This window comes from Lethenteron reissneri, chromosome 7 (assembly GCF_015708825.2).
Source record: "Lethenteron reissneri isolate LAM-NWPU_2019-01 chromosome 7, ASM1570882v1, whole genome shotgun sequence".
Taxonomy (NCBI): domain Eukaryota; kingdom Metazoa; phylum Chordata; class Hyperoartia; order Petromyzontiformes; family Petromyzontidae; genus Lethenteron; species Lethenteron reissneri.
Window position 1 is genome coordinate 13,141,502 of NC_083785.1, and position 288,358 is coordinate 13,429,859.

General features: G+C 43.3%; 5 protein-coding genes across 18 annotated transcripts in view; 2 read left to right on the top strand and 3 right to left on the bottom strand.

Moving 5' to 3' along the window:
- Window positions 1-3,112: 3,112 nt before the first annotated feature.
- LOC133358320 (mitogen-activated protein kinase kinase kinase 12-like) lies at window positions 3,113-77,998 on the bottom strand. Its single transcript, XM_061576583.1, has 14 exons — window positions 77,940-77,998; window positions 75,101-75,634; window positions 60,026-61,560; window positions 31,719-31,902; window positions 25,446-25,637; window positions 20,813-20,971; window positions 20,077-20,235; window positions 18,983-19,091; window positions 18,421-18,530; window positions 17,615-17,731; window positions 15,256-15,363; window positions 12,416-12,920; window positions 9,508-9,575; window positions 3,113-7,582 (listed from the first exon to the last, which is right to left on the bottom strand). The coding sequence occupies exons 3-14, from the start codon at window positions 61,530-61,532 to the stop codon at window positions 7,366-7,368; spliced, it is 3,435 nt and encodes a 1,144-aa protein (XP_061432567.1). The 5' UTR covers window positions 61,533-61,560; window positions 75,101-75,634; window positions 77,940-77,998; the 3' UTR covers window positions 3,113-7,365.
- A 3,899-nt stretch (window positions 77,999-81,897) lies between these two features.
- On the bottom strand, window positions 81,898-133,184 carry LOC133358326 (collagen alpha-1(XV) chain-like). The gene is given in 24 exon segments (XM_061576596.1): window positions 81,898-85,850; window positions 85,852-85,906; window positions 86,895-87,010; window positions 87,379-87,576; window positions 88,999-89,097; window positions 90,428-90,466; window positions 91,311-91,433; window positions 92,061-92,236; window positions 92,399-92,552; window positions 95,507-95,641; window positions 97,682-97,719; window positions 97,886-97,919; window positions 98,888-98,974; window positions 100,165-100,233; window positions 104,173-104,262; window positions 106,785-106,826; window positions 114,336-114,401; window positions 116,403-116,438; window positions 117,955-118,008; window positions 122,636-122,746; window positions 125,587-125,697; window positions 126,601-126,711; window positions 127,610-127,695; window positions 133,044-133,184. Coding segments are annotated over 24 exon segments (2,301 nt in total). The 5' UTR covers window positions 133,141-133,184; the 3' UTR covers window positions 81,898-85,676.
- Window positions 133,185-142,086: 8,902 nt separating this feature from the next.
- ESPL1 (extra spindle pole bodies like 1, separase) lies at window positions 142,087-182,109 on the top strand. Its single transcript, XM_061576608.1, has 29 exons — window positions 142,087-142,350; window positions 144,638-145,801; window positions 146,184-146,297; window positions 147,395-147,515; window positions 148,151-148,296; window positions 149,306-149,499; window positions 150,569-150,814; window positions 151,730-151,883; window positions 155,174-155,315; window positions 155,675-155,814; window positions 156,329-156,463; window positions 156,974-157,093; window positions 159,125-159,296; window positions 161,120-161,266; window positions 162,102-162,258; window positions 164,119-164,228; window positions 164,889-166,523; window positions 167,073-167,237; window positions 168,140-168,389; window positions 170,120-170,274; window positions 172,999-173,144; window positions 173,622-173,744; window positions 176,107-176,274; window positions 176,818-177,012; window positions 178,432-178,536; window positions 178,667-178,782; window positions 179,034-179,117; window positions 179,677-179,841; window positions 180,419-182,109. Exons 1-29 carry the CDS (start codon window positions 142,279-142,281, stop codon window positions 180,618-180,620), a joined length of 6,843 nt encoding a protein of 2,280 aa, XP_061432592.1. The 5' UTR covers window positions 142,087-142,278; the 3' UTR covers window positions 180,621-182,109.
- A 25,301-nt stretch (window positions 182,110-207,410) lies between these two features.
- On the top strand, window positions 207,411-281,030 carry ZMYND11 (zinc finger MYND-type containing 11). Of its 13 annotated transcripts, none has more exons than XM_061576621.1 (17): window positions 207,411-207,660; window positions 221,258-221,481; window positions 237,812-237,919; window positions 254,479-254,638; window positions 256,975-257,136; window positions 258,277-258,354; window positions 258,971-258,991; window positions 261,493-261,585; window positions 262,221-262,308; window positions 262,618-262,673; window positions 267,537-267,614; window positions 270,143-270,261; window positions 271,680-271,914; window positions 273,123-273,242; window positions 274,708-275,013; window positions 275,371-275,556; window positions 275,743-281,030. In XM_061576621.1, the coding sequence occupies exons 1-17, from the start codon at window positions 207,460-207,462 to the stop codon at window positions 275,869-275,871; spliced, it is 2,364 nt and encodes a 787-aa protein (XP_061432605.1). In that variant the 5' UTR covers window positions 207,411-207,459; the 3' UTR covers window positions 275,872-281,030. The 13 variants fall into 13 exon arrangements, with proteins under 13 accessions (XP_061432605.1, XP_061432632.1, XP_061432623.1 ...); XM_061576648.1 differs by having other exon boundaries at window positions 273,174-273,242; XM_061576639.1 differs by having other exon boundaries at window positions 254,500-254,638.
- A 2,430-nt stretch (window positions 281,031-283,460) lies between these two features.
- The window catches only part of PTPN23 (protein tyrosine phosphatase non-receptor type 23), a 20,494-nt gene continuing 15,596 nt past the window's right edge, over window positions 283,461-288,358 (bottom strand). Inside the window, exons 18-21 of one of the 2 annotated variants that reach the window (XM_061576737.1) lie at window positions 287,625-287,729; window positions 286,766-286,904; window positions 285,608-285,727; window positions 283,461-284,751 (exon numbers count right to left, since the gene is read on the bottom strand). In XM_061576737.1, coding sequence (XP_061432721.1) covers window positions 284,083-284,751; window positions 285,608-285,727; window positions 286,766-286,904; window positions 287,625-287,729 — 1,033 coding nt within the window. In that variant the 3' untranslated portion in view covers window positions 283,461-284,082. Of the gene's footprint in view, window positions 284,755-285,607; window positions 285,728-286,765; window positions 286,905-287,624; window positions 287,730-288,358 lie in introns of both variants that reach the window. The other variant, XM_061576732.1, reaches the window with a different exon arrangement.

Sequence of the window (288,358 nt, forward strand, 5' to 3'; positions counted from 1 at the left end):
GCGACCTGGCCACCAATGAGAGCTCAATGTGGCTTATCATATAGACATTTATAGCAGCCAAATACTCGAAATGCATGTTTATAAATGTGGAGGAAAAAATCTGAGGACCAGGAGAAAAATCCACATGACCACGGGGAGAACATGCAAACTCCAAATATACAGGCGTTAGGGTTGGGATAGAATCCAGAACCTGTATACCAGGCGAGGTAGTTAACATCTCACCACCGTAGCACCCCAAATCTAATTTGTACTTTCCTTGAATCGTTAAGATGTTTCCTTTAAGTTCCAGTTAAGCATGTATACCAATCCTATGACAGACCAAGGTATCACATAAATATGGTCAATACATGGTTGATGAATCTCTGATGGAAATGGCATCACATTTGAGGAATATACAAGTATGGTATGAACCTTACTTTTTCCTGCATCTTATTGTACTGTAAAACTGATCCACTTAAGGAAATCCCTGAAGTAATAAAGTAGATACAGGGTTCAACTAAAAACTCCGCAATCCAGAGCAAAGTGAGCCATCTCGGGTATCCTTAGAGTGAGTGTGCATTTGCAAGTTCAAGGGATGCCTGGTTTGACCGGTACAATGGAAAACTCGGGACCGGTCAATATGCTCCCGAACGTGGAGTTAAATTAAACCTTGAGTTGAATACCGGTGGTAGTATGTTACAGCATTAGTGAAATGGTTGTTTTAAAAAAAGGAAACATTTTTTTTACGGAATTAAGTGCACTTCCATTAAAGCACAGCAAGTAGCGGTCACGTATAATGGACCTTAATGTATATTGTACAGCAATAGCTTTAAAAATGGAAAGTTAAACAAATGGAACAAAAATTCCTTTAGGTTGCTTCTCGCCTTATTTTTGCAACGCGTACCTAATCAGTGCTGCTTTAGAACTGAGCGGCAGAGTGGACAACGATGAGATTGGAGGGAGCCTTTTTGGGAGATAAAATAAAACCTTGTTGTGGATTTCACGAAGAAGCCTCCAATGATGACCCGTCAGACGAACGTTAATTGAGATTATTTAAAAGCATTATGACAACGGTGATGATGTCGCACACCAGAGCACGTCCACCGTGGCAAGCCGCTGCGCAAATGGCCGTGTGCTATAATGTAAAAACATCCTTCACAGAGGTCAAATCAAAGCCAGTGGCAAGTCCACTCATCACCAGGTCTTGTAAACAAAATCAGCAGTCCACACCTGTCCAGCCATGCTTACAAGACATATTCTGCCAGCGAAATAAGCCGTTACTTATGAAACTACAAGGGGAAATTTTGGTTTTATCTTATGACAGGCTCCCCCATAATGCGTTAAAATGAGCTGTCAATGGGAGCTTATGTAAAATATCTGTGTATCCCTTCACTATCGGGACACTGGCTTCTATCACGCTCACCATCGCACATTTGGTGATAAGTACACTGTAATTACATGCTCTGGACAAGTAAGGGTATGCCTGATGTTTTGGTATATTGTGGGATGTGCTCTGTTAAACAGAGACAATTTTGACCACAACACGTCTCTATGAGGATTAAAGAGCATTACACCCATAAACTCCAGCTTGCCACTTCCACCCCACCACACCGTTGAAAAACAGAACTGAAATAGCACTGGGTCCCAAATAGTAGTACACATGATATCAAGCTCAGCACATTTAAAAGCTGCAGTTGTACGAGTGGTCAAATCATACTACGGCACACTATGCATACTGTATGTAAGCAAGGTGTGTTCAAAATGTTTTGGGAATGGGACATGAACAGTTTGCACTATTTTTGTTTATCAATTACCCTACAGCAAGAAAGTAACCGCTATTATTGGCGTATAACATGACACAGTGCATTTATGGAGCCAACAAAAATAAAGCTATAATTTCGTCTGAGCACTTTCATCACGTCAATTCTCAAACCATTTTGATCGCAACTTTGCATACGGTATATATAAAGCAAGTTTATGGAATAAGCGTGACAGCATGCGAAAACATCGCGGAAACTTCACGAGCCTTCAGCCGCTTCGTGTCCCCGCTAAGATATTGAACATCTTCTGTACACGGTTCGTGAATGTTGGAGAGAATTGCCGAGAACCCGCTGGTTTTCAGTGGGATCCACAGCCACATTAGCATTTGCTATCCAGAAAGTGGCGTTACCCTGATACTGATCTTTTTTGTGTTAGCTGAACGGCTGTATTTATATACGTACATGTACTGAATATATACGCATACTGTACACGTTTCAACAACCATAATGTGCCTAAGAGACAGAAAATGAACTACTCATGACGTATGCGGTGAATTCCGTTGTATAAACTGAAGCACCCATAGCTAGGTTATTGTATTTGTCATTCGTTTTTGCGATTTTTTTAAAGAATTTGTACACAGTTTAATATATAGATACGCAATGACGAGCACTTTACACGTATAATGTTTTTTTCTCTTTTGCAACTTCACGGCGAAAGATATCGGGATGTTATTTTAATGGCACGTTGATGCGAAACGTAATCAGGTGAGACGTGACCTCACCGCAACCGCGTTACAATGCACAGGCAGGTATAGCCTGCTTTGATCAAATTAATGCTCGTGCATACTATTCCATGTTGACCGCGCTTCCCCTACCCCTTGTCTGACCAGCCACTTTATTAATGAGTGGAAGCCATCAGGGAGATCTGGGACAAGCTGGCTGTATTTCACAGGCGGCATTGAACCGCGTTCATTCTGGCCACGGAGATATGTTGTGTCGGTGGGAAGCTGGGCTTACATGCAGTTGAGGATGTGAAGGTAACATTGAGTCATTTGGGCTTACCTTCAACATGTGTGAACAATACTCTTAGGTTTTTTCGGTAAAGTCACGTAGGTAAAACATTTTTAATTAATAAAAGTGAAATAAAACAAATTAAAAAAATTCACGACGTTTCGGAAGCAACACAAGCCTTCGTCTTCAGGTGGAACCGTCACAGCCACGACAGCTGTATCAATATATGTATCAATATACAGCTGTCGTGGCTGTGACGGTTCCACCTGAAGACGGAGGCTTGTGTTGCTTCCGAAACGTCGTGAATTTTTTAATTTGTTTTATTTTACTTTGATTAATTAAAAAAATTTACTTACGTGACTTTACCGAAAAAACCTAAGAGTATGAATCCTTGCAGTCACGAAAGCTTCAAATCTAGAATGTGAACAATACTGTCCACATTTTGACATCAGGTTTCTAGTGCGAATCACGGTCTTGTTTAGAGTTTAACCCATGCCCGAGCAATGAAACTGGGTACCAAACTTTCCTGTAAATATTCTATACCAACCTCCTGGGTACTGTCGATGGTCTTTAAAGCCCCTGTAGCACAATTAAATAAGATGTGTGCTGTGGTAATTGTTTACGACGATTTATGTATTCGTAATATTGTGTCCAAATATTGCACGAGTATTTCTCTTTTAAAAAATCCATGTTACTGTCAGCGTCATTGGGCTGTAAGATTTCATTGCTTTGTTGTTTTCACTCACAACCACACCGACTAGAATCCAATGAAATACCAAGATTCATGCCGCTAAGATGAAGCTTCTGTTAAAAGGGGAGTGACTTTATGAGTACGGATGACTTGGACCTCAACAATGTTTTCATTGAGCTTGTGTAGCATAGTGCCAATGCCAACGGCCCATTTCTCTGCCCAGTGTCTCCTGGCAATATGAAAACGGTCTCTCAGATACATTGTTTGGTTTGCCATTAAACCATTCCAACCAGAACTCCGAAGCTGTGCATGGTAAAGGACACCACAACCGACGCGCATTTCCATCCTCAAATACATTGTTAAATATCATGGTGTCATTCAATGGGTTTCCAATAAGTAGAAGGAATAACCCGCAAAAATTATATCATATAAGGTGAATCACTGACTGTTTTCCAATAAAGAAATGTCTCTTTAATGTCTACGTTAGATTTAATTAATTTTGAGTTGCATGTTCCACAATATAGAAAGTATGAGTTAAAATCAAAATCGTTATGGCTTGGAATGGTTTCATCACCATTACTCTGTTGTTATCATCTTGACAAATATAAGTTTATGAACTCCATGCATACATTTTGCATCATCTACATTACCACTGGATGGATTTAACTTCTGCGCTGTCACAATCGTTCATAATGCCCTCGTATCACGTAGCACCTCAGTTGATGAAAACCAAAACGCATAAAGTTGGACAGGTTTTCAAGTTGAGTGCTACATGCACATCCTAAGATCGTAAACATTCATTTTGCAGGCCAGAAAAAAAATTACGCCGAGAGAAACTTTCGAATTGGCAAACGCATGCTTCAAATTACAAAGATCTCAGAAACATGGGCGTTACCGTGTACTGTCGTAATTCGACACAGGCACTGTTTAATCATGTTCTGAAGCCAGTTTGTCTTTAGAGGAGTGTGTGCTGTCAAGTTTTTCAACGGTGCACAATTTTCTTCGACCAATCTCACCTGCAGATGATCTCAGTTCCAATAAACTTTAAAGCCTTGGGGTTTATCAGATTTGTATATGCCCACAAACTGGGAAATTAACAAGGCGAATTATAAACATAAATGCACCTTATGAACACATTTCTGATATAATTAGTGTGAAACACCCGTGTTGTTTTTTGGAAAATATTTTCCATTTTATGTAACAATCCACAGATACACCCTGATTCATAATCCAGCTGATGCCAGTTTGGTGTGTGACTTGAGAAGAGTGGTAGACTCAAAACATTGGGTTGATGTCCATTGATTAGATGTTGAAATGTACGAATGCACCCATTTCAGCATTCTGCTGTGACCCAGTCCATGTTGCAGAACTTGGAAACAAGTAGAAAGCATTTGTGTTGTGAACCACTAATTCAGATTAAATGTATTGGCCACGTTGGTGAAGGGTCAATAGCAGGACATTTTTTACTGCATTGCTGTGATGGCTTTAAGAGTTATTGGGAATGGAATCACGCATGCTTTCTTTATCATCCACCGTGCGTTCTTCAAACCACATAAATGATACCTAGTGACCCAGAGGTAGTGCCATCGCATTTGAGTTCGAAGTCACCAGTTCCAACGAAATGGCCTTCATTTTGGTCATGTCACATTCACAATATCAAAGCATGCGTTAGCTTTTCCAGGAGTGAATCTATGCATGCACACAGTGCTGCTCCAACATCAGTACAGCAGCTGGTACGTATGGACTGCTGTTGTTTACGCAGGGTCAAAAACCCGAATTCTGCATTAACAATGAGCAACAAAAGAAAGTATTAATTCAATCATCAAAAACTTGCCAATTTATAATAACACAATGTGATGTGCAACAGAAAAATCCTCAGAACTCTGCTAAACGTCCGCGTTTGAGAAAACATAGTTGTCATCAAGCCCATAAGATGGCATAAAAATAAATTGTGCTGCTAATGGCTAAATTGGGCTGTTACTACTGTACTGATAGAAAGTATTCATAATTGAATTGCATTTCGCATGCCTCTTCACTACTCTGCTTCAAATGTGGTAATTTGTAACTACGTAGATTTTTTTTTATTGTTTTCAGCTCAGAAAATTATCTCCCACTTTTCCATGCTGGCATACCTTGCATGTTTAGTGTGTAAATTGGAGTGCTGTGTGTGCATGCACGTGACCTCAATTTTCTCTTTCATTCTTCTGCACAATTATGTTGGAAATGCATTCAGCTCTCGAGCCCATGTCTGGTGCAAGCCAAAGAATTACATGGAAACTAATCTCCAAAATCAAAGAGCACTGGCCACATTTGATGTGAGCCATCTGGATTTTTTTTTACAGTGACATTTAACCAACTCCTGTTCAAGACACAGCAGGACACCTACAATGCTGAGTCCATTCCAAACAAACACCGGAATCCAGTCCATGGTTTTGCTGTGCACCTTCTACAATTACATCAGCATTTGTCATTTCTTGCTTCTTTCTAATGCAGGCATCTTTCTGTTAAATCGTCTCATCCCCATCGAGCCAACTAAAGCAAACAGACCACCTATCAAGAGAATGGCTTAGGCCTTACTCAACCATGGCTTACTCCGGTTGAAGGAAACGTTATGGCCAGCACCCATACCAGCAGCCTGAAACATCATTGCATTCGTTGTAATTGGTCATGCAAAACAGCATTATTGAGACCACATATATGGGACACCAGCATCCAGAGGCAGTGGCGGGCTTGAGGGTAAGTGACTGGAACATTAAATAGTCAACCATAATATATAACAGCCTACCTGATGACATTATTTGTTTGGCTAATTATTACATTTTCAATATAAACTTCCGATATTGAATTAAACAAATTGAGGCTATCTTTGAAAATTTGGAATTTGGATGAATTCTAGCTATTTTATTTATTTATTTTGGATCTTTAACGTTTCCTTTTCAACATTCGATACGCTTTGGTAATATGTAATAGGTGCAGCCCTGCAATTGCTCGCTCACGCCACTGTTGGCAGAAGTGCGTCCACTCGAGGGAGCTCGAGAGAGGCCCTCAAGGATAATTTGGCCAACTCTAGCACACTGGCCAGACATCTCGGAAGAGGTGGCAGGACCCCTCCTGAAAAAGAGTCATGGATTCGGTGAGGCATTTGTGGGTAAACAAGTATCATAAATTAATAAATTGTCGGAGTACCCACACTTTACCCTGCCACACACGACCTGCCGATCGATTGTAGTGTATCCATTTATGTTGCTGGATGGACAGAGTCGAGGAGGATTTAATAAACTTGCACCAACGTTTTGACTGCTGCACTATTCTGGAAATCAACTGTCAATTCAACACTTTGACAGATCTAGTACCCAGCCTACAACTTACATTTATAGTAGTGCTATTTACACCCTGTCAAAGGAAAGCCTTAAATTAAAAAAACACATTATTATGCAATTAAATGGATGAGCATCCAGCAATGTCACTTCTTTAAACCTGGCTCAAACATGTCATATTATTTGAGTATTTCATAGTTCCTACCAAAAAGTCCACCACTGGCCAGGCAGACATAATAAATTCAGGTTTTTCCTGACTCGCCAAACAAGGTTTTACAGAAAGCCGATGAAAATCAATATAAATCCCTTTAATTAATTAAATATTCCAAACAAACATCAGCAATCTGCGAAAGCATTGCTCGGGTCAGGGAAACATGAAGTACTATTTCTTATTCTGCTGGCCACATTTGTTGCGTTGGCTCAGCATAATGGCCATGGCCAGATGAGGACTTCTTGTCACAATGGATCTCGCTCAGCTGGCAGGCACCTGCCCAATTAATCCACATCCAAGTCGACGAATCCACGGCAGATGCTCGCCGTGGTCGGCTTCGCTACAGTACCGCCGACACCGCGACCAACCGCACTGTGACCCCTACCACCGCTGGCACTACCAGCACCACCACTGCCCCCGGCGCCACCTCCAACAAAACTGCCGCCACCGCCGCCGCCGCTGAGCTCGGTGGAGCTGGTGAGTGCCGAGGCCAGGAGGTCGCTCTCCACGTCTGTGGCAGCCCCGACCGAAGTGCTCCGATGACCGCTCCCGCTCCTCCTCCGACGCCGAGCTGTGGCTGTCAGAGGCTGAGCTGCTGGCGCCGAGAAGAGACCTGCCCCCACCACGGCGACACGTGGTCAGAATTGGCGAACGATGGCAACACGTACTCTTAGTTCTTTCGGTAAAGTCACGTAGGTAAAAAATGTAATTAAAATTAATAAAAATAAAAAACACTTGATGCAGCAAATCTGGCTGTGACGGTCCCACCTGATGACGGAGACTTGTGTTGCCTCCGAAACGTCGTGATTTTATTGTTTTTATTTTATTTATTTTTATTTCATTTTTTACCTACGTGACTTTACCGAAAGAACTAAGAGTATGAATCCTTGCAGTCACGAAAGCTTCAAATCTAGAATTGATGGCAACACGTGTCTGTGACCAAAGCTTCGTAGGTGGTGTCGGTGGACTGCCAGAGGTCTACTTGGTGGCCAGCAGTCCAGCAAGTGGGTTAATGATCTATTTGATTTCAAATTAGCCTCGTACATGCATAGGTTTTAGCCGTGCATTCCAGTTCCTCTTGCACAATTTGTACTCAATTGGCATGCCATGATTTACCCGGCAAAACCACCCTTCCCAGGGATTCCTTGCATTCAAATGATTCAGGGTCACGATTCGATTCTAGAATGGATTATTTTCTGGGTTATTTTCACCATCTCATTTGTACATTAGAATATCAATTGCATACAATTGATGTTTAACTATAGAATTTTTATCAATTGTATAGTTAAATAATACAATCTTACACACATCATAAAATGCACGTATTATGAGCGTAAGCTTTAATGTATCTTTGTATTGTGCATGTCCTAGTACTCAACAAGAAATTGGCCAAACATCCCACTGGGTGGCCGTTCTGATAGCATCTTGAGATTTGGTAAGGCTTTCCTGGCAAAGCACTGTTATTGTACCCACGTCTCCATAGCTAGTCGGGATAGGAGTGGTGCTATAGGAACCTATTTGCCTATTACTTATTATACCGGTTTAAATATTGTATTTCTATTTGTAGAACCGTTGATATTTGCTGCATAAATGCAGCGTACATTAATAAACAGTAAAATAACAATAATTTACAGCGCTATGTCTCATTTACTGCTGGATGAAGTCCTCTCTGTGCCATTTGGCTGTGGGTGTTTGTTTGACCATACTTCACCGTTCTGGTCAGTGCAGGTTAGCAAATGAGGTCGCCCAGGACCCGTGTAGATATCACTCGCCTCTGGCTGGGAATCAAACTAATGTCACTGGGTTCACAGCAGAGGTCGCAATCGGGTATCCGAAACCCGTACCCTACCCGATACCCGGCTACCCGTACCCAGCCGGGTACGGGTACCCATTTGCGACCCTGGTGCGGCCGGGTACGGGTACTGGTAGGCCGTGAGTCACTGGTAAGTAACTGTATGTCACTCATTTCGGGTAGGGTACGGGTACGGGTAGAGAACGGGTACCCGTACCCGGCCGGGTACGGGTACGGGTACCCATTTGCGACCCTGGTGCGGCCGGGTACGGGAATGGAATCAAAACCCGTTTGCGACCTCTGGTTCATAGTGCAGTGCGCGAGCCGCTGCACCACCACCCCAACCCTCCAATACTCTACAGTAATTATAGAACAATGAATGTGGCTTTCAGGCTTTACACCAATGACTGCACAAATAATGCCCATCATAGATTTACGTTGACATTAATTTGGTTGAACTTGTCTATGAGAAAACAATGGGAAAGGGCAGGCCATGGAATACATTGCTTCTCCAAAATTCCAAGGGGTCGTTATAAAAAAACTCCTAACATTAAATACGCTGGGCACTGGGACGCAGAAAGCAGTGACAGGATACCAAGGTGATTTGGAACACGAGAAATAAACAGGCCCTTTTCTGAACTCGACATACTATGCATGGCATCCACAGTTTCCTCTCGCAGGTATACAATAATAAATACATTACCAAAGCATCTCGTTATTTAAAACAAAGCAGCTAATCAATTCACCTTGTTTTGTGCAGAAAATCTGCTTCACTTTCCACCTCCCCTTCTTCGTCCGTGGTCTCGCCGGTGCCCTTGGGGTGAGAGCACATGGCAGCGCTGACGTCAGACAGAGCACCATCACCTCAGCACCCCCTTGAGGACCACCCAGCATCAGGTGTCGCACGAATGTGGTGAAAGGGATGAAGCCGAAAGAGGGTGCACGCCTTTCTGCGATAAGTGTCGCCCGTGCTGCATGGTCCGTCACATTCGGAAGTATTGTTCCGGCGCTTCCGAAAATCACTTTGAATTCCTGTGTTGGCACGAATTAAACGTGATCCCGTGTGAACAGTGGAAATGTAACGTGATAATCAAGTCACTCGCCAAATGTGTTAGGAGGCTGGTGGAAGATCCCAATATGGGGCCTCTCTGCTTTTATGTATGTGCCGAGTGTATATTAGTATATATAAATCCTCAATATAAGATAATTATTACTCTTTGGTTCTTTCGGTAAAGTCACGTAGATAGAAAATTGTGTAATAGATCACGACGTTTCGATAGCAACACAAGCCATCGTCTTCAGGTGAAACAACACAGCAGGTGGACTGCTGAGGCAAGAGGAAATCAAATTAAGATAGAATAGAATTATGTTTTACAAATGTTTCTCTGCTATGTTCAGTGTTGAACAGTTCACATTCACTATAAAGTTGAATTAAGTAAACCACTTCTGAAGAGACACATCCTTTCCCCACAAGATCTTGTAAATTATAAGCCTGTTCCTAATATCCTCACGAAATTGACTGGAAAAGCTTTGGCAAATCAGCTTGAGGATCACTTTTGTAAAATTAATTACAGAAAAGTTTCAGTCTTGCTTTTGCTCAGGTCCTCGTACTGAGACCTATACAGTCGGGATCTCCTGCAGTTTGCCAGCACTAGACAACCGTCTGTTTATGAGTTGATTCATCTTTCTGCTGCTTTTGACATTGTGGACCATAGGATATTATTGGAGACAGAATTACATTGGCATGATAGGTTTTGCTGTGGAATGGATTTAATCGTATTTATTACACCGATGCAGATTCGTCTCCCTTTGAGCCAGTATTCATCTCAGACAGATGACATGAAGCATGGAGTTCCACATTACCCCATCCTCCAATGTCCATTTATACATCGTTGGGTACATTTTTAACATATGACCTTGGATTGAACTGTTATGCAGATGATATATATCGTGATATTACATGTGTAATGAGCGACTTCCGCGACACGTCGTGCAGAGGGTACTTCTTTTATATCTCACACTGGGCACAACACAGGCCAACCTTATTCTTCTCACTCTGAGTACAACACTTAGATAACACATTCCTGCGGAGGGAGCTGGTAGGAACGTTGGGTTGCTCGGTCACTGGCCAGGGTCAACGGCGGCGTGGTGTATTCCACTTATATGCCTGACTGTAAGGGTGGGCACAAGCCGGCGTGAGTAGGTTAAACGTTGAGTTTTATAAGGGCACCACGGGGTGACTAGCCCCTCCCCACCCAGCCCCACGCCTCCCACCCCCCACCCAGCCCCACCCTCCTCACCCAGCCCCTCCCCACCCTCCCCACCCAGCCCCTCCCCACCCTCCCCATCCAGCCCCTCCCCACCTTCCCCTCCCCACCCAGCCCCACCCTCCCCAGCCAGCCGCTCCCCACCCTCCCCTCCCCACACAGCCCCTCCCTCCCCACCCAGCCACTCCCTGCACGACGGACACAATAATCCCCTGTGGGCTGGTGTAACCAGGAGGTTCCTACCAGTATCAACGTCTCTACTGGCTACACACAGCCGATCACTCGGCGTGGTCCCACCGCCCTCACTCGGCTACGCCACTGGCTGATGGCGTGACGATGATGGCAATGGCCGGCCGACGGAGAGAGATGTCGGCGAGCAGCGACGCAGCCAGGACCCAAGACCCCACACACGAACCCCGAGCCCCGGGTCCGCACCCCCTTATATCCCCCCAGGCGTGGTTAGGCCCCGCCTCCGGCCACGCCCTCTCGTGGAACCTTTGAGCAGGTTCCCGGAGTATCTCGGCTAACCCCACCTGTTACCTTTGCCCCAGATACCTCTCCTTCTCTGATTGGTTGTTACTTCAACCGTGCCCATACCCGTGCTTCCCTTTCCCGGCCAGCAGATGTCACCATGTCATTACACATGTATTAAACTGAACACATTCATCAATAAACATGGCTTAAATGGAAAAATAAAACCCATCATAGTTGACGTTTTGGCAATGGCCCTTCTTTATAGCACGTAAACGAATAATCAGCAAATAATTTAACAACTATATTGTTCTGTTCCTACTAAACCACAGACGGCAGTCTCTATGCTACCGAAGTGTCTGGATGAAATTTCTTCACGGATGTCTATAAATTATTCAAAACAAATTCGAATGAAAGGGAGGTGCTATTCGTGTGCTCAAGTTGCAGCTTAGCGAACCCTCCCCCCCCCCCCCCCCCCCCACATTGAAATGCCCATTGGTCGTAATAATGTTGACTACATCCAATATTGTGGAAAATGTATATTAAACGGAACACATTCGTCATTAGCTCTGGTACAAAGGCCTCTTTTTATAATTTGATTAATATTGCCAAATTGATATCCATTCTATCTGATACAGATGCTGAGATTCTGGTTCATGCATTTATTATTCCTTGGAACAATGCAGTTTTTTCTGGTCTTTCTGTTACCAAATTACATAAACTCAACTAATTCAAAACATTGCTGCCAGAATGCTCTAATCATTCATCATTGAGACATCAGGTTCATCGATCCGACATTAGGTTATCTTATATACTTACAGCCATCATTGAGTGGTTGTGGTTCAGTTTAATTGTATGTGAGAGGCAGGATATAAGTATCAGACATGTGGATTATGGTTCTCTCTGCTCAACATACCTTGGTGTGTATACGCCCCTCATGCCTGCTGCTCTTTGAAAGCTGACCTGGGCAGGTCCTGCAGCCTCCTGTTACCACACTGGAACTTGCACCATCACCAGCACTGTCTCCATCACCACCACCAACACCGCCATCACCACCAGCAGCTTGCTCTTCCAGTCTCAACGATGACCCTTCTGTTGCTGCCACGGAGCTGACGGGATCTTGGCTGGAGCCACTGAGGCGGTCGGAATTCCTGATGTCGGGGCAGCTCTGTGTCTCAGCATTGGGGCCCAGACAGGGCATGGAGGAGTGCTGAGGGTCCGCGGTGGTGGCGTCCCCGTCTGTCGACGGCCGCTGCAGCAGAGCCTGCTTTGCGTCGAGGTGCACGCTGCCCTGCAGGCTGTGGGCAGCCACCAGCTGCTGTCGCAGCTTCCCAACGTGTGAGCGCGGCGACCGGGCCTTGCCCTGCGGCGAAACCGAGTCGAGGCTGCGCGACATGCCCTCTGACCCCAACACGTCCGTCCTGCAGCAGAGAAGAGAGGGTTAAAGTTCACAGTTACTTTTGTAGTGACATATGACGTCACTACGATGTCGGGACTGTACGAGCGTAGGGACTACCGTGTCGGCTCGGTATGGGGGCTGTAGGCGGGTGTCACTGGGGTCGTGTCAGGACGTGGCACTCCGCGTGAACCCAATAGGACACGTGACCGGAAAAAGGGAGGCCAGGGGCCCCAGGGGGAAGCTTGGGGGTCATGTGGTTGGGGGCCCGGAGCTTCCCAAAGGATCGAGAAGGGGGGCGTGGCCTGGGGTGGAGCCGGCCACGCCGGAGCGGTTATAAGCGGGGTGTGAACAGGGAGCGGGGATGTTCTACTCCAGGTTGAAGATGCCATAAGAAGTCCTCAAGCTCTCAGATCGTCGTTCGTGACCAAGCAGCCGTCCCCCTGCCTTGGTCACGCTATGTAATGCTCCCGAGTGTGATGAGAGTAGGAACGGTGGTCACCACCTTATGTATAGTGTCCGTGTTAATGTTATGTGTTAATAAATAGTGTTGCTTCCAAGTTGAGTGTGCGCCTCTATCGAACCCATTACACTTTCATATCCACGTGCCTGTGTATCGGAGTGCCTTGAAATCAAAGCTTGGCGCATTACGTAGATTTGTGATTTTTTTAAAGCCTTAAAATTTGCGTGGTGGCACGAGATGGCAGTACAGCAAATGGGTTCATGAAAACGGTTGTGTGTGGGCCTTAGAATGTCACCCACCACATGTGTGTGGGGTTTTGTTTGGGCCACTCCAATTACCTCTCACATGCAAAGCCCTCATTGATAAGGAACCGACAAGACATCCCAAATCAGCACCATGTTGAAAAAGAGAATTGCAACTCATTAAGCCATTCCTGGATTTAATAAATAATAAATAACTTCATACGGTAATGCTTGTACCACAAGCACATGCAGTCTGTTCTCCTATAATGCATTTTTCAGAGCATGAATTGGATATAATGCGATGAATGTATTAGGGAACATATTTTTTTATACAACGCATGCGAATTGGATATAACACGTTTGAGTGAACAAAACCACGTTAAATGAGTAGGAATAAGCAGTTGTATGGCTGCCTCGGCGTAGCATCACACAAGGCAGGATGCTGCTAGATGCTTCTAGATGCTACCCATGCGCACTGGTCTTTGCTCAGCCTACATACACATTTCAAGTGTTATCGCGGAATTTGTTTTATTATATAACGCGATTTTTCAATAATGAAGCGTTCTGCAGGAACGCAACAACCACGTTACAGGACAACAGACTATGCATCTATAATTAACATATATAATGTAACCTCATATATTCAAACTAACAAAGGGGGTGGGGGTCCCTTTGCAATCGTTAAGATGATGGGTTTGTTCATTTGTTTACGGCTCATTTTTATGCATCACGCAATAATTATAGTGTAACAATTTACCCCAGCCCCTTGTTAATTTGATTATTTGTTGTGAGTCAGGGTCACGGTTTGGACTTGAAGTTAAGCAAATGCATATGACAAATGTGCTTTGATAAAATATATGTCGTTGATTGGATACATTATTACCTCTAATAATAATTCGTATCATTCGTAACATTAATGATTGTATTTTGAAAGCATCTAAATACAGCTGCAAGATGCCCCATTAAAATGGGGGACAACATTGGGGAATCATCTTCTTGGTTCTTTCGGTAAAGTCACGTAGAAGGGAAGTAATAAAATAATAAAAATAAAACATAATAAAATAATTCTCACGACGTTTCGGCCACAACGCAAGCAGCCGTCTTCAGGTGAAAACCAGATCTGTCGAGGCGACAGCGTCTGAATGAAACAGCACCATGCTTGGAGCATATATTTAATTATATGCTCCAAGCATGGTGCTATTTCATTCAGACGCTGTCGCCTCGACAGACCTGTTCTTCACCTGAGGACGGCTGCTTGCGTTGTGGCCGAAACGTCGTGAGAATTATTTTATTATGTTTTATTTTTATTATTTTATTACTTCCCTTCTACGTGACTTTACCGAAAGAACCAAGAAAATGGATCCCTGCAGTCACGAAAGCTTTAAATCGAAATTTAACATTGGGGAAGTAGGTGAAGCATAGGCAGGTGACAAAGGGTGACAGATTCAAGTCAGGGAAACATGGGAGACAGTAGACAGGGGGACAAACAACAGCATGACCCCGAGGGGATGGTGTCAATGGATTTCTCATTCCCATCCTGTCCCCATTCAGTAGCCCCCCCCCCCGCCTACAGGGAGTGAATTATGCGAGCCCCAACTCAACGAAACCCAGTCTGAAACGCTCGTGATAAATACATCCTGAACCTGCCCCAGTACCTTCGGAAGTGCAGCCTTCCCTTCTTCCGCGTGCTGGAGTGAGCCACAGGATGGTCCTTGTGCTGTTTGCTGATCCTGGAGTAGACTTTTGCCATGGCCTGCTCTTTCCTGTGTGAACAACAGCAACAAACTGCTCAACGAGGTGCTCTATGATATATTAGAGTATTTGAAAGAGAAAAATGTACTGCCCTTTAATGAAGCACCGTTGAACAAATGCCTCCCCACACCGTGTCGGTCATAGTGGTTGTTGGTCCATACTTCACCATACTGGTCAGTGCGGGTTGTAAGGGGGCTGCCAAGGACTCGTTCAAATCCCTGTCGCTAATGATTACTGTTAGCCGTGGCCTGGGGTTGAACTCAGGTTAGAAAGGTGCATAGCTAACTGCACTGATAACTCACTGCGCAAACCATTCCACTAAGTTTATAATATTATATTCTATATGCGTGATGTGATTCTAATATCCACCCACGTATGTTGTAATTCATAGGGCCAAGCCAGTTGGTCGGTCCTATGTGTCTCCATTTCTTAAATGGGCACTGGACATTGTTCATCTGCTGGTGGTGTAATTACATATTCAAAGGTGGCCAAGTGTGGCGCTGGCCAACCTATCCTGTCTTGTGCCACGCTGGTTCTAAATAGGTGCTTGCTAACAGCACTTGTTCCAGGGGATATTTGTGAGTGTTTGTGTGGGTATGTGGGCATTTAATGTGTTGGTGTGTATGTGTGCACGTGTGTCCAATTTGTGACCGCTGTTGATTGGGTATATCTGGCTCCACCCCTGGCAGATGGCATAAAAAGGTTCTGTAAATTATAGCCCAATAAAAAAAAACTGTAAACATGGCTTCTATATGTGTGGTGTATAGACAGAATAAATATACATTGTAGTAACAGTATACAAGCAATGTTAACAACTAACATTCATAGGCTTATAATGCACAAGTATAAAGAAAATAAATGTATAATAATGCAATTATGTTTAAATGACTGATAAAAATTACTGTAGAATAATATAATATTTATATATATTTAAAGAAATCCATTAGGGTTTCAAGCGCCATTCGTAATTTGCAATGGCCAACCGACGATCGCTTTTGTGAGAGGGCCTTGGGTAAACGACAGAGAGACAACCTTGACGTTATAGGCAAGGGCCACCTTGGGCAGCCATGCAGCTTAATATGTGTAGATGTATATCTCGATTTAAAGCTTTCGTGACTGCAGGGATTCATCTTCTTGGTTCTTTCGGTAAAGTCACGTAGAAGGGAAATAATAAAATAATAAAAATAAAACATAATAAAATAATTCTCACGACGTTTCGGCCACAACGCAAGCAGCCGTCCTCAGGTGAAGACCAGGTCTGTCGGAAAGACGCTGTTGTAATTCATCTGCTGTTTTCCGACAGACCTGTTCTTCACCTGAGGACGGCTGCTTGCGTTGTGGCCGAAACGTCGTGAGAATTATTTTATTATGTTTTATTTTATTGTTTCCCTTCTACGTGACTTTACCGAAAGAACCAAGAAGATAGATGTATATCGTTCACGGACGCAACAGTCGCCAGCAATGCCCGTAATTTACTCTACATGCATCATGGCGGTTTAACCGATGGACGACATTCGTCAATACGCTGTCGCACATGCACTAGTCCTTTGCCAGTCTTGCGCCACCGGGCAGACTCACGGCCTGTTCTAGTGGTTGCCTGTGGGGTTAATCCTTTGCATTATAAACGGACCCGCGGTCAGTGCCGGGTTCTGCCGTCTAGAGGGAGGCCAGATGGGTCACTGCTGGGGGCCCCTCCCCTTGAAAGTGCTGCTCTACTAAAAGTGTCTCGGATCGATTGCGGGACCAGGTCGCAGCAAGGGGGTTATCGATGCTGGGGCTTGGGTTTCCATCGCCGGCTAATGCTCTGACCCTGACACCTCCATGAGGATATGTCAGTCCAATTGTTAATAGTGGACTGAAGTGATTACCACCATTACATTATTGATATACTGTAATAACAAATGATAATGGTTGCATCAGTGTTGTGGATGTATGTGCGTGGTTTTTTTTCTTCCTTAAAATACCTTTCAGTGGCCTTGCTTTTTTTGTTATAGAAGTTGTTGCTGATGGGTTGGTCACATATGCAGGATGGAAGAGGGCAGGTTACAAAGACAATCGTTGGAATGGTACCCAAGGGTCAGTGACTAAAGATATTACGCAAAGGCGCGTGGTGGTGTAGCAGTTAATAAACACACAGCAGTAATAACCAGGGTGGCCTGCCAGGTTCGAACCGCGAACTTCTGCAACAAGCGGTGAACGCTCTACCATTGGGGCATGTCAACGGCCCATAAAATGACAGCTGCACGTTGCCTGGTCTCTCACCTGTTGAGCTCCTTCTCCCTTGTCTCCAGCTGCAGCATCAGGGTGCTGAGCTCTGCGTACAGCCCATTGGCACGCTCCAGCTTCTGCTCATAGTGCTCCCGTATGTCCAGCGCGTGCCTGGGGGAAATATTCACATGGCCGGTACTGAAGGTGTGCACATGGCAAGCATTCGTACATGCATGCATGCATAGTCAGACCTTCATTGTGGATACTTGCAGATTGAGGTGCACGGGGCTGTAAAATGTAATCGCTGCTGCTCAGGTGTTGCACGTGTTATTACTGATAATTACATATATTGTGTATTCATTAAAATAAAGCTCTTACAACAGAGTAAGTTGTTAACAAAGTCTAAACTTTTGTTGACTACCTAACAAAAAATTTAGGCTACCTGAGTCGTGCAAAACGAAGCTCAAGTCCATGGGCAACCTCTGGGACTTTTCTTCCCTGGCACCTGGATTCTGGCACTCTCTGCCGAAGGCTGTCAGGGAGTCCGGTTCGATTGGGATTTTCAAGTCCTTCTGCCTTAAAACATTTCTCTTGCAGAAGGCGTTTCCTATTTTAACTCAGCCCCGTCTTACCCAACTCCACCGTCATTGTCATTGATGTACAACAGATTGAGATATTCGGAAAAGCGCTATATAAGCTGTAATTATTATTTTAGGTATAGCATATCCAGGCCACATAGAGAGTTCCACGAAACTACAGGGCAAGCACAGTGACGCCGTAGGGGATATCAGAGGGATAACAAGGCTGAGACCAGTGAGAAACCAGGATGGCACAGGAAAACCACAGGGCTGATTAGGTACCTGAGTTCCTGGCGGCGACGTGATATGAGCTCCTCGTCCAGCCGATGTATGCTGGCGCCCTCCGTGCGAATCTTCTCAAACTGACTGTGCACCTCCTCGCGCCACTCAGCCTGCCACCCACACACGTATGTGCAAACGGGAGGTGTCATCACCGGAACAAAAAAAATCAGGTTACAAAAAAAAAATCCAATCAAAACTGTTTCGTCTTGTCGTATGAGTCATTGCCACTGTAGCTTTTGACGCATCAGTAAAAAATAGCTTTCCTTTCAATGAATCATACATTGTTGTGTCCTAGATGAGACATTGCCAACCTTTTGAAATGCGCGTTGAATATTTGACACAAATAGCAGGTCATGCGTTTGCCACATTTGAAAAAATGTATCTGATCGAGCTTTATCGAAATAACAAAGTGAAATCTGTAACATCTAAATTGCTCTGCCCTCTGCAACAATTTGACATCGATTTGACGACTATGCCAAATATGTATATTTTTTAAAGCCTACGTACTTTGTGTCTCACACACACAGCTGTCCCTCGATGACCGTGAGGCACAGAAAGGCACCTGTGAGTGGAAGAAGGTCTCCAGGGGTGTCGACAGCACATCGGCTGCGGCAATCTCCAGGTGGAGCAGGATTTGACGGAAAGACGGCCGGTTCCTGGGCTTGCTGTTCCTGCAAGTCCGGGTGCATGGCCATTGTCAGCTGGCTAGAAACAATCTTGATTTTGCTAGGTTATTTCATTTAGTGTGTTCTGTCTCCCTCTGTCTCCCTCTAAGCCTGCTTACCTTACTTGTCCTCCCGTCGTACTCATTGACATGTACATTTTTTTCCCTACCCCCTCCCTCTCTCTGCCTCCGCCCCCCCTCTGTCTATTTAAGGCCAGCCCACAGAGACGATCACCCCTCTCTGTTCCTGGGTTGCTCTCTCTATGTATCTTGGTGATATCTGTCTGCTTACATGTCTGTCTATAGTTTTCTGGTTAGATTCTATGTCGCTATTTCATTATACCTGATGATGATTGCTTGTGTTGCAATCGAAACGTCGTATGCTATTATTTAATCTATTATTTTATCTTTATACGTGACTTTACCGAAAAAAACAAAGAATAATGGCTAGAAACAGTTCCTAACTCAATTGGGACAAAGTGGACACATCGTGGCCCATTGAGTCCAGCCGCTCATGTGTATCCAAGCTAATATCTCTCTTTGTTCACGCAAGTTGAGTAGTTATCCATAAACTGTGAATGTATAGAACCAAGTAGTGCAATTGGTATGTATTTGCAATGTCAAATGCATTTGTAGTTTTCAGTACAGGTATACAAAAATAGGTCTGACTTATCTGTGGTTGCCCCAGCTAGAGCTGACTATAATTCCAGGGTTTAATCATAACTGTTGTTTAGGGGATTCTTGCCAGATTTTTGGGGTCCTTAAAAGGATATTGCTGAGATCCTGCAAGTTAAATATTGAACCCAGTCACGCTTTCATAAATATTGTGGTCCAAATCAACCAACGAAACATCGGCCCATCTAGAAACACTTTTGAAGCCAGACCCAGCAGTAAAGAAAATATGATTTTATAACGTGAGTCGATCACTACGAATGATCCCCCATCTCACTGCCACTCTCCCTACCTGGCCTGCTGCCAATAAGCATCCATACCAGCATTGGGTGAGCAAAATCTTGAATCCCTCAGGACAGGAGGCAGGAATGGGCAGGTGAAGACTGTTGCTGCCCACACCCCAGATGATGGCTGACGAGTCAACGTCGCGATACGGGATCTCTCCTGTGAGCAGCTCCCACAGCACCACGCCAAACGACCTGTGACCATCGCCACCACCACAGCCACCACAAACCACTGTCACCACCAATGGCGTCACTGCAGTAAACACTGGTATCATCAGACAGTTGCCATAAATCTGTCAATTTCCTGATGATGCTGGTTGCATGTATACATGCATCTATGGGGAACTTTTTTCGCACCGTACGTAGCCAACCGTGCTAATTGGAGGTGCGGGGAAGGCGAAATTTCGTACCATATTGTTAAATGTTGTAAATTCAACTCCAACACACCAGTGTGCTGATATAGTAACAAATTGGCATGTATGTTCTCATGATCATTGTATTCATTGGCAGTTAGATGGAGGAGAGTTTACAACACAAAAGACAATTATGAATCGTAGTATTGATCATAAAAGTCTAAACAAGTTAAACACTGGTTTAATTATTGGTTTGAAAATGAAAAAGGATGGTCACCAACTACTATAAGTATAGGAGATAAGAACGTGCACAGATTTTTTGAAATGAACAAAGCTACGGGCACTGTGGAAAAGACGTGATGGAGAGGGAGTTCCAAAGCCAAATAGCACAAACGGTTGCGGGCACGCTCGTCGCTCACCAGATGTCCACCTTCTCGGAGACGGGCTCATTGCGGATGACCTCGGGTGCCATCCACGCCACGGTGCCGGCGAACGACATGCGTGTGCTCTTCTCGCGCATCTCCTTGGACGTTCCAAAGTCGGAGATCTTGACCTCGTCGTCGTGCGTAATGAGCACACTGTGGGCGGGGTACAGGCACGCCGCTGCGCTATCAGCTGAACGTCCGACAGTTTTCTGACTTGCCGTTAATTGTACAGGTGTGTGAGTGTCTTATCTAAGCGCGGAGTGGTGGTGCAATCGGTAGCGTGCTGTGCTACAAATCCGACGGCCCGAGTTCGATTCCCGCTCATGGCCACCAAACACTAATGATGATTATCTGAACCTTTCCTGGGCCTCAAATGACTACCTTGTGTGATGGCCGGGCATGGTGTGCCCAAGGCACCCCTCGGCAACTTGTTTGCCTTAATAGGTGCTCGCGAACAGCACTTGCCCCCAACAGTCTGTACGGCTACAAGGGAGGTCTTTGTCTGTTGTGGCTTCCGCAAGTCAATTGCAACAGTGGGCACTCATTTCAAACTAAGCTGAGCTGGGGACGCAATGCTCCACTTTTAACAGACTTAACCTAAGGGAGACCCTCAGTGGGTGCTCATTTCAGGCTTAGTTACCTTTGTTGAGGATGGTTAAATAATGTTGCAGAACATGCTAATTAATGATGATTAATATACATTCATGGAAGGCAATTATATGTCAACCTAAAAAAAGTACATAATCACGTTGATGTGTTAATGAGAGCCAATTAATTGCCGATTACACCTACACATATTAAGATTTCGCTCTAAGCTTCATTGACATTTATGTCCTAAATAAGACACTAAAATTATTAACGCTTTTGTGACAATGGGCATTTAATTTTAGGATGCAAATTATGTTAAATATAATGTCAATTAAAAGTAGAATTGGGTACATTTCTCTCAACTAAAATCCATTTGACCTTTATCCAGGCAAACAAAGGAGCCCTACAAAAATGCAGTGATTAAAATCGAGACATTTTTAATCATAAACCATTACATTTCAACCTTTTTAGGCGTTAACGCCGCAGTGGTCACATTTGAGAATTTAATAACACCGCCATGATAAAAAATGCAACCGTTTCAGACCAAAAGATCCAAAATTCTCATGACTAAGTGCGATACAGTCTGTACACTGATAATTATTCGTATACCAGGTAAGGGAACGCCAAAATTAATATTCATGTACTGACTATATACATCACTCTTGTGGGTTTATTATATTTTTTGTTACAATAATACAACAAACATTTCATTTATTTACTGACGTACTTTTTCTTTTCTTTTTTCACTTGTGTATTTATAATGCATTTTGGTTTTTAACCTCATTTTATCTGTTGTTGATAATTTAATGTCGTAATAGTTCATACTTGCAAAAGAACAGGGCTCTATATATTGGTAAACATTGATTGAAATGTAATTCCCATACAAATCACAAAAACCTTCTTCTTAAATTTCTAACAACAAAACCCAGTGGTGATTGGTCTATACGTGGCATTAATATGGCTCCTCACCTGAAAATGTACTTTAACAAATCAAATATTTAACTTATTTTTAAATGAATATGTTAACAAGCTATTAATAAGTGATTAAAAAAGTGGATGTTTAAAATCACATACACTTCAGAATAGATTTTGGATAGAATTGAATGAAAGAAATTCCATACTTTGAAATAAATTCATGGCGGGTGTAATTGTTTGCAAAAGATTTGTCAAATTCCCATTGGCCAATTCTAAGTTGTGGCCTCGGGGGCGATCTCAGGGACGCTCCAACCAATTACCATCCATCATTCCAGTACAACATGAAAGACATTCAGGTGAAGTTGGGTAAAAAATGTACTTGTGTCTTAATTCTAGATTTGAAGCTTTCGTGACTGCAAGGATTCATATTCTTAGGTGTTTTCGGTAAAGTCACGTAGGTAAAACATTAAAATTAATAAAAGTAAAATAAAATAAAAATCACGACGTTTCGGAGGCAACACAAGTCTCCGTCATCAGGTGGGACCGTCACAGCCAGATTTGCTGCATCAAAATGCATCAAGATGCAGCAAATCTGGCTGTGACGGTCCCACCTGATGACGGAGACTTGTGTTGCCTCCGAAACGTCGTGATTTTTATTTTATTTTACTTTTATTAATTTTAATGTTTTACCTACGTGACTTTACCGAAAACACCTAAGAATGTGAGTACTTGTGTCTGTGGTGCAAGAGAGTAGGCAGAGCATAGTTCATTCAAATGCCATCAAAGTATATCCAGAAGACGTTGCAAAAGGTTTGTTACAAAGAATCCCGATTACAGAGGGAGGACAGGTAAGATGTAATTGCGATGTTTAAAAATGCAGCCACTGTTTTTCCATTTTCACGACTCGCAGCCTCCACACGTGTCATTTCGGTTAAATCACATTAAATATTTGATCTGAAATGTTCCATGGAATGCAATTTTGAAAAGGGGTCATATTGTGATTGCTTTTAAAGTTTAAATGAAAAACATTGGTATTTGTGAATGTCATTTCATAGCCTATGGGGATACAGTCAGGGTCACTGAGTAAACGGTTTTAACATGAACTAGAATGTAGGTTAAAAAACAAGCTGGGAATCAGATTTTTTTGTTTTTTTTGTTTGCAATATTCCATCCCTCCTTATAAATTCTAAAAAAAAAAACTTCCGTATCCATGTAATCTTGAGCTCTTAGAATATTCACATTAAATCTGACTTAAAGCTTTCGTGACTGCAGGAATTCATACTTTTTGGGTCTTTCAGTAAAGTCAGGTAGATAGGAAAAAAATCACGACATTTTGATCGCAACACAAGCAATCGCCTTCAGGTGAACATGCTCCAGTTCACTGGCTAGGTGGTGATGGTCGGAAATGCAAATAAGCCTTCTTGTATTTTTCGATTTAAAGCTTTCGTGACTGCAGGGATTCATCTTCTTGGTTCTTTCGGTAAAGTCACGAAAGAACCAAGAAGATGAAGCCTTCTTGTCTCGAAGTCTGTTAAAAGATCTAATAGTTGTGTGGAAACCCTCCCCGTAGAGGCGGTTAATCTTGACTTAAAGCTTTCGTGACTGCAGGAATTCATATTCAACGGGTCTTTCGGTAAAGTCCGACCATCACCACCTAGCCAGTGAACTGGAGCACGTTGACCTGAAGACCATTGCTTGTGTTGCGATCGAAACGTCGTGATTTTTTTTTATATCTACATGACTTTACCGAAAGACTAAAAGAGTATAATATTCACATTGCATAACTAACTCCCAACATCATAAAAAAATACACGTTAAATTCATCAATCCCTCCTTTGTGCCCTGCCTGTCCACTGTGCTAATTGGTGCCTCGTTATTAAACAAGAAACTAATTTTCTTCTTTTTGGCCAAATGCTCTTTTTGCTTCAGCCAAATGCTTGGCCGCAGCATGGATTGCCAGCTGCCATGCAGATCCTCTCAAGCCAAACTAAAAGTCAAGCCAATGTGGGCCCTCTCCAATGTAATTAAGTTAGTCAGAGTGCTGTCGCGCCAAGGCAATTAAGAGTTCTCCTTGAGCATAAATGTTTGCATGGTGCCATATCCTGTCCTTAACCTTCTATAAGTTGGCAAAGGTTCAGAATAATGGGGGCATAGGCTGTAAGTGTGGAACTAATAGCACTCTTTTATGATCCTAGTAGCCTAAGTTCGATTCCGAGGCATTCCTAAACTTGTATTCGGCCTTCTGAAGCTCAACTCAGCATTGAAATTAGCAGCGAATGTGACACGTGAATAAAGGCAATTGGGTGTGGTCTCACCACAGCATGCGTGCCCTGCTGACCTTATAATAGGTGTTTGATTGGTGCTCACTTACAGCACGTGGGTCTCTGTCAGCAAGCATTGGCCACTTCACATGACCTCAAAGCGCACCCAGTTTGGCACGCAGTGGTGAATGGTGGCTATTTTGTGTGTGTGTGTATTGCATGTGCATATCTTTGTTCGTGTATGTGTGTGTACCGGGTGTGTTTTGGTAGAGTGGTGGCATAGTGGTCAGTGCACTGCACTATGAACCTGGGTTAGAGTCCCGGCCATGGCTAACATCAGTGGCAAGTGATATCTGCATTGGTCCTGGTCCTTCCCTTGGTCCATACATGACTATCAAGTGCTGTAAACATCAGCACTGGAGGTGACAGGGCATAGTGCTACCACCACCACCCCCCTCGTGAGCCATGCTGGCTTTCATAGGTGCTCACAAACAGCACTTTCCCCATAATCAACGTTTTTGGATTTAGATCGCGTTATTTATAAATGTGTCGTAACCCTCCACCACCCGACACGGCCAATCAGTAAAAAAGTGTCACGTTGACAAAGGACAAATAGTTCACTGCTTTAGCCCACCGGTGTGTTGAAGCGTGAAACCACAACATTTACAATTTGAGTACGACGTTTCGCTGGTAATTGCATCCAGCATCATCGGGCAATTCGCCAGAATGGTGAGGCTCTGCTCTGTCTCCCGTTCTTATATAGAGCAGCACTTTCCCCAATGGTTTGTACGAGTATTGGGGGATTTTTGTCTTCAGTGTGTGTTTTTGTGTGCACTCTTGCACGGCCTGCCCTTCTTTCTCACTTGGGCGACTTTAGGTCGCGGTGTATGATCTTGTGCAGGTGTAGGTAGCTCATCCCACGAGCAATGCCCCGCGTCCAGCCGACCAGCAGCTCGGGGCTGATGCGGCGGCCGGCGCGCAGGACCTCGTACAGCTGACCTTGCGCGCAGTACTCCATGATGATGCAGTAGCAGGGAGCGTGTGTGCACACACCCCTGCGCACACACAGCCACGCAGCCACCAACCACCTCCGATTAGCACGTTTGGCTACGTACGAAAGAAGTTCAAACATATGAGAATAGGTTTTCCCCTTTGTTCTGCAACAAAACAGGTGGTTAATGCAGACATGATTCCTTGTAAAAAAATTCAGTTTGGTGTTTTAACATCTTAACACCTGTTTTGTTGCCAGAACAAAAGGGAACACCTATTCTCATATTTTGGTACTGGCAAAGGAGGTCCCATGAAGTTCAAACGTACATTCATACAACCAGGCCCAAGTCAGATACTCAACTCTTAGATTTCCTTTGAGGACCACTGTGCGACATTCATTACCCTTAATTTATAATAACAATAAAAACCTTCACCCAAGAGGGCCTCACTGAATGTTTCAGGAAGAGTCCTGTGTTGATATGTATGGCGAATTCCACCAATTAAGGCTTGATTTCATTTCGGGATTGACAAATGGCTGTAAGTTAGTATTACCATTTTTTTTAATAGACGGTTTGGCAAAATAATAATATTGCCAATTATTTACCCAGTAAGCCCTCACTGAGTTTCAGGACTCTTTTTTAAGAGGGTCGTTCTAACATTGGGATGTTTGGACATTTCCATGAATAAAGTGTTTGGTATGTGGGAGGAAAACGAAATACCCAGAGAAAACGTAACTTAAAGGTCGACATGGAAAATATTCAATTGCACAGATGGAACAAATTCACGGAATATTTGTGGGGATTGAATATATGTGTATTGAATACCTCTGTGGATGTAATATCTCTGTGGATTGAATATGTCTGTGGATTGAATATAACTGTGGATTGAATATGTCTGTGGGTTGAATATCTCTGTGGGTTGAATCCATTGCTGCACTGCCACCTCCTGGCTACCTCACAACACTCAAACAACACTTTTGATATGTTCTGGTGGTCTGTATACAAGTACTAACCAGGCCCAACTCTGCTTAGTTTGTCTAAGTATTCTGGACAAAATTAATATTTAAGCACGTATTCATTAGGGACTGATGTTAAAGGCCATATTTGGTGAGTGACTCACAATGTATGCTATCCGTGGTGCAATAATACACACACTGTTAATAGAAAACTGTCAACTTTGTCAAGAACATTCATTTTCTTGCCAATATGTTCGGCGTCAGATTAAGCTTCTCGGTGAGGTGGTTCGTTGTAGCTGGAAATGTATGTCCACTCAGGGCACAACCATGCTCCATGCCATCTGTGGTTATGTCAGCATGACGACAGGCACATCCATTGCCTTTCAACCTACAAGCTCAGCCCATAGAGCTCAACAGATGACTGTCTAAGCCTATCTCTAACTAGTTGACAGCACTAAACACGGATAATTCTAGCTACTCACTCCTACATGTTCAGCCAGACGCAATTAAACGCACACTCCCACAGATTTATTTTTGAAAAATGTCGAACCAACAAAGTCCTGTAAGTTCTTATAGCTAATATCCACAGGTCTAATGATCGTATCTGGATTCGAATTACCCTCATCCATTTCGCCTTGATGACAACATTAGTTGTGTTGAAGGTAACATAAAAAACACGTAACAGGTGTATCACAAGAAGGCATCCTGAACACATTCCATACGCAAGACTAGAATAGTGTTTCCATAGAAGACAACAAGAGATGCAATTGTGTGCATGCACACGGACCCTTGGAGTAAGTGAGATTAGCGAGCACCTATTATCAGCAGCACAATGCACTCGGGATTCTGTGGCCAACACCACGACCAGCTGCCGTTTTCTTGTAAGAATTTACACACTGCAGCAGGTACTGAATTTTAGAATGAGTTGACCAAGGGTAGACCCAGAACAGCTTCATATATCCCAAGCTAAGTATAAAAACATTTAACCCAGGTCGCCGTAACCATATAGCAGTCCAAACCAAAACGCCACCACCACTCTACACATACTCGCGCACACGCATGCCATGTAACGTGCACGCGTATACCACAACAAGACGTGGGCACACACACTCAGCTAATAATGCAGTGAGAAATGTTCCTGTGCTTTGGCCTCACTGCATTTAGGCTGCATTGTAAGGTGGCTGTGAGTAAGCACATCTCAAGGGAATTGCGTGCACGCACGCCACTACGAATTCGCACATGCACATACGAGCTCGCATCAGTGCCCTCATAATTTATAAAACCCTGCACAACACCACGGCAGCTAACATGCAGATAAAGTGCCCCGAAAATGCCATGGACTGTGTAAAAAAATGTTGGCCTTTTTGTTTACTTCATGTGATCGTACATCTTTGTAATCGTAATAATGTGACAATTATATCGTGGTATAATATTACCAATGGACCGAGTGATTAATCTGGTATGGATACAAATTGGATTTATTTTTGGAAATCCTTAAAAGCCTGGTATTCTTTACCAGATCTATAGCCGATTGGTGTTTTGATTGACTCCAGATTTCTAGCCACTCATGTGCTCTGAGCTTAATTGTGCCTAATAGACTGTTAATGCGATTATGTCAGCTTGACTGCTAAAGCGCAGCGTATGCAGCAGTGTATGTACAGATGTATGAATTTGTTAATGTGTAGATCAGTGGAGAGCCAAAGCGTGCATTAGGGGTCTAAAACTGTTAGGCCCTAGGTTTTAGTCCCATGTAGGGTAATAATAACAAAACAGATTGTGATCATGTATTAGTGTGAATAAGTGATTTTGTACATTGCATAAGATAATTTTCATTATCAGTCACAACCTATCCACTACTAGAAAGCTCCTGGCCTAGAATGTCTGTGGATTTAATTTAAAAAAAAGTCATAAAAACATGTTTAACAAAATGATAGGCCTTGCTTAATGAATGTTTACACAAAGTATATATCTCAATTGTGGATGAATGCCACAATATTTGTTCTATTAAAAAAGGGAGATATAACTGATTTGAAGAATTACACCTGAAGACGGAAGCTTGTGTTGCCTCCGAAACGTCGTGATTTTTATTGTTTTATTTTTTATTAATTTTACCTACGTGACTCTACCGAAGGAACTAAGAGTATGAATTACAGACCGTTTAGTCTTCTATCACGGAAATATAAATTGTTCACGAAGACAATAGGAAAGTGAATCATGATATATCCGAAATTGTTCTTAATAATAAATAACACGCTCTTAAATATAATCACCTTAACTAAAATATAACTGACATATTTTAAAGATGTCATAACAAAGTTTATTTATTCCTGCATACATTATTGAGATATAGCACATCGTTAAAATCAAAGAAACTCATTATTATTATTGATATCAGCCAAAGATGTACCCTGAGCATGCTTGTATCCCTGTGATTTATGATCAAGTGAAAGATGGGTGAGATAAAACGACTATTTTCGCGTGGCCCTGGGTCTTTTACGGTCTTTTTTGGTCTGGTCTTATTGGCAGCAGCTACTGACACGCGCGTCTCCGCGATTAGAGACAGGGCGAGTTCTGAGCGAGACTGTGGCCAGAAAAGCAGACGAGAGAGAGAGACGCATCCAGCAACTGCGCGCACTCCAAGCAGATTAAAGTGTAGGGGGGTGGTGGGGGGGGCCTGTGGGACTGCTAATGGACATGAAGGTTGGGTGATCAATTATTTCCTTTTCCAAGTGACCTCGCTCATCATCCGACGTGCGATGCGCTACCGTGCAGCCACGAAGAATACATTAACGCACAGGAGAGTTTTGACGCGAGCGTTTGCGCGTCTGCCTAATCTCACAGAATCATGCTGCTGCTGCCGAACGCTAATTACAATGGAAAACTCACGTGCTATTTTTCCGCTCCAGTCACTACTGTTGTATTAGCGCAAGCCTGCTTCATCTTCGGGGCAACAAACCTTACCGCTGGATTTAGGCGAGCGAACGTTAACCTAATGGGTGTTGGCAGGTTTTCAAATCTTTTAATATTTTATTTGGCGGCAATTTTGGTTTAATTGAAGCGCATATTTGCGTAAATGCACACAAAAAAACCTTTTCATATTACGGAGGATTGAAGAAAAATCGCCTTAAATAATGTAACATAATGGACCTACCCTTTAATGAATACAATCTCAATCACTCGGCTCGTGGCGCCGATTAAAATTCTCCCTTTTTTATTTTGTCCTCATTTTCTCGCATTGCTCTGAGACTGCAGGTTTTTTGCAGTAAGTAAATAATATCGATAAACTGCTCGCATGAAACGCAGCAAAAGCACAGACCGCTCCAGAGACAATTGTGCGAGTCTCTGCACCCGGTCCACAACAGACAACCTTCCTGCAGGTACACAGTTTAAATTGTGCCCGTAAAATAAAATGCAGCAAAAACACAATTTAGGATTCACCCTTACACCTGGGTTCCCCTTATCACAGTCTGTCAGTAACTACACGGTTCCGGAGGCTATGCCTGTACGTTTTGGGCCCCCACTATGAGGCGGAATGGTTTTAGTCTCATGGTAACCCATGTTTTCCAAAATAACCAATGAGGAATTGCCTCAGTCACTCAGTCACACTGCTACTCTAAACGTTTTTTTTAAGTAACACTTGAATATTAATGAGTCTTGACCTGCTTCGGGTTTTCTCAACGTATCAAACTGTGCATTAATAACGGTCATTCGTACTGATATCCCACTTGCCCCATTTCACCGTTTTTTTTACTAAGTCATGCAATCAAACCTAATTGTGATTGGTGGTAATGAGATATCAATGTAACGTTTCCTAAACTTTTTAAGCTGACCAGAGTCCTCAATGTTACATGGTGCTCGTCTCTTTCCTTTCATATTCATCTTCTTGTCAGAACACCTCACCAAGCCCCATTTGCTTACTTATAACGAAGCTGGCATCTGTGATTTAAGTACGCAATTTTAATTTGCTGCTGTGTGTAGCAGCTGGTGGCATTGTCCTATAAAGTGGTTTAGATTACTGATCATGTGGTCAGGGTCGATTTTTTGTTGGCTCCAAATGTACATTCTACACGTGCATGCACTGTCCTTTTGTCAATCCACTGCTGAATGAGGCTTTCTTCACAGCTGCGAGGGGCATGAGGAATATTTGACCATACGTCACCATACTGGTCAATGTGCATTCGTAAAGGTTAGATGTGGGTGCATAGTGGCACAGCACAGCAAATAATTTTGCGGCACTGCCCACTGCTGCCCACCACGTAGCCCTGAAAGCCCTATGACCATCTGTCTGTACATGGTGATCGTCCATCCAATCACTCTGCTTAGCTAATGAGATCTGAGGAGATCGGGCACACGATGGGTGATGTGGCCACAGACACATACAGTGCTGAATATGAGAACATGATTACAGATTGCATACAAATTGAGTACATTATCTGGTGTTTCAAAGCGTGAGCAGTGGTTATAAAAGTCAGTCTGCGGTGCTGGTGAACGTGGCTTGGTCTATCCATACCATAAACTTTTGGCCTATCCCATAGCCACAGCTACAGAATGGCGTCACGGTGGTGAGATGTTAAATACCTTGCCTAGTATGCAGGACGTCATGTTTTCTCGGTGGTCGTGTGGATTTTTCTCTAGTTCCTCCAGTTTTTCCTTCCACATTTAGAATTAACATGCATTCATAGGACGGTGTTGCAATACATATACACATGAAAAGCCACTTAAATTTAGACTTAAAACGTTCGTGACTGCAGGAATTCATATTCTTGGTTCTTTCGGTAAAGTCACGTAGATAGAAAACAAAAATCGAATTTTTTTTTTCTATCTACGTGACTTTACCGAAAGAACCAAGAATATGATAAGCAGCTTTATTATGTTTTGCACACAGCGTTGGTGTACGGTGCTTTTTCTGCAATATATTGCTGTCTTTTCTTGGATTTTCTGTTTGTACATAGTCACATTAAGATGTTTTCTTGTTCATGTTTTTGTTTTTTGTTTGTTGCGGTTGCACCCGATTCAAGAGCCGAATGGCTCACAGGGTTATACCAAATAAATGAAACTGAAAACTGAAATTAAGCTTTCATTTGTGGCCAGGTCGCTTCTGAAAAAGCTACATAAAATAAAAAAATTATAGCATTGTATGCATGATGGAGGGTGCATACGAGGTGCTTAGTGCTGGGCGCTTTATACATACTTGAACGTGATGATGTTGGGGTGCCTGAGCTTGTGCAGGTGCTTGATGTCGGTCTCCTTCTGCTCCCGCACCTTCTTGACGGCCACGTGCTCTCCGCGGAACTTCCCCAGGAAGACGGCGCCCTGCGCGCCGCTGCCCAACCACTGCAGTTCCGAGATCTCCTCAAACGGCACCTCCCAGCTGTCTGCTCCATGTGGAGGGGGCACGGAACAGGTTCAGGAGGTGTGCGAGTACCTAGGACCTTTGGCCCGTTGAGGCCATTGTACACCTGGGCAATATTAGACCACTCATCACCAGCAATTGTTACCGCATCTTGCACTGTTTATTTCCATAAATAACTCTGTCAACTTATGCCATTGCCTTCCAAGATGCAATAGTTCATTATTATCATCAGCCATGGCCTATCCACTGGTGAGCAAATGCATTCTTCCAAGACCATGATTCTGTAATGTAATGATCCACCTAGCACCTGCACCTGCACGTGGGCTGATTTAAATCTCTCCCTCTCCGCGGAGGATATCTCCTCAGATGCGTTCCATGCTTTGGAGGTCACTCTGTCATTATTCTTGCCCATCGGTCATAATCCCTTCTCGTGACATGTCCTGCCCAAGCCCACGTGTTTCGGCTGAATTTCAATGATGCCATTACCACGCATATGTCCTCTGGTCCCTGTGTTCCTCAAGTCACTCAATGCAGTTCTATAGTTGTTAATGGCAAATACAATTCTAAATTTGTTTTTTTCGGTAAAGTCACGTAGGTAAAAAATTAAATAAAAATAAATTAAACTATCGATACAGTAATTTTGCTGTGACGGTGCCACCTGAAAACGGAAGCTTGTGTTGCCTCCGAAACGTCGTGATTGAATTTATTTTCATTTTCTTTTTTACCTACGGAAAATACAATGCTGGTGAAGACTGCCGGTGGTACACGACACTTCTCATATATGTTGAATGCATGCATGCATGTCCCCACGTGGAATACTGCTTGTGTGTATGTGCATTTGGATGAACAACAGTAAGAATAATTTAGGCTTGTAATGCGAACAATGTTCAATCTCTCTTGAAGAGAAGATACGGCTCGGAGGCACGAGGAACCACAGACAAGAGGAAAGGTAGCGCAGCCGCGAGGCGGCACTGCCAACAACATCCCCAAGCTTCTGCAGTCTATTCTATTATACTATTTCACTAGCATACTATTCTTTTTAGTTAACAAGGTAAGGACCACCGAGCTATACGGAACTTTTTTTGAATCGACCTGGCGATCACAAATGATAGCTCAACAAAGTGACGTATCATTCGGAAATCTATCGCGGCACAAATACTCTAAACGCACGTTGATTCTAAATATGGAGGGGAAAAACCAGAGGACTCAGAGAAACCTCCGCAATAGCACGTGGAGAGATACATGCAAACTCCAAATACACAGGTGTCAGGGCAGAATCGAACCCACGACCTCCTGTATACCAGGCGAAGTAGTTAACATCTCTCCACCGTGGCCATTTAATGAATGTGTATACGTGCGAGGAAAACGGAGTACCCGGAAAAATTCTATGAGTGCCGATGGAAACAGATGGAGACTAATCCACTTGCTGCACTGCCATCTCCTGGAAAGCCAGGGTATGGTGACCTCGACGCCCATGGCAAGTGAGTTTCACGTAAAAAAAATCTGAGTCACAAACCCTCGCTGCCTCCGCAGGTGCTGATTGCAGGTTTGTGCCGCCACCGCCCCGGCATGCATGTGTAATGACTCAGACGACAAAGTACTCGGAGCCACTTTATTAACACAGAACAATCTAGGTCCGGGCTTCGTGCTTGAAGTTGAAGCTGTTATTTCCCTCCAACGTCCCCTCCCCTTGTGCTTCTGCCCTTTTATATCATTACAGTCCTCTTTCTCGAATGTTCCCTCACTCTATTTCCCTTAGCCAATCCCTGTCCTTCCCCTCGAACGGATCCCAACCATCACCTCTGGGCTCCACTCTGTTTCTCGCCTATTCTCATTCAAACCCTTTTCTCCAATCACTTCAATCCCTGTGGAGGGCTTCTTTCCGCCAATCGGAGACCTTGGTTTAACTTCGAATAGCCGTCAGGCTGCACATTGGCTTGGGGTCATGTTTCGGTCATTACACATGCATGCCCTTCTTTGTGCAAATCCCTATACAGCTCCACATCAAACTGTTTGCGCGCCGTGTTGGCTCAACCAGCGGTGCGCTGGACCTGCCCGGGAGGAGCCTGCAGGCAGTGTCCCGCCAGCGCACGAGAGCACTTACATTCAGCACACCTTCATCGGGGCACTAAAGGCGAACGAAACATAATTAATGATGGAATCCAGTGCTGGAGAAATACTACCGTCTAATGGGTTACACGTAATTATCTAAAGTGCTTCTGGTCTGCTGTGGAAGCAATGGTACCCGCTGCATCAGGGCCACGCGGGATGAGATTGACACACTCGTGGCAATGACGGTGGCTTCCTCGCACGCCACGGACGTGTATTTACTCGGTCGTCACATCTGGTTCAGGTGCGGTGGCTTCTCACAGAGTGGACGATCAACTTGGCAGATGGAAAGGGGATACCGCAGAAGGCGAGCGGAGGTGGAGGGTAAGGGGAGGGGTGGGCGCTTTGTATGCAATTGGAAGCTAGAGGTACCATAAAGATGACAAGTAGTCTCTGCAAATCGCTAACTTTAATGGCGATTATTTGAACCAGTACTGGGTTGCCCATAGGTTGACTCAACCTTAAATTAGTACCTGGTGTGATGTGTAAACATCAGTCTTGGGCAGGCCATGGCCAGGCATTGTTTTGGTCACTCCACCCCATCGTGTGCAATACCAGACTATATAAGGTGCTCGATAAATAGCACTTGCCCCAACAGTCTGCCCAGCTTTAGAAGGATCTTTGTCTTTGTTTACTATATATAGGATATAATAAATCCATGTGATCGCTGGATAAAACCATTAAAACACATTCTTAGATTTTTTTCGGTAAAGTCACGTAGGTAAAACATTAAAATTAATAAAAGTAAAATAAAATAAAAATCACGACGTTTCGGAGGCAACACAAGCCTCCGTCTTCAGGTGGAACCGTCACAACCACGACAGCTGTATCAAGTAAATGAGGAAAGCTTCAAATCTAGCATTAAAACACACTTAAAATATCTAAATATTGAGTTATTCTCATCAGTATACAAATAATACCTAAATAACTTAGCAACATCTATCAACAATATTTTTGTTAAAAAATATTACAAAGATTGTATCTGCCAATTTAGCAATTATCGGGCATGCTATGTTCAATGCTCGATGAAAACCTCTCTATTCTGGCCCCATTGCCTTTAAATTTGCACAGCTCCAAATGATCTCATTCATTTCAAGCGCCTCAATTTCATATCTGCATTTCCCACTCGGGAGTCGCACTAAACACGCCGTCCATATAAATGGCGACATTTACTTATCGATTCCACAGATTCCTTACGGTGCTTGCGATATGCAACGTTGAACGATGGTAAATCATATATAGCGCTGATCAAATATTAGTTGAACTTATTTTTCCCGTCAATATTCCAGTTTGGCGCATGCCTCTAATCCAGCACCGTGGAGGTGAAGGTTGGTGGATCACACAAATGTTGTGAAACTCCCCTCCTGTGGTCATCGAAGATGCCATACCCTGGCTTGCCAGAAGGCAGTACAGCAAACATGTGAATTCCGCCTTCTGTATGGGAGAGGGTGTTGAGAGAGTGTTGCCTCACATTTGTGGGGTTTTGCCGGCTGCTCAAGTTTCCTCCCACATGTAAACACTCATAAATTGGCCGATAACATCTTAATATATAGAGGACCGCAGAACACGGGGGAGGAATTTGTTTCCAGGTCCAGCTTGTCTGTGGTTCCTCACGCGTCTCTCTCTTCGAGAGTGAGTGAATACTATGCAGTGCGTTATAAGTTTAAATAATTATTCAGAATCTGAATATCTATTTATATTAGAGGAATCTGATGAGCTATGAAGCTCTTTTTCAAAGATGTCCAGTAGTTATATAATCAGCATGGCTGCTAATGGAGTGATTGATTCTGGTATGTGGAGTCGGGCTGAAGAGCAATTTGATGATCTATACGTTTTGGCGAATTTGGTAAAAAAAAAAAGGTGTGCAAAATTTATGAAAGTGTAGAAGACTTGGATCTAGCGTTGTGTGCACATAAAATGTGGTGGGTTTTTTTTCTTCTTCAACATTGAGGGTCATTGTTCCAGTATTATCATTCATCATTGCAGAAGTTTAATTCAAAAGGAATCTGCATAACAAGAGTATGGGTCTTATTGCCTGACAATCGTGGAATCACGTGACAGCTGTCATTGCATTTTTAAGCTGTTTCATTTTCAGACGAAAAAAAGGTGTGAATTTTAACTGCACCACCTACCTCAGTACGTATGGCATAACATCTCTGTTCAAATTATTGTACCTCACACTGGAGACCAAACTGATACTGCTGCACAGCATTGCCAGACAGATGGATGGTTCGAAACTCTCAACCCCGACAATCCAGTGGCTTTACTAACAAGTGTACAAACCACAAAGCTACCGACCCAGCTCTTCAACAATTAAAAACAAATTAAACAAACAAAATACTGTATGTTCATAGGCACGCATTTGTGGATGAGTCTATTTGTTTATCTTAACACATGTATTTATGGAAGCTTTAGCGTACTTATTTTTAGAGCTCAGCCTCCTTCCCTACGGCATCTCCCACAATCCTTCATTAAAATGCCAATTATATTGGCGTGTTAAAGGGCAAGCACAGTGCAGTGCTTTAAATGAGGGTATGTTAATCCAACCCCCTTAGAAATCTGTGCAATCACGGGATACAAAACACACAGACACATTCACACACAGTGGGTTTATTCCAGCCTGTCACACAAATGCTATTTTTACACCGCTCAGCCTATCAAGACAGAATTATTCTCAATTCACATTTTAAAATGAAGCCCTTTACAATTTGTGGAAGGGCTTAATTTTGCTGCCATGGCATTGACTGCTATCTCTGCCAACGGTAGAACCATTTCCTATATTCTTAGATTGGCCAGTGGTAGAAATATGCAGAGGTCTGCTCTTCAGGCCCTTATCTTGGCCCAGCACCGTGCAATTCAATGGTTATTACATCCGAACAAAGATGGGCACCGGTGCTCTGGATGTTTCGAGTTCTTGGGTTTCAGGGGGGACCTGATTTAAGCTAAGGGAGCTTAATTAAAGTTCCTCGTGGGAATGTTTATTTTTCTCCTCCATCAAATTTTGTGCCTTCAGGCATATTAAGTGGGCCCCTGCTGTTTGACGATACCAGCAATTTGCCGTGCATTTTTCTTTCTTGAGGTCTACCGGATGGTGCCGCAACGGCAGCAGCAACGCATGCGCCTCTAAATCATTGTCCATCGTCTGTCCACTGCTATCTGAGGACACGCCTGTTCTCCACCACCGTGGAGGCGAGGGCTGGGTGGATCGCACAAGTGTTGTGAAATCCCTTTTCCGTGGGTGTCAAGGTGCCATAACCCTGGCTCACCAGGAGAAGGCAGTCCAACAAAAATGTGAACTCTGCCTGTTCAAATTGCATGGGATCAAGCGTTTCCCCCTCACTCGTGTGGGTTATCTCTTAATATAGAGGATCACAGAGCTTGGGCAATTTTTGGTGCCGGCTCATCGTCTGACTACCTTCTTGATTGTCTGTGGTGCCTCGCGCCCCTCTATGAGAGTGAGCAAATACTACGAAGCACATTACAATTTGAAATATATTATACGAAGGCCTCCTCAAGCCATCGCTGTTGCTCATGGTCACATAATGCAACAGATTATCTACCTCCTGCACATGAGTTGATCTCATTGCTGCATATATGTGGTACACGTCCTTTCATACTGTGAAGTGCAGTGTTTAATTCTTCAAGTGTGAAATCTGGAATTTATTTCTCTCTTTATTTGATTTATTTATTTCTGGAATATATTAATTCGTCAAAAGTATAAATGATAATAAAAATACAAATATACAAGAGCACAACAGGTACCCTGAGGTTGCATGACAAAAATTACAAACAACCTATCAAAAAGAATTGGTCATGGTGAGATGTTTTCACCAGATTTAATCACGACAATATTACTCGGAAAATGTGTTTTTCGAAGATTGCATGGGGGAAATCAAGGAATAAACATTAATGGGGAAAACATTAACTCCCTCAAATGTCCTGATGTCATATTCATTATAATAATTAATGGAAATGATTTGCAGCACAAGATTGAAGAACTCAATCAAGATTGACAAGCGCAAAGCCAAAGGCAACGTACAAGTTCGCAAAACGAATGTAGATATCTACTGGAGGAACGGCATCTGGAATGCACATCAGAATATGTTCACCAAGGGCAGGTGTTGAAGGTCGACTGCCATAATAAGTATAACCCGTAAAAACAAAGTTTTTCACTCTAAAGCCTTTATATGCGTGGCGGCTAGAGTCATCTCGTCCTCTGGCTTGAGATGGCTGCCACCTATGGGTCAGATGATTGTCTGCCAGTATTAAGCAATTGGTAATTAAATATTTAATTTGTTTTCCCTAAAAAGTGTAAAATTTTGGGCAAAAAATTTCACGAACATTAATTGTCTCGAACAACGAGTCTGTGTGCAAAATGTCAGCTCGATTGGATCACGGGAAGTGGGTTAAAAAACGACCGAAAGGTTTGCACGGTCGTAAGCAAGCAAGCAAGCACGCAAGCATGCAAGCAAGCGAACTTAATATAAAGGATTTAAAAATGATGCAAGAGAGAGGTGGACGACGGTGGATTGCGGCACTTTTGGAAACCCGAAAACTAACTGAGCTAGGGCAGGAAACAATTATGCAAACTAAAACTAAGCTAAACTATTTTTTTATTTTAGCAGTTAAGACCTCACTGAGCTAAATATGTATTTTTCAAAACTGACCTGGCCACAAATGATAGCTCAATGAGGTGGCTCTTTGTAAACATTTATGGCAGCCAATTACTCGAAATGCATGTTTCTAGTTGTCAAGGGAAAAACCAGAGGACCTGGAGAAAAATCCACGATACCACAGGGAGAACATGCAAACTCAAAATATACAGGCATGAGGGTTGGGATCGAATCCACAACCTCCTGTATACCAGGCAAGGTAGTTAACATCTCGCCACCGTAGCACCACGAGGGATGATGGCTGATGGTAGAGAGTAACGATGGAGTTGCAACCAAAGGAGGAAGCGTGCCCAAAAGGATATCCACCGTGCAGATGGAGCGATGAAACCTGCTTGTGTGCAGACGCTTAGATTGGTTGTTGTATTGTGAGAGAATGAAAGGAGGAGGCCGTTTTCCAGAAGTGGATGGAAAATGGCTGATGATGATAAAATGGGAGTACACATGAACAGGTTACATACTCTTCCTTAAATGTCATTTACAGGATGTACCTATGAAAAGCTCACTAAGTCTCAACAATATATTTTGAGCTAGGTCCTGGGATTGGGATGTTTGGTCAATGCCATATATGAGTTTTTTGGTATATGGAGAAAAAAAACTGGAGTACAATACGCAGATGAATTGCATGAGTACAGTGGGGTAACACTCAATCCTCTGCACATATAGAATCAAGAATCCATTGCTGTACGATAATCTCCTGGCCATCTCACATCCCTCTCGAAAGCAACCTTATGTGTGCACACATGCTGTTAACATTGAATCCGATGAAGTCAGTTCACCAAAGTATGCCTCTCTATCTTCTTGGTTCTTTCGGTAAAGTCACGTAGAAGGAAAATAATAAAATAATAAAAATAAAACATAATAAAATAATTCTCACGACGTTTCGGCCACAACGCAAGCAACGACAATGCCATGTTATGCTGTTATAACCAGGGCCCTGAAATACGAAAATGTTTTGCGTTCAATCCCAACCCTGACGCTTGTATATTTGCAGTTTGCATGTTCTCCCTGTAGTCGCGTGGATTTATCTCTGGGTCCTCTGGGTTTCTCCGCCACATTTAGAAACGTCCATTTAGTGTATATGGCTGCTATAGATATCCACATGATAACGAAGTGTCGTTGAGCTATCATTTGTGGCCAGGTCGCTTCTAAAAAAGAGTTATATAGCTCAGTGGGCTTTACCTGGTAAAATAAAATTAAAGTTTTTAATTCTATATAGGTGTGGTTGATAACGTAATTCCCAGAGACCCCGATAGCTGTAAAAATAAACTCCCGCTGAATGACTTCGCTCAAGTAAGAACACGTGCCTCGACAACTTATGCAGTGTCGCTGGACAATGCTGATGCACAGACGCTCAATAAAGTAATCAGAGAGTGCAGGTAAATGAGCTGTATGCCGCTTAATGGAGAAACCTTAACAGAAAAAGATCCACAATAAAACAAAGAGAAAGCCCCTTGTAAACAAGTCGTATGTTGGCTGATGGAACAACGCCACGCAAATATTTTCAATTAATCGAGGGAGCTTCTTCTCGAAATGCCCTATGCTGCTTGAACCGGATACCACCTGAAAATGTAAGTGAGTTTTAACGGTGATAAACTGGACCAAATCAAACTGCCACGAGAAAATATTTGCATTTGTGCAAAGCCGTACTATTTGTTGAGTGTTTTCAATGTTAATTCCGTAAGTGTCAGCCACGATCAATCCAATGCTGGGTGAAGGACCCCCTAAGCCGTCACCATCTCTCACATTTCTGAAATGTAACAATCCACCTAGCATCTGCACATATGCGGATTCCATCTCTATCCATCTCTCCCTGGCCCAGGCTCGAGTTATATATATATAATATAGGTAAATAATGGTTAATATCAATAATTAACTTGAGTTATTGGATATTTTTTTATTCTGATATTTTTCCTCTTAATATTTCATTTATAAAATATTACGAGATTTTGGTGGTTTTTTTTAGATACACACATACATAGGTTAATATTGCTGAACAGGTTTTTAACTGTGATGTGGGTGCACAATTGTCCACTTTCCTGCACTCGTTGGATTACTGAGCCTTGGCCATAGCCCTTATTATTATTATGGGCCCAGTGCCCTGCCATGATGTAATTCTTAATTGCATTCTCATTAAGATGGAAAGCAGTGCCACGTTCAAAGCCCCCATTTCAGACATCCAAAATGTTTGATCCAAGCAGCACACAGCCAAGCCATCCCACAGGATTATCAACTCAGATCTCCAAAAGAAAGGGAAGTTTTGGCCCGGTCAATACTTGGGCAGGAAATTGCAAACGAACTAAAACACTATCGTGGTTGAGCGGCATCATTCACCCACAGGTATCGACCCAGGTCACAGTTCAGTCGGTGTCTCTGTGCAGCGCAGTCAGCGCTTCCAGACAGTACTCGCATTGTGGCAAAGTTCATATTTCTGTTGTGCCGCAGAGTCGCCAAGTCGGCAGCTATTTTGCCAACGGGCAAGTCTACACTGACATGGTCACTGGTTTAATCTCCACAGCTGCCTCGCAATTTTTTTTGGTAAATTTACAATTTGTGGGCCATCTGCCGTAAACTGGAAACTAAAGAGAGTGTGACATCATTATAAAGAGAAGCCAATGTGTGCAGGTGTCAGAGCTGAAATCCAACATTTGAAAATTGTGTGCCAAAAAGTAAACAAGAGAGTCAGAGTAATTTCTGGCTTTGTCAAGATGCATGGATTGAGCGATTTAAATTGATTCTTATGCTCATGAAGCATGCACTTGACTCAAGAGTGTAACATTATTGCGTTATGTATATTGAACGTCTTGCACCAAAGGTCGCAACCGGGTACCCGATACCCGTACCCTACCCGATACCCGGCTACCCATACCCAGCCGGGTACGGGTACCCGTTTGCGACCCTGGTGCGGCCGGGTACGGGTAGACCGTGAGTCACTGGTGAGTAACTGTTTGTCACTCATTTCCCAACGTCTTGTCTCTTCTCACAATTCAAGTTCCTAGAATCAACCCACCCGCGCCTGCAACATGGCTTCATCCCAGAGGTCGCAATCAGGTACCCGATACCCGTACCCTACCCGTACCCGGCCGGGTACGGGTAGGTGGAGGGGCAAAAATGATACGTTGATGCCCATCTGAGTTTTACAAAAACTATACAATTTGGATTTATGTTGCATATAAAAGTGACTGCATAGCAAGATTCTGTATAGATACGGTGGGTGTATTTATTGTACAGAGTGAAGCTGTCACAGGGCAGAGGGAAATAATGACGGTTTTGGGCCTGACACATTTGGCTGGAAGAATGGAGATCCAGACTCTGGGTGCGAACAGAGTAAGAATGAGACATTTCCCACTGAGTGAAATTTGATGAGCGCCTTATAAAAACAATTGGTTACGGGAACAGAGAGTTTAGATCGCTGGGACAGAGGGTTCCAGCAACCCAGGGGAGTAAAGCTCGATGAGAGGGCAGAGATAGGAGAGCACGTGGAGGGGAGTCGTGTGAAACGAGAGGGGAGAGGCAGGCAGGTGTAGGCCCGTGGAGAAGAATTGACCCTCTTGATCGCAAGCTGCACTCTCTATCTACTGCACCACCTCGTGCAGGGGTCGGCAACCTCCGGCTCCGGAGCCGCTTGCGGCTCTTAAAGGACTGCTCCATGTCGTTATTTATTAAGAACCACCGACTCCTATTCACATGCATTGTGGGCTTTTGGAATATTGAGGGGGGGGGGGGGGGTTGACAGAATTCGAAAAAAAATGTCTCTATTTGTAATTGTGATTGCTGATCCCTGACTAAGTGGGACACAGATACCGTAAAATAATTCTGATCACCAATCTAAGGAATTAAACTGAAGAGGATCTTATCCGGTTAAATGGTGGAAACCAACCAATGCAATTGCAGTACATTTTACTTCTTGAATTTTTAAAAATCCAAAGCACTGTTTAATAAATATCAGACTCATTTATCCCATATAAAAAAAAAAAAACACTGCAGCTGAAATAAATTACCCCTAGCCAGCTAAACACCACCTGCATGGGCAATTCGTTACATACATTTCTCCCAGTGCAGAAGTTGCATTTCCTAGTCCAAGGAACATATGGATCTCAGTGGGTATTTCCAGTATAATACGTTTAATGTTAACAAATGGCTAAATGAATAGCATCTTATGCCCACAAGCAATTCCTCTCTGTATTCTGCCCTCCTGCTGATAACAATGTAAAGTTTGTCTTGCCTCTATGTTTGCTCGTTACTATCTGGTTTTTTTAAATCAAAATCCACACTCCCAAATTATTGTGACGAGGGGGGGGGGGTGAGAAATGTGACGTCACATCAAAATGCGCAACTTTAAATAAATATAGACAACACGTTCTACTTAATTAAATAGACTTTTAAATACATGTTTTCTCCTACAACATAAGAGTGTAGCGCCACATTAAATACGCACTACAATGACAATAGTTTAAAGCGATTTGAAGCATGTTTAAAAAAAAATTGGAGGGGGGCTTCGCTTTGTGACGTCATATTTGAGGGGGGGTCTGACTTTTTGTGACGCTGTGTGACGACGGGGGGGGGGGGGCGGGGGGGGTCAAAAAACGTCAGAAATCGCGTGAAGTCATTTATGGACGGCCCCTTGAGAGGGGAGGGGGGTGTGTGCAGAACCGGCCCTAGACCTTTGGGGGCCCTAAGCAAAATTTGGTTGGAGGCCCCTTTGATGTATGATTTTTTTCACCCACGAGCCAGCAGTGACTCTAGGGGGCCCTCTGCTGGCCACGGGGCCCTTTGCAATTGCAAGGGTCGCTTAGTGGCTGGGCCGGCTCTGGGTGTGTGTGTGCCTAAACGTAGCGAACAACGGTGACAAAAAAGTTGAGAGAGAAAAGCCGGGGCGCACCGGTAAAGTGCCACCGTTCGGCATCATCACGAGGCAGCGCGCGCGATGCGCATGACCTCATCCCGCGCGACCCTGTGGGATCGGAGAAGGACCGTCGCTAAAAGTGGAGCGGTGAGTCACGCTCGCTCACTCGCTCGCTCGCTCCCAGCTTGGACAGCGCGCTGCCGTTCACATTCGGCGCGTGATTTGCCAACACGAATTGTGGCGTTCTCGTAATCGTCGTTGCAGCACTCGAGATCTGAGCTCCCGTTCACACCCTGAGGACGCTGGATTTAAATCTCCAGCGAACTATCGTTACCCGTTCGAACGTTGTCAAATTACTCTCCGACAATAACACCTGTGCTGCTGCTGAAGCACTAAGATTTGGTCACGTTTGAGTCACGTGACACTTTTATTAATTGGCTGTGTCAGGTGGTGGAGGGTTTACGACACGCGTTTTTACACGATGATCTCACCCACAAGACACCAATTATGAATCATAATATTAGTTGTGAAAGCCGACTTATGAATTTAACTGCAGCGATTAGGGTGAAGCGCTGTCATATTATTCGTCGCTTCACGTTAAAATTGTTGTTTAAACGGGGGTCAACGGATATTGTTATGGAGGAAAAGGTTTAAAAAAATTACTTGTGCTTTCTTTTTCAGAGAAAAACATGTCCATAGTGTTACATTTAAATTTCTACGGTCAAATGTGAGAAATATATTATTACATGTTCGCGTATGTAGCAGAAACATGTTACTGCATTTCAAAACACTGCACATAAACGGTGGGCATATTTATTTTGGAGGGGGAGGCACGTCTGTCAAGGGTCTTGAATCTGGAATTGAACGGTGACAGGAAGTCAACAGCCCAGATAGCTGAAAATTCTAGACATGAGTGCAGCCGAAGAGAATAAGCACTCTCCTACTCGGAAAAGGTTGACTGAGGGCTTTGACAGAACGCCTTGATTGCTGGAATAGAGTGGTGGAGACGAGAGTGAGATGAGAGGATGGAGGCATGCAGAGGCGAGTCTACGGAGGATCTTGAGGATGGTGAATGCGATCTTGAAATGAATCTGGGATTGGATGGGGAGCCAGTGGAGGGATTGGCGTATAGGTGCGATGTGGTCTCATCCATGTGTGCAGGTGAGAAATCTGGCAGTGGCAATTTGGATTATCTGTACGGTAGTCTGGAAAAAAGGCGAAGCCATAAACAAGATCATTGCAATGGCTGGGACGGGATTTGATGGAGGCATCAGCAGCTGAGATAAGGAGACGGTGGATGCGAGGGATGTTGTGCAGATGGGAGTGTGAGGTCTTGCAGCGTTGAGATATGTGGGAATAGAATGAGAGCTGATGATTAATCTATTACAACTCCAGGGTTTCAAACACTCTGCCAGTTTAACGCCAGAGTTTGGGAGGTGCACACTCAAATTGGAGACTTTGCCAAGAGTACAATTTCTGCTAATATGTATTTATATTTTGGCAACATTATCTGGAACAAATCCAAGCTGAGACTGCATCTAGGCAGGATGTGACAGTAGAAAGTGACATTGGGTCCATAGTTTCAATGGCCATTCATTGAAATGATTACAATTTAGGGGTCATATTTAGAGTATATCTCATCTTATTGTATAATTATTATCAGCAAAGCAGTTTTCGTGTGTTGCACAGGTGTTATTAATCCTATGCTTTAATGGCCCAAGTTAAATGCCTTTACAATTAAAAAAATACGTGTGCATTTGTGTTGATAATACATCAAATTATGGAGGACTTTCAATTAACCTTCACTTCTGAAAGAGGCAATACAATCAGGAGCATATACATCCAATAGATCCAGGGTCCGTACAGCCTTGAAACTGTTGGCCAAGTTATTTTCTATCATACTACACGGCCCTGTGTGTGTATTTTTTCCATGGTAACAAATTCTGTCCGTGCAGATGGTTCGTGAGCTGCAGTGCTTTGAATCCACTTATTTGTAATTGAGCAATAAATGCAGAATTGGGTTGCATTTATTGACGATCTGAGCGTAAACTGATTATGTTTACAAGAAATGCTCAGGTGCAATGCTAATGCATTTCAGTGAAACAATTAATAAATGTAATACGTGCAAGTACCGTGGAGCGTCGCATTGCAGCCATCGTTAAGCGGATACTGTTACAACGGTGACACATTGTGTGGCTAGATTAAAACAATAATCACGTACGCCGTTGTTGTATGAAAGCCACAATCCCACTGTGTTCCCTACTCCAGAGCACTGATCAAACATGCAGTGTAATTAGAAATTATTCTCTTTGAAATGGCCGTTAAGGCCCATATGCACAATACTGACATGATCACAGTTGTTGTACTCATAATTAAATCCTGAAACCTGAAGCTGATTGACTATGTAGAAGTCTAAACTGTTATTACTGTTATATTATTGGTTCTTTCGGTAAAGTCACGTAGAAGGGAAATAATACAAATATAAAACAATAAAAATTCTCACGATGTTTCGACTGCAACACAAGCAATCATCATCAGGTGTGAAATCCACACAAAGTGCTTGCCACAAATGAACCACAATACCTTGCTAATCTCGTCAAGGAGGATAAACCATCATGCAAACTCTGGTCATCCCTGCAGCGGATTTTGGCTAACCATCGAACACAGACGGTCACTGCATCGCATGGCGCTTTCAGATGCGCTTCTGCGGCCGTCTGGAACCCTCATCCTTCCGATATTAGAAAGCCACTGGAGCTATGCACTTTTAAATTTAAATTGGAAACGCATTTCTTGAAAACAGCTTTTTGTGTTTAGTTCGTTGTCCTTTCCCCCCGCACCTCCAATTAGCAAGGTTGGCTATGTACTGTGCAAAAGAAGTTAAACACATAATAGGGTTTTCCCCCTTTTTTCTGGCAACAAAACTGAAACCTTTTTACAAGGATTCAGGTCTGCATTAACCACAATACTTGCAGTCAAAATGCAAACAAAAAACACACTATGATAATATATGCATTGTCCTTGAAACTGATTGGCCCACATCAAGTCATTGGTCCACACCAAATTCAACACACATACATATGTAGTACTGACGGTTTTTGGCCCCCAATTTGAGGTGCAATGGTTTTATCCTCACGATACCCCATTTTTCCACTACCAGAAGAAAGCCTCCGAACTTTGTGTCCATACCTCACACGTGGTGCGATGCCACAATCCTTCATGATCCCGCACGTCAACTGATGTCACCGCACCATCTCCACGGTGGTAATCCTCGTGGGCATGCACTTTTCTGTGGCTGCCATTTCGTCACCAGGTCTGTCTGTAGACCATCGTCCGTGCCCTTCCCAAGCCTACTTTTCTAAACGGTTAACATCATATTCTTGTTCTTCTTGGTTCTTTCGGTAAAGTCACGTAGAATGGAAATAATAAAATAATAATGCTTTATATTTTTTATTTTATTATTTCTATTCTACGTGACTTTACCGAAAGAACCAAGAAGATGAATCCCTGCAGTCACGAAAGCTTTAAATCTAAATCATATTCTTGGTTCTTTCAGTCGAAACGAGGTGATAATTTTATTGTTTTATATTTTTATTATTTTATTATTTCCCTTATACGTGACTTTACCGAAAGAAACAAGAATATGAATCTCTGCAGTCACGAAAGCTTTAAATCAAAAGGTTAACATCATGCCGATAATTTGCGTTTGTTCTCTGAGCCATGCGTGCCTCTTTCTGTCTTCCAGTATAATCGCAAGCTTGCATATCTCCATTCTCATTGGCATACATTTAGGCTTTTGGTAATTTTGTTTGTCGAAGTTCTTGTTTATAATCCACATGTCATGGCTGTGATATGCACTGATTGAAAAGTTGCTTCTTCAGGCAAATTGGTATTTTGCATTTCATTGCCGAGTGGTGGTGGCGCACGTCTGTAATCCGATACTGCGAAGGCAGTGAGGGTTGGTGTATCACACAAATGTTGTGAAACTCCCTTCCCTGTGGGCGTCGAGGTGCCATACCCTGGCTCGCCAATAGAAGGCAGTACACCAAGTGGACTAATCTCCATCTATTTCCATCGTGCACTAATAATTTCTGGGTATGATTGGTGTGGACTATTATTATTCATCAACATCATTAGCAATGTTCAATCCACCACTGGATAAAGGTCTCCCCAAGTCGTTTCCATCACTCACGGTTCTGTGATGTTAAAAGCCACCAAGCACATGCATACAAGCTGATTTCATCGCTGCACCTCCTCAGTGGATGTCCTCTAGGACGCGTTCAATTCCTTGGCTGCCACTCTATCACTATTCTTGACCTTAAGCCATTATCCCTTTTGGTGGAATATTTTGCCCAGACCCACTTGCTTTTTTTTCTTAACAGTTTGAAATTATGTCTTTCACCTGCGCATGCTCTCTCAGCCATGTGATCACCTTTCTGTACCTCAATTAAACGTACGTCACTTTTTTCTTCTCGACGCACTTTTGAGTTTTTGCTCCATTTTTTGGGGTTAACGGCCGTGGAGTTTCTGAACAATGTGTAAGTAGTATGCAGTGATTGAAAACGTTATTCTTGAGGCACATTTGCACGTTACTTTTCATGATCAAGTTCAGATTTTTAAAAGCAATGCACCCTGCTACCATCTACTATTTCATCAATTTGCTTCTGGTCTGCCTTCAATAGCTGTCTTAAGTGCACATCCTGCTGTGTTTTCTACGTGTGTCTCTGTGACAGATGTCTCCAAATTGTTATGAATGTATTGTTTATCGTTATTATTATTAAATGACAGAAATTGAAATAACTGTGCATCCTTCACCTTGAAGGTCAGCCTTCATGCTTGCCACTCCTCTGCTAATTTGGCTTAGCAGAACTTCTCCAGGGTTCAGAGAGAACAAAGTTCTAATAACAGAAAGGATCGTTTTTTTATCCTCAAATCTTGGCGGTATGGATTTACTCAAACGCAACAGTGTGTGGCAGCAGCTTGCAACTCATATTTACAAAGTACCTGATTCAGTGTGTGTTTTTTTATGAGGCACTCAAGAGGAATTTCTCTTCCCTGCCTGCATTAAGGCGATATATAATTGCTGCTCTTGCAGCCAAAACCATTACTGCCACTTGTATGCGTTTTACATTCGTTCTGTGTGTCATCCCTAAATAGGCCCGGTGGTATAATAAGCTGCTCACTGCCCTGATCAGCAGTGGCACATCAAGAGAAGGTAGGTCAGCCCAGAATACTAAACAAACGCACAATCGGAATAATCCACGGCTCACTGCTGACACCTATCAGCATTACGCGTAAGACTCGCATGTTCACATCAGTGTGTAATATCGCAGAGTAAAAGGCACACCGGCTCCGTCCTGCAGGAATATTGGATTTGAATCATTGCGGTACGACTATATCGTAGATTTCTTTACTATTTTTCAGCATTGAGGAGGAAGAGATATAATGCAACTGGGACGTTTTCACATTCAATTATTCTCACCACGGAAAAAGTACATGCACAACTTTACCCACGTGCTTTCAATTTGGTCTTCAGCCTCTGCAAAATAATATCTTCATAAAAAAGCAACACAGGGCTTAATCCGACTATCGCGCACACATGACACATATCTGGCTCAGCGATTGAGTGAGCGACTCGTGTGTAGAAGGTTGCGGGTTCAAATCCTGTTTAGGGGTTGATTCAACCCATCCCACTCTGTGGGGAAGTCAACAGTGGTTCCATATTCTTTGGTTATTTCGGTAAAGTCACGTAGGTGAAAATAATAATAACAATAATAATAAAAATAACTAAATTAAATCACGACGTTTCGGGCGCAACACAAGCGTCCGTCATCAGGTGGGGATAACCACTTTACCGAAAGAACCAAAGAGTATGGATCCTTGCAGTCACGAAGACTTCAAATGTATAATCAACAGTGGTGGTTCTATGGATAGACTAGCTTGGGGCTGTAATCAAAAGATGAGCATCACGCAAAATGCTCATTTGAGTAGGAACTAACTTTGACTGTTTATTTCCTGTTCCTGAGTTAAAACTCAAAGTCATTGCTACTCACGCTTCGTATTTTATTATTGCTCTTAAATAGGCTCAATGGGAACATTGGGCAAGTTTATCCTTGACCTGGTTCTGGGTGTTTCAGTGAGTGGATAGGTGAGTGTGTTGATGAGTGGGTGGACCGTTGTGTTGTTCATTGGGTGAATGAATGGGTGGGTGTGGCAGTGAGTGGATTTGTCAGTGGGTGAGTGGGTCAGTGGGTGAGTCGGTGGTTGTATCCGTGAGTGGGTGGGTGAGTAGGTCAGCGGGTGGATGGGAGGGTGGGTAGCAGGGAAGGGATAACAGTGTTGGTGGGCGGGCGAGGGATTTGCGGGAGGGGGGTGGTTGGTCTCCTCCCGTCGCCAGATGGCCCTTACATCCCCATGGGAATCTCACCCAGGCGACGTGTAGATGAATCGGATTGAATCAGGGAGTGGACAGCCGGGTGGCGCAGACTCATGTCTCTGTTAACCTCCGTGTTTTGTCCAAACAGCCTTCCAGTACAGCATCTCCGGCCATTGTCAAACCACCCATGTTTGTGGTTTCACATTCCTCGTGTGTTTGTGTGTATACGTTGAATATGCATATAATGTAAAAGTGTTCAGCGTCTGATTTAGGTATAAATGCAGTGCAGTGTTATATTTACACTCTGAATCCAGAAATGCATTATACATCAACAACAAAAAATCCTGAAAATGTCAGAAGGGATTAAAAAAAAATTATCTACACTTAATATTTATCACAAAATGCAGTGCTTAGAAACCTGGAAAGCTGAGCCACTTGAAAAATGCCGCAGCATCAGTGTCATTTAAAAACATCTTTTGTAATAACCATATTGCCTGAAAGGGAGTACGTAATGAGTTTAATAACGTACCATACCATTTGAATAAATCCATCTTTCAGTATTAACAGCATGTTGTCTCATATAGTGCTGTGAGTGCACTTGTGTTAATAATTAATGCACATCATATTAATATTAATTTGATATGGGGAACACACTGACATGGTTTGTTAGACGAGGTGGAATTGTATCTACGTATACTGTATAAATAGTTTGTGTAATTTTACGGAATCACAGGTTATTGGGTTTGTAATATTGTTGGAAAGTGTTTGATACAGGGTCGCATTTATTTCAGAAAGCAGGAGGAAACATTGTTTCATAAATCGCACATTCTGTTAACAGCAAAATTGACAATTATATTCACATCTCTAAAACTCTGTAGATAATTATAAATTAGATACATTTCAACAAATGAGTTATCTGCATTTTACTGATACGTCGGAGGATTTATTTATTTTTTACAAAAACTGAAGGTCATGTAAGTACATACCAAGCAAAAATGTGATACTGCGGCCCTGCATACTCCCCTAGGTTTACTCAGCCTAAAATAGCTCTCTGGTGCAGTTGCGTGCCAGCACCAGCACTGGGAACACAAAGGTAGCCAGTGACATCCGTTGGCCTCGTCCCATCATCCGAGCGATAGCTGTTGAGGCAAGTAGCCACTAACAGTAATCGTTCCAGCAGGTTAACCATTTAAATCAGTGGTGGAGCTCGGCTGAGACACGTGCGGTATGAATTGCATTGCATTTTGAATTGCTTTTCAAATTACCATAGTCTGCACGTGTGAATGTTCTCGCAGAATTGGTTTTGCAGTGTGTTTAATTGCAGAGGGCTGAATCATTCTTGATGCTGTACTGCTTTGTCACAGTGCTTTTTTACAATTCTAGCTAACGGGGCTGATAACAGGAAGACCATATTTTTTCTTCTTCTTGGTTCTTTCGGTAAAGTCACGTAGAAGGTAAATAATAAAGTAATCAAAATAAAACATAATAAAATACAATTCTCACGACGTTTCGGCCACAATGCAAGCAGCCGTCCACCTGAGGACGGCTGCTTGCGTTGTGGCCGAAACGTCGTGAGAATTGTATTTTATTATGTTGTATTATTATTATTTTCCTCAGGTGGACGGCTGCTTGCATTGTGGCCGAAACGTCGTGAGAATTGTATTTTATTATGTTTTATTTTTATTACTTTATTATTTCCCTTCTACGTGACTTTACCGAAAGAACCAAGAAGATGAATCCCTACAGTCACGAAAGCTTTAAATCGAAAAAGACCATCTTTGATTGTGTGTGTGGGTGGGTGCTCATCTGTACGTGTGAGATAAAATAACTCGCACCACATGTTCACACTTGACCGTGGTTCATTTGTCTCTCTTAGAGGTGAAAACAATGCCCCACTTTAGTTGATTGGATGCCAGAGTAGGTGAGATGAAGCCGAGCTGCGTGGATGGGGAGTGGTACTGAAGCTCAAGCTTCTCGTAGACTTCACAACAGCATTCTAGATTTGAAGCTTTCGTGACTGCAAGGATTCATATTCTTAAGTTTTTTCGATGAAGTCACGTAGGTAAAAAATAAAAATTTTAATTAACAGCAGACAACACTTTTTCTCCGTCTCACCTTGCGCATATGCGAGTACAAACAGAACTGGTGTAAATTGTTCTTTGACTCTGCGAGGCCAAGCAGTTTGTATCCTCACATTCGTGTGCTCAGGACTTCAAACTCACTTTCATGCAAATGAGCTGTGAAGGCATCAATGACCAGAGGTCGCAAACGGGTTTTGATTCCTTACCCGTACCTGTACCCGGCCGTACCCGTACCCTACCCGTACCCGGCCGGGTACCCGTACCCTACCCGTACCCGGCCGGGTACGGGTCGGGTACGGGTATCGGGTACCTGATTGCGACCTCTGGGATGAAGCCATGTTGCAGGCGCGGGTGGGTTGATTCTAGGAACTTGAATTGTGAGAAGAGACAAACGTTGGGAAATGAGTGAAAAACGGTTACTCACCAGTGACTCACGGCCTACCCGTACCCGTACCCGGCAGGGTCGCAAACGGGTACCCGTACCCGGCCGGGTACGGGTAGCCGAGTATCGGGTAGGGTACGGGTATCGGGTACCCGGTTGCGACGAGCATGTTGTTATATTGTTTTCGGCATGAGACTATTGTGCTCCGGTGTCTTGATTGAAGCTTGAGAATTGCACAAGTCCGTACTAATTGTCCGGACGTTCTCACTTTTACAATTCGGTATTTAAAAAATATTAAATTTTTGCCTCAATTGTCTCAAGGCAACACAAGATATATCAATTAATTAATTAATGTTTTAAAAGACAACAAGATTTGTGATTTTAGATACAGGTGTGAGAATCTTCATCATTATTCGGGTGTGGAGTTGATCAGTAACATTTAAATGATCATGTGGGCGGCTTCAGGAGTAACCTGTGAATATAAATTCTGCCTATGAGTGATCGAACTGGGCAAGTGGCATACTGTGATCCATGGTCTGAGATGGGTGAGATTTCCGTATTTGCCGTGTGGTGTTTTTAATAGGATTCAATACAGATGAGTGCGAAGTAAATAGTTGCACTGTAATGATGATTGTAATCATTTGGACTTGTAACGCGAACAGTATCCACTCAATCTCATAGAGAGGGAACGACTCAGAGGCGCGGGGAGCAGACAGACATAAAGACATTCTAGATTTGAAGCTTTCGTGACTGCAAGGATTCATATTCTTAGGTTTTTTCGGTAAAGTCACGTGACTTTACCGACTTTACCGAAAAAACCTAAGAATAGACATGAAGACAGCCACGCAGTCAGCCGGCACCAACAACTTCACAAGCGTTGCTGTCCTCTATATAATAATGTGTTCTCGGCCAATGAATCATGATTATGATTGATGATGAACATGACGGTGATGGTAATTATTATGATAATGATAACATGTAACATTATCAGGCATCACAACTCCCTGGCCAGGGATTCTCTGACCTCAATTTTATCTTATGACGATTGTTTTTCGTGACTGTTAGATGTGTTAGTTTGGTTCGATGTAGCCGTGCGGGTCTTCTTCAGGGTAAAATAAGTATAACCCGTAAAAACAAAGTTTTTCACTATCAATCCTTTATATGCGTGGCGGCTAGAGTCCTCTCGTCCTCTGGCTTGAGATGGCTGCCACCTATGGGTCAGATGATTGTCTGCCAGTATTAAGCAATTGGTAATTAAATATTTAATTTGTTTTCCCTAAACAGTGTAAAATTTTGGAAATAAATTTTCACGAACATTAATTGTCTCGCACAACGAGTCTGTGTGCAAAATGTCAGCTCGATTGGATCACGGGAAGTGGGTTAAAAAACGACCGAAAGATTTGCACGGTCCTAAGCAAGCAAGCAAGCACGCAAGCACGCAAGCACGCAAGCAAGCAAGCAAGCGAACTTAATACAAAGGATTTAAAAATGAGCCCATTGTCACATATATGCGTGAAATGCCATAACAATTCCGGGCAACCTTTGAGAGGCTTCTGGGAGGGGGTCTCTCCGGTAAAGGTGCCCAGTGTGATTACTCTTTTGAGGTTTCTCCTCTGCTGAGACACTCTCCAGGTGTCCACGCCACCCACAGCCTACCACCCGTTAACCTCTCACAAATAAACACGATGGTCCCCTGATTAGCTCTACAGACCATCGGGGTAAGTTATGTTTGCAAGCGCCTATTAAAGCTGACGTGGCAGATGAAGAGATGGTGGTGCCAGCCCTATCGATGCCCGGACACCTTTATCTTCCCATTAATTTGATATCTATTCAACTTCTATACCACCAAAAATAACATCATCATCGTCAGCTACGGTCAATCCACTGTTAGATAAATGCCTCCCCTATCCGCTGTTATCTCTTATGATCCTACGATGCATGAATCAATATAGCACCTGCACACGAGCTGATTTCATCTCTCAATCTCCTCGGTGAACGTGCTCTCTGACGCGCTTGAATCCTTGACCGCGACTGTCGTTACTGAAGCACACCCACATATGCCCCCCTTTGTCATCATGGATAAATAGATAAATAAACAAGAGTAGCACGTGCCTGTGGTCTGAGTTGCAGGTTGCACGACCATTGGCGGAACATTTTTGACCTACTTTAGATGATGCTGCCACTTCAGTATAACAAATGGACAAGAGGAAAAAAACTTTGCATTGAATTTCAACTCGGGCATTTTTTTTCGGGTAAGTATGGATGCAAACATCACATTAGAATTTAGTATTTATAAGAAGTTTACAATGTGCACAATATTAAATGGAACTCACACAGAAAACGTCTGTCATGTTTTTATAATAAATACATACATTTTTTATCTAGATTTGACCGTACTTTAGATGATGCTGTCATCAGATGGTAAATAATTACCATCTGATGACTGAGTCGCTTAATTCTATGTCAGAGTTAAGCGATATCTGAACCGGTCCTGGGCACCTGCCCTCTTCACCAACCCGCATTGACCAGTACGGTGAAGTTTGGTCAAACATCTACAACAACCAACACGGCAAGTGGAGGCATTCACCCACACAATTGGATTAAGAATCTGACAAAACATATTACTGTTATTAATTTGATGGCTGTTACAATTTGCCATCTAAGTCTTAAACTTGATTAACAACTTTTAGAGAAACAACAAATGAAACCAAAGTATGTCAGCAGAACTCCCTGCCAGCAGCAAATATACTTTTTGGCTTAAGAATTCCAATAGCAGTAAGTGCATGTATCTGGCTGAAATCCATGCTGATAGCATTGTTCCCAGCAGCAGTAGGGATGGCCGTGCCAAATCTAATAGGACAAATGCATTGGCCTCAGGCATGAATACAAAACCACGCAACTTCGGGAGCAGAGAAGCACGTGGTACAGCAGCAAGCTGTCCACCACACTCCATCACGCAGAGTGCGGTGTCCTGCCGTTGTGCACAATAAATCTTTATAATACGTGTAATACGTGTATACTTGAGTGCAAGCATGTGTATATGTGCACTGTATACAATATTTCAAAACATATTGGCGAGACGTTAACTAGAAGTTGCGGTAACTTAAATTTGTTTTGTAATTTGATCATTTCATTTCTGAGCATCCAGCTTCATGTATTGATTATGTGCAGTACTTTAATAGAATAAGTGCTCTGGTGATTTTTTTTTGGGATGACTACTGCATTTAAAAATTTAGCGTTTAGTCTGAGTCTTGCTAACTTTTACAATGTAATATGCTCACAAACTTGTGGCGAATTTTATACACTGCTGGATGCGTGCCCTCCCCATGTGGTGCAGGACATGGGGGTTATTTCACCATACTTCATCACGCTGGTCTATACAGGTGTTGTGAAAGTGGGGAGCATAAGTGCAGGAGCAGAGAAGTACAGTACAACAAGAGATGTTGCTGCCCCTGCAAAATAAATGATACAATCACGGCTATGGAGTGAGACATGGGTTAGTATGTGGAGATACTCTATGGAATTATGTTGAACTTCTTTGTCACCGTACGTAGCCAACCGTGCGAATTGGAGCTTCGGGGGAAGGACAACTAATCACAAAAATATTTTTTTAAGAAATGCATTTCCAATCCAGATTTGAAAGCGCATAGCTCCAGTGGCTTCCTAATATCGGACGAAAGAGTGTTCTAGATGGCCGCAGAAGTGCAATCTGAAAGTGTGCGATTCAGTGACTGTCTTTGTTTGATTAGACTAAATCCGCTGCGAAAATAACTGGAGTTTGTGCGACGGTTTTTGCTCCTACATTTATTTGTTACGCGTGATTCAACTGAGACCGACAGCTCGCACACAACGTTCCGATATGACTCAAATAGACATTCGTGGCTAGTGTAGGTAATGAACAAAACACGTGAACAGACAGCACCGTTTTCCAACATGCGTGCTCTTCCCACTGCTCCTTCGGAATTCTCGGTGGCCTAATCCCTAATCCCGGACCACTGAATGAGTGAATAAGAGAATGGATGCGATCGGGAAATTAATGTCTCATTTGTGTGGGCAGCAGCATAATCATGACTGGCCACGTGCCTCGCCCGTTGGATGAATGCTTTACGGGGAGGAGGAGGAGGATGATGATGATGATGATGATGCAGGTGTTGTGCAACTCTGCTCCGCCGTGCTGCAGCAAATCGCCAGCGCGTAGTGCCTCTGCATGTACACACTGACGTAGCCTCCGGCGAGGGCAGCGGTGACGCATGTGCCACTGGGGCAAGGTCGGGGGCATGGAGAATGGGATGATGGGTGGCGACCGCCATCCCATTCTGAAATTAAAACGAGGTTCGCTTTCCCTTAGCCTTACCCGACATCTTCGCCTCTCATGCTTCATCTCCATGATTAGTAGAAACCATGTTGACTCCATGCTGGCACCAGGCTGGGTCAAAGAACGCACATCCCCATGGCAGCCCATTTTGGCTGAACCGATCCTATTGAGTTCCAGGACTGGACTTCCGGGGGCTCCACTACACACTTTGTGCTACGTTCACATGGCCAGGCCAGCTAACTGGCCTACTTCGTGGAATAGTATAATGCAACCCACGTGCATGTTAAACTTTGTTTTGTAAAAACAACATACATTCACTGCCCTCTGACCATGGAGGGAAGGGTGGAGTGCGGAGAAGAGGGGACAGAGAGCGGGAGGGGTCGAGACTATGGAGTTTACATGGTTCTAGGCGTGTTGGGACAAGAAATGAGCCATGTTGGCTCAAATCAAGAACGGTCGACAACAGCTAAAGTCTGTTTTCCAATGGTCATGTAGACATAGCAATAAAACCAGGTGAGTGTCGCATTGAACTGTGACGTGGCTTAGCGGTAGTACATTCGCCACTTTTTGTAGAGGTTTACAGTTCTAATACAGCGGTCACCCTCATTATGAGTGTGGTTGTAATGGTAATACACGCAATCTGACATAATTTGCAAGAGTAGGCCATTGTATGCTATCTTCAGGGTCCAAATTTTCAAATTACCCACACATTACTCAATTGCGATTATACATAACAATCGTTGCCCCCCTATTGACGGACTAATTCTCCAGGTCACTCTTGCAAACAAGACTCATCGTGGTCTATTGACTTCTCCTCACCTGGATAAACAAAGTGAACTTTAAACTTGAATGGGATCAACAGGCAAATGAGAAACCTGCGCTGTGATGTCACTCACTCGACTACCTGGCAGAATGATATCAAGCAAATATATTTTAGCATATTCCCTTGTCCAAATCATCCAGGATGCACGCAACCTATGCTACGATGAGCGATCACCATGCTTAACAGCTATTGTAGGCCACAGGGCTACGTTGTGATCAACAGAGGACAGTACAGCAAATTCCATTGCTGTAATGTACGTCTCTACTGCCACCCCGATGCCTGCCGCCTTCACCAACCTGCACTTCCCACGATGCACCTGTCGAGCCTGAAGTGGTACGCGATGGATACACTCAGTACAGAAGACTGTTCCGGGAATTAATTTTCCATGCCACATCAATGATACTGTGTTGTTGGTGCATGCGGTGGTGTGCAAAGACGTACGTGTGAATAGTGCTTGCGTTACCACATGCACTGAAGGACAGTGTGTCATCTTATTATTGATAGGCATACTTTGTACTCTCGTGGTAGTGCCTCATGCCAATAATCCTTACTCCAAGCCAGCCGAGCAGTATTCCCGGAATTATAGCGTGAGAAATTAAGCCCTGAGTACAATGCATGCACTGCATCCACTTTAATGGATTAGATATGATCAGGTCACATCAAAGCAGAATTTTTGCCCTGCTCAATCAAGCAATAGCACAGTGCACATATGTTGGCAACCTTAAGTAACTTATGTAAATTCCACATTCCCATGGCAATGGTCAGTCTCTCTATAAGTTGATGACTGTTGTGATGGTTATTTGTGAAAGAACGTCTCATTAATTCTGAATATTCTTTTTCAGGAGGGTTCTCCATGGGATATTTGGTCAAATAATTGTTTTAACATGTTTTAATATGTAACGAAAAATGAGAAAATCCAGAGAAACCCCACTCAAATGCTGGCGGCACATTCAAGCTTAAATGGATCTCCGAGAAAGTTTGACACCCACTTGCTGTGCTGCTTTCTTTGAGAACGTCATCATCCTACTTATCAGTGTCTAATTCTGAAATATATCATAATCAAAACTTATACACGAAATAAAAGCATTGTATTTTATGAAGCCATTGCGATCCAATTGTGTGATGGGCACGAGGAGGCACCTAAACAAATACCCCCAACAGTGGCGTAGTAACTCAATTATCAGCTCAGGGGGTGCGCCAATCAGTCAGGAGGGACCCCAATTTTTGATTTGCGCATTTGCGGAAGCCAAAACGTTGCCGCTCTGATAAAAAATTTAAGCAAAAATTGTATCGTAAATTAAAGCATTTTCATTAAAATAAATATCAACCCCGTTTTTATTCCATTACATTGTTGAAAACATATCTCATGGTCACTGGTGGGGGGGCACGTGCCACCCCCCCAATGATCCAATCGAAATCCCTAATTTCGATCGGATCATTGGGGTTTATTAGTAATAAATCTGCCTTTGCGACCCCCACTGCCACTGTGTAGTCTGAGTCCATAATTGGCAATAAGTAACGGCAAAGCATTTACAAGTGACTCACAAAATTGTGCGTAGTTGCATATACAGTATACGACTTCCCTGAAGGCATTCACTTTCAGCGAGCGCGATGCCGATCACACAACGCGGTTCGAATTCGACCCTCGATCGATGTCTGCGCCATCGCCGCACACGCGTCGAATAAAAAGCAAGAGACAAGTCCTTACTTACTAATAACTCCTATCATTTTTCATTGCTGGAGGGGTTGCCCCCTCTACCTGAAAATCCTGGCTCCACCATTGCTCGTGGTGATTGTCAAGGCAGGCCCCAACTCGTAACTTTGGCCACCAGGGCGGGCCAGGGCACCCCCTGCCCCCACGCTAGTTGCGCTGCTGCCTCTCATAAAGACCCTGTCTAAGTCAACATTGTGCCAGCAAAGGAGTTGCCCCCTGAGCTAGGTTGTGTGCCATTTATTGTATTGCGATGTAAGCCCTGCTCATGCCATCACCAGTGGCCCGTGCTACCCTGTTATAAGTCTGCGAGCACGCACCCAACTAGGCAGTGTTCATAATCACACATGTGGCTTCAACACACCGGTGGGCTAAAGCAGTGAACTATTTGTCTTTGTCAACGTGACACATTTTTACTGATTGGCCGTGTCGGGTGGTGGAGGGTTACGACACATTTATAAATAAACGCGATCTAAACCCAAAAACGTTGATTATGAATAACATTGGTCGCGAAAGCCTATGTGTTAAACTAGGCAGTGTTTATCAGCATTCACCTATCAACACCAAACACTAGCAAATCCTTCTAGCTCATTCCCGAGGTGAGTTTCCCTGCCATTTATATCGCTCACCAAGCTGCCAGTCAGGAGGCCCGTTTGCTGAAGAGACACATGACTAAAACGCACGTGATGTCGGAGCAAATAGAGCCAGGTTTAGGCAGGGTCAACCAGACGGAATTGAGACCCATAAAGCCCAAACCCACTTCACTGTTGGGACCGCAGTGTGGGACACAAACCCACCACACTGTGGGACAAATGGGAGGGATGAGTTAACTCACCTTTACCTTGCTGCTGCACCTTGGGCTCGGCCGTGTAGTTCCGCCCAAAGATGTGCCACACGGGTCGCAGACACCCGAAGAGTCCGTCCAGGATCCCACCGCCCGTTGAGCGGTTCTGCAGCATGCGTATCCGCACTCCAGCACCAGCGGCGCCGCCGGCGGTTCCGCCGACTCCGGCTCGGCGTGGCTCCTGCCTCACCGGCCCCGGAAGTACGTCCTTCCCATCGTTGTCATCTTCGTCGTCGTCATCGTCGTCCTCGTCCCCGGCGTCGCCCGATGCCGTGGCCTCTCCCCCTCCTCCACCGCTGCAGCCACCGGCCGTCCCCACCGCCTTGTAGTAGTCATCGTCGTCGTCATCGTCGTCCTCGCCTTCCCGCACGTCCTCATACGGGTGCAGCAGCTTGTGCGTCATCTGCATGCAGTCATCCTCCACGATGGCCGGCAGCAGAGCATTGTCTGTCGTGGGCACCGCAGCTGCCTCCTCGGTTTGCGTGTCCAGGGTCGAGCAAGGCAGGATGGGCTGGGGCGACCGGCGGTGGTGATGGTGGTGCTGATGGAGGTGGTGGTGAAGGTCACTCACTTCCTTGCACGGGTCTCCGAGGTCGGGCTCCTCCTTGGGGTTGGAGGCTTCCGAGTGGCGGTCCGAGCAGTCGTCGATCTCCTCCAGGTACTTTATGATGCTGCTGCGCGAGCGAAAGACGTCCGAGTGGCACTCGTGGAAGATCTCGTGCTCCGAGGATTCTCCGCTGGCGCTGCTGCGGTGGCGCTCCTTGCGCGTGTCATGCAGCAGCAGGCTGTGGTCCGACTCGCCGCTGGCGCTGCTGCGCACCCGCTCTTTGCCCGATGAGCACGAGTCTGACCGCGACTCCAAGCGCCACTTTCGCTGGTCTGTGTCCCCACTGCTGCCGGCCACCTTCCAGCGCTCTAGGTCAGATATGAGGCCCTGCTCCGCACCCCCGGTCATGCTCCTTCGCATCCTGGACCCACCGTACGTCCTGAGGTCTGAGAGGAGCTCGTCCTCCTGGCTGTCCTTGGAGTCGCCACCTCCGCCACTGCCCTCATAGCTCCTCCTGCGTGCGATTTTCGTGCAAAACTCCTGGAAGCGTTTGCTGTGCTCGGAGTCCTCGACTGCATCACTCCGGATCAGCTCCCTCCGGAGGGGCCGAAGCTCGGTGGATGAGAAGCGGCTCTGCTGGAAATAACGGCCCTTCTTGGACCGCGTGTGCCTCTTCCGCATCGGCTGGAAGTCAAAGCAAAACTCATCGAGGTGGTCGCTCTGCTCCGACTCCTCGTCGTTCGAATGTCTCCGCGGTTTCTCCATGCAGGGTTCCTCCGTCGACATTGGCGGCTCAGTGCTCTCCGCATCACCACCGATCGCCGATTCTCTGATGGCGCATAGTTCGGGCAGCTCTGTCCCTACTGCCGGCTCAGGGGGCAGCAGCACCACCACCCGGCTCAGGGCCTCATCCTGCTGCATGGCCATTATGGCTGTCGGGCAGTAAATCATACCACGTCAGGCCAGAGGCATCCCTAACCTGGACAGAACAACGACAGGAAGTAAGATTGCGCACGATGTTAAACACATTCCAATTTACCCAATAAAATGTTACTGGGTCTCCAAAACTATTTTTACATGGGTCCTGCTTGTGATGTTTGGCCTATTCATTATGAGGGTTGAACACTTAAAGTCAATGCAGGCAGGGCATCAATCTTGTTAGAATGCCTCCTATAGGCATATTTACAAGTAGATGTCGCATTTAATCTCTGCATGTTCCACCAATCCTGCTCATTGCCCTCAGACTTGGCCATTTGGAATTAACTATGGTTCCTTATTTTATTGCATTTTGACTTGTAGATATACATGTTCAAGCATTTATTCATGGATAGTTCCTTAGTCTATATTAGATCACATCTTGCCTCGGTAAACAAAAAATACAGCAATACCTTTGAAAGGAACCCAACAACGTGTTGCAAAAATAATATACGGAGGTGACACTTTCACCACATCTCCTTCCTGATATGTGCAATAAAAATGACTACCAGTTAGAAAAAAAAATTTGAACAGAGCATTTTAGCCTTTTCTGAGCCACAAGCTGACACCCAGTTTCATGCAGGGCCTTATGGAGGCCACCCGCACAGTGCCGCCCCACATGCCGCCTCATTGTTCATCTTTTTGTCACCATTCGGAGCATCAGCCATCAGTCGAACCAATCACACTACTGACAGTATCTATAAAACGCACGTTGACATATTCCCACCTCCCCCACCCGCCCGCCCGTCTGCCTAACAGGAGAATCTGTTTAATTCGTTACTGCTCGAAGGTGAGTTTCTGTCTTATTTGCATCTGCAATACTGGGGCGGGGGGGGGGGGCCTTGGTTATGCAAGATGCTCCTATTCGCTGGCAACCAGGTCTGTGCCGGTCCCACGGGACCGTGTAGCCGCACTGTACGGTATAATAATGAAGTGAGAATCCCATGGGAAGGAACAGGAAAATAGCGCACGGAGCCCAACGCGGCTCCAGATGGGCACTTATCTGTGGCTCTGGTCGGCACCGCCAAGAGCCACGGCGATGCGATAATGAAAGAGCATTGAGCACGGCTGCCGTTTCACTCGAGCTGTCCGCTGCTGCCGAGGTTTATCCCCAAATGTTCTGCTCCAATGACAAGCTCGTGCCGTAAAGGACGGTTAAACTGCAGTGTGTATAAATGTGACAATTGTACGGGCATTTACGAAATGAATTAAGATTATGGTATAAATGTGAACATTCATGCGCTATGTGTATGCACATCACTTACACGTGTATGCATATGTATGTGCATATGAACATACTGTGTATATATATAAATCTAATTTGGTTAGCTGGTTAACTAATGGACTCTGTGAATTGTCATTGTATCCTCGTAGCTATTAATATTTACGTTGCGTATTGGTTTGCCACGGGAGATACTTAATTGTTTGTTTTGTTTATCAGGACATAGGTCGATGAGTATGATATTAATATTTGTCATACTAGTTTTAGAATAGCATATTCTTGAGAAGGCGCATATGCATGCGCATATGCATGATAGTATGCAAAATAACAAGCTAAATTGTTCATTTGCATGCTAATTAATGTATGCGGGCACCCATATTTATGGAGATTGTATGTAGATGCACTGCACAGGGATTGCCTTCTGACCTTAACCCAAATAAGACTGATCTTAATTGAATGCACCTGCTTGGGCAATAAATTATCAGGTTCTATGAAGCATTAAGGGCAGGAAAAAATGTTTTATAATGCGACCATATCACCATGGCATTGATTGAAGACAACAACATTGCACAGATCTATATTTTGATTATGCAAAAAAAAATGTTTTTACGGTTGCTGGATTTTTCTTTAGTTGTTGATTATTCCAGGGAATAATTTAACACATATGGAGGAGAGTTGTGCTGGGCACAACACGAAGCTTGATCCACTGTGAGATACTGGGTGAAATTCCAGACAGCCACTGCCTGCGATTAATCTTGGGTTTCAAGATTAAAGAGTCGATGATTGTAGCCTCGTCGATAATATTCGGACAAAAATTACACGAAGTTTGGTTGCTTACCTAATTTGGCTACAATTCTAACTCTGAGAATTAAACACAGTTTCCCATGGAGTTAACAGTTTTTTGTTTCTATGTAGCAGGGTGCGTGGGACTGCACACTCGAGTGTGTGTACATAAAAAGGTCACTTTAATAGCTCTCAGAAGTAGTTATGTTCTAACCCCTTCTGTGGGTAATTCTCCAATGTGGGATGATGATGCACTGTTGTGCAGGAGTTTAGAATAGGCACATTGTGTCTTGAGATGACACTGATAATACAATTGGAGTAAAACTGTGGACAAAAAACATAAATATTTCAATAATCATTGCTCGGTCAACAGAGCCGCACGACTCTCAGTTATAAAATCACGATTTCAAACCAAAGTTATCTCAGCGCTTCCTCATTCAGATGAGTAGGGACTCATAAAGCTGCACCATTTAGCGAGAAATGGAGTGGGGTTTTTTCTATGGAGAGATTGAGCCTCACCATATTCCTCAGTTAAATTGTTTAAGGATCACTGTTGAATTCTGCATACATAGGCACATTTGGCATTTTGTGCACAAATTGCAATGTGTGAATGTGCATTCTACCAATTGTATTAATGGATGCATTAGGAAGTTTTATCAATGGCCCGGTTTAGAAAGTAAAGTGCATTCAGTAGATGACCCGAGGTAAAAACAAGTTTCAGAGGATTGAAAATAAAAGAAGCATTTCCACAGAAGACAGCAGGCTCATATGTCAGAGGAAAGCAAGACCTTTGGAAGGCACGACCTCAAGCTGAGATATTATGTGTATAAATACAAAAGTGGCTTTCATTTTGACCTTCGAGCTGAGTCAGAATATAGGCTGGATTTTAGTAAAAAAAAAACAAGAGGCCCAGAGTGCTTCAGCATTTCCTGTGCTCGGTCACACTTTGTAAATGGGCAAATAAATACATAATTCGATCAAATCAATAAATCAATGAAACAGTAGTGCTGGAGTGGGGCAGTTCACTGAGCTCACGTACGACCGCATACACGCGTTTTGCGGGCGGCCTGTGGTCTGGTGGTCCTTTAGCGTGAAATTGAAGAAGGGGCACAGGATTTAGCAATGGGGCGGTTTTGCATCATCAGGAGATTAGCACACACAGGTTTGAAGAGGGACAATTATCTTACGAGCTATTATCGGTTTGTGTAGTGATGTATGCCGGTTTTCAGGAGAGCATTTTGTTTGTTCTATAACAACGCAGCGGTGGACAAAGGACACTAGTGGCTCATTGCTGTCCCACCGAATACCTTCCGAAAGCAACAGACGTACTGCTCCTAAGAGTAGGCCGCTGTGCTTCGTCATCATGGACAGTGGCAGCGATTAAAAAAGGCAGCCAACTCCTACCAGGCACTCCAATTTGCCTAAACCAATTTGCGAACAGATACTGTTGATATAGAGGCCCTCGTATAAATAGCCATGTCTTACAATGTACTTACCATTAGATTTTCTGATAAATGCAGCTTCTCGTGCCCCAATTTATTCTGCAAAGTTTAACTTAAATTACTTAGCCTCCCTAGAACTGAGGGTTACAATCCTTTTTTTTTTTACAAATGATGTGTATGTATGATTCATAATTAGTTTATTTTGGGTTTAAATCATGAATTTATAATGCTAATCTATTTAGCAGTAACCCTCCATCACCCGACAAGCGAATGAAAGCAAGTTTTTACATGGCCGAATAGGCGAATTGATTTGGTTATTCACCAAATGAAATGTTGAAAAGCAAGCACACTTTGCATGCAGGCCAATAGAGATATAAATAATGCCATGATGATTCCTTTCTAATGTTTTTTTAATCAAATGTGGATTGATATTAAAGCGATTGCATTAAAACGCGAACAATGGAAGGAATAAAGCGTTTTTTGAAAGCTGAATTTCGTTGATAACAGCAGCAATGTGCTGTAAGTAGAAAGTTTGCAACTGTCACCTGTAACGTATCAATTAGAAACATAAACACTGACAAAGAATACTGAACAAAAGCTGAAAAGTGCACAAAGGAGTATGGACAGATGCATTACTTCGACTCACACTGAAAAAGGAGCACATCGAACAGGAAACAGACAGAAATCAAACAATATTAAGAAAAGCACTGTAGATTGGCTGGTCCTCAACACATCGCTAAAAGGATTGAAGGCAATAGATAGACTGGAATGGCAGCCAAAGGACAACCACTGCAGAGATGAAGTGATGAGATCAGTTCATATATAAATGGATTGTTTTTGGAGGTCATGTATGGATGTATGAACTTCTTTCGAACTGTACGTAGCCACTCATGCTAATCGGAGGTGCGGGGGAAGGACAACAAACTAAACACAAAAGCAGTTAATCAATGGCTACTACTGCTGTTGCTGATGTTGCTGCTGCTTATTATAAAGACGATCATTCCAGCAATGGTGGGCCTGATGATGATAAGAGGCTGGACTTTTGGAGAAAGCAAATGAAAGATTGTCCATGAAGATGGCAGGGTGTATTGGTGAACACCAAGCTTTAGAGGGCTCTTGGATACACACAATTGGCTGCCATATTGTGCGTGCATCTGTGCCATCCAGAGCACCACTACTGTTAACACACATTCTACTCAGCTGAATTATTTAAAAGGGCCCTCTCTCCGCTAAGTCGATAAACACTCATATGCACACACGCACACACTCAAGTGCACACGTATGCATGCACTGGACAGGGTGGCATGAAATAATAATCATACATTATGGATGGGGTTTTTTACACTTATACTCTCGTAAATTGCAGCAATGTTCTTAAACTTTCTGACACCATACACTGCCCATCCACAATTCTGTTCCTAATTAATCCATGCAACATTAAATATTGGAGGAAGGTAGAGGTCGCGTGAGTTGTAGGGTCAATTCGTAACCTTCCTATTTGAACATTTTAGATGGGAAAAGGTACAGAGGTAATGTCTGTAAATGTGATCATAGTTTATGCATAAATAGTCTTATTTTTCATGGATTAGAAAATGCAAAATGCTATCATGTTTGAGAGGAATATATAGGTATAAATATTGTAGGAATATTCCAAATAAAAGAGCCACTTTTATAGCAAAATTGAATGATAAAGGAATTTCAGAAGATGTTTGTTATATTCAATATAATCAACAGAATGTCAAAAATTGTTCAGTATTGTGTTCTGCTAATTTACCTTCCTAAAAAAACATAAAGATTAGGCTTTGAAAAACAAGATACTCAAATTGTTACAATTCTGTGTGTTGACACTCATGCCCTCTAATTAGCCATAATGTGTTTTGATTCGTTAAATTGATATTTTAGTGCAGGGTATGGGAATGCTCCAAACACAATGACAGCGTTCTGTAAATGTTCCCTGGTTAAACATCTCCCTCCGTGCATCTCAAGTCATTTGTGCATCAAATCCTCTGAACAAAACAGCCATAATGTGTGACAATGAGGTAGAACAAAACGCACTGTCTTTTTTGTGGTGGAAAATGCATCCTGTGTGTGTGATGGATCTGGCCAAACAGTCATCAAGAGCAGTCGAGCGTGGGATTCTGTCACAATCCCATCAAGCCTACACCTGGGGTCACTTGCCATGAGTGTACATTTTAGATATTTAAGGAAGACAAAGAAAAGTCATTTGATTAGGATAATTACAAACCCATGAGCTTCTCGACACAAGTAAATGCATTCACAAGGATAATGGAGAATGAGAGTAATGCTTCATTTAGAAGCCAACCAACTACGAGAAATAGATGGTTTAGAGGCAGGTCTCTTCCATTGACCACACACGTACAATAAATCAGATTCTAGAATAGACGAATTGATATCAAGTATCATTATACGCGGCTTTTGTAGACTATGAAAAAGAATTGTATTCAGTGGAACCAATGCAATCATCCAAGCACTCACAAATGATGTAGAAATGCTCAAATCCATTTCTAAAGATGGAGAACCAACAATGATATTACATACATTCACAAAATACAAATAAGAAGTTGAGTCATGCAAGGATATACTTTTTCACCAGCATGGTGAATAATTAACCATCAAACCAATGGTTTGAACATTAGCAAATTAATAACTTAAGAACTTAACAAGGCTGAAAATTGGGTCTCAAGATAAATACGTGCAAATCAAAAGTCACGTACAACAAGCTTTCTTCAACAAAACAATATTGTAGGAGGAACACACAACACAGTATGTATATCTCAGGCAATTATTGAAGGCAGTCCAGCATCAAAATGATGAAACTCGGACTGAGTTGTTTTTGGAAAATCTTATTTCATATTGATTTACAACATATCAATGTGCCTAGAAAGGACAGAATTCGGTAATCGCATATTACCTGCCATGGTATATGGATTGGAAACTTAGACTTTGACAAACATGGTACGAAAGCTTTAGAGTATGGAAAGATGCATACTGGGAATTACACTGAGAGACAGAAAGAGAAACGGGGATCAGAGAACAAAGACACACGATGGAAAAGCAAATGGTCTCGGGCAGGACAATGGATGAGGCTTGTAACAGAAACGCAGCCAAACGAGGGAAACATTCCGATGAGGACAATCAGTGGGAAGTGGAGCAATGAGATCAGCTTATCAGATCAGAATCTTTATTTATCCTGGAGAAATCCGATGAGCTATGAAGCTCGTCTCCACAGATGTCCAGTAGTGTGAGATGCATTGTGGCACATGTCAAGAGAGGGAATTATGTCTTCACCCACATGATGGTATGTGTGATTGGGGAACTATCGCCTTGTTTTATTTTCTCATCTTCACATGGTGTGATTTAAAGATTCGTGTTTTTTCTCTCTCGTAATTGTGTGTTCAGAGGCTGCACATTTTGCAAATAAAAATGTCACGAGTGCGCTGCATGTCACAGTGGTGAGACGTGCATACACCCTTGCCATGGTCATTAAAACAGAACGGGCATTGGCTGCTGGTTTATTAATGATCCCGTCACTGTCTGACACTTTGCTCAACTTGCTTTGTGCATGCATGGTGTGTTAATGTCACAAGTGGCATTTTGAAAAGTGCAAAGTTAATGCATGTGTCTACTGATGTTTGATTGTAATGTTAATTTAAGAAACAGGTTTTTTTATGTTTTTATTATAATCTTAAATTATCGCACATTGCAAATGGATTTCTATGGAACAATGGAATCCATTGGTGTGCAGATACGAGGTGGATTACTACATTACAGGATTGTGAGAGATGGTGTCTGCTGAGCAGTGGATTGACCATGAGTAATGATGATGGTGGCTGATCTGTCAACGACATGGGGGTGCACCCCACCAAAAAAAAAATCTGATTTACAAAATACAGTATATGTTATTTAAAAGAAAACAAAAACGTGTATTTTTATAATTATAACAACACAAATACAATATTTTGTTTAAATGTGAAAAAAAACAAAAACGTGTAATATATTTTGTTATTAACAATACTATATAAAAAACTGTCAAAAATGTCAAGTAATTTTTCAAAGAAATTCGGCTAATTACAAAAAATTGTCCTCTTTTTGGAATTTAAAAACAATTCTGATCGAATAGATTGTCACATAAGTTTATTCAAATCGACACCATCTATATACGGGGGTGGCACCTCGAACTGCCTCGGGGAGAAGGCATTTTCGGCATCTCCATGGCCAATTCAAAACCCGACCCCCTCTTGAGTGCCAGCCATGGAAAAATTGGGAGGCAATAGGGCTGTCACGAATTACACCCCTGGTCAATAACTAGCTGCCATTCTAAACCATTTGAATCGAGATTGCCCGATGCAAATAGACTCCTCCCTCTCCACCCCATGACCTCCACAACCCACCCTACCCCTCAATGCATCTCCTATCTAGGTGCAAGAAAAGTCGAGGCTCTTTACTAGATGTTACTGTCTTGTTAGTATTGTCTGTCTTGTGAGCACCGGGGCATTTGTTCTGTCACGTTTGCCTTCTCTGCTCGTCTTGTTTTTGCTGTCTCGTTGGTACTGTGTTATCTGCACTCGCCGTCTTGTGCTGTCTAAATGCTGTCGTCTGTACTTTTTGTCCGCATCTCTCCATCATGTTTGTAATCTCTCGCATGTTCTGTCCTAACTTGTTTGCGTTGCCCAGTTTGTACTATATGTCTAGTTTGTATTGTCCATCGTATTAAAAAGGCGAAATTATCGTAAATTATCGTAATGATCGTAAAGTCATACTGTACGATATCCCCTGGCTTCACCAGCCGCGACTGGTCTCTTAGTAGTGTTTTAGTTTCTCATTCATGCTTTTTTAAATTTAGCACCAATATTGTTTTGTTCCGCAGTCTCTTACTGTATTTTCATTATCACCAAGATATCATATTGAAAATGAACGTGCTTCTCAATCGATAAGTCGACCATATGCATCTGGCCTGTCTCTTACTAACCTCTCATGTATCTTCACACAGCATTTGTCGAAGAACTGCAGGGGTTACAGTGATTTAATTTATTCAGTATTGTTCTGTTTACCGTATCTAAAGTCCATACACTGATTCGTCATTCCTTTGAATTCGGTATCCAGAGAGGAATTTTAAAGCAGCTGGCAGTGAAACACTGCTCTCTGCAGATTCTTGTCTCACCAATGGTGGTGGACCTGCTGTGTCCAACACAGATTATGGCACAAAAACAAAATGCAGGCTGCAATGTTGCCTACCAACTCTGCTGACAAGCAGCAGCTGTGAAGTCTCTGCTTGTGGGAACTCGCCATTGATGAGCTCGAGATGGTGGGACAACTCTTCCTTTTTCTGTTTTCTCCGGAGCCCAGAGCCAGTATTTCAGTGGCACTTACTCAGTAATTACACGGACACTGAATCCCGCGAGCTTCCCAGCTTAGGGTACGTAAAAAAGAAACGTGTTGGCATCAGTAGGTATCATGGAACAGGTGTTTGACTACTTTATGTCCACGTAGAGAAATGCTGATCTCTAGACAGGCGTAAGCCTGTGTTGTCCATGGAGGGAGAGAGGTTGTCTCTAACCATTCACGTCTGACATCCAGGTTCAAGAAGGATAAACAAATGTAGGGTTTTTTTTCTTCGTTATGCAAGGACCGATGTATCTTTGCTTCTACCCCTTTTGCTTGAATAACATCTATGAATTAAAGCCATGGGGTGGATCTGCGGCACTTTGGGTGTCTGGGCACCGGAATTCGATGTTTGCCCAAACCCACGCTGATATTCACCGACCCGCACTGACGAGCGTGGTGGAATATGGTCAAACAATCCCCGTGCAAATTATTATTATTGCTTAAGCGCATTGGGCTTCATTTATGTATTTCTGGACAACAAATGGTTGAAAGCAGTGGCAATTTGGCCATTATTCGACCAAAAGCTGATAGAAACAACCTGAAAAATTACACAAATAGGCAAATGTCCTCAATCACGTGCAATTAAATAACACCAACATACAGCCTGCACTGAGCGCAGGGAGAATGAATATTCTGTTTGAGGTGAGGGAACCAAGATAAGTATTAGTTCCACGTTGGTGATAAAGATCAAAGGTGATGGGGAAGAGATGGATATGATTGGGCTTCCCATCAGGGGCATATGAATCTTGTTGCAGGCATCTCCTTCCACTCCAAGGAGTTGTTTGGAAAGAGACTCCTCAATCGATGGAAGCACAAGGCCCAGCAATTATTGATGGAGAGATACTGGATTTGGTTACCATCGTAAGATAATATTCAGCCCTTAGCTCCTTTAAAGCCACGGTCGGTAGGGGCAGTATGCAGAAAATGTGTACACAAATTGCACAGAAAATGTATTTAAACATATTTGGCCTAAATCTGTTTTTTTTTCAGATTCCCTTTGCGCTAGAATGTAGATCGTTAAAAATAACAAAAATAGAACAATTTGAATTGGTTTTCTTTGTTCGTTTTACTTTAAAAAAGCTGAATTTTAATTGCAGATGCGAACTAGTGTGGGGTAAAAAAACCTCAGGCCTATTCTAGGAAATAATTAAAACTGCATTGCCCTGCGCGTTTACAGAATACCACTGCACCAGAAAGCACAGTGCGGTCGAAGCTGGATATTCATCGTTAGACATTTCCGGATCTGATGTCAACCAGCAAATAACCTTGAATCCACACATCTGTTACAATGAAATCATTGTTGTATGTAAGTTGTGATGGATGCACGTTGAACATCTTTCGCACCGTATGTAGTCAAGCGTGCTAATTGGGGGTGCCAGGGAACAGCAACAAACTAAACACAAACATCAGCTCTAAAGAAATGAGTTTTCAGTCTAATGATGACTAAATTGGGAAATGTATGCATTAGCTGCACTGACCATCCTCGTGAGTTATGGTCAAACAATCCACATGACCGACACGGCATGAGAAGGCCTTCATTATTTGGGCTGTTAATCATTTTATAATTGATTTACGTATACTTTTCCACTTTTAAGTGCTGCTTGAATAGATTTCTACGAAAACGTATCATCGATGCCTTTAGGCTTTATGATGCCAGTATCCATCACTGTTTTTCAGCAGGCATGTTACTGGTACGAGGTCATACCGTGCTGTTCTTGTGATTGTATTTTACAAAGTCCTATAACTACCCCCGTGCAACGTGAGGCTAATTCGCGCTGTGCCATTGTCGTTGGTGCGAGTTAATACGCTTCGTAGAAAAATTGACAACATTTAAACTAGGGCCTCCATTGTAAACCCACTGTGTCGGTGTAATTGAACTGCTGTGTCTAAAAGGTATTGAAAACAATGTTCTGGTTCACACGCTGGCTGCATGCTTCTTGGTAGAGCATCTGTACGTGTGGTCATTCGATAACACAAACAAGGTATCCTTGTTCTTGGTTCTTTCGGTAAAGTCACGTAGAAGGGAAGTAATAAAATAATAAAAATAAAACAATACAATAATTCTCACGACGTTTCGGCCACAACGCAAGCAGCCGTCCTCAGGTGAAGACCAACAGCATGGTGTTGTTTCATTCAGACGCTGTCTCCCCGACAGACCTGGTCTTCACCTGAGGACGGCTGCTTGCGTTGTGGCCGAAACGTCGTGAGAATGATTTTATTATGTTTTATTTTTATTATTTTATTATTTCCATTCTACGTGACTTTACCGAAAGAACAAAGAAGATGAATCCCTGCAGTCACGAAAGCTTTAAATCGAAATTTAAGGTATCCTTGATTGACAGCGCGAAGCAGCAGCAGCACCACATAAGTAACCTCGATAAGGACTGTTAAATAACAATCGTTTTGATTGGCAAGGATGTCCTTCAAACATGCAGAATGTACGCGCTGCCTTAACCACATATTTAGAAATAACGCAGCGTGCTTTAAAAAATGCGTGTGCCATATTCTTATCAGCGCTCCTCCTGCCTTTGGCTCACTTCTAATCAATCTCATGTCTGCATTCTGCTGATGCACGCTGTTTGAAGACTGCTTAGGAAATTGCAAATAAAATAATGAATGGAGCCCATTATTTAAAACGAGGTGAGAGAGCCCATTGTGAAACACGTACATCAATCTACATTGGCTTTGTTGAGCACACATTTATTTTGTAACTAATTTACGAACTAAAAACACATTGCAGGGTCACATTTTATTTATAAACACAGGGATGTGATGATTCCTTGATGTGATTGGGCTGGTATCAGATTCGAGTCCCAGTAGAGGTGATGTTTACATGAGGCTTGTTTGTGGGGAAAAGTGTGGACATCTCAATGTATTTTAGCCTCAAAATAGTGCGTATCCATAATTGGGATGGCACATTCGCTTTTGTAATTATGTATATAATCGCTACATGCACATCATAATTACTGGGCATACAGACAATTGGTACCGAGTGAGTGACCAATGTAAATTATGATGATCCGGTCACTCTACAAAGTTTAAAATTGGCACAACTCTAGTCGAGTATATGCTGACCAACGACAATTTGGATGTCCAAAAATTACAGCCCGGAGGTTGACTGGTTTCACTCATAGCTCCGGCTCAGCATGAGTTTTAAATTGCTTTTAAATGTCATACTAAACATTGAAAAATATATGTTGCCCATCATCAGTGAACCAAATAGTTTGCCTCCCATGGTGGAATGTGATGTAAAAGCCTACTGCTGGTTACTCGTAATTTATACAGTCTGTGCATATCTACGACCTAATCATCCTTAATGCACCCAATGTCATTCATATTTGCAGGCCAGACAAACTTAAGTCTGGTTAGTACGAGGATGGATGACCACCAGGGGCTTGCCAGGTGTTGTAGACGTGAGGTGGCCAGGAGATGGCAGTGTTGAGGGTTGGCTTCTTGGATGCGTGCTGAGTTTTCTCATGTTTCTCCTGTGTCATCCCATGTGAAGCTAAATGCTGATGAAGCTCAAAAAGTATTGAGATTAAGTAAGGCTTTCCTGGGTTAATGGTATACGTATACCGTACGTATGTGTGTTGAACTTCTTTCGCACCGTACGTTGCCATGTAGTATACAGAGTATGCAATTGTGAGGTGGTGAAAGTATATTCGAACGTGAATTTTCAAATGCACCCGCAGCCTCTGATTTATATATTTATATATAAGTATTTGATTCTTGCTCATTATTCTCAAAACATTTTTTAGCGCCCAAAATGTGTACAACATTTGTGTATGTGTGCAAGGGCACGCAATATTGTAAGTACTGTGTGTAGCGCATTGTTTCGGCACTGTCACGATCTTGCATAGAATTCTAGTCGAGTGGTTTTTAGGCTGGATTAAACTTCACCTAATATGAAACCCGCTGTGCACCAGATTGTATGTCTCTCTCATGTTTTCAAACCATTACTACTGTACTTCTCTCCCAGGCTCTGGAATTACAAGATAATTTACAGTCAGAAGAACCTCAGGAGTTCCACATTATCCTTAATTATTTCTTTCATGCTGAAGTTAGCCCCCCCCCTCCCGCCACTATCCAAATATGTAAAGTAATGTCAGTTGGGTGACCCAATGAGGAATATTTGCAAAATACAATTTCATTCAATATATATTCTCAGCAGCACTCCCGAGATATTTCTCACCTGATGATGATTGCTTGTGTTGCGATCGAAACGTCGTGATATTTTTTATTATTTTTATTATTTGATCTATCTACGTGGCTTTACCGAAATACCCAATAATATGAATTTCATTACAATTTTAATGTAACATTTAAGGCTTTATCACGTATGTCTGGCAACGATTAGAAATCTTAAAAATTGTAAACATGTTCACACAAATCTGTGTTATCAGCACCCCCCCAAATAGAACATTCTCTATACAACGACCCAACATCCTTTATTACATCCACACTAACCAGCATAACTGCTGCTCAACAGCCTCAGTGATTCTGACTGATAACGCTGGCATGAATGAATGAATGCTGCCAAACAAATAATACCACACTTAGCAATTAGCGGCTGCGTCAATCGCGAAAACAAACCCCTGTGACGCTGCAACGTGTTTATTTTCCATCACAGCTCGAGTGGAAACGTACAAATCTGTCAACACAATAACAACGAAAAGGGGCTTTTGCCTCACCTTGTTTTAGTGGCTCACCGCTGCCTGCCCAGTGCCCGAAAGCCACGCACTTGTGTGCCGACCTCTCAGTCTCTTCTTCTTCTCTCGCTCTCTCTCTTCGCCCCTCCGATTTCCCACGGCGTCAATGTCACCACCACAAAATCGGTATCCTCCAGCAGCAGTGGTCGTTGCCGTCAATGCAGCGCCAAGGGTGGGTTGCGATGAGCAAAGCCACCCAAATGACTGACCTCTTGTTCGCTCGGGTGTCTCTTAAACACGCGTGCCTTTGCCCCTGTAGATGTTGGAGCGACGGAGAAGATCTCTGGCTGTGTCGATGCGATCCGAGGTGCAGAACATCGCTGCCGTTGACCTTGGAGTGTCGAGGCAGCAGCAAATCGCTCTCCAACCCAACGAGACACCGACCGGCCCGTGGCGTCTGAAGACTCCGCGACCGCCCTTGGGCATACAGGGAACTCGGTTACTCGTTTCCTCGGTGGGAAATCATCCTCTCAATGAAGGGGGCTTGCTTCATCACCCCGGAGCCTCCACGAGAGACTGAGAGAGCGATACAACAACAAGAACAACAAAAATGCCGTTCCGCGTTAAATCCTTCGCACCCCCAGTTGCGCAATTCAATCTCTCCGTCCGTCCGTCTGTCAGTGCATTGAAATGAACGGCTTGTTTGGCAATATTCGCACTTCAATATCGCCGCCGCACGATGGAGAGAAGGGCGCGCTTGCGCTGCGACAGGCGCATCTCTGGCCGTGCAATTGTTTTTCAGCGATCGCCGTCGAAGATTTTAAATGGCCCGTTCGGTTTGGTGGTGGATGGGTTAGAGAGGGGGTGGTGGGTGGAGGCACCGTCCGCTGGCTGAACGCCGCCGCTGCTGCTGCTGCTACTGCCACCGCCAGCAGCCCGATCACAGAACAACAAAAAAATATAATCGCGGCGGTGACACCGTCGAGCAGATGTGAAATCCGCCCTCCCATCCCCTCCCATTCCCTCCCTGCCCCTTGCATTCTGTGCGTGCGGCCAATGGGAGGAGCGCGCAGTGGCCTCGCTCCGCCGAGCCCCGGGGGCCGTTTTCCCCAAAGGGCCCCCAAGGCGACCAGGCACCCCCCCCCCCCTCTCCACGCACCCCCCCCACCACCACCACCCGCTGGTGCTGCAACGTCAATTTGTGATGTGGGAGATTTTGAACGGAACATTTGCATCGACTGCACCGTTTTAATTGGGTGGCGCGCGGATTCAACGTTTGCACACACACACACATAAAGAGAAAAAATTTGGGAGATGGAACAACGATGACAAGGACTAAATATACATCGTACAATTATAAACGGCGGTGGTTGAGAAATCTATGGATTTTGAAATGTATCTTCTGACTGTTATTGTAACAGTGGTAAGAACAGAAGGTTGTTTCATTGAGTTGGCTTTTTTGTGCGTGTCTGTTGCACATATTACACGTCTTGAATATGCGTAATATATTTAAACCGCGTTCACACTGGCAGTGACTGATAAAGCAATCCTGCTGCCTTGTCAATCAGAGATATTAAATACATTTCTCAGGTAGAGCTTATTCTCAAAACATCTCTTAAAACATGAATTATATATGGTATTGGAATTATGAAAAATATGTTTTTATAAATTATCTCAATTATTGTCCTCTCACAAGTTTCATATGTTCACACCAATTGGCCAAGTTTCTTAAGTACATGAGTATTAAATTACATTTGGGCAGAGATTTTCGTTTCAGCAGGCATAGGTACCATTCGCATTACCTACAGTAACTTACCCGTGCATATGTAAAATGTGCGAATTTACATATTCAGTGTGTAGCGTTAATTATTCGGTTTGTGTGTGTGCGTGTGTCCATGGCCAAACAAAGTTTAGCACTCATCTCCAATTATGGTCTTAAAATATTGGAAGAAATTCTATATTCCTATGGCAGGAGCCAGTTTATAAATAAGATAGATATTTTGTATGAAGTGCATGCATGTATATCCTACGAACGGTGTTTGGAAATTAATTAATGTTTTGTTCAGTTTAAATTATGGCAAGAATATACAATTAATATCACTACATTGAAGTGTTTTATTGAATGTAGAAATGAAACAACATCCAAATACATTCGCAATTGATTTTTGGGCGAGGCCACAATGATTTGGCCAAATGTTTCGTTAAGACCCTCAACCACCCGACAGCCAAACAAATCCATGTGTGTAGATGTATTTAATGGGATAATGAAAAAAATTCAGCTGAACGGTATTTGAAGAACGATTTTCAATTGAACGTTTAGCAATTAGATATCAAGTTAAATTTAAAACTACATTAAACGTCATCAGGACAATATCCAAGAAGTCATAATAAAAATCCAAAGGTCTTAACGTCACACATTTGGTTAGATCAATACGTGGCCTAACCTAAAAATCAATTATGAATCTTAATATTCGCTGTGAAAACCTATGTGCTAACACATCCAATACAATAGCAGGAGAGATCGTTTGCATCAAATTACATGTTTCAACCATGAACATTTCCCAGCTCAATGTGTTCATCTTTACAAATAATGTTTTGGAATGCAGGGAAGTTCACCCATTGAAAGGACACGTATAATGAGATGAAGACCTTTCAAATGAACGAGTGATCATCAATATCAGCCCCAACGTTTTTAAGTAGTAGAATTCAGATGAGTTAAGCCCTGCGACATTGCTTCATGCAGAATGTAAGTAGATATTGCAATATATCACATAGCACACTTCCATATTAGCTGCACACGCAATAACGTAATATAATATTGAATGTCTAATTCATCACAACAGCAGGGCACCCGACAGATCCTAATGTAATCACATTTCACCTTGCATGCGTTGCAGGTAGATGCATTGTGTCGTTGGGCGATCTTGAACGTGTTGTTTTGTAACCTGGAGCCAAAATGTATCGTACAGTATTTTTATTATAAATTAGCTCCTATCGTCCCTAACACAGATCTTGGCAAATCCAGACAACAGATCATTATGTATCCTCATCTGCTTAATAAGCATATGCAGGGCTTGTTTGTGGAACACATGAGCGAATTTTGAAAATAATTAAACGTAGAATGCTAGGCTGTGTCTGGAGGCATCTTTTATTGTTCTGCAGAATGGGCTGTAAATCCACACATCCTCTGTTGTGTCTTTCTGTCTGTCCCCTGGTCTGTCACACTGGCATTTGTCTGCATCTTCCACGTGCAGCTATCTATCTGTCTATTTGCCTGTGTCTGTCTTCATCTCTATGCCTCTCTAGTTATCCTCTGTATAGCCATCGCAATCACCAGTTGTCAACGATGAGCGTTGCCAGTAAGTATATCAGTGCATCGCCGTGATTTCCGGTGGTGAAGGTGATCCACATCCCTTGCCATCGCTGTGGGATTTTTTCATATTTCATCGGGGCACTCTAGCTTTAAAAGCCCTGTGACTCATGATGCCATAAAACAGGGCTGTGAAGCAGCCTCCCATGACCTCTAGTGGTCATGTGTGGTCAGGAGCATTAGGATCAGAGTAGGTGTCACTCGTGTTTCTTGTATAGAGCTCGGAGGGTGAGTTGACTAAAAATTGGAATCGACACATTTTTGTGATAAATTGCTCGGGTTCCCTTTGGCGATTGACCTCACATCCTACCTACTCAAGGTGGGAAAACCCCGACAAGCCACACCCAGTGACGTCACCAAGCCCCGCCTACAATCTTCTTTCCAGCAGCACATGTGGAAACAGAGGCGAAACTTTTGTTTGTTCCAACTGTGTTATCGGATCAGTCGAGTAAAGGCATCATGCCATGATAAACTCTTGCAGACCTGTACATCACCCCACGCTAGGTATCTGGTGTCACGGAAGGACATATTGTAGAATTATTTCTGAGATCCCTTCAAATTACCTCGAGTGACAACTTTTATCTACAGTAGAGGGTGTGACATTATCCTTGCGCCCTGCATGGAGAAATGTTTATCAAATGGCAGTCAACCCAATATCTTTAATTCTCAGATCTGGAATTTTGGCTCAAATTAATTGAGACTAATAATCACTCAACACTATTTTTGTGCAGCCATTGGTGAATGGGCTGAGACCATCAATTCAATGCACTTGAGAATATGGCTTAATTACAGGTGGCTGCCCAGATGGGAATCCAGGATCGGAGTAGTGCTGACTCACTGCTTTGACCGATGAGCCATGCTGCCACTTCAAGGTCGGGCTTACCTAATTCCATTCATTGTGCCCCCCCACTCCCCATCTACCTTTTGACTGAGCTTACCTATAATTATTGTCAGTTCAACAGCTTTCTAAATCCATTTCATATAATTGTCATACATGTTTGTTTCATTTTTCTTTCTCAATGCCTATACATAAAATCCCTGCTGCAATTCCAGTCACAAGGCAGCGTGTCTAGCAAATCCTCCATGACCACGGCACTCGACTGCATTTCCAGTCCAGAGTCAGCAGTGAAAACGCCACATTTCCATGGTGGAGCCAGTCTTTGAGCAGGATTGACCATAGTTGACTTCCCACACGTGGTCCCCATTTTTACGGACCTCAAAGTTACTATGGGGTGGAGCAGTGGTGCAGTGGCTTGCGCACTACCTTACAAACCTGTCCACCTGAATTTAATTCTCAGCCATGGCTAGCACCAGTGGTGAGTGATATCTGAACTCTTCACGCCTCCTGCACAGTCTCTCCGGGATGAAGGAAGCCACTACACGTGTATACACAGTATCTATACACTGTATTTAAACACAGCTTACATACTGTACTAGGTGGAGTATTATTATTATCACTGTTTAGTGCACGTGGCTGTTGTGGGGTAACACCAATTGTGTTTGGCTTGATTTCCTCGTTCCGTTGTGTGAAACTGCTAAGATAATGGAGGTGAATAGGATAAAGGCTAAAGATGCCCACAGTTGTGCTCCACTCTCTTGGGGGTCATAGGTTTTTGTTTTATTGCAGCTGACCCAGATTACAACTCGTAAAGGTGCCCCTAATTCAAATCTGTAAACGATGAGAAAACGCAGAAACTAAATATGTATACAGAGTGCGTATCTGTGTGCTTTTTAAACTGTTCCTTACTTTTACCTCGTTAAACGCATACAAAATATATACTTTCTATGCATAAGCAGTGATGTGTATGGATAAAATGGAAATGGCACTGCTAAACGAAATATTGTACTCCATCATGCCTTCCTATTTATCCAAACAAATGCTATGCTGTTATGTAGTCTAATTTACCATCTGCATTGATTTGACTGAACAATCCAGTACAACGTCGCATATCCGACCCCCTGGGGACTGAGGCATAGGCGGATATGTGAAAAGGTCGAATACACGAACGGCTAAAAAATATGACAGTAACAACCACCAGACAAAAATAAGTTAAATTTCGATTTAAAGCTTTCGTGACTGCAGGGATTCATCTTCTTGGTTCTTTCGGTAAAGTCACGTAGAAGGGAAGTAATATAATAAAAAAAACATAATAAAATAAACGTCGTGAGAATTATTTTATTATTATTTTTTATTTTATTTTATTACTTCCCTTCTACGTGTCTTTACCGAAAGAACCAAGAATAAAAATAAGTTACTTAACAAAAATAAAGTGCAAACTGCTTTAAATGTAGCTACACGCTTTGCTGCGCTCAGGAAGGGAGCGAATGCACACGGGATGTCACCGTGTGTCATTTGCAAAGGTCGGATTTGTAAACATCTACAAAAAATGACAGTTACACCGTGCACACATACAGCACTGAGTGTGGGAGATAAATTGGTGAGGGCAGATATGTGGAGGTCGGATACGTGGCGTAAAGAACAATAATCCCGAATCTCTGATTTGTATTCAGCCAAAATGCGGCCACTCGGCAGATTGATGGAGTCAAAGAAACACGTGTGAACATTATTCTTCCCCTCCACTCTGCGCTTCCCAATCCCCGTTTGATGTTTCAACTTCCGCTGGCTGTTAATACGTTTACAAATTGGTTTAGCACCAAGGGTTTTTTTCTCTTCAATTGTATTTGCACCTTTAGCGTTGAATGAATCATGTGACAATATATCACTGCTATTTTCAGAATTTGCAGGAATGCCGACTAAAATGTCAGAGTGTGGTTTGCATTACCACAGAGGATGCATTAATCATCGGAATGCTATTTTTATTTTGCTTTTTTAAATACACGTGAAATACGTATTGTGTATTCTTTTACACACCCATGCGCATTTGACAGTGGCGATGTTGGTTCACACACACACTGCACTGCGGTCCTGGTTTCCCCGGTTTGATCCCTGGCTCCACACACACTGGTGTCCATTGGTATCGAATCAGAGCTGGGCCTGCCCTGCAAATATTACACACCACCACATGCGGCTATTGTAGCGGTTGTGCCCCTGACACATTTTAGGGGGTGGAATTTGAGCAGTTATAACTCCTTGCAAGCTAGCATAGTGGTGACAAATTAGCATGAAATACTCTTTGGTTCTTTCGGTAAAGTCACGTAGGTGAAAAAATAAAAATAAAATAAAATATAAATAAAAATTAGAATACAATTAAAAACATTTGAAATAACTACATTTTATAACTAAATTTAGTCATTTCTAAATAGAAATAACTAAATTTGGTTATTTAAATTTTAAATTAGATTTCTTATTTTATTCTTATTTTTAATTTAATTTAATTTTTATTTTTTCACCTACTTGACTTTACCGAAAAAAACAGAGTATGGATCCTTGCAGTCACGAAAACTTCAAATCGAGCATGAAATACACAAGACGACCAGTTTTTGTCAACTGCAATTTATTAGTGTTCAGGAAAACATATACTGGACTTACACGGAATTCCAAAACTGGACTCAATGGACATCACTCACAGGGATTATATCGCCCAATTCTACGTAAAATTATACAATTACCGTGTATATGGAGAACACAATTCTAAAACACAATCTTGATTAACCTCATGAAAATTCTTGGAATTGCAGCACTATGTAATAAAGTTAGCACCTTGTTTTATTTTCAGCAAATGTATGTCTTAGAAAATTACAAAAACACAAACATATCTACTGACCTATTCAACAAGTTATTGTTTTTAGATTTGAAATTGTGGAGAATGGGCTGTGGTGATATTGTTCGAGGATTTCTATCTGTAAGGTTTCCACCCACAAACTCGCACCCAGAGCCCATAGGGGCCGGTGCCTTCGCAAGATGAGCGTTTATTGAGAACATATTGACATTTTACTTATCTTCTCAAAACAATGTTTCTCGTGGTGGCATTGAAAATCCAACAATTTAATAGCACAAATTACCATTTTGACAGCAGTTTTACAAATAAATAGATTGTGCTTCATCCAGCTTACGTCAGCCGTTGGTATATTTTCAGAATTGTGGCAATGCCATGATTTTTGCGGATGCAATTTTGTGAGCGACAGCAGTTCGGCTTATGAAAGTTTTTGCTTTTTTACTTTCCAAATACCAAGTCCATGTTTTCAGGGCTGTCATGGGATTCATTCAAACTTGACAAGACTTCCAAATTTCATAAATCACATTGTTTTTGTTGGCACACCAACATAATATAACAGAGCGTCTGGTTTTAAGCCGGTAGATTTTCCAACAATAAGCAATAAAACAACAAGGTTCTGCCATTACATTGCCTGCCCTTTACACACAGAGAGTGAGTAAATATTTCCATTTGTAAATGTTCCTTCAATTGGCACTAATGCAATCTTAAAAATACATCGCATGTTCAACAATTGGCTGTATTTATTGATCGTCATGGAGAAATATGGCAGCGAATCGTTCCCAAAGGTGTGTTTTAGCAATTTGGGCCACTGTAGCACTCGTTTTCACAACTGCGACAATTCAGCATTTGGAACCAATGATTCAATAACACTGCCACAATCATGGACTCTCAACTAACACGATGCAAGGCTGAAGCACTCCTGTGTCCTGCGGAATTTAAGTTTTCCACGCCAAACTCTATTTCCACCACATGTGTAGGGCACGCGCCATAATGACGGTAACACGTGACAATGGTCTTCGTGAACACTGACCTTTCTTTAACGTCCCGTGAAAATAAAACGAGTAATATAACACCAATCAGAAACGCCGTCTATATAATTTCTCCTCTATTTTTTCATTAACAAAGTCATTTTAATTTGTTCATAAACAAGGTTTTTTTTATATGAAAGCGAATTTTTTTTGCTGTGAATTTGAGGCAAATGGTTTTAATGGATAGCTGTTACTTCCTTGTGGAAATGGTACAACTGGCTACAGTGTTGCTGATGATCACAAAAGCAAGCAAGCAAGAAAGCGATAAAAAAACATCTGTCATGCTGTGCTGGAGACATCCGGACTTAAGGAACTTAAAGATGTTTGTCATAAACGAACAGACCACTTTAAATTCAACTATTTTAACACTGAGTGAATGTGTTGTTGTGCTTTATGGTGCCCATACAGTATAAACGAGCCCCTTAGACTGTAATTATATCCAAATCGTTTATCTGTTTTGATATGGACAGGACGCCAATGGTATTTTGTAAAACATTCAACCGGGAGAGGCTGTTGTAAATGCAAGACAACATTTTGAATCTTTCATGGTATCAAATTGCCAATTAAAATATGAAGTATCATTTCTCGAGTATAGCAAGCACGGTCGATTAACACACGTTTTTGCAATACGACCTAGGCAGCATTTAAAATAGGTAGAACATCGAACACACTTCAATGTACTTACCTAATGTGTTCACCATTGCATAGGACTTTTCATGTCATATTCTAACGACTGTGCTCGGCATAGCCTGGTAAATGCAGCACTGAATGCCAACTCAACCAAAACAACGCAGAGGCACTTTTTTGTTTCAACCCCTTTTTAGTTTAATGAATGTGACCGTTACCTTTGCTTTTGGCATTCGTTGTTATTATTCAAGCAAAAATGATGAATTAGTATTCAGTGGAAGAGTGACCCAAGGCACAGTGAGATAAAACTGATATGTCACGAGGCAATAGGAGATAACTAAAAGCACACTGTCGATAACACAACATTATACTGGCAAACAAAATGCAGAGTAAATATACATCCGTGGTTTTTCAGTGCATTTATTTTTACACTGCAGCACCATCAGTGGCCTCCCACGTCTACCCAGCGGAGTAAATTGTTGACACTTCATTCATTATTAATCCCCCACGCTGTTTTAAAAAAAAATACCTATGGGGCCGTCCATAAATGACGTCACGCGATTTTGGACGATTTTTGACCCCCTACCTCGTCACACGGCGTCACAAAAAGTCAGACCCCCCTCAAATATGACGTCAGAAAGCTTTGCCCCCGCCCCAAAAAAAATATTTCCATTTTAAAATAAAACATGCTTCAAATAACTTTAAACTATTGTCATTGTAGTGCGTATTTAATGTGGCGCTGCACTCTGATGTTGTGACGTCACATTTCTCAACCCCCCCCACCCCTCGTCACACATCGTCACAAATGTCTAACCCCCCCCTAGGTGCGTGACGTCATTTATGAACGGCCCCTATGACATACGTGGCAGGCTCTCATCTGTGGGTGGGTGGGGGGGCATGTATACTACCCGTGAAGCACAATCAGGCAGATTTGTGCAGCTACTTGCTGTGTGTATTAATATGTAAGGTCTGCGCATCATTGTGGGCATTTCTCGTGATTTTGTTGTGAGGCTGGAACATCTATCACCCCCGGCGTGTATTGTTTGCAGGATATTCTGGATCGTTCATGAGGGTAGGGTCTATGCAAAAAAAAAATGCTGTTCAGTGACCAAGCGTGGTCAATAATATGTTTGACTGGATTGAAAGTGCAAAGAGACATCACGACCTCCCACACATGACATGAAAAACAGAAAATATTGCAACCCAAAAGGTTCGCTTTTGCAAGTGTGCAGTGACATACAGCAAATATGACTTACACCACTCGTCCTGTACCCGTTAATATAACTGCCCACACTTTGTCATGGAACCTACAATGCCCTTTACAGAAATGCAACACAAGGACAGATAAGGCTCCTTGTACGTGTGCTGATCTCTCTGCTGGATCCAAATGGCAACTGTGAAAGGCCTATTTGAGCCCTATGTGACAGGTGACACAGTGATATGATAAAGCTATCTCCCTCCTGATGACATACAGTAACAAATGGGTGATTTATTGTGATCCCTTTGCACTGGGCAGATTTAACGAGATGAATACTGAGGTTCTAACAGCCTGATTTTCCCGAGACCTACGTGAGAGGGTTACTCTGATGTTCCTGCAGTAGGAAACTGATGTGGTCACGTGATGAGATGGTTTCTCAGAGACCCGAATTAAATTATGTTCAATAAATCCATGCAGTAGGCAGGCAACAGGATGACTCAATGAAACTAAGATCTGAAATCCATGATTACAAAAGATCTGAAGGAGATAGTTGTTCCTGAGTAAGACCACCGTCAAGATGACAAGATGATTAAGATCTCTCCCGGGGGTGGGGTGAACATCTGACACAAAGGTAAAAATTTTTCTGAGCTTCCGAGGACACCTTGTCAATGAGAACCCCGCTTGCACTCCACTCAACTCCACCACCGCTGGGCACCATCTACTTCTTCCGCTTGCCGTGCTGGTGCAGGTGGTGCCGGTAGCTGTTCTCCACGCACAGCACCACGAAGTGGCTGGCGCAGTGGTGCGTGTGCTGATCCAGCAGCCGCCCTGACTGCAGGGCCGAGGCCTGGCCCACGTCATCGCTGCTGCTACGCCAGTCAGTGCAGCTGTGGACCATGCTTGTGGCGCCCTTGCCCGTCCGCGCCGTGCCACACCAGCTTGAAGGGCCTGCAGCGCACATCGGAAGCGCATGTCAGCATCATGCGCTAATAGCGGGCCAAGCGCTTTTGGGACTCAAGCAAATCATTTATTTTTTCATTTTGAGGGGTCTGGTTTATGCCCTGCAAAAAAATGGCAATTCAGAACCCGATATTGATTAAATAAGTTCAACAGAGTTAAACTTTGAAACATCTCTCAGTTATTGATTTTGGTTGTAGTGCCATTTATCATTAACTTTAAAATGATATTGGGGCTGGGAAGTACTAGACCTCCTAGGAGACTGCATGCATCATTAGTGGGGATTCACAAAAAGCGAAGTAGTTAGCAAAGTGCCATGGGATCTATAAAGACAAAGAAGGATCTATTTTGGTTCCACATGCCAGCACCTGCCTTAACTTTTTTGGTCTTGCTCCAGACAGTTGAAAAATACACTGTGTTAAAAATGTATGATAATAAAACACTGGCTACTATAATCATGACTCGTGAGGAAGACCCACTGCTTTAGCCAACTCACAATATTTATTTTTCCAAGTAAGTCGGTTAATAAAACACTCCATTAAAATGGGAAACTAAGGGGTAGGGTTGATGGATAATGAGACGATTTTGTTGTACTGCCACCTGTAGGCAATAGGTGGTATCTATAGGCGGCAGTACAGCAAGTAGACATTCAACTATCCATATTCTTGGTTCTTTCGGTAAAGTCACGTAGAAGGGAAATAATAAAATAATAAAACATAATAAAATGAAATTCTCACGACGTTTCGGCCACAACGCAAGCAGCCGTCCGTTGTGGCCGAAACGTCGTGAGAATTTCATTTTATTAGGTTATATTTTTATTATTTTATTATTTCCCTTCTACGTGACTTTACAGAAAGAACCAAGAATATGAATCCCTGCAGTCACGAAAGCATTAAATCAACTATCCATGTGAAGTGCGAGCATTATCCCCTCCTATCTGTCTGTATCGGGCCTGCGAGGTCATGAAATCAGTACTGACCACTTGGAGTCTGTGAGCACGTTGCCCCCGTCGAAGGAGTAGATGGGCGCATTTGGGTTGAAAGAGGCCCCGTCTCCAGTGAACAGACTGTTCCAGTTGAAGAAGAGCAGCTCGTTCTGTCAACAGAGACAACGGCGATGACGGCACAATTCATCGTTATTCTCTTCTCTTTCAAATGGCCTGCACATGTGCAAGACAAAACTTGGCCAAGTAAGAGGGTCAACGATGCCACCTGCCCACCTTTAGAGATTGGCCTATGGATGCATATTGCACCAAATGTCTATGTTATCCCTCCACATGCTAAGAAGTGATGATTTCATGGTATTGAAATATTTATTTTATTCTCAGAGCTGGCCATTGGTGATCAGTCTGACGATATCAACTCACCGTACTTTAAAACTCAGTTTAGTGGCTGAACTCAGCAGTACTGGCTCAGTGCTCTGACCCATGAGCCAATAGGGGGGCTCCCCCCCCCCCCGCTCACCTTGAGGTTGAGGATGGGCACCTGTGCAGCCTCATCACGGTCCACGATGGCATTAAGGTCCTGGTTGGGAGAGGCCAAGAAGGCTCGGAAGGTGCCGGTAAGGCCGGCGCTGCGCGCCTGGCGGAAGCACTGTGTGTCCGCGCCCCGCAGGCCGCCCATGCTGCCCATTACCGGCGTGTTTAGGGCTGCCATGTAGAGCTGCAGTGCCGGACCAGCATGGTGTGCGCGCGAGGGTGAGATTGTGAACAGCACACAAAGGAATATGAAATGTCAAAACAAGTCAAAGTGATCATTTTTCTAAAATAAAAAAACGGAGGCAGAGCTGAGCCAGTGGTGTACATTACATGTTCTGATGGCAGGATGAGTCTCTCCATTGGACAACCACTGTGGACTTTATCAAAAAGTGGTACTCATGTCATCAACCCCAGAGGGATGAATTCAATCAACCCCCATCTAAAATTCGAAGTCAGTCTTCCTTTTTGGACCACTGAGCCATTGGAAGGAAGGTGAGCATGCATCAATCGCCATGTCACATGCGTAGGTGTGGAGTGAGTGTGCGGATCGTGTTAAATTGCAAACTATTTTAAGCCCATCTTTTACGCTTAATCACTAGTCACATTTAAAGTGTTATTTTGGAGTGGATGCCTGAGATCATGAAAATCCTTCGGGAATCTCTTACAGCCCTGAAATCCTCACGCATTATTTCCTAAAACGGCCATAGAAAAGGGCACTTCAGAACGAGGTGGATAGCCTTAATTTACATCCTGATAGGATCTCATGGAAATCAAACACCTCATTTGCATTAGACACTTGAGTTTAAATGCATATGGCAACACAGCAAAATGTGTATTTGTAAACAAGATAGCACAATACAACATAGAGCTACTTTTGTTATCTGTAGACTCACAGTTTCATCATACTCTTTGGTTTTTTCGGTAAAGTCACGTAGGTAAAAAAGTATATTAAAATAAATTTAATCACGGCGTTTCGGGCGCAACACAAGCGTCCTTCTTCAGGTGGGGACAACGTAGTGAAAGCACACCGCTTAAGTGTGTACACACTTAAGCCAAAGAGTATGAATCCTTGCAGTCACGAAAACTTCAAATCTAGAAAGTTTCATCATAACCGAAAAATAGCACCCTTTAATTCGAATGACTTTTTCCCCATGTTTCTATCGTCCTACATATACAGATAACAAATAAAGTCAATGTGCCATGATAAAGAGCCATCGCCCGAAACGTCGCCTGTGATATAGTTTTCCTTTTAAGGCCGCAGTGCTATTGACTAATGTGCTGAGTTTTTTTGTTTAATCATTTGTGTTTACGCAACACTTCCAATGCAGCAGTATCACCAAAGAAATTTGTTTGATAGATAGAAACATCACATGAATTAGCCTAAACTGATTAAAAACCCACGTATAACAGATTCATTAAATCTAGGCTGTAACCGTCCACTCATTACGCTCAGGTTAATCTGAAGGTGGCTGACCATGATCATTACCAGCCACCACATGTTTCGGTATCACTGCCAGGCACAGACAACAACCGCCATGACCCCCGCAGCAGCATGCAGAGCATGGCGACGTAACAAAGGCCCTGGCTGCAGCTTGGACTCACGTACAGCGTGCGAACGTCCATTTGTCCACAGAGTTTTTCCGCCGCTTTGCGCTGCCAAGCCCTGATCAGACACCTCTGACTGGTGATGTACGTAGGGGAGGAACTGCATGGGCATGGAGTGGGGAAAGCAATTAATATGAACGTTACGATGCATCAGTTCATTGATGAAAGTAGATTTTTATGCTCATGATGCATAGATTGAATTGCGAGCGTGAGAACTGATTGTTGTAAACCGATGTTACATTGAAGTTAACGGAGCTGACTGGACAATACCAGTGATACTGACATTTCAAGCAACATAAACAATAGAATGTAATAGACAAGATACAAATGAGTCAAAAACAAGCGATATAGTTAATACAAATAGTATGCACAAGACGATACAAATTAAAAAAAAGTACAGGCAAGACAAATAAGGCAGTACAAACAAGACAAGTTTCATACAAATGACACGAATAGTACAAGCAAGGCAATATAAAAAGTTTTTGTGACTCCAGGGATTCATAATCTTGGTTCTTTCGGTAAAGTTACATTATAAAATGAAATTCTCACGACGTTTCGCCCACAACGCAAGCAGCCGTCCTCAGGTGAAGAAACAAAGCTGTCGGAAAGACAACGTCTTAATGAACACTGCTAAGCTTGGCAGCGTATTTTAAGCTGGGTGGGAGGAGAGAGGCTCTGTTTCTTCACCTGTGGACGGCTGCTTGCGTTGTGGCCGAAACGTCGTGAGAATTTCATTTTATTATGTTTTATTTTTATTATTTCATTATTACCCTTTTACGTGACTTTACCGAAATAACCAAGAATATAATATAAAAACGGACAAAGTATATGAGATCCACAATACAAACAAGATACGACCGATGAGACTGCACAAATGAGACGGGTAATGAACATGAGAACAAGAGGGCAAACAAGGCAACACAGGAGTAGAAGCGTAACAGGCAGAACGAAGTCAACAGTAGGAATGAGATGAACACTACAAATGAGAACGTCGATACAACTGATACAGAGCAAATGAAAGAGTAGTTTAGGACGTGCCGCATATACACGACAGGTAAAACAAACAGGGACACAATGCAATTGATTATTTAGCTAAAATCAAATGTCAATAATCACTATCATCATTGAAACTCAAGTGATTTCCATCAAGTTTTCGTGCTAAAGTAAAACAAACACATGACTTCAAGCTTTCGTGACTGCAGGAATCAATATTCTTGGGTCTTTCGGTAAAGTCACGTAGCTAGGTTCAAAAAAATAATAAAAAAATATCAGAAAACTATGACGTTTCGATCGCAACGCAAGTGGTTGTCTTCTGAAGTCCGCTTGTGTTGCGATCGAAACGTAGTTTTCTGTTATTTGTTATTCTTTTCTTTGAACCTATCGATGTGACTTTACCGAAAGACCCAAGAATATAAAACAAACACACTTACCAATTTCTCATTGAGTGTGTTTGGCTCAAATTCACCAATCTGAGGGTAAAGGGAAACACATTGTTAAATCACAGATACATGTTTTACTTTTAATACCAAATACTTCTCTGGTGACAGTCTAGAAACACAAGGACCAAATTATAAATTTAGACAACGTTCTTTTTCACCAGACATACAAATGCAATCGTTTTTTTTTATCTGTAAGTGATTATTTTAGATGGTGAAGAGTATTGAAAAGAATGGCTGTAACTCACAAGTGGATATTTCTGTAAATCCTTTACCCATCGAGAAATTATATTACATCTCAAAAGATGCAGGTCGGCTATTATTGATTTATAATAACAATTTTTGGCTATTGACACTTGGTACAGCATGTTCTTTCTTGGTTATTGGGATTAAAAACAAATATGTTCATTGCATCAACCCATTAATAAAATAACGGCTTTATAGTAATCTACTGAACATTACAGTAAATGATTACCAGCTAAATGCAATTGCTTTGATTAGCACATGACCTACTGAAAACAAAGACCTGCTTTATCTATATTGAATGGTAAAATTACACTCGACAATAAAACAACATTAAGTCTGTATAAACATCCACAGACTCTTTTTGTCAGTGGAATTTGAATTTAAATCATCCATAATATCTAACAGGGTGGTGCGTGGTTAGCGCACTGCACAATGGACCCGGCTCCATTGGTGGCAAGTGATATTTAAGCTTGTCCTGGAACTGACTAGCATGGTGAAGTATGGTTAAACAACCCCCGTGCATGACATAGCTTGGGGAGGCCTTCATCCACTCAAAGATTGACAACAAGCTGTCAATTATGTTTCTAACCAATAATGACTATTGATTGGCACCGTACGAAAATAAACTTACTGCCAGCTTTCTCCATCCTCCAGGCACACAGAAGTAGAGATTCCCAGACTGGGTCACATAAGCCAGGGAGCCGTCTCGAGCCCTGTGGGAGACCAGCTCATGGTGGTTCCCAAACACAAGCACCTGCGCACACACGACCGCTCCGTGTGAACGTGCGCACCCATGTCACGAAAAGAAGGATAATTTTGGAGTTTCTGTACCGCCCGCTGTGCAAAAAAGGTCACAATACTTGAATTTGGTTTTCGTTAGGAATTGCTTAGTCAGAGGCCACTGCTTGGCTGACAATTGGGAGGTTGTATTTTTAAATCCTTCATTCCTTTGATATTGATACAATGATATATATGAAGTCAAGAGTGGTTTTATTTTGGAGAAAATAGCCCGGCCATAGCATTTTGGCTCAGGGTGACAAACAGAGGTGACCACCACTCCATTCTTATATGAGTGGGTCAAACACTCCCCATGACCGCAACATGCCTTCGGGATGCCTTCATCCAGCAGTGAATTTTCTTATAATAAAGTGCCTTGAGTAGTATTCAATGCTGCTGAATTACATATTAATGGTAAATTCTTACAATGACTTATTTGTTTGTACGTTTATTTAATTATTTTCACTGACAAAATTTTTACCAAAAGAAAGCGAAGCATTTCTTCTCAAATCAGGTGAAGACAGGCATTTGCCAATATTGGAATAAGGCAACTGCCGGTTGTTATAAATAATTGCTGATAGTAGGGAGCCTAGGCCTGGCCTACCCCATTCCCAAGTGAACTCTGATCGCAGGATGCGGTAGAGCCATCAGGTCCCTGAGGGCCTTGAGGTCCATGCGGCCCAGGAGGGCCAGGTGGCCCTGGTTCGCCAGCAGAACCGGGGAAGCCAGGGGACCCTGGCATTCCGTGCTCCCCAACGTGGCCTCGTGGTCCAGGTTTTCCTGTCCGTGAAGCAAAGCACAGAGGCAGCAATTGTCGTCGATCTTCCGCATTCAGTGCATGCCCCTTAAGTCTCAGAACAAATTCTCAGTGGCGCAGTGGCAAAGCAACAGCTTCATTGAACAATGCAAAATAATCCAAAGATTTGGTTGGATTTTACTTACCAGGCACACCTACTCCAGGATTTCCCGGAGGCCCTTGGGCACCAGGGAGCCCAGGCTGTCCAGTGGGACCCTCCAGGCCATAGCCTGGCTGCCCATTAGCTCCTGGAGTCCCTGGTATCCCTGGGGGGCCCATCACTGAATCTCCCTTGGGGCCCTATGGGATGCCATAGTTGCATAACAATTTTCACAAAAGTCATGGTTGCAAACTGTAATGGGGATGAGTAGGGTAAGAGGCAGGGATATAAAGAATGCTGCACATTGATGTTGACCAGATTTGGGCCTGCAAGCTCACACCACTGCCAGCGACATCGACATCTAAGACAGTTCAATATGCATTAAAATGTCTGAAAAATTATCAAATTTCCTTGCAATATGAAAATAATAGCTCTCTTTAAATGTTATTTCCTCTCTGTAAAATTAAATTTAAAATGTTATATTCTGATTTCATAATCAGGGCTAAACAAATCATATATTATTAACAGCTCCTGTACGGGAAAGAAGACAAAAGGACATTGCAGATACAGTATCGACTAAATACATTTCCAATTTTAATGCAAAGTGCTCAAATGCACCACAATCTCAGGACACTTAGTTGTAAAGTTCGAGATGAAATTAACTTTAAGAGAGACGATACGTTTTAAGTATGCAAAGAAAGGAAATTGACACATACTTAATAAATAATTACATCCACAATTAAAGTCAAATAATTCATCATTAGCAGAGGATAGAAAAAATCTTGAATAGGGGAAGAGTTTATTTTTGCCGATGACGACGATAAATATTAACAGGCAATGATAAAAAAAATTATCATACAGAAATACAATTATACATTTCCAACTCAAATACTTTCATTTGGAACATTTGCAGCTTACAGCTCACCACCTTGTGTCAGACAACATCCCTAGAAGATGATGTTACAAGTGTGTTTAAACTTGAATAAGCTTTTTCATCCACACCTTTTATATGTCCTGCAAAATGTGTTAATTGCAATTTTAAAATCTTAGAAACGCAAAAGCTGCAGTAGAAAAAAAACAAGTTTTGCTTGAGAAGATGTTTGTAACCTACATCACCTGTTTGTATCACCCCGTAGATATTAATGTTGAATAAATAATAATCATACAAACATTTATTTTGATTCTCAGCTGAATTATTTCCCAAATCAAGTGAAAAAACCCCAAAATATTTCGTATGATTTTAATGCAGCTATTGGTGACTGGGCTGAAACCATCAATCCAATGCACTTGAGAAGCTTATTCTTAGGTTTTTTCGGTAAAGTCACGTAGGTAAAATATTAAAATTAATAAAAGTAAAATAAAATAAAAATCACGACGTTTCGGAGGCAACACAAGCTTCCGTCTTCAGGTGGAATCGTCACAGCCACGACAGCTGTATCAAGTAAATGAGAGAGTGGTAGCTCCTGCAATCTCTCATTTACTTGATGCAGCTGTCGTGGCTGTGACGGTTCCACCTGAAGACGGAAGCTTGTGTTGCCTCCGAAACGTCGTGATTTTTATTTTATTTTACTTTTATTAATTTTAATGTTTTACCTACGTGACTTTACCGAAAAAACCTAAGAATATAAATCCTTGCAGTCACGAAAGCTTCAAATCTAGAACTTGAGAAGCTGTTTTATTATGAGTGGCTGCCCAGATTCAGACCAATGATTTCAGGGATATGGGCTCAGTGCTCTGACCCCTGAGCCACCAGACCACCTCTTAAAAGGTTAAGATTTAAATTTCGATTTAAAGCTTTCGTGACTGCAGGGATTCATCTTCTTGGTTCTTTCGGTAAAGTCACGTAGAAGGGAAGTAATAAAATAATAAAAATAAAACATTATAAAACAATTCTCACGACGTTTCGGCCACAACGCAAGCAGCCGTCCTCAGGTGAAAACCAGGTCCGTCGAGGCGACAGAGGTCCGTCGAGGCGACAGAGTCAGACTCTGTCGCCTCGACGGACCTGGTTTTCACCTGAGGACGGCTGCTTGCGTTGTGGCCGAAACGTCGTGAGAATTGTTTTATTATGTTTTATTTTTATTATTTTATTACTTCCCTTCTACGTGACTTTACCGAAAGAACCAAGAAGAAGGTTAAGATTTAATCAAATATTTAAGATTTCAACACAAATTTATATACTTTGTAATTGGAAGAATTGAGTAGTGCTGTCATGAGCTTGATTTGTGAGGGGACTGTTTTTCACAATGTCTATAATGATGCTGATAGGCTTCAGAATTATAACCATTGATTATAACCATAATTATAAACTAGATTTGGTTTCCATCTGTTGATATCTATAACTGCATTGATGTAGGTAGACTGATAGATGCAGATTGTTTGGTTTTGTATATCCCTCTTCCCCTTCCCTTTAAAGTTCTCCTTTAATTTATTTTCACAGTTTCCACATTCAGTTGATTTATTGCCAAGGCCTCAACTCGGGTTCTTGGATTGACTTGTTTATTGTGCCTTCTGTTTTTGATGCTCTCGGCAAAGGCACAGACCTGCAATTACTTCTAGATTTGAAACTTTCGTGACTGCAAGGATTCATATTCTTAGGTTTTTTCGGTAAAGTCACGTAGGTAAAAAAATAAAATTAATAAAAGTAAAATAAAAATAAAATAAAAATCACGACGTTTCGGAGGCAACAGCTATTGTGCTGTGACGGTTCCACCTGAAGACGGAGGCTTGTGTTGCCTCCGAAACGTCGTGATTTTTATTTTACTTTTATTAATTTCTGCAATTACTTGTTTGTCACCACTACAGACCACAAGTGGTGTCCACTCGATGGAGTGTTAGAGGGTCCCCTCTGGAGGGTTTGCGGTCTACTTTCCCACACTGGCCAGATATCTTGGAATAGGTTTAATTCGCCACAATCTATACGAACACTACTGGGTTGACAGAGGCCGAGATGATTTAAGAAACTTGCACAATTCGTTCAACTGCTGCGCCGGGGAGATTGAACCGGCGATCTCTGAATTGCAAGTCCAGCGTCATACCCATTCCACTGTGGGACTATCATATAAAAAATGGACGTAAATCACTTTTTTTGTTAAAGAGAGATAGTAAAATATGAGCGATAACAATGTGTGTCATGTGTGAAAAGTGTGCTCACCACGGGCCCCATACGGCCTGTAGCTCCCTGAAGACCTGGCATTCCCGGCTCACCCCTGGGGCCCGCTACATAGGAGCCGTGTTCCTCCCCTGGCTCCCCTTTCAAGCCCATCCTGCCGGGGTCTCCCTTCTCCCCCTGCGTACAACGGGCACAACATGAGCGGGCGAAGGTCAGCGCAGGTGAGAGGGAGCAGGGAGGGTCGGCTGCCTCCTCTCCTGTGGTATTTTTTATAAAGCATCTTAGGTGATATCAACCCTTAGATTACAATCTAGATTAGTTGTAAAGTAAGGGATATTTTCACTTGAGTGGTTTTGTGCAATCAGACATTTGATTTGAAAATGTTATATTTTTGTTTAAAAATTTCACCCATTTTTAAATCCTTTATATTAAGTTCGCTTGCTTGCTTAGGACCGTACAAATCTTTCGGTCGTTTTTTAGCCCACTTCCCGTGATCCAATCGAGCTGACATTTTTCCACACAGACTCGTTGTGCGTGACAATTAATGTTCGTGAAAAATGTTTTCCTAAATTTTACACTTTTTAGGACAAACATATTATATTTAATTACCAATTGCTTAATGGTGCAATGCAATCATCTGACCCATAGGTGGCAGCCATCTCAAGCCAGAGGACGAGAGGACTCTAGCCGCCACGCATATAAAGGATTTATAGTGAAAAACTTTGTTTTTACGGGTTATACTTATTATCCCTATCGGTATCATGTCATGTTAGACAATGACCCACAAGAATGGATATTATAGAACAACCTCTGAGATCCCTTCACTGACCTCTGGTCCGCACAGTAGCGGCAGAACTTTCGTACTCACTTTGCCATGTGATAGTAATGTTTGTTGCCATGACAGTCTAGTGATATTTCCATTCTCAGAGCTGGAATTCAGCCAAATTGAGGACAAGACCAAATTCTATATGATGGGATTTTTTTGTGTGCAGCATCTCAGCCTAACGTTCTAACCCCTGAGTAACCCGACTATCTCCCCCTAAAAATCTATATTTTACGTACAATACCGACTATAATCATCCAAGAATGGTCAGTCCTTAACGCTCGTGACGTCACTCCACATCGACCAGCCACCCTAATTAATATTCATGAGCAGGTGACGTCGTCCAAATGGACACCCTCCCCACCCCTCATTAATAATCATGAACAGGTCACATTCTCTACATGGACCCCCCCCCCCCCCTTTATTAATAATCATGAGCAGGTGACGTCACTCCACATGGAGCACCCTCCCCCGTCATTGATAATCATGATAAGGTGACGTCCTCCAAATGGACACCCCCCTCCATTCATAATAATTAGCGGGTGACGTCACTCCACATGGGGGGCCGAGGCGTCTCCTCCCCCCTCCTCGGCGTCAACTTACAACCCTCACTACAAAGGCAGAACCCTCACGTCACGTGTTCTCCGTAACGCTGTTGAGACATCAAAGTAAAAAGGACGTCATGATGAACAAGGGATTATCACCTTAAAATGAAATAAGTCCGTGTCACCGCGCCCTTACAAACTGCACACGAATTAATGCAATGAAAATCACGTCGCGATCTGCTTTTCGCTTGCAAGTTTCAGATTTACTGCAATACACCCGTCCTTGGACGGGCAAAAGGCTAGTGTTTAATATTTACATAGAGGTTAGATCTACTATTTACAATAGGCTTTCCCCTAAAGCTACCTCTTACTCTCAGACGTTTCTGGGCACAATAATATGAGCTGGTAAGGGGCAGTTGCATTGCCTTGTAGTTGTTGAAGTGAACGGTAGTGAGAATGCGCAGCCACAAAAGCATTGGGCGTGTGATGGCACACCTACAGTGGCAGTTTAGCGGATACATCACTGTTAAATTCTTATTTTAGAAATCAATGGATACATTTGAGAAAATCCAATGCAAATCAACTTTGCATAGTCGCAAATGTTTTAAGATAGTTTTTGAAAAAACACTTTACAATAAAATACTCTGCTCTGTAGGACCGATGCCTGAAACATTGGCCTCATTTTTACCTGAAAATGTTAAGGCAACATTCAAGATGATGGTGGTAAAATATTATCAGCCTGCACTTTCTACACCACTCAACACAAAGCTGCTCAAGCGCAGTCTAAAAATACACATTCAGCAGCGGGTACAGAATGACTGCCGCCGCGGTTCATGATAAATGACTTACTTTATCACATGGACAGCTGCGTGTGTTTCTTGTCAATTCTGAAAAAAAACAAAGAAATTGTACTTATCAGTACAAAGCTACGCACATGTGTACTTGTGCTTAATTCCAATAAATGTTGCATGCAGTGTATGGAGGGCTCTTGCAGCCAATAACAGGAAGATGACTGAGATGTAACGTGCAGTCATTAAATTAAGTGAAACTTACCCATATCAGAGTCCTTTGAGGTTTCCTGCTCCATCTTTTGAAACAATAGAGTATAAAGCAAACATATGAACAATTTAGCAAGAACAAACACAGGTAGGAATGTGGATTTTACAGCACAATACCTTCCACACTAATGAGATGTAATACAGTATGCATTGTACACTTGTGTGTAGTGATAGCTTGGTGAATGAGCTTTTGTTGAGTGCAGGCGTTATCAATGAAAATTACTCATTCCTGGCTTATGAATTCAAACCTGCTGGTGATCACAATTAAATTATAGTGCAAAATCATCTGTGATCATGGCAAATAGTTATTTGCGTATTCGCAAAAGGCAATACAGGAATACCTTGCACTTTCGTCTGGTTAGGGACCAGAGCGTGGACGAATATCAAAAATGAACGAATGTCAAAGCGGAGCCTTTATTTAGCTTGCAAATTAATTTTGGCCGGCGAAAAACGTGCATGCAAATAACTACAGTAAATTTAAAAACGTACATGCAAATAACTACAGTAAATATGTAACACATGCGTGCGAAACCTAAATAAACAGAAATAAAAGAAACATAAGAATAAATAAACAAAAATAAATAAATAAACAAAACTAAATTAATAAACAAAATGGCACCTTGAAATATTTTGTCTTGCGTAAGTAATTACTGTAGTATTATACTGTTATCACAAAAATAACTACGAATTGTTTACAATATAATCACAGAAATAAGTACAGTATTAATAATATATGAATAAATTCAAATACACAAGAGATGCTCACTGAACGACTTTTATTCAAAGACTGAACGAAAAAGATGGTGCGTGGCGTGAACGTCGTGAAATTTGAAATGTGATTACAATTAAAAACGGCCGAAAGAGCGAAGCGAAGAAAGCCAAGTGGACAAAAGTCAAGGTGTCGCTGTCGTTGTCTTGAACGAATGACCTACTCAGGTATTGCCATACAAGTGATCGCACAATGTGGTCAGGTGTGAATCAAGTAGGAGCCTCTTACTGAGCTGAATAACACGGGGGCACCTGGAGGTCCAGGAGGTCCAGGAGGACCTATTGGTCCGGTGCGACCAGGAGGTCCAGGCAGGCCCTGGACACACAATGGGGGCCGCACAACCACACTAATAAGCACACGTGACCGGGCCTGCATTCGCTCACAGGTCAGCCTCTGCACGTGAATGAGCGGAGATCGAGCGGATGATGCCACCCGGATGGGGAGAAATGCATAAGTCAAAGACATGAGGCGTTATTATTGTGCCAGTGTGTTTTGATATACCAATAGATATGCTAGGTATCTTCAACCTGCGAGACTTTCATCCAGCAGTGGAGAGATCATGGTTGATGATGATGATGTCGGTGGGTGTCAATCTATAGTTAAAACCTTAAAATAAATTATTCTAATTTACATCTAGCAATATTGATATGTTAATTTCCTCGCCTGGTATGTAGGAGGTCGTGTGGTCGATTCTGACCCCGACGCCTGCTGTATATTTGGGGTATCCATGTCTCTTTCCCTGATGTCATGTGGGTTTTTCTCTGGGTCCTCTGGTTTTTCCCTCCACATTTAGAATCAACATTACATGTTTAGGGTATCTGGTTGCTCTGAATTTCCACATGATAATGCCACTTCGTTGAGCTGTCATTTGTGGCCAGGTCGCGTCTGAAAAAGGGCGATATAGCTCAGTTGGTCTTACCTGGTAAAATAACAAAAATAGTTTTAGTTTGAGGGCTCACGGCATTTCATCTCCACCCCTCCGCTGCTCGCCCTGGAAAATCTGCCTGTGCCCGCACCCCCAACCTCCAACATTGCATTATTATTTATTATTTATGCTTGTTCATCCAGGAAAGCCCTTCTGAGTCTCAAGACTCGATTTCACGATATTCCTACGTGTAATCCCAATTGAGTAATTAGCACCTATCCATTGTGTTATTTCGAATGGGCCTCATCATGCACCAGTATTGTAAATGCTAGAAAGAAATAAGCACCGTAAATGCTAGGCCACATTCTCGGATGAACAAGAACCACATTCTCGGATGAAAAATAAAACATAAAATCTCACAATTTTTACTTTGCTCTCATAAAATGCATATCACAAGCGTTCAAATGCCACTCCATTTGTTGAATTTGGTGTTATGTTCCCAGGCAAACTGGTATACAAATCATAACCGTAGATACAAATCATAACAAAAGATATGTTCATAACGATGTGAATAAATGAGTGGTGTAATATTTCATGATGGAACGGCAGACGGTTACAAAGTGGCTTCTAAATCACTCACGCCCTTTGAGCCTGAGCCCAGCCCAGGGTCTCCTTTCTGACCCTTGAGTCCCTTCGTCCCAGGTATTCCCTGCACACACAGCCGAAGCAAACAGTAAATGACACACGTGCACTCTATATGCACACACACACATGCGATCAAAGGTTGGTTACGATCAGTCGCACCGTGGTGAGAAAATTCGAATCATCATAATCATCAGCAGCAGTTTCAGCCATGATCAATTCACTGTTGGATGAAGGCCTCCATAAGCCATAATTTTTTCTCATGGTGCCACGATGCAACAGCCCATCTACCAACTGCTCGTGGGCTGATTTGATGTTCCCTCCTTTGGCTGCCACTCCGTTGCTACTCTCGACCACTGTCCATCATCCCATTTAGTGTCGTGTCCTGCCCAAGCCCATTTACTTTATTTTCTTTTTTCATTGAGCAAGAGCCGGGTACAGAGCACGAGGTGTAAGGGGAGGGGGGGGTACTGATGTTCCGCGGACGACAAGCCCGAGGCCAGGTGTTCACGGGACAGGAGAAAGGGAAGGAGGTTGGACTGCCTGCCCTACTCACGTAGGGGGCAACGATCGGGAGCATGGTATTTAACCCATGCCTATCCATGGAGTGGTGTATATCAAGAGTACGAGTCCCCATTGACTTTTCTAAAGTAAAAAAAAGATGCCATCAACTTACATGTGCCTCCTAATCCATGTGTTCCTTTCTTTCTGTTTCTCATAATTTTGTCCCACAACGGTGATAAAATACATATCTAAATTTGAAATTGTTGTACAAAGCCCTTTCCTGTTCGTTTATAACTACCAAAATCAATCCTGTTATTTATGGGTGGGATTCAAGAGTACTATGGAGTCTCTTATTAACTGAGATAGAAAGTTGCCACAGTCCAATGGCAATAATTCTAAAATTAATTTATTAAATCATGTTTAGCCATCATGAAACTATGCGCTGGTCTTAAGTGAGTGTTGAAGATAGGGTGGTGTATTTATGTTCCATTCTCATGGCTGAGATATAAGCGTTACCCCAATATTAATACGCAAAAACAAATTTAAAGCAATGGCCAGGGTTCCCCTTGTTTATACTACAGCACAGCAAGGCAATAAGACATTCCAAACAAATTAAGGGTAAATTAGCATATCCATTAACGCGAACAATATATCAGTTAATACCATGGCTCAGTTAATGCTGTGGTTTCTTCTCACGTGTAATATTACAAGCAGCTATTTTTTAACAAGTGCTGCCAGGAGGTGGAGTGTGTGAGGCCAAAAGGCTCATTCCTCCATCTTCGTGGGGTCACCGGTGCACCCCGACGCAGACTGGAGGTCACGTGCGTGATCGATTGCCTTCGACGCGAGTCACATTCAAAAGTCGCAGAGGTGAAGGGTCAATATTGCATTAATGCACAGCGCAACACGAGGCCACTTCATGGCTCCGCATGGAGGAAATGCAGCCCAGTGCCACACTGTGTATATTATTATTTTGGAATATGTATTGTGTGGCCTTGCAATGTGTACATTTTAATAAGCAGTACCGGGAATTTTGTGAATTCAGAAGTGCATTTTAGCTACTTTTAATAAATGGATACTCATTACTGTAATAATGAAGTAGATGTTTACTTCGACATATTGTATGAATCAATTAAGACTCTAATATAGAGATATATAATATCTCCACGTTTCATCTTCTTGGTTCTTTCGGTTAAGTCACGTAGAAGGGAAATAATAAAATTATAAAAATAAAACATAATAAAATAAAAATTCTCACGACGTTTCGGCCACAACACAAGCAGCCGTCCTCAGGTGAAGAAACAGAGCTGTCGGAAAGACAGCGTCCCAATGTGTCTTTTCGACAGCTCTGCTCATTAGAACGCTGTCTTTCCGACAGCTGTTTCTTCACCTGAGGACGGCTGCTTGTGTTGTGGCCGAAACGTCGTGAGAATTTTTATTTTATTATGTTTAATTTTTATTATTTTATTATTTCCCTTCTACGTGACTTAACCGAAATAACCAACAAGATGAATCCCTGCAGTCACGAAAGCTTTAAATCGAAATCTCCACGTTTCTTTATAAGGGGGAGGTACCCAGACAAACTGACTATTCATCCATGCTGAGAAAGCAGTCGTGCATTTAGTTTAATGTGTGTCTAAAACCATTTACTTATTTTATGCACTTTTAAAGCAATATTGAAAACTCATTTCTTTAAAACTGATGTTTGTGTTTAGGTTTTTGTCCATCCCTCACACCTCCAATTTGCATGGTTGGCTACATACAGTTTCACACGTAGGCTTTCGCAACCAATATCATGCATTATACAAGTTTTTTTGGGTTAGATTGCGTAAATATATAAATGGGTCATTAAACTCGCCACCACCTGACACAGCCAACTAGTAAGGTTTGTCACGTAAACAGAACATGCCGATTCGTTACTAGTACAGCACACCTGTGTGTTGGAGAGCAAAGCCACAACATTTAAATTCTGAGTACGACGTTTCGAAGGGAATTGCAACTAGCTTCATCAGGCGACAGCCAGGTTTGTGGAGAAATCCTCCTGATTGGTGCACTGACGAGGTCACACACTCGCAGAGCTGCCCAAGCTCTTGCAACTGTAATGATTGTGGTATCATTACTGTGTGCACACGTATGACGTCACTGTGCCGGGAGCGTTACTACCATGTGGGTCTACACACACACATGACGTCATTCCGGCTGGAGGCGGGAACGTCGTTAGGGCCGGTGCTGGACACGTGACCGTATCCCAGGGGGGCCGGGGGTCCAGGGGGACCCAGGCCCCCACGTGAAGATGCCAAGAAGAGAAGGCCTACAGTGAGCGGACCGCCAGCAGCCACCTGGCTGGGTCACACTGGAGTAGCTAAGAGACAAGTTAGCTAGGGTAGGTGGGTGGTCACCACCCTATGTGTAGAGTAAGAGTAACTGTTGAGTAACAGTTGTGTTCATTAATAAATGAGTGTTGCCTCCCAAGAAGTGTGTGCGCCTAAATTGAACCCATTACACAACGATAACATTCTCCAGCAACCACACACTGGTGACTGAAAAGCTGGAGCTTGTGCTGGAGACCCTTGCAAAATAATTACTACTGCCCAGCCCAACTCTCCAGCTAGAGCATCTTGTTATTGCAGTCAATTGGTTTTGTAACTTCTGTGATGCTAAATGCATATGCATCCTGCTCAAACAGTGTACTCACCTTGTATTATTTTTATACCAGTATTTTTTCACCATTCAAGCCATTGCTTAATCAGGAAATAGCATAATTTCTCTGTGACTGCTTTATGATTACCGCTGTCCGTATGTAATTAATAGGCTTGTGTGGAAGTTCTTATCACATCAATGTGGTAATAATGTATTATCACAGTTATAATGTATAGTTATCACAGTAATATTTCAGAGATGAAAATGTATTAAGTTTATGTATTTTCCAAGAATTACAATGGACACTAAGACCAACGCTGGAGCCAAAGGTTTGTGTATGGTCGATTAAGATACATTGTACCCATAGACTTAGACTCCACTCAGAATGTTATGTCCCTTAGACTAACAATTTCATCATATACTTACATGGATACATAAACTTAGAGGGGTTCCATACAACCAATGTTGGACCATTGACTTACATAGGTATTATAGACCAATATAGGACTCAATGACTAATATTGAATCCATAAACTAATCTTGGATTAGACCCATAGACTTAGCCAGGAAAATTTATTTATATTGGACGTATGGCTAAAACATGGGTTATCGAAGTACACAGGACCCAGAGATTTACATCGCGTCCATCGTTTAACACTGGTCCAATTGGCAAAACATATACTTATTTAGGACATATATACTATCATAGGTCCTTTTTAGACTAATAAAGGGACCATATACTTTTGAGACAGCCAATTTCTCTGGGGTCATTTTGAGACCTTAGGAGCCACACCTACAAATGTAAACGCTCCATAATTACTCCTGTATTTGTGTCAATCCACCCAGTTTGGTTGATACTTACAGAGGGCCCGCTGATACCTGGCAGTCCTCGCTCTCCCTTGGGCCCAACAGGCCCAGCAGGCCCAACAGGCCCAACAGGCCCAGGCAATCCCTACAACAAGCATGTTATAGGAGGTGAAACACTGCACAATGTTCCTTATGCATATTTATTCGTAAACACATGACAGCCCATTGTTCCAAGATATCTATATTTTACGATGGAAATTTCTGAAGGAAATTTAGGTTACACGCATGCCACTATGAACCTGTCATCCTGAATTTCATTCCAAGCCATAGCTAACATCAGTGGTCAGTGATATTAAAACCAGTCCTGTGTCTTTCACGAACTTATAGTAAATTGTCTTCAGTCTTTCACCATCTGATAATAAATTGCCAATGGCTGCATATGATTATTTTATTATTACAATTAAGAAAAGGGTAAAACAAATATTTCTTACTGTTATAACTAGCCTTAATAATTATTATCAGAGGATGATTAAAGATGTCCTCGACACATTATATCAAAAGCATGACAGCAATATACATTGTGATATAACTATTATTTCTATAGACAGTAAATATACAATAAATGACAAGAATAAGTAGAACATATATTATCATGCTTGTCAAGAGGTGCTGCATTTCAGTGATCATTATGGGAGTGTTATGACACAACTACTGTATATAAATACACAATTATAACTTTACACAATAATATAATTATTATTCTTGGTTCTTTCGGTAAAGTCACCTAGAAGGGAAATAATAAAATAATACAAATATAAAACAAAAAAATTCTCACGACGTTTCGACTGCAACACAAGCAATCATCATCCGGTGTGAAATCCACAGCAAGAAAATTTGAAAAAAGTTGCGGATTTCACATCTGATGACGATTGCTTGTGTTGCAGTCGAAACGTCGTGAGAATTTGTATTGTTTTATAACTGTATTATTTTATTATTTCCCTTCTACGTGACTTTACCGAAAGAAATAAGAATATGAATCCCTGCAGTCACGAAAGCTTTAAATCAAAATATAAGTATTACTAACTGTTCTGCCCCACTGCAGATATGGGGGGGTGTTTACACGGGAACTTCCTGATATGGTGTTGAGTTTGGTCACTTGACCAGGAAGTTACGATTTAAGATTCTCTAAGCCATTGGTCCCCAACCTTTTTGGCACCAGGGACCAGTTTCGTGGAAGACAATTTTTTTCACGGACCGGGGGGGGGGGGTTCATCATTGGGTCTTTCCCGCTTTTCAAAGAAGCTCTCCAGCGACGTTTGTTCTTTACTGATTGTGGCTACTAGGGGTTAGCAGCTTGTGGGCTTACCAAAACTGTGGCTGAGACAAGTGCGCAGTGCGGGAAAGAGGCGCGGACAGACGTGGTAAATAAAATCATGGGCGGGCCACGCGCGGACTCACCGCTCACCTCCAGGGTTTTGGTAGTACATGTTGTTTATGCCATTTAATTGAAAATTCCATCACAGTTCCTATGATTGCTTTTTCATTGCTTTCATGGCTTTATTTTGGTGATTTTGAAAAGTGTATTGGTTTGGCCATGTGTGTTTGTTGTAGTACAGAGTTAGACTGATGGCCTTAATCTAAGTTGTCTTGTGGTTGTTGTTGTTTGACTTGCATCCCACTGGGATTTTTGCACACAGCGTTGGTGTACGGTGTTTTTTTCTGCAATATTTTGCTGTCTTTTCTTGGATTTTCTGTTTGCACTTAGTCACATATTCACTTTAAGATGTTTTTTGTTCATGTTTTTGTTTTTTGTTTGTTGCGCTTGCACCCGATTCAAGAGCCGAATGGCTCACAGGGCTATACCTAATAAATGAACTTGAACTTGAACTGCTGTGCGGCCCGGTCCCTAACAGGCCACGGACCGATACCGGTCCGCGGCCCGGGGGTTGGGGACCCCTGCTCTAAGCCACGAGGCAGTTGTGTCAGCCATTACACAGAGTACAAAATGGAGGCACAAATAGCGTCTCAGTGAAGACAGGTGCATCTGTTCATTGTGGGACTTTAAGAAGCATTGTCTGTAAGATCGATTATTTTCTTTTTATAATACTGGGAATGCTGTTATAATGCTAGAATTGCAGTCATAATGCTGTAAATGCCTTTATAATTCTGTTAAATTGTTATGATAGATATAAGGCCTAGTTAGCAACGAAGCCTGCCACTTGCATTATTGTGAAGTTACTTGTAGTTGGATAAGTCGAGCCAGACTTGTGCCCATGTAACTTTAATGCGATCTTGAGAGCATGGATGAAGAAGTATCTCATCCACAGGTCAGTGTTATATGCAGCGCGATACATTTAGGCTGCAGTATGGTGATTACACAAAGTGACCTTATTTAACACAGTAGCTTATTCTCTTGTTGTACCTATTGTTGAGAATAATGTTATTTAAGACAATGTTATGATGCTCCAGTATTCATTCATTGTATTGATATTGCAAGTAATAATAGATGTTGTATTTTGTGCTGTGTTTTTCATCAGTTTTACCTTGTTCTATTCATTATATGCATCGAAGTCGGATGTTCACCCTGGATCTGAAAGTTTATTGAATGCGAGGTTAACTACTCGGATAGTGGTGCAATGCAGCGCACAGCAAGGCCGAGACACTAACCTTAATCGATGTGCTTGGTATAGCCCCAACTGAACTTGAGATCTGAAAGAAACATTTAATTAAAGAAAATGTTTACAATCTTTGTTCTGATGCAAATGCGTGTTATTACATACGTACAAAAATACATCTGAATAATTATATATATACAGTCGAAGTAACTTGTTGCATTTTCTAAACCGACACTCCTATTTAAGATATTTATACTGGACAAAAACATGCTTATTTTGGTCATTACACCTGACCTTTCAAGATATTTATTTTAAAAGTTGTGAGACACTGAATGTGGAAACAGCCACCGAGCACTAATGTTTGTAAAGGTATACACATTTGCAAATGGCGCATTATTTGATATTACATCTAGTTATCAATAAATTTCGAGTCATTTAAGCATCATATATACTCCATATGGATCAGAAATTATGGAAAACCACGAAGAAATTGGAATAAAAATGTGAGTACACAAACAAGCATGGAGAGGCAGAAAGAAGAACATTTTAATTTATAGAACATACATAAGTTAGATATATATGAACTGGTATGCAAAGTAAATGCTGGGCAGTGGTGGCAAATGCCTGTAATCCAGCATTGTGGAGGCAAGGGTTGGTGTTTCGCACAAATGGTGCGAAACTCCCTTCCCGTGGGCATCGAGGTGCCATACCCTGGATCACCAGTAGAAGGCAGTACAGAAAATGTACTAATCACCATCTGTTTCCATCTGTACGGATATGTTATAAGCCCCTCGCACATTTGGGGTTTTCTCCAGGTGTTCCAGTTTGCTCCCACATGTATAAACACTCATTATATAAGTACATTTGTATTAAGTAAACTTTAGCAAAACACGTCTTGAGAGAGAATAATGGTTTATGGATAAACTAAACTAAAACACTAACACAATGAAACAATGTTTCAAGTTATCAGGTAAGGCCCACTGAGCTATATAGCCCCTTGTCAGAAGCGACCTGGCTAAAAAATTAACCCGTAAAAACAAAGTTTTTCACTATAAATCCTTTATATGCGTGGCATCGGTTTTATTTTATTATTCATTTCTGTTTTTCTTGAGTAAGAGTTTCATTTTTATCACATTGGTATTTTAAATGAAATATGAAAAAAAAAATCCTAAAAAGTGGAAAATTTTGGGAAAAAAATTTCACGAAAATAAATTGTCACGCACAACGAGTCTGTGTGCAAAATGTCAGCTCGATTGAATCACGGGAAGTGGGTTAAAAAACGACGGAAAGATTTGCACGGTCGTAAGCGCGCAAGCAAGCAAGCAAGTGAACTTAATATAAAGGATTTAAAAATGAGAAGTTTCATGTGGCAATGTATAGCAGCCAAATACTCTACATGCATGTTTTTAAATGTCGAGGGGAAAAACCAGGACCCGGAGAAAAATACACATGACCACGTGGAGAAAGAACATGGAAACTCAATATATAGCCTCAGGGTCGGGATCGAACCCACGACTTCCTGCATACCAGGCGATGTAGTTAACATCTCTGACTTGTGAAAGACAAGCAGCCAAGCAATGAAACGTGCGTGAAAGAACAACCACTAACGTGGGGAGTTGGAGTGAAGAGATCAGCTCTCGTGCAGGAGTGACGGATTATGGCTCAGCAAGATCACCAGGGATGGTACTAATGTGAATAGGCATTAATCCAGCAGTGGATAAATCATGGATGTTGATGAAGCATTCTTTTTTTTAAAATAACGAATGAGAGTTAATATATAACACAGGGTATGTATGTTTGTCTGTTCATGATTGTTTTTTTTAAATGGGTTATAACGTAATAATTAAATAGTGAAAAACGTCGTATTCTATTATTTAATTTATTTTCTTTATACGTGACTTTACCGAAAGAACCAAAGAGTAATTAAATAGTGAATTATAAATTAACTGTAATATCAATACCAAAAACCTGCAAAAACCCATAGATTGCTCACAACAACTCTATGTCACCTGTAGATAAAGGGAGAATGACTAAACACTTTATAACCGTATTGGGCATGGTTATACCAAGAAAAGTTTGCAAAAGTCCTCTATAAAATGCCACACAATAGCACCGTAGGAGTAGGTTTGGCAACGATCTTGCTCGGCATAAAGGAGTAAGTGAAAGGACCTTTTTCCAAGTCATGTGGAAACCCAGGCTCCATACAATAGTGGCAGGCATTAGCTAATAACTGCATTAACTACAGTACATTATAATATTCTTAGACAGTCATGGTATGGCCCAATAAAATATTGTATCAAATATACATAAAACAGTTTCTCGAAGAGTATTTTGAAATGAAGTTGACGGCTTGTTACAATCACTCTAAACCAGGGGTCCTCAAACTACGGCCCGCGGGCCACATGCGGCCCGCCGAGGACATTTATCCGGCCCGCCGGGTGTTTTTGCCGCCGTGCCTGTCTGTTACTTTTTTCTGCATGAGAAGGACGGTCATTGGTGGAAGAGTGAGAGGGGGCGGAGTTCCCCCCAATCAGACTGCATTGATGGGCAGTACAGTCTGTATGTCTCTTGTGTGGGCAAAGTTATTGCTGGTATATTGTTTTTGTAGCGCTGTATATATATTGGTATTTTACTAATAGCAATTTTTACTCCCTAGGAAACAATGATGTCAAGAAAGAGAAACATTTACTCGGAGTGTAGGATATTCAAAGAACCGTGGACTTATGATTACTTTTTCATGCAGTACAAGGAAAGAGCTGTGTGTCTGATATGCCAGAATATAGTGTCTGTGTTCAAAGAATACAATTTACGTCGACACTATGAAACTCAACATAAAGATAAATATGATTGTTTGGTCGGAGAAGTGAGAAAAGATAAAATATTAAAACTGAAAAATACATTAACAACTCAGCAAAATACTTTTGTGAAGCAGAAGCAGCTAAATATTTCATCACTGCGAGCAAGTTTTCAAGTTGCCAAGCTAATAGCGTGCACTGGCAGACCATTCGTGGAGGGAGAATTTGTTAAAGAATTCCTTCTTTCTGTTGCCAAAGAGATGTGTCCAGAGAAGGCCGATTTATTTAGTACAGTGAGTCTTTCAGGACCTACAATTACACGGAGGATTGAAGAAATGGGAGACAATTTGCATCAGCATTTGCAAAACTCCACAAAAAAACTTTCCTATTTTTCCTTGGCACTCGACGAAAGCAATGATGTTCGTGATTCTGCACAACTTCTAATTTTTATTCGTGGGTCGAATGACTATTTCGAAGTCACAGAAGAGCTTGCTGCACTGCAAAGCATCAAAGGAACAACTACAGGAGAGGATATCTATGAAAAGGTTTGCCAAACTGTGAATGGTTTGGAACTGAACTGGGCTAAACTAGCCAGCGTGACAACTGATGGTGCTCCTAGCATGGTGGGGTCTAAGAAAGGAGTAATTGTTCGCATTAACCAAGAGATGGACAAATATAACCATTCTCATCCAATAGCCATACACTGCCTCATCCACCAACAAGCGCTGTGTAGTAAATCACTGAAGTGGGACTCTGTTATGAAAATGGTGGTATCTTGTGTTAACTTCATTAGAGCTCATGCCTAAACCACAGACAATTTCAGGAATTTCTGTCTGAGCTAAATGTTGACTATGAAGATGTTCTGTACCACACAGAAGTCCGTTGGCTGAGTCGAGGGAGAGTTTTGAAACGTTTCTATGACTTACTTCCACAGATTACAGCTTTTCTGCTTTCAAAAAACAAAGAAGTACCAGAGCTCAATGATGCAGAATGGAAATGGCACCTTGCCTTTCTGACAGATGTGTAATAAAAGGACTCGAACACTTCTCTCTGTCTTCGTGTCTTTATTCAGGTTCACGTCTTTGCCCACACGGCACTCTGTTATAACTCCTGTATTTGTAGCCCCCGGCTATTCACTGCTATTATAGCTTCCTCACCCCTCTGACTCTCTGCTTCATCTACTGTAACCTCCTCCCTGCAGACTTGCTGCTACCCCTATGTGCAGACCCTCTGGCTGTCACTGTATGCAGACCCGCTGCCCACTCTCTCTGTGCAGCCCCGCTGCTGACTGCAGCCTCCTCGCTGCTTCGGGTCGGTCACCGCTGGCCAACGGTGCCGATCCTCGCTCCCCCCGTGTTCGTGGCGATCTCGCCACACCCCGCTTCGCCCTTCGTGGCCTTCCTCTGTTCCTGGTTCCCCGTCACTCCCCCTGCTCTTCCGGTTCCCCTCCTTCTATCTCAACCCCTCTCCCCCCACGTGACCTAACTCCTCCCCCCCTGACGGCACCTCAGAAGGGCCGTTTACAACCGCATTACATCACCCTCCCCCCTAAAGAAAATCCAGCCGACCTCGGCTGAATTGCAACCTGAAAAGCAATGCGGGTGTAAAGGGCCAACACGCAAAAAGACACGAAGCATTGAATAACATTATAACAATAACACAACACAACACAATCTAACGAAACGTGAGGGATTTCGAGCGAGTACGGGTAGCCGGGCCGTCCCGGACGGTCGGCGGCCCACCCGCCGAGCGGGAACGTGGAAGGGTTTTAGGGGCGACGGGCGCAAGTTCTTCCGTCGCCATTGGAGGCCCGCCACTGTCCCGCTCGCGTCCAGAAACATCCCGTACTCGCGTCCGCGGAGGGATAGGAAGAGCTGCAGGTCCCGTGGGTTCTGCGGCTCCGGTCGGCGTCCCACAAGCGGAAGGTCCTCCTCCCTGCGCTGTCACGGCCGGCTTGTCTGTGCCGGAGGGTCTTTCTTTGGGACGTCCGCGATCGAGGCCTCCTGCTGGGGCGGCCCCGGAACCCGGGCCCAGCAGTCCCTGGCATAGTGGCCCCGACGGCCGCAGCGGAAACAGTCGACGTCGGGTCGGCGCGCAGCAGGCACCCCGTCCCGACGTGGCCGCGCCGGCGGCGGAGCCCGCGGCCCCGGCTCGCTTCGAGCCGGCCACGGAGTGGAGGCGGCCGACAGCTCCTTTGGGCCGGTCGCATCCGGCACGTACACGGCCTTTGTAGGGTCCCACCCTACGGCCCCCCCATCGACGACAGGACCGCCCGTCCACGCCGTGACTTGTTTCCAGCGGCGGAGATTGAACTGGGCGTCCAAACACTTAGCCGCGGTCCGGGACGTGAGTTTCTCGTGACCGCAAGCCGGCATAGGAATGCCCAGATCCCGGGATAACTCCAACATCTTCCCCAAGATGAGAGGTTCCAGCAGGTCAGGTTCCGTCTCCGGGTAAGCGGCCATCGCGAGTTCCAGCACGGCGCCCCTGTACGCTACAGGCGACTCCTCCGGTGCGCGTTGCCGCTGCACGAAGCGGCGATGGGCGTCATCCGGTGGCTCGTACGCGTCCGCCATTTCGTCGAACACTCCACGCAATGTTTTCTTCTTCGCAGCTTTTATAGAGCGAAAAAAACGAACAGACTCATCGTCAAGGAGAGTCGGAAGCACCTCCAGCGCCTTGGCGTCCGTCCACCTTGCCGTTCGTACCGCCGCCAAAAATCGACAAGCGAACGCACTCCAATCGCCCCCGATGGAGAACTCCTTAACAGTTGTAAGGTGACGACTGCGGCTCCTTGGCCTGCTTCCGTCCGTCACCGACTCTTCCGGCGGCAAGTTCAGCAAGGCGTCGCAACGCGGTGTCGCCAAGATGGCGGACGATCTTCGTGGCGGCCCCAAGATGGCGGCTTCCCGCCTTCCGTGGTGCGCCACGCCCAAGATGGCGTCTTCACGCCGCGTGGTCGATGGCGGCGCCATCGAAGACGACCCGGGCTCCTGCCGATCACCACCATCACCTTCCAACGCCGCCCTTGGCGTGACAAGGTCACACAACTCCGTGATGACGGTTTTTAGGGTCGCCAGTTGCTCCGCCATCCGGGTCCATCTTAAATCTTCGTCCTTCAACGCAGATGGGTCGGGCGCAGCGGCAACCTCCTCCACACCCGGGCCCTCACGGATCTCTCCCTCCGCCGAAGTGAAGCCGACCTCAGGAGGAAGATCGTCGTCGTCCGATGATGAAGCCGACGCCGGAGATGGGATATTCTTCTTCCTCAGTTGTTTCGCCATGCCGTTTCACTTCTGACTCCAGTGTAATAAAAGGACTCGAACACTTCTTTCTGTCTTCGTGTCTTTATTCAGGTTCACGTCTTTACCCACACGGCACTCTGTTATAACTCCTGTATTTGTAGCCCCCGGCTATTCACTGCTATTATAGCTTCCTCACCCCTCTGACTCTCTGCTTCATCTAATGTAACCTCCTCCCTGCAGACTTGCTGCTACCCCTATGTGCAGACCCTCTGGCTGTCACTGTATGCAGACCCGCTGCCCACTCTCTCTGTGCAGCCCCGCTGCTGACTGCAGCCTCCTCGCTGCTTCGGGTCGGTCACCGCTGGCCAACGGTGCCGATCCTCGCTCCCCCCGTGTTCGTGGCGATCTCGCCACACCCCGCTTCGCCCTTCGTGGCCTTCCTCTGTTCCTGGTTCCCCGTCACTCCCCCTGCTCTTCCGGTTCCCCTCCTTCTATCTCAACCCCTCTCCCCCCACGTGACCTAACTCCTCCCCCCCTGACGGCACCTCAGAAGGGCCGTTTACAACCGCATTACAGATGTAACAGAGCTACTCAACAGTTTCAATGTGCAACTTCAAGGAAAGGGGAAGCTCATCTGTCATATGCAATCACATGTCAAAGCATTTGAAGTAAAATAAGGCCTCCTCATCAAACAAGTGAAGGAGGAAAACTTCTGCCATCTCCCCACAACTCAAAATCTGTTATCAGAAAAACCATTGGTTGCATTCCCAAACAAAACATGTGTGGATTCATTGGAAAAATTGCAAAAGGAGTTCCAATTTAGATTTAAAGAGCTTCATCTCCATGAACAGGACATACAGCTTTTCCGCAACCCATTTTCTATTGACATTGAAAATGTGAATACAATTTACCAAATGGAACTGGCTGAACTGCCTTCATAATTTCTATGCATCTCTCCCCTCTGAGACATATCCTCATCTCAGGAACCATGCACTCAAAATGGCAACCATCTTTGGCAGCACTTATGTCTGTGAACAGACTTGTACCAGAATGAAACATTTGAAATCTCCAACCAGATCTAGACTAACGGATACACACTTGCATCACTTGTTACGACTAGCAGTGACAAATATGGAACCGGACATTGACCATCTCATTAGCCAAAAGCAGGCCCATAGTTCCCATTGAAATACTGGAAAGTTTGTTGATTTAACTTTACTTGTTCTTCATTTTAAATATTGTATTTGTTCCCGTTTTGTTTCTTCACTTCAAAATAAGATATATGCAGTGTGCATAGGAATTTGTTCATAGTTTTTTTTAACTATAGTCCGGCCCTCCAACGGTCTGAGGGACAGTGAACTGGCCCCCTGTTTAAAAAGTTTGAGGACCCCTGCTCTAAACATTGTACAAGATTACAAGATCTCAGATTGATGTCCTGACAATTCTCAAACATAAGACTCCACCTTGGCCTAAAGTGCCATGTAGGCATTTGGGCAATCCAGCCACCCACATGGAGATTGAAGTCACAGATACTGGTCATACAGAAGAGGGTAAACAACTTACCGGTACTTCCACGACACTTCCGGGAGGTCCAGGGGGCCCGGGAAGGCCTTTCAAACCGAGTGGGCCCTGAAATACAAATGCCACTAGTTAGCTTTACAATAATGGTACATGGCAGGGTTTGGCAACCTCCGGCTCCGGAGCCACATGTGGCTCTTTAAGGACTGCTTTATGACGCTATTTATTAAGGACCACTATCTCGTATTCACATGCATTGCAGCTCTTGAAATATTTTGTTTTTTTAATCCAATTCGAAAACATTGGCTTTTATTATTATTTTCGTTGCCAACCGCTAGTATAGTGTCATGTTCTTTTTTTTAGTCGGTGCAATAATGAACAATAACCATATCAGGAATTAGTACATGTAATCGGCATCATCATTGGTTAACTGCAGCTCAAAGACTCAGTTCTACAAGGTGTGTGGTGAAGTTAGGAGATGTCCATGCACTCGAAATTTGAAGGCCTGAAGACCAGAATCGGTGATTTCACCGACAATGATTTCAGGGAGGCAATTCCCTATCTGGACAGCAGAGTGAAGGGAGCTTCTGTCCAGGGAGCAATGTTCTGGCAACTGGGGGGCAAGGGCATGGCTTGGCAGGGTTGTGGACTATCGGGTGGCATGGCGTCTTTCATGTGGGGGTGGAAGCATAGCCTGAAGCTCTGTGGGGCAGTGGTTGGTGTGCATTTTGTGATAACAGCAACTTGTCGACGGTTATGCACGATGGGGATGGTGAGTTGTGTACTGGCGGTGGCTTCATCAATACCAATTATTTTCAGCGCCTTCCTCTGGCTGTTGTCGAGAGGGTTGCGTGAGGTAAGTTGGTGGGGCTTTCATCCAGCACAAAGAGGCGTACTCCATGATGCTGTGGACTTGAGCTTTGTAGACTGTGGCTCGGCCCTCTGTGTCAAGTTTGTTGGTCATGTTTCTCAGTGCACCCAGATTCTGTCCTGTTATGATGGAGATGTTGGTGAGATGTTTTGACCATGGGACCTTGCTGTCAATGGTAACACCGATGATCTAAAGCTGGTTGGTTGATGCTAGCTGACAGTCACCAAAATAGGGATCCAGCTTGGATGGAATTCTCTTCCGAGATAGTATCTTGGTCTGGCACATTGATGGTTCGAAAATTATCTTCCATTTGTCTGCCCTGATGTTCATTTTATTAAGATCCCTGTTCAGGCTAGTTGCCACTGCATTGCTTTCTGCAGGTGCTCCTATTGGAGCATAGAGGGTTGAGTCGTCAGCGTAGAGGTATAGCTGAGTTCTCGCAGGCATCGACCAGGTCGTCAATGAAGATGGAGAAGAGAAGTGTATCGAGAATTACGTATCCTTGTGGTACATAGGCATTGGTGGGAGAAGGTTATGAAGCCTGGCCGGACAATACAACTCTGATGGATCTGTTGGAGAGGTAGCTCTGCAGCCATGTCATGGAGCGGAGTTTGGCATATAGGCCCTTGTGCCACACTTTGTTAAAGGTTCCCTTGATGTCCCGAGCTATGGCAAGACTTCTTCCCCCTTGTCCAGGGAGGTGTTCCACCTCTGCCTCTGTCCACCTAGCATGATACATTTCTTCACCACAATCGATGGTGCGTTGAACTGTGAGTACTTTTACCTCTTTCCAAGCTGTTTGGCCAGCGTGAAAACGTAGGGCAAAATACCATCGAGAGGGTAATTCCAGAGCTTCTGCAAGTGGAGGAGGTTATTTTGCCAAGCAGTGATGCGAGCAAGCAATTGCAGGGCGACACCTGTATCGTTCACAATGTACTTGACTGAAGAATGCATTGTTGCTGAATTAATTGACTGATAGGCAAGTATGCCTGGCACCCAACTAATGGAGAGAGCATTTGTTGGTTGCAACACACAAATTAATCAGAGGCCCGATACGCCTTCAATCCAGTTGGGTATTAACAGAATACAGCTTGCATGGAATGGAAGATGCTCAAGTGGTGCCAAATGCATACATTGCTAGCTTAAGGAGATTGGTGCATCACGATCCAGAACAAATGCTGTGAGCCTCTTGTACTCATTCAATTACGTGATGTAGGTTGTGTCATTAATTTAGTACACACCTGAACTCCGGGTGAACCTTTGCTTCCCTTTGGTCCCTGAAAGAGATCATTAGGTACATCAAATATAAGTGCGTTTCCCCATCATATAAGAGACACAGTCAAATGCATAAGCACAATGCCAAATACATTTTGTAAGGAATGCTGTGCCTACATGGATAAACAGCTCTATAGATTTTGATGAGAACAAAAACTTCAATTAATACCTTGACATTGTCTGTACAGTATTATATGAATGTCTCTATGATCTCTCTTTCATGGAAGCATTTGTAAGTCGGTTGACATTCATTAATATTTTCATTTCACTCTGGCTGCCACTTTGGAGTAAATTAACAAATAGGTATTATTTTTTGAGGTATGCAGTAGCAAGGTTTGCATAATAGCACTGCTTGCTTGGCTGATTAATAAATGTCCATTACTTTGTAAATATTGTCTGTCTACCTTTGCATTGTGTAACTACACATGGATGTGCATTCATTCTACTACAACAGATCCAAAATGCGTCTGCACGTTTCATTTACAACCTACCACACTGCTCCGGCACCTCCGCCCCTCTTATAGAAATGCACCTGGCTCCCCATTTACTACTGCTGTCTGTTCAAGCTCCTTACGCTAGTATATACATCTCTTCATGGCCTTGCCCCACCTGACCTCGCTTCTCTCGTCTCGTTTGTTTTCCTCCCCACCCGCTCTGGTCTCAATCTCTCCTACTCCTAACCATTCCCCCCTTCTCCTTGTGCACAATCCTGTTTTCTTACTTGCCTGTTTGTAATGGAATAAACTTCCCCTTCACGTTAAGAGAGCAACCCTCCCTGTGTAGTTTTCACTCATCCCGCAAGCCTCACCTCTTCTCCATGGTCCATCCTTCCCTCCATCCCGAGGTACCCCCGTAATTCCCATACCCACTAACCTCCCTCCCCACACCCCATCTCTATTGACCATATCACTTTAACCGACCCTCATTGTACCACTCATAACCCTTGTAAAGGGCCTTATATAAAGGCGATATATTAAAATAAGATAAGATGAGCAGGGTTCATTGCATGACAGTCAAACCAATATTTGAATGATCAGATCTGGAATTTAGCCAAATTAAGCGCATCACTAAAATTAATTAGATGGATTTTTTGTGTGCAGCCATTGATGACTGATCTGAGAAAATCAACTCAGTACACTTGGGAACCTCGTTTAATTAAAGGCGGCTGTCTGGATATGAACCCAGGACCTCAGCGGTGCCAGATCAGTACCCTGACCTCTTAGCCACCCAGCAATCTGATCGATTTCTAAAATGTATTTTTTTATATAATTGTAGCAATTATTGCTTTTGAAATACATATGTGGTAGAAGGGTTTAAAAACCAGCAGCCTGCCATTTAAATTAGTAGGGTCAAGTATGGAAATGTATTATTTAACTCACTATTAAGAAAGTATGACAAGCGCAGGCTGTCCATGCTTCTCACTGGTGCGATGGTAGCATGCGCAGCTGAGCAAACACCTTCTTTAAAGATACTTTATGAAGGTTTTGTTGGCTATGCCAAAGGGGTTGGGATGCTCACCTCAGCACCCTTTAATCCTTGCTTTCCTGGTATCCCTGGTGGCCCCCTGATCCCCTGAAAAACATAGAAAGCAAACAAACACGGCTTGAGTAGGGTACGAATATAAGACAATAATAATAAAATGGGATCAGTTTTGGCAATTGCCCACACTGAAAAATAAAGACCTTTGACCCTTACAAATCTAGTATTTATCAGTTTCCAAAGAGTTTGCTTTCCCAAACATCAGGCATGCCACCAAACAATTATTTAGCACATTGATTCGTCTTAGTACACAATTACTAACCCCAAATCTTAGAGTTATTAAACACATTAGCTATGGCCATTGGGAGTTAGTTTTAAGGATCTGCAAGACAAGCCTAGCTTTGCACTCTGCTATAGCTGTTTCTATAACTGCGCAATAAATTCAATTAAGCTGCTACGTTTTTTTTTATTAAGAGGTCTACTTTTTTGATAGCTTTAAACTGTTGCAGTAGCAGCTGTTATAACTTTTATGAAAGGCCGATTTCTCACAGAATATGTGACTTTTTACAGCTGACAGATAGTAGGCATAAGACGCAGAGCACACTTTGACTAATGCTCGTAAAATGTGTTCTGGGATGTTTGTTGTTTGCAGTTGAATTTGTTAAACAATTATTGCCCAAAAGAGAGGTAGGCTAACTTTTTTTTGCCAACAATGCACAAACTATCTGTGTCAGTGTGGAATCGTCTTAGCTTATTGTTAAAATAAAAACATAATACACTATGCTTCCTGCATGTTAACTTATTGAGCTTAATTTTAAGAATAATTTAAAAGTCTAATTGTTCAAATCAATTTCTAGACACGTTGCAGGATAGTTACATTGTTAGATCATCAAGTCATATTTGGTTGAACCTCAGTTCTCCTGTTGATGTCACAATAATATATTAGGTTCACAAAAAGCAGCCTGAGATCCATTCCACTGGTCTCTAGAAACTTCATTTCTAGGTGCTATTTCCAAAAGGTTTTATCTGATGTTCCGAGGGCGTTGGGTTACTCGCTATAAATGGTGGTGAATAACCACAACATTTTTGCAGGTTGCAGTATAAACTTAACAATGCCACAGAATAAAACACTGACATTTTCCAATTTTAACACCAACACACAGTTTCACAGCTGACTCATGTTGTTTTTAAACATTACACATGTCGATGGCCAAAGGTGATGATGACATCATGAGTTGTTTGTAACGTCTGGGTAGGTGGTAACATCAGTGCCCAACTGCGATAGGAAACTTATAACTGTCATAAAGATATTGCAACCACATGCTGTCAGTGCAACAGCCCTGTCAGGTATTTTGATTTGCATTTCACAAGAGCGCGTTTTAACGAAAATTACTTGAAATACGAAACAATGCAGAATCTCAATATTTATGCAAACAAACTTTAGAGCAGTGGCTTCCAGCTTTTTTGGATCGCTGTCAACCCTCACCATACAATAAAAAAAATATGGTGTCTTGTGAAGATAATCCTAATGGCAACAAGACCGGGGACTACTCCTCAAGGCCTTGTGGCGCACCTTTCTTCTGTGATCCACATATTGGGAACCACTGCCTTAGAATATTCCCTATTCGTGTAGTTCAACTCCATTGAAGTTGTAGATGTCTGATTGAGCTACTGCAGCTCGTGCGTTCATCACGCTGCTTTTTGTGACCTTTGCACGACATACCCAGCCGCTGTGCATGGTGGTGCATGTGTGAGCCTGTAAGAAACCAAAGCCACGGTGTGGATGGCAGAGATGGGTAGTCCTGATTTATAATCGGTACATGCTCCTATCTCACTGCTAGAGGCATTTGAAACTAAGTGAGAAGCTTGGTACGCAATTATTTCTCTCATTCTGAAAGACAAGTTTTGGATTAAGGGTAATATGCACCCATCTGTAAAATATATACTTCTAAATAATAATGAAATGAACAGTGCTTTGTCAATTAACTGGTCGATGAAGGTCTCCCCATGCCAGTGCAAGGTTGGCGAAGTGAAGGGGTGCCCATGACTACTTCAGAAAAATACTTGTCAGTGATGTTAGCCGTGGCCAAGAACCGAACTTGGGTTGCCAGATTCACAGCAGCTAAACCGCTTATGCATGTGTAGTGGTTCACACAAAGGGAGACGAAGGTTTCTTTGGAGGCAACACGTTTATTTAGCAATTCAGCCCTAAACACAAAGGGGTATCTCCCATTCCACAGATAACCTAGGGAGGTCGTCTCTCTGGGCTAGCCAAACCCTAACACACACTGGGGAGGCTATATTAGACCGGACCCCGACTCGGGTCCGGGTCTTGTCTTCGGGGATTTTCTTCCAGGTGACGACTTCATGTCTTCATTCATACAACAGCAGCCAGCCCTGTTCAGGGCTCCGGCTTATATTCTCGGTGGGGGGCTCGTTCTGCCCCTAGCCACGCCCACCTTCTGGAAGCTCCCAGAAGGATCTCGATAGGACCTGTGGTCCCCCAGCCCTCTCCTTGGAGGCCCCCCCAGTCGGTACCTCCAGTCACGTGTGCCGCGGGGACACTCAGAGTGCCATGGCCCCTTGTGAACCCCGCACCGTGCACGACACTCTCGCCCCCTAACCTCTGGGGGCTGGCACTGCACGTGGAGTGCAGTGCCATCCATCCCTGACAGGTCATCTCAGCCGGCCCCAGTGCAGGGCTGACAGTGGTGCCACTACACGTGTATGTTGAAACTATACTATATATACTGTACCATGGGGAGTGGTAGTGGTTAGTGCGCTGCGCTACGAACCCGGCAACCCAAGTTTGATTCCCGCTAACGGCCAACGTCAGTGACGATTATCTGAACCAGTACTGAGCCTCCCCTAGGTCGATTCAGCCTGAAATGAGTACCTGGTGCAGTGTGCAAATGTCACCAATGGGGAGAAAAAGGCGGTCAGTTGTAGTGCTTTACACCCACCCCCTCGTGTACTGTGCCATCCTTCATAGGTGTTCGCTAACAGCACTTGCCCCAAAAAGTATGTTAAGGCTATGAGTGGGATCTTTCACATATATACCATAGAATGATATTCCATTTAGCCATATAGATTGTTTGGAAAAATTATGTTAGAGAGGGCCTAGTAAGGTCACCATCATTCATAGTCTCACAATGCATCAATCCATCTAGCTGCTGCACAAGCTGATATCATTGCTCCATCTCTGCAGTGGTCATCCTCTCCGGTCCGTGTCCCTCCTTTGGCTGTCACTCCACCATGAGTCTCGACCACTGATAATCATCCTTTCTCGCAATATGTCTGACCAAAGCCTACGTACTTTGCTATAACTATTCAATAAGATTACTTTTTGCATTTGTTCTCTGATTCATGAGTTCCTCTTCCTGTTTCTCAGTGTAGTTCCAAGCATGCACCTCCCCATGCTTCTTTTCACACTTTTCAGATTTTGTGTAAAAAAATATTGTCAGTCTTCATGTTTCCGATCTAATGTCATGACAGGCAATATGCACTGATTGAAAACTCTCTTTAGGTACATTGGAACGTTGCTTTTCATTATCAAGTGCAGATTTCCAGAAGCACTCCAACCTGCTCTCGCTCACATGAGATATGTACTGTACGTGTTATCGTCGTTAAAGTCCAAAATGCAATTGTACACAACTGAAAAATAAAGCGAGTTAAGTGTACATTCACCATTTATAACCAATCGACTGCACAGCCGCGTGACACTGCACCACACGAGTGGATGAACCTGTGCCTCTGTCAAAATGCTCATGCATGTGTGGGCATGCATCGACTCTGCCGTGAAATTCTCCACGTAATTTGTGAGTCTACTCCCGCGGGACTGCTTGCTGCCATTAAGCTGTGTTTTCCCAGGAGGCATCTCCTAGTTTTTGTGAACACAAGTTGACAATAAAATAAGGTTCAGGCTTGAACTTTGAAGCTATAACCACTCTGTAACCACTCTGCAGATGGTTTGAGTTGATAGATGGTGGTGGAAAGTGTCCTCAGGAAAAAAAATATATTTTTTAATGGCTGCCTCATGCCACTGCTGGTGGAAGGGGTCTAATCGAGGAATTTCTACAGAGCCCCTCTAAAATGAATTGGCCTACTTTTCCACGCTGGCGAGATGTGTTTGAAGAAGAGATGGGCGTACACACACTATACTCCACCATATGCGACCTGATAATCAACTTCTGGTGGGGGAGGGGGGGATTGAAAAAAGTAATCCATCATACCAGGCTGGGAGAAAGAACTGATCCGAAAATCCTCTGGACTGTCCAGTGTGCGAAGAATTACAAATGGCAGTATCCCTATCGCTATGTAGTACAGCCTTAACTACTATATATATTTTTTTATTTTATTTTACCAAGTAAGACCCACTGAGCTAAATAGGTGTTTTGTCAGAAGCGATCTGGCCACAAATAATAGCTCAACGATGTGGCTTATCACGTGGAAATTTAAAGCAGCCAAATACTCTAAACGTATGGTTCTAAATGTAGAGGGGAAAAACCGGAGAACTCGGAGTAAAATAAACGCGACCACGGGCAAAACATACAAACTTCAAATATGCAGGCGTCAGGGTTGGGATCGAACACACAACCTTCTGTATACCCGGCGAGGTAGTTAACATCTCGCCACCGTGGCACCCCATACATTTACAGCCAGCGCAAACATTACCAGGCACTCTGTCTTGTTGGAGAACCCAGTCAAAAAGTGAACTTACTTGTTCACCCTTGATCAGAAGAAATTCCTTGGTTATTTGTCCTTTGGGTTGAAGCTTGCTGGGTATAGAATCGTCTACTTTCACTGTAGGAAGTACCGTTATTTTCTTTTCCTGTGCGTGTTAAAAACATCCCGCCGTCATCCGGGGGAAACACTGCATGGTATATTGTGAATGATTGGTCATTCGTGTTTTGGTCAATTTGCACAAAATTTAATCATTACTGTCTACTTCTGCTCGATCACACGGTGTACGTAACTATTTGAAAATTTGAAAAGAAATCACAATATGAATGACGTTATCTGCAGGTAAGCGTAACCCCATTAGGGGTCATTGCTCAAATTAATGGATGGTGGGTTTTGTTCAGCTAATGTCACTGAATTCAATGTGGTATTTTTTCACGAGTTTTGTCCAGTGCTTAATTTCAGCCATAGCAGTGTGAAATTCGGTTACATTCATTGTTTCGGAATACTACATCCATCTCGCCAAAAACATATCATTATTATTATGGCTAGTGCTCTAGTGCTTATACCAATAATCCCTACTCCAAGGCAGCGTAGAAATTGAGTGAGAAATGAAGCCCTGGTTGTTTTCCAGCACTGACTGAAGTTCTTTCTAAGACACTATAAAGACTGATAATTGGTTCTTTACCCTTCTATCTGGCAACAAAACTGACACCTTTTTGCAAGGAGTCATGTTTGCATAGACCGCAATACCTGCAGTCATAAATACAAACAAAAGACATAACTCTGATAATGTGCACTGTCCTTGAAGTTGATTGGTCCACACCCGAGACAGCTTTCCTTCGAGCCTAGTCTCATATGGGTTGGACCAGATGACGCCAAAAGGCGCACAACTCAAGGACAATGCACCATCAGAGTATGAGAGCTCGGGGCAAGCATCTACACTATGGGGACCTCATTTGCCAGTAAAAATATGATAATTGGTTCTTTACCCTTCTATCTGGCAACAAAACTGACACCTTTTTGCAAGGAGTCATGTTTGCATAGACCGCAATACCTGCAGTCATAAATACAAACAAAAGACATAACTCTGATAATGTGCACTGTCCTTGAAGTTGATTGGTCCACACCCGAGACAGCTTTCCTTCGAGCCTAGTCTCATATGGGTTGGACCAGATGACGCCAAAAGGCGCACAACTCAAGGACAATGCACCATCAGAGTATGAGAGCTCGGGGCAAGCATCTACACTATGGGGACCTCATTTGCCAGTAAAAATATGATAATTGGTTCTTTACCCTTCTATCTGGCAACAAAACTGACACCTTTTTGCAAGGAGTCATGTTTGCATAGACCGCAATACCTGCAGTCATAAATACAAACAAAAGACATAACTCTGATAATGTGCACTGTCCTTGAAGTTGATTGGTCCACACCCGAGACAGCTTTCCTTCGAGCCTAGTCTCATATGGGTTGGACCAGATGACGCCAAAAGGCGCACAACTCAAGGACAATGCACCATCAGAGTATGAGAGCTCGGGGCAAGCATCTACACTATGGGGACCTCATTTGCCAGTAAAAATATGATAATTGGTTCTTTACCCTTCTATCTGGCAACAAAACTGACACCTTTTTGCAAGGAGTCATGTTTGCATAGACCGCAATACCTGCAGTCATAAATACAAACAAAAGACATAACTCTGATAATGTGCACTGTCCTTGAAGTTGATTGGTCCACACCCGAGACAGCTTTCCTTCGAGCCTAGTCTCATATGGGTTGGACCAGATGACGCCAAAAGGCGCACAACTCAAGGACAATGCACCATCAGAGTATGAGAGCTCGGGGCAAGCATCTACACTATGGGGACCTCATTTGCCAGTAAAAATATGATAATTGGTTCTTTACCCTTCTATCTGGCAACAAAACTGACACCTTTTTGCAAGGAGTCAGTTTTGTTGCCAGATAGAAGGGTAAAGAATCAATTATCATATTTTTACTGGCAAATGAGGTCCCCATAGTGTAGATGCTTGCCCCGAGCTCTCATACTCTGATGGTGCATTGTCCTTGAGTTGTGCGCCTTTTGGCGTCATCTGGTCCAACCCATATGAGACTAGGCTCGAAGGAAAGCTGTCTCGGGTGTGGACCAATCAACTTCAAGGACAGTGCACATTATCAGAGTTATGTCTTTTGTTTGTATTTATGACTGCAGGTATTGCGGTCTATGCAAACATGACTCCTTGCAAAAAGGTGTCAGTTTTGTTGCCAGATAGAAGGGTAAAGAACCAATTATCATATTTTTACTGGCAAATGAGGTCCCCATAGTGTAGATGCTTGCCCCGAGCTCTCATACTCTGATGGTGCATTGTCCTTGAGTTGTGCGCCTTTTGGCGTCATCTGGTCCAACCCATATGAGACTAGGCTCGAAGGAAAGCTGTCTCGGGTGTGGACCAATCAACTTCAAGGACAGTGCACATTATCAGAGTTATGTCTTTTGTTTGTATTTATGACTGCAGGTATTGCGGTCTATGCAAACATGACTCCTTGCAAAAAGGTGTCAGTTTTGTTGCCAGATAGAAGGGTAAAGAACCAATTATCATACTATAAAGACTGTAAAGTACATTTATTTTAATTTTATCAGGTAAGGCCCACTGAGCTATATGGGTCTTTTTCAGAACGGACCTGACCACAAATGATAGCTCAACAAAGTGGCTTATCATGTGGAAATTTATAGCAGCCAAATACTCTGAACACATGATTTTAAATGTGGAGGGAAAAACCGGAAGACCCGGAGAAAAATCCGCGCAACCACGGGGAGATCATGAAAACTGCAAATATACAGGTGTCAGGGTCGGGATCGAACACATGACCTTCTGTATACCCGGCGAGGTAGTTAACATCTCGCCATCGTGGTGCCCCCTAAATTACCAGCCAGCACAAAAACCTTGCAAGGCACTCTCTCTTGTTGGAGAACCCAGTCAATAAGTTAACTTACTTGTTCACCCTTGATAAGAGGAAATTCCTTGGTTATTTGTCCTTTGGGTTGAAGCTTGCTGGGTATAGAATCGCCTACTTTCACTGTAGGAAGTACCGTTATTTTCTTTTCCTGTGCGTGTTAAACACATCCCGCCGTCACCCGGGGGAAACACTGCATGCTATATTGTGAATGATTGGTCATTCGTGTCTTGGTCAATTTGCACAAAATTGAATCATTACTGTCTACTTCTGCTAGATCATACGGTGTACGTAACGATTTGAAAATTTGAAAAGAAATCACAATATGAATGACGTTATCTGCAGGTAAGCGTAATCCCATTACGGGTCATTGCTCAAATTAATGGATGGTGGGTTTTGTTCAGCTAATGTCACTGAATTCAATGTGGTATTTTTTCACAAGTTATGTCCAGTGCTTAATTTCAGCCAGAGCAGTGTGAAATGTGGTTACATTAATTGTTTCGGAATACTACATCCATCTCGCCAAAAACATTTAATTATTATCATGGGGAGTGCTCTAGTGCTTATACCAATAATTCCTACTCCAAGGCAGCGTAGAAATTGAGTGAGAAATGAAGCCCTGGTTGTTTTCCAGCACGGACTGAAGTTCCTTCTAAGACACTATAAAGACTGTAAAGTACATTTATTTTATTTTATCAGGTAAGGCCCACTGAGCTATATAGGTCTTTTTCAGAACGAACCTGGCCACAAATGATAGCTCAACAAAGTGGCTTATCATGTGGAAATTTATAGCAGCCAAATACTCTGAAAACATGATTTTAAATGTGGAGAGAAAAGCCGGAGGACCCGGAGAAAAATCCGCGCAACCACGGGGAGATCATGAAAACTGCAAATATACAGACGTCAGGGTTGGGATCGAACACATGACCTTCTGTATACCCGGCGAGGTAGTTAACATCTCGCAATCGTGGTTCCCCCTAAATTACCAGCCAGCACAAAAAACCTTGCAAGGCACTCTCTCTTGTTGGAGAACCCAGTCAATAAGTTAACTTACTTGTTCACCCTTGATAAGAGGAAATTCCTTGGTTATTTGTCCTTTGGGTTGAAGCTTGCTGGGTATAGAATCGCCTACTTTCACTGTAGGAAGTACCGTTATTTTCTTTTCCTGTGCGTGGTAAACACATCCCACCGTCACCCGAGGGAAACACTGCATGCTATATTATTAATGATTGGTCATTCGAGTCTTGGTCAATTTGCACAAAATTTAATAATTACTGTCTTCTTCTGCTAGATCACACGGTGTACATAACGATTTGAAAATTTGAAAAGAAATCACGAAATAACGATTGCATAGTCTACAGGTGAGTGTAATCCCATGAGGGGTCATTATTCACATTCATGGATGGTTTGTTTTGTTCAGCAAATGTCACCAAATTCAATGGGGTATTTTGTAATGACTTATGTTCAGTGCTTGATTTCAGCCAGAGCACTCTGAAACGCTGTTCCAGGAATTGTTTTCGCATGCCACATCCTTCTCGCCAAAAACATAATTATTGTTATTATGGGTAGTGCTCTAGTGCTAGTGCCTTACGCCAATAATTCCTACTCCAAGCCAGCCTAGTGATGGAGTGAGAATTGAAGCCCTGGTTGTGTTCCAGCACTAACTGAAATTCCTTCTATGACACTATAAAAACTAAAACTATTTTTTATTTTACCAGGTAAGGCCCACTGACCTATGTAACGCTTTTTCAGAAGCAACTTGGCCATAAATGATAGGTCAACAAAGTGGCGTATCATGTTGAAATGTATAGCAGCCACATACTCTAAACGCATGTTTCTAAATGTGGAGAGAAAAACCAGAGGATCTGGAGAAAAATCCCTGCCACCACAGGGAGAAAGATACGCAAACTCCAAATATACAGGCGGCAAGATTGAACCCACGACCTCCTGTATATCAGGCGAGGTAGTTAACATCTCGTCACCATAGGGTACTACGGTGGCGAGATGATAACAGCTGGTGAGAAAGTAACATCATGTCCACCCTCACCTCTACATGTGCTCACCTGTGTTGCTGAAGGCGTGCTTGATGGTTCAAAGTCTCCCTTAATAGGGGGAAGCTCTTCCTCCTCCGACTTGCCCCCTGAAGGCCCTTAGAAACATGGAAGGGGTTTTGATTAATACAGGACTCACGCAAGCATTACCCCTTATGGATAGTCTGTGACTGCCGGCGGCCTTCATGACCAAATAAGTCTCAGGGGATCACTTCAAAAACATATGATTTCTATATAACAATATTAAATGACGATGAAACCCTCCAGTTGTATATAAAGTGGCATTCTAAACACCCTCAATAACGATGTGTTTGTCTTTACACTTATCATTTGAGCACCAATAGTAGAGTAGTGACATCGCGGGATGTCACTGTGTAGTACCGGCTCTAGAGGGGCCCGGTGAGCGCTGATTGATAGCGCTGGATGGCATCACGCTTGGCGTGCAGTGCCAGCCCTACAGGATAGTGTCAGCCGTAAGAATGGGGTTACTAAAGGCCATGGCACTCTGTGCTACGAACCCCGGGGAGTCGAGTTCAATTCCCGCTTATGGCCAACACCAGTAATGATTGTGAACCATTCCCGGGCCTCCCCTACATCGGCTGAACCTAAAATAAGTACCTGGTGAGGTGGGTGTGTAAGCATCTCCACTAGGAAGATAAAGGCGGCCAGGCATGGTGCTGGGCACCCACCCCCTCGTGTGCCATGCCAACTTTGATAGGCGCTCGCTAACAGCACTTGCCACTACAGTCTGTCAATGCTATAATGAGCCAATAATTTATGTGTCCAGCCCCCCTCATTAATAATCATGATAAGGTGACGTCCTCCAAATGGACACCCCCTCCATTCATAATAATTAGCGGCTGACGTCACTCCACATGGGGGGCGAGGCGGCGCCTCCCCCCTCCTCAGGGTCAACTTACAACCCTCACTACAAAGGCAGAGCCCTCACGTCACGTGGTCTCCGTAACGCTGTTGAGACATCAAAGTAAAAAGGACGTCATGATGAACAAGGGATTATATAACCTTAAAATGAAATAAGTCCGTGTCACCGCGCCCTTATAAACTGCACACGAATTGATGCAATGACTATCACGTCGCGGTCTGCTTTTCGCTTGCAAGCTTCAGATTTACTGCAATACACCCGTCCTAGCATGGGGGGTATTTGTCTTTGCTGTGCATGTACATAATTATAGTTATGATATTTATCATGCTAAAACAGTCGTGTATAATATGTTATTCCGCTGCTGGATGAGGGCCTCTCTATGGCATGTGGGTCATGGGGAGTTATTTGCGGGTTACTGACTGCAGGAGGCATAGACGTGGGGGCATCGGAAGTACAGTCCAACAATGGATCTTCCTGCCCTTCCCGCTGCTGTGCCCAACTTAGTCCGCCAGATGTCTGTGACAACCTGGTGTGCATGGTGGCTACCCGTCCAAGCGCTGTTCAGGCTGAGTTCTGCTTAGCTTCTGAGATGTGGCAATATTGGGTGCATTGTGGGTCATTTTGGTCTAGGCGTGCATGTGTTTGTAAATGCAACGTGAATGCAAAATAACTCATTTAACTTTCAAGCAGAGTTCTTTTGTGCAATGCGGGTGTGAATGCATCCAAATTCATTAGGTTCTCTTTTCTTACACACTTCACTCAAAAGTGAACTTGGCTCACTTGGAGACAACAAAAAATGTATGAATAAGCCAAGCCTCTTTCAGACAGGGCTCCGCGCTGCGTTATAGCTTTGTGAGTTCTTCGGATTCGTGATGGGGCTATGCTATTCACGTGTGCTGCTAGCAGCTGCTTATTGGCGACAGCGATCCAGGGCTGCTGTGTCCTTACACGCACGCAGCTTAACCACAAACCCAGTCAGGTGATGTGTGGGTTTGACAGTCCACAGTTTTCAAAAGGGAAAAAAAGGAATAGAAAAAATCTGGACAGGTAGCCCTGCGTGTCGGCCCGCTTGCTACTGGGGTGGCAAATTGCAAGTTATTGGCTAATTCGATTCCAAATCTGTAAGGTGTTTGAATTGTATGTCATCATCGTCGTTGGCAATAATTTGCTAGAGATGAGAAGTCTGTACTTGGCTCATGACTTATATATTATTCATGAAATTATCATAAACACCAAACTACAAGAACAGTAAATGGTCCCTTCCTTTTTAGTCCTACTGTGATAGAAATCCACTTTGTTGACCTGAGCAGTTTCATCCGTTATTAAAATTGTCACAAGATACAAATGAGGTATAAAAAAATAAACCTATTACAAATCAATATCTGACTGTGCAAAGTGTCTGTGTGTTGCATTGGTGGGTTTTACACATAGTTTTTGTTCCAAACAAAGACTCTTGAAATTAGGTGGAACCAAACTGTTTACACCCAATAATAACAAAATTTATGAGGCATTGCCTTAAACCAATTGCAGTGTTCTCAATGCGACTTTACTAAGCACACAGGCATTGAGCCTTGGTGAGCAATCGTGATGGCCCAATCTGGCATTTTAATCTTTATGGACACAATTCTTAATGTGGTCATGACACGGGTACACTGGTACTCTGCATTTCATTGGGATAAAAAAAAAATATCCCTTCACAAATGAGTCGTCGTACCCTTAGCTGATACTAATTACCACAGTAGAGAGATGAAACAATATTTACATAAGCTGATTCTGAACAACAATGCACGTGCATTTACCACCATATACATAAAATACACCATAATACACCGTGGTATGTGTTTCATAAAACAAACAAATAAATGTATAAAGTGACAGCGATGTCATTTTTGTGTGTGCTCCCAGTCCCCACAGTCCAACCATTTATTTCAAGAGTCCCAGGCCACCCTAGGTGATATAACTTCTTCAGTGGTTACATTTTTTCGTGTGGAAAACAAGAGTGAATTACGTGATGAGCATTTGAAATTAGTGGGTTATCAAATGATGGACTCTTATTCACAATATAAATAACTTGGTGAAACTAAAGTATTGCTACCTTAAGTGGTACAAATTTATTCTCTGGCCCATTGCCTCATTTCAAACACTATTTGAATGTCCCCTTACGTGCTAATTGCATGGCTTTTACAGCCACAAAAGGCTGATATTAACTGCTCTATGTCCCAAAAGCAGTCACCCTGGCAAGGAACATCCCATGCACTGATGCATTCATCACCTTGTCAAGGTGCCTTTGTAAATAGTCACGTGTGAGCAACTTTGGAGGCGTTAAGGTCAGTGGTTGAGAAAAGAAGATGTGTGGTCATGGGGTGGTTTGCTGCCTAGGCATGGGAAAATAATATGAAGCCTTTTGTCTCTTTGCTGGGCCATTTTAAGAGACACAAAGGTTTTTTTTTTTCACCACACAGTAAATACCTGTACATAATCATTTTTTTGGAACAGTGATGGTGGCAAGTTCAACCGCAGCCTTAACACGAGTACATATCCATTTGAAATCAGTCAACATTTATTTTACGTGCAATGCAAACGCTTAGCCCTTCAAATCATCATCGGTCTATTAGTGTTTAAAAACGGGTCTGTTTCAACGGGCGTAGCCTTCGAAAGCCCGCGTTAGCACCACACGGATGCCTGCCGAGGCTTATACCCTACGGGCACACGCTCCTTTATAACAAAACTCACAGCAAACCACCGTTCCTCGTCTCCCACGCAAAATGAAGGAAAAAAAAACGCGCGTGCCCAAATGCCCCTGGGTGCGGCGGCTTAGGCGAGCGCCGTTGATGCCGGAGCATTCCATATTGCAAGGGCGGATTGAAACGAGTCCTTCTCTAACCGCAGTAACGCAGGGACGGGCCGTATGGTTGAGCCATAGTGGTTTGGAGCACCAGGATGCGGTTATTGCCACCATGGTTCCTATAAGGCAATCGTGCCATTTTGCAGATGGCTTGTCATTCCGTTGGCACGCGTACATATGCCATTCATCATTTACTATATAATGAAAGGTAAGTTTTCTAGTTATTTCTTACAGTATAAATTACCTGATGTAACAGTGTCGAGGCATACACTGAATGCTTGAACTGTGATACCTTGACATTTGAAATATTTCTGCATCTCCATAACAACTATACATAGGTGGGGTTTCACGTGAATACACAATTCCAAGTTTATTAATCACACCATTTTACCGTTGTGCATAGCACAGTAACGTTGTGTTGTTATATTATTGGTTCTTTCGGTAAAGTCACGTATAAGGGAAATAATAAAATAATACAAGTATAAAACAATAGAAATTCTCACGACGTTTCGACTGTGGATTTGTGGATTTCACACCTGATGATGATTGCTTGTGTTGCAGTCGAAACGTCGTGAGAATTTGTATTGTTTTATATTTGTATTATTTTATTATTTCTCTTCCACGTGACTTTACCGAAAGAACCAAGGATATGAATCACTGCAGTCACGAAAGCTTTAAATCAAAAGTTGTGTTGTTATATTATATAAAAACACAAAAATGGATTACTAGATCCTAACTTCCAGACAATACAGACAGATATAACAACGTGCATGTTTACATTGTTGTATTGTACGTACTTGGGGTGGAGGGGTGGTTATCAGACTGCTATGAACCCGGTGAAATTAATTTGATAACCGGCCACGGCTAACATCATTGGCGAGTGATATCTGTACCTGTCTCCCCCTTCCCCCATAACTTTACCATCCCTCCCCTAACGGTGAAATGTGGTTAATCTCTGCTCCCCCATTACATATACTGCATGGGGAAGCCTTCATCCGGCAGTAGACTTAGAGGGCTGTACATTATTCCTCTTGTTAAAAATACCTTATCCACGACGTGACTTTACCGAAAGAATCAAAGAGTAATTCCTGCAGTCACGAAAGCTTGAAATCAAGTTTAAAATTAATTGCGTTTACGAAAATGACGTGAAGGCCACCGTTCATGAATTGAACACGTGCTAATACTGCTGACACTCTGAACAGCTTTTTTTACAGATACGTAACCCACCACTCGTTTATGTTACAAAAGGCTTTTATGCGTGGTAACTCTATCAGGCCGTATATATCTTGTTTTTTTGCATGCTACTACATACAGGCTAATTTGACAGCTCACGCTGGTTGTGATACAAGTTCACATAAATGTTAGAGATCTTATCCACTCAACTCGTAAAGGTTGTACTGCACGCACCTTTTGCGTAGAGCTTCAGCACGCAAAATTAGTGTAGGGAAAGCTTAGGTTGTTATGCTGACATCTACTGCACTAATTCTAAATCTAATTGAGGTTTACCAGCTCAAGTCCTGTCTTGTGATGACGTAATCACACACATTGCTAAAAAATTGCTCTCTTTAACGACACAATCACAATGGAAATGATTTTGTAAGACAACACGGTGTGTATACCGTATATTAGCATAAGTAGGAGCAGATCATATATGCGTGTAAATTATAAACGTACAGTCCATACTCATTGATTCAAACAATAAATAAACGAATGCATACCTTCATTCTCATCATCTCTACCAGCTATGATTCCGTTGTCACCTTTAACCGGTCCGCTGTCTGTCGTTTCATCCTGAATAGTCTTCATCATCGTCATCTTCGATTGGGTCCAGATGATCTATGTCTTCATCACTAATCTTCGTGTTTCCGTTCTCATCTTCATTTTCTACTTCCTCCACTTCTTCTTCCAATTCCTCCTCTTTGTTGTCCTCTTCCCCTTCTTTTTCCTCTTTAGCCTCCCCTAAAAAATCGACATCTTCGTAATCTTCCTCAGGGTAATCTTCATCTTCGTTCTGTCCCTCATCTATTTCTTCTGTCTCGTTCTCGTCCAAATTTTCCTGGTTTTCGTCGGTCAACTCTTCTTCAAGATCATATTCGTCTTCTTCATTGAACGACGGATCTGTAGGCGCGACAGTGGTTTGTTTACCATCCTTTGATTCCACCTTCCCCGTCTTTGGCAATGCAGGTGCTTTTGTGGGTACCTTGAATACACTCCACCACTGCGCTGATACTGGAGGAAGAACGATCAAACATAGAAAAATCCAGCACAGATTAAAGTGCTTCATGTTTAATAACTCATCTGTGACACAGCACAGGCTTTGGTCACGGACTTGAACAGCTCCGAGAAAAGTCCAAACGTCGCTGCTTCTGCTTCTGCGAGCCTTGCTCTTTGGACCCGATGAATCGCTAACACACCCACGCGCGTTGCCAACAACCACCTTTTATGTCGGCTTTACAAAACCCAACATTTCTTTGGTGGTGGGAATTTTTACTCAACACCGTTTGCGTCGCTCTGCCTGGCTTAGCAAACAGTGGAACCTTGCTTGATATATATGAGCACTTCCCAGATACGACTCGTGGTTTATATATGCTGTACCCTCCCCAATTAAACACTTCTCGTGGTGGAGGTTGAGGGGGGGGATCCCTCGACTTGGAAACACGAGGCACGTCTCAGAGATTTCTCAATCGGAGCCCGTGCCAAGATGTTTTGTAAACAGCGCCACGTTCGGATACTTCGTGTTTGTCACAACCGTTGATGCAAATAAATTGTTTCTAATGACCGTTATGCGTCTAAAGCGAACAGATGTTAGGCAAAATTAGATGTTAAGCATATGAACCAAGTAAGAATTTTCAATATATTCCTTGTGTGTATTACAACACACGAAAGCCGGTCAAATATTTTATTTTCGTAATAGAGAAACAAGATCGTACACGTGAACACGACATGAACCCTCAACAACGATCATCTTTACGTATGATTTTTACATGGCAAATATTGTTTAGTTGATATTCCACTTTTATATCACAACTAAATGTCTGTTGTATTGCTGTTATGTGTACTTAGAAACATTGTGTAACTAATTCTTATCAATAGTGAATAAAAATTGTCAAAAGTTGCATTTTGATGTGTGAACAATTATAATTTTTGATCGGGCAAGTACAGAATTGATTTTCTGTATGTCATTGACAGTAAATGCTGTAAAGAGAAAACTATGGGATGTGAATGACGCATTTCCTTCACCTTTGTGACCTAAGCAATCAGTCACTCAAAAGTGTGTCTAAAAATACTTTTTTTTACTTTCTTTAAAAATAACAAAGTAGGTTATCTTATTGACATCAAAGATTTTCAAACCCAAGGCTTCACATTTGTCAACAAAATTGTCATGTTTTGTGTGATTTCATTCATTATTTATTCCACATTGATGGAATTGTATACGTGCGCGTTTATAGGAGTGAGGGCAAAAGTTTGAAGTTTAGATTACACAGTAGTCCTGTGATGGAACGGTGAAACGCGGAATGGAGTTGAACTGGCTACAAAATAAACAGGTGGGCCACTTTATCGAATGCTCCTCAAACTCACTGAAAATGGCCCCACAACCACCGCACCCAAACCAAAGTCCACCAAAAAGAAGCTACTTGAACACAAAAATCACTTGACGGGCAAGATATTAAAATACGTAAAGTATATGAAGCGATTTCAGTGTGCAGGTTTCAACATGCATAAGGCATGTGGGCGTATATAGGCAGGGTTGGTTAATGTTAGAATATGATTGCGTAACATTGTCACTTTCATTTGAGGATTGGAATGTTTTGGTTTAATTTTATAACTGTTTCGTTTAATTTTACTGCCTTATTTCAGTTTTATTTTAACCATGCAATGTGAACTGTTGTGGGACTTTGTAAATGGTAAAAAGTAAAAAAACTTAATTTTATGTTATGTGTTTGCACAGTGGGTAAAGTCAGTTTGCTGACATGTAAAGTTTTTTAAACGTAGGAAATGAAAAAGCTATGAAAACATATACATGACAATTGTGATATCCCCATTTGTCTCCACTAGTCACATGACAACATAAACTGTGTTGCATTGATTTTGGGTTTATTATATCAACATGTAAAGTAAATGCTGCATGTGCAAATTAGTGTGTACCTACCATCTCTGATCCTCAGGGATTTTTTTACCACCATAAGCCAAATGCAAACAGATATACACAAAGCAAGGGTATGTCTGGCACAGAGTACTGGTGCCATTACACCTCTATCTGCTCTATACATTTTTAAGTGCACATCATTGTATGCTGTTACTATTTTACGTGATAAATTTTTGCCCAATGGCTCTGAGTGGACAAAGCATAGCCAAGATTTTCATGGCTTTGATTGTCCATTTCTGCACACCTAAATTCCCACACCATTGTGCACGTCTCTGCATGACAATACCGCTTTCAATACTGTAACACAAATCGAGGCTTATGTGTTCCATATACTGTACTGTACCAGTAGCTTCCAATTTGTGGGCTGTGGGCCACGGTTTGCAAGGCCGTAGGAAGTGGTCCTCAGAACTTTTTCAGAACGATTTATTTTATACAAAACACCATTTTTTTACTGCCCAAAGCATATACATTTTGATGGATCAATAAAAAAGCCAGTTTGTAGTTTTTTATGGCTTATTCATGAACATGTTATAGTGCTTTTAGAATTTTTTTTTATTGGTGCACTGTGGTTTGCGGGTCCAGAAAAGGTTTTGAGCCACTGCCACATACAATACAATATGCATCAAACCTGATCAGACATTTCTAGAATGGATTTTATGGAAGCAGAACAAAATTCACATGAACAGTGGTAATGCCTCTATTGATGAATTAGCACTGTCGTGGCGTGCACTGCAGCAATTTCTTTGTCAAATGTCATAGAATCAAGTCTGTAAACACTTTGGGTTCATTTGTTTGAATGACATGTCCTGCGTTGTACTTCACTGGGTTTTTCCTCAGGACTAATTCCTGAAATTGGCCGATTTAATAAAAATGCCAATGGATCATGTGTGCAGTAGATTGTTTGTCTCATAGCTGGTACTACAGCATTCTGATGTATTTGCCCAAGGGATGGAATCAGGTTACTGAAATTTCATCTCAGTTTTAATAAACTGAAATGTACCTGCTAACACTGTAAACAGAATAGTCACAGATTGGTTACCCTGATTACAATCCTATTGGACAATATTCTTACTTCAAATACTCATAAGTGAAGTTAAAATTAACGATGCACAACTAATGTCGGATTTTCAGTGCCTTTTATTCAACTATAATAGTGCAGCATATTGGGACCTGTATCTGTAAAACTTTATTCACAGTGGTTTCCAGGTCCAACGATATGTGGGGGTTGTCCATCTACCTCAATATGTCCTGTGCTGGACGCTAAACAAATCAAAGATAAGTTAAATTTCGATTTAAAGCTTTCGTGACTGCAGGGATTCATCTTCTTGGTTCTTTCGGTAAAGTCGAAACGTCGTGAGAATTGTATTTTATTGTTTTATTTTTATTATTTTATTATTTCCCTTCTACGTGACTTTACCGAAAGAACCAAGAAGACAAAGATAAGTTGTTGGGATTTGAGCACAGGTGTCTGAGATGATAACAAGGAATGTTGTGCCAGAACAGGAACACATTCCTGCGGAGGGAGCTGGTAGGGACGTTTGGTTGCTCGGGTCAATGGCCAGGCTCAACGGCGGCGTGGTGTATTCCGCAAATATGCCTGTGAGGGCGGGCACAAGCCGGCGTGAGTAGGTTGAACGTTGAGTTTTATAAGGACACCACGGGGTGACCAGCCCCTCCCCACCCCTCCCATTCCCTACCCAGCCCCACCCTCCCCACCCAGCCCCACCCTCCCCACCCAGCCCCTCTCCACCCTCCCCTCCCCACCCAGCCCATCCCTGCATGACGGACACAATAATCCCCTGTGGCTGGTGTAACCAGGAGGTTCCTACCAGTATAAGCAATTCAGACCGCAGTCCACTCACTGGCATTAAATGTGTATCTTGTGTTCTCCACAGGGAACGCATTATTTGCTCCGCTGCGGGTCTCCTGCCACCGTTCTCCCATTCACATGTTTCATTGCTTCTACATACTATTAACATGCCCTCCCTTTGTTAATGCTACCCCCCTCCCTTTGGTGCTGCTGATCCTGCATAATGCATGGGCATAATATGACTTTGAAACCCCCCCCCCCCGCCCACCTCCTACGCATTTCCCATGAATATCATAAGATCCTCTTGATATGCACATTCTTTTGTTAAGGCGCTCTTCTTCCACCTCCAACTCAGCTTATATATAAGCTCCTCGCTTGGCAGTGTCTCATTCTTCACCTGAAGACAGCTGCTTGCGTTGTAGCCGAAACGTCGTGAGAATTATTTTATGTTTTATTTTTATTATTTTATTACTTCCCTTCTACGTGACTTTACCGAAAAAACCAAGAAGATAAAAGAGCAATTCATCAGTTCAAAAGAGAACATGGCAGGTAATTATTGTACTGGTTGCATTTCGTGGAAAGTGTGCAGGTTGAGAGGGCCGATTGCCAAGGTAGATATTGGAGTGGTCTTCATGGACCTAGTGACCAAGGGGAACACCTTAGAGTAGATGGTAGGATACTGTGAGGACAGGCCTTGGAGATAGGGTGTTTACTGTGCAACAGCTGTGGGAGGAACATGTTGGCAAGGTGTGGTGGCATCAATGAATTTGGCCATGGTGACATCTTCATCTTGATCAAAGAAAATTAACAATAGCCATAAGGGGTGCAAAGATAATGAACACTTAAAAAAATGGAGCCCAAATAGAGACATTAGAAATCAAATTGACTTTATTTCATGTACAACCCCCAGAATGTCAAAACTATCTTTGTACATAGCAAATCCAAAACAAGACGTTATCACAGGCTGGTGCATGTTGCACTTATACATTGCCAAAGAGAGGGCATATCTTACTCGTAGGTTTTTTCGGTAAAGTCACGTAGGTAAAAAATAAAAAAGTAATAAATGAAAATAAATCAATTAAATCACGACGTTTCGGAGGCAACACAAGTCTCCGTCTTCAGGTGGGACCGTCACAGCCAAATTTACTGTATCAAGTGAGGACATGTCTTATTATAGGTAAAAACAAGCCAGTTACCATCAAGGCTTGTTAAGGAGATATAAGATGATAACAACTACAGTGATGGAGCAATGGGATCAGCTCACGTGAAGATTTGTGCTAACAGGCCCGTGGGTGGGTGAGTGGATACTGGGTTGTAAATTAATTGGGCGAATTCCAAATCAAACAGTATTAGACCAGAAGCGTCCTCTGGCGTCCTCTGGTCTAACACTGTTTGAGACTAGGCTCTAAAGAAAGCTGTCTCTGGTGTGGACCAATCAGTTTTAAAGACAATGCATATACTACCAGAACATGTTTTTTGTTTGCAGGTTCACCACAAGTATATGTGGTTAATGCAGACATGATTTCTTGCAAAAGGTTTATGTGTGGTGTTTTAACATCTTAAAACCTGTTATTAAGGGAGGTCCAACAATGTAGTCCTGTAGTGATCTTCCACGGTCGTTCTCTTACAAGGTGGTGTATGACTGAGATGCATAAATTATTTTTTACATGGCAAAATGTGATCATATTCTCCAGATAAGATTACATTTTCTCCCTGTATTTGAAATAAAAACAATTGTGGGTGCTTCTTATAATCCGGTGTGTGAACAGATTTGTATAACTTTATTGACACTGGGCACAAGTAGTGGGGTGCATCTTATTTTTTGGAGCGTTTTATAATCCAGGTAATATATTATCCGTATGGAAATGGATGGGAAGCGAGAGTATTTTGTGTCATGCTTTGTATAGTTTTGCGTCAAACTCGGACCATTATCGTAAATAGCGAGGGCCCTTGCCTATAACACATCTGGCAGTTCATCAGCATTGGTTCAAGCCTGCCTCACGGCTGATGAGACTGAATGTTGAAACCGGTCCAGTTTTCTTGTATTGCTGCTGAATGTATGCACTCCCAGAAAGGCTGTGTGGCTGACGGGATGTGTAACCATATACAGCGATTCCTCTACTTAGGAACACTCGACTTACTAACTTTCAAAGAAACAAATCTGTCGAAGTCCAGTTGCCTGTTGAGATAAGAGTCGTAAGTTCAACCGCCGCGCAATAGATGGCGGTGGTGGCATCTACATCTCCAAGACATTATGCAACGTTTAAAGCCATTTCCTGTATTTAGTGTACATGCCGTCAGGCGTGGTTCGTCCACTAGGGCCGTTGGGGCGCAGCCCCACCAAGCAGCTTGAGATGAGAAATTTTTTTTGTAATAAAAATACTTTTCTATAAAAAAAAGTTTTGTAATGATTATTTCAACGTGAATTGCCTAATCAATGGAACATTTCATATTAGAAACCGCTGCAACACCACAGTCTGATTTGTGCCTCGGGGAGGTCTCGGGGCAACTGTGAAGATGTCCGAGTGAGAGATATCCTTTCAGTCATTGCTATTAGCTTCGTATTTTAGCCACGCCGATTGAGACCTATTCAGGGCAGTGAAAAAGGCGCCCATGGTTGCAATGACGATGTCATAACACTAGGTTGCACTGTGCAAATATAGCAGGTCACGGGTTTTTGGCAGTGTCAAAGGGGTTGTGTGGTGTGGACTGGAGGGTCATGGGGACAGCACGAGTGGTTTCTTGTTTTGTTTCGTATTGTTTATAAATGCCTACCGTTGGTAGATTAGACAGTTATATATCTTTCACGGGAAGGCCAATAACACGACGAGGTTTTGTAAAATTAGAACACCATCGTTTCAGAGGTCACTCACAACAGCGCCACCTAGTGGCAATGTCACGAGCCGCCACTGCATGCCGTACGACGCGTTTGGAATCGACAGACATCTGGAACCTAACTCGTTCGTAAGTAGAGGAGGAGATACAGCAATTTTGCTGTGACGGTTTCCACCTGAAGACGGAAGCTTGTGTTGCCTCCGAAACGTCGTGATTTAATTTCGTAGTTTTTTTTACCTACGTGACTTTACCGAAAAAAACAAAGAGTAAGTAGAGAGTTCCTGTACCTGTATATTTTGTTACGTGGAGGAACCAACCGGTAGCCTATCCTATTGTTTACATAACATCAGCAGCGGAAAAAATACCAAGAATCGCATCTCTAGCTTCAAATCTCCCACTTTAGTATACATTTTCTTGCTGTGTTCACACCTGATGACGATTGCTTGTGTTACAATCGAAACGTTGTGATTACATTGTATGTATTTTTTATCTTTAATTTGATTTATTATTTTCTTTACCTACGTGACTTTACCGAAAGAACCAAGAGTACAGTATAGTAACCGCACAACTAACAAATACCAACACTAGCTATTGGCCACGAAGTGAGGGTGGCGTCACCACGGTGCCTGTGCCAGGCTAGGTGCACTTTGCGGCCAACGTGGAGTGGCGAAGGGGTTCGCTGCTGGCAGGAGGTCTCAGGAACAGACCCAGCAGGTGCCCACATGGGTTGTTGGGGGCCATCCATTTAGTGGGTACGCAAACATCTGTCAAAACTTGAGCCCTCCCTGTACGCACGTGGACTTTTTACACCCCCACCCCCAATCCTATAGAACGGCCGATATTTAATCCACGCAGAAACGATCAATGATTAATATTAACGTGTTCTTGGTTCTTTCGGTAGTCACGTAGAAGGGAAATAATACAAATAAAACAATACAATTATCACTAAAGCTTTAAATCGAAATATTAACGTGTTTAAGCAGATAGTCCACCGCCGGACTATCTAAGCCCAATGTAGACAAATTATTATAGAGGCTTCACCCCCCCCCCCCCCCCCGTTTCCTATGCGTACGCACATTGTCAGTAGACCCCCCTCCCCCATACGCAAGCTACGCATTTAGGTTAACCCCTAAATGGATGGCCCCTTGGCCCCACTGAGATGACTGGTAGATGCACCACCAACTCTACCCCAGCCCCCCTCTACCATTGCCAACTTGCTGCATTGTATCCGGACCCGGCGCTCCGCTTGTTGTGAGCGGACGCTTCTCTCTGCCCTCCGTTGTTGCTGGAGGACGAACCCGCACACTTTTGTTGTTGTTGTTGTTTTTGTTGTGTTTGTTGTTGTCTCAACCACAAGCACCAAGGGGTGGAGGAGGACAACGTCGCCCGCCGCCTTTCAACAAACGGAGCCACGCCGCGACGGCGTGACGTCATCGCGCACGGCGTGACGTCATCGCGCACGGCGTGACGTCATCGCGCAGAGCAACGATTCTGCCTCGGACGACGTCATCGCGCACGGCGTGACGTCACCGCGCGGAGCAACGATTCCGCCTCGGGCGACGTCATCGCGCACGACGTGACGTCACCGCGCGGAGCAACGGTTCGCCTCGGGTGACGTCATCGCGCACGGCGCGACGTCACCGCGCGGAGCAACGAGTCCGCCTCGGCGACGTCATCGCGCACAGCGTGACGTCACCGCGCGGAGCAACGAGTCCGCCTCGGCGACGTCATCGCGCACGGCGTGACGTCACCGCGCGGAGCAACGATTCCGCCTTGGGTGACGTCATCGCGCACGGCGTGACGTCACCGCGCAGAGCAACGATTCCGCCTCGGGCGACGTCATCGCGCACGCACGGCGTGACGTCACCGCGCGGAGCAACGGTTCCGCCTCGGGTGACGTCATCGCGCACGGCATGACGTCACCGCGCGGAGCAACGGTTCCGCCTCGGGTCACGTCATCGCGCACGGCAACCGCCGCGACGGCGTGACGTCACCGCGCTGCCGCTCGGCCGTTGGTCACGTGGCACCGGGCGGAATAATTCAAAATTTTTCTCGGCGGTGGCGGCGTCCTCCTCCTCGTCCTTCTCGTCGTCGTCTCTTGGTCTCCCCACCCCCGGGGGCCATTCGTCGCTCTCTGCCACGGTCTCTTTTACCGGACAAAATGAGCATCGTGGACGAGTTGAAACGCGCGCGGAGCGAGGCGGAGCTCAGCGCCTTCCTCAAGAACTTCGAGGTTGGTGAGCGCGGTTCCCAAAATTAAACAAAAACAATGCGAGATGAAACAAAGTAAATTATTTTATACCTACGTGACTTTACCGAAAGAACCAAAGAGTATTATGGATCCCTGCAGACACGAAAACTTCAAATATAAATCCAAGAGCCCACGGAATGCGGTTGCGTCTTTGTGCAGTCGAGATCCATGCGACGAGGAAAGGGGCCCAGCCACATTTACTCCAATTCCAATGTTCTCAAGTCTACAGTGCCATATAAAATAATAAATTAAAATAATAGCATATTATAATATGCTATTATTTTAATTTATTATTTTATCTTTAGACGTGACTAAACCGAAAGAAACAAAGAATAATTCCTGCAGTCACGAAAGCTCCAAAATTAAGATTGCCATATTTCTCTTATTAAGTGTTCCCTCACAGGGTAGGAGTAGCATTGGCGATGTGTCGAGATTGTTGTACTTGTTAATGTTTTTTTTACTAATTACCTCGACCTGGTCACTGTTACATTGCTTTTATGGTTTTATTTTGGTGATTTTTTAAAAGTTTTTCGGTTTGGCCATGTTTGTTGTAGTACGGAGTTAGAATGATGGCCTTAATCTAAGTTGTCTTGTGGTTGTTGTTGTTTGACTTTGCACACAGCGTTGGTGTACGGTGATTTTTCTGCAATATTTTGCTGTCTTTTCTTGGATTTTCTGTTTGCACTCAGTCACTTTAAGATGTTTTCTTGTCCATGTTTTTGTTGTTTGTTGCGGTTGCACCCGATTCAAGAGCCGAATGGCTCACAGGGCTTGTACCTAATAAATGAAATGAAATAAATGAAACTGCTCCCCCGTTCCACCAGATTTCATGAACGGTGACGATTCTCCATTGGAACCCCCTTTGCCAGTAGCAAAATATGATAATAGTTTTTTTTACCCTTTTATCTGGCAACAAAACTGACACCTTTTTTACAAGGAGTCTTTTGGCGTCATCTGGTCCAACACCATGTAGGACTAGGCTCTAGGAAAAGCTGTCTCGGGTGTGGACCAATCAATTTCAAGGACAGTGCATACATGCATTATCAGAATTGTGTTTTTTGTTTGCATTCTGACCGCAGGTATTGTGGTCAAACATGACTCCTTGTAAAAAAAGGTGTCAGTTTTGTTGCCAGATAAAAGGGTAAAAAAACAATGATCACGGTGACGATTCTATTTAGGTGTAGAATTTTGGGTCCGGGCCTTTAGAGACGTACATTTTCCAGAAAAAAAATAGTGCTCTGATGTCTCATTAGCAGAGTGTGCCATTTTTTTTTTACAAGACACCTATCAAAGTTTAGGAGTTTGTCTGCTTAAGCAAATTCTGTTTGAAAACATTGATACAGAAGGCCCATGGGCTTGATAGGCCAATATTTTATTTTCATGTCGCCGAACAGACTTATTATCTACACTCCACCGTAATGATGAAAAATACATTTGGTTACATTTTGTTGAATTGGATTTGGTTGGTTAATTTCTCATACAAATGCATATGGTTCACCCATTTATATTTTAAAGGCAACGTACACAAGATACAGACATATTGCAGAGTGAAAGTTTTGTTCACCAATATTCTGAAACGGAAGATTAGTGTTGGATACAGCCAATTCTTCACAATGTATTGAGAGTAAATTTTTTGATTCCAAGATTATGCGTTGTCTTGGTGAGATCTGGGACTGTTTTTGCTGTTGTTTACCGCCTTTCCGAAGCTTGAGAATATATGCAATTTTAATTTGTGTACTTGATTATATTTATAGGAGCGCCACGGTGGTTGAAATGTTTATCTCCCTCGCCTGGTATCATCGAGTTCGGGGGTTCGAGCGCGACCATGGGCGCCTGTATATTTAGAGTTTTCATATTCTTCCCGTGGTCGCCTGGATTGTTTTTCTCCGGGTCCTCCGGTTTTTACCTCCAAGTTAAGAAACATACGTTTAGACTTTAGATTATTTTGCTGCTATAAATGTCAAAATGATAAGTCACTTGTTGAGCTATCATTTGTGGCCAGGTCGCTTTTGAAAAGTAAGTTTTTACCTCAGTGGGCTTTGTCTGAGAGGATGAAAATGGTTTAGTTTTATTTGTATGTGTTTAATTTGTTTATCTTTTTTCTCCTTTGAGAATAGTTTGTTTCCCCTACTTTGCACTCCTATTATGCTTTTGTATTGTTTGTTGTAACCTTCTTACCTGCCCGATTTGATATCTGTTCAAAATAGTTGTATAACTCATCTGATTCCTCCAGGATAAATACAGATTCTGATTTCGTTTCATTCTCCAGGGAAGCCTGCATCCGTCCTTGAAGAGCAGCACCGCTATGTCGGCGAGTGCAGCTATCAAGACAGGAGATGTGTGCGACTCCGTTCTGCGAGAATGTCTTCATCATCTGGCCGATGGCAGCCACTCTGAAAAAAGCCTTGCCTTGATTTCCTGTGTGGCTGAGCAAGCCTTTAAAGGTTTCAAGGCCCTAAGTAAAAAGAAGGACATGCCGCTATATTTGGAGAAAATCCTCCTGAACCTTCTTAAGAAATTGCGTGACTGTGGCCTGCACTCAAGCCTTGTGCTTTTCTCTGATCACATATTCAGCTCCCTGATGAGGTGGCGGGAGGTCTGTGTGCAAGACAGTGCACTCTTGAAGGACTATGACCTCATCGCCAGATATAGCTATGACTTCTTGGCAAGGGTTGCAACACAGATTGCACTGCAGGACCCCAGCAAAGCAGAGCCGTCCCAGTGCCAGGAAGTCCTGCTCATGCGGCTCAGAGCCGTGAAGTTTCTTGTTTTCATTGAGGGGCTGGGTAGGAAGAATGCCGGCTCGGGCGAGCCTCCCTCGGCCTTCTGCAGTCAGAGCATGAATGCAGCCCTGCGCTACAAGAGGGACAGAGCCAAGCTGACAGCGCTTGACCTGCGCTTCCTAAGCGACAAATATTACTCACCCCTGATGTCCCTGTTGACTGATGTGTTTGCGCAGGACACAGAGCAGTACAAACGCTTGCTGTTTGATTTGTTGCTGCAGCAGTGCAAGCTGATCTGTGTCTCCAGCATCACTGCGTCTGAGGATGTCAGTGTAGCGTCTGAAGTAATGAGCGTGTTGAAACAGCACTTCATATCGAGTGGGCCCTCTGGCCAAGACACTTGGTGTCTGCCTGCAAAGCTTTGTTCATTGGCCCTTGACATGTGGAAGTCATTTCTGATGCCTGACTTTCGGTTTGTTACTTCAGATGTATTTGGCCAGTTGGCCAGGCAACTGCAGGGTGTTGCCTCGACGGCAGAGGCATTTTCTGAGATTGTGGATAGCTGTGGTGTTGTGATGACCACCTTGGAAAGTGTGATTTGTACCAAGGAAGGGAATGAATTTGGGAAGTTGTTTGATTGGAGTGGCATTTTCCACTTTCATGACTTAATGGAGGCATTCGTCAAAGTGATTGAAGTACAAAACAAAAGGGTGAGTACTACACACATTTGCAGTGTAATATGAAGGCATCATACATCTTGTCCATGTAATTTCTATAATCTGACTATGTGCCTGAGAGTAAGCTTAGACTCCTTGCAGTCAAATGTTACTATCCGGCTATAATTATATTAGGTGCCACTGCAATATCTAGATCATGTTAATCTGATTTAACTGTTAACTGCCTAAGAAAATGCTTGATTATAATGAGGATATGGGGATTTAAATGTAAATATTATCTCCGGCTTACATCAATAACTTACCACTAAATGTGCTTGATGAAATGTATACTGTACAGATACTACATTTTAAGTTACAATTTTTTGCATCAAATATTACAAAATGTCTAAATGGGAAAATAATATGATTTCTACAGCTTTTAAAGCAGGATGGCGTGCAGCAGGAGAAACTACATCAGAAGGTGCACAGCACCCTTATGCTGTTCATCACACTCGTGGAAAAGCAGCTTCCCCACTTGGTCTCCATTGAGGTGTGTTTTTATGCTCACTTTGACATGCTCAAAGTGAAATTAACACATGACCTTAAGAGCTTTTTCCATGAACCCAAGGGAGTGTTAACTTTATCGAGGTACTTGTATTGAATGTGCTGGTTGGCCAAATGGCGGTAAGGTTAGAGTGCACAGCTAGCATTTAGAAGGTTGCAAATTTAAATCTCGGTTCAGATTCCAAAGAACACAGGATGAGATGTTACTATCCTTTGTGCAAGCACTTCCAAGAGTTCATGAACGGTGAGCCTGGTGAAATTTGGGGAGCGCATCGTCAGTAGTGAACCTTTGGTTCCTAGGGTGTTTCGGCCTTTCATACTATACACCCTCCCCAAAGGCGGCCAGCGACAGGGTGATCAATCCTACGCTTGCATCCCATTCCCAATTAGTCAATGTTTACTCGGCCTTGCATTCCTATTTGGGGACTAAAACTAGTACTCCTGCAGAATATAAACTCTGGTAATCCTATTTATGCGGAGCAGCTCACTGCTATGAATCTTGTACCCAAAGTTTGATTCATGGCCACAGTTCACATTAGTAATATCTTAACCTGTCCTGGCTACCCCTCCCCACCTTCACCAGCCCACACTGACCAGCATAATGAACACTGGTAAAATAACTCCCATGACCTATACAATTTGAGAAGGTTTTCATCCAGCATTGGATTGACAAACTTTAGTACTGTCCTATGGATATACTTACCCCAGCCATAAGTATGTGGCCTTTTAGTTTGTTTAACACGTAGGCGTTCGCGACCAATTTCATCCATAATAGAGGTTTTTGTAAATATGTGTTGTTAAAACCCGCCACGACACAGCCATCTAGCATGTTTGGCACGTAAACAGAACATACCAATTCGTCACTAGTACAGCACACCGGTGTGTTGGAGAGCCAAGTCACAACATTTAGAAACTTAGTTACGTTTCGCCAGTAATTACATGATGAAGCTAGTTGTAATTACTGTAATTAAAAGCGATGAATGGTTCAAGAGGTTGAAAGAAAGTGGATAGGAACGATGGAATGAGCAACATTCTCATTAGTGGCATGTGGGTGACATATACCTTGCCATATCCCCCTGACAGGTGGATGCAGCAGGTGATGGTGTGGAGAGGCTGGTGAATTTGTTGGAAGCTACGCTGGAAAAGATTGAGATGAACCTCTCTGTGCTGGAGGCACTTGGACAAGATGCCTCATGCACCACTGGTGAGACCTTGTTTTATTCCAGGTGTTTTATGCAAAGCAACCTGTATATTTTAGCATCTAAATAAAATATTGCCCTTGCTTCAGCATGCATGTTGAACCTCTTTTGCACCGTGCGTACCCAACCTTACTAATTGCAGGTGCATATTGCACATATATTATTTGAAATCTAAATGCACCCCCAAAAAACTAAACTTATTTTGTTGATACGATACTAACTAGTCTGTCCCATTTCCAGCTGAAGTTTAAAGCTTTGTTGATCAGAAAAGAAAACTTCAGAATTCCGTATAAGTACGCAATTATTAGATGGATAATATACAGATGTAACTTCCTATACCAGTAAATATATGAACAGAATACTTTTTGTTTTTTGTATTTAACATATGTCACATGCATGGCATGTCTCGACTCCTTGCAAGTTTGATAATTATCTAGGACATCATGTTAGAATGTATATTGACACCAGTGAATGAAATAATTCCTTAATTACCACCAAAATTCAACCGTCCAAGAACATTTGCGTGTACCCAAACTAGCATATGAATACAGTCGTATCAACAATACACATAAATGGACTACTTGAATATCGACCTTTTTGTGAGTTATGTAATTGTGCAATGACTGGTATGGTATTATAGGTGCAGCGGTAGGAGCCTATCAACTATCCCGCACGTTCTTAAAGCAAGACTTGTCCTCCGAGACTGTGGCCCTGGCCACGGCTGCCTACCGTCTCATGGAAAGGGCCCTTAACTTGTCCACACAGCCCAATACTCTCACTGGAAAGGTAGGTGCCTGCCTCTGTGAAGGCACTTTTTGTTTCTGTATTTCTCTGAATGGAGTTTTTATTTGAGTGGGTGAGGAAACAATACTCGAGCATACAGTGGTACCTCGGTATACGTCGTTAATTCGTTCCAGAAGGTAGGACTTATACCGAAAATGACGTATACCAAACAAATTTTTCCCATAAGAAATAAAGGGAAAAGAAATAATCCGTTCCAGAGTATAAGAAATTATATTTTACATGGCATATTATACATTAATGGGGTTGTATAAAATATTTTAGGCACTACTTATTACTAAAATGCATACATAAATTAAAATAAATGCATAAATAAATTAAAATAAATAGAAATAAAAAATTATTTTAACATCACTTTACCTTGCTGAGAGGAGTTGATAGCCTACAAGGACGGTGGTGAGGAAGGGGAGGAGGCGGAGATGTTATTTTTTGGAAGAAGAGTCCCCTTCCATTAGCTTCAGGAAGCTGAAATTCTGGGGTTTTTTCTCTTTCTATTTTCTGTCTTTTTTCTTGACTTGGACCTGGTTGAAGCTCACCAGGTTTGAGTTTTACTAAAAAACCTGTCCATTGAAGTTTGTTTTTGCCTTCTAAGAATGTTCCTGAAGTGTGACATTGTCTGGTCATTCCACACAATACTGTTACGGCTTGTTGACTGAGGAGCGGCGCTTTGTTTCAGTCGTGAACGGGGTATACTGTACGCGGGTACGTGGTGACTCATCTCGACCCATATAAGTTCTAGCAAGCGCGTTGTATCCCAAGCAAGACGTCGTATCCCAAGAAATGTTTTTCTCGTCAAAACACGACTTATACCAAATTCGACGTATTCTAAAGCGATCGTATACCGAGGTACCACTGTATATCGTCAATTAGAAGTACAATTGCATTACGGAAGGTCACCATCAACAATGCACTGAGAATAGTAAATAATAATGATCATGATGTATCTGTTGTTTCCTAATTATGATGCTTATATGAATGCCGTGGGCCAATCCAGTTTGTTGCATTTGCAACTCTACTGGTGGAGGTGTACCGCAGGGCGGGACGTTTCGGGGATGCCATGGCAGCAGTGGCTCGCAGCTGCTGGCTCCTCATGGGTGACCTGCACGCCTGCCTGCCGGCCCTCGTCAGCCTCTGGGTGCAAGTGAAGGCCGATGCTGTGGGTGCTGGCCAGGCGACTATCAAATTGAGGTGAGTGGTCATCAGTGACGGGTATGTAATAAAATTCAACGTCCCATGCCAACTTTTACATATCCACCTTGACCAATTAACCGTTTACAGTGTTGGTTTGTGATGTGCCATTTTTTATAGCTCAAATATCCAACCTTTTTGCATGTCCGCTTATGCCTCAGTCCCCATCAAAACTGATATGCGACATTGTACTGAAATAATAATTTGGCATGTAGCGATGCGTCGCTTAAAATATGAATTAAGGCGTTACAGCTAAGATAAAGGATTTATCATGTAATGCACTTTAAAACTGGCTCTAATGGACCAAGCAGGAACATGTTTTTTGAGCACTGTGTAGTGGGTACTTAAACCTGGCGATCTGGTTCTAACTCCATTGTGACCAAATATATGCACTTTGTATGGTTATGTGATGTCAGCGTTTCAAAATAACATTTTCAAGTTTGAAAGCAACTTAACAAACTGTTTTGCATTCCGTTGTGCTTGAAATTATCTTCGTTTTCATTTTGTTAGTAGCTTCGTATTATGGTTCGGGTCTATTAATAAGCTGATGGTGAGAACACATCAGTGGGACACATTGTAAAGGGTCGATGGTTTGATTCCTGCAGCAGCCTTGTAATTACCAAAGTGTGCTTTTTCCTGAAAAATAGGTGTTAAAATCCTTAAACACCATTCACATGAGCAGTGGTATGTATGATAGGTTGGAATTCACAACATTCTGGAAATATCTTGATTTTCGTGACTGCAGGAGTTCATATTCTTTGGGTCTTTCGGTAAAGTCACGTAGATAGGTTCAAAGAAAATTAAAAACTACGACGTTTCGATTGCAACACACAAGCGGTCGTCATCCTGATGACGACCTGATGACGACCACTTGTATGTTGCGATTTCTTTAAATATCCACTTTTTGTTATTTTCTTTGAACCTATCTACGTGACTGTACCGAATATTCTGGAAATAATTTAACTAGTGTGTCAAAAATTCATACTCCAACAATGAATAATTTTAGTCCATTATCGTTTCACTATCTTACATGCGTTGGCTACGGTCTAATGCCGCTTCACTGTGGCAGGACTCTACGGGAGGCTCTCTCAGATTACGAGGTCGGAACGGACGAGCTGCTCGTTGTGCTGGACGAGGAACTGCGGCAATACAAGGCGCAGCATGTGGACGCAACCCAGGAGCGCTACAATGTCATCTGCGACCTGCTTGAGCTGTGTCCCGAGGAGGAAATCGACCGCTGCTTGGACAGGAGCTTGCACCTAATTCGGCTTGCAGAGTTCTTGTGCTATAATGACACCATCGGGCAGGCAGAGTGGTGAGCACCGCAATCGCATTCAGTGTCTTAATGTAAAGTGGGCACAAATTAATTATCCGAATGTCGGCCTTTTCATTCGAACACTTGGGTACCATTGTTTGCTTGTGTTCTCGCCTGTGAAATTGCGGGAATGGGCATTACGATTAAAGGAAGATTCAACTCAAAGTACATATAGCTCTTGGCTTGTAGCTACATCCTTGGGCTCTTCGTTTCACATTGTCAGACTAGTTAGAAGTGTCATGAATGACAAAAATACTTGAACGTGTTTACACTCCTTATGGAACTCTTATGATATCATGTGATGTTTCTGTGATGCCACTCCTATGTATATTTAATGTCAGTATCTCATGTATACTGGATGAATATCAACTTAAGTTTGTCCAGATGAGTTTGCAAGGACATTATCTCAATTGATGTGTTGTGGATATTTTCATTGGCTCCATTGAGTTTTCATGGAAGGCATGTTCTAGTCAGTGCATCTGCAATCGTATGCTGCAGTTTCTTTGAATATCTTCTGAATGTAGTGGGTGGATCTCCCATGATAAGTGCAGATTCAATTTCATGTTGACTACTCGCATTGAATATCAGTAGCAATGCAAATATGTCAATGAGGTTATGTAATTGGAGCCCTATGATAGAGTACCTGAACGCTATTTAAAAAAACTTCCTCATTGATGGATCTTCTCACTTGTGTGAGACTGAAGAAACACAGCCCAAGTATGCATATTCCTTAAATATACATTCCAACATGCATTTATGATTATGACACCTATGCATTTTCTTTGGACCTATTCAGTGGGAATGTGTTCAGTCCGGTCGAGAGAACTTGAGGTGACAATGCTGTGAAAGTTTTGCAGAACGCAGCCTGTTAAGGCCGGTGTTGAATGCCACCTCTAATACGGGCGCCTGTCTCAGCTCGGCACTGGACTGCGCCCAGGAGGCAGTGCGGCTGCTGGACTCCATCAATGTGGAGTGGTGGCCGTCATCGGAGAGGGAACGCTGCACGGACATTAAGGCCACCGCTAACCTGTGGCTCTTCATCTGCACGCTGGAGGCCACTGCCAAGAAGGTGCTTACTCGAAACCAACTGCATATGGAGAGAATGTGATTTGGTGGGGTGTGTGCATGTTTGTCTTTTTGTAAAGTGGGGAGTGGTAGTGTAGTGGTCAGCGCACGGGGCTACAAACCTGATTTCCCAAGTTCGATTCCGGCTCATGACCAACACTAATAATGAATATCTGAACCCGTCTTGGGGCCCCCTAGGTTGACTCGATCTCAAATGAATACCCAGTGTTGGTCACCCATCTCCTCGTATGCCGTACTGGCCTTTGTTAGGAGCTCGTTAACGGCACTTGCTCCAACAGTATATTTAAGGCAATAACGGGGGATCTTTGTCTTTTATATATGTGTATTCTACGAGCAACTGGTAACAGACATTGCCCCCTTTCCATTGACTTTAATATCATTACAAAAATGTATCTAAGAAATTGAGATTTTGAACATAGCATGTTATATTTTGATTCAGCACCCTGCAGGATCTCCATATTCAAGCATTCATAGGCTGACATGAAAAGCGTAAACGTTAATAATTTTTGCTCCTAAATTATGGGAAGCCCAATTTGAGAAATTTGTGTTTTGGATCTTAGCAGATCTCAGCACAGGATTTGCTATATTTGTGCCAAATATAGACTTTGTGGCAATTTAGATTTTTTGGGGGGGGGGGGGGGTGGGGGAGGGTGTGTTATATTTGGGAGGCCATTCAAACACTTTATTTTACATATGTAGTGAGTTCAACTGAGTCGCAGACGTACTCTTTGGAGGCAACACATTTATTGATACCAACACCAAGGGGTAACTGCCCCTTCACCAGATAACAACCTATGGTGGTAGACCACCAGGGTAACTACAGTAATTACACTGGGAGTAGCTACAACAGACAGGACCCCAGCTTGGGTCCAGGTCCATGCGTTGGTGACTCTTCTTGGACATAGAACGTGGAACATAGATTCTTCAGGATAACCACAGCAGCCGGTCCCTCTCGGGGACCCGGCTTATAGCCTCCTTGGTGTGGCTGGCTCCGTCCTTAGCCACGACCACCTTCGAGAACCCTCGAGCAGGATCTTGGCCCTGACACGTGACCACCCCTAGCCCCCACCTGGGGGCCCTGTGTAGACTTTACCGGTCACGTTTCCTTCGGGGTCAACCAGAGTGCCATGGCCCTTAGTAACCCCATTCCCATGGCCGGCACTCTCACACTCTATCTTGTAGGTTTCGGCACTGCACGCAGAGCGTGGTGCCATCCAGCACTGCCAGTCAGTGCGCACCGAGCCCCTCTAGGGCCGGTGCTGCTCCCACATACAATACACGTGGTGCCCATGATGTCAATACATCGCACGCCGTGCCTCTCTAGGGCCGGTATTATACAGTGACATCCGCGATGTCACTACACATTTGAAAATATGCAAATTGGGGTTCAGCACCTTTCATAATCCTCAATATACATATTTGTCTCGACCGATGTTTAAAAATTAGAAAATAGGAAGTAATTTCCTTCCCTTTTTGTGTACCCAAAATAGAATTTAAAAACCTTCGGATTTTCAGTGAAAATAATATACTCGACTATACCAAATATCAGCTTTATAGACCTTGTCGACCCTTCAAGAAATTTGTAATTTGTCACTTGCTCACAACTGGCTATGTATCTTGAGTTTCATTCATATGCAATGGTGTTTTAATGTTGCCTTTGATTAGTACGGTTGGCTACGTATGGAGCGAAAGACGTTTAACATACATAATTATTGTATATTGTTAAGTTATAATTTAATCTTGGAATTTGCTTTTAGATGTGATATTCAAAAGCAAGGCCATTGTGTGGCGGGAGTTGGGATCCATATATCCAATATAAAATATTTTGAAGTGGTGAACATGAAATTAAAGTCTCAATTTCATATCTGGCAAAGTGTCACTGATTACAACATTTAACTCTGTTGTAAAGGTGAAAACTCGTTAGGAATGACTTGGACCATCATCTGTCTGGCATCAATAGAATGAGTACTAATTTATGGAAAATGAACAATGGTCACCCTTTGTTTAAAATATTTATGGGAATAAAGTGAGTACTGGCAAAAAGGGTCTCATAGATACAACTTCATGGACATGGTGAATTTCCAACGCTGGCACTAGGTCACAAGTGTGCTTAAGTAATACAAATACTTGCTTCGGAAGGAAACACTGACTATGTACTGTTACTTGACTTGTGGTGGATGGACATCCCTGTGAATGAGTGCATCTTTCAGTCCCTCCAGAAAAACGCGGAGTTTTTTGGTGATTGTTGCGGGCAAAAATCGTTGATTATGCGGCACGTTTTCTTAAAAAATGCGATGGAATATGCGGGATATTTATGCAATTTTATGCGATTAAATTGCGGGAACTTGCAAAAATTTCAGGAACTTGCAAAAACTGCGGTTTGATGAAAAAGAGAAAAAAAAGTGATTCCCCCAACACCCTATTTACTAGGCTACTACTTTAATGTAAAGAGTCATTTCTTATTACTTCCTATGATAAGCAAGCATACTACATCACAGAAAGTGCTGGGAATATTTAAGTTCTCATCTTGTTTTATTTCAGACCTTAACAAACAGATGGCTCAAACTTACAAAACATTGAGTCGAACAAGTTCTGTAGCTTTACAAAATGAATATGCTACAACTTCTGTAAAAATGAATAAATAAAATATTAAAAAATAAAATGTGTGCTTCCTGTTTTACAGAGGTAGCTATACAAAACAGACATCTTCTGTTAAAATAAGTGTTTTCAGTGCACAGTAACGTAAGCAATACAGTAACAGTACAGTCTAACAGTAATGTAAATTTACATACTACTAACAAAAAAGTGCAATCTTACAACTGTAAAGTTGCATAAACTCTTCATCATGGTTTCATTGGCATCGCGGGGTTTGCAGCTTTTCAATGATGTCGCGTAATGAGTGACGTCACTTCATAACGTTCCCATGGCAACAGGGGAAATGGCTGCGCTTGTGTGAAGTAAACGCAACATTTTTCAACTTTCTGCTAAGATATATGTGACTTTTTGCAACGAAAATGCGGGGATTATGAAATCATGCAAGCCCGCATATTTTGCGCGCGGAAATGTGAAATTTATGCGGCGAAAGTGCGGCGTATTTGAAAAAACGCGCCCCCCGCATAAATATGCGGACTTTGGCTGATTTTGCGTGGAATCTTGCGATCGCATAATCGCGTTTTTCTGGAGGGACTGATCTTTGGCGAACTGTCCATCACAAATACTGTAAAATTCAGCGCTGCGGCATTGAGCCTTCACCCTGAGCCATATGTCGTGTAGGCCACGGAGAGAGAAGAGCGTCTCGCGCGTGTTGCGGACCCGGTGCTCGAGGTGAGCGTCAATGACTTGGATGTGGAAGACAAACAGGGCGAGGACTCACGCCTACACTGCCACATGCTCTTCAACATCGCCTCTGACAAGCGTGAGTACTGTCATGCTGTAGCCCCACTCTGCTGAGTTGTTTCTGGATTAGCAGTCTGTTTGAGGGGAGGGCTCTGGATTCTAAAGTTGTGTATTCTAATTTTAGTGAGTTGACTTGGCTGAGCATCTGTTTGTCTATAAAATGTGTGCTATTTTTTGACCACCACTTAGTGGAAACAACAGTAAATATGTTTAGAAGTGGCTTGTTTCCTACTCTAGGAATGTTAATTATTCACACTGGCTCGGAACTGCAATTGGAGTAGAACACAGTCTATCGCAAGAGAGGGCATGGAGACACTTTTCTCTACAGTTTAACCGGATTCACAAGAGGGTGCGCCTGTGATTGTGTGCGAACTCCAGAGGCTTGTACCCCACTGGATCGGGCCTTAGAGCTGTGGCAGAACTTACTGGGGGGCTCCACCCTCCCAGCCCTTAACAACAGCCAACAGACCCTGCTTAACATCCGCATGATGACCGAGCTGTACCGCCTCATTGACAAGGTATCGCATGCCACCCTTCGCACATTCATCCCAAGACATGGTTACCAGCCAAAGACTATCCTCACACTTGCCTAATAGGCTAGCTTGCTTAGTCAATGTTTCGATTCTTGTAAACAAATGCTAATTTCTTCTGGGAGTTACTAAGTTGCACCAATCTGCTGTAAAGTGGTTTGTTAAAAGCCATTTAGCATAACTGTCTGCACAAGTATATCATCGTGTCTCAAAGCAGTAGCCTATATTCTTTGTTTGAAAGTAACGTAGTATGTACCACTTGACACAATTCATATAGTATCTATGAACGATAACAGATTTTCCTTGGAAAAGAGGCTGTGAATCTCAGTTGGCTTACTCGTTTTAAAAAATTAAGATTAATCAAAGAAAAATATCAGATTTTTGGCAATGCAGTTGTTATAAAATGTTTGGCAGGCCAAATAATGATGCTCTCTTCATACAAAGGTAATCACGAATACATTTGACTGCTGTTTACATGTGGGCCGATCTCTCATCTTAACAGCCACTACAAGCACTCAAGAGCTGCCTGCTGCAACAGCAACTGAGTGGCTGGTTGGAAGATTGGCCTGGGAACATAATGGCCGGTTGTCTGGCTGCACGCCTCCTTCTTAACTTGGACTGCCCACAGCATGCACAGGTGCTTATATTTTGTATAGCGCCTTGCCAACACGTTGATGATCCATGCTTTTATGGATGTTTATTCCAAACTGCCAATCATTTATAAAAGTCAATTATATTTTTTATGAAGCATCCACACATTTCAGTTAGTGAAATATTCTTTGGTTAAGTATAATGAAAAGTAATTGGGTTTTTTTTTATCTTTGTCATTTGTTATTTTAGCAAAAATTGAGAAATAAAATGTTAATAAAATATCAACATATAATATGATTGATTCATTATATTTTGCACCTTGGGTTATCATGGTTGGCTACGTACGGTGCAAAAGAACTTCAACAATACATACACAATATTATACAGTTTTTTTTTATACGTGCTCTTTTAAAGGGTGATTAAACTTGAGCTTATTTTCATATCAGCCAAATGATAAATAAACACTCCTTATATATATCTTCTTCCACAATGATTGTTGAACTAAAATATGAAGTTGTTTAACATAAAGCAAAACATGTTTTCTTTTTATTTGCAGGTGTTTGTGGATGAAGTTGAGTCAAGAATGGAATCAATTTCCAAACCAGATGATAAATTGTCTGTACTGGAGAAGAATGTCAAATTAACCAAGAGCCAGTTCCACTATGCCATGGGACAGGTATGCTGTGTGACTCGGACACCCACAGAGTGATCTATTTATCCTAATCATAGGAACCATGTCATATGATAAACTCTTGAGTTAGATTTTTAGAATGAGCAAAGTTATCTTAATATAGGAAAACTTCATCTTTTTTCTAAGAGACCATTCTATTGGAACTTAATTTTTGTATTTATAGCACTGGATACAGACGTACATGCAAATGAATAGGGTTAATTGAATGGAAATTTGCATAGGCAAATAACTTCCACATTTCTTATGACGTAATATGTCATTGGATGCTGTTAATGATTGATATTTGGCAATAAACAAAGTTGATTAATTTCAGCTGAGTAATGCCATTTCATGTTTTTGAAGAGGCTAAACACAACGGGATTTGATGTTTATATTATACCATTGTGATTGAAATTATTTTAGTTGTTACTCAATTAAGAGGTCTGCAAAGTTGGGCTCAAGATAAATTATACAAATGAGTCCTATACAATAATTTAGCTAAACAGTCAGAAAAGTCTAGAGAGCGACAACTATAACAATAGATTATCCATACGTAGGACCGTTAATGAAGTCAGACCAAAATTAATATAAATTCGAGGTGGATGAAAGTGGGTTGGAAATTTTTAGAAAAGTTGAGTTTAATAATGAAAACAACATACGAATGCACCTAAGGAAGAACGTTTTCAATTGGTGCATATTACCAGCTATGACACATGATCAGAAACATAGATATTGAGAAAGAAAACTGAACAAACTGCAAAGAGAGATGCATGCTTGGACTTGCATTGTGAGATAGGGAGAAAACGTGCACGAGGAAATCTATCGAAATTAGAGCCATGACTTAAAAAAGTAAGTGGACATGGGCAGGGTGTGCCGCTAGATGGGATGATGGCTATACTCGACTAGTAATGGAGTCCATCTTCTTGGTTCTTTCGGTAAAGTCACGTAGAAGGGAAGTAATAAAGTAATAAAAATAAAACATAACAAAATAATTATCACGACGTTTCGGCCACAACGCAAGCAGCCGTCTTCAGGTGGAGAACAGGTCTGTCGAAGGCAGAATTATTTTGTTATGTTTTATTTTTATTACTTTATTACTTCCCTTCTACGTGACTTTACCGAAAGAACCAAGAAGATGAATCCCTGCAGTCACGAAAGCTTTAAATAGTAATGGAGTGGCAGCCAAAGGATGAAATACACCCAATATGACATCACATCTTCGAGGTGGAGCAATTAAATACGTTTATTTGTAAGTGCTAGATGGATTTTAACATTTCAGAAACATTTGAGACGGCAGTAGCTTGGGGGATTGATCGTGGCTGATGATGATGATGCATCGTTTAAACATGTTTTCAATAAATAAAAATTCCCTCACTGGTGAGGTTCATGAGTTCTTCCTGAGATTAACACGAAATATATCTCACATGAAGCCTTGGTGCATATGATCAGGCTAGCCAGCAGAGAATGCGTAGACTTTGCAAGTAGTGTTCAAGAGGAGCATGTCTTGACTTGATTATCGTATTTGTTGGTGCCAAAAAATAAACCACATTATAATTGAGCCTTCCATTGGGGTTCTCGTGAATGAGATACAAAGCTCCAAGGAAATATCTTGCTAAAATATATTCAATACTTTGAGTAAATTGCAAATCCACTAATAGTGCATATCTTCTATTGCATTAATGCGTACAAGTATACTTATTAGTGTGCCTGCTTGCATGCGTTTTTACCTTGCGTGCATTTTGTGGATTGATATGGATGACGCGAGCTCACTGCACGTAAATATTTGCAACGCAGGTAAAATGCGTGTCCATGCATACCAGTGGCAATTTGTAACTGGATCTGGCTTTCACTGGCCATAGATTGACTTGGCCTAAAATTAATATCTGGAGTATTACATTTACACAGCACTTGGGAGCTATAAAATTCGATGGTTGGGTGTGAGACTAACCTTGCTGTCTATAATAGTGTCTCTCCAAAAACACTTCCCCAGCAGACTGCAAGGCTGAACAGTATATACCTATGTGTGTCAATGTGCAGGTAGAGATGGGATTCTTGCTGCTGTTGGAGATCCTGGAGGATCCTAACATATGGAGACCATCTCGTACCTGGTACCTTCTGAGATCACGAACCTATACCCTGGCCTCCCTCTACACAAACCTTCCTGGCAACCAGCTTGCTCAATCTGAGAGGGAGCGTCTGCCACAGCTTGGTAAATACTTAACCCCCTGACACCGCGTGAAGTCTGGTCTTGCTGTAGTTAAGTTACACAACAACTGGCTCTCAACATTTGATCGATGGTTGATTTCACTGGTCTACAGCCAAAATGCTTCTGAAATAAATGTAGTCCAACTACTAATTCTGGGTCACTGAGAATGAAAATGATGCTTAAAATTGTTGATTGGCTCCAGTTTTAAAGATATGCTACTGGGTCAGTATGTACGACCCTTGACTTGGGAATGGTGGAGGATAAGTGAGTTATAAAGGGAAGGGATCTCAATTTAATCCAGAAATGACGAAAATACATCTTTGACTGGATCTATGAATATGTAGTGTATTATATACGGAGGCACACACTGGAGTTGGAAGCAATACGTTTATTTAACTACATTAACGTACACTGGTTCTACATCTAGGTGATAACTACACCGTTAACTAGACCACAACGGGGTAACTACATAACCGGGTCAGTCAGTAACACACTGCCCGACCCACGATGCCGAGTGTAACATCGAAGACCGAGAACCGAGGATCGAAGTGATGTAGCACCGATGGGTTCCATTCCAACAGAGCTCAGAACCCTCTTGAGACTGCCCCTTTATGCTCCTGAGCGTGGCCTGCCTCCCCCCTCGGCCACGCCCCCTTCTAGATCCTACTAGAAGGCTCTGGCCCATATCACGTGTCCCTCGAGCCCCCTTTTGGTCCCCCTTGCTACCCTGCCCCGGCCACGCGCCCTCTTGGGTTCACACAGAGTATCACATCCTCACTTGCTCTCTCTCTGACCCTCACCAGAGCTATGCCCCCTCAGGCCTGCTTCCATGCCATATCCACTTTGGTGCCAGAGAGAGACTCAAGATGTACATTTCCACTCTTTTGTCACAGTGGCTGGCGCTAAACACCATAGTGACTCCATATAAGTGACTATAAATAAATCTATGACTGGGTTTGGACAGTACTTGCTTTTTGAGCAAAACAATGAATGATGCAATCTGAACCTGGTATTGCATCATAACATGATATGAATTGCATCATGCTATTCCTAGAAGTCATGGATGATAGTCATAACTAGGATTGCATCCCTCTGCTGAACAAATTTCCCTATATCAGCTCTAGAAATCATAGTGTCGTGCTCTCTTATTTGTTCGTGTTTGATTTTGCAAAGGGACACATTTCTATTTAGCGAAAGTGAGCAGAGATGCATCGTACTTGTGTGAACAAAGCAGATAACCAATGACACAATTATTTGTCATTCACATAACGATTCCACATTCCCCCTTTGAATAAATTAATTATATACATTTTGGGTCTCAATTCAATCTAAATATTAATATGTTTAATTAACCTAAAGGTAACTTTAGTTTCAAAGGTGAATAAATCCTACCTCTTAACTATCATACATACAATAGTGTTGATTTTTACTTGCAGCTTGTCATTTTCAATGTCAGCGATTTAATAAAAAACATGTTACATGCATTCTTAATTTTAGAACTTAACCGAAATAACTTAACCGAAAGAACCAAATAATAATGTTACATGCATGATTTGATATGCGTATCAAGTGTGTAAGAATACATTATAATCAATTAATTTTAACATGTCAACTCTTCTGCGTCTTTTGGACAAAAGTCCAGCCAGGTTCAGTCTTTATACAAGTGTTGTGTTTTCTTTGATGGTGATCCTTTTATCTGTCTGGATCGGCAATATCAGCTGCACTATCATGTATACAATTCTGCGCAACATGGCATTGTTGGGCAGGTAGCTGCTTCTGAGAAATGCACATTAATGTGACTTGGGAATGTGTCTTGGACATTGCAGATCTAAGGAGCCCACTGGTAGCAGTGAGCGTTGCCCACCGTTTGCTCACTGGCCTCATGCAAGCCATTCTGGGGCCCTCCTTCAACAATACCCAGGGCTCCGACAAGCCCAGTGGCACTGCTACCACCAGCATCTTCATCGACCAGGGTGAGTGGTCGATAGCAGTGGTGTGCCAATTGTGTGGCACCTTTATGGAACACCGTGACACTTTTGCACCTTCCTCACATAATTAACTGCCCTACCCCATTTGATTGATGCACTATTTTGATACAAATTACAATGGTTGAAATATGACCACTGGGAAAAAAGGCTATTACTAGCTGAGAAATAATAAAATAAAATAAATTAAACATAATTATTTTACTATGTTGTATTTTTAGTATTTTATTATTTCTCTTCTATGTGACTTTACCGAAAGAACCAAGAAGATGAATTCCTGCAGTCACGAAAGCTTTAAATCGAAATCTATTCCTAGCTGTTTCTTTCCCATGTAACATAGTATGATTCAAGGGTCTTATTATGAGGCACATAATGATTAATTGCTTCCTTCATTTAAATTGTTTGTTATAATCATGATACATGCTTTCAACCAGGCTGTAATAGTAGTCTTTAGTTTACAAACCTTGCAAATATGCAAGTTACGTGCTGTTGTTATATTTAGGAATAAGCAATACAACAATAGGCATAATTTACAAGGAATGCTGCAAATTAGGCATTAAACAATATTGTTTTTGGAACCCTGGATAATGACAATTCATTGAATTGCATGTGAGTGGGAGGGTGAATTGCCACATGCCTACCTATTAATGGGGAGAGCCATTGCTTGTTACTTAGTTTCCTTAGCCCAATTCTCATACCTTATTGTCTCATTGGGCCCTAACCTGGTTTTAGAGAAATTCAGTTGGTGAATGAAGTCGTTCTTTTGAATCGTGGTCACTCAAAGATTTCCCCTGTGCGTGCACGTTCCACGGTCTCTCACCAGGGGATAACGTGCTACTCAAGTGGACGGTGCTCACGGAGCTACTGGACGTGTCGCGTCATCTAGTGTCACTGCAGGCCAAACGCGGTATTGTGCTGGAAGCCAAGAGCTTCTGCATTGAAGCGCTCAAGCTGACCACCAAGCTACAGCTCACACGCAGGTTGTGTGCGCTGTTGTTTTGTGTGTCTGATGCCACATGGGACATTGGTGACCAGGTGACAGCCTCTGTGCAAGGCCACAATCACACAGCTGGTCAAATCTTTATTATAGATTAGCTGGTCATGCTGGTGCATACCTATAATCTAGTACTCTGAAGGCATGGGTTGATAAATCATAAGTTGTGAGACTCCCTATCTGGCTGGGATGGCTAATTCCTATTTTGCAGTTTCCTGGCAGTACAGCCTATGGGTTTATGTTTACATCTCCTCTCTCTGAACTGTCCGATGTATATTTTTATTGGAATACATCTCTCCTTAATCTCTTAGATTATTAATGCATCTCCTCTATGCTGTCTTGTCAAGGGACCTCGTGCCTATCTGTTATAAATGTTTCTCTTATCTATGCCCCCATATCCATTCCTGTCAACTCACGTGTCGTCTAAATACATGCATATTCACCATACATCTCTATCTTTCTTTTCTCTTCTCATATCTCTATTTCTTCTCTGCATCTAACTTCTCATCCCACTGCATCTCTATCCCTTATGTATCGTAAATTCTCGGGCCATAGCTCATCAGTCCATGCTAAGAGCCATCGTAGGCCACAACTGGTCCCACTGACTGCCAATTGTATATTGACCAAGGAAAAAGAAACATATATAGAGCAGGCAATGACCCTTCTTTTTTTACATCCTATGAAAAAATTCCGTTTCTCAATGGCGCCCATGAATATAATTATTTTCCCTTTTAGGGCAGCGTTATGCATGAATGTGTCGAGTTTTTGTTATTTTTGCTTATGCACCAATGCAAATGTGGTATAAAAAAAAAACGTGACCCAGAGAACATCTGGTTGTTGCTGCAAAGTAGCAAAGATGTTCAGCAGGGGGCACTATCCTCTGTTCCACAGGTGAGCTAAAGCTGTAAGGGGATACCTGTGAAATAGGACACACCTGTATTGAGCATTTTCATTCTCTTCTATCATGTGCACCAACAGGTGCTTGTGCACAAATAGGTCCACGTACACCTCTTGTTCTCTTTTAGCCCCGCCCCCCCCTCCCAATACGTTATCATGTGCACCAAACAGGTGCTTGTGCACAAACACGTACACCTCTTGTTCTCTTTTAGCCCTGCCCCCCCCTCCCAATACGTTCCATTCATTGGCTACCACATTCTGATCAGCTCCCCCCCCCCTCCTCCCCCTTAACTTGTATTTAAGAACTTGTATCTCGGAATCTCTGCCTCAATTGATACAGCAAATCTAGCTTTGACGGTCCCACCTGATGACTTGTGTTGCCTCCTAAACGTCGTGATTTTTTATTATTTTATTTCTATTGTCATTATTTTTATTAATTGTATTTTTTACCTACGTGACTTTACCGAAAAAACCTAAGAGTACCTGTATTGAGCTCTTGCACGTTTACGTTGCTGAAAGTAAAACTGCTCTGGTGCCAACACGTGCAATGCGGAGGAAAACCTCACTATGTGAATGGTGTTGACCACACCTAACAACTATTGGATCCAACAAGGTTGTAAAGGGGACCTCGTTTTATTTTTATTGACGGTGGGTGGGTGGTTGCGTGAGCATGTGCGTGGAGCGGTGATATTGTGCTTATTACATTCTGCTACATACCTGACACTTGGGTTCAATTCCCTAGCTGAAATCAGCGTCGAGTGATATCTGAACCGTTCCTGGATCTTTCCGAGGGTGACTTAAACGAGTACTGTATCTGTTATCGTGTGTTAACGTCAGCAGCGGCTGATTGCTGTCCACATGAGCCCCTCGCACTGTGCTCGCTAGCAGCACTTGCCCCAGCCGCCTGCGTCGGCTATGAGGTGGATCATTGTCTTTGTGCGAATTGCAGGTGTGCGGAGCTGCTGATTGTAAAGGCGAGCCTGGAAGTGCAGAGGGGTGAACTGGAGGAGAGCAAACATGAATTGAAGCAGCTGTCTTTTCTGCTTGAATCCTCCCAAGGTGAGCCACACTTACTCCTTTACTAAGAAAAATAAGACCACTAAAGATAAGCAATTGCACAATGTTACAAATAATGCAAACACTGTAGGATACACAGTTTTACAGTAAGGTATAATCTGTTTATCAACCAATATTCCTTCCATTGCTCGTTCTCATGTTTTTAGGTTTTTTCTCTAACCAAGAGCTCATTTACGAATGCAAATACTACAGTAGAGATGTAGTATTTTTCTTGAAGCAAACCTTGAGTTTCAGATATACTTTATTAATATTCTTTGGTTCTTTCTTTCAAAATAACCAAATAATATGGATCTTTGCAGTCACGAAAACTTCAAATCTAGAATGATACTTTATTAAACCAGAGTGGAGAACCCGGACAGCATGATAATGTAACTTTTTAAAACGGAGCACTCCTAAAACTCTTACATATTACAAGATCAATCATATGCCTTATAAGCAGGAACTTAAAATGGTTCCACAGGGTGTAAACCAATGAATGTTCAGTGAAACTGGCTGTAGATGAAAAATGCAATCTTTAAAAACAGACAAATTGTAACAATATTCCATAATGTGTGATTATGGTGACAATGGATTATGGTGTGATTTTTTTCCCAGATGTATTTAAAGATTACAATACAGCATGTCTGTTTTTCTGCTCTTTAGAGTTTGAGGCTACCAAGAAAGCAGGTGCTGATTTCAAGTTGAAGAAGCTCCGTGGCACAGCCAAGTCTGCAAGCAAACGCAGCCCAGTCGCAGAGGAAGAACAGGAGAAGGAGTCTGAAAACCAAAGTTTTCTCAAGTCTATTCCTCTGTCGCTGGTGCATGGGCGTGAGCAAAGCATCACCGGGGCAGATGGGATAAGCAGCTCTCCCGGGCTGGCCAAGCAGAAGAGCCGGCTGCCACAGGTCCACAAGGCTCAGTGCGCCTGCACCAACTGCCGTGACGTGGTGCTGTCGCTCATCACTGCCGAGTGGTTCCTGACACAGAGCCGCATGGAGGATGCACTTCAGAACGACACCGTGAGCCGGCGCTTCCTGCTCGCCTCACTCCAGCAGGTAGCTGCCCTCAAGCAGCGCGGTGCTGCCATGCTGCACGAGATCCTTGCGAGGAGACCAGGTGGTTGGCCACTGCTACTGAAAAACGCTGCTTTCCAGATGACACACGCCGTGGAAGCAACGGCGCGACTGGAATTGGCGTTGAGGGCTCTGAAGGTCGGCTCGTTTGTCGGTGTGGCCGATAACGTGCAGAAGGGCCTGCAGGTGTTTCAGTCAACTGACCTGGGGCTGGCGGATGCCCACGACATCAAGGCCAACTTGATGATTGTCAAGGCCATTATGATGCTGTTGCAGCTCTCCCTCAAGCAGGACTGTAGTGTGGCAGAGCTCTTTCAAAGCTCTTGGGCTCTGAACACCATGATCACACCCTGTGAAGAGGAACCCGATTTACCATCGGTCAGTAACACGGAAACTTCCACCTCTACTACCGTGGCTTCCACTGGCATTGTGAAGCCACCCCCATCAGCGCAGAAAAAGAAACGGGAGTTTCCTCAGACGCCTAATTTTGGCTTCAAGACTCCGGCACGTAGCACAGCATCCAGATCGGCAATAAAACCCAGCCAGAGCTTCTTTATATTAGAGGATTCGAATTCGTCCAATTCTCCTGTTCTCCCCTGCATTAAGGCTCAAAAGAAGGTACAGACACGTTTGAGGATTGTGACGTTTAGCGACAGTGACGAAGACTCTGAGCTGCCCAGACACCAGCAGGTGGCTGCATCTGATAGAGGAAGCAGCAGTGCTAAAGTGAAGGAGCCTTTCAGCATGATTGTGCCAAAGCCCAAAGTTCCAACTAAAGTCCCACCATGCAAAGTCAAACCAGCAAAGGATGAAAAACCAACAGCGAGAGCCCAACCTACAAAAGCAGCCTCTTCTGCGCATGGCGGCAGTGCAACGTTGGTGAAGCTGGAAAAGGTGGGAAGAGGACAGACGACACAGAGCCAGCCCAAAAAACAGCTGAAATCTGTGGAGACAACGGCAAAGGCAAAAGGCTCAGGGCGGATGGCATCGGCTGTCCAACAAGATAAGCCTATGGATGACGCTGAAAGGAAGGTGCTCCGCAAGACCAAGCAGGCAGGCAGGGTCACCATCGGAAGGGGCCACGATGTAGAGCGGGAAGAATTGCGCCAAGGGGACACGGACGATGTTTGGTTGGACCTGGATCAAAGCATAGAAGTCATTAGGGCACTGGATGAGGATTCACCACTTGATGACAAAAGAGTTATGCGCAAGGTCAAATCTAAAAGTAAGTATCGGAACAAAACTACGATGAAATTAATTAATTTATCAATGCACATTCTTATCACATCTAAGCAGTGTGAAATTAGACCAAGGCAAGTCATTGATCAAACGGTCATATGAAACTGGTCCAGTATTACAGTAGTCGTCGAATTCAGGGGAAATTATAAAGGGAATATGCAATGAAAAATACAAAACTATCTCTTGTAGTTATGTAAGTTCTATTCAAATTAATCAATGGATTGCCCAAAACTTGGAGTGACAAGCAAAAGCAAAAACAATATTTGTAAATATGCTAATCTAATTTTGCTTTGGCAGCTAACCATCATTCTTCTGACAGTTATCCATCTGAAATATGCTAATAGATATATATTGCTATGGAAATAACCTGGAGAGTTCCATACTGATATAATTAAATATTTACAAAAGCACATTGGAAAATCTTACATAATCCAAAGTACATATCCACAAGGAAGAACAATTAATTTTTTTCTGTTGAATTTTTAGATCGCTATTCAGGCGACTACCTCGCTTACAAATTTACGATGATTTCCAGTCGCAGAATGTAAGGTGGCAAAGGTTTCCAGAGCACGGAAGACACAGGACAGAGAGATGGAGGTGGTGCGGCGACAGATCCCCACCGAGCCAGACGAATACACCGCCCCAGAGCGGTTGGTGCAAGCGCCGGCCCCACTGCATGTCACGAGGCTGAACACCAACGGTGAGTCTCCGAACCCGAGTAACAGAGTGCGCCAGCGATGCATGCATTTGTTTGAGGCTTGGAGAAAATGTTGGTTGAATAGGTTGGGGTGAGAATAAATATGTGCATGAGACATCCATGAGGTTCCTAATTAAATCAGAATATAATGCAGATGTTTAACCTCCCTGTGCTTATTTTATTGTTATTTCTTTCATATGTTTGAGTTTTCTATTGGAACGTTTGTGTCCTCCGACTTGATGAGGACTTGGCCAAATGTGCGAAGCAGAATCCTGAAAATAAACATGTGATGTCCAGTCACATATCAGTGTGCCGTTAGCATGTTGCGATTCATTGATCAAGAAGCATTCTTACTCTTGTGATACATCCATCAAAGCAGGAATGTAATTTACTATTTCTTATTAATATTTTGTAAACGATTAGATAATGGAAACATTGAAGGTTCATGGAGACACTGTTGCCATTATGGACTTCATATTCACCACAATAGCTAAATACTTTGTTTTTATAAAACCATGACCCTGAATTATGACACTTTAATTGTTGCAAGCCTAAAACTTGGTGACTGATCAGCAGTGGATAAATTTCCAAATTCGCCTATTTCCTTTGCTGCCGGTATGAGACAACATTGTTAAGCAACCTTTTGCCAAATTCTCGGCAATAGTATACACGTTAAATGTTTATTACATTTATCACATTTTACTGTTTCTGTGACTACAGTTTCTTAAAAGCGTGTCTAGTACGCAATTGAATGAAAGTAAAATTTCCGAATACCTTGGATGCATTTTCCCCTGACCTTCCTCCCCTGACCCTCACCTCCGCTGCATGTCACGCTGCTCGGCACGTGTGTGACGGGCGCGTGTGTGTATCTGACGGGCACGTGTGTGTGTGATGGGCACATGCAGATGGCAGCCTGTCCCTGGAGGCGGCACGGGACGTGCTGCTGGCCGCGCTCGAGTGCATATCACACAACCCGTCGGGCGCATCCTACCGCGTGCTCGCCCAGCTACTGGCTCTCCACGCCGGCGATGGCCTCCGGCTGGGAGACGGGCACAGCGAGAAGGGCGCTGGCCTCGATACTGCGTGGCTGCACAATGAGGGCCTTTCTGTCACCCTGCGCCACCAAATGATCGCCAATGTCACTCGCAAGATCAGGTAGCTGGCTCATGTCTGGCATGTGCTTCAGCTTCCTTAACCACAATTGATTCGAATTGAAATGTAATAAAGCTTCATCACCATCATGAGGCCTCCTTTGCCAGTACCAAAATATAATAATAGGGTTTTTCCCCTTTTTTTCTGGTGACAAAACTGAAACCTTATTCAAGGAATCATGTTTACATTAACCACTACTTGCAGTCAGAATGCAAACAAAAATTAACACTGATAATTTCAATCAGTTTCAAGCACAATGCATAAATTATCAGAGTATTTTTTTGTTTGCATTCTGACTGCAAGTATTGTGGTTAATGTTAACATGATTCCTTGCAAAAGGTTTCAGTTTTGTCACCAGAAAAAAGGGGAAATAACCCTATTATTATTATTAGCTTCATGACCATCATGAATTGTATTTATTTAAAAATAACTAATAATACAGTCATATCGTTTAATGATACGATTGGATCAAATATAACGTAGTTGAACAGTTAACATGTCACGTACATTAGTGTTATTTATTGACATGGCATCAACAAAACTCTTGAAATAGTAATGATGTATAAGAATAAATAGGTTCCGTCAACTTTATATTCTGTCTCATTTGACAAAGGGACATAATTTGCCAATTGGCACATGGTAAATATGCCTAAATGAAATTATTTTTTTTGCTTGATTTAGTAATATTATTGGCACACTATTCAACAGGTAACTAATAACATACTGTGCACTCCTAAAGGCCCGAGAGACCAATTGTAAATTTAAAGTATCGAGGCCCACTGTTAATGTCTGCAGCTGACACCAGTCTTTTATTTGAATGTGCAATCTTCCAATTATGCACAAACATTCATATAATTAGGACATTTATAATATCTGTTCTACATACGATTCTGCCTTACCTTCTAATAATATTACACTTCATAGCAGATTATGGCCAATTAAATATTTTGTCCATGCACATGCTGCGTTTTTAAATAACTTTCTTTAAGAGCACCTCAGATTAGCATGGTTGGTTATGTATGGTGCAAAAGAAGTTCCAAAATAGGGTAAAAATGCTTTCCCTTATTTTTAATAAAAGCATTTTGGACACCGAGAATGAAAAAATACGCTTGTAATAATTCTATCCATTGCTCTAATACGAAATTCTTGTAAAAATAATGCATAAATGACAGTACATTGTAACCATTGGGTTAAGTAGAAACAATTCAATTTTTTTATATAAAGTTAACATGTTTTGTATAGATATAGAGCAATTTTGATTTAAATAATCTGCAACACTTGATAGAAACACAATAAATAGCTACTCGGTCATACCAAGAAAATATTCCCTCCGCTCCTGTTGTATACCAGGTTGTGACTATACCAGTCGCACATTGCATTACCTCCCTCACTGCCTCGTGGCTTTGATTACAGACTCCATTGCTTGTGTATTGACCCATGCCACACTGCAAAGGAAAGAACAACAAATAATAAAAAATAAAACATAATAAAATAATTCTCACGACGTCCTCAGGTGAAGAACAGACCTGTTCTTCACCTGAGGACGGCTGCTTGCGTTGTGGCCGAAACGTCGTGAGAATTATTTTATTATGTTTTATTAGTTAATTATTTCCCTTCTACGTGACTTTACCGAAAGAACCAAGAAGATGAATCCCTGCAGTCACGAAAGCTTTAAATCGAAAAGTCCAGCTTGCTCTGAATTAACTGGTGGTGTGTGTGTGATTTGACTGCAGAAAGGGTGAAGGAGAGGCAGTGCAGTGCACCCCGGGCTCCAGGGATGGCCACCTGCAGCACATCTTGCCCCTCTTCAACTTCCAGCCGCAGTTTGCGGCAGGGATGCACCAGCGGGCGCAGGAGTTTGCAGAAGCGTTTGACCTTATTCCTGATGGTAACGATGCATCTGTCCATGCTAGAGATGCAGTTCTGTACTGCTCAAGCACAGGAATGTGCCCATTCACTAGTTACATTTAACTGAAATTATATATTTTTTAGCCATTGAAAGTGCCTGCGCTATCAAGTAAAACTGTCTATTCCCACTGGCACGGAGCCAGTGGGGAGGGTGGGGTGGCACGTGCCCCCCCCCCCCAATGATCCGATTGAAATCCCTAATTTCGATCGGATCATTGGGGTTTATCTGCATATACAGTAAAAACCTTGGATTGCGAACATAATTTGTTCCGGAAACGTGTTTGTAATCCAAAGCACTCGTATATCACAGCACTCGTATATCAGTTGTGATCACGTGACGCTCGGCAGACAAAGCGTATACACGTACTACTCATATTGCAAGACCTCGCTCGTTTATCAAATTCATATTTATTTAAAATTTTTGCTCGTCTTGCAAAACACTCGCAGACCAAGTTACTCGCAATCCAAGGTTTTACTGTGTATGTAAAAGGCAAAGTTGTGATTATGTGTGCGTTCAAAATGTTTAGCATACTTCCCGACATGCAACAAACTTGACATTTTCCATGTGGGTACTTTCCAGCCTGTCTACCATGCAAAAATTATAAAAATACACTTTTTCAATATTGCATATATTTTTTGCACGGCAAGTGAGCTGTGACGTCATATCTGTCATGTGACCCGCACATGTGGAAGCGTAACGCAGTGTAGTGGTTAGCGCGCTGCGCTACGAACCCGCCGACCTGAGTTCGAATCCCGCTCACGGCCACCACCGGTGACGATTATTTGGACCGGTCCTGGGCCTCCCCTAGGTCAACTCAGCCTCAAACGAGTAACTGGTGTGGTGTGTCAACATCGCATCCGGGCATGGCGAAGCCGGGTAGTAAGGCTAGTCTATATATATATAAAAGGGAAATTTGTGAATGTGTCTGTTCAAAATGTTTAGCATACTTCCCGACATGCAACAAACTTTAAATTTGCCATGTGGGTAGTTTCCAGACTGTACACTGCAAAAATGATAAAAAAAATGTACTTTTGTAATTTTTTTGTGGAGGGCGGGGGGGGGGGCGCAATAATGCATATATTTTGCACGGTAAGTGAGCGGTGACGTCACATGTCATGTCACCCGCATGCGGCAGCGTTACGCAGTATGCCTGCTGACGTCACACATCCCCCCCCCAGCCCTCCGCGTAGTCCGTGTATCCCGCACAAATGCGCGGCTGGGGGGGGGGGAAATAGGTTACAAACTTTTAATTTGCCATGTGGCTAGCTCCCATACTGTACACAATGTTAAACGTATAAAAAGAGACTTTTGTATTTTGGGGGGGGGTGAATGACCATGAAGTGTGTGGCGTCCACCCGCATACAGGACTGGCGAGAATCGATATTTTTAGATGAGCGTTTGTGGTATCGATTAAACGGGAATAGGCCGATTCTAAAGAAATCTACAACCTTCGATTACTTTGCGCGATTTAAAGAATCGAATCTTGGCGCGCGAGCTTAAGTTTTTTTTCCACCGCGCGTTGGGTTTTATTTTAATTAATGAGGTAATGATCAAAGTTTTATTTTCATTTGTATATGTTATGTTTTTAAGTTTTGAGCAGTTTTTAAATATATTTTTCTCCCAGGCAATGCCGGGTACTTCCCGCTAGTTCGTAATAAATTGGCATTTTGCGACCCCCACTGCCACTGTGTAGCATATTATTACGTGCCAGGGACTCTGAGGTGATAGGACAATAGTCTGAGTCCATAATTGGCAATAAGTAACGGCAAAGCCGTTATAAGTGACTCACAGAATTGTGCGCAGTTGCGTATACAGTACACGACTTCCCTGAAGGCATTCACCTTCAGCGAGCGCGATGCCGATCACACACGGTTCAAATGCGACCCTCAATCGATGGCTGCGCCATCACCGCACACGCGTCGAATAAAAAGCAAGGGGACAAGTCCTGACTTACTAACAACTATCATTTTTAATTGCTGGAGGGGTTGCCCCCCCTGCCTGGAAATCCTGGCTCCGCCATTGTCTCCCAGCAAAAAAATCGAAATACTTGTGCTGTTAATTGCACATAAAGTGCCTAAAATACCAACTTTATGCCAACGTTATTGATCGTCTAAATTTCTACTTCAATAGAATAAAAATAAGCAGACTGAGGTGTAGTAATTGTTGATATATGGTTCCGTGGGCAGTAAACATTGTTTAATGTCCCACTCACATGCGCATAGTTTACACAAGTGTTTGTTTTGCTGCCATGATTTATAATTCAATATATATAAAAAAAATCTGAGTAATTACAAAATGTAGATACTTCAAAGTACATCGACACAATGCGTATTGAGTCTGGGATTACTTTATTTTGACTCGGGAGCATTTCGCTTATTAGGCGTAATGGCTCTTAAAAGCTTCTGAAATCTAATATTCAAGTAATACATTTTAAAGATTTCATTATAAGTAGGATTTTTTTTATTTTGACATTAACTTACATCACTGCCTAGCTCATGAAATATGCATCTCATACAGCATTAGAGGGCGAACATTGAAAATATCTTACAAGTGCCAGTGCTGACTAACTGTATCTGGTCGACAACCAGCACAGACAGGCAGCTGGACAGCGTAGCACCCTCCATTGATATTTCCTGTATTGAATACCGAGTAGGCTCTGGTCTGCCCTACTTAATTCTCACTATGGATGCTCGTTCTGTGCAGGAGTGGCAGTCTGCACGCTTTCAATCGTCAACCTTTTCCCCTGGGACCTGCGCAAGATTCGTGATGTTGGGGAGTTGGTGCTGCTCACTCGGCTGGAGCGTGGGGCCAGACCCATCACCGTGCGCTTGCACCCTGGAAAAGACCAAGTAAGGGGTGGAGTGGTTCTGTAAATAGGAGAGAGTTCATATTAATCATCCTCATAAAGGCTCACTTTAATCAGAGATCACATTGGAAATGTGCCAATGTCTGTCTTCATTACCAATATTGAGGCAAATTATTGGTATTTTGTTTGGCCATTTTATCAAGATGGGAATCTTGTCCCTGAAATGAAAATTGACGAAAGAAGCTTAAAAGTGCTAATGTTGATATGGAGAGCAGTTTGTGGTCGTGGCACATGAACCACCTCCACATTAACCCTAACCTACTAGTCAATCAGTTGCTCGTTCTTGCTCCCTCATTGGCCCTAATCCTTCGTTTAACAACACTCGTGGTGCTTCAGTAAGCCTAATTATTTTTTGGTTGATTTTAATGTTGGTGTTCACATCACAACGTTTCCCTCAATACATCACCCTCCCATACTTGGCATACTTCTGCTACGGTGCTTCAATCTGTCTCCTTTTCAGGTAGGGCTGGACTGGGTGCTGGCAGAGTTTGACTCGATTCTGAAGCAGCAGGCAGTGGTGAGCAACATGACGGAGAAAAGGCTGTGGTGGCAGCACCGCAATGAGCTGGATGAACGCATGCAGGTTGGTCCTACAGAGGGAAATGGGGGCAATGAAGTGGTACTTACCTGCTGCTAAAATTCAATCGCATGTATAGGGGATTGTGTTGAAGGATAAAAAAAGACTAGTAAAACCAAATGAGAAAATTAAACCGCGAATAAAACCATGCTGGCTCGGTCGTCGCCCGGTCAAACAGGACCGTTCTTTGACTGAGAACCGAGACTGAAACAGGCAATGTGCTATTGGAAAACAGAAAAAATGAAGGATATCTAGCCAGTTCGAAGGATAAGATAGCATTAGAAACATGGAATGATGCACGTACTTGAAAAGATATAATTTTGGAAATTATTGGTTTCTGTGAAACTAGATGGGAAGGCAAGGTAGTTTTTTATGATGATCATCAGGTACTAGCCTCAGGCAGAGAAGTTGGTACGCACCGAGATAAATCTTGACTTAAAGCTTTTGTGACTGCAGGAATTCATATTCTTGGGTCTTTCGGTAAAGTCACGTATATATGTTCAAATAAAATAACAAAAAGTAACAAAAAACTACGACGTTTCGATCCTATCTACGTGATTTTACTGAAAGACCCAAGAATATAGGCACCGAGATAGTCGCATTAGTGTTGCAGCCCAAAGCAAGTCAGGCCTTCGTAGCCTTTAACCAAAAATCTTGTATGCTGAAGACAAGGATCAGGAGCAAATATGGTGCAAAAACGATATTACGATAGTACCATCGGCAGCAACTTCCAATGAATAGATAGAAGTTTTGCAGTGCTATGCAGCGAGCATTTACACAAAGTCTCAAGACAATACCTTTTGTTAGTGATGGGAGATTTCAAAGCGAAAGTAAGATCGTATTGGACTTCTTGGGGTTGAGCAATGGGTAGATGAAATAGGAGAGATTGTGAAAACGATTCTTCAAAAAGACATGGAACCGTCTAAAAATTGGTATTACAGGAGCAGCTGAAGAATAATTTATATATAGACCTTAATCTGTCTCAAAAACCTCTAGGGTACTTCCCAACAAGGTAGAAAGCTGAAATTTTGTCCATAAGTAGCTTTTAGGACATAAACAACAGGATAAATCTGAAAATCTGAGGGGTTTTTTTCATTTTAAGACCCCCAAATCTCGATTTTAAGTGCCACATGAACATGTTTGTGTCATTCAGAAACCGTTCAAAATATAAGATTGCCATTTTGTATAGTTTGATAGAGCGTTAAACAGCAAATAAAATTCAAGCGAGAACCATTCAATATTTTATTGTTTTGAGATATTTTGGATTAAAGCGGTTATGAGTGAAAAAATTACGAATTTTATGATGTTTAAATCTTAATCATTCGAAAATGGTAAAAGAAAGGCGTTTCCCCTCAGAGTATTACGTTTGTAGTGACATCGCGGATGTCACTGTGTAATGCCGGCCCGAGAGAGGCACGGCGTGTGATGTATTGACATCGCGGGCACCACGTATATGTGGGTGCAGTACCGGCCCCAGAGGGGCTCTGTGAGCGCTGACTGGCAGTGCTGGATGGCACCACGCTCTGCGTGCAGTGCCGGCCCCTACAGGATAGGGTGTGAGAGTGCTGGCCATGGGAATAGGGTTACTCAGGGCCATGGCACTGGTTGACCCCGAAGGACACGTGACCGGTAAAGTCGACACAAGGCCCCCATGTGGGGGCTCGGGGTGGTCACGTGTCAGGGCCGGGAACCTGCTAGAGGATTCCAGAAGGCGGAGCCAGCCGCGGCACAGGATAAAAACACGTGGACCCGGACCCAGGCCAGGGTCCGGTCCGTCGTAGCTAATTCCCGTGTAATTAGTGTAGATAGCCTGGTGGTCCAGCACCATAGGTTTTTAATGTGTTAAGGGGTAGTGCCCCGTGTGTTGGTTTAATAAATGTGTTGCCTCCAAGAAGTGCGTCTGCGACTCAGTTGAACTCACGACACGTTCATTCATTATTGTTCTTTCTAATAATAAAGAACGGAATATTTACAGTGAGCGGTTTCCGATGGGTACCTCTTGAAATATAAGTTGAATCAAGTCGTCAACTATTTGTGTTTTTTCGCGGAATTTTTTTTTGTAGTAGTTAGTGTCTAATCGTCGATAAAAAAAAATCATATCAGGTTAATTATATTTATTGAAAACTTTTGCCTGACGAAGACAGGCTTCATGAACTAGTTGGATATAAAAGGAAAACAAAATGTACGGGTTGAGTACAACAAACTGACCCGAGTTATAAAACAAGGTTAAAAAGGGCAAACAAGGTGTGTCTAGAAGCAGAAGAGTATGCGAACAGGGTTGGTACCCTAAGATCTTACAATTTAACTTTAAAATAAATCTGGTAGACACCATGAGTGAGGATTGCGGTGTGTGTGTGCGCGCGCACAGCGGCTGTTGACGGCACTGGAGGAGCAGGTACTCGGCTGCTGGAAGGGGCTGCTGCTGCCACCAGTGATGCCCAGTTCCCAGTTGGCGGAGGTGTTGCACGAGGAGGCGGAAGCTCTGAAGCAGCTTCTGTCAGACAAAAGCCCACCCGTCAGCTATGAGCTTCTGCAGGTTGGTCGGTTTGAGACGAGTCATTGATGAAATGTGTTTCCAAGGTCGTGTTAAGCCCCACTTACCTGATGCCATTTTCGTATTTGGCTAGTTATGTGGCAGCAATACCTTCAACTTTAATGGCAATACTTTGTAGACATTTGATTTGTATTCTTCAAGCAGTTGATACTGCAGATACTTTCTTAAAGAGGTTATGGTTTACAAAAAAAAGTTTATTTTTTTCAAATATATGCTTCGGAAATTTCAGTCCGAGTAGAGATATTTTCTTAAGTACATGCATTTTCTGAAATGGACATACTTGATTGGTTTTATCTCTTTTATAGCACCCTGAAATTTCTAACATCTTGGTGCCCAGCAAAATAAGTGCATTCAATAATATTGATGTTAAGTAGCATTTCCAAAGCATTTAAAAATACAAATAGTTAATGACATCTCATTGTTCAACAATGAACAGTTAAAAAGGTCACTTTTTAAGGCCAACGCACAAATTGTGACATGACATTTCTGCATTGCTTGGTCGCGTGACTGCGCACGTGAGTGCAGGTGGTCTTGTCCGGGGCTGACAGCTTGAGCAAGAAGAAGCTGCGTTCACTTGCCGATGCTCTGTGTCCCCATGAGCACTTCCTGCCGAGGCTGCAGGAGGCTGTTGCCCGCATCCGCAGTACCCGCATTGCTGCTGCCGCCGCCACTACTAGCACCACCCAGCATCCAGGCTCCACCGTCCTCATCCTGGACAAGGTGGCTGTGTGGTCACTGAAACTCAGCCTTGCGCATCACACTCATGCTGGTTTTGTCACTGATGCAGCAGACAGGGATTAAACTGCTGCTCGTAGTTGACTGCCTTATACAGGACATCGCAGACCATTTTAATCGGTGTTGAATCTCAACATCAGCAGTTTGTCATCTACGTTTCTGGGTCATCTGATGGATATGGGCTTGAGAGATGCAGGTAGACTGTAGTGCTTTTATTTTTTTGAAAATAATAGTACTTCGAGCGCAAAATATGCAATGCTCCCCAAAGGTGGCTATCAGCCAGTGTTGGAAATGTCACATTCCCATGTTGGAGTCCGGTCTCACTGAATGTAGCCACTCGTGTCCACATAAATATTGATCCGTGTTGACCCCCAACTCAGGTTTGAATTTGTAACCTTCCAATCGTGAGTTGAACATTCTCATCTCGGCACCGCCGACTGAATTTATCAAGAACACATGAAAATTAATAGTATCATTACGCTTAACAAGGCACAAGTAATCACCTCCCCAATAACATAGGTGACCGATTTATAATTTCCCGAAAGGTAGAAGACCTTAAGTTGTATATTCCTGTGGATTCTAGATAACCTAGGTGACAATAGTGCTTATTTCACATTCATGGACAACTTTGAACCTTTATTAATTCGAGGCAGACAAAATGAGCGATGTTGAGCATTATTGTCTTTTGGAGTGACTGGCACTTACCAAATGAATATAAAATTCCATCACTATCTTGGGCCCATTAACAGAGATGAGCACTCCAGTGCCCATTTGAGGTTGAGGAAACAACTAAATTTGTTTCCTCCCCGTGGTGTCACAGCAATCCTTTGTGAATTCAATAATGCGGCTTTAACCCCATCACACTAATAGCCAGATCTTGTTAAATTAACAATTAAAATGTTATTGCATATATCAAATGGCCACTTGCTATCCTGTAGTCAGTACTACCAGTCTCCAATGATCCTGACTGGTGTGAGTTTGGTGTACATACGAAACCACGCATAATTGGTGTGCTTCACGTTCTCCAGTAACCTTACCCCCCACCCTGTGTTCGGTGTGGGTGGGTCATCTTGAGATCCAGGTAGCACAGCCAGTGTTTCAGCTTGTCTCTCGCAGTGATATTTGGATACAGTTAGGAAAATAATTGTCTGCCCAATATTAATAAAAAGAGAATACAGAAAAAAACAAAATGGTATTTATTTAAAAAAATTCCGACGGTTTTTTCAATTTCAGTGCAGGAAAAACTACTATGCTTTCTAATAACAGCTGCAATAATGAGCACAGAACAGGTGCATTACGGTGCACAATTTAATATATTTGTGTGTTTTACGCATGCATAAATGTCTGAGTGTTGTGTGTTTGTGGTGCACAAGCTTATCTGTACGCACGCACATATGTCCACAGAACCTGCAGAAGCTGCCTTGGGAGAACATTCCCCTACTGCGAGCGAGCAGCGTCACACGCATGCCCTCTTTGGCCTTCCTCCTCGCTTCTGCGCTCACCACCAAGGTGTCACATGCCCCCCCCCCCCCCCCCGAGCGCTGATATCACTATTTGTACATTAATAAACGTAATCAATATAGCAGCTTACAAACTCCAATGTGTTAACATATATTTTGTTTTTATGTCTTTATCCCAGTACGTGAAGAGTAATGTTTTTAATGCCAAAGTGGACGTGCGGAACACATTCTACCTGCTCAATCCACAAGCCAATTTGTCCAGCACGGAGAGCACTTTCCGGGACTGGTTTGAAAGGTTCGTTGTTAATTTGAGTTTAGTTTAGTGCATATTTTGAAGCTGTCACTTTTAAAATAAAATATGTATTTACTTTTTCATTATAGTGTTTAATGTGATGAAAAATTACACGTATGCTTTCTGTATTGTATTAGGCTTTTATAACTTTTCAACTTGTGTGTTGCCATTGTCTGTAACCAGTCATGATATTGATGATGATTTGTTGTTTGTCCCGTTCTCTCCCTCGAAACTTGAATTTCATGGGTCTGCAGTGAAAAGGACTGGGAGGGTGTGATAGGAAAGGTCCCAACAGCAGAGAAGCTCCAGGAAGTTCTTACCAAGAAGGACCTGTACATGTAAGAATTATCCAAAGCCTTGTATAATAACTTGCAATGCTACACTGCACACAATACACTGACACTTTGTAATGAAATGCGTGACAGTGTAATGTACATGTGTTTGTGCATTCAGCAGCAGGATACTTTGCGAGACTGTTTTGTTTCTCGGATTATGATCAAAGCAAATCATTTCCCCCAAAAATATGCCCACAATGCAGTGCTTAAATGCTCAAACATGTCGGGGTCATTCAGTATGAGTTAGGGTTGGATTATATTTGAAATTGAACTTTGCCCTGAAACTTTAGTAAAATTCAGTCAAGAGGTAATTCTTTAGAAACAGCATTGCATGGTAAGTGCAATATTTAGTTGAAGTGAATTTATGGTAGTGAGCATAAGGCCTTTGTAATGAGTATGAAGTCGAAGGTTTTTTTTCTTTCCATTTGACTTCAATTAAATGTTTTTTGGGAACACACCTTCCTTGTGCGAAGTTCAAAAGTACAGCAGAGTGTAGCTGTAAGATTGACAGGCCACATCACAATTCCACATTACAAATGTGCATCTCGTCCCACGTGTGCAGTTACGCAGGACATGGGGCGGGAGCCCAGATCTTCAAGCCACACGCGATTCCGCGGCTCGACTGCCGTGCTGTGTCACTACTCTTCGGTTGCAGCAGCGGAGCTCTGGCGATGCGGGGCACCCTAGAGGCCTCGGGCATTGCCCTCAACTACATCATGGCCGGCTGGTGAGGGCACGTGACATGGAAAATATACTCTTCCCTGTAGCCTTACAGACTATTGGAGCAAGTGTTCATAATAATACACATCTAATAAGGGCAACAAGCACATGATGGCAGTGGCAGTGGCCAGCAACTTTCCCAGACAAATTTGTGTCCCCAGTGCTGATGCTGACACTGTACTCGGTGCCAATATAGGGCTGACTTTAACTATGGCAGGCCTAGTACAGGTTCACACACTAATTTCCACTGATGTTCATAACTGGGAATCAAGCCCAGATGGCCAAGATTGTAGCTCAGTGCACTAATTACTGTGCCACTGTGCACACTTGCATTTTATGGAGCAACATAAAATAGTGTGTTATTTATCAGAGGTCGATATATTAAGTGCCAGTTCGTGGGAAGTCAAGTCGCATTATGGAGAGGCTCACCTCCACGATAGTAATCTGGAATTTCCATGACTTGTTGAAGGTTACCATTAGCACGAGTGATAACCAATTACCTGCTTAAGCAGCCATGCTGTTAATGTAAACAGTTTTAAAAACATACTTTGCATGCCACCTCATACCCCTTCGTCTGTGTGCAGTCCTTGTATTCTGGGGAACCTGTGGGATGTCACGGACCGCGACATTGACCGCTACATGGAGGCACTGCTGCGCACGTGGCTGAGTGCACCACCTGGAGCTTCCATCAGCGAGCACATGGTCCATGCACGCCAGGCGCCACGCCTCAAGTTCCTCATTGGGGCAGCTCCCATCCTCTATGGCCTGCCTGTCTTGCGCAGATGAGCTCCCTGGATGGTGCACTTCTTCTACTCCTACCATCCCTTGGTGTTTGTACCACGTGCCACATCTTGACCTACTTTTACCAACTTGTCCTCCAATCCCTTGACTGGTAGCCGAGACTAAAAACAGCAAGGCCGAATGAAGACGGGCATATTGAATGCCACGTGGAGAAAATTGTTTAAATGGATGGGGTTTTACCAAAGGATTCATGGCAGCGTTGCAAAAAAGCTTATCAAAAGCTGCACATGAGATTTACCTTTCCTAAGCACACAAAAACATACCCATATGTGTCGTGTATTCAGATACCCTATCAAATGACAGGCAGATAACATTGGCTCCTCATCATAAAAAGTGTGGTTTTAGAAAGAATAAGAAAATAATGCATTATACATGGATAATTGTGAATGTGAGAGCTAAAACATACCAAAAGGCAAGGTGTTCATTGTTTTACCCTGGGCACTGCATTCTACTTTTAAGCAGTGCCTCTTCACCTCTTTAGCCTCTCTCCTGGGTTGTGTTGTCACCACACCTAATGCTTTGCAATGGCTGTAGTGGTGTGGGTTCATTCAAACGATGAGGTCAATCTGGCAGGCAGTTCCTTCCCTATAGCTGGAGCATGAAATATCGAGCACTCCATCTGCTGTTGATACTGCATTGCATTAATGGTAGTGTGTCCTGGGGCTACCTGGCTGTTGGAGTAATATGACCCCTATGCTCACACTCAAAGGCCAAACATCTTTCACTGCAATGCTCTATATGCAGAGTTAATGTTGTAGGTTGTCACCATGACTAAATAACATGTTTGTGGTGTATGTGTTAGTTCTACAAAAGATAGTCGATTGGTATTAAAACTAAAATTGCATAAAATTTCACATAAAAATGAGCAAAGCCAGTAAAATATAGTAAAATACGGGGAACCCAATTTGCCACCTAACTTGTTTAAATTACTGCATTTTCAACCTGGTTTGTTTGATAACCGAATATAATGCAGAGCAATGTTAATAGTAGTTATGTAGACCACATCATTTTGTTGCCGTCATAATTCTTTGCAATCCTGTGATTATTTCAAAATCTCCCTGTAAAAATGGTTATTCATGAAAACGTGTCTCAATATTTTTACCATCAATCTGCAAGTGTGCCAATCAAGGCTATCAAGTATGGTGCTGCCTTGCATAGTTTACAGCCCAGATTCATGTAGCAAGACTGAAAATGGATGTAAATTTGTCATGTATTTGCACTGTCACACATCCAGTATATCTGTACACGATTGCTAAGATGATTTTATCACCACATTTTTTGATTTGTGTGAACTGAAGTAATTGTGTTGCATAGATAGGTTCTTTGTAAATAATTCAGGTAAATGCCATATTTGTGGTGCTATTTATGTGGAGTTGATGGTGGTGTAAGTTGTGGTGCCGTTTTTTTAAATCAGAAATTGACAATTGCCTCCAATGAATACAAATGTTTTAATAATAAATTAATGTTTTCTTTATCTTTGAGGGTAATTTTATATGTGTTTTAGTGACTAGTATTCACAACGAGCATAGGAAGAGGACATGTGGGAATCCTGTTGCAACATTTAAATTTCTCATATAGGTTGAATTTTTGCACCGTATGTAGCCAACTGCTCATAGGAGGTGCGGGAAACAATGAAGCCAGTTGAACACCTGGTACAATATGGGAATTGTTCTTAGCATGAACTGTAATGTTTACTTGCTTTGAAAAATCAACTTTGTGTTGAAATTGGCCTCCATAGGTTCCTGTTCTTATTTAAATGTAATTTACAACAATTATTTAGCAAAATTTAACAAAAGCTACATTCTACACAGCCTCGTTGATGTAGATAACACTTGCAAATCAATTAAATTTACTTCCTTTAAGATCCAATAAGATTCCATTGAGTCTCATGCTTGTTATTCAATAGTAGTGGGTTCCCACGGAGACCGGAGATGTAGCTTAGAGGCAACACTGTTTATTGAAATATTGTAACACAAGGCCCCTTTATCCCCGCTACCTGGGGAGGTATGGCCTCCGGTCTGACGTGCCCTCTCACTGGGACTACGGGCTCTGATTCCTCCGGCTAAGGGTGACCTAGGGGAGGCTTTGCTGACACGACCCAGCCAAGGTGCGGGTCTCGACCACTGGCCCGCGCTCGGCCCCGGCCCTTAAAAGGAGGTCGGGTCCCGGGTTCCCAGCGTCCTAACCTAAGCTGGTCTTCAGTCTTCGTCTTCAGATCACTGCCTCCAGCAGTCCTGAGGTCCGTCTTTTATACCCACCTCGGGGACTCTTCGCCCCCGGTACCGCCCCCTTTCTGGAACCTTCCAGGGGGCTCTGAAATAACCCCCCAACCCCTCACCTGAGGTCGGGGGGGGGGGAACTCGGCCTCTCAACGGTCCGGCCCTCTCTCTCTGTCTCAGGGTGACACCCCCTACAGACCCGTGCCCGCAACTACAGGTGAGTATACATAGGGCGGCGTGTGCAATGTATTTCCGACGCTACACAATTACAGCACCTGCAATCAGCAGCTGCATTGACATTTCTTATGAATCGCGACTTGTTTGCTGATGCTACTTGGTCTAATTACTGGTATGAACCTGGTTACACCTTCCCACAGGGGATTATTGTATCCGTCGTGCAGGGTGAGGCTGGGAGGGGTGGGGCTGGGTGGGGAGGGTGGGGCTGGGTGGGGAGGGGCTGGTCACTCCATGGTGCCCTTATAAAACTCAACGTTTAACCTACTCACGCCGGCTTGTGCCCGCCCTCAGTCGGCCATATTTGCGGAATACACCATGCCGCCGATGACCCTGGCCATTGACCGAGCAACCCAACGTTCCTACCAGCTCCCTCCGCAGAAATGTGTTTCAACCCCTTTTCATCACAGGCAAGGTGGTACAATGGTAGTGTAATCGAGGATATAGATGCTTCTGCTGCTCTGGCTGTAATTGAGCAGTGAATGGGTGATTGATGACACTTAGTTAATGAACGCACCTGGGAGTTTGATGGTATTTTGTGACGAATGAAACTAGGTTAAAACTTCATGGATGTGTCGGGAACCTCCGTCGTATTTGATAACTTAAAGAATCATGTATGTTGATGGCCACTTGTCATTTTGGGCCAGTGCTAATCAACTGATGAATATCCCAGTTTTGGACTAAATTTGTATGTCGGCAATATCAGCCACAATTTTCTAAATGGGCAAGCGACGGTAGGTGCACATTCAACCACCGGATGTCTTGACACCTCGATAATAGTTTCGAAGAAAACAAATTTCGGGTGATAACATTACTCGAAGGTCGCGTAAATATTTAAAGAGTTTATGTTTCATAGGTAACAAATCTCTCCAGACGAAGAATAAAACCACCGATGTATTTGCTCAGTCTCCAAGGGATATTTGCCAACTGGGTGTGGAGGTTCTTCGTCGAACAACGGTATTTGAAATGCTTCCCAAACTTGTGTTAATGACCCAATCTTAAACGGAAAAGTTTGTTCCGTTTCAACACGTTCCTTCGGAGTGGGCAGGTAGGAACTTGGTTGGACAGCGCCTTGCATAGTTTACAGCCCAGATTCATGTAGCAAGACTGAAAATGGATGTAAATTTGTCATGTATTTGATTTGCACTGTCACACATCCAGTATATCTGTACACGATTGCTAAGATGATTTTATATCACCACATTTTTTGATTTGTGTGAACTGAAGTAATTGTGTTGCATATGTAATAAAGGATTCGACCACGAAGTCTGGCTTGGTGTCCTTTATTCGGTTCTTCCTCGTAACCCACACGGCTGTCCTTCTATAAGGCTTCCATACCGATACTGATACTGCTGTTAACCCCGTCACGCCAACAGCTCCTCTGTTTGGTCTCCCGTTGTTCTCGTAGCCTTGCTGGCTGTTACCCTCACGCAGCCCCCCACTGGCTGCTCTCCTGCAGTTTCTCCTCTCGTTGCTCTCGTAGCCTCTCTCTCCTCTCGTCGCTCTCGTAGCCTCTCCCACACACAGCCTCGCCGACTGTGTTCACTGCAGCTCCTCAACCGCCTTCTCTCCAGCAGCCCCACTGCTGTCTTCTCTCGCAGCTCCGCTGGCTGCTCCCTTAGCTGGCCACCGCTGGCCGCCCGTGCCACTCTTCCTGGCTTCGCCCAACGTGGCCTTACTCTTGTCCAGTCTCTCACTCTCTCCCCTCCTCTTCCGGTCTCATCCCTTAAAAACCTTAACCTTGCTCCCACGTCACCTAACTCCACCTCTCCGTGACGTCACATCCGGAAGGTCGCCCGCGCCCGCATTACACCACCCTCCCCCGTGGAGAAAAACCCAGCCGACCTCGGCTGAACAACACCAACAGTAATGCGGGCGAAACCGACCCTTGCACACCAAAGAACACCAAGCATGCAATATAACAGTATGAACAATCAACACAACATAATAATCAAGTAACGTAGCAGAAGCAGGCAATAAATACACAGTAAGAGCAATAATGCAACGTAACAATCAACGAAACACAAGGGATTTAGAACGTGTGCGGGTCGCCGGCCCGTCCCGGACGGTCGGCGGCCCACCCGCGGAACGGGAACGTGATGGAGTTTGAGGAGTGACAGGGTGAAATCCCCCTGTCGCTGTTGGAAGTCCACCAACGTCCCGTGTCCCTGAAGGATCAGTCTCGGGCGTGTCCCGCGGATGTGTCTGCAGCGGGGTCGGAAGGGCTGCAGGGCTCGAAGTTCCCGCAGATCTGGCAGGCACCCTCCGAGCAGGGCGCCTCGTCCCCTCTGGTGTCAAGGACGGCCTGCCTGGAACAGGTATGACAGGCGCTCTAGCAAGATCAATGGACGCAGGCGGGGGAGAGTCGGCAGCAACAGACCCCGGCAAGGCAACATTGGGAGATGAAGCATCATGTAGGGGAGCAACATACGGTTTCAAGCGCGACGTGTGAACAAACCAGCGGCGAGAACCAATCTGAACACGCGCCGACTGAGGGTTAGGAACCTCAATGAGGCGGACGGGCCCTTGCCAAGGTTTGTGAAATTTGGGAGAGGTACCCGGCCGCACCTGCGGGCAATGGAGCCAGGCCAGGTCCCCAACCTTCCAGGGGCATTCCCCCTTTAGACGCCGCGCATACCGCTCGTTCCGGGCCTGGGCTTTGGCCGTAGCCACACGGGCACTCTCCCGCGCCTCCGAGACCCGGCGAACAGTGTCCCGAATGTAGTCAGGGAGCGGTTTACAAGGTCCCTTCACACCGGTTCCCAGCTGCACATCCATCGGCGGCACGTTTTCCCGACCATACATAAGGTAAAACGGCGAATAACCTGTAGCCGCATGAGGAGTCATCCTGTACGCCGAAAGCACCCCCGGGATGTGCAGGTCCCAATCCGATTGTTGTTCACTCACCGTATGGCACAGCATGGCAGACAATGTCCGGTTTAGCCGCTCAACCATACCATCCGTTTGCGGATGGTATGGTTTGCGGATGGTATGGGGATGTCCGGACCTTCTTAGTCCCTAGGCCCGCACACACTTCCGCCAACAATTTAGAAGAGAAATTTCGGCCCTGGTCCGTGAGGAGTCTCTCCGGCGCACCCTTGTCCATAACGTATCCGAACAAAAAGGCGTTGGTAATGGCCAAGGCCGATTGGTCGGGCAACGGCCAACGGGAGAGGTACTCAACCCCGACCAGCAAATATTTATTACCCCTCGCCGATGGTGGGAAAGGTCCCAAAATGTCCAGTGCCACCAATTCATTAACCCGAGACACCTGAATTGACTGTAAAGGCGGCACATAAGGATGTTTAGGTGGCTTACGTCGGGCACAATCAGGGCACGCGCGGACGTGCCCCACGACATCCGTCGCCATGCCATGCCAAAAATAATGACGTTGCAACGTCAACAAGGTCTTCTGCACACCCAGATGTAATAGCGTGTCGCAATGGAGAGTTCTAATCAACTCGTATCGCAGGGACGCAGGCACCACCAGATGCCAGCGCTCCTGGAGACCTTCCCTCCACATGAGCAGACCATCTCGGATCGCGGTTTCCGGCGCACCCTCCGTAACCGGACCCCCAATCTCCACTTTAGATCGCTTCCGCAAGGACACTAACGACTCATCCATCATCTGCTCCCGTATCCAAACAGACCGTGGCAGATTCAAAACCCCATCAGTCGGCCCCGGTTCCACAGGAGCATCCGACTCCTCAACAGCCAACACCAGCGGCTAAGGGGGGGATAGGCTGGGCGTACATCTATGCGTCCCCGACGCACATTTGCAAGGGGAGCGCTGCGGCAATCTGGAAAGTGCGTCTGCGTTCGCATGGCGCACCCCTTTGCGATGGTGAATTTGAAATGAAAATTCCTGTAGCGTGTCCAACCAACGCGACAGCTGGCCGGAAGGTTGATCCACTTTAAGGGCATATTGCAAGGCCGCATGATCCGTACGTACGATAAAGGAACGGCCGTACAGGTACGGTCGGAACTGACGTAGGAAAAAAACAACGGCTAGGAGTTCCCTGCGAGTGACACAGTAGCGGGTTTCCGCGGGCGACAAGACCCGGCTACCATACGCAACGACGCGCTCTACGCCCCCTTTAGACTGAGATAACACCGCGCCAATACCTGTGTCACTCGCGTCCGTATCAAGAATGAACGGTTGATCGAAATCGGGATAATCCAATGTTGGGGCCGTAGCCAACAGATTACGCAGACTCTGAAAGGTGTTGTATGTGTTGGGTTATGAAATTTTGATAAAAATAATAAAAATTAATAATTTTCCGAAAAATGCGCAAATCGCATTAATTATGATAGTGTGTGTGTTAACGTGCATTAATTATGATAATGCGTGTAATTATATGCATAAATTATGATAATCACGGAGATAATCGTAGTAATTTATGCGGAAGCTTGCGATTATGTTAATGTGTGCAGTTGTGATAATTAGGCTCAGCTTCGTTTATCCAGAGTTATATCAATCAGGATAACACGATTATCATCAATTAAACGTTTACCGATTATCCTAGTGTGTGTTATAATATTTTAGGTCTCCATTTTCATATCTCATCGCAGGTAACAGCTCTTATGAATAAGACAGTTTTGCATGGACTTGGAAAGAAGCACTCGAACAGTTGGTGTGAAGCAATTTTATTCTAACAAGCATGCGACATTCTATCATGCAGGTCAAACATGCGCCAATAATTCATGAATAACCAAACACTTATGCATTTGCGATATCATGCATTCGATTAATATGAATAACTAAAATTCTTATGCAATTACGATATTATGCATTTGACTAAAATGAATGAATAAACACTTATGCATTTGCGAGACTATGACTAAAAAAAAAAACCCTCCTAACAACCAGGCATCTCATTAGTTCGCCCATGTATCGATCACAATCGGCGACTGGCCGAGTTTGAAACAAGCATGACACACTTCATTTTGCGGTAATAAAAAGCACTTATTGTATACCAAAGGCGAAAGTGTATGTATATACTGGTGGGTGAGGGCGTGTTGCGGGAGAGCTAATCTGGCTCTGTTTTAATTAATTCTTCGGCGAGACTCTTTGACAAAGGAACTGGTTTGACAAGATTTCCTCTGTTTCCTTGAGTCTGTATGTGGGGAGCGATACGACCTCTCTGCTGTCTGTGCGAGCGGCAGCTGAGACTTTCTCCGCTGTGAGGTGAGCGGCGGCGCTCGTTCAGAAGACTTTGACTCTTTTTCTCCACGGCGGGATGACGAGTCGGTTTTGGTTGATGCTGGTCGATCCGGGTGTCGCTCGTTGTCGCACGGTGGCGCACGGTGGCGCACGGTGGCGCAAGGTGGCGCACGGTGGCGCACGGTGGCGCAAGGTGGCGCACGGTGGCGCACGGTGGCGCACAGTGGCGCTCGTTCAGCGATCTCCGCCTTTCCTGCGGGTTGTTCGCTGGTCGTCACTCTGACGAGGAGCGATGCTTCGTTCGTGGCAGGGTGGACGTTGGCGTCTTTGTTGGCTTCACTCGCAGCTCTGCGACTCAGGGTAGCGATTCTTCTCAGGTGGTGCAGACCTCGGCTTGTAGCTACGCGTCGCTACTCCGCGAACCTCGCCATTCTGGATGACGAAAACTTCTTGACGATCTGTGGTGGAGTCGAAGCCCTGGCGACGAGTTGGGCCTCGTGGCCCGGATGATCTGCTTTGAATGGATTTTTCTTCGGTTTATATCTGGAAATTCCACTCAGTTTCCCGAGTTGTTCAAAGGCTGTCATAAAACCCTCCTGTGGGCTGAACCATCTGTGTTCGTTGTGTGTGTGTCCGTCCGTGTGTTTCGCGTGCGTGTTTGTCCGTGTGTTTATTAGCTTTGAAGACACAGCTGTGTCGTTCTGGAAGAAAGGGGTGGGGGTGCCTCGTGACGGCGCCACCGAAGTTATCCATTAGCCAGACCGATGATTCGCGTCGAGTTATATATAAAAAAAACATTCAAATCCATGTTTTGTTACTGAATAATATTTGTCGCGAAAACCTACGCGTTAAGCGAGCTTAATTATTCCCTCCCTTGCTCGGGGATCATATCTTTTGTCTTACACAGCTTAAGTTGTTTTGGTTTGGAAGTTGAAATGCGACTTATTTGCTGCTTGGTTGTTATGCCCAAGTTAATGCCGAAACCGTGTTCACGATGTTTCATCGTGACCCGATCTCTCATGGAAATGTTATTTCCTCGCGTGTGCAATTTTTTTCCTGTCCGTGTTGTGGGAAGACAAAGACGGTTGTTTCCACGGTGGAAGCACCCGGCGCATGCTTTTATTTATTGATCTTCGAAGACGTGTTAATTTCCTTTGAGCCATTGCCCCCTTTATGGGTGTCATTTCCTAGCTTTGTGCCTGCGTGTGGAGATCCTCTCGGAAAGACAAAGACGGCCGTGTTGCTCGCTTCCCATGGGTTGTTGTGTTTGGTTAATTTTGAGAGCCTTCTCCGCCCTGGATTCCTCTTCTACTTTAATTCCGTACTTATTATTTGACTTCTTGTGATTATTTAATCTGATATCCCGGCTAGGGATCTTTGTTTTGGAGCGAAATAGATGCCATAATTGTTCTTCGATGCTTCGGCCCGGCAGTGTAGAAATCCTTTAAAGGTAAATAATGTCAGTATTTAATTAACAATGATGAGTCGCGATTCTGGTGCAGACTGTAGTCTGATTTCCAATTGGAGTAAGGATGGATACTGTTTGCTTAATCTTCATGGCTAAGTTGGTACTTGTGCATCTAACATGGTTCAAAGACCCGTATGTGCTTTTTGTCGTCAATGCTGTTTCTTTGTTAAGAACATAACCATCTCTTCCTCCGTGGTGCCCGGCCCTGCAAGGCTTTTTACGAGAGGGTGTCATTCCAACCCCCCGCCTGCCGTTCCCCCCTCCCTTGTTCCTCTTGTGTGAAATTCGGGGGGTTTATGACCTTGATTACCCTCTTTCATGCCGTCTTTCCTTTGAATTGAGGTATGCGCGCATCTGTGGAAGTGTGGGGGCGTGTTCGTTCCACGTTGCCCCGTGTCTATTAAAAAAACAATATTATATATGATGGCAGAATAATTCTTTAAAAAAAATAATATAAAAAAAATAAAAAGGGGGTACATACACAATAAAGGCCGCCTCTTCTGGCGGTCCCCACACAAACTTACATCCCTTACCCGTAAGGAGGTGCAAGGGCCTCGCGATGGTCGCAAAATTCGGTACAAATCTTCGATAATACGAGGCAAATCTCAGAAAGCGACGTACATCCCCCACGGTGGCCGGAGTTGGCCAATCTCGGACGCACGCCGTTTTTTCCGGGTCCGTAGACACCCCCTCAGCACTCACGATGTGCCCCAAATAACGGACGGACCGTTGCAGTAGGTGACATTTCTTTGGTTTGAATTTCAAGTTCGCGGAGCGCATCCTCGTGAACACCGTCTCCAGCCGCCTTAAATGTTCATCAAATGTGCGGCTGAAGACAATAATATCGTCCAAATATATGAGACATGTCTCCCACTGCAACCCCGTCAAAACGAGCTCCATGAGCCTTTGAAATGTGGCAGGGGCCGCATTCAGCCCCATCGGAAGGCAGTTAAATTGAAATAACCCCTGCGACGTACGAAATGCGGTTTTCTCCCGTGAGGGCTCGTCAAGGGGAAGATGCCAAAATCCCGAAGAGAGGTCCAGTGTAGAGAAGAACTTAGCCCCCGACAATGCGTCGAGGGAGTCGTCCATACGCGGCAGGGGATACGCATCTGCCACCGATATCTTATTCAATTTTCGAAAGTCAACACAGAATCGCAATTTGCCATCCTTTTTCTTAACCAAAACCACAGGCGCGCCCCATGGACTGTTTGATGGCGATATAATATCCGCAGCCAACATGTCTTCCACTGCCCCCCGAACGTGTTCTAGCTCGGCGGGACTCATTTGGTGCGAATTCAACCGAATAGGGGTAGCGTCGCCTGTATCAATATGATGGTGAAGCAACGAGGTGCGTCCCAAATCCAAATCATTGGAGCTGAACACATCCGAATACGTCAATAACAATTTGTGAAGCGCACCCCGTTGATCCATAGACAGGGAAGAATTTCCGTCACATAAGCTAGCAATCCAGCGATCATCCGAAGCCCCCAAGCTCGGAAACACCAGCAACCACTTCCTGGCTATGCGAACAATCGTGAGCCATAAATGCCGTAGTGGCATGTGCCACAACCGTGCCAGCCGGGACGCAAACAATTTCAGTACCCGCATTGAGCACCTGCAAAAACGGTAATTGATCTGGCCGGACGATGGTCTGTGCCCCAACCAGCGCCAACCCGGCCGTTATCGAGGCTGAAGGTGACAACAAGATCCCAACCGCTCCTAGCTGACTAGGCAGGGGCTTCCGATACCGCAAGGGAATAAGCATCTGTGAGCCAGGTGGAATGTCAACAGATGCCACGGATAGCGCCTGCACTTGTACGGCCGAAGCAGGTCGCCCCTAGGGCGACGGCAGAAACGAAATTTGACGGCCACCCGGCAGTTCAATACAATTCTCATTAATTTTGATCAAAATAGGCATCTTAGCCAGGAAATCAGTGCCCAATAAACAAGGAACTGCCAAGGATCTTGAAATCAACACAACGCCCGAGGCCGACACATCCCCGATAGATATTTTAGCGTCCACCTGGCCCACGATGCCCATATTACCCCCGTTCGCAGCGACGCACGACCCGTAAATCGGACGCACGGCCCGGGTGGGATGCCTAACAGATGAAAAATGACATCCGAAATAATAGTCGCGGACGCCCCGGAATCGACCAAAATGCGCACGTCCACCCCTTGTATAGACCCCGGCACGGTGGACGAACCCGTAGCGGCCGCGACAACCCTCCGTGCCAATTTGCGCCACTGCGTCACAGAGCGACAAGGCCCCGTCGAAGGTCTCCCTTTAACAACAACACTAGGATCGCACAACGAAGGTGATGGGTGAGGTGTAAAGCCTTGCCGGGTGTCTGGTGCGTGCCGACTTGCCTGGTTCGGTGGTTCCTTGGTCGGCTTGGCCGGTGATGAGGCCTCCTGTTGCGGCGGACCCGGGATGCGGGCCCAGCAGTCCTTCGCGTAGTGGCCCCTCCGTCCGCAGCGGAAACAATCGGGGTCGTTGCGCCGACGCGCAGGCCTTGCATCGCGCCGGCCTCGTATCGGTGGTGCAGCACGAGAGGCCGGTCCACCGCGGCCTGACCATGGCCCCGAGGCGGCCGTCAGCTCCTGAGGGCCCCCCCCATCCGGCACGTATACCGACTTCGTAGGGTCCCAACCCAGAGTGCCACCCTCTGCGACGGGCCCCCCAGTCCACGCCGCGACTTGTTTCCACCGTCGTAGGTTGAATTGTGCATCCAGACATTTTGCCGCCGCCCGGGAGGTGAGCTTCTCATGCCCGCACACCGGCATGGGAATCCCAAAATCCCGCGACAGCTCGAGCATCTTGCCCAAGATGAGAGGCTCGAGCAGGTCAGGTGTTGTGTCTGGATACGCGGCCATAGCCAAGTCAAGCACCGCACCCCTGTACGCCACGGGCGACTCCTCGGGCGCTCGTTGTCGTTGAGCGAATCGCCGATGCGCGTCGTCAGGTGGCTCGTAGGCGTCGGCCATTTCTTGAAAAACTCCGTATAATGTCCTCTTCTTCTCGGCCTTAATGGAGCGAAAAAAACGAACAGATTCGTCGTCCAGAAGAGTCGGCAACACTTCTAAGGCCTCAGCATCGGTCCATCTCGCAGAACGGACCGCCGCCAAAAATCTGCAGGCGAAAGCGCTCCAGTCGCCCCCAATGGCGAATTCTTTGACCGTGGTGAGATGGCGACTCCGACTTCGCTTTACTCCGCCCTCCGCCGATGGCTCCTCCGGTGGCAAATTCAAAATGGCGTCGAACCGCGGCGTGGTCAAGATGGCGGTTTCCCGCCGCGGAACGCGCAAGATGGCGGCCTCCTGCCGCGTGGCCGATGGCGCCGGGAGCGAAGATACCGCGGCGGCCTGTGGAGCACTCTCCGCTCTCTCCGTCGCCGTCCTTGGGGTGACGAGATGACACAATTGGCCCAGGACGTCCTTGAGAGTCTCCAGTTGCTCCGCCACCTGCAGCCATCGCAGATCAGCGTCTGATGTTGTCGGCGGCCCTGACACTGCGGCTACATCTTCAACCCCCGTCCCCGCACTCGTTTCAGCAGGGCTCTCCTCCACCACCCCGGCAGGATCCATGTTTGGAGGGAAGTCTTCGTCTTCGGACGAAGAAGCCGATGCTGGCGCTGGAACATTTTTCTTTCTCACTTGTTTCGACATGCCGTTGCACTTCCGACACCAATGTAATAAAGGACTCGACCACGAAGTCTGGCTTGGTGTCCTTTATTCGGTTCTTCCTCGTAACCCACACGGCTGTCCTTCTATAAGGCTTCCATACCGATACTGATACTGCTGTTAACCCCGTCACGCCAACAGCTCCTCTGTTGGTCTCCCGTTGTTCTCGTAGCCTTGCTGGCTGTTACCCTCACGCAGCCCCCCACTGGCTGCTCTCCTGCAGTTTCTCCTCTCGTCGCTCTCGTAGCCTCTCTCTCCTCTCGTCGCTCTCGTAGCCTCTCCCACACACAGCCTCGCCGGCTGTGTTCACTGCAGCTCCTCAACCGCCTTCTCTCCAGCAGCCCCACTGCTGTCTTCTCTCGCAGCTCCGCTGGCTGCTCCCTTAGCTGGCCACCGCTGGCCGCCCGTGCCACTCTTCCTGGCTTCGCCCAACGTGGCCTTACTCTTGTCCAGTCTCTCACTCTCTCCCCTCCTCTTCCGGTCTCATCCCTTAAGAACCTTAACCTTGCTCCCACGTCACCTAACTCCACCTCTCCGTGACGTCACATCCGGAAGGTCGCCCGCGCCCGCATTACACCACCCTCCCCCGTGGAGAAAAACCCAGCCGACCTCGGCTGAACAACACCAACAGTAATGCGGGCGAAACCGACCCTTGCACACCAAAGAACACCAAGCATGCAATATAACAGTAAGAACAATCAACACAACATAATAATCAAGTAACGTAGCAGAAGCAGGCAATAAATACACAGTAAGAGCAATAATGCAACGTAACAATCAACGAAACACAAGGGATTTAGAACGTGTGCGGGTCGCCGGCCCGTCCCGGACGGTCGGCGGCCCACCCGCGGAACGGGAACGTGATGGAGTTTGAGGAGTGACAGGGTGAAATCCCCCTGTCGCTGTTGGAAGTCCACCAACGTCCCGTGTCCCTGAAGGATCAGTCTCGGGCGTGTCCCGCGGATGTGTCTGCAGCGGGGTCGGAAGGGCTGCAGGGCTCGAAGTTCCCGCAGATCTGGCAGGCACCCTCCGAGCAGGGCGCCTCGTCCCCTCTGGTGTCAAGGCCGGCCTGCCTGGAACAGGTATGACAGGCGCTCTAGCAAGATCAATGGACGCAGGCGGGGGAGAGTCGGCAGCAACAGACCCCGGCAAGGCAACATTGGGAGATGAAGCATCATGTAGGGGAGCAACATACGGTTTCAAGCGCGACGTGTGAACAAACCAGCGGCGAGAACCAATCTGAACACGCGCCGACTGAGGGTTAGGAACCTCAATGAGGCGGACGGGCCCTTGCCAAGGTTTGTGAAATTTGGGAGAGGTACCCGGCCGCACCTGCGGGCAATGGAGCCAGGCCAGGCCCCCAACCTTCCAGGGGCATTCCCCCTTGGAACGCCGCGCATACCGCTCGTTCCGGGCCTGGGCTTTGGCCGTAGCCACACGGGCACTCTCCCGCGCCTCCGAGACCCGGCGAACAGTGTCCCGAATGTAGTCAGGGAGCGGTTTACAAGGTCCCTTCACACCGGTTCCCAGCTGCACATCCATCGGCGGCACGTTTTCCCGACCATACATAAGGTAAAACGGTGAATAACCCGTAGCCGCATGAGGAGTCATCCTGTACGCCGAAAGCACCCCCGGGATGTGCAGGTCCCAATCCGATTGTTGTTCACTCACCGTATGGCACAGCATGGCAGACAATGTCCGGTTTAGCCGCTCAACCATACCATCCGTTTGCGGATGGTATGGGGATGTCCGGACCTTCTTAGTCCCTAGGCCCGCACACACTTCCGCCAACAATTTAGAAGAGAAATTTCGGCCCTGGTCCGTGAGGAGTCTCTCCGGCGCACCCTTGTCCATAACGTATCCGAACAAAAAGGCGTTGGTAATGGCCAAGGCCGATTGGTCGGGCAACGGCCAGGCCATCGGCCAACGGGAGAGGTACTCAACCCCGACCAGCAAATATTTATTACCCCTCGCCGATGGTGGGAAAGGTCCCAAAATGTCCAGTGCCACCAATTCATTAACCCGAGACACCTGAATTGACTGTAAAGGCGGCACATAAGGATGTTTAGGTGGCTTACGTCGGGCACAATCAGGGCACGCGCAAACGTGCCCCACGACATCCGTCGCCATGCCATGCCAAAAATAATGACGTTGCAACGTCAACAAGGTCTTCTGCACACCCAGATGTAATAGCGTGTCGCAATGGAGAGTTCTAATCAACTCGTATCGCAGGGACGCAGGCACCACCAGACGCCAGCGCTCCTGGAGACCTTCCCTCCACATGAGCAGACCATCTCGGATCGCGGTTTCCGGCGCACCCTCCGTAACCGGACCCCCAATCTCCACTTTAGATCGCTTCCGCAAGGACACTAACGACTCATCCATCATCTGCTCCCGTATCCAAACAGACCGTGGCAGATTCAAAACCCCATCAGTCGGCCCCGGTTCCACAGGAGCATCCGACTCCTCAACAGCCAACACCAGCGGCTGAGGGGGGGATAGGCTGGGCGTACATCTATGTGTCCCCGACGCACATTTGCAAGGGGAGCGCTGCGGCAATCTGGAAAGTGCGTCTGCGTTCGCATGGCGCACCCCTTTGCGATGGTGAATTTGAAATGAAAATTCCTGTAGCGTGTCCAACCAACGCGACAGCTGGCTGGAAGGTTGATCCATTTTAAGGGCATATTGCAAGGCCGCATGATCCGTACGTACGATAAAGGAACGGCCGTACAGGTACGGTCGGAACTGACGTAGGAAAAAAACAACGGCTAGGAGTTCCCTGCGAGTGACACAGTAGCGGGTTTCCGCGGGCGACAAGACCCGGCTACCATACGCAACGACGCGCTCTACGCCCCCTTTAGACTGAGATAACACCGCGCCAATACCTGTGTCACTCGCGTCCGTATCAAGAATGAACGGTTGATCGAAATCGGGATAATCCAATGTTGGGGCCGTAGCCAACAGATTACGCAGACTCTGAAAAGCCGCCTCTTCTGGCGGTCCCCACGCAAACTTACGTCCCTTACCCGTAAGGAGGTGCAAGGGCCTCGCGATGGTCGCAAAATTCGGTACAAATCTTCGATAATACGAGGCAAATCCCAGAAAGCGACGTACATCCCCCACGGTGGCCGGAGTTGGCCAATCTCGGACGCACGCCGTTTTTTCCGGGTCCGTAGACACCCCCTCAGCACTCACGATGTGCCCCAAATAACGGACGGACCGTTGCAGTAGGTGACATTTCTTTGGTTTGAATTTCAAGTTCGCGGAGCGCATCCTCGTGAACACCGTCTCCAGCCGCCTTAAATGTTCATCAAATGTGCGGCTGAAGACAATAATATCGTCCAAATATATGAGACATGTCTCCCACTGCAACCCCGTCAAAACGAGCTCCATGAGCCTTTAAAATGTGGCAGGGGCCGCATTCAGCCCCATCGGAAGGCAGTTAAATTGAAATAACCCCTGCGACGTACGGAATGCGGTCTTATCCCGTGAGGGCTCGTCAAGGGGAAGCTGCCAAAATCCCGAAGAGAGGTCCAGTGTAGAGAAGAACTTAGCCCCCGACATTGCATCGAGGGAGTCGTCCATACGCGGCAGGGGATACGCATCTGCCACCGATATCTTATTCAATTTTCGAAAGTCAACACAGAATCGCAATTTGCCATCCTTTTTCTTAACCAAAACCACAGGCGCGCCCCATGGGCTGTTTGATGGCGATATAATATCCGCAGCCAACATGTCTTCCACTGCCCCCCGAACGTGTTCTCGCTCGGCGGGACTCATTCGGTGCGAATTCAACCGAATAGGGGCAGCGTCGCCTGTATCAATATGATGGTGAAGCAACGAGGTGCGTCCCAAATCCAAATCATTGGAGCTGAACACATCCGAATACGTCAATAACAATTTGTGAAGCGCACCCCGTTGATCCATAGAAAGGGAAGAATTTCCGTCACATAAGCTAGCAATCCAGCGATCATCCGAAGCCACAGGCTCGGAAACACCAGCAACCACTTCCTGGCTATGCGAACAATCGTGAGCCGTAAATGCCGTAGTGGCATGTGCCACAACCGTGCCAGCCGGGACGCAAACAATTTCAGTACCCGCATTGAGCACCTGCAAAAACGGTAATTGATCTGGCCGGACGATGGTCTGTGCCCCAACCAGTGCCAACCCGGCCGTTATCGAGGCTGAAGGTGACAACAAGATCCCAACCGCTCCTAGCTGACTAGGCAGGGGCTTCCGATACCGCAAGGGAATAAGCATCTGTGAGCCAGGTGGAATGTCAACAGATGCCACGGATAGCGCCTGCACTTGTACGGCCGAAGCAGGTCGCCCCCAGGGCGACGGCAGAAACGAAATTTGACGGCCACCCGGCAGTTCAATACAATTCTCATTAATTTTGATCAAAATAGGCATCTTAGCCAGGAAATCAGTGCCCAATAAACAAGGAACTGCCAAGGATCTTGAAATCAACACAACGCCCGAGGCCGACACATCCCCGATAGATATTTTAGCGTCCACCTGGCCCACGATGCCCATACTACCCCCGTTCGCAGCGACGCACGACCCGTAAACCGGATGCACGGCCCCGGGTGGGATGCCTAACAGATGAAAAATGACATCCGAAATAATAGTCGCGGACGCCCCGGAATCGACCAAAATGCGCACGTCCACCCCTTGTATAGACCCCGGCACGGTGGACGAACCCGTAGCGGCCGCGACAACCCTCCGTGCCAATTTGCGCCACTGCGTCACAGAGCGACAAGGCCCCGTCGAAGGTCTCCCTTTAACAACAACACTAGGATCGCACAACGAAGGTGATGGGTGAGGTGTAAAGCCTTGCCGGGTGTCTGGTGCATGCCGACTTGCCTGGTTCGGTGGTTCCTTGGTCGGCTTGGCCGGTGATGAGGCCTCCTGTTGCGGCGGACCCGGGATGCGGGCCCAGCAGTCCTTCGCGTAGTGGCCCCTCCGTCCGCAGCGGAAACAATCGGGGTCGTTGCGCCGAAGCGCAGGCCTTGCATCGCGCCGGCCTCGTATCGGTGGTGCAGCACGAGAGGCCGGTCCACCGCGGCCTGACCATGGCCCCGAGGCGGCCGTCAGCTCCTGAGGGCCCCCCCCATCCGGCACGTATACCGACTTCGTAGAGTCCCAACCCAGAGCGCCACCCTCTGCGACGGGCCCCCTTGTCCACGCCGCGACTTGTTTCCACCGTCGTAGGTTGAATTGTGCATCCAGACATTTTGCCGCCACCCGGGAGGTGAGCTTCTCATGCCCGCACACCGGCATGGGAATCCCAAGATCCCGCGACAGCTCGAGCATCTTGCCCAAGATGAGAGGCTCGAGCAGGTCAGGTGTTGTGTCTGGATACGCGGCCATAGCCAAATCAAGCACCGCACCCCTGTACGCCACGGGCGACTCCTCGGGCGCTCGTTGTCGTTGAGCGAATCGCCGATGCGCGTCGTCAGGTGGCTCGTAGGCGTCGGCCATTTCTTGAAAAACTCCATATAATGTCCTCTTCTTCTCGGCCTTAATGGAGCGAAAAAAACGAACAGATTCGTCGTCCAGAAGAGTCGGCAACACTTCTAAGGCCTCAGCATCGGTCCATCTCGCAGAACGGACCGCCGCCAAAAATCTGCAGGCGAAAGCGCTCCAGTCGCCCCCAATGGCGAATTCTTTGACCGTGGTGAGATGGCGACTCCGACTTCGCTTTACTCCGCCCTCCGCCGATGGCTCCTCCGGTGGCAAATTCAAAATGGCGTCGAACCGCGGCGTGGTCAAGATGGCGGTTTCCCGCCGCGGAACGCGCAAGATGGCGGCCTCCTGCCGCGTGGCCGATGGCGCCGGGAGCGAAGATACCGCGGCGGCCTGTGGAGCACTCTCCGCTCTCTCCGTCGCCGTCCTTGGGGTGACGAGATGACACAATTGGCCCAGGACGTCCTTGAGAGTCTCCAGTTGCTCCGCCACCTGCAGCCATCGCAGATCAGCGTCTGATGTTGTCGGCGGCCCTGACACTGCGGCTACATCTTCAACCCCCGTCCCCGCACTCGTTTCAGCAGGGCTCTCCTCCACCACCCCGGCAGGATCCATGTTTGGAGGGAAGTCTTCGTCTTCGGACGAAGAAGCCGATGCTGGCGCTGGAACATTTTTCTTTCTCACTTGTTTCGACATGCCGTTGCACTTCCGACACCAATGTAATAAAGGACTCGACCACGAAGTCTGGCTTGGTGTCCTTTATTCGGTTCTTCCTCGTAACCCACACGGCTGTCCTTCTATAAGGCTTCCATACCGATACTGATACTGCTGTTAACCCCGTCACGCCAACAGCTCCTCTGTTGGTCTCCCGTTGTTCTCGTAGCCTTGCTGGCTGTTACCCTCACGCAGCCCCCCACTGGCTGCTCTCCTGCAGTTTCTCCTCTCGTCGCTCTCGTAGCCTCTCTCTCCTCTCGTCGCTCTCGTAGCCTCTCCCACACACAGCCTCGCCGGCTGTGTTCACTGCAGCTCCTCAACCACCTTCTCTCCAGCAGCCCCACTGCTGTCTTCTCTCGCAGCTCCGCTGGCTGCTCCCTTAGCTGGCCACCGCTGGCCGCCCGTGCCACTCTTCCTGGCTTCGCCCAACGTGGCCTTACTCTTGTCCAGTCTCTCACTCTCTCCCCTCCTCTTCCGGTCTCATCCCTTAAGAACCTTAACCTTGCTCCCACGTCACCTAACTCCACCTCTCCATGACGTCACATCCGGGAGGTCGCCCGTACCCGCATTACACCTAGATAGGTTCTTTGTAAATAATTCAGGTAAATGCCATATTTGTGGTGCTATTTATGTGGAGTTGATGGTGGTGTAAGTTGTGGTGCCCTGTTTTTTTAAATCAGAAATTGACAATTGCCTCCAATGAATACAAATGTTTTAATAATAAATTAATGTTTTCTTTATCTTTGAGGGTAATTTTATATGTGTTTTAGTGACTAGTATTCACAACGAGCATAGGAAGAGGACATGTGGGAATCCTGTTGCAACATTTAAATTTCTCATATAGGTTGAATTTTTGCACCGTATGTAGCCAACTGCTCATAGGAGGTGCGGGAAACAATGAAGCCAGTTGAACACCTGGTACAATATGGGAATTGTTCTTAGCATGAACTGTAATGTTTACTTGCTTTGAAAAATCAACTTTGTGTTGAAATTGGCCTCCATAGGTTCCTGTTCTTATTTAAATGTAATTTACAACAATTATTTAGCAAAATTTAACAAAAGCTACATTCTACACAGCCTCGTTGATGTAGATAACACTTGCAAATCAATTAAATTTACTTCCTTTAAGATCCAATAAGATTCCATTGAGTCTCATGCTTGTTATTCAATAGTAGTGGGTTCCCACGGAGACCGGAGATGTAGCTTAGAGGCAACACTGTTTATTGAAATATTGTAACACAAGGCCCCTTTATCCCCGCTACCTGGGGAGGTATGGCCTCCGGTCTGACGTGCCCTCTCACTGGGACTACGGGCTCTGATTCCTCCGGCTAAGGGTGACCTAGGGGAGGCTTTGCTGACACGACCCAGCCAAGGTGCGGGTCTCGACCACTGGCCCGCGCTCGGCCCCGGCCCTTAAAAGGAGGTCGGGTCCCGGGTTCCCAGCGTCCTAACCTAAGCTGGTCTTCAGTCTTCGTCTTCAGATCACTGCCTCCAGCAGTCCTGAGGTCCGTCTTTTATACCCACCTCGGGGACTCTTCGCCCCCGGTACCGCCCCCTTTCTGGAACCTTCCAGGGGGCTCTGAAATAACCCCCCAACCCCTCACCTGAGGTCGGGGGCGGGGGGGGGGGAACTCGGCCTCTCAACGGTCCGGCCCTCTCTCTCTGTCTCAGGGTGACACCCCCTACAGACCCGTGCCCGCAACTACAGGTGAGTATACATAGGGCGGTGTGTGCAATGTATTTCCGACGCTACACAATTACAGCACCTGCAATCAGCAGCTGCATTGACATTTCTTATGAATCGCGACTTGTTTGCTGATGCTACTTGGTCTAATTACTGGTATGAACCTGGTTACACCTGCCCACAGGGGATTATTGTATCCGTCGTGCAGGGTGAGGTTGGGAGGGGAGGGGCTGGGTGGGGAGGGTGGGGCTGGGTGGGGAGGGTGGGGCTGGGTGGGGAGGGGCTGGTCACTCCATGGTGCCCTTATAAAACTCAACGTTTAACCTACTCACGCCGGCTTGTGCCTGCCCTCAATCGGCCATATTTGCGGAATACACCATGCCGCCGATGACCCTGGCCATTGACCGAGCAACCCAACGTTCCTACCAGCTCCCTCCGCAGGAATGTGTTTCAACCCCTTTTCATCACAGGCAAGGTGGTACAATGGTAGTGTAATCGAGGATATAGATGCTTCTGCTGCTCTGGCTGTAATTGAGCAGTGAATGGGTGATTGATGACACTTGGTTAATGAACGCACCTGGGAGTTTGATGGTATTTTGTGACGAATGAAACTAGGTTAAAACTTCATGGATGTGTCGGGAACCTCCGTCGTATTTGATAACTTAAAGAATCATGTATGTTGATGGCCACTTGTCATTTTGGGCCAGTGCTAATCAACTGATGAATATCCCAGTTTTGGACTAAATTTGTATGTCGGCAATATCAGCCACAATTTTCTAAATGGGCAAGCGACGGTAGGTGCACATTCAACCACCGGATGTCTTGACACCTCGATAATAGTTTCGAAGAAAACAAATTTCGGGTGATAACATTACTCGAAGGTCGCGTAAATATTTAAAAAGTTTATGTTTCGTAGGTAACAAATCTCTCCAGACGAAGAATAAAACCACCGATGTATTTGCTCAGTCTCCAAGGGATATTTGCCAACTGGGTGTGGAGGTTCTTCGTCGAACAACGGTATTTGAAATGCTTCCCAAACTTGTGTTAATGACCCAATCTTAAACGGAAAAGTTTGTTCCGTTTCAACACGTTCCTTCGGAGTGGGCAGGTAGGAACTTGGTTGGACAGCGCATTCGTGCACGACAGACAAATATGCACGACAGACAAATAATCCCTGGTGGGCAGTGTGGAACCTGTTGTTCCTACCTGTATTAACCACTTGGAAACAAACGGATTCTGCTTGCTAAGGAGCAGCCCGGCTCCGGCATCTGCCCCCATGCTGCATGGTAAATGCGGCGACTGCATTCGACCACAGTTTGGAGTACGGGGTCAGGCAGTGTTGCCCCCCCTGTCTGGGTTTGTAGTTAAAGCAAAAAGTGCCTCGTGACGTTAAGTTAGTCTCGTTTTGCGTTCAGCCTAGCCGGGCCATGTTACATCGTCCAGTCGTTCAGCTTTATTTTCGATTTAAAGCTTTCGTGACTGCAGGGATTCATCTTCTTGGTTCTTTCGGTAAAGTCACGTTTTAAAGTAGCGGTAGCTCTCACACCTATAGAGCACACCCGTTTGATGACAAAGGGGCATGTCTGGGCGTACAGCCGTTTCAATACGGGCAAAAGAATGTGGTCCATTTGTGTTTTCCTTGTGATGGGGCTTTATCGGATGAACGTTGAGATTTATAAGGGCACGGGGTGAATTGGTCCGTAACAAGGTGACACCGATAAGGGGCCGTCCATAAATGACGTCACGCGATTTGGACGTTTTTAACCCCCCTTTGTCACACGGCGTCACAAAAAGTCAGACCCCCCCCTCAAATATGACGTCACAAAGCTCTGCCCCCCCCGCCCCCAAATAAAACATGCTTCAAATCGCTTTAAACTATTGTCATTGTAGTGCATATTTCACGTGACGCTGCACTCTGATGTTGTTGGAGAAAACATTTATTAAAAAGCATATTTAATTAAGTAGAACGTGTTGATCTATATTTATTTAAAGTTGCGCATTTTGATGTGACGTCACATTTCTCAAACCTCCCCGCCTCACCATTGGAACCTCATTTGCCAGTAACAAAAATGATAATTGTTTTTTTTACCCTTTTATCTGGCAACAAAACTGCAGGTATTGTGGTCAATGTTTGCGTTGACCACAATACCTGCAGTCGTCACAAATGTCTGACCCCCCCACTCCCTAGGTGCGTGACGTCATTTATGGACGGTCCCTAAGGGGTTGACGGGTATGTGCTGTAGGAGCTCTCGAATATAAAAACATCTGGCGGCACCGCAAGTTAAGAACATCACCGCTGTAGGAAAATGACAGAGCCCGCCAAGTGGACGTCGTCAGTCGCCACGCATCCATTTAAAGCAGCGGTCGGGAACCTATGGCTCGTGAGCCATATATGGCTCTTCCGGTGACGGCATATGGCTCCCAGACAATTGAGTTGAAAAGAATAATAATAATAAAATAATAATAAAATCAGTTTGGAACTGATTTTAAAATACTTGTGATATTGCTTAATAATACTGTGTCATTTTAAAGTAAACAGAAATTTGTTTTGAAGATAAAATTTCTCGGGTCACGGATCCCGTGACCAGAAGTCGCATTAAAAGTAAGACATATTTAATTTATTATACGTTAAAATACTATATGGCTGTCAATGAAATATATTTAGAAATATTTGGCTTTTATGGCTCTCCCAGTCAAAAAGGTTCCCGACCCCTGATTTAAAGCATGTGCGAAAGTCATCACGGACATCACTTCGGGGCAAATGACGTATGTACGTCATCACGTTCAGCACGTCACAGCCCAAGCCCACGCCAGCAACTCGTGTACGTCATCGCGTATTGCGCTTGCCAGCAACGCGGTGACGTAACCGCGCACAGCCGGAGCCAACAATTTCACGTCATCACGTACGAATGGCAGAAACTTATATTTGCATATGGGGTTGTCCATAAATGACGTCACGTGATTTAGGACAATTTTTGACCCCCCCCCCCCCTCGTCACACGGCGTCTGAAAAAGTCAGACCCCCCCTCTCAAATATGACGTCACAAAGCTCTGCCCCCCCCCTCAAAAAAATGAAACATGCTTCAAATCGCTTTAAACTATTGTCATTGTAGTGCGTATTTCACGTGACAGTGCACTCTGATGTTGTAGGAGAAAACATTTATTAAAATGATGTTGTAGGAGAAAACATTTATACTGGTAGGAACGAAGTGGACCAGACCACCAATAGATTAATGTGTCCGTCCGTCCGTCCGCGTTTGTCCGTCCGTCCGTCCGCGTTTGTCCGTCCGTCCGTCCGCGTTTGTCCGTCCGTCCGTCCGTGTATCAACATCGCCCCCTACTGCAAACACTTGGCATGACCCTGTCCGACAAGATGGCCGCCCGCTCCCCCTGCGATATGTGAATTAAACAAGATGGCCGTCGCTTCCGGCGCCTCACGGCAAAACTTTTAACTTCGCTTCAAAATTACTTTACTGAAACGCAGCACGTTTATTTAAAAAATTACTTTACTGAAACGCAGCACGTTTTTTTAACACAGAGACAAGAAACATTTATTAACACAGAGACAAGATACATTTAATCGCCTTATTTGTGCACGAAAAGCACGGCGCGAGGCCTAGTGCGGCAGGCTTCGCGAGGCCTAGTGCGGCAGGCTTATTAACACAGAGATGAAACGCAGCACGTTTATTTAAAAAAAATTACTTTACTGAAACGCAGCACGTTTTTTTAACACAGAGACAAGAAACATTTATTAACACAGAGACGAGATACATTTAATAGCCTTATTTGTGCACGAAAAGCACGGCGCGAGGCCTAGTGCGGCAGGCTTCGCGAGGTCTAGTGCGGCAGGCTTATTAACACAGAGATGAAACGCAGCACGTTTATTTAAAAAAAATTTACTTTACTGAAACGCAGCACGTTTTTTTAACACAGAGACAAGAAACATTTATTAACACACGGACGAGATACATTTAATCGCCTTATTTGTGCACGAAAAGCACGGCGCGAGGCCTAGTGCGGCAGGCTTCGCGAGGCCTAGTGCGGCAGGCTTATTAACACAGAGATGAAACGCAGCACGTTTATTTAAAAAAAAATTACTTTACTGAAACGCAGCACGTTTTTTAACACAGAGACAAGAAACATTTATTAACACACAGACGAGATACATTTAATCGCCTTATTTGTGCACGAAAAGCACGGCGCGAAGCCTAGTGCGGCAGGCTTCGCAAGGCCTAGTGCGGCAGGCTTCGCGAGGCCTAGTGCAGAAGGTGGTGGTGGGGGCTGGTGGTGGGGGGTGGTGGTGGGGGCTGGTGGTGGGGGCTGGTGGTGGGGTGGTGGTGGGGGTGGTGGGGGGGCTGGTGGTGGGGGGTGGTGGTGGGGGTGGTGGTGGGGGTGGTGGTGGGGGTGGTGGTGGGGGCTGGTGGTGGGGGTGGTGGTGGGGGCTGGTGGTGGGGGCTGGTGGTGGGGGCTGGTGGTGGGGGGTGGTGGTGGGGGGTGGTGGTGGGGGCTGGTGGTGGGGGGTGGTGGTGGGGGGTGGTGGTGGGGGGTGGTGGTGGGGGCTGGTGGTGGGGGCTGGTGGTGGGGGCTGGTGGTGGGGGGTGGTGGTGGGGGGTGGTGGTGGGGGGTGGTGGTGGGGGCTGGTGGTGGGGGCTGGTGGTGGGGGGTGGTGGTGGGGGCTGGTGGTGGGGGGTGGTGGTGGGGGGTGGTGGTGGGGGCTGGTGGTGGGGGGTGGTGGTGGGGGGTGGTGGTGGGGGCTGGTGGTGGGGGGTGGTGGTGGGGGGTGGTGGTGGGGGGTGGTGGTGGGGGGTGGTGGTGGGGGGTGGTGGTGGGGGGTGGTGGTGGGGGGTGGTGGTGGGGGGTCTTTAAATCTCACAGCGTTTCTTGTCAAAACAAACACTTATACCCGGTCGATATCCCTGTACCGGTACTAAGTATTATTCCTACCAGCCCACCCCGCAGGGTCCTGTTTAAAAACATATTTAATTAAGTAGAACGTGTTGTCTATATTTATTTAAAGTTGCGCATTTTGATGTGACGTCACATTTCTCCCCCCCCCCCACCTCGTCACACATCGTCACAAATGTCTGTCCTCCCCTCCCCTAGGTGCGTGACGTCATTTATGGACGGCCCCTATGGATATGTTTAATAGCTTAATGTCAAAGTCTACTCGCCACCAGAGGGCTTCAGCCTGTATAGTTTTGCTATTCCTTTCGTGGACGGAGCGCAGAATGCAGTGGTGGTTTACTATTAGTATACGGTGCGCAGTTTGGGATACAAGGCTCCAACCGCACGACCGGTGTGGCTGGCTGGTCCTTTAACTTTCCATGGCAGCAACTCCTAACGCAATCTAGATTTGAAGTTTATTGACTGCAGGGATCCATACTCTTTGGTTCTTTTAAAAAAAAATTCCCACTTCAGCAATTGTTTCTTGCCGTGGTTGTCCCACCTGATGACGGACGCTTGTGTTGCGCCCGAAACGTCGTAATTTAATTGATTTTATACCTACGTGACTTTACCGAAAGAACCAAAGAGTATGAACTCCTAACACATCTCGATTTAAAGCTTTCGTGACTGCAGGGATTCATCTTCTTTGTTTTTTCGGTAAAGTCACGTAGAAGGGAAGTAATAAAATAATTAAAATAAATATAAAACATTTTATTACTTCCCTTCTACGTGACTTTACCGAAAGAACCAAAGAGTATGAACTCCTAACACATCGCGAAACCAACCCCATTATGGTACAGCTGCGTGACGTCATTACGCACGAGGCGAGGGAGGCCGTGGCCTCGCACGCATTACGTCACCGCGTACGCCGCGGAGGGGCTTACGCGGTGTGGGCGTGGAAACGCGTGACCTCATCACGCACGCGTGACCTCATCACGCACGCCGTGACCTCATCACGCACGCGTGACCTCATCACGCACGCCATGACCTCATCACGCACGCGGGACGTCATCACGCACCTCACCACGCACGCGTGACCTCATCACGCACGCGTGACCTCATCACGCACGCGTGACCTCATCACGCACGCGTGACCTCATCACGCACGCAACGGTGCGGGGGGGTATAAAAGGCGTGGGGGTGGGGTAGGGGCCAAACGTTGATTGCGGCACGGTGCGCGCGCACCCCCCCCCGCGGTTCAAGCGGCCACCGTCCACCGTCCACGTCACGGCGCCTCGGTGATGTCACGGCCGCGTTTAAAAACACGACGACGACGCCGAGACGCGGGCAGGCGGGCGGGCGCGCGAGCCGCCCCGAGCCGCCTCGAGGGAAACACGCGCGGCCCACGGCAGCGGGCGAGACCGCATCGTCGCCCCGAGCCGAGTGCGGACGACGCGACGCAGAGGAGGAGGAGCAGTAGCCCGTGTGCCTCGCCTGCTCAGGTGAGGAGGAGACGAACGACGTCGCCGATCGCCGCCGCCGCGTTCGTTGTTGGCGCTGCCGCCGTGAACATGGCGGAGGCGGCTCCGCGTCTCGCTCTGGGAGGGGACGAGTCCATTATTGACTGACCGGGGTGGGTTTCTTTTTGCTTTTTGTAGATATTTTTGTTTGTTTTACTACGTTTCGTTTGAAGATTGTACGCAAACAATGGAATGCTTTTCTCAGGATTTATTTAACTCGTTCTCGGTATTTTTGCCGCTAGTTTTCGCCCCTCCGTCACACGCTGGAATCGCCCGGTCAAAGGTCACCCTCTTGCGGCCGTGACACTGAAGATATTTGTTTTTGTTCAACATTACTGTGGTGTAATTCGTCGGGTATTTTTTTCCCCCTGCTAAAACCCGTGTCTCTATGCGTCGGGGTGGGTGGGTTAATGTTGAATTCGTAACGTTAAGTAACGGCCGTGTGTGGTTTAAGTGTAGCCGGCTGTTTGTAATGGCGCTGTTGGATGTCCGTGTTGTTGAACTACTTTTAGAGTTACAAGTGGGAACAGTTGACCGGTCGAATCTTCTTTTCCTTAAGACTTCGCAATAAAACAACACCACTCCACTACTCATTTAGTTATCCCAAAAGATTAAAGGTGCATTCAGATTATCATCTCAATTCGGAGGCTTTCGTTTCAGCAATCAAAAGTAGCGTATTCGTTTTAACCTATTTCCAGTACGCTACTGTTGACCGATAATGGGGCCCAAACACTTGTGTCGATTTTTGCCCGGTGCTTTTTTTTAAATGAAATGGCAGTAACTTAAAACTTTCCTGGATGGTTGTTTCATCAGTTTTTTTTGCAAATGCTTATTTCAGACTGCCAAGCAAATGCATGCACTGGGCTAGAAACAAACCAGGTGAAATTTCTATAACAACTAAAGTGGTTTCTCCATTTTAAATTGACTCGGGGGGGGGACTGTACGTTGAATTTGACTCGTACGTTGACATGGCAGATGTGCAGCTAAACTTGCAATGTTGAAGCTAATTCAACACATCGCCAATGATGTAGTTAACATGTGTGGCACTTTGCACCGCCATGTGAAACATACCCAATTTCCTGGACACGCATTTTTACCCGAATTATTAGGCCACTATGAAGTCATGCATTTGGGTAATTGTTGATACGTTTGTTAAAAGCGATTCGGTGATTATCCGAAAATAAGAAACCCTGCACGTAATTAGTCAAATGTATTGATTGTGAAGGGGGCATTCGTCAGGTTGAATGTTTTAGTCCATATTGTGGGGGGCTTTTAGTGGCTGTTAGATTGCAGCTGACCTTATCGGTGTTAGGTTACTCGTTATGAGATTTATTATTTTCTCGCGAACGTTTTTTTGCAACAGGAAGTCGGTGCAAGGTTACACCATTGTTCTGTTGCAATGGCCCAGCAGTCGAAGCGAGCTGAATCAGTCGTGTATCAAAAACATTGAGTGGACATTTTACATTTTGAGCTTGCGTTAATTTGTGAAAATTCACACTCGACGCATTTGAACAACGAATTATTTCAAAGTGAAATGCAGTATTCTAATTGCAGGTACAGTATGTTGGTATTAATATGCCAGGGACATATTCATCGTATTGCGGGACCCCGGGTAAACGGAAGTCAAAATCGAAATTAATTAATTTATGGCGACTCCGTCCCACCGCGCACGTAAACGCCGCGACCCACCTGGCACGAATCATTCTGTTGTCATGTTCAAGCGCAGCGAGGACGAATGCGCAGAAGAGCTGAACAAGCGAATGCACCCCATGCTCGGGTATGGGCAGGATCATAAGTCTTATTTATCCAAAGCTGCTCAAACTGCCTACACGAATTAAGTCCTTTATTTGTCATAACGGTATGCATAATACAGTGAAACTGCTCTCTTATCTTAATTATTATTTGTGACCTACCAATGTCTGCAGCCAGGATCAATCCATGACAATCCTATTACCTGCAGATATTTAACAGATGAGATGCGTTGCACCGTTAATTCCTCCTGTTTGATAATACTTCTCTTGTCTGTATGCAACTGTGCAGATTGGCTTAACCGCAAAAAACACCTTAGTCCCCACATACTGCTCGTATCAATGCGGATACGAGGAGTGGCCACCCACTACTCTGTAGAGGAACATTGGTATAAACGCTTGTTACAATATGAACAGCGCATTGAAAACGCGTACTAATTTATGTTCCGGTTACAAAGTGTGTTTACAAATCCACACTGAGAAACACGATGATTGACAGAGGGGTGTAAATTATTTTTTGATAGTGTATTTAAATAGAGGTACTGCAGGTAAGTCGTTTTAAAGGGATAGTTTAACAAGACAACACTTGCCACCCATTGGTGAAAAAGAGCAAAGTTTTTGTTTAAATTATAATATTATGTTTATGCGAGAGCCGGGGGCTTATGGGACCCGTCATAAGGTTAATGTATAGTATTGGTGGCACGTTATCAATGGTTAGATACATTACAGTATTATAGGAAAACCTGTATCGTTGAATTCCGTACTTTGATTGAATTCGAACTGCAGGTGTAAATTATGTTCATGTGTCTGACCCTGCTAAGATGTTTATCGGGGAATGGTTTAATGCAATTTTAAACAGCTGTGATGCAGAGAACTGCAATATCTGTGCTGTGCATGTGGTAGTGATTCGATGCGTCGTCTTCAGTTGATATGACGGTTACGATATTGTACAGATGTACTTGCTTGCTCTAATTGTGCACTGATTTCGAATGTGTTTATTATGCACATTGTACGCCGCTGGGCTCCCAATTGGATTCCTCGTGCACATGCGTAGTCCAAAGCCAATTCAATTAACAATGTACCTATTTAGCATAATAAAAAAAATTCAGTTGACATGCAAACTTCCATTTATTTAATTCACCATGTTGCATGTCATGCTTTGCAGTTGTGAGATATGCTTAGTACCTTAATTATTCTGGAACATTTTTACATGGTTACCAAAACCAGTCATTATACTTGTACTCCCACAGTCCATTGCAGGTCACAGTTGTGCACTAAGGTCACTTACCCTATATGACATTCTTGGGACCTCTCAAATGGATCCTTCTAATTAATAATGGATGTGTGAAAATTAATTTCTTGAGACCTAACATTTTGAAGTCTTCATTTAAAGAATACTAGCAGTTGAGATGGCTGCTGACCAAAAGTGGTAAAATGGATAAGGAGAATCATCACCCTCAAGGGGCTGACCACTGGGAAGATGAACATTGATATTGGGACATGAATGAGTGAAGATGAATTGCAGCTGCTAAGGGCTATAGATCATTGCAGAACTGTGAATTGATGTTATGATATGTTCTATTCCAAAATTTGGGTGGATTCAATCTGTGGTACAGCCTCGTGGGCCATACACATTAATCGGGGGATCTGCTCGCATGTCTAGAGTTTGGATATGGAAATATCTTTTGCATGAATGCACACCAATACTTTTGTAAAACTTTCACTCAGTCGTGAACAAAAACCGACAAATTAAGGTAATATATAATAATTTTATGCATGCTTATGTAAGAACAACAAACCTGTAGTCTACTTAAATAATCAAATACTCGAGGTATTATAAATAAGAATTCTGACCTCTTATTTCTTCTGAATGTTGGTGAACAAGACATGCCGATGCTAAGGTAAAATTATTGATGTATAATATGACATTAAATAGTTGCATTGATCAAAATAATTTCCTTGTGGGGTTCATTGGGGTGGTTCCATCACCCAGAAGCTGATTGGTGACAAAACGGCATGCTCTTTTTTCAGTGGTTTCTCATTTTGACAGACACAAACCCATGCCATTTTTTTCCCGGACAGTATACTTGTCTATAAGAAGTGATGACTCTTCCAACTGCTCACTGCATTGTGAGTTAGCTTAAGATGTTTTGCACCTAGACATGCTGTACTGCATTGGAAGCAAGTGGAAATTCCAACAGTGAATACAGGTATCCCTCGATTTACGAAAGGAATGCGTTCTTCAATGAACAACAATTATGGATGTTTCCAACCTTTCTAATCTCAAAATATACACCTATCTCATGTGTCACAATACAAACATAATAATAAAGAACAAAAATATTAGAATGATTGAGTAACAATTTTTTTTACTTTTTTAAGGTAATTTTCAAAAAGATCTGCATGTTGGAACAATCTGAAAGGTGATGTGGAGGCATTACTGTGGCACTGTAGGGATACCGTGACTGTCGCGGGTGGATGACGCAGACTGCCGTATGGTTCTTGCTTGACTTCGTTGGCGCCTACAGTAGTGAAATTTTGTTTACATGGGAATTTGATTTCGTTCATTGAAAAGTGTCTATAATTTGTCAATTGCGTTAATGCAAAATTTCATCAACCAAACTGGTTTAACGTCATTGTAGTTTATTATCTAATTCATCACATTGCAATTAGTCCATTTATATTCTGATGTAAAACGTTAAGTTATGATAAGAAGTAGTACCATGCTGTGAAATTAGGTCATGCATAGTTAAAATAATAGTGCCCGAAAGGATTTGCATTTGCAATCTGCTTTGATTTTTTTTGTTATAATGGGAGTGTTTCACTGTCAACCTGTGCTTGGTTAAAAAAAGCTCAGGTCGTTTTGTTCTCCATAAAATGTAAAATGTCTCCACCGCACTTCATTGCATGTACGCTTGCACGACCAGCAACATCTGATCACTACAGCGCATATGCCAATCAATGAGACGTTTGGTGGCACTGATCATAGGCACCGAATTCGTTGATATTGCTTAAGTGCTCTCAAATGGGTAGCCATTAAACTGGCTTGATTATACTTTATTAAAAAAAATTCCCCTGTCATTTATTTTTCTTTGTTACGCGGTCGGTGCAAGTTATTTTATCAGCCATTTTTTTTCCACTGCTGAATGAATGCCTCTCCCTGTCATCACCATCTCGGTTCAGTGCTGCTACCATTTCCTGCATGTAAACTATCTCCATCAGAGGTTTTTGGGTTAGATCGCTGTACATATATAAATGTGTCGTTAAAACCCGCCACCACCCGACACAGCCAACTAGTAAGGGTTGTCACAGTAAACAGAACATGCCAATTCGTCACTAGTACAGCACAACGGTGTGTTGGAGAGCCGAGTCACAACATTTACAATCTGAATGTTGTGGCTTGGCTGTCCAACACACCTTAGTGCTATACTAGTGACGAATTGGCATGTTCTGATTACGTGACAAACCTTACACTTTCGTGACCAATATCATCCACGAGTAAGTGTTAAACTAAGCTGATCTCATAGTTCCATCTCTGCAGTGGTCATCTGCTTGGATGTGTTCTGTCCTGACACTGAATGGTAAAAAAAATAAGAGGTGGTCATGTGGCTCACTGCTAATATTATGTCAGCGTACTGAGCTGACACTGCTGAGATCCGAGGTTTAATCCACGCAACCTCTCCATGATTAAAATGAGTTTTCAGTGTTCGAGACGATGATCGTGAGAGCAGTCACCGATAGCAGCACAAAAAGATTACACTTTGATTTTCACTTAATTCTGCTCATTCCACTGCTGACAATTAAAATATTATTTATTAGACATGCAACACGCTTGTTGGACATAAGAGGTGTGTCCTGAGTATGGATGAAAGTCTTCAAATTATCAGTAGTTCTGTGATGTCACCTTGAAGACTTAAGTGCATAAGCAGTATCGTGTATTATTGATACAAATGTGTCTTCTGATCTTTGGATACAAATAATCCACAAGACATTTTCACAGAGGGGTGGAACCTACTGAATAAGGATCCAGTGACAGAAACAACTTGGCCTGTGTCGTGTATATAGGGTTAAAGGTTATGCTCTAGAGAATGGGGTGTTGGGTTTCTGTTAACAGTGTGTGAGAGCTTGATAAACTTCTAGTTGGACCTTAGAATGCTGCCCTTTATTTTGCCAAATACATTTTACAATGTCGTACTCGCACTTTATTTTGCCATGCAAAATAAAGTGCGAGTATGACATTATAAAATGTATTTGATACAGTTCCTCACTTTTTGAGCATTTTATATATGGTGTGCCTAAATCCTTGATTTGTTCATATATTTTAATATTAATGTAGTATAAATAAGCAAAAAAAATTGGTTATTTGACATGGATTACCGGGTTTTTTTGTACTCTACAGTTGAAATCAAGCCAGAAACACGTTGTGTGAGTTTCGTTTTGTAAGTACCATTTATGGATATAACCAGAAAAAAGTAACGGCCCTTAATGGGTTTAAGCCAGATTTGAACGACAGTGGCCTTGCATTGAAGCATCTATTAAACGTTAATATACTGTAATGAAGTGACTACTATGGCAGAGACGAATTAACACATTGTAGATGGTCCCAGGAGCAGCCAAGTGCATAAGCATGATTCAAAGACATTTGAGGTGGTGATTTAAATTCTTGCAGGAATGAACTTGCGGTTTAAGCCTTGTCGGTGCTTGTATGTGGATAATGTGCATCTTGATACGGTCACATTGCGCACGTATGTGCACCTCCATCATTGGGCTGGTTTAACTTCATTGTAACTGGCTTAGCACTGTACTCAAGACAGTCACTCTTTATGCAATCGCCTTTTGTTGGAAAGTTTGGTCATTTGTAAGTTAATGCTTTTTTTGTTCACTAGACTTTACATTGTCGCTCGCACATGTGATCCAGCACATTGGAGAGCAAGGTTAATGGATCAATACGTTTGTGAAATTTCCCAAGCTGCTGGGCGGAGGTGGCGAGGAGATGCCAATAATGCCAGTGGGGCCACGAACCAACAACCTGTGCGGACCTTCGAATGCTTTATCTTCATGTTGAGGGTTTCTATAGGTACTGCTGTTCTTTACCACATGTAAAACATTCCTTCAAAAATGAATCGCAAAACTTTTCAATGCAGAACTCTCCTGAAAGTCTTTGAGACTCGGTCCAGCCCTTGCTTCATTGGGAATTGAACTGCATTTGCATTGTTCAAAATCAGTACGTAAATGACTGCACCACTGATTCTCTCGGATACTGTACCACGCTGTAATTTTCTGCAAGTTTAGTTGCCAGGTTCCTTGCCCATGCAATTTTTTTTTGTAAATGAGGAAGGCACGGCACATCAGGCCACATATTTGCGGTCGAATCAGAAAAAAATCTCTGTATAAACAAAGTGTACACCTTTTTGCTTGGAGGTTCTGGGCAGCGTTGCTTGACGGTAATCACTGTAAATAAAACAAAAACCGCCTTATTCCAAACGGTTTACAAATCTTTGCATGTTGACTGGAGGTAAACATTTCAGTAAATCTAGGGGTGCTAATTATTTGATTTGATTTTTGGCATATCTTGTTCTACCTAAAATTTTTACGCTGCTTAAATATATTTATAATTGAAAGTGGGAAAAACGACTGTGCCTGGTTATTTGTTGGTACAGTGCAAAATCCTATGTTTTATATATAAGTAAACACATGCATGACTTAAGTACTTGCTTAACTAGATTGTAAAAATGTAAAGGCAGACTTGCAGTTCTGCATTGTCTTGCTCATGCCACTGCTTGCAGAAAGGGCTCCACTACAGGGAGATCTAGAGAGCACCTCTGGAGGGTATTATGACCCATTCTTTCACGCTTACCAGGCATTTGAAGATGTGCGAGTACCCACATTTGACCTTATCATGTGTGAGCTGTCAATTCAACTAACTCGTGTTACTGCTGGGTAGATAGGATTGGGGAATTGAGCAACGTACCCATTGTTTTAACGGCCTTTCCGGGAGATGGAACCATGGAGACCTCTTAATTGCAAGCCCAGCATGCTAACGATTATATGTAGCAACTGGATTGTTAAATTATAACTTTTCCTTCAGCAATCCTGGAGCGGATCTCTCAAGTGTTCATTTGGGTCCTTTATTGCTTGTATTTGAGAGATTGTAATCAATTGTTCTTGGTCTTATTATGTCAATAGTGGAATGCTCTTTAAAGCCTAAAAGTGAAATTAACTGACTGTAAGCCCTGCTGGAAGGCTTCCCTGGGTAGGGAAAAAATACCCTGTTCAGGGTGAATTGCCAATATTCTGCAGGTGGTCCCATGATCACCATTTTCCTCTTTCACAGCTGAAAACCCCAGACGTCAGCTAGTCACGTAAGCAGCCACGTTAACCATTGTGCACATTAATTTGATTTCCACTGGTGCATTCTGGCGTTCTGTTAAAGCTGCAATTTTTATATGCATATTTGAAAGTATGCTTGCTTTTTGGTGGGGCGAGGGGTGTGTGTGGGAGTGGGGATGGTCGTGAAGTGGTTAGCATACTGTGCTGTCAACCCATTTTCCCGAGTTTGGTTCCTAGATACAATCTTGAGTGAATTCTGAACTGTTCCTGGCTCTTCCTCCCTACACTAGCCTGGACTTTATCAGTACAATGAAGTATAGTCAAACAGCCCCACCATGACTTAAAGACATCGCAAGGCCTTCCTCTACCACTTAACTGATGGTTATAATATTTTATTTTAATCTTTTATGATAATGTATATGTTTAATATTTTTTTTGTCATTTTAAATTTGGATGGTATTTTTTTTGTTAATTATTTTTATTTATGAAATTGTCTTCCAACTACAGTACATACATTTATTGTGCTGATCACCATAATATGCAGATATCACACTGGGTATAATGTCTTTGCTCATTAAGGGCTACCATGAAGATATGTAACTCACTGTTGACCTGAGAAAGTATTGAGTTAATTTCAGACCACATGCTTATTGAATGGATCTATTGATCTGTGTGGCTTAATCATTGTTAGACTGATGCCTTTGTGAAGGTTAAGGTAATGGTATCACCCCATGCAGCACATACTGAATACAAGGTAAGGGTAAATCTGCAATGTTTTTTTAAAGGAAGTCGTTTGAATGTAAATACTCAATTGTGATGCAATGCACTTAAAGTTTTAAACATTAAACCCTTGTCAGCTTGCATGTATAGACAGGGTGTTTAGAGGTTTAATTAATTGTGTGTGTGTTTTACGTGCAAGGTGCTACACTGAAATACATTGGCCATGACCTTCCAGAGAGCTGGAATATGGCGATGTGCTTTCTTGATTAGTGGTTTTGGTGTATGTGGTGAAACGCTTCTCTTTTACTTCACTTGGCTGTTCTTGAATCTTTGTGCCAAGAAGCACTGCGCTTTGCTCCCTCATTCCAAGGCACTGCTCAGGGAATAGACATGTCGCAAACCAGCGTGTGCAACAAAGCAGACAAAAAACATCTTCCATATGCACCCCGGACCAGCTATGTTGTGGCAAGAATGATGAATTGTGCTTTAATACTCACAAGTCAGTTGCAGTGGGGAAGCGTATGGAGGCTGTGTGTGCTGAGCCCATCACTGCTCTATAAAAACATGCAATACAGCCCCTTATGATGTTTTTTTTCTTTTGGAGTGCTTATTTGTTTTACTGCTTTCATTTAAGTTTTTCTCTTAATTTGAATATATTAATATGCAATCTATATAACCTAATATATTATTGTGGGATAATAAATTTCAGTTCAGCGGAGGGCAAAGTACAGTGTTGTATATGTTCCACTTTAATCAGATGGCAAGGCTTACAATTATAAGATGCAGGATAGCTCTTTAACATGACTGCTGGGGTCACGAAGAATAGCCCCGATTTGTCGCTCGGGCATGTCTGGCTTGGCAGTGTAAAGGGCTTGCACTTCCCCCACTAATTGTGCACCTGACTTTCATTTGCTCTTGAGAGAGCACTATCGGAGCCTGCTCGGCAGAGGCTTTCTTCTCCTTCGTGTCTTGTTGTCGTTTGTGGTAGTCTGCTATGCGGTGTCCCGAAATCATGATACCGTCTGCTTAAACATTTTAACACACATGGTGTTGAAGCACTTCTGGCGTGCTTGCTGAACATTTACTTTTCTGTTAATGGGAAATGACATGTATTATTAATGCTGTTGTCCATGTGCTCCGACCAGAGCTAAGAATAACCTGATTCTGCAAGAGGTCTGCTTTATTGTGGCTTTGGAAAAGTTTTCTTTTTTAAATTCTTTTATACCCAACCGTTTTTCATTAAATAGTAACACAATTGTAAATATGATACTGCATTTTAATACCTTGAATGTCCCTTTATCTCATGGAATTTTGTCAGTATACACATGTGAACGTTTTTTCTATTGTAGAACAGGCTGTGGTATAAGTTTCTTAAGGATTTCCCCCATTTTTTGCTTTCAATACCTGTTGGTGCAAATCCCGTGCAATGATCCTGTGAAAAACTTCCATTATGGCACCGACACAATAAGCCCTTCACTGCTACCATTGGCCTTTGTCATCCGAGCTGCTTGCTTCCTTGTCTGATTCTTGCCTCCTCTGCAGACCTGCTCCATTTTCCTGTTAAATCTCTGCTGGACCGGAGCGCTATTTCGTCACTATTATTGTGTTCACACATCTCATTGTCCTGCCTGTTTTATCAAAAAGTCAAAGGTTCTCCACGCTCAAACAAGCAGCAGGTTGGTGGTCATCTCCCATTGTCACTTCTGAGCCAGTGTTGGAAAGCCTACAGAACATCAACATTCATCATGAAAGGAAACTAAACTTAACTATTTTTATTTTTCCCACTGAGCTCTTTTTCAGAAGAAACCTGGCCTCAAATGATAGTTAATAAAGTGGCTTATCATGTGGAAATGTATAGCAGCCAAATACTTTTAAAATCATGTTTAAAAATGTGGAGAGAATAACCAGAGGGCCCGGATAAAAATCCACGTGACCATGGTGAAAACATGCAAACTGCAAATATACAGGCGTCAGGGTCGGGATCAAACCCACGACCTGCGTATCAGGCGAGGCATTAAACATTCATTGTTGGATGCAATGCTGTTGGATGGAATGGGGTCCTGGTATACTGTAAAGTTTGGTGCTGGTAGTTTAGTGTTATTTCTTGTTTGTTTTTTAATGTACTGACCTGGCCATTTATGGTCCTGTTTCTTTCAAGGGTTATTAATATAAGCGTGTGTTTAGTGACTACGCTGTACTGAGTATACAGACTTGGGCTAAAACTAGGTACAAAGCTTCTAGATTAATAATTTGAAAAATGTTTTTTGTTAATACTTGGGCTCCAATTTTCTGTTGGATGGAGAATGATGCACAGTTTACTACTTATATTTTATTTTTTAATTACTGAAAGAACCAAGAATAAGTCAACATTATAGAATGCCAATACACTCACCAAACTTAAAAACCAGGCTACAGTCTATATTAATGTTTTTTTGTTTTATAATTTTTTATTTTATTTGTATTCACTTTTTTTATTTTTCTATCTACGTGACTTTATCGAAAGAACCAAAGAATATGAATTCCTGCAGTTACGAAAGTTTTAAGTCAAAAGTTTACTACTTATCAATAATTTAATACTGTAACTCTTATTTAGTTTAACACGTAGGCTTTCGCGACCAATATCTATAATAGAAGTGTTTTGGGTTAGATCGCGTAATTATATAAATGTGTCGTTAAAAGTTGTAATTACTGGCAAAACTTCGTACTCGGATTGTAAATGTTGTGGCTTGGCTCTCCAACACACCGGTGTGCTGTACTAGTGACGAATTGGCATGTTCTGTTTACGGTGACAAAACCCTTACTAGTTGGCCTTCGGGTGTTGGTGGGTTTTAACGACACATTTATATATTGACACGATCTATCCCCCAAAAAACCTATATGAACGCTTATTTAATCTGGGTCAGATTTCTACAGAAACAATGCAAACGGTTCTCTATATAAACATTTTTTTTGTATGCTGGTGGTCATCGTTTGTGAAGTGACTGAGATGTGGATGTGTGTAATGTGGAAAAAGGGTGGTAGAGAAAGCAGTGTAGGTCCACCACTGGAGGTGGAGCAGCTGTTACTTCTCCCCAAATCAAAAACAGAACATGTGGAAATGTGTAACAGAGATTGCAGCTGTAACCAATGGAATTCTTTATTTTTAGTGGGGATGAAGTTTCACTCGGCACTATTATTTTTTTGTCTTGTATAGGTAGTTACATTTTGTGGTGTTGCCGACTGAGGTTACTTGACTGCTTAAACGGCACCCATTACTACTTCAGCAACATCATTTACACATAACCTGGACTTCCAGCACCAAGAAAAACGACCACTATTGCAGTTCATCTTCTTGGAGCCATTTCATTGCAAAGAAAAGGCACAATTTTGTTATACTACGCAAAACATGCTAAAATGTATTCTGCTGCAACATTAAGCCAAATACTTTGATACTTATTCCCTAATGGTAATTTTATTGTGTCGGAAATATGAAAGCTTTCCAGGTGGTTAATTTGGCTCTGAAACCAACACCATTGCTTATCTTGCCAAGGGCACCATGTGCCCTTTATCAAGTGAGCAGGTAGACACTGCTTTGTTACACTGTATAATGTGCTCCCAATGCATTCGAGAAAGGCTGATGTTGGGCCTGGACTGAAACTGTTGATTATTGTAGTTTTTTGTTATTTTCTTTGAACCATCTAAGTGACTTTACCGAAAGACCCAAAGAATGAATAACTGTTGATTATTGCATTGCATTGCACTTGCAAACAATGATGCTTTACTGCTAAAGCACCCAACCAACTAACCTGGGATACATAGCTTCGTTGTGCCTGCTTTGTCATTGGTGATTAGCACAATTATATCAGTGTGCACTTCTTTGGTTTATTATTTGCTCTCTTAATCTTAAGTGAGATGCCAACCCCATCACTAAAACCTCAGTCCCTCACCTGATAAAATATGTGCAGCCTTGAGGTTTTTAAATTTGTTATAAGTAAAAGGCTTGTGTAAGATGCTTTAGAGAACTCTAGACATTGTGCAACCAACAGTTATAAAGTGTCAATTGTGTGGGATTTTCTAAAAGGTCACTTAGACATTTGTTTCTTGTTTAAACATGTTGAATAAGCAAACACTTTTGTGGTTTTACTTGGTATAAAACGCAGTGCTGAATACGCATAAGAGAATGGGGAGTGCGAGTTAGAAAAACCCTTCGACCTTTCTTCCTTTGTATACGAATATTATCAGTAGATAATATAAAAAATGGGTCTTGTTAATAGTGGTTAATGTTGTCTATACAGTGTGACCAAATGCTCTGTTAAAAGTCCCCAATCATAAGAGCTACATCTCAACTGTTGCCCTTGTGTCTGTATCTTGTCTCGCATACTCAATGCAAGTTGTATTTACATGTTTTGCATTACAGAGTAATGCATTAAAGGCGAATGGCTCATCCTGCAAAGCCCATGCATCTTCAGAGACTCCAATAACTGCCAAATTTAGATATTCCTCTTGTTGAGGAAAGTCAGATAAAAAAAATACACTGACAATTTTCTTTTGCTCTTTAATTCTGTTACTGTGTGCGCTCCTGTTCTTTACCCTATTTTAATAGTGCCATGCCATTTTTCAGTGGGATTAAATCTTATTTTCAGTTTATGATATTTTTGTGCCTAGTAGATTGGAGTACAATTTACCGAAATGACAACGACAAAAAAAAAAACTAAAGTCGTTCTCATTTCACACGCGGCTAATTGCATCGTGCCGTGTGGGCAGCGACGGCCATTTTTATCTGGCTGTGGCTTTTGTTCCAGGGCGGCAGCATGGTGCAGCTGAGCAAGCGGCGGCAGTCGGACCCTCAGGTCGTCCAGCAACTATGGAAGGCCATCGAGGTGATTCGCAACCAGAAGCAGATCGCCAACCTCGACAGAATCTCCAAGTACGTGTTGGCGTGCGCTGCTGTGCCGATGGGGTTGGGTTTCCTCGTCTCCAGATCCACCGTTGGGCATTCATCACAAACAAAAGCAAGCACATCAGCGTACGTACATGATCACGTCCGTGCAGGGCACCCGAGGCACTCCCATTCCAGTGCTGTGAGCTCGGGCACTTGCTCTCACTGGCAGCGCACAGACACGGGCACGTGCACACTGCTTTGCATGCGGGCAGCGTCTCAGCGCGTGAATGCCGCACACGCATAATGGCATTGCTGATGAGCAGAGTGCAAACACATTCAGGCTGCACTGTCTGCATGTTCACCCTGTCTATAGGCAACGAGCATATGGACTTTGGTTATTTATAAATAGTACACGTGCACGCATGAACTACGTACACCCGGGCTTTGTTCACTCAGGCATTATACATAGGCACTGCATATGCATGTTGCCATCGCACATTCCCATGGCTATACATGAACAGTAAAGGTACAGCGGTCATTTACACAGGCAACATGAGACATAAAAAAAAAACGCACGAAGTATGCACAGCAAACTCCCTTTCAATGCACGTAACTATTGGGTAAGCACATGTTAATTTTTAAGACAGTTTGATTTTTCACCGCTTCAAAGGAAGTGGAGAGTTTCTGGTTATGTGTCTTGAATACAGATTGTGATTTCTCGTCTGCTTCTCTCTGCACATATGTTAATTTGCTTATGTGTATCTCAAAATGAGTTTGTATGCATGTGATCCAGGCTTGCATGTTTGTTGGTTGGTTTATCTTAAACGCCCTTTGATTTAAGTTGAATCAAATACATATTTAGAGGGTACAAAAAATTCTACACAATTCACTGTTCAATCGTTATCACTGCAGTAATTACTATATGCATATTAATGATGCTATTTTAGTCTTGCACCGTTTTTCACAAAAATAATTTGGCCAAGGATGTTCTTGGCATCTTTTTTAAGATTGGCCTTAAGACACATTTTGGATGCAACACCAGCTAAAGTAAAATTAATGGGATGGCTTAATTTGCATATACAGACTTCATTAGTTTAATTTGCATATGTAGATTAGACTAATGAAATTAGTCTTTCAGTTGTAGTGTATATTGAAAGGTCAAGTGTGTCTTTATATGCATTCAATGTCTCCTAAAAACATATCAGCAATTAGATAAAAAAATATTAGTATTAATTACACGTCAACAGAAGCTTGCTGACTGCCATTTTGAAGACCCATGGACTCATTTTTGTGGACAGTGTCTTATAGAAAACATGTCATCATTAACAGAAGTGGTTCATGTTAAAATTGTTTATATACGAATACTCTCCGGTCATTCAATCTTTGTGTAGTCCTATTCCAACATTTGAGATCTTGAATAACGTGGTAATTCCATCACACATGTACCTTTGTGCCTTTGCATGATGTCAGTTCCAACTGGGAGACTCCCACCACCTTGTTTACGCCCATCATGAGCACATGTCATAGCCACTGGTGAAACACCGTACGGAAGAATGCCATTGCTCAAGCTCGTGTCACTGGCTCTTTCACTTTCACATAGATTATAATTATTGCTACCTTTTTTCCCTGACAACACATTTTTTGTAATGTACATGCACAGTAGCCATTTTTGTCAATCCACTGATGCATGACAGCCTCCCTTATGCCATGCACTTTCTGAGGATGATTTTACCATACTTGACCACTCTGGGCGACTTGTGGGTTGGTGGACATGGAGAGCATATATGTCGAAGCATAGTGCAGTGCAACAATGGATTTTTTGTTGCACTTTCCTCTGCTGACATGTAACCCCACCACAGCCTATAGCAACCTGTTTTGTGCATAGTGGTTGCCCATACAAGCATTATCCAGGCTTCACCCTGATATCCATCCTAGATCTGACGAGTTTGGGAATGTTCCAGGTCATTTGATCATACACTGCCCCCCACACGTGTTTCAGTTTAATATAACTTATGGCTTTGAAGCAGGTAATGACTAACTGATTATTTTACACAAGCCATCAATTTCCATTGCTCGTTGTCACCAGAACCAATATTATCCCAATGTGAATCTAGTTAAAATATACCACATATGCGGCTCCAAAAGGCACACCAAATATTGTTTGCCAAGCATGTTTTTCCAATCGCATATATTCCTGCTTCAAAAGTTAGTTTTATGGGCAACAGTAGTGATTGAGCAATGCAAGATAAAAACATATGTCACAAGGTTTGTTGAACTAAAAACTGACGAAAACCCCCCTGTTTGGATTTTTTGTCAGAGAATAACTTTTTTGCCCAAACGAATTTCTTTCCTGACAGTCGCCCATAAAAGTTTTGCAGCTGGATCTTGGACACACATTAAAAAAAAGATTATTCATGTGGTGGCTCTCCTTGAAGTACATTTTGATGGGGGAGGGATAATTACTTCTTGTGACTGTTAATGAGAAAAAAGCGGTCTCTATCGAGTAACGGTTTGCTAGTACACGTCTATTTATAGTGCTGTGGAAATTAGCATTTGCCTTAATTGAAAAACGGCATAGCTGGCAGCAATATGTTATTTAAACATTCTGAAATTGTGGCATAGCTCCAGCGTGGTAGTTTTGATTAAAACATGATTTTTTTAGAATTGTTTAAGCCAGTTATTGTGAAATGCATGAGCTCATTTCAAACGTGTCAAATAACACTGTCACAATGCTGTATAGAATCTTGGCCAGCTTTAAGCAGGGAAACATTGGTAGGTTTAAATACTTTGATAAGTGTTTTGATATTGGTGGGTGACAAATAGAGACCTTGAATTACAATGTTTCTTTCAATATATATTTTCCCAGGTATTTTTAAGTGGAGTATCTATAAATGGGTCCCCATCTATATGTATTACTATGTAGAATACAGTGTAGCCTCGTGGTTTGCTGTTGAGGTGAATCCTGACAGGTGGTTGTTCCTTCACTGTGTAGGGACATCGCGGATGTCACTGTGTAATGCCAGCCCTAGAGAGACACGGCGTGCGGTGTATTGACATCGCGGGCACCACGTGTATGTGGGTGCAGTACTGGCCCTAAAGGGGCTCGGTGAGCGCTGACTGACAGTGCTGGATGGCACCACGCTCTGCGTGCAGTGCCGGCCCCTACAGGATGGGGTGTCAGGGTGCCGGCCATGGGAATGGGGTTACTAAGGGCCATGGCACTCTGGTTGAAGGACACGTGACCGGTAAAGTCTACACAGGGCCCCCAGGTGGGGGCTAGGGGTGGTCACGTGTCAGGGCCAAGATCCTGCTCGAGGGTTATCGAAGGTGGTCGTGGCTAAGGGCGGAGCCAGCCACGCCGCAGAGGATATAAGCCGGGTCCCCGAGAGGGACCGGCTGCTGTGGTTATCCTGAAGAATCTACGTTCTACGTCCAAGAAGAGTCACCAACACGTGGACCTGGACCCCAGCTGGGGTCCTGTCCGTTGTAACTACTCCCAGTGTAATTAGTGTCGTTAGCCTGGTGGTCCACCACCATAGGTTGTTATCTGGTGAAGGGGCAGTTTACCCCTTGGTGTTGGTGTTGATATCAATAAATATGTTGCCTCCAAAGAGTACGTCTGCGACTTAGTTGAACTCGCTACAACTGTGGAACATCGTTGCTATATTGCAAGTAAATTAAACACGTATATTATTTCATTATTTAACCCTTGGCAGTAAAGTATAATTATTAATGCTTCTTTTTGCACGTAATGGAATCGATGAGTGAGGGTACTCTCCAGCCTGTGTGTGCATTCACACAACTTATCTGCTCTTGAGTTTTTCATTCCTCTAACAAGAAAATTACTTTATGAATATCTTGGTTGTGTGTAACATGGGGGAGCAGTAGTGTCGTGGTTCATGCACTCTGCTATGAACAGGGTGACCTGGGTTTGATTCCCACTCGCGATCAATAACAGTTGCGTTAGCCTGTTCCGGTCCTGGGCCTCCCCTAGGTTGATGCATCCTTAAATGGATACCTGATGTGGTGTGTAAACATCACTATTGGGGAGACGAAGGCAGCTGGGTATTAGGCTGGCCCTCATAGTTGCTCACTTACAGAACTTGCCCCGACAGCCTTTATGGTCATTGCGGTATCTTTGTCTTTGTTATATCTTGTGGGCAGGTAGCTTTTGCACACAGAATGGCATTGTTTGCCATGTTTGATATTTGAATATGTGTTTGCTCCAAAGCTATGGGACTGTTAGTGCCTAATTAATATTAGCTACGGAAATTGACCGGCGCTGAACTAATGTGCCGTGGGTATCATAATGGCTAGGGAGAAAACGAATTGCCATCCACCTTGTCGCAATTAGACAGGCTTTCGTATTCTGGGAGTAGTGGCAAACTTAATGAGCACACAACCATTCTTTCTCAGCCTTTGGTGAGTGGCCCAGGTCTAGTTTTTGTTCAGTCTTATCTATTGTATCTGTGTGCCCACAAGTGTATTGCCACAATTAGCATGTGAATGGCTAGGTTGTCTGCATACAACGTCGCATATTGACTGGCAGAGAAAGCTGGCCCTTGATGGTTTCTAGCTTCTTGGTTTAAATAATAAATGTGGTGAACATGACATCTCTGCCACTGCCAAGCATCCCAATGTCAACAACTTGTGATACTGAAAATGTATCAACTAAAGTAATGGCTATATTGTGTGGTTTATGTGCTTGCCCACTAATGAGTTGTATATTACTTAAAATCTTTTGTTTCACAAAATTGGTTTCTAAAATCAATTTTCCATATTTCAATCACCATAAGCATGTAAATTGGGCAATTGGGGTATACCAACGTGATTTCAAAAAAATGTTGGATTACCAGCATTGCAAAATATAACTTTGTTTTCCAGAAATCTTGCTGTGAAATTTGTCATGTAAATGTTTGTTTGTAATTGAAGTTTGTTCTTGTTGTGCTACGCTGGAACTTTGCCTCCTCTGCTTTGGAATATATTAAATGATTGGGCCATAACGGAGTTGTTTCATCAGGTTTAAAGTGCTTTTCTGTGGCCTGTGATGGTTTCCTACTGGTTTTAACTTGGCCTGAAAAGTATACTCATCTCATTTGAGTTACTAAAAGTATACCACAGATTTTGACTTAACTTTCGTGACTGCAGGAATTAATATTCTTTGGTTCTTTTCGGTAAAGTCATGTAGATCGAAAAAAAAAAACTATGACGTTTCGATCACACAACACAAGCGATCGTCTTCAGGAGGACGATCACTTGTGTTGTGATTTAAATGTCGTAGTTTTTCTTTTCTTTTTTTTCTATATATGTGACTTTACTGAAAGAACCAAAGAATAAGTATGTACCACAGGTTACACTAAACTTGAACCCAGTGTTCAGCCACGTGTGGTGCTGATTTTACTATCCTATTTGTAGGAGGTTGTGAAACAAAAGCTTTGCACACCTATATTGGTTCATTCTAGCTATCATCTGAGGCTATCACTTAACCCTCACACTCTTCAGCATTTATTAAACACATTTTTGTAGCTTTGTCAACCACATCAATAAGTACAGAGAAGGAATGAGGATTAAACTGTGCTTTGTATACGGATTCGCTTTTTGAGGCACTTTGGGAAAATGGTTTCTTTAAAATGTTGTATGCAAGTATGCTAAGCGAGAGTCTGTTTTATAAGTTGTCAGCAGAGCAAAACAATAATTAGCACCATATGCATTTTTTCTTGCACGCAATTGTATGGCTGTAGGTGGGCAGGATTCTGTTTCTGCTGTACTCGCCAGGGAAATAACCCAAGGACAAGAGCATTAATCAGCATTCCAGCTGGATGCTTCCTTGGTGGAGGGCAACAACATAGTGCCTCCGGTGGAAATAAAACTAAAAAAATGCTTCATTACTTCAAATGTAAATGTTGTTTAACTTTTTAGCCTTGGGGATTGATATTTCATCATGAATTGCGACTCAATGGGTTAAAAGCACAGATATATTTTTCAATTATGAGTTTTCTTCCGGGATTTCTTTTACAGACGTTTGCAGTCCCAGAAGTATGAATTCCATGGAACCTACTCACTTTAGGCAATCTAATAGATGTCTTCATATTTTTTAACAGTCTACTTCATTTATACTGCTCTGCCGGGGACCTCAATGCCTGCTGAATTATTTATCTGTGCTCACACTCTTAACAATGTAATACGTCATGCGTCAGATCCTTAGGACTCGCCATGTGTTCTAAGACTCAAAGGGCTAAGGCAGAAATGCAGAGAATCCTGTGCATATTGCACTGAATGGTTGTGTGCTCCAAGCTTGGCTGGTCCATGATCCTACTTCATCTTCCAATTGGGCCGCACAGGTAACGGCAACATTGATCATAGACCGAGCGAATTTAGAAACTCACTTTCCACTTCGTGCAATATTTAACATTATTTATTACTTCAGCATTCTCTTGCTGTGGTTGATCCACCTGATGGAGATTGCTTGTGTTGTGATCGAAACGTCGTGATTTGTTTTATTTTATTTCTACCTACGTGACTTTACCGAAAGAACCAAAGAGTAAAGGACAAAGTGTCTGCCATTGTGCCCGTTAATGTTACACACTTTAAGCAGGAATTGTATATCCAAAAAAAGTAATAGAATACGACGTTTCGATTGCAATACAAGCAACCGTCATCAGGTATGAATGAATGAGAAAACAAACCTAGTAAACTTATAAATGTAATGCAATGCAATGCAGAGAGTCTGCTAACACAACAGTTAACACTTTACCTGGTTGATTACGTGCTTCCAAAGATTGCTAAATTTGAGAGAGCTACAAAACACAGACACAGAGAGAGATCCATACACAGAGAGAGAGAGACACACACATGGGGGAGAGACACATAGAGAGACACACCTCATTGGTGTCCAACTCCTATGGCTGTGCACAGCTGCAGGCCACGTTTATTACATGCTCCTATTTTCCCAGCTTTGTCTATTCCAGGAGGCACAGTTTTCCAGAGATCTTAAGATGTGTTGCAGTGATCAAGTACAGTAAAAAGCTAAGGCCGAAGATTTGTGCACTCCTAACAACAAAGTTAGTAACCTCAGTGGACAGTGAACACCATGTGACGGTGTTATCGGATAACATTTCCACCCTTCTAAACTCTCCAGAACACCAAACATGGGAAGCAACACCAAGTAAAAAAAACACCATGTTGCTCCCCTCGTTCATCCGATCACTCCCCAATCCTTGTACCCCCCCACCCACCTTGCTAAACCCCCGTCACTTCCCTCCTCTTTCCCACCAAGAAAAACAACCAAAAAAATCCAGCTTGAGGCAGAGCCAAGAAAATCCATGGGGCCGGCAGCGAAGCACATGAGCTGTTGCCGCCATTCAGCCACCACCATGGCCTTCCGGGCTGCATCAACATTCTGTCTGGTGTGCGTGTTCTCTCCCACCTTCTTGCGTTTTCGTTTTTCTTGAAAAATCATTCTCAGAGTCACTTAATTTATGGTGTTGTTAAACAATATTTTCTGCAAACGGTGTGGAGGCATGGCACAGTGGTTAGCACATATTATTCACGAGCTTGCTAACCGTGATTTTTGCCTATCCGCGAATCGCATCTGGAACTCTACATGACTGCATCGAGAGAGAGAGCAAGAAAGCTATTTAAATAAAGTGATGAGCGAGAATGTGATGCGAGAAAGTGATGTGCAGCATCATAATTTATAATAATTAAAATTCATGACACGCATTCCATCCTAGGAACCCAATGTGCATTTAATTTATAAACTTATTTGATACTTTAATATATTTTTTTATTTACATTTATGTTTATTATTTGTAGACCTATATTATCCATGTAATTTTCTATTTACGAGCATCTCCGGAACGTATCCCTCTCGAATAATGAGGGAATATTGTACTGCATTATGAACCCAGCAACTGGAGTTGAATTCCTGGTTTGGGCTAACACCAGTTGTGTGTTATCTGAACTGGCCCGACACCTATCCCTTGAACAAACCCGCACTGATTAGCATACGTGTACGTATGTATGTTGAACTTATTTCGAACTGTACGTAGCCAACCACGGTGAAGTATGTTCAAACAACTTCTATGATAAAGTAGTGGGATGGCCTTCATCCAGCATGGAATGATAAAGGGCTGTAAATTAAATCTAAGGTAGTATTCTGTGTGTTCATTGTGCCATAAGTAACAGTGAACATCATCCATGCTTTATTTTTGCCATCCTGCGACCATGCCTCCATTTTATTTTTTGGTTTGTTCACTGACGGAAGTGGTCAGAGTGTTGCAATGGACTTTGGCACCGTAGGACTGGAGTGGCATGATAATTGAGCTTCTCTTGATTTGAAGCTTTCGTGACTGCAGGAATCCATCCTCTTTGGTTCTTTCGGTAAAGTCACGTAGGTATCAAATAAAATAAATCACGACGTTTTGAGCGCAACACAAGCGCCCATCATCAGGTGGGAAAGCATGGTCCCACCTTTCCCACCTGATGATGGACGCTTGTGTTGCGCCCGAAACGTCGTGATTTATAAAGCATGGTCCCACCTTTCCCACCTGATGATGGAGCTTGTGTTGCACCCGAAACGTCGTGATTTATTTTATTTTATACCTACGTGACTTTACCGAAAGAACCAAAGAGTATGAGCTTCTCTTGTTGGCCCAGAGAAAATGTTAATACGAAATTCATCACTTCAGGTCGTGCTAGAATTCTGTCCATTGGTAGTGAAGGGGGATGTACTTTGCGTAATATCAACTTGTGAACTAAATGTTTAAAGTTACGAAGTTTTAAATTAATTTTTATTGAATGCCTATGTATCTACAAATTCTGCCAAATGGACAGATGACATCAGTGCTCTTGTTCTGCTGATTTTATTCCACCTAAGCTGCATAACTCTTCATTTTATTACACATACTTGTAAGTCCATCTGATAAACAGCTGTATACCAATACAGGATGAAGGCTGTGTTCTTATAATTACGGTAATACTTTTAAAGTATGAAACCTGTAGCCCTCAGCAGGGTGTGCTATGCCATGGTAATTGGTCCCAAAGGAGCCTGGTTCTAGCGGTGGGCAGAGAGAGAGCATGTGAGGATGTAGCAGCCCGATTGGCTGGCAAGGGCACGTGACAGGACAGGGCCAAAGGTGACAGAAGGGGCATGTGATGTAAGGCCCAGAGTCTTCTAGGGAGTTCTAGAAGGGGGTGTGGCCGAGGCAGAGCTAGACCATGCTGAGGAGCATAAAAGGGAAGTCCCGAGGTCCAATCCGGGCTGTCTACTGGAATGGAATCCACCGTGCTACTTCTCTTCGGTCTTTGGTCTTCACGCTCGGCATCGTGGGTCAAGCAGTGCGTTAACTGACCCAGTTATGTAGTTACCCCGTTATGGTCATAGAATAAACGTGTTGCCTCCAAAGTCAAGGGTGTTTCTCACGTGAACCCACTACAGATGTATTAAATTTCCTCTTCAGTAACTGGGATAAAGGCCACTACTGCTGACCACTATTCCTCGACTTGTCAAAATGCTTTAATATTGTTGACCATTTAACACGTAGGCTTTCTCGACCAATATTATTCATAATAAAGGTATTTGGGTTAGATCTCGTTATTTATAAATGTCGCAACCCTCCACCACCCGACATGGCCAATCCAGTAAAAAATGTGTCACGTTGACAAAAGACAAATAGTTCTACTTTAGCCCACGAGTGTAAAAAGTGAATCCACAACGTTTACAATTTTTGAGTACGACGTTTCGCTGGTCATTACATCCAGCATCATTGGGCGATTTGCCAGAATCGTGAAGCCCTCTACCTGCTCCCGGTCTCAAATAGAGCAGCAGGGTGATGGCTTCATTTAACCCAATCAGGTGCAGAGATCAGAGGTGGAGGGGGAGTATTGTAATTATATTATAGATTAGTAATTTATTAATTGTTATGATTAGTAATCAGTTGTAGATTAGTAATCAGTTGTAATGTGCATTATTTAATAACTGAACCACCCAATCATTAATACACAATCAGATGTAGAAATCATAGGTGGTAGAGGGTGGGTTATTGTAATTTTATACTACGTTGGTAATCGGTTAATTAGTATGTGTTTCCTTTATAAGGAATTGTAATTGTAAGATGTATTATTTAATAATATGCTTGACCATGATATTCTGCTCACAAGCCTTGGTCAACTCAAATTTTCAGATGGTACAATAAAATGGTTTAAGAGTAACCTCTCAGACCATTCTCAAAAGGTACATGGTGGTAACATCTCGTCCAGAAATATTTAAATAACAAAGGGTGTTCCACAGGGTTCTGTGCTGGGTCCAATTCTGTTCTTATTTTTAAACGATCTTGGTCTAAACTTAAATCACTCAGAATTAAATCTGTTTACTGATGACACTCATGCTAGTAACTGGTAAATCTCCAATCAAAGTCAAGAAATATCTCCAAAATGATTTCCACTTGATTCAATATCATTGTTATCATTAAAATGTCATGCTCTTTTTCTTCACCTATTAGGGATATCAGAAACAGCATCATTGAACAGAGTGCTTAAAATACTTGGGTTGGCCGAGTCAACTTACATTGAAAACACTTACTGATCATATCTCAAAGGAAAGCAAAGATAAAATAGGGGTTTTATACAAAAACAAATATTGTTTTCCCAATCAATTTCCTGCAAAGTGTTAAAGCTATAATTTTGCAACTTTCTGACAACTGTGCTGCTTGCAGATCAGCAACAAATGAAACCTTAAACAGACTAAACTCGCTCTTTACATCTGCTCTTCGATTTGCACTGGATGTATTATACAGGACCTACCATTGTTACCGACACTTAAATCCAGTCTCGCATCGTTTTATGCAGGAAGAAATCTACATTGGGCCTTGTTCATCCATAATACTTATTGGAAAATCTTCACTATACTGAGCTAATTCATTAACCCCATTGTCAAACCCAAGAAACCTAAGACGTCCATCTAATTGGCTTTTAACTATCCCGTGAACAAGAATTGGAATAGGTAACAACGCCTTTGCCATTGCAGCACCAACGTTTTGGAACCTTGTTTCCTCCGTCAACATCGTAAGTCTTCCTTCAATAAATGAACCTTATGGCGGAATCCCAAGGCGAACGATACGGCAATCTATTCCTCTCGACGAGCTCTACACGATGTACTAATCAAAGTTTCAATGTTTTGTTTCTTTTGCACATTCGTCCACGCTGTGCGTGGACGACATGACAACAATGATCCGCGCCAGGTGGGTCGCGGCGTTTATGTGCGCGGTCGGACGGAGTTGCCAAAAACAAATAAATAAATATAGATCCCTTTTTTTTCATTTATTCGGGACCCCGGGTCCTGCCATAAGGTTCAAATATCCCGAAGTAGAAAATGAGTACTGGATACAATGACATTTGCAAATGTGATTTGTAGCTTTGATCCTTACCTGTATGTGGATAGTTATTTTATGTGCAATTTTGTTGTGGGACTGGGTGTTTTCTTGGTGTGGTCTGGGTTTGTTTTTATTGCAGCTTTGTTGCCTTGCCCAAGGTTGCATCTAGTGTTGAAAAATCGGGGCAGGAATGTATGTACTTATGCAATTTGTGCTTATATACTTTATTTTTACGTATTGATTTTCAGTGACTTGCTTACATTTTTGTTTAGATTGCACTCCTAATGTTTTCTGTATTGTTTGTTGTTGTAACTTGCTGACCTGTCCCTACTGAACAGCTGTGAAAAAGAGCTTCAAAGATCATCAGATTGCTCCAGGATAAAAAAAAAGATTCTGATTGTGAATGGACATCACCAATGGGCTCTTATTTGCTTGAATATCTTAAAATCAGCTTGGGTTATGGCCATTAGCTGTTGTGTAGGTGAACTGTGTTAGTATGTACAATGACTCTTACACATTCATCTTGCTTCACAGAGGAGCATGGCACACCATCCACTGCTACGGTGAAGTGGGGGCACGGAGTGTGTGCATATCCGTGGATGATTGTTTCAGCTTCATCTTGTCTCCTGGGGTTCGTTGCAATGGCCTACCTTTGCTGGTTTGTGATGCATACCAAGGCTGGGCTTGGTGCATGTATTTTTAAGAGGATTTGGGTCTTAACGTGTATTAAAGGCTCATTCCGTGTGAATTAATCCCTCCTGTTTATGGCGAATTAGTGTTGAAATTAGAAAGAGATGGACTTTTAATCGGTGCAGTGAGAATACGTAAAAAGCATTTTTGCACTTGATAGAAACACTCAGCATTTTGGTCAAAGGGAGCAGTGGATTCAATCCTCAACATAAATACTGAGCTACGATTAACTGTTAAGACATTTTGCCCGAATTTGGTTAAATAACGAGGACCTTTTCATACTGGAACTGTATGGTGTCAGACTTGTTAGTTATTTTCTCCATCTCGCAATCTTCCTTTTCACTTGTGGCCTTATGTGGTTAGCAGATGGTTCCTGCTGCAGCTATAACATCCCGTTATTCCTTCTGGTTAACCATAGGCCAGAGGTTAACGGAGCACTACGGTCCACTCAGTTTGTTCCAGGGACTCTGGGTGCTTCAGCACTTTTTCTGCACCTATCAATAAGCTGCATACAGACAGCACCTTTATCTGTCTGGCCTCACTGTGTTAATCCAAGGCCATAAATTGCCTAAGCTTCAGAGTGATCCATTGTCTTGTACCCTTCATTTGTCCTGTGTTGGCTCTTGCAGGTGTTGTCATTGAGTTTGGTTGAGTGGGTGTCCTTAGATTCTGCAGCTGAGCTTACACCTCCGACTTGTGTGCATCAACATAGTGCAATCCAGCACCAGTGTAAGCATCCGGTATGGTACGCAGTGACGATGCATGTGTATCCAGGTCGACCGCTATTGTAAGCCAATGTTTACTCTTAAGGCCGATGTATATATGGCCAATTTTAGTGCAATAATATTTTTTGCATTGTGGTAGTTGCCACACTATTAAAAAAAATGAAGTGACCCAAATTTTTAATGCTGCTCCCCTTAATTTTATTTACCAAGGAATGGCAGCTTATCATTTCAAACACTAGTTATGTGACTACTCTGTAGTCCAATAATTATTCCTCAAGCACACTTTTCAACAAACTTTCCCCCCCCTCCGGTTTCAATATTGTTTGCGAATGCTGTACGAAGTCCTGATAGTTGCTTGTATTAAAGCATTGCCAGTGATCATTGCTGGCAACTGTTGACCCAGAACATTGTCCTCGTTTCTACTTGGGAAATGAAGAGTGTCCGCAGGCAATCTGTCAGTGCTTTCATCCATTTGGATGAGTGCGAGCCCAGAGCAAGTAGGCTTCAGGTGTTGTTGAAATTTTAATTACCACAAGGTGTCATTTTATTTTGTCCAGATCCTTCAGGGTAGAGCACATTATTATGCAGAATCTGTGGACTAACGTGGAAATATTGATGCTTTTGAAGATGGAGCTACAAACTGGTTTAATCTTCTTGGTTCTTTCGGTATTGAGAATTGTATTATTTTATTATGTTTTATTTTTATTATATTATTATCTCCCTTCTACGTGACTTTACCGAAAGAACCAAGAAGATGAATCCCTGCAGTCACGAAAGCTTTAAATCGAAATTTTAACTGGTTTAATTTAAGCTCTGGCATTCTTAAGCTTGATTATTTATACTTTTCCTGTGACTTTCCCTGCTTGATTGACAGCAAGCTGCAGTTTTTTCACTTTACTTCTACAGGGTGGGCCATAAGTAACTACCTGATTTGAAATAGTGGAATTTTGTGTTAAATTATTCTGTTTATTTTGTTGCATAAATGAAGTAGAAGATTGGGAGTTTATGATGAACCGGTATAGACCTCAGCAGCATGCAAGAATAGTTGAAATTTATTTGAGAAACAATTGTTCAATTATTTCAACAAAGGGAGTTTGTGTTTTTCATTTTTCAAAAGTTATAAGCAAAATATATCAGGTACTGTAGTTACTTATGGCCCACCCTGTATATATCATCCATTAATGTGATATTGTGTGCGAATGGAATGTTTGTTTGCGTGCCATTGTGTATCATTTAGATCTCCAGTACAAGAAGAAACATTTTCTTGTTCATTCGTGATTAAAATGAAACGGAGAAGAAAATTAGATTGTTTGTGTGGAACAACGTTTGGCTTTATAACTGTAATATATAGTGCTATAGGCATAATTGTTGAGTATAGATACACTCTCAGTTTGCTAATTCAGCCACACTAACTGTACCTTCGTTAGCTGCTCGCCTGGGGGAAAGTTGATTTCAATTGACAAATATGGTGCATTTGTGGCTGTTAACATCCAGCAGCATAATATTCTACTCTCATCATGCTGTCTGGTACAACCTTGCACTTTTTTTAAGATGAGGATCACCGTGCATGTGTCACCATCAAACATGCTCTATCCACTGTTGGATGAAGGCTTCATCAAATCATCACCATCCCTCATGCTCCCGTGATTCAACAATCTTACCTAGCTCCTGCACATGAGCTTTCCATTTGCCTCTGCCATAACCTTTTGTCTTGGGTATGTAACCCACGTTTAGTTGCTACTCAAGCAGTTTTTTTTTTTTATCACGAGCCATTCATGCCTTGTTAAAGATATACCCTGACCAAGTTCACATCTTTTTTCTCCCACAGTTACCATTATTTTTATATATTTTTTTATTATTCTTTGATACTTGCATTTTTATGTCTGCCAGTATAATTCTAAGTATGCACTTTTTTTGTTCCGATAATTGTCAGCCGTAGGTAACATGCACTCATTGGAATGTTCTTATTTGCACACATTCGTATGTTTATTTTCACTGCTCCTTTTAGTAAAAGTACTCTAACCTGATCTCACTTATCTTTATATTTAATAAAATGCTCCTGGTATGACTTCAGTAATTCTCATTAGATATAAATACTATGTTTTTAGCTGTCCCTCCAAAATATATTTGTACATAACTTATGATTTGCTCATAATTAGTTTGAGCCTTTGCTGAATAAATTTGACAGTAAATTGGCGCACTCATCCAAGCTCTCAATAAGAAGGCCTAAATAAAAAAAATATTTAGAAATTACAGAGAATTTGTAAAGTTGGAATAGCTGCACTTAAATTGCTTGAGGAACGTGACGAAATACATAACAGGAGGCGTCAGGCAAGCAGATGTGATGTCACCAGTTATTCAGTGGCATAAGATGATTTCTGAAACATTGGTTGGAGAAATAAAGGTGTACATTTTAAAAAAAAAATTAGAAATAATGTCAGATTAAACAATGACAGGCATCATACCAACCAATGGAAATTTATTTCAGCAGATCATTGAACCTATTAAAGAAAACTGTAAAGTGCATGTTGAGAAATTGTACGACTAAAATTTCAGACACTTTTATTTCTGGTGCCTTATATAACACACGCAGGGTTGTGGGCTGTTTTGTAGGTTGTTGTGACCTGACGTCCAAACTAAACCGTTTCAATAGTTATCGTCCGCAGAGCACATTAATTGGTTGATGTGATGCATGATGCGCGCGTGCCTTCTGGGAAATGTTGGTTGGCTCATTATGACTCTACACACGGACGATTGGTCACGCTCCAATGTGTAACAACACCCGTGCCTGGGATCGGTGCGAAATCATTACTGGACCGCAGGCCGTGCCCTTTTGTTTGGCTTGATTTGCTGCTCTCACGCCAGAGATGCACCCCGCTATCTGTTGTTGGGCTTGCACTGTGAGCGCGTGTGGTGCTGAGAGATACGTTTGTGTCGTCAATCGAGTGATGAAAGCTGGCCTCGCTGTGGAGGCAGGAATGCATGTGTGTCACACGACGCTTCACGGGTTGCTCATTTGGCTACTGGGAGGGCCCTGGCTGACGGTCACTGTACCGCCCCGTGCGTGCGAGGCACTTGCCAGGAATGTGGTGTGCATTGGGCAGCGTAGAAGGGGAACGTGCCCTATGGGTGGGTGCGTAGACTTATCCTCATTTGCAAAACATTCACGTGACACGACAGATATTTATATCAGTCCGCTAGTTTTAGATACAAGATACTTGTAGTGCTTCGGCAGATTTTTTTAGCAGTAGTTCTTGTTTCCACAATTTGAACTCTTATTTTAGCACGTTAAATGTTGTTTTCTGTAAATGTATTAAAAACATAGACGTGTTATTGTTTTTTACCACTTTTTCATAATTTTCAATCAAAGTTGGCATTTTTAGAATTCTGTATTGAGATTTTTTTCAAATTAATTAATATAACAGTAAAATGTTAACTGTGTGCGTTAAGTGTTTCTAATGCACACTGGTCGGTCGGTCTGTGCAGTGAGTTTTTGTTGCAAGGCAAAGCGAGGTGCCAACCATCCCCAGCCCTCTTCCCCCAGCCCCTACCTTGCCCATCCCCCCTCCCCATAACCTCTCTAAGGACAGGAATGCTTCTCAGCAGGGATAACACTATCGCCCCCACCCCGCTGAGCTTGGGCAGGGGTGGGAAAGTATAACGTGAAGGTAACTTGAGCCTCTGTAGGTTCTACGTGGAACAACAGGAGAGCGAGTCGAGGATGGCCAGTGGATGGGGCCGTGCTGCCGGCCGAGGGTTAGAAGGCTTCGACACTCCAGGCGGGCACAAGGCCAGGTATCATTTAAGCGCACACTGTAAGGCAGGGAGAGTTCCCAGGTGACAATATCAATGTGCAAATGTCTGTATACACTCACCCACTTTGGATGTTGTGTGTAGAAAAAAGAACGGTCTAGTAATTGCAATTGCTTTTACACAATAAATAGGAATTTTAATAATGTATTAATGGTCCTTTCCACTTTTCTATCCTTCCCATCCTCTACTAGTGGTTTATTTGTATTCGTACATGTGCTTACTGCTGTTTTTATTGATGCTTAGGAACTGGTAATCTGGTTCATTTACCTTGCTGTGCGTGAAAGCGTACAGCTCCTATTGCTGCTCTCAAGTGCATGCGTGCTGTGCTCGTGACATTGCAATAATGAATAACCCCTGGGGCCACGCAATGTTCAGATTGTAAAATAATCTTATTGTATTGCAGACCTTTGGTCATTCGAACCTGGCTACAAAGTCTTGACCAATTGATATATGTGGCCCCTTAGGACCTAGAGAATTAGAAAACAATAATTGGATAAAATTAGTTCATTGAAAAAAACATGCCACAACCTGCTGGATTTGTCCCCCTCGCCTATTGCTTTCTTAACCTGCTTTCGTCTTGCTTGCTTCTACGACATTTTATAACATTTTGGCAGCACTGCCATCGAATATATTCTGCCGCGGCACCAAAGCTTCTAACAAAGTCACCGCCACTCCTGTCAAGCCATAATGATAGAACCTTTTGTCTTCTAACAACAATCACATAAATTGCATGTAATTGTACCTCCATTTATGTTGTTACTAATTAATCATTTTTTATTAAGTTTCACCAATTACTCCTAGTGTAGTGTGAGCACTACACTTGCCAGAAGAAATGGTATGACCTGAGTGCCATGGTCTCCTGCCGGTCCTCAATGGAGATTGGTAGATTGGTAAACCCGGGATCTAGAGAACTGGCACCTGCAAGTGCCTTTCCACATCATCCATCGTGATTTCGCTTGGTACTCAGTCAGATCATACGAACCTGTACTTGGTCAACAAGAATAAAGAATAGTGCAGAAGATCAGTTGCTTAGCAGTTTTCAGTTTACTTTATCATAGCTTCGGAGCATATGCATTTAATAAGCGTGCTCTGGTCGGGTTCACGACCATGGCTTGCTCCCAGTTTGGCTGTTTTGCTGGGTGTTGTTTTCATTAAAAAGAGCAGTCCGCATGCACACCATTATTTTGGAATATTTCTTATTGAAAAATGTAACCTGAAAGAAATAAATCATATGAAAAATTATGAGTATTGGTATTGTACCACGCCACAGTGTAGTGTTTGGTTAGCATTGCTTGTGTGGATTATCACCGGTAATAACTAGTTGTTGAAGCTATCTGGGCTTGAGCCACCTTTGTGCCTTAGTCTGAAACAGCGACTTCATAGCTCAGCAAAGTGCAGGGCTGACCTGAGAGAGGAACCGCAGAGCAAAGTAAGCCCTTGACCACGTGGCAGCCTCGGCTTCAGGGGATGTCATGTCTGCTTTAAAGGAGCTCTTGGCTATGATCATAAGGGACGTTGCCTCGGGGGAAGGTCTGTCGAAGGCACAGGAGGGCTGACCTTCCAGATCTATTGGAAGCTCCTAAGGTTGAGGAGTGCACATTCAGGGTCTTCTGTCCTGGGGCAGTTGTTTGTGATCGTTTGACAGATAAAAAAATTGGCCTTGACTTTTAAGCCTTGGCTGGTAGTTTGCTGGAAGCATTGTATATGACTCTGTGGGAGCATTGCAGGAGGCCGTCAACGGGTCACATTATTTAACATGTGCATTCCACCAATGGAATAGCAGCCTTATGGGCTTGTACATCAGGAATCTCCTTGCAGTTCATCTGCAAGGTGGCAACCCCAGGATGGTTTCCTATTCATTTATTGAGCACTGTTGGTTGGATTACGTTAGCTTCAGTGAAGGTGTCTTTTGGCAGTGCTGTTTTGTCCGGCTGTGCTGTAGGGGAGTCTTCTATCTTCTTTTGTAAATGTGCTGGTACATATCCAATCTGTATGGAATCATGGGAGTGGTGGTCACAGCGTAATAGAGAGTATTTTTATACTTGCCCCATAAATACGTGTTCTGTGTATACGTCACAGTCCTTCCCATTTTTAATTGCTGTGGTTCTGGGTGCCGATTCTTTGGGTCTGGGTGACACACTCTCTGGTGACGAATGGTGGATACTTCAGCTCCCAGGGCGTTACACCAGACTCTTCGTCATTAATTAAATAAGGTAATTAGTACATAGATTTGGGCACATTAATGTGCGATTCTTGCAAGTGTTGGCAGATGACAATAGGTTATATCAGTATTTATTCGTAGGAATGGCAAATGTACAGAAATTTATTTTTACATGATGAGTAAAAAATATATACTTTTGCATGTCTTTGCATTGGCAATTGTGATGACCAACATTTGCAGGAATTTGACGGACATAATGATATGTTGTTACAACTTGAAACGTAACAAGCAGAAATGCAACGAAGCTTTTTCCTTTGATTTGTTGGCTCAATTTGGCTAAACTTCATGGACAATTTCCTGTTTGGCCATGGCAAGTGGGGGTAATGGAAAATATCGTTGGCTCATTTTTCACATAAAAGTGGTATTTAATGAATCTTTAGTAAGCGGGTAGGAACTTTTATGCAGAAAATGTGCACTAATACGAGACCAGAATAATTTCTGTGTTGCACAAAGAATAGAAATAAAACAAGTTGTGGGCAAGCAACAATCGACAAATTAATGATTGCACAATTTAGTTAATTTAACTTATTTATTGCAACATATGACAGGGTCAATTTTTTTGCTCAACAAATGTGCATTTGTATTTCACAATGCAGCATATCTGCAAAATTCTGCATTCCATTAGCTACGACTTGCTTCTCTGCACTTCATGTTTCCCTTGATGTGTTCAGCGTGTGCGCACCTTAATTACAAAAAAATACCAAGGCATTTTGTTTGAAAATGAATTGAATGTATTAAGGAAGTTTTTATTTCATTAATGTACTTTATTTCAAAACTCTTTTAAGAGTTAAATATTTTACAGGACAACTCTTATCCACGGTGATTTTACAAAATAATAGCGAAGCTGCTACCGAATACTTGCGATTTGTTCACGGATAAAAAGTGCAAGCGTTTTGTTACTTGGGCACCATTACCACATCTGATGGATGGTGTTCTCGAGAAATTGGAACCAAAATTGGAATAACCAAGGTAGCCTTCAGAAAGATTAATTAATTTCTAACCAAATGTCTTTGCTGGATAATTGAATAAGTAGATGATTAGGTGAGTAGTAGTGAGAGGGAACGGCTTGCTCACAGAGGTGGTTGAGGGAAGATTCTTTAAGAAAAGACCAAGAGGAAAGTAAAGAACACTGATGCCTGAAGCTGTTCCACAAGGACGGACGTGAGGGCAGATGAAGATAACGGTGCAAGACAAACAAAGGAGAGCATTTTACCTGGGACCTATCCATGGACACCACCTTAATGAATGAGCTTCCTATGAATATATAATTAAATTAAATCATAATCACTAATGTTTTAGAGAATTAGATGTTACAATGGATATGAAGCATGTAATTTACTTGACTTGACAGTTTACAATAGCTAAGCTTTAGGGATTTTCTTTTTCACTTTTTCTTTATTTTAAGGATCAAATAATTTTGCTCTGTGTAAATCGAGTTTATCTAAAATGTTTTATTTTAAATCGTGAGGTACACTTGAAGGACATACGTATGGTACCAACTTGTTTCTGTACCAATTCTAGATTTGAATCTTTCGTGACTGCAAGGATTCATATTCTTAGGTTTTTTCGGTAAAGTCACGTAGGTAAAACATCAAAATTAATAAAAATAAAATAAAGATCACGACGTTTCGGAGGCAAAACAAGTCTCCGTCATCAGGTGGGACCGTCACAGCCGGATTAGCTGCATCAAGTGAGGCAATGATTCAAGATGTAATCCCTTAAAAGCGAGTTGAGGGGGGAGGAGAGGGGGGGGGGGAGCTCATCAGAATGTGGTAGCCAATGAATGGAACGTATCGGGAGGGAGGGGGGCGGGGCCAAAAGGGTGTTTCTGTACCAGTTTTTAAATGTGTTGCGGCGCAAGTTACGACTCAGAGGCAGGTTCTGTTAGGGGCTCACGCCGAGTTTATTAAGGGATTACGCCTGACCAATCCACCCTAGCCTATAGCTCCCCAGGGGACAGGGTACTGTGAATCCTACAACCCTAGCTAACTCGGCTCTCCTCCCTGCTCCGGCCCGGGACTACCCCAACCTCGGCCGGTCGGGCGGATTAGCCTCCGTTAGCCTCGTGTGAGGATCACCTACCCCGAGTCCCCACTCCTACCCCCGACGATCCCCGGTTATGTCAAGGGTCTCCCTTTAAATACCCTCCGGGGGGGACATGACGTCACCGTCCCCCAAGGTCTGCCTGACACGTTCTGCGACGCCACTCCGAGGGAGAGCGTGACGTGATGTGACCTCACCCACTACTCCTCTACAAATGTACTGCTTGAAAAGCTGGAACTGGTTCATAGCATCGTTGTTGGTTTAAAAGTGATTCGTCGCCGAGAAAAATAGATGCGTTTTTTTTAAAGAAGAGGTTGAAGAGAGGCAACATCTTTTAAGACGTAACCTAATAGATTTTGTGCAGTGGGTCATAGTGATGGGTATGATATTAGTATCGTGCTCCAATTATGATAAAAATATAAATTTTATCCTGATCACAGTCGCACCCTTAGTCAAGCAATCTTGTTGTTCACAAATTTCAACAACAAAAAAATTATCTATTTGCTTCATAATAGTGCTTTATTTGAATAATAAAGAATACATTTTAGTAATATGTGCCAACTTAATTTTCATAGCGTCTGCTTCTCTTATGAAACATAGATTTAATGTAAATTTCATGGTCAGCTGTGAATTGGTAATTGTGATGGTCACACCAGCTGTGGACACTTTGGATAAGCGACGGCTGGCTCGTTCTGCTAATCAACTGGAATATTAATCATTCCTACATTCAGCTACACGGCACGAGTATGTTTATAGCTTGCTTTTAAAACAGTGGCTATTCAAGGGAGCCTGTGAAAACACTGGGAACGTCACTCTTCTGGGCTGTAAATATGGTTCTTGCCATTGACCACGAGTAATCAACAGGTACCCCTGCATGTGTGCCTTCTGCTAGCGGTAGTCACCGAAGCAATCTTGAAATGCATGCTGCCACATCTACAACAGTGCTGGGACCTCGAATCTGTTAAGATAGTAATCGTTAACATTTGCATTATATATTTGTAGAGCGAAGTCGTAGTACTGTGGTTAGCACACTGTAGTACACTGCACTGAATCTGGCAATCTGAGTTCAATTCCTGGCCAAGTGATGTTTAGGTTTAAACAATTTTGGGAACATGTCTATTTTTGGATTGATCTGAAAATATGACCACTTGCATGGTCATGCTTTTTCCACCAAAAGTGAATCCATGTGGCATCAGGTTACGTCCCTTTTCCTAGCATGAAGACGCAGTGAACTCTTACATCACATAAATTACCTGAAAAAACAAAATCCAAAAAGATCTGAATTTATCCTTAAAATTTTGAAAATACAAAACGTCTAAATGATAACATATTAAAGGGTCTTAAAGTTGTCATTTTTTGCAGAAGCCATTACCCTTCGTCCTGTTTGGGGGTTGGAATCGTTTATGGGAATGTTGGCGTGTGAGTGTAGCCCCTGCAGCTACAAAGTGACTCGGTGTCCTGGATGTCGTCACGGCATTTTTTTGACACCCACAAGCGAGTGATTGGGTCATCCCCTGTGAAGGACAAGCGGCTGTTGAGAATAATGTTCCTGGAATTTGCCATCGGAAGGCATTAAATCAGGGAATATGCAGTAAGAAGGCAACAAAAGGCATGGACAGAACAATGAAAGGATTAGCAAGCAACTCAGCCTGCACGTTAAAACAGTTCTTCTCTATAGTTAGAAATAAATAATTAATGGACATATGCTGCTGTGCCATGATGGGATGCGATGTCTCTTTTGTGCATCCCCGGATTAAAAAAAAACATAAGAGAAGGCAATTGGTACTGAGTTTAACATGTGATTAATATGCCATTAAAACCTAATAAGTATTTCATTGTCATTTTGTGAGCTGTACTGCTGATATTGTTGAATTGACCTACTGGGTAAAACTATGTATTCCATATTATTTTTGGGGCTAATGTCACTTTTTGAGGGTTTGGCATTACAGCCTCAAGTCCAACTTGAGCTCATGATGTTTTCCACTTTGTGTTTCTAAATGGTTTTTCCCAATATATTCTGGCCGCAGGTTATGTGGGATCAATTCACATTATCAAGCAGAAATGAAGAGCATCTGCCTGATAAAATATTTTGCACGATGATTTCTCATTAAAATAGTAATAGTGTCAGTAATGCATTATTGTACCTTCATGTCATGAGAAATAAGTTATGTTTGGCAAAATAATACTTTCATGATCAAGTCTATGAATAGGTGATGACGTGTATTTTTCTTCGTAGCATTTTTTCGTTCTCCACGTACTGGTTTTTCCAGCGTTGTCCCACTGTTACTAACGTATCGACAGAGGCGATTCCACATTGCCACATCCGATGTTGGAAAAAAATTCAAAAGTCAAAATTACTTCACAAAGCACTCTGCTCCAACGTTGGCGAGTTAACATTGTCAAGCAGAGCAATTCACTAGATGTTGACTCTCAGCATATGCAAACATGTAAACGCTTGTGTTGATATCCCTGTAATAGTATGCCCCTGGCACGCTGCAGCTTGGTCGTTTTGGCTGGTCATGGCACCCGTGTTCAAAGCCTACCCACACATTCCTGTTGGATTAAGGCTGGCACCAAGTGCCTTAGCCACAGCTTTGTTAACCCCTATGTTTAACATGTGGAGAGCCATTTGAGCATGTACTCGCTTGGCCCATACTCATTCAGCTTCATCCCCTTCTGTCGGAGTTAATTTCAACATTTATAGTGCACGTTGTTTTGCTTGGTTCAGGTTTGCATTTCCCAGAGGTTTATTTGCTGGCAACATTATTTTAATGTTAATCTGTTGGGTCCCTTATTAACAAGGTGATGAAATATATCCATTGAGACATGAAACATTTCCTCTTTTGCAAGGGTGATCTGGGAATCTGAAAACAATTGTGTTTTGTGCTCAAAGGTATAGTGGGCTATGTCTATATTTACCTGTGAAAACGGAGCTGCTATACGTTATTGGAATCTAAATGCACAACTGCAGTAGGTTTGGTATGTAAATAGCATTTCCAATCTTGTGGAACTGTCAACTTCAGCATTGCATTATGTGGTATGGGGACTAGGCAGTACTGTAGTGAAACACTTGTATTCTTAGTAGCTAAGCCTGCGGTGCAATGTTATTCCTGGCTGGTTAAACATTCTTCATTGGTTCTTTTAAATATCTGACTGTTAAACCCTTGTAATTTATTCCATTCCCAGTCGTCTGTTTGGTATTGGGTGTGCCTGGGTACAGATTGGATCCGTGTTCTATTTGGGTGTTAACCATTGCAAGTTACTATGGAGCCTCAAATAGCATCTTATGGATTTCACTGCTCATCTGGGCAAATTTGAACCCATGTTTATTTAGTAGTTTGCTGTGTTGGATTAAATAGCATACACCTTTTGCAATTAGGCAAAGGTTATTTTAACATTTGGATATCGCCACCTTGGCTCTTTCCAGAACACAATGGCTATGAAGATTTGCATTATTTTTTAGCCCTAAGATTGCTTCTTGGTGGCAGCAGTGAGTGGTGTATAGGTTGTGACATGTGCAGTCCGTTAATAAACTTGAATATTCACTGCAATGTAATGAAGCTAAAGTTTGTTCAAGACAACATGCCATTGGTGTGCGTTGACTAACATGGTGGTATGTCTGTCTTATTCAGTCTCTCGAATACAGGAGCCAATAATGATGAGAATTTGGGAAGCAAGGCACATTTCATTGTTTTCCAATGGCCCTTCATAGCATTATTTTCTTTTAATGCAGTGTTATTTATGGGTTTTTTTTGTTAATTGTGCTTATGCACCACTGCCAATGCAGTGTCATTAAATAATAATCTGACATGCAGGTCGCTAGTTTGTCACCATTTTCTTGCATTGGACCAATAGCACAGTGCAGTGTAAGTCAAAATAAACCATTTGAAATATATTTTTGGTGCACTGAACAAGAAAACGATCAGCCATAATGTGCTGGGATAAGGTACCACAATCTTAATACATTATCTCGCCTTGGCATGGCTTTTCTAACTATTGCTAACTGAAATAAGTGACTTGTTGAGTTCCCTGACAACAGGAACAGTTTTGCAAAATCTGTCATGAGTAAATTGTATTTAAAATAGTCTTTGGTATCATTGGCATGTGTGTACCTATTTAATTGATCAAGAGTATCTCTGCTTCAATCCATGCGGCAGGTGATGAAAATACACCAGGTTCTTGTGTATTAAGTTTAATTTATTTCATCATAGAGGTTTTTGGGTTAGATCGCGTAAATACATAAATGTGTCGTTAAAGCCCGCCACCACCCGACACAGACAACTAGTAAGGGTTGTCACGTAAACAGAACATGCCAATTCGTCACTAGTACAGCACACCAGTGTGTTGGAGAGCCAAGCCACAACATTTACAATCTGAGTACGACGTTTCTTTCAATTTCGATAGATTGTTTAATTCGTCTTGCCCAGTCGTAGCTAGTTTTGCACAACACTTCAACATTATCAAAATCAATTGAGTGTCCTTGTTGGCACGCGTGTTCTGTTACTGCTGACAGTTGTATTTGGGAGAACTTAATATTTATCTGATGTTCTTTTAGTCTCGTGCTGATCATTCGTCCAAAATTGAAAGAAATCAAAATAAATGTAACCGTTCGGATAGCTACCGCCTTAGTGCTGCGTGGAAGCGAATCATCAAATAATACATTATTTAAATGCATTCCTACAAAGAGCAGCGTACTTCAATAGGGATTACCGTTGGTAGGAACATTTTAATAAACATTAGACAGGAAGGACAAGTTCAAAGGGCCTGCATAATGCACATGCATAATGTACGTTGCCTCAGTAATCCCCCCCCCCCCCCCCACATTGTGCAAGAGAGCAGAAGCGTGGTCAACACATCTACGCCGCTAAATAAGGAACGAAACAGTAAGACTCCTCCACAAATCTGGCTATCGCCTGATGAAACTAGTTGTAATTACTGTCAAAATGTCGTACTCTGATTGTAAATGTTGTGGCTTGGCTCTCCAACACAGCCGTGTGCTGTAATAGTGACGAATTGGCATGTTCTGTTCACGTGACAACCCTTACTAGTTGGTTGTGTCGGGTGGTGGCGGGTTTTAACGACACATATATTTACGCGATCTAACCAAAAAACCTTATGGATAATATTGGTCGCGAAAGCTTACATGTTAAACTTGAATTCATTTTACTTTTTTTAAATCTTTGGACTGATGGCGGAGAGTTGGTGCTTACTTGAAAGGTCTTGGTCTAAGAGGATAGACCTCCACGCTTAACACTTGACCTTATCTTGACACAGTAAAGCCTGAACATTTTTGAGCGGCTTAATATTTATTGTAAGGAATGGATGAGATGTGCTTTTCCCAATGGTTTTTACAGCCATTTTGACACATTTTTAATTGGTGCTTTAATGAATGGCACATTGTGGCCTTTTAACATCGAGCTGAACGATTTAATCAGACGGGTGCCCCCCCCCCCCCCCCCGCCTTTTGATAATAATTTTCAATCGTCAAAATCAATGACAAAAAAGGTTTGGCATATAAAGACCAAGGTTTCAAGCTAGGTTCACGGGTTTAATGGGGAATCATTTCCCACAACCATGTACGTTTGCGCAGCCTCGCTGAACACCATAGCCGGGAATGTCTCACTCCATTGTGTGGAGCTTCCAAGGTCAATTGGAATGTCGTGCACGGCTCACAGCATCCCACTTTTTCATGTAGCACACCACGCTGCACGTCTAATCCAGTGGTACAGCGCTGCAGCATTTACGCCCCCCCCCTCCGTCTGCCACGTTGCTCGTGAATGGATTCTCTGAGACAACCGCCTCTGGCCCTCGAACGTCGAGTTCGCCTCATTCCGACCACTCGATCACCTCACCCCCCCCTACCGCGCCATGCTCGGCCAATAGTGTACCAGTTGCCGTGGTAACGATAGGCGGTCGTCACGGAAACCGACGTGCCGCTGCTGGCAGAGTGCCTTCAATGGCCGACCGCCGTGACACGAGGCACGTTTGTTTTGCGCGTGAAAATGCGGTGCCCTGCTTTGTGCAGTCACGTGGCCAGATGGTTTGTGTTTGGCCGTCGCCGCACGCGATGTTGCGGCAATGTTTGCATGTCGTACAGTGGAGGGGAGGGAGAGTTCTCTGATGGAGCCGGCCGGCGAAGTTCATCCATCGCTCGTCGTGGCGTTACAAGTTGGCTGAGCACTTGGTTGAGTTCTGTCAGAGATTGAACAGTGTTCATAACATATTTATAGAATTGAGCGACCAGCGTTGTTGTTATTAGACATCTCTCATATCCCCTCCCGAGTTATGAGTGTGCTGCGTTAATGCCTTAACACGTTTCGTTCATGTTTTTATTTCAATTATTAAACACTTTATAATAGTACGTGTTTACATAGATCAACAAGAATAACATTTCGTTCACGATCATTACTGGTGGTCTGAAGTGCTGTGAGGCAAGATTGAGACTGGATGGAGTAGAGTGCGGTTATTACTGGGTTGATTTATATGTATGAAAGAGCAGTAAAAAATATACCCCTATTATTTCCTCATATTGCGCTGGAGAGAGCAGCTGAATTGTTGTTAAACATTTACACACATTAACTGTACTCAATAGTTTACTAATTTTAAATGTATATATTATACATGTGTAGTGAGTAGCAGGGAGGCGGACGCCGGAGTTGAGGCACACTCTTTTTATTAACTCAGGGACAGGCACAATAGTTGAAGGGGTAACGGCCCCTTCACCCGTACTATCTGGGAAACCACCCTAGTACTAAGCCCTCTGTCCTGTTCCCCAGTCCTCCTCTAATGGTCTACGGGAGGCTATCTGATCTGGCCCTGGTAAGCACAGATCTCGGCACCAGCTAAGCCGGCCCTGCCCTTACAAGGGCAGAGGTCCGGGAGCTCTTGGGCCGCGCCGCTGGCTTTCCCAGCTCGGCCCTGACAAGGGCAGCGAGACCGGGGAGTTCCAGGGCCTAATCTCAGAGTCTTCAGTCTTCACTGGTTAGCTTCGTGTCGAACTGGCCACGAGCTCTCTGGCTCCCCGCCTTTTATAGAGATCCCCTCAGAGGGGCGGGGTTATGGGGGATCCCAGGGCCCCCATGACCCCCCAGTGGTTAATGGATGCGGACGTCGGTGTGGCCACCCGTGTGTGCGGGTGCCGACACCCCTGTGTTTCTTGTCCGCCGTTTCTCCCGTTATAACCCCTACACATGAATGAATTTAGATATTAATCATTCTTGCACCTCATGAATATTAATCAATAGATTTTTAAAAAATTGTTACTCGAGTGGTGTTATTTTATTATTCCATAATTTGATAACGTGATCAATAAACTAACATTTATCAAGATCATGCACTTACAACCAGGTGAGGCACCGCCAAGACAAGTCTCTTTTGCAGAGAAGACCTGGCTCTGTGGTGGTTATGTGAGGGGGGGGGGGCGGTGCCGCTTATGGTGTTCCTCCGCAGGAGCCATGGCCTGACACTGTCATCTGAGCATGTTCCAACTACAGTGCACCAGCACTCGCTCCAGCCAGAACTTGACAGAAAATTCCACTCTCGAGCAGAGGTCGCAACCGGGTACCCGTACCCTACCCGATACCCGGCCGGGTACGGGTAGCCGGGTATCGGGTAGGGTACGGGTACCCGTTTGCGACCCTGGTGCGGCCGGGTACGGGTAAGGAATCAAAACCCGTTTGCGACCTCTGCTCTCGAGTGCTTGGTTAATGTCCAGGTGTGCGAGTGGGGAGGTAGGACTATCATTGCTGCCAGCAACCGTTTTTTTGCCAGGCTTTTGCAAAACCAGCATGATGGGGAGTTGGAGCGAAATGCGCCATTATAAGTCAGGGCAGCGTTCGTGCCACACTCACCCTCCGGGTCCAGCTGCTTACCCGAGTGTCTCATTTGTAAAAAACCTCGGCAGACTGTTTGCTTTGATATGTCTGGCTCACGATATACAGAAGACGTGTGATGTTGGCATGCATACCTGTCACATGCATATATGTGAACCTGTGCAGTCCTCGACTTACGAGGACCTTAATAAAAAAAAACAATTTCGCCTTAAGTTAATTCAAGGTGTGCCCACCCATCTCTAAGTGTGTTTGGGTGCCTCTTTACGACTTGAGTTTTTTGCTGTTGGATACAGTGCTGTAGGATGGCTTTCAATAAAAGTTTATCGTAGGTCCAGGTATAATCTGCATTACATAGAATATAATTTCTAATCTACCTGAGTGCCTGGCACTTTAAAGATGGCGCAGTGGTAAAATTGCGCCTTGGATGACGACAGGCCTGGGTTTTATTCCAGACTCCTGTACCTTTTCTGTGTTGAGTTTGTATGTTCTCCTGCTGTTCTGCATGGGTTTATCCAGGTTCTCCAGTTTTGTTCATGGCGAATATAAAAAAACCCCAGTGTAACTGCTCTTGGCCAAACATTCCAATGCTGACAAAATACCTTAAATGATTGAATTGGGATCACACAGCAATATTGTCCTCTTCCTGAAAAGTATTGACACTCCAGAAGGATTTCCTGGGTAAATAAGTGCAATAATAATAAAAACAACAATTATTTAACATAGAGCCAGTGATTGAGTGTTATCATGTGTTGGTGGGGTCGGTGGTGACTCATTTCGCAATAAAAATGTGTAGGTTTTTGTTGAAAAGTGTGCAAATGCTTCGTCTAAACTTTTAATGCTTTCATTTTTTTTTCAATCAAAAATGATATCTTGTTTGCCAGTCTTACTTTAAAATCTATCCAAATCCTCAGGTACGAATTAATATAATGTTGGTTTCTAGAAAAATAATCCTTACATTTGTATTCCTTCCAGGCGTGTCTCTAACACTTGCTTCCCCCACTGCTTAACCTTCTGTATAGATCACAACATCAGTTATATAGTATGAAATTGCTATACCTTGTTGCAGCATAAGACAATCCCAATAGCAATAGATGTACCTATACAACAACTGCAACATTTTTGCCATCTAAAATAAAATATAAAACAATTCCCTTGCCTAGATCCCAATATAATAACATGACAGTATTTTTTGTCAGTAATAGGCTTATATGGTCTTTAATTTGGCAGCAAAGTCTGGTGGTTTTAATTACATTTTACTGCAATAATTCCATTTTAAACGAAATAATATCTACGAATATTCAAGCTCGCAGCAAACTTTCTTACATGCACAGCTTATGAAATAGCACATGCAATCTGGAAAATAATTCCACACGTGTTTGCAAATAAAAAGCATCCCGAACTGGTCATCCTGTTGGTCAGAGGTGGAGACTCGCCCTGACAGATGTTGTAAGGAACACAACCAGTCGCAGTGTTGTGGGAGTTGCAGTTGCAAGTGTTACGCTTATAGGGTGCTGCTTGAGTTTGGGAATGTAGCTGTTGGAGCTGCTGTTTAATTTAGTCACACTGTTTGTATGTCTGCTCTTGGCTGCCACTAATACCAAATGGCAGCGTGAATTGTATGAGATTTCCTGCCACTAATCTACACTCTATTTAGCTGCTGGAAGTCAAAGCAATTAACAGCTGTAATACAGGTGTCAGTGACTTTTCCATGTTAGGGGGTGTTTATTGGAATCATTACTCATGAAGGCTGCCGATTGACTTTTTAGTCAAATCAGCTGTTACAGAACTAAGCCTAGTTGATAACTTGAGGATCCGATAACTATATGTTATTTCTTTCTGTTTGTAATTTTCTCTGATTCTTGCATTACGTAATTTCTACGGAAAAATCTTGTGCAATCTGTTTTCATTGCGTGGTTAACTGGCCTTGGTGTTGGTCCACTAAGAGTTAAACGCATCGCAAACATTTGCAAGACATCTCTATAGGTGTAGAAAGTTCAGACAGAGAATAATAAAATATAAAGTCACTCAACCTGCTGGCAGTTATTGCCCATGTTAACGATTAATGGAAAAGCACTGGAAGAGTTTGTGGGAACGTGTCAGGCATGATGCATGCCACATTATTTTTGCCCCCCACTCAACTTGCGACAAATCTCTCTCAGGAAGCGAGGGCCCAACAGAAGAGGCTTTCTTCTTGTGGAGAAAAATATGGCCTTAATTATGCTATGAAAACGAGCATTGCTGATGGCAAAAGTCCAGACTTTGTTCTCAATACTCAGTGATTCTGAATCTGCATGCAAGTGAGAATAAGCATTTTTGGTCCAAGAGGGGAGGATGACACATTAGTGAAACTCTGAAATCTGATGGGACGTTAGATGGCCAGGAGATTACAGCAATGGGTTTTGAATCTACTTGAGTATTAACGCTGTGTACGTATGGGTTTATATAGATACTCTAGTTTCCTCCCTTGTGCAAAACATTAGTTAATGGGATTCACCAATCTTGAAGCAGAATTATTCTGGAATAGTGTCCGGATACTTGAGCCTTGTTGAATAAATAAATCTATGCCAATCCCTGACCAATTGCTATACTTATAAAAGGTCATTTTCTATGACATTTTGGACGGCTTAATATCAATGCAGCTGTGCCACCCTATGAAATTGCAAGCATCTTTTTGAACGTCTGTTCTTGTTTGTCTATTATGATTTATGCCAACTCTACTCACCTCGACTCCCTTCACAAGAGTACACATTAGCCATGAGTGGCATATTTAATGGTATGATGTTAATAACACTAGATTTAACAGTAACATTTCCAGCATTTAAATGCGTGTTAAAAGTTAAGAACTATTTGAAAAATCACTTGATTCCACTTTAACGGTGACAGCTGCAGTGATAAAAAAGGCTAAGAAACCAATATAGGCTTAATGGTACATTCAAATGGAGATGCATATTTTAGACCAAAATGATGCCCCATTGCGCTAGAAAGCTATGTTGTTGTTCTTGCACACAGGATATCCCAGTCAACACTGAATATGTAGTTTACACTTTGGAGCTTAGCATCAACAAAATAATCGTGGACCTTTGTGGAAAGCCCAAAGGTTTTACCCAGCTGTACAGAATCGATTTTATTCTGTGTGCATGTGGTTTTTATTCATTGGTTGATATAAAAGCAATGTGTGGCAGGTAGGCCTAGGAATGTAGCTGAACATATGTGGCCTCATGTTTGCCGATTTTGTTCCACAAATGTAATGTGGAATTTTTATACTTAAAATTGTTTATTCATTTAGTTCAGATGTACACGTCTTTGTGTTGCGTGTGTATGTGGCATAATGTAAATTAAGATGTGTTTGACTTGAAGCTCATTCCTCAGTATTTGGTATTATAGTATTAACGTTTTTTCTCCAAATGAGAACACTGCTGTGAAACTTAGATTTCTGTGTACTTTCATATTCCCTTTACTAACACATAATTTAAATTAGACGGGTATGTCAAATACTTTCGCTAACCTTTTGAGGATGATTTTGATGTCAAACTTGTTCTTTTAAACTATGTCGGCATCAAGAAAAAAAAAATCTTTGTATAAACATTTTTTAATGGATGTCGAGAAAATGTGATTGTCAATTTGACAGGTAATTTGTGACTCCTTTGCATTTTGTACGTATATGTTGCGTACGCGGTGTGCGCATATCCGTTTTGTGGAGTGCGTAGCAGCATTGTTACCTGAACCCAGGTGAACACCCGAGTTTGATTCTTGGCCACGGTTAGCATCAGTTGGCCTTCAATGAATACACCAAAACCTTGCCCATTGCGGGGTTTACGATCTTGCTAAATAGCCGCAATGTGGAAATCCACGATCTGCAAACGCAAAGGCATATAGGAAACTAGGGTTTGGTTTATGGTTCGTAATAACCCAAAACATGAAATAGGAAGTATTTTTTAATTTGTACGGTATTGTATACCTTAAAGTAAACCTGAAAATAAAGAAGGTTAATGACATGCCCAGTACATATGCAGTTTAAGGAAGAACAAGGTAAAATACTTGCTTGCTATGAATGATGATGATGGCGTGTGTATTCTTCCATAGAGCATCATCGCGAGCAGTACAGTTGGAGTGCACAATTTTTTTAGATGCGTTTTTTACGGGAATCTCAGTCAAAACGACGAATAATCTAGCCACAGGTGTGCGATCGGCGAACCGTACCTCAATACATTTTGCGCAAATAGTCAAATCTACGATGGGAAAACCCGCGATGGGCAAGGTTTTTATGTACATGATAGTGTAGAAACATCATCACTGGGGAGACCAAGAAAGACAAGTGTCGTGCTGGCCAGATGAACACCTTGTACGCCGCCACTTTTAAGAGGTGCCCACCTACAGAACCTGCCCCAATAGTCTATGTAGCTGACATGGGGGATCTTTGTCTTTGTGTGTATGTTGACATGAAGGCACGTGGCACGCATTTACAGCATGCATCCCAAGGAGACGTCTCGTCAGCTGGGACTGGCTGTGAAGGATGGCCTGATCGTGGAGACGATGACTGTCGGCTGTAAGGGCTCCAAGCTGGGCATTGAGCAGGAAGGATATTGGCTTCCTGGGGAGGATAATGTAAGGAACTCGCCTCTACTGCCTTTCTACAACTACATTTCTTTGTTCAGCAAACATTTATCTTGCATTCACGTCTACCAAATCTCCCATTGTCACCCAAACAACCTGATGAGAAATTGTGTGTGTGTGTGTGTGTATATGTGAGCTTTGTGTCTATTCCTCTTGTTAATTGTCAAGTCGGCTGGGCTTTCCTCACCGTTATCGTCAGACAATGTACCGCTGAATAAAGACCTGTCCAAGCCGGCACCACCATCTCTCATGACCTTGCGCTATAACTATTCGCCTCGCAACCTGCACACGAACTGATTTCATTGCTCCCCCCCCCCCCCCCCACTGTCGTAGACGTCCTGTCGGGCACGTTCCCTCCCTTGGTTGCCACTCCATCGTTAGTGTCGACCACCGGCCATCATTCCTTCTCGAAAAGTATCTTGCCCAGGTCCACATTTGTTAACAGTCAAAATTATGTCTTTAACCTAACTGTTTTCCAAACCAAGTGTCCCTCATTCTCAATTTCCAAGTGTGTATTTATTCACACTTTCGCATTTTGTTTCATTTTCTTAATCTTATCCATTTGCCATAGCAGGGTAATATGCACTGTTTGTTAACTTTTTGTACAAGACTTATTTTGCGCATTCATCTTGAGCAAACTTTTGTAGCAGACATATCCACAACTTAATTCCTATTGCACATTACAATGATTGTCGTCGGAAAATATGAAATGGTTAATATTGTCTAATATTTATGTATTTGTCCAATCCAATTTCCTGTGCTTATTAAACTGTCGCTAATGTCGATTTGGATTGCATTTATTTGAGTTGAAAAACAATGAGTTATGGCAGGGGTATCACAGAACAATGTTTTGAACCACATGATATTAAGCTGTGTTTGCAAATTCTCTCATGATTGTATAAAATGTGGGGAATATTACATAACTCCCTTTGCGCACCGCCTTGGAGTATTATATTGAATAAATTAAACATTGTTGCTTTCCAAAAGAAGACCTTGCTGTTGTTGAAACCCAAAAGGGGCAATTCTGTTGCAGTTTTCCTGCTTGGATCCTTGCCAATTTAGCTGATGGCCTGAACTACATTTAACGCTAAATTTGGAGTGGCAGCATTACTAGATTTTTTTTATATATTCAGAACATTAAACATTTGTGATGGTTTTTTTTATATTAATACTCTGAAATTTCATTGTTTTGGTTTGAAAATTTTCATCGTCCAAATGTTAGGTTTGCCTTGTTTATCTAACAAGGCGGTTATTAAGGTGATAGGGTGGCTCAGCGGGTCAGACTGCTGAGTTGTTACCTTCCTGAGGTCCTGGGTTCAAGTCCAGGCAGCCTCTAATGATTTCAACTAGGATCTCGAGTGCCAAAATTTATTGTCTCATTTCAGTCACCAACGGCAACACACACACACAAAAAAACGATCTCACTAATGTGTTTTTTTCTACACTCAATTTGGCAAATTTCCAGCAACTCGTAATAATTTAATTAGTTATTTGACTGTCAGCATGACGAACATTACTCTTGGTGGCAGGGTGGGTGAGAAAGTGCTGTGGGGTTACATTAGGGGATCTGAGAGGTAGCTCTTTAATAGCAACTTCTGTGCAAAATTCTCTAACACGAAGGGTTGAATTGCTCTTCTAGAGATCTGAATGTATACTCTGTCTCATGACATGACCCAGATAGGACTTTTGAATGAAGAAAACAAATAATAAAAACAAGGCAATGAAATGCATCATCTTGTTTATTTGAGTTAATTGCGTCATGTTTTCTTACGAGTGTTGATTTCTGCATTTCTATTTTAGAAAATATACAGTTTATAACAGGTGGGTATACACGTTTCTGGCCAGCCCAGTTCGTCTAATCTCTGGTGAAACCTAGTTGTATTACAAGGTGTAACTTTCATTGTAGCAGCCATACCTTTGTCGTATTTTTTAAATTCCTCATTTAAAAGTAGATATTTTTTTACATGGCAAATAAATCTCAAGTGACTTCCTGATTATCGGTTTTGAATTCTCACCTAAAATTAGCATGATGTTATGGCAGCCAATGAGAAATGACAGCGGTTATTGTGAACTTAGGAAAGACTGGGCCATGTTAAACTAAGAGACAAGTCAGGAGATGCATGTATAGACATGTAATTTAGAGGCATCGTGACTGGGGTGTAAAAACAGCTAATCTCTGATTCCAGTGGCAGGTGGGGAGCGTGGCATTTACATACTTATTTTTGTGTTTAGTTTATTGTCCTTTCCCCGCACCTCCGATTAGCATGTTTGGCTACATACGGTGCGAAGGAAGTTCAACATACCTACATACATTTGTCATCTGGTAGCCCGAAGAGGAGGAGACGAGCGACTGGTACTGCTTTGAGTGCCACCAAGCTGGCGAGGTGCTTGCGTGCGAGAGCTGCTTCCGCGTGTATCACCCGCGCTGCGTCCCGAGCGAGATGGTGCCCGGCGATGCCGACACGCGCTGGGCCTGCCCCATCTGCCAGGTCCTGTCACGCACCGCATGGTCCATCACTGGCCCAGCGCCGTACCACTCATTTGCATGCAAAACGCCAGCGCCGCCCTCTTACAGCAGACGAGTCTGTCCATTAATGTGGTCAGATCCAATTCATTCTTCACTGGTTCGTTGAATGAAAGTCATGCTTATACTCGCAATCAATTATTCAAATGTTGCTTGTAAGAATTGTTTTCAGTTTATGCGAACGATCCTGCACATTTTTACTTGTCCAAATAAATGACAACGTAAGACCTTGCATGCAAAACACTAGCGCCGCCCTCTTGCAGCATATGGGATGAGTCTGTGCCCATTAATATGATTGGATCCAATTCAATCTTCACTGGTTCGTTGAATTAAAGTCATTCTTATGCTCGCAATCAATTCCTCAAATGTTGCTTGTAAGAATTATTTTCAATTTATGAGAACGATCCTGCACGTTTTTACTTATCGATCCAAATAAATGACCGTAAGATGTGGAGTTGACAGCCGCAAGATACGAAATATTTTATAAAATAGACTGGCAGTTCACACAATGTGCAATAAATGAGAGGCAAAGAGTAATTGAGAAAGATCATGAAATGATACAGATGAAGCAGAGTGCATTCACAAGACCCCAAATTCTGCCAATCTGCTTAAATGGGATTGGAGGGGGTTAAATTCTTACATACCTTGTACATTACTACATGGTATGCGTTCACATTAGGCATAGCCATGTTGCTGCTGGTCACGTGGGAAAATACCAATCGCATCTTGTTTTATCACCTCAACTGAGTGATCACTTAATTGCAACATCTCTTTGGTCATACAGTATTTCCAATTTATAATGTAATTAATTGATTTGAGAAAAAAATAAAGCGGTGAATTGACCCACATTGTACCTTTTGGTGGACGTAACTTTTGCCAGCCTCGCACCATCTCACTACCTCGCCACTTGCACAAAATGACGGCTTTCTGATTGATCGGTTCTCGAAAGGCAGGTGCTGCTGTGTGGAGCTGGGAAATGCCATCTGAGCTGCCGTTCTCCCTTGGTTGTTATTTGTCATTACCCACAGCACCTCGTAAATGTCCCTGCCCTATGGGACTGTCAACTGTCACTAATGGGATCATTCTTGTTGTATGTTATACGCAGAGTTTCAAGCAGCGGAATTGGCCCAAACAGGAGCTCTGCACTTATCTCAAGTTTGTGGTACAGCGCATGAAGGAGAAGGTGAGAACTTTGAAATCCTAGTCACTCGTTTGTTCATGACTGTGGGGGCCCCTTGTGAATAATATTTGCAGTTTTAACTCCATTTTAAATATTCTTCGTGATTTGTTTTTGGAAGTGGGCCACATTGTATGAACGGCTTTGGTAACGTTGAAATAATTTCTATCCCAGTTGGCGCCAACGCAACGATCACATTGACACATTGCTAATCTTTCTGTGCAGTTGCTCTTTATTTTTGAAAAGCATTAAATTATATTTGCGTCATTGGCAGTGCTTGACAGTTTTGTATTTGGCAGAATATTGCGTTCTTTGGGGTGGTATATGTTGGGAAAGGTATTCGGGCATGAGAATGGAGGGTGGGGAATAGCTAACAGAAATTCCCTTTTAATACGACGACCAGCGCACCAAGCATCATCTATTCTAAGAAGCCACTGCTTGCGTGACATTTTTATTTACAAGGGGGCCCGGCCCTGCTTATGACCAGTAATGCTTTAGGTGGTACAATAATGCATGGCACGGGGACGATTGCTCACGAATTAAATGTCAACTCCGCTTACTATCGTGTGTGTTTGTGGATCCCGAGAGCTTGACATTAAGAGGTTTCCCGCTGTATTTTCAGTCCTCAGACATCCACCAGAAGGTAAATGAAATGCTGCACCCCCTTGCAGCCACATTATTTGGCTTCATATTGCTGTGTCTGATGGTTAACCCCTTTTCACCTACTGCATTACAGTGAAACCTGTGTAATTGCCAGGCCAAATCAACTTACCAAATCTAGGGGGGTTGATGGAAATCTTTGTATACGCATTGAGTGGTTTACTTCTGTACTTTTAGCTACACCTGACTCCGTCTTGTTTTGGTTGGTCCCTGTTTTAACCCATGAACAAAAACAGAAACACTCATGAGTGAAATATTCTATGCCTGTGTCATTGTCTTTAATTTGGGGTCTGCAGCTGTGACAGAAATTGGCTGGAAAATGTAAAAAATGTTATGCTAGTGTTTAGCCATTCCTGAATGCTTTCCTTGGCCAAATGCCATGTTGCTGAGCTGGAATTGATTTCTGGGAGCCCAGGTGCCATGAGGCAATCCTTGGCATATATACGATGATATAATGGTGGACATTTGGGTATCTCATCCTTTTGGTCTTACGATCTTTTGCAGTGCTTTTCTAGCACTTTACACAACTGTTATCCATACCAGCTGCAGTGTTTATAAGCTGAATCTCTAACATTGTCACATTTCCATCATCCTTTATTGCAGAAAAAATATTTCTGGCAATAATTTATGCTTTTGTTCTGCATCAATATATTATCACCATACTTTGGCTTTAAAGGCTTTTAAAAGTGTAGGTAAGGGCAATACTAGTTGGTGTGGATATGATTAAACAAGTCTGCCTCTTGAACTAACGTCATAAACTATTTGCAATCTGAAATGTGGCTTTGAACTTGGGTTGCTAGTCTACCAGGCAGCATGTTGGTATTGGGAACGATATGAATCAACCATTGGATTTGTGCAGAGTTTATTTTTTGTGAAATTAATTCGCAACCAAAAATCAAAGCCTTCAATTTTGAAAATGGGTACGCATTTACGAAATTGTCTAACAAAAGTTGTTTATCTGGAATTTAACAATGTTCTTTCATTAAACATACTCTTTACTAGCATCCCACATCACTTTTTCCACTTGGGAGCTCATTGGCCATTTACTAACATTATTTCCACACTGCTTTCTGTGCTGCTCACAATGCATTTAAATGCATAATGGTTCACTTATGCCTTGACCAAAGACAATGAATGTTACTTCTAATGGAGAGAAAATTACACATTTTCACTAATTGTCCACAACACAGAAAATAAATGCAGCGAAGTGTAGTTTCAGCATCGCAGTAATTTTTTTTAAAGGAACACAGAATACACAAATTTAAAACGCACACGACAGTTGGCAGCACGCCACCCATTGGTGCGGATGGAGGCTTTAAAATAACAGAATCAAAAACTGTTCCCTTCCTGTGCGTACATTTCTGCAGTTACGGATGGGCGGATGTGCTGATTTCCCAACGCTGGGTGAAACTGTGGCCAACCAAAGCGTAGGGGGGCATGTGTGGGGGGAGGGTCGATAAACTGCAGTTGCATCCACACTTTTGGCTTAAGTGAAAAGTTTAATATTCTTTGTTCTGAGAGGCGGTAAGTGGGTCCTGAAAACAGGTGGGTGCTATATGCGTACAGACATTTTCTTGACACAGGTTTCACAATTTTTTATTTGTATATATCACTTCCCTCCGTAAGATATTTTGGCAATAGAAGATATCATTTAAAGTTTGTTTTTTGGGAAAAATGTGGTTCAGCCTGCATCATGTTTGTCTTATGGACACTTTAATGGATCCATGACATTTGGTCATATTTGCCTATATTTACTGAAATTTCATGAACGAGTTGTGAAATATACACTACTCTTAAATACATTTCATTATGTTTAGCATGTGTGTTACTTATGTTGTAGTTATAAACTATGCGAGAGGGATTTTTTTGCAAGTAATATTGTATGAAGTGTATTTGCATTTAAGCAACAACGTTGTATTATTACCTGTATAAAAACCATGTTTCAGATTGTATAAGGCTGCATAATAAGTAACACAATGCATAAATAGTACATTGTTCTAACTATTTATAACATTCAAGAACAATTTCTAAATTAATGCGCTAAAGAGCATACATTGTTTATTGCGATGACCTAAACGTGTGTTAACTTGCAAACAGTTTATCCTGTAAAGGTCCATTATGCCAAATCGATTTTAACATCACAGACGCAGGTGTCACAAGGAATTTATCTTTTACTTTACATTTTTCTTTTTGACCTTTTCAGTTCCATACATAATTTGTCAATGTACCCTTTATTCCATTCTGTGATCATTCCCTTCTGATTTGCACAATACCTTTACCCCCACTACCTGTTCAAAAAAAAGTAAGCACGGCGACTTCGGCTCGTCTTTTCTGCATGCCGATTCACTTTGGGCCCCCAGAGCGCAGATGGCACCAGCAGCAGCAGCGATATGGCTGTGGGTAGCATCCCCCCACCCCCAACACCCCTCTGTCCCTGCCCACTATGTCTTCCCAAGCCCTAACAGTGCTCGTGGCTGTGTGCAGTCCCCAGACATTTACAAGAAGGTGAACGCCACAGGCCACCCGCTGTACAGGCGGCTTGTGCACACGCCGATGGACCTGTGCTCCATTCAGAAGGTAACCATGCAGAGTTGCCTGCCTTGCCTGCCTGTCTGCCTGCCTTGCCTTCACAGGTTGTTTGGCCTGCAAAGTGGGACGCTCGTTGCCGTTGCAGGAAGGAAGTTGTGTGTGTGTGTGTCATTTTTTGGTGACATGGTCTGACGTGCTCTTTGGTTCTTTCGGCAAAGTGACGTACATAGAAAATTAATAGATCACGACGTTTCGATCGCAACACAAGCAACCGTCATCAGGTGAGACAAACAGAGCAGGAGAACTGCTGACGCGTCACCTGATGACGGTTGCTTCTACGTGACTTTACCGAAAGAACCAAGAATATGATAACTTACGTTGGATCTTGTGTAATTGGTTGACATGGCTGCTGCCCATGTGTTTTCATTGAGCTGCTTGCAGTATCGAGGCGAGTGATCGGAGTATTTAGAGAACATCTGCTCCTCACTTTGCTTCTGTCAAGCAGTTCCTGTGTAGTGGGGTTAAACATGGAGCACCTTGTGTCCTGATTGAGAGCCAGATTCAGAGGTGATGGTGTCAGAATATGGTTGCCTTTTTTAGCAGTGGCTTGAGAATCGATGTAAGGTGATGGCCTTGGTTGTTGTGCCCTGCGTGTGCGCTCATGACTCGTGCTCTTGCTTCAGAATGTGGAGTTATGCAAGTATCGGACGGTGGATGAGTTCCTGAGTCATGCACAGCTCTTGCTGCATAACGCCGTGCTCTTCTTTGGAGGTGTGAACAGGACATTTGTCACTTTTCTTTGCTTGGGATTAAGTTAACATAACCTCGCAGCGTGTAAACTACAGACACTGCTTACCCATATATGGTCCAGCTTTGTACCAATCTACAGATGACGCACGTACACATTTTGTTTGCTATGGATGTAAATTAATGTATTTTGTCCCTTACGTATGTTACTACATTTACATATACAATTTCTTGCTTTGCTTTGGTTTATTAAAGGTGTTCTTGTGTGCCATATAGTTCATTGGAAGTGTATTTTTGTTATGAATTAAACACTACTCGTGTCTTCTGCAACAGAAATAAGTCCTCAGGCTGAAGTGTCCAAAATTCTCTACCGGGACACAAAGCATGAGGTGGGTGTGCTTGGTATTCTTGTTCACTTTTCCTGCATTAGCTGAAAGTAGTTTGTTCACCCATGTGTAATACGAGAGTTCATCGCCGATCAGTGGGATAGGCTCCGCCGCCTGGGCCATCAACCAATCAGAGGGATGAGCCGAAGTTTGGGGCGGAGCTTAAAGGCTCTGGGGAGTAACCATCTAGAAGGGTCGTGAGGGGGTGTGGCTGTAGGCAGGGCTTGGTGACGTAGGTCAGGAGATATTAGGGAAAGCGGAGGAGAGCTCGTGGTCAGTGTGTGGAGTCGGAGAGCGGGACCACGTCTCGCGCTTCCGGAACGCCAGCCGCCACGTGGCGGGCCGGAGGCTTCCTCCTTGCGAGCCGCCTGTCAGCGGCGCGCGGGAGCGGGAGAGGTTGTGAGCGAGCTGGCAACATCTAACCACGTGGGAATGGGAGTGCAGCCATGTCAGAGTGAAGAGTGCGGAGCTGTGCAGCTGTGAAGGAATAAATAAATAATAAAGAAGATACAAGTTCCAGATTGTCGTCGCAGTGGTGTATTACAATGTATGAATGTAGCAGATTGTCTCTGAAGATGCTGTAAAGATCCATACACGCTTTAGCCAGTCCCACCTTTATAGCTAACAGAGCTGCTTATATTCTACCAGGAAAACCACTGCATTGTTAGAATATCGGAAACTTTTCTCAAGTGCGCCAGAATTTTGATGTTCAACAGCAAGGCGTAAGGTTAACAACTGGTTGCTTCTAACCAAATGTGCATGGCAGCTTTCCCTGTGAACTAGTTCATAGTTTAACTAAATGGGCCCCATGTCCAACAGTACAGGATCCAGTTCAGAAATATATTCATATAGCACTTAAATAATGTCCATTAGCAGTGGTGTTAAAGCTAGGTATGAAAATATATACCACAAGCATTGCCTTCGAACTATCTAACCAATAAATGTAATTGTTTGTTTGTGTTTATGTCTGTGTGTGTGCGTCCGAAACTTGCAAAGGATTTGGCTCGCAAACCCGTGGGGTTTACGTAAAAAAAAATAGCCAGGTACCATGCCGTAAGCCCCGTGGTGAGCCAGCGCTGTTTTCCCATCCGTCAACTTTAAAGTAGTAAAATTAGCGATTTTGTGCTGTTTACATTTATTTATTAAATAGCACGCGATCGACCGTACCAACTCGCACGCTTTAGGTCAGGGGGACGGACCCTACAAAGTTACACGCGTTCGCATGGGGTGAGGGGGACTTTTCTTTTGCGTTTAAAAATGCAACAAAAAATACACAACGCTGAGGTAAATTCTTCACAGTGTGATGTCCCCCCCCCACCTCGATGCGTGCAGTTACTGCTATACAGTCGGTAGATGCTTCCACTATCGGCCATAGATATTACTGCAGAGTGGGCAGGGGGATCGTGGCTGGGGGGGGGGGGGGGTAGCAGCCCAGCCCCAGCCTGCCAAGGTGCCACCTCGGCCGGCTGGGCAATCTAGGCGAGGCCGGGGGCTCTGCATGGGACTAGGCCTCACCACAGCAATGTTAAGCACTATTTCCTTGCTTTCGTTCAACTCGCATAGATAGAAACCTATTATTTAAATAATCACCTTGCAAATAATAAAATAATTGTTTCTGTGCAGACAACTAATATTTATATGTCTTGCTTCTTTCGCTATCGTCACGTACATAGAAAACTATTATTATAAAAATAAGTTTGGAAATATTAAATGATTAATGTTTGTGTGCTGACAACTAATGTTTCAAAATGAAGTTGCGAAATATTAAAATATTAATGTGTTTTATGAAGCTGTGCCAGTGTACTGGGAGTCTGTAATGTGGCCTGTTGGCTGCTTATTAATGAAAGTCAGTGCACTAGCAGTCTATTATCTACACTGCAAATATTGCTATTGGGCAGGGTGAGTGTATGCCAGTCTATAATCTGTTTCCTGCTTCTTTACCTCGGTCAGTGTACTTCCAGTCTTTCATGTAGACTGTAGCCTGCTTTTTAAGCTGCTGACCGTATTGCCAGCTTATTATGTCGACTGTAGCAATGCTTCTGTAATTGAGTCCGCGTACACGCAGTCTATACTCTAGACTGTAGCCTGCTTCTTAACTTAAGTGTGCGTACTGCTGCGCTATAATGTAGACTTATTCTCGCTTCTTCAATGCATTTCTATTGTTCGTTTGCTCGCGTCACGCTATTTATTGATATTTAGTACTGCGATGCTGATTTCTATGTTATACTGCTTAATACGTTGGACTTTCTTAGCTACAGCCGATTACATTTCGTCTATCATTTTGTTACATTGGTGGAAAAATCAACCTTTTAAAATTTGGCGTACTGCACCTTTTATTTCGACCCAAGCGGGGAGCACACAGGGAGGTTCAATGCCCCAACTTGTGTTGAGGTTGCTGTTCTTACGGTGGGTGAGGAACATGGTAAGATAGACGTTGTGCTTCTAGACCAAGACAACACCATCAAACGATTTCCTGAGACAAACAGCATATGATGCCCTACAATACCCCATTTGAATGTGTCAAGGCCAAGATGGGTACCACGTACAGATTCCCAAAATTATCAAAGCTACAGAACAAAGACATCCTCACAAAACTGTCTCCTCTAAAGACTTCTATTCCTTCATGATCATGGACAGAGAAGGAGGAAACCCCATATTCCGGTGCGCCAACCTCTTTCACCAGTATATTGTTGATGAGTTTGCCAAAATTGAGAGTGAGCGCCTTCTTTACATTCAATTGAATCAAACACGCCTGCGTGTAGACCAGTATGCTCATCTCAGGGACGTTATCAATGCCGATGGAGATGCAAACGCTCAGAATATGGGCAGATGAGTTATTTTGCCTTCATCCTTCACAGCTGGACCAAGATACATGCATGAGAAGACTCAGGATGCCATGATGTACATCAGCCAATATGGCAGGCCCAAACTCTTTATTACCTTAACTTGTAATCCTTAATGGAAGGAGATCCAGGTTGAGCTTTATCCAAACAAAAAAAGCCAACCGACAAACATGACATCATTGCAAGGGTCTTTAAACTCAACGTTGATGACCTCATGAGGCGTATTACGACTAACGAAGGCGGCGTCTTTGGAAAGACAAGATGTAACTTGCACACCATTGCATGGCAAAAACGTCGTCTTCATGCTCACATTTTGCTATGGATGAGGGAAAAAATCATGCAAGTGACATTGACACATTTGTCAGTGCTGAGCTACCTGACCCCCATCAAGATCCTGCCCTATTTGATGTGGTCTGCAAGAAAATGGTCCATGGCCCATGTGTGGGGAGTTCAATCCTAATTCGCCATGTATGCAAGACCGCAAAGTGTACCATCAAGTATCCACGAAACGTATTGAAAGACACTCAGGGCATGAAGGCTATCTATATCGTCGCAGAAATACTGAGGATGGTGGATTTGAAACAATGCTCAGACCTGGCACTAACTCTGAAATGAAGGTTGACGACCTGTGGATCGGTCACTACTGTCCTCTTTTGTGCAAGATCTTCGAGCCCCACATGAATGTGGAATTCTGCAATTCTGTGAAAGCCATCAAATACTTTAGCAAATACATCAACAACGTTCGACACTTCACGTGGCTTCAAGGTGCACATAGCCTGGCACAAGCGTCGTGGTGATGTCACTGCCACTTAGTGGCGAATGGCGGTTGTTGTTGCGTGTCTTTTTCGCCCGGGCAACGCCGGGTACTTCCCGCTAGTGAATATATAATCTAATGTTTTAGGTACATTGAAAAAGTGAGATTCCTAAGTTCGAAACCCTAATATAGCCCGAACATGTACTTGCTAACAGCACTTTCTATAACTGTCGATGCGAGTGGTTTCCCTTCTACATGTCCCAAACGCTGTGAACCCGAGTTTAAAGAAGGGGGGAGATTGGGCTCGCTGCCCCACCGAGTGGGGACTGTGAGCAGGTAATAATTTTTTTTATATGGGAAGTGGAAGGTTAGGTAAAAAGAACTGAAGAAATCTTGGATTTTTTATGTTTAAGAACAGTTTCGGATTTTTACGTGATCGCATTATATATTTGTGTCTCAGACTAACAAAAAGTGATATCACTGCCACATTACACCATTTTGGTGAGAAAACAGTGGAAGTAACGTCAAATGAACTCGGAAACACGTGCAGTGTATACAACAGTCCTGCAAATAATAAATTATTAAATAATAATTTTTTTGCGAATAATACATGCTTTGCATCTATTGCAAGGAGTTAAATGCATTTTTTTTTATATATAGATATTTGCGTTTACATATAATTAACACCTTAGATATTTGGCTAACAATTAAATATCATCATGGGACCTCCCCTTCCCTGTATCCAAATATACGAATAGGTTTTACCCTTTCTGGCAATAAAACATGTTAAGATGGTAAAAGATGAAACTGATTAGGAATCATGTCTGCATTAATCACATATACTTGTGGTGAATATGCAAAAAAAAACATGCTCTGATAGTATATGCATTGTCTTTGAAACTGATTGGTCCACACCAGAGACAGCTTTCTTTAGAGCCTCGTCTCAACAGTGTTAGACCAGAGGATGCCAAAAGGCGAACAGCGATTCGAACAGAAAGGGTAAAACCTATTATCACTAAATATCAATTACAATATCTACATATTTAAAATGTATTATCTTGTGGACCTTGAGATTGTCAGGTTGGAAACTGCTGGTATATGTAACATCAACTGAGGATCGGTGGGCATGGATGTGTGTGTGCGCACAGCAGCATGACATAAACCCAATGGTGTTAAATGTGTATTTTATAATTTGCAGTTCTTGGAAATGTGGGTAACCATGCAGGGGAATGAAGTTCATGGTAATTCATTATTTTTCCCCCATTGCAGGTGGATGAGCTGCTGCTGTGCAAGACCTGTTTTTATATGTCCAATGCCCGGCCGGAGAACTGGTTCTGCTACCCATGCGTAAGTCCGCCCTGCTCTTCGTTTGAGATTTTTTTGGAGTGCGTGCCATGTGCCAGCATGCATTTTTTTTCATTGACTGGCTGGGGAATCTGATGATCTAGTGTGCTTGCCTATCAGGGGACTGGTTCACACAAAATTTCGATTTAAAGCTTTCATGACTGCAGGGATTCATCTTCTTGGTTCTTTCGGTAAAGTCACGTAGAAGGGAAATAATAAAATAATAAAAATGAAACCTAATAAAATACAATTCTCACGACGTTTCGGCCACAACGGGACGCCTGCTTGCGTTGTGGCCGAAAGGTCGTGAGAATTGTATTTTATTGTTTTATTTTTATTATTTCCCTTCTACATGACTTTACTGAAAGAACCAAGAAGATGGTTCACACTACTTGGTCTGTTTGAATACCACGCTTCCCCCTTAATGTGATGGGCCACTTGCCAACGTGTATTGTCTCCAGTAAAGTCCGTATTCAGGATGCTGTGACGCAATAGGTTAGGGGTACAACAACGTTTTACTTTCGGTGTTGTAGTCTACAGTTGTCAATGTATAATTAAATGCAATACCCTGTTCAAAAGTGCAAGTATTCCATGGAACAAGATGTGACATTAATGTCCGTCTAATAATGTTTTGAAGGCATAAAATTGAAGACAGAATGACACATTTTACTACATTCAATTCAAGTACTGTATTTTAAAACTATAAATCGTTTTCGTTTCGTTTCTGTTATATAACTGAAACCTAGAATGAGTCCCATATATATATTTTGCTTTTTTAATGAAACACTGAAAAAATATCTACAAAAGTAGTTTTTTTAGAAAGTTTCCAGCACCAATTATTTTTAGCTTGCATTTATACATGCAAAATAAAATAGTGATAATTGCATCCTGTATAAATTATCTTCAGTCTCGGCCCAAGATTAAGATCAAGTAATCTCTCTTCAACACTACCTATGTCTCTTTTCAATGAAGAATCATCATTAGTACCTCATTATGACCTAATATCAGACCCTAGTGCCTTACACGCTCCACCCCAAAAGTAAATCTGTACAAAGATCACTTGCCATTCAGGTCCCCTTAATGTGCATGACCCCTATTTTCCACCATCTTTCGTTATGATCACATTTAGATGGTATGTAAAGTAGTGATTAAAATTTTATTTTTGGATTATGCCACGTAATGATCTGAACAAACATGTGAACCCCCCTTCGTCTTGGGCAGTTAATTTACTTATTAATCCAGGAGAACCACACCGAGTCGGAGGCCTTTTTTTCAGCGGAGTTTTGCATTTATTTTTGGTTTAAGATATTTTCAGCCATTTTATGAAAGCTTATACAAGTGGGAAGAAACCGGAGCACCTAGAGAAAACCCACTTGCTTGAGGGGGCAACACTCTATCCCCGTACAGATGGCAATAATTCCACTTGCTGTACTGCCTTCTCCTGGGGAGCCAGGATGTGGCACCTCAACACCCATGGGAAGGGAATTTCCCACCGTTTATGTAATCCACCAACTTTTGCCTCCACAGTGCTGGATTACAGGTGTGCCGCCACCACCACCTGACGATAACAATTCCTTACTTTGAATTGTAATGCATTTCTTGGAATTTAATACTATTCCTTGTAGGAGTGTGAGATAATTGGAGAACTGGAATTGCCACTTTTATATGGAGACTTGCCAAAAAGCATGCCATCTTGTGGTGACTGAAATACCATAAATTGGGATTCTTCAACAACCATTCTTAGACAGCCTAAGAATTTCCACCAGGAATCCCTTTTATTGAGATCTCAGAATTTCCATTGAAATTAATGGGGATTCTATGGATGATGGAGATGCAGGAATCTCCACTTAAGTGAATCTGGTTATTTTGCAGCTTAGGATTTTTCTAAAAGAGAATGATTGTTCATATCAATGTAGATGCCTGCATCTTATTAAAATAAATGGGACTCTGTAGGGGTTTCATGATCACAACCAGCTAATATGCTTCGATACTTCCCCTTGGCATATACTGGCGATTCCATTATTCCAGCAATCCTACAATCCTATTTGACTCAAATATACATTCTTGGATTGTCATTTAATTGAATGAGAAGCAGTGGACAATTCCTAGAATTCCTGTTAGAATTCTGTGAATGTGAATTGATATTTTTACGTAGGAATTACAATACAATATTTACATTCCTACAAGAATCGCCCATGGTAGAATCATGGAATTCAAATAAAATGTATGCAGGAGTGAGCCAGCATGACTATCAACACATTTGATTGTGTTATAACGGTCATACAGTATCTCTATGAGTATTACATTAGCATACTTACACTGCAGCACAAATCATAATCTTATATGTCTTTGTCTTGTGCTATGGTGGTGACTATGTCGGTGCAAAATGACTTGACACATCTGGCCTATGGCCAAGCCTGGCACAGACCTCACCTAACCCTGGCACGAGTGTCGTGGTGACGGTGGCACCTGCACAAACTGATCCGACTCTTCCTTGACGACACTGTTGCTGTGCTCCTGCTTCTTTTCAGAATCCGCCGCACAAGCTTGTGTGGGCGCGCATGAAAGGCTACGGCTGCTGGCCGGCCAAGGTGATGCAGCATGTCGACGACCGGGTTGATGTGCGCTTCTTTGGGCACAACCACCAGCGGTGAGGTCCTGCAGTAGGCTTCCATTGAGTTGGTGATGGCACATTAAATTTCGATTTAAAGCTTTCGTAACTGCAGGGATTCATCTTCTTGGTTCTTTCGGTTAAGTCGCGTAGAAGGGAAATAATAAAATTATAAAAATACAACATTCAGACGCTGTCTTCCAGACAGACGTGGTCTTCACCTGAGGACGGCTGCTTGCGTTGTGGCTGAAACGTCGTGAGAATTATTTTATTATGTTTTATTTTTATTATTTTATTATTTCCCTTCTACATGACTTTACCGAAAGAACCAAGAAGACGGCACGTTAACTTATAACATAATAAATAATGCTGCTTTCCCACATTTGTCTCCGTATAATAAAAACAAAGTATTTTCACATTATCGGCTTCATGGCCTTCTGGGACTGCATATCATCAGCAAAATTGGTGCAATGCAATTATACATTTGAGTGGTTTCTAAATTCGGTGTCTCGTCAGCAGTCAGACATGCTTCTTGAACCATTCATTATGGTCGGTAAACTTTTTTTTCGCTGTCAGGTATATTCCATTTGCGATCTTGTAATGAGGTTAATACATTTGTCATTAAAATACTCAGCGAGTAGTTCTGTCTGAACGGCCTCTGGGAGATAACATCAGAGAACGTGTTTCTGAGGTATTTTTACCTGTGCCTTCTCCGTGCTAAGTGGGCACCTTCCCACATGCCCTGTGCTAGAGGTGATTGTCGCATGGCATGCAAACTGAGCTCTTTTAAACGTTCATGCTGGAATAAGATGAATTATATTAAAACCGGTAACAATGTCAGCCTGGATTCTCAACCACCTTAGGTATGCTTTGCACATTCACCCTGTTTTAAGCGTAACATTGTTAAAGCTTTTGAAAATGTATGGAACTCTGGGAATGCATAGAGATAAGTTCAACAGCTATATTTGTTAACAATACGTTATTGTATAATTAACAATTTCGTTCAATGTTTGGTGCTTGGAAAAAGCCATCAACTGGCCACCTGCAGAAATAATAGAAATACTATTTCATAGTTATTTAGTATTATATTTAACCAATCACAGAAGTTGACAGAATTAATAATTTATGTTTTATATATTGTCAATTTATACAGGAATTATATTTTAGGCACCATCATCAGTCAATGAGTCAATGAAAATATAAAAGCTAAAATACACATAGTTAATACATAGTTTGTTTAATACATTATATATTAATACATATATTGTAAAATAACCAAGTTTCTACTTCACTGAGCTAAGTAATTATTTTTGAATGAATGCTGCTATTTAAGTACTTTCTCTAAGATTCTCAGAAAGTCACCAGTAGCCGTTGGATGCGAGGTCGCGAATGCAATTGTCATCGAATAGCGGTGACGTGCTGTGGGCTCGTGGTGCTGTGTTCCTCCTCTCGCGCAGGGCGTGGATCCAGGAGGAGTTCGTGCGCGACATCTCGGCCGGCATACATGAGCTCGTGATCAAGCGCAGTTCCGGCTGGAGCAAAGCGCGCGCGGAGCTGGAGCGGTACCAGGAGTTTGTGCGCGGCGGCAAGGTGTGGAAGCTGGGCGATGGCGAGCAGCGCTCCTCCGACGACGTGGAAGTTGGCATCTCCTCATCCTCCATTCCCTCCATCTCGTCCACCAGCTCTGAGCAGGTGTGTACCATGGCAGCCCACTGGTAGGACTCATGTCGCGCGAAAATACACTGACTTGTGGCGCCAGGGTCTAATAGTGAAGGTTCAAGTGTCAACTTGCTCAAATTTACATAAGGCGCAATCCTATGGCGGTGGCCTTGGAAGCACTGCTTCAGGGTGACCGCTGTTGGGCTTTATCAACCCCTAAGCAGGGATTTTAAATTGTAGTGTTCTGAACTACATACATTTTAAACACATTTACCTGGCAGGATAATAATATAGTAAACGGTGAATTCATGACATTGAGGAGGAAGGAACACACCTAGAAGGAGGGTCTCATGGTTGTCAAGAGGCAAGTTGTGATTATTCACAACTTGGACCTTGAGCCTCAATTCCCATGGGACATTTGTGGAGATCATGACGACCCAATGCTGGTCCACACGGTAATAATAGTTATTTAAAGTAAAGCACCATTGAAACGGTTGTTGATTCTCCAGTGTAAAAGCACTCGTAACTCTAGTCATATAAACAATAACATGCAAAGTGCACATCACAATCTTATATGTGGTAAAATGTAAAACACCTGTAAACTATTGTACTTCGAAAAAGACATTTGAGGAATCGTAGCCATGGCCCAAAGGTAGCGTGTTCGCCGCTTTTTGCAGAGGTTCGCAGTTCAAAATGCATGTGGTCTGCTTCACAGTGGTCGTTAAAGATCGCTTAATGACATTTGAAATAAGTAGGTCATTGTGTGCCAGCGTCTTGGGTCCAAATTTGCCAAATTTCTAAAATGACCCACAAATTGCTCAATTTGGATTACACATATCAGGCATCGCCTTCTATTGGCAGACTAATGCCCATTTGCAGGCCAGGTGCTGATTCATTTCCTGTCACGCAGGGACCACTGCCACTGGGGGTGCCCTTTCAAATGTTTGCTCTGAGATTCCTTGCATAAAGGGTGTTTTATCAAATACAAATTATTAAATATGATTAAATTGATAGCATTTTATACTAAATAACTGCAAATGTTACACTTTATACACTCGAAGTAGATTAAACAGCATTATAAAAAAACTGTTTCACAAAGTGAATGGTTGCGTGAATTCCACAAGTCTAAGGATCCTTAAAATATGTATCACAACATATTTGTTTCTTGCAATGCCACACATTGTGACACTTTAAGCACGTCTGAAGTACGCACAGTCAAAGTCGATGGTTTTGTATTGCAGTGCTCCAAGCTAAGGTGTAAAGTCATGCTGTACAACCTGTCTTGCATTCAGGCAAGGCTGCAGCATGAACCTAAAGCTAAGAAGCCAAAACTTGCCAAGTATGACTCCAACTGCAAAGAGGTATTGCCTAAGCGCGTGCATGGGAGTATGTTCAGGAATCAGGTGTTGGCACATCACACTGTGATTTATCCATTCACGTCCATGTCATTTCACCTCGCGTGCACACTTGTTGGTGGTTGTATTGATGGGCTGCCGTATGCTAAATGTACATCATTATATAAATTCAGAATTGCTGCATGGCCACGTCACGTCAGGTGATCTAGAACAGCATGGTCGCTTACCTCTGAGTATAAATTGTTCTGCTATCCTATGCCCCTCATTCAGTGACAAATGAGGGAAACTGGACATTTCAAAAAGAGTGATGGTAACTACTGGAAGTGAAATGGAAATTAATGAATTATTGCACTTCAAAGTCACGATTCAATTTAAGAATTTTAAAAAATTGATGTTTAATAGATCCCGTAGGGGTTTAGTGGTAGCGGTAATGTTAACCAATTACATACACCGTATGTGAAACGATTAACGTTGATGAAAACCGGGTTTAACGTAAGTGCTGAAAGCCAATTTCATTTTGTAATTATATAAACAAAAATTCCACAAACTTAAAAATCTGTATTGTTAAAAGAAAATACCACTGACAACCTAGTGAATTTAGAGACAGCTTGGAATTTGCAATAAAATTAGCGAATCACTTGTCAAGTTCGACTCAAGTTGAAATTAGGTGGTATACATAGAAAGTTATAGATGTGTTGATTATACAGGTGATTTGGTGGAGGCCTTTATCCAGCAATGGATTGATCATAGCTGATGTTCAGATGCCTGTATGGGCATGATTGTGTAATTGTGTTTATTGCACATGCTCATGGCATGCTTGTATGCCTTTCTGTGTTTATACGTTGTAGGATGCTGTACACGGTGCACACATTTGCATGCGTCTATTCATGTACTGTTGTAATTACATCTTGCCTGTCTGTCATGTATATATGAGTACACATTTGCATGCCTACATAAGTGAGTTGAAAACATGTGGTATATTCTAACCATCATAGAATCCTTATCAATGGCAACCCTATTTGGCAATTCCTTGCACTTCCATTTGAGTCCCCAAAGTATGCCTTCATTTTCTGAAACCTTTGCTCTGAAATTTGACTTGTATTAAAATAAAGCAACCATCCTTCACTCCATTTTTAAAAATGCCAAAAAAATTACGACAAACTTGGCAAACATTGATGCAATATCACAGTCAAAGGTGTTTATACGCGCATACGAGTGTGGACCAGGACAAACCTTAGTTTATGGCCATGAATTTCACATTCCTAATGAGGTTCAGTCCTTCCATAAGACGACATTTTAACTTGCCAAAGTGCTACTTCCATAAAAACTCTCAAGTGTCTGACCTGCACACTGTGATCAGAATTTAAACTCTTCCCCCACCCAGAGTGACTGCAGCGCCATTGCTGATGCCGCATTAACTGGCCTGTCGTGCGTGCCCTGTGCGTCTCTTATCACTCTTATCATATCACAGCGCCCCTGCGCGCCGCGTCAGAAGTGTGAGGAGGCGGAGGTGGAGATGGAGTGCGTGAGCTCCAGCCAGGAGGTGCCACAGGCCGCGCCTCCCATTGAACGCCTCTCGGTGGGCACGCAGACGCGTAGGGCCGGTAGCAGCGGCGGCACCAAGACGCTGCACCGCGGCACGCAGACCAGCTCGGACTCGCCCTGCCACAACATGTGCCATGAGAAGTACAGCAAGATCTTTAACGAGTTCAAGGAGCGCATGGAGGGCGACCACAAGCGTGACACCGAGCGGCTCGTCCGGGAGGCCCTCGAGAAGGTGAGGATAGCAAGAGCGGGTAACAGTGTTTTATTGTAGTTCTAGCCTCTTCGTGTGTGTGGTAGCCTTGGTGGAATTTTGACTGCGTTGGCTGATAATATAATGTTGGTGTGAACCACACATGTGCATCCCCGTGTAAAAATGAAAGTAGATGTGGCAAGCAAACTCCAGCAGTTTCTTGTCCCTCAGTCTCATGAAGGACTTACATGGCATGATCAAGTGGCCAAAGTGCAACTGCATTTTTCTGAGTCCGCCCTCGTTGGTGTTCTTTTCAATAAACGAGGCCGTTCGTTTTCTGCGCACACAGCACTTGTTTAACACGAAACATTCTTCTCGGCATCTGTGCCACGTGCACAGCTGCGCAGTGAGCTGGATGAGGACAAACGGGCAGCGGTGACCAAGGCTGTGGCGAACCTGCAGGCGGAGATGGACAAGAAGTGCAAGCAGGTGAAGGAGAAGTGTAAGGAGGAGTTTTTGGAGGAGATTAAGAAGCTGGCCACGCAGCACAAGCAGATGATTTCGCACACCAAGAAGAAGCAGTGGGTGAGTGAGCCATCTAGCCGGTTGCTTTTTGCCCGTTCGCACATTTGTGGCAATTTACGTGAGCCTGTCATCGGTATATTCTAGGTTGGCTTACATTATTGACTGTTGTGGTCTGTGGGTGGTCAACACCCCGTGTTCCATCTTAAACGTTATCTAAAGCTGAACCTCATGTCTGTGCGTGTGCAGTGCTACAACTGTGAGGAGGAGGCCATGTACCACTGCTGCTGGAACACGTCATATTGCTCCATCAAATGCCAGCAGGAGCACTGGCACTCAGAACACAAACGCACTTGCCGTCGCAAACGTAGAGACTAAACTAGCCAAACAGGAGCCTCTCCATTGCTCATGCCACCATTCCCTTACCCATGTTTTAATAATCACAACTTGGGTGGAGGCTTTTCCAAACAAATATACCTTCCTTAAAAATATTTAAACTGCACCCACACCAACATTCATCCTTGACAAATACACATTTTAAAAAAATAGTCTTGTAAGACCTCCTAAGAACTAAATATCCATAAGGGATGATTTTGGGGGTTTCGTTTTTATTCAATTTTAAGGAGTTTAAAGGAGCTAAACAGTGAGTTTTAGTACACACGTTAAACTCGGTTTTCATAGTTGGTCATGGACACTCTCCGATTGGATGCAATTGAACACTGTCATGGGAACCAACTGAATATTCAATTAATTATGAATTATGATTTTAGTTCCAGTAGGGGCTCTTCAGAGGGGGGGGGGGGAGCCTCGATTGCATCAAATGACCTCTGCTACCATTTCCTCAGTGATATGTATAACCAAACCAAGTCAGAGAGGGGCAGGTAACAAATACTGCATCTGTGAGTAAAATACGGTCTAACAGGACCGAATCAACGAATAACAATGGCAAACACAACCCAGGAATTAAAAGCACAACTGTGCAATTAACTAACCGATTCTCACACATGCAAACTCATTATCCTAATTTTTCAAGAATTAGCCTTTTTACTGGGATGGAGGGACGGATGCAGAGTGTATCATAACAAACTATAAAAAAACTGGGTTTCTCTTCATATTTTGGTCACAAACACAAGCTGATGGGTTACAATTGAATCATTACCATTGAGTTCCCTGACTGCTTTTTCACTGGAATAGTGTTCCAATGTCTGTGTTCGAAACATATACTGGTGACCAGTCATGAAAACCAGATTTTATGCAAGTACTAAAATCGCTTTTTCTTGGGTTCCTGTTCAATCATAACCAACGTATGAAGAATTTAAACTAATCTAATAACAAGTGGGATTATATAATTTGATTTTATTGAAAGGGCACATTTTGCTCTTTGCAAACTGATTTTATTTTGAAAGCCAAAGGGAATTTTATATCAGTGCTTCAGATAAAGGTTATGTTCCATTTTATTCCACTGAATTTAGTTTTTTTTTGACCCACAGCTTAAAATTAATTGCATTACAGATTCCATAGATGGAGCAAAAATATCGTTCCAAAGCACAGCACACTGCATAACACCTTGGCTTTTTAAAAAAATATTTAAAATTAAACAAAAAATGTGTTTTATATTTCATATCCCCCCCCCCCCCCCCGCATCTTATGGATTTAGGGTTGGGATGATATCACTGCTCCTAGTGCATATACAGTCTGTCAACCAGAATTTTGGGTTGGAAAAGTAAATCTGTGAAATGCACTTTTGCTGGGCCCTATTTAATGTCTTTATCCTTTTCGCACTTAGTTTTGATATGAACATCATTCTCTTGTGTTCCACCAGCCTGTCCGATGATAAGACTTTTATTTTTTTGCCTATGTGCATTCCCAACTTGCAATGATGAAACGCTTAATCAAGCACACAATTGTGGCAATTTCTCGATTGACCAAAAGACTTTACTGCGTCAACTAGGTTTTTTAATCGATTATTTTCTTTCGATAATCGTTTTCAGAATCATGGATTGCAAATTTTTGAATCAATCATCAATTTGTTCCATTTTTAGTAACGATTTTATCGATTTGGTGCACGTGAGCATTTAAACTGCACGGTGCGTTCAAATGCGGTTGGCCACGGCCAGCAATCAGCTGCAGGGTTCTCATAAGTCTCTCTGGGGTACAGATGTGTGGCAATCCGAAAATCAATATTTTATTACAATCTTTTATGTGCATGCATAATGTGCATGCAATTATCCATAATGCTCAGAAACCGAAACAACCTTAGGGAGAACCCACTAGGATTTCAAGTCTCTTCTTTGGGGTTCTCTGTATTCAACAAGTGATATCACTACACTGTGATACAGGCTTAACATTCAAAGCTAATAGTAAATAACAAGTAGAAAACGAAATTGTAGTGAACCAAAAGTAAGCCAGTCCTGTTCTTGAGGGTTTATTTGTGCACAAACAAGGTTATTTTTGGTGGTACGGCAGAGTAATGCTATCACTGCGTGATTTAACAAAAAAATATTGATTAAACGATTGGGAGCCAGAGCTATTTTGTTGGACACTTACCAGCATTGCTTGTATGTGCAGTAGACAAGCCAATGACGCATTTCATGAAGGTGATAGGCCAGCATTCTGATGCCATGACTTTGTAATACTACAAAAAAATACAGTCACGTGCTCTGGTGAAGTTATCCCTTGTGTAAAGTTTTAACCAAGTTTTATATACATTTTATAGCAACCTGTTTCAATATTTGACATCTGTACATATAAATGTGTTAAGTCAGTTTTGTGTCCAGATCTCTGAAGTGAATACATTTGCATGGGTGATGGTCCCTTTAGTATTAAGTGTGAATATATGTGTATTATATTGAACTCCTATGTTTAATATTTTTCACCAGCAGTGCTTTAACATATGTCTATTACTAATATGTATCTTTTTCCTTTTTTTTATTTTAACCTTTACATGCTCAGCTTTGTTTTTAACATTTATTGCACTATGCATAGACATTTGAGCCTCAGGCATAATTGATTAACTTGTCTTGAATAGATTAATGCTCCAAAAGGTGACTAATTTAGCGGCTGCCACGCCACTCGAGTTTGACAATCTTTGGCCTTCCCATGCCAGTGCCTCCTCAACACTTGACAGGTGGGAGCTCACCCCTCCCCATAGGAGGGGTGGTGACCCCCTCACCTCTGGTCCAGAGGGGGAGGGACAGGAGTTCCCGTACCTCTGATCACACACCCCCAGGCATCCATTTTCCATTGTCTTTAGTTGTATAGTTGTATGGGCTGGTGCCCAGAGTTCTGATTAGCTTCCGTGCATTTAGTGTAGTTGGTTGGCGTTAGTACCAGGAAAAGTTGTCTTGGGACAGGTAGCCTCTTCCCAAGGGGAATGCGGATTTTATCTGCAGCATGCTGGCCATACTGGACAAGTCGAGGACTGCCGGCAGATGGAATTGGCTGGGCATTGTGTATGCTGGTCTGCAAGATATGGCCGCACATGTGGTTAGGTGAGGAGAGACGTGGTGGAAGCTGCTGACAAAAAGGACAAAGGGAAAAAGCCAACACTGCAGGATGAGACCTTTTTATACTCAGGACAAGATGGCCAAGATGTTTTTTGGAGGCCACCACGCTGATAGCCAGCCACGACCTTTGTGGAGGTCAAGGCTCCATATGCAGGCCTCTTAGTGGCGCCTCTAGTGGCAGTGGGATCTTGTCAGCAGTTGTATGGACCAGTTAATAGCTCTCCCTAATCCAAAGCTTCACGGGACCTCCACGAGTTAACCTGGGGGGGAAATTACTGTGTGCGAAAGCCTTTAAGTTTCTTGGAATATGGTTGGTAAAGACCGATGCCAGCCTTGTTGGCTGTTCCACCAGGATAGCTCCGTTCCACCAAAAAGTCACACGTGTTGGAATTGACCAGAGGTGAGGGGGGGCCCCCACCTACCAAATGCTTTTATATATTCCCAAGGTTTTGGCGCTGGCACGGGAAGGAGTTTTAAAGATGATCAACCCGGTATGGGGTGGCGGCCACCTGTTAAAACCCGGGCTTAACGTGAGTACTGAAGCCCTGTATATAAATTAAGCTTTCAGCTGCTGTGCTTTAGGAAGAGGGACCACAGAGCGAGTGTATGGGCTTAAGGGCACCAACATCAAAATCGCCTCTTACCATTGCAATCTGCTTTTAATAATCTTGACGTGATGACGGGTATCATCCCAACCCTGTTTTTAAATATAAAACTTAGTTAACCTTACTAATGGCTCAAATGCTCTGATAAGACTCCTTACCACTCTTGTTTAAGCAGCAACTTGCTTCCCTTGTCTGAAAATGAGCAGCGACTGATTATTTCGCACACGTGAAATAACGTTGATGAACAGCAGCAGAGGCATTCCTGCAGCTTTTGTTTTATTGTACGAACGCATGTATATAATTACTGTATATTCAAATATGCTATTGGGCACGCCGCGAGATAAACTACTTCGCAGGGCATGATTTTGCCGACTGCAGATTTTCCCTGCACCTGTGTTAAAGGTTTTGAGAAAGATGTGCAAGTGTTGGTGATGAGCCGCAGTGGCCCACACGTGTAGGGTTGTGGGTGTGAATAGATCATAACGGTGCCACGGAGTGTTCAGACTTTGTGATGAGCATTAACTTGGGTTGCCCTTTAATGCTGCCCAGGGATGATGAGGTCATCTGACAGGCATTGCCCCCCCCCCCCTTTTGACGTGAGAACTTGTAAAATATCTGCTGCCGTTTTGGCCCAGAGAAAGGCACGCTTGTAACAACTACAATTACACCTATAACAGTTTTAATGATCCTAAATGTATCAATGCCATTGTGGAGAAATATTTTCTTTTATAGTGTTTGTTTTTTTGTAATGCTTACAATGAAAGCAAAGTTGGTCGTGGCACCTGGGTAGATTGGTGTTCCTTGGTTTTGCTTGATTAAATAACTCGTTTTCACAAGCATGGTCCTCAGGTTGTCGCCCATGACAATAAAAACAATACAACAATTTTACACCATGCAAAAGGACGTGTGATATTTTTTTGTACTTTACCACCAAATAGAGCTTACTGCGGAGCTCTAGTGAAAACAAACTTTTATTCACATTACCCTCCGAACCATTCCTCATTCACTGCCTCCAAACCGTCCTGAATGGAGAGTGTATAAGTTAATGTATTTTCTTGCTTTTATTTTAACACCATCGTATGTTATTTTGGAGTAAAAAAACATTTAACCCAGCTTTGTAAATGCTATGTATTGATAAACTTCCAGCTGTATTTAATAAAAGCTTTATCGTGCGATTGCAATATTTTCGCTCCATAAAGCAGATAAGTGTGTGATGTGCGCATCTGAGCTACCCCATCGTAGTTGTGTCGTAAGGCATGCGTTCATCAGTCCTCTGCCCTTTCCTGCCAGTCGCGGTAGGAAGGTTCAACATTTTAAGGAGAAAGCTTCGCAAGTGTAAGATAAATGTACCTGCTTTTGCTCCACTGGTTTGTTTTTCAATTAAGCCAAGTTGATTGCACTTCCCAATAAAGGTCGCTTGTTTTTGGTTTTTGATTAAAAAAAAATCAATCGCCACTCTTCGCGTAACCGCTTTTAACGCAGTTGTGTACCCTGTAATTTTGCGCAGGTTAAGTTGCATTCTGTATTCTGGTTTTCATGACTGTGCCTGTTCCAAACCTAGTAAAATAAATGGTTAACGGTGAACATAAGCACATGTGTGGCTGTTCCTCTGCACAAACCCAGAAGTTGCTGATAGTGTTTGAAACGTTTTATCTATTAACAATCGAGGTGACCAGGTGTCTCTGGGGGTAAAATAGTACTCGCATTGAGCTAGCACCACTGAGGGACTCTGTTTGAATCTGGGCAACTGAAAAAATATTTCACCCTAATCCTGATTATTCTGCTGCACTTCTCGGCACTCCTCAATCATTGATTCCATCCCATGCCAAACAAAGCAGGAAAGTATACGATCTTTATTGTCCGAGTGAAGGTCCTTCCTCAGTCTCGTACTGTAGTACCACCGAGTACTGGCATCACATTTGTTCACGGAACACTGTCCATGGTGCCTCCAGTTAAAACGTTCAAACCTAACAAATTATCTTTCTCCAGCATGATAATTTTAAGGTAAAATGACAATGAGCACACGACATCCAGAATATACATTGCCAATGAGCTGTCAACAGTGTTTTGGGCAAAAGGCAATACATTTTATTCAAATGTAATGCCAATACCATTGTCTGAACCTTGTCTGAGTGGCCAAAAATGGCTATGCAAAACACCTGCACTTTAGTTCATTGACCCTTTTTTCTACATCAATTTGGCCACCCACTAGTCTCCTTTTCATAACATTGAGTATTCCTGCAGGGCCACAGAACGTTTGCAGAGAAAGATTGTGCCTGCCCCTGTCCCCCCCTGAGTTATCCTGCCATTTACCCACGAATCATCACGCTGCTAACAGTTCTGCTTGCACTTTTTCAGCTCAAACGCATTGGCAGCGGGTACATTCCCGATGAAATGGAACAAGGGCTCATTCTTAGGTTTTTTCGGTAAAGGCACGTAGGTAAAAAATAAAATAAAAATCACGACGTTTCGGAGGCAACACAAGCTTCCGTCTTCAGGTGGAACCGTCACAGCCACGACAGCTGTATCAAGTAAATGAGAGATTACAAGAGCTACCACTCCGTATATATAATGGTTGAAGAGGGGAACAAGTCTTTTGTAACAAAAGACTTGTTATGCAGTATATTCTTAGTCTTAAGCCTCACCTTACCATATTAATAAAAAGTGTGCCGTACTTGGCCCTTCCCCTCTTCAACCATTATATATACGGAGTGGTAGCTCTTGTAATCTCTCATTTACTTGATACAGCTGTTGTGGCTGACGGTTCCACCTGAAGACGGAAGCTTGTGTTGCCTCCGAAACGTCGTGATTTTTATTTTTTATTTTATTTTACTTTTATTAATTTTAAATTTTTACCTACGTGACTTTACCGAAAAGACCTAAGAATATGAATCCTTGCAGTTACGAAAGCTTCAAATCTGGAACAAGGGCTGTCTGCATGCCTTCCCCACCCTGGCGTCTGATCCCCAGGGTCATAGCCAAGATCAGGAGGAACAAAGAATCAGTATTGGTAATCGCTGAGGATTTCCAAGACCACCTATGCCAGCCTGGATGTTGCCAGTCTTGGAGGACCTTTTTCACAGCAGCAGCAGACAGCTTGGATGTTGAGAGGGTGAAACTGGCTTAAAGTGTTCCCCGATCAAGCACAGATGCTCTTGCGAAGGTAAAGCTAGCAGTCCATGGGCAGGGTAGATGCCTGCAACTGAAATACTTTTATGCACTGGTGTGTCCGGGAGGTCAGAACCTGCTTGCGTGCAACCTAGCAATCGCTAACCACCTCCAGGAGGAATTCCAAGGTGGCCCGTTTGAGTGTCTGTTAAGGTGCACTGATCGGCCATTTCGAATATTTACCATCAAGTGACCTATATTCCAGCGGTTCAGCCCCCCATTCTTCGAATGCTGTCGAGGGCAATGTGCCAGCTTGAATGTCTCCATTGCAACTTGGGTGTTGGATGTCTTCACACAACCACATTGAGCCCATGGCCATGACAGCTCTTATTGACTCAAGACTATTCCTAGTGGCCATCGCATTGGCCAGGATCGAGGAGCTCCAGCTCGTATTCCCAAGTCATTCAACTGGACAAGGTGCTACTGAGAATATCACCTCGGTTCCTACCAACATGCCTGCTGCTGATTTTTGTCCGAACTATGGAGAACGCTGCACACACGTTGGATGGACCAGTGGTGAAATTGTACCTGCTGATGGATAAGACTGGTGACTGAATAGATGGCCATAACATGGAGTTTTTTTTATCTAACTGTTGCTAAGATAACCTTAGGCTTTAAAAAAATACACAATGTACTGTAGTGGAAAACAAGTTAACTTAATCTATATCAAATATCACACATGCAAAAAGCAGCTTAACCATTTAATGGCTTTCAAAATAATCAGTTAAAGTTTGGGTGGCCATTAACACTTACCACATCATGACAAGTATTTATTTTATTTACTCCAATGGTCCCATTGTTCAAAGACTTCTATAAAGTATTCATATAGCAGAGATAGCTTTTATTCATCTGGAAGCACATTTACATATTCCTATAAAGTATGTTAAGCAGACTCAAAAGAAGGAATTGTGAGTGCTAATATTGACTTTAATATTGAATCGTTGATTTAGCATAACAGACTGCAATCGCATTAGTCACACAGGCATATCGTATGTGAAAATGCATCAAGTATCACGCAGTTTGCATAAACAGCAAAGCTGCACCTCTACCTATATATAGTTAGTGTGGTGCTTCTCTTCATTTCACTTCCTCTACAGGCTCCATCATAGCTCAAATTTAATCACAGACACTTAACAAAAACAACAAGACAGCAACTGTCACCCACCTCGCCTCCTTTCAGTAAAGGCATTCAAACTCACCGCTGTTTTAACTGCAACTCAAGGGAGCAGCAGCAGCAGCATGTCACAAGTGAGACAAGCCCCATACAGACAAGTCAACCGCATCGAGAAACTCCGGATGCACATACACGCCTACTTCTTGCCAAGGCTCCACAGAGCATCCAGCTTGCTCAGTGGGTCATCAGGCCTCTCTGGGGCCTGTAGGCCCCCGCCAGCCTGCGGGTGCGTGAAGCTTTGCCGAGTGATTTTCTGCCTCCCCCCCTTGATGTTCCCATCGAGCGTGAAAGCCTCGGGGCTGAGAGTGGCCAACAGGTCCAGCGTCGAGGCTCCGCTGACATCGCCGACCGCCCCCTTGGCTGCAGCTATGCCAGGAGCGTGTGATGCTTGACGCCCGACACCATTGCTACGTGGCTCACCAGATCGTGCTGTCTCGGCTCCACCGTTAGTAGACTCAATCGCAACCGACGATGGCGCCGGTGTTGGGACGGCCTTGATCGTTGTGGGACCATCCTCCTGAGCGCAAACAGCAGCAGCTGTCGCGGCAATGTCGCCGTTCGCTGGTGGGAGAGGTGCGTCGACAACTACCTCGTCGGCAGTGCATATCGTCGTTGAGGTGTGCGGGGGATTGCCTTCGCTTGAGGGGGGGGTTGAGGGAGTGGCCACTGCTGGCTCTAGGGAACTCTGCGGAGGAGATGGGCAGGTCTTTATGCTGAGCCGCGCCACCGTGGCCTGGATGGAGCTGAAGGAGAGGTCACCACCCAGCACTATGTCCTGGGAGTCCTGCCGCACTGGAGCTGGCGCCTGCTGGGGGACCCATGTGGGGAAACGCAAGATGGATGGACGCGGGAACAGGTGTTGTTAAGCTTGAATCGGTAGCAGCCGCGTTGAGCTAGTGTTGACAACTTGTTGTACACAGGCACTACGAGTAATTATATCATTGTGAGCAATCTCAATTCATTGTTGGCATTGTCTCAGATTCACTGTGCTACACAGGCAGGTCACCCATTTGGCTGCCTTGCTCCAATATTCAGTCGTCCCTGGGCTGCCCCCTAGTGTTTCAATTAGAAATTACAGACAAGGGCCTGGGTGGAGGCCATGGGTCACTGTATATGAAAATTGCTTATTTTACCCGATTGGTAATTAAAAATCCAACCCTCTTGTCTCCATCATGGGAAATGGACAACAGACAAGTGATGTAAAATTTAGATTTAAAGCTTTCGTGACTGCAGGGAGTCATTGGAGCGCTGTCTTTCAGACAGCTCTGTCTTCACCTGAGGACGGCTGCTTTTGTGGCCAAAACGTCGTGAGAATTTTATTTTAATGTTTTATTTTTATTATTTCCCTTTTACGTGACTTTACCGAAAGAACCAAGAATATGAGACAAGTGATGGTTATGCAGATTGGTAATTGCACTGCATTATGTACACAAAGGCAGTGGTGCCTCCAACAGGGCAATGGCACCCACAAACATTATTTTAGTAGGTATGGCCCACTGAGCTATATAGCTTATTTTTCATAAGCGACCTGGCCACAAATGATAGCTCAACGAAGTGGCTTATCACGTGGAAATTAAAAGCAGCCAAAAACTCTTTAAACACACGTTTCTAAATCTTCCGCGCCGTACGTAGCCAACTGCCTGAGTCTGAGGTTATGGTACCTTCTGGCTGGTGGTGACTGGGTGCTTCGGGGCAGCGACGCCGCTCACGTAGATGCCGTGCCGCTGCAGGACCTGCTCCGTGTGCCGCAGCACCACCTCGTAGCAGAAGCGCAGCTGAAGCTGATGGAGAGCGCACAGATGAACACTTTAAACAACTGCTCGCAGCGAGAGTAATTTTTTCCAGAGCAAAATTGGATATGGTGTCAGCCATCATGCACAATGGTAACATCCGAGTACCATAATGAAAAAGACAACGGTTAATTATCATGGTTTGTATTTTGGCAAACTACCCGAGCAAAGTAGCTGGACATGATGGATCAAATAAATCAATGTGGATGATGCAAATTTGTTTTACTCCAAAACACACTAGGTTGTAAGGAGGCGAGGAGATTGTAGTAGAGCAAGTGGGTTTTTTTAACCCATCTGTATGGACCTTGAGCATTATCTCTTCATATGCATGGGTTTTCCCATACTCATGTGTCCTCTGAAATGCAAAATACTCCTTGAAATTGAATTAGCCATTGCAGGAAAACAGTCTTCATTATTGATTTAAGTAAAATATGAATTAAATATATCATGAAGCTCCGGTCATCCCACAGTGGCTTTTAGCTAACCATCGAACAAAGGCGGTCACTACATTGTGCGCTTTCAGATGCACTAACTGCGGCTGTCTGGAATGCTCTTTCTTCCAATATAATGGAAACCGCTGGAGATCTGCACTTTTAAATCGAGATTGAAAACAATTTGTTTAGAACTGATTTTTGTGTTTAGTTTGTTGTCCTTCCCTCACACCTCCAATGAGTACAGTTGGCTATGAATGGGTGCAAAAGACGTTCAACATACATAAACTCTGCATTCAGAAAATGTTATATATTGTTCATCAATCAGTCATTCAAAAGGAAAGCCTAATTGAATATTGAGATTCTTTTTCAGGAGGGTCTACATAGTAATGCTTCGCCAATCCCATATTTGAGCAGCTTGCAATTAGGATGAATACCAGAGAAAACAAACACCATAAGAGGGACTATGAAGAGATCAGCAATTCACTTATTCCATTGCCATCTACCGGCCACCTTGCAGCCTTAATCTGATCTACTCTCCGATTACTGTTGTGATTTTAACGTTCTCACGAAATATTTTGGTGGCTCATGCAGTCACCTTTTCCTGGATCATATGCTTGCGCTGCTGCCGCATTCGCCGCACAAGTTGCATCAGGTCAGGCAAGCCCTTGCCAGCCTCCACCTCCTGCACTGCCGCATACGCCAGGCAGAAGGCGCCCGTCCGGCCCACACCCGAGCTGCACACATGACAGTCGCCGACTCAAATCACTTGATCATTTACTTCAGTACCTGATTCACTAAACCCACACAATAAAACAGTCACTCAATGACTAAATCAGGCACTCATTCTGACACAACGGTGCATTCGATCAAGTCATCCCCATATGAATTAACTTAATACATTCGCCCGTCGCTCAAACATTAAGGCACTCAAAACGTGGCTCAGCTTAGGATTAAGCTGCTCGGTTTCTTCCAAAGACACACGAGTGGCTCAGCCATGGCTTGGTTCAGGCTCAGCTCAAAGAAATACTGTGCAGCAAGACTGAGACCATAATCAGAGCCACCTGAAGTTAAACATGGCTTTCAGCCAGAGCCAAGCCTAAGCCGAGTTGCAAATAAAAATACGAGCCTAACTCCCTTTTACAAACTGTCAATCAATCAATTACTCAACTAAGTCACTTATTCAGTCAGTAACTTTGTAAATCATTTAGTTACTCAATTATCAGTCATTCGTACACCAAATTATTCGCTCAACAAGTTAGTCACTCAATCTTTAAATGAGTCATTAACTAAACCCCTTAATCGTTCAATCTCTTATTCCATGCCAGATCAGTTAAAATGTATCACTCACGAAATTCTTCAGTCACTCATATAATCAGTCAACCGGTAACCCAGTTTCTAATAAGCAGTGCATAGCGTTTATCGTATCTATGCAATTCACACAGAGGAACTCGTACCTGCAGTGCACAACTATCGGCATGTGCAGAGGCCGCTGGTGGAGGTAGTGGCCGTGCACCTCGGCGATGAAGTTCAGCAGGCTGCTGGTGCTCTCTGGCAGGCCCCTGCAGCATCGTATTGATTGACATAAGCATTGAGCATCGTTGAGGGAAACTATTTAACTTATTGCCCCTTGAGTATGTGACTGACATTCAAATTCATAACTTATGCGAAAAAAAACTATTTACATTTTTCTATCAGTTGAAAATAAAAACTTATCTGGGAATAATAAGAGAACTCACACTAATTTTAACATAGTTTCACGAGCTACGCCACCAATATTGTCCAAAGTGGAGTAAATATTGTAACCATTTTAACTTTCTTTATCACCATAGGATTGCTAATAGTCCTCTATATATCCATCAGGCCTGGTTGCACCATTGCTAACACTTGACTCAAATCAGAAGGTTGCGGAGTTCAAATCTCCGTTGGCCGTAGGGATAAAATTATAATCATAATATAACAATGTAAAACGCACGATACGTGTATCGTGGTTTTAATATCGAAGTATTGACATATTTGCGGCAACCACACTTAATACCCAACAAATGTTACGCTTCTCACCCCGTAGCGATTGCGTGCTTTCAGATGCGCTTCGGCGGCCGTCTGGAACGCTATTCCTTCCGATATTAGGAAGCCACTGGAGCTATGCACTTTTAAATCTAGATTGAAAACGAATTTCTTGAGAACTGAT

Bases quoted from the DNA above. Each gene is read 5' to 3' on its own strand.
- LOC133358320 (XM_061576583.1), bottom strand. From the start codon at position 61,532: ATGATTTACTGCCCGACAGCCATAATGGCCATGCAGCAGGATGAGGCC. The intron at 18,531-18,982 runs GTGCCTTTCTGT...TGTGGGTGGCAG, and splicing joins AGACCTTCTTCCACTCACAG to GCTGAGTGGCGCGAGGAGGT. The intron at 7,583-9,507 runs GTGAATTGATTA...TGGTGGGGGCAG, and splicing joins GATTTTCTGCACAAAACAAG to GTCTCTTCTCGGCGCCAGCA.
- ZMYND11 (XM_061576621.1), top strand. From the start codon at position 207,460: ATGTCACGGCCGCGTTTAAAAACACGACGACGACGCCGAGACGCGGGC. The intron at 271,915-273,122 runs GTGTGTACCATG...TTTGTATTGCAG, and splicing joins CGTCCACCAGCTCTGAGCAG to TGCTCCAAGCTAAGGTGTAA. The intron at 275,557-275,742 runs GTGAGTGAGCCA...GTGCGTGTGCAG, and splicing joins ACACCAAGAAGAAGCAGTGG to TGCTACAACTGTGAGGAGGA.
- ESPL1 (XM_061576608.1), top strand. From the start codon at position 142,279: ATGAGCATCGTGGACGAGTTGAAACGCGCGCGGAGCGAGGCGGAGCTC. The intron at 170,275-172,998 runs GTAACGATGCAT...CGTTCTGTGCAG, and splicing joins GTTTGACCTTATTCCTGATG to GAGTGGCAGTCTGCACGCTT. The intron at 179,118-179,676 runs GTAAGAATTATC...CCACGTGTGCAG, and splicing joins ACCAAGAAGGACCTGTACAT to TTACGCAGGACATGGGGCGG.